Raw genomic sequence first — 246019 nt, 5'->3', positions numbered from 1 at the left:
AGGGCTTTAGCCCTTGCAATCAGCTGCTGGGTTTTAGGGTTTGCTAATGGGGAGGGGAAAAAAAAAAAATCCCCTCAAATTGCTCAGCCTGTACCATCCCCTCCCCCATGCGTCTTCAAAGGGGACTTTTTTCTATTGACTTGTCTCTGACAGTTACGGCGTTGAATATTAAAAGCTTATTTTAAAACCCAAAGCTTCCTGCAAATGCGTTTACTTGCAGGCTTTAGAGGAATACACATAAAATAGAGTTTAAATATATATTTTTTTATTTCTTGTGTTTTTTCTTTATATTAAATTTTTTTTTCAGTCAAAAGACAGCATTACAACCTAACAACCAAACCCAGGTTACATACACACTACATAACGTATTCCAGGCAGTCGTGTCCTTCAGTCTGTTGACACACGGCAAATGTTTAAACAATGTCCTACGAGAAGTAGACACCCTTTCTCTACTAACCTTGCTTACACCGATTTAACATGTAACACACAAAAAGGACGTATTTCGTTAGCTTCGAGTTTCAGACGCGGTTTCAGTCCTACAGCATAGGTGATGTAGAAAAATGTGGGGCAGGTTTTTTTTTTTTTTTTTTTCCCCCTCTTCTCAAAATCCCGGTGTGGAAGCTGCCCCACTGCGGTAAGGCATCCAGCGGAGCACGGCTGACACAGAACTGCTGCGTGGGCATCTGCTCGACGGCCTGGGTCCTCCGCGACACCCCGACCGGGTCCAACACTCCGCCCGGGGCGGTGGAGGGCGCAGGGCTGGTGGCTGGGGACGATAACGTTCTCCGACGTGTTTTAGGGAAGGCTTAAGGCAACCTTTTCCGATCGAATAGCGCTTTCTTCTCCTCTCTCTTGAAAGGAAACGCCGGCTATTGAACACGCCGTCTGTCCTGGCAAAGTGCTGGTGCTCGTTCTGCCGCTACTGCTCGCTCTCCACGCGCAAACCGGTGAGGAACTGGGGTTTAGGCTGAGCTTTTCAAAGCTGCCTAAGAGATTTAGCAGCTGAAATGCTAAATGCTTTTTAGCTTTTTTTTAAAAAAAAAAAGCTAAATGCGTTTTAGGGTATTTATTCTGTTAGGCTTCTCTGAAAATCCCAGCATCTACTTTTAAAAGAACATAGAAAAACGGAAATTTCAAAAACTGACTCCCCAGTCTTTTCTTGCATAGGACTTTTAACTATAGTTCACTGATTTATTCAAGTTCTGCAGTTGTGTTAAGAAAAGATGACAAACCATGAAAAAGGGTGAAAGGCACATGTACAGTCAGTCCGGCACGGAGATGGCTAACGCGCGTGGATGAGTTTTACAAGCAGAATACCTAGGGCTGATACATACAAATGAAATATTGCAGTGCTCGGTGGCTCTGTACGGATATATTTATGATACGAGAGAAAATATTACTATTTTACTGTTACACCTTGTGCTGCTCCCTCATCCCCAGGTTTCCCAAAGCGGCATTGCGTCCATACAAAGCTGAGGATAAGATTTCAGGAGACATGGGCATAGCTGCTCCCGGCTTCCCTGACATGGCTACGCGAGGGGAACGTGAAAGAGCGGAGAAACTTCGGGCTCCCCTGTGCAACACATTTTTAAGCTACACTTACAATTTACTGTGCTGGTTTTCCCCTCCGTTTGCAAGGAAATAAAATCTTCTCCCCCCCCCCCCCCCCCCGGTGATAAAATAGGATCATTGTGGAAGGCAGAGGGGGTTTCGTGGTTAGCTGTGACGGAGCCGAAGCTTCGGGCAGTGTTCTCGTGCTCCAGGGCGTGCGGCAGCATCCCTCTAACGGAGCTGCGCGCTTGCTCAGGATATGGGGCTGGAAAAACAACCCCCCCAACCAGCCCAGAGGTATTAGCAAGGAGTGAGTGCAAGGGGGGGACACCTGCCTGTCACCTCTCTGTAAAAAGAAGTTAAAAAAGAAGGACTCCACGTAAGAGCCATCTTTGCTATTAATTGGAGCTGTTTGTCTTTTGTCATCCTCATCCTCTCAAGGAAAGAGCTGCGGGTTTAGTTCTGACACGTCTCTCTCTTAAGAAGAAAGGATGTTTGGTGATGCATCGATGAATGGGATGAAACTGGAGGCCGTGGGGAGACCTCCTGCCCAAGCTGTGGCTGGTTGTGCAGAGCCCGCCGCTGATGGGTGCTCCTGGAGTCGAGCGGAGGAGAAGGTGGCACTTCCCACGGGTCTGAGGACACCTCTTGCCGAAAGAGGGACGTGCCAGCCACGCGGAGCCTCTCCCACCACTTCGTCCAGCTTCGGCAGCCACGTTCACGCGACCGGTGACGGCCGCTCTGGTCACGTTAATGGGACAAGGACAGAGCCCTTGAGGACACTGGGATGCTATCCATGACTTTGACATTGTATTGAACAGATCTGAGAGAAATGGGCGGAGATGGAAAGCTCCACCTTGAAGAAGACAAGCCCTGAGGTGCCCAACCCCATTTAAGGCCCTTTAATTTGCCTGGCTGGTGGGACGGTGGGAGTCCCCTGGGGGGGAGAGGCTGCGAGTGCGGTGGGTGTCTGTCCTCGGCCTGTCCACGCGAGCAGCCGTGCTGAGGAGGTCACCAGACACAGTCCTGCGGAGAAGGACTTGGGGGGAAGCTCTGAGGACTGGTGGGGGGTGCTGCCACGTCCCCCCCGCCACCAGCAGCTACTTCTGAGCGCAGACAGCAAAGGAGGTGCAGCCAGCTGGAGGCACATCTGTGCCACCCCTGGAAACGGTGGCTGCTGACAATCCCCGGTGCCTGCAGAGTCACCGTGGCACCAGCTGGACACGGGTGGCCTCTTGTTTTAAACCCCGACGCTCCGGGAAGACTCGGGGACTGCCGTCACCCCATCCCTGCACAGGGGAGCGGGGCTCGGCGCTGGCGGGCAGCAACAGGCAGATGCTGAGAACTGTTTTTCTTGACTCGAGGTGTCCTATCGCATTTTACTGGCTGTTTTCTAATTATGATATGGTTTGATCTTCAGGGACTCGCATGTTTTTCAATAAATTCACCTGAAATTTAATTTCCACTGTATGCAGGGCACTGGAACTGATATTTATCCTCCACAGGAGCGACTGCAAAGCTCTGTGATTCAAGTCTAGAACCTCACTGGAGTATTTTTTCATCTTTTTTTGTTGTTGTTATTCTGACTGGTATGACAAGACATCTAGCAGTTTTTGTTCTCCCCAGTGGGGATGGATGGAAGAGAAAAAGGGATCAGTAAGATGTAAATGTAAAAACCAATTGATTAGAAACACGCCTTGAGGAAGAGTGAGGATTCCCACAGCGGTGATCTTTGGGATGAGCCACACGTTTATGTTAGCCATGATGAAAAAGAAACACGGAAAGAGTAATTTTCCTTCCAGATCGAGCTTCTACAGCAGTTTGTCAGAAAGAAGACTAGGGAGTGCAAGTTTCAGAGCATGGGGTGACAAGGACTTTTCCCCAGCTCCCCTGGCAGCTCCCCCCAGCCTTGCAGCGCAGGTGGGACCCAAAATTTGGTGAAAGGATTTTGTTGCGGCTGACGTGGCTGCCGGCGAGGTGTCCTGCGCGTGCCGTGGCCGCTAGCCTGCCTTTGCACAGCGCGGCAAGCAGAGCCACGCGGGGAGCTGCCCGGGGAGGTGGGTCGCACTGGGTGACGCGGGTTTAGACGTGTCCTGGCATCATCTGGCTTTCATCTCGAGAGGCGGCACTTCTCCAGGAGGGCGGCCTCACCCGGAACCGTCCTGGTGCCTGGGGGAGCCTCACCACTCGCTTCGGGGGGTTCATCCGTCGCGCTGCTACGGAGCTGCCCTGCCCCGTGCTGCAAGAAGGCAACCCAGGTGCAAATCTCTCGTGCCTTGCTCAGAGGAGATCCCCTACACCACGGGGACTTTGGGTGGTGGAAAGGATCTTTCCACCGCAGGGGTCTGCTGCCTCCACAAGCCGCAGGCAGTCCTGCCAGCGCGGCCCCAGCCCGTCCGCAGTGCCCCGATGCCCCAGGCCTGCCCGTGCCCGCTCCTCGCTGCCATCCCAGCGCGGGGCTGGGAAGCTGCTGCGGGGCCGGAGCCAGCTCGCCCATCGGAGTCCTGGCAAAGCCGGCGCTTACTGAACAGAGCTTTGCCCAGGTTTCTCCACTGGGGAATTTTTCCTCTTTTTTTATGCTTTCACTGCGAGAAATACAAAAATTTCTTCCTGCAAATCTTCCTGTCGCTTGCATCAGCATTTCTCCACATGATTGCTCTGACGGCTTCCCCCATCCTGGCTGCCTTCTGATCCCAGAAGGGACACGGTGGGAGCCAGGCCAGCCGCGGCTGATGCAGAAAGCACAGCTCCGCTTCACTTCCCAAATCCTCACGGGCTCATTGCTTAAAATCCGTACCTGGCTGTTCACAAACAAGCCCGAGGAGGGAGCAGCCGCATTCTAGCAGCTGCAAGGTGAATTTTTGGGGCATGGGCAAACGAAGAGGGGCTGCTGCTCGGGGACGGTTTCACCACAAGTGACCACGGCTCCTTCCCCTCGCCTACCCGCGCTGCCAAAGGCTTTGGCCGTGTCCCTGCGGCATCCTTCAGGACCGTGCAACCAAAGGCCTCACAGACAGAAACAAACCCCGCATCCGAACAGAGAAGCCCAGAAAAAACACATTTTTAAAGACCCCCAGCATATTCGTTTGTCCCTGAGTCCATGCTGTAGTTTCCCCCTACGCAAGTAAAGAAAAAAAAGCCAGACTCATCCTAGCCAGCCCAGCAAGACACCAGCCCAAGGACCTCCCTGCCAGCCAGCACCGTGTTTGCCTCACCTTCCCATCGGGAGCATCGCACAGCTAGTCACAAATGGAAAATACGGGGTGCAAAAAAAAAAAAAAAAGAAAAGAAAAACCAACAACAAACCCCTAAAAAACTATACCCTGCACCCCAAAACAACCTACGGAACACTCACGCCGTGTTGTGAAATATCTACGCATGCACACATGTGCACACCCAGGAAAAGTTCTCAGTTTTTAAGCACCTTTCATTTGTTTTAAGATTTGAGGAGACTCATAAACCTCCGTGTAAAGGAAGTTTTTCTTGCTCTGGCAACATTGGGCAGGAGTTTTGGTATCTGGCCAGGTCTTGTGCTCAGCGTCGGGCGGGAGAGGAGCATTGCGGGGCCCCTCAAAGCGCGGTTTGAACACACCTCTGCCGCACCTTGGGAAGGGTTGGCGCACTGGTGGATGACAGTCACTTTGCAGGGGGTTACTAGGTGATTATTAGACGTTAATAATACACGAGCAAGTGTGCAAACAACAGGAGGGGGCTCGCAGGAGCCCATATAAGCTGTGGTAAGCGTGCTCCGTTGACCTGCGGGATGCTAGGACTCTGGATTAACCTCTTCGTTATTAATAACCTCTACATTATTAATAATTTATTAATCCTTTATAAACATACTCTTGATAGAAAGTGTGATAATAGTTCTGCTTCACGTCCTGTGCTTGCTGGGCACAGCGTGACGAAAGATGTCGCAGAGTGGCATGGAAAGATGAAAGGAGAAGAAAACAGTTTGCATTCGCTTCCGAAAACTAGGACGGAATAACAGCATCGGCCGTTTGAAATGGAGCTGGGAGCCACGATGGCGCGGAGCCCCCCCCGGAGCACGGCCAAGGGCTCACGACAGACGAGCAGGACGCAGAGGAGGATTTCAATGAGGGGTTTCTCCTACTGGGGTACGGTCTGCAAGCAGACTGGTGGGCACGGGAAGGCCTGGGGGCGAGATGTGACAGGATCCGCTGCGGGGACGGGTGCCCGGCCAGCATTGCTGCCCTCCAGCCCGTCTTCCCTGGGGAGCTGCAGAGGGGGTGACGGTGTCGCAGCCAGCCTCTGATTTTGGGAGCGCTCCGGAGGAACTGGCGGCATCGCAGATGTGCAGGAGGAGAATTTGCAATGGAGACCAGGGTGGGAAGCAGGACGCTTTCTGGCTTGTCCACTTCTTGATAAATATTTGGGCTAAAAAGACAACGCTTCCTCTAAATGCTGTTGCCTGGCGGCCACAAAGCCCATCGCCCAGTGGCACAGGGACCTCCTCGAACATCCATCGGACACCCAGGAGCTTGGGCTCAGCCTCTGCTTGGCTTCACAAGCACCCGTGCCAGCACCCCTGCAAGTGCCATGCTCCCGGTTCATACCAGGCATCGCTTCGGGGCGGGGAGGGGAAGGCATTTCACATGAGCCCAGGAAGCCAGAGGATGTAAACTTTCCCTTCGAGTCAAGGAGTTGTCAGTGTCTTCGCCGAGAAGGCACCAGAGGTGAAACCAGGGCGATCTCCAGCGTGGTCTTAGATTCAGCAGCGAGGGACAGCGATTGCGGCAAGGCCCCAGGAGTGACGGGCGATGCCAAGGCCTGGGGGTAACGCCGAGTTCCCCAGCCCGGCTTTGACAAATCAGCTCCGGTACCACCACGTTTACCAGAAAGGCTGAAAAAGCAGCAGACCAAACCAGTATGGTGGGGGCAGAATACGGCCCGGCACAGCAGCCAGTGCTGCGCTCACCCCGGCAGGCACCAGCTTGCTGCAGCCAGAGGGGCATCACATCACTCGTGATGAGGGCGCCGGGTCTCAGGAGGACTTCAAACAAGAAACTGGCTTGGAAGAATTGAAAGGGAAAGGCTGAAAAGAGATATTTGAAATGGTGGGGTTTGGGGTTTTTTTTTGTTCTGGTTGTGCTTTTGGGAACGCTGTGTCGTCGGAGCAAAAGCTAAACGCTGTAGGTGAGCATCAGCAGCTGGCTCCCCTGCAGTCCAGGCTCCCAGGGACAGAGCTGGGGGCTGGTGCTCATAAGAGGCCTCATTTTATAGTTAATCTCATTTAAAAAATTAATAAATATCAGCTGTCTGAGGTGGGGCTTACCACAATTCCTTCAACCCAGGTCCCAAGGTGATATTAAGCGATGTAACACGGTGAAAGGAGGAAACTCTTGTGAAATTAGCACTTTTGGGGGAGTGTGGGGGTGTTTCTTGTTTCAGAGGGTGGGAATCCAGGCCATGAGCTGGCCACGAGCAGGATGCGACGGCCAGACCTTCCCCAGGGTACAGGGTGCAAAACCAGTGGCTAAAGAGAGGGAGCTAGGAGGGGATCAGCAAATTTCTGCTGGCTCCCGCGGGAAGTCCGGACCATGTCCTTTGAAAGGCAGAACGAGTCCATCACGGGGAATGGAGGGATGTGCATTAAAAATCAGTGTAGCCCATGATGCAATTTGGCCCTTCACGAGAAAGGACGCAATTTTTAGTGGGAGAAGACGGCGTTCCCGTTACGGTTCTGCTGCAGCGACCCTCTTGCCCAGCCGCGCTGCCCAGGCCTGCCCCATCCTGTCCCTCTGCAGCCGCTCCCAGGGCCATCCTTGCCCTTACTTCAGCCTCTTCCCTCCGGCCTCCTCTTCGGCATCCCTTCACCACCAGCTTCGACGTGCTTTTGCCACCTCGGGGAAGCTGCGCAGGTCCCTGCCTCCGCTCCCCTCCCAGGGGTCAACGCCGGGCAGCCGACGATCCTTGGCTTAACCAGCGCCTCTTCCAAGTATATAGAGACATATATACGCTCGCATATATACGTATGTATATAGGTGCAGCTTGGGCAGATGAGTGGCACCAGGAGGAGGGGGCTCGCTTGGACGAGGCGGCCAGCAGCTCAGCGGGACCACCAGTCATGGTGATGCTACCGCCAGCCCCAGCTGGACACCTGTCCCGACGCGGTGACCGAGGGGTCCGACGAGGTGCTGGGACGGTGCTTTGTTTCCTGAGATTGCTTTTAAGGTTGTCTTTAAAAAAAACGCCACGAGGCACCGCGAGCCACCCGGCTGACCCTGCCACGAACGTTTCCACCAGGTCTCCCCCACGACAAGCCCTTTTGGGGCCGGCAGCGGGGTTTTTGTCTCATCACGGTAAAAATGTAATTAAGAAATCAAGGAGAGAAGGGGGTATTTGCTGGTTTTGGGGGGAGGAAGCATTATTTAGTGTCCTTGATGAGATTTTCCTAAAAATCCCAAATCTTGCTGCTTCATTGCTCTTTTCACTTCCACTCGGTGTCTCTGTTTGTGACATCCCAGTCTGGCTATACGTCATGACATCATGAAGAAAGGCACTGATGTCATAGGCTCGTCATGACAAACAGGCTTCGCCGTGGATTTCGGAAATGGGTGATTTCACCAGGAATAACGATTTCCCACGTGAAGGCTGGCATGGCTGTGAGGGTGGAGGGGGGGCAGCGTGGCCCTCCAGGCCAGCGGCGGGGACAAAGGGTGAGGGGAGCAGCAGGGGGAGGAAGACGAGGCGTGGGGGGCCGGGCGTGCAGGGGAGTGGGGGTGTGGAGTGAAACCGCAGCCCGGCATCACCGGTGTTCATGAGGGCCGGTGCTACCCAGGGCGGCTGGTGTTGGGGTGGGGGGGTGAAGTCTCCCTCCGCCGGGGGAGGTGGCGGAGGGGGGAGTGGCAGCACGGGCGTCCCGGCGAGGTCAGTAGTTGCAGTGGCGCTGGCAGGGCTGGTGGATGAAGGTCCCGACATGCTGCTTGGCCCGGCGCAGCGGGCGCTGGCAGGCCCGGTTCTGCCGCTGCAGTGCCTTCTGGCTGAGCCGGTGCTTCTCCACCAGCTGCCTGGCCCGCTGCACCCGCCGCACCTGCCCGACCTTCTCCAAGATGGCGGCCTTCACCGAGAGGGACCTGCTGTGGTGCGGCACGTGCCGCTCCAGCTGGGGCTCCGGCACCTCCCTGCAGAGAAAAGAGCCATCAGCAGCCGCTGGCACCCGGCCCTCACCCACCCCAGCACGAAGGAGCCCAGGGTCCCCAGCCGCCCCCCGCCATGCTGTGCCCCCAGGATGGGCCCGGCCCCCTCCCACTGCAGCCACCTGCCGAGGGGTGGGAGGCTCCGGCACAGGCGGGCCCTAGGACACCGGGATAAATTCCGACAGCTCCAAGAACGGTGGCTAAGGCCCTGGAGCCCACGGAGGGAAGCCAAGCCCTGCCCCGTTTCCATCCTGCATCTGACCCATGAGGTCTCCTGGCCCGTTTCTAGCTCCCTCAGGCCCCTTTCTGCAACCTCCAGTGTTGAGGTTCCTCTGAAGCTCTTGAGATCAAGCTGCGGCCCTTCGGGAGACTTCACAAAGAGAGAAGTCCTGGGGGAACCGTGTCCCCTAGCCCGGGTGGAGGTTCACCCCAAATTCTTGCGCTGTGGGTAAATAACCACGCTGCAGCACGGGGCTGGCGCTTCCTCCTCCCCTGCCCCGGTGAGGGGACCCTGGGGAGATGCTGGAGGGCTGGGACTGGGGAGTGGTGGGGACCCCACGGCACAGCGGGACCTGGGGCTTGGCCGGCAGCGGCAGGGCTGAGCGTGACCATGGTCAGGGCTTTCCCGGTGCCCGGGGTGGCGGAGGGCAGCATGGGGAGAGGGCAGAGCCCCGCGAGGCTGCAGCCAGGCTGTGCCTGGGGCAGGAGGGTGCTCCAGCCCACAGCTCCTGGGGCAGGAGAGGGCAGCGGGGCCATTTGGGCACTTCTGTTTAACCTCCCTCCCCGCTAAGCTGGACTTTGGGGCAGGGAGAAATGTCTGCATCCATGGCTGGTGGCATCCCGCTCTCCCACAGCTGTGGGACACCCCTGTGCTGGGCCTGTACGGGGACAGGAGGGGGATCGGGAGGGCCTGCAGCACCCTCCTGCCTGGGGGAGCCGGGGGTTCTTGGGGGGACCACTGTGCCCAAAGGGCACCTTGTCCCATTGGGTTTGCTTTCTTGTGCAAAACCCCATGTCTAAACCCAGCCTGGCAAACCCTCCTGGTCAGGCGGTGGGGTGACAGGCAGCATCAGCACGGGTGGCCGCACCAGGAGCCTCTGCTCCGGCAGCGGAGGGGGATGCAGCCCTCTCCCGCCACAGCCCAGCAGCAAGCTCGCGGTCCTGCACCCAGGGCTGTCTCAATATGGCGCTAAGATCCCCTTGGAAGAGTATCTCAGGACGTGGAGTCTGCCATCCTTGCACTGTGCTAGACTGAGGTGGGACATGGGGACACCAAGGCCCCACTCCATCGGTGGGCAGCGTGGGGAAAACGTTCCCAGGCGCAGGTGGTGATTTGGGATGCTGACCACACACCCCAGTCCCCCGGCACATGCCAGGGCCAGCAGCCCCCCAGTGAGCACCGCCAAGCCACACTCACCCGGCAGCATCGTCCTCGGGGCCCTCCTCGTCCACCTCGAGGGTGCTGGTGACGTAGACGGACATGCTGGGGTGCTCAATGAGCAGGTCCTCCATGGGGCTGCTCCCCACGCCGCCGGGGCCAGGCCCCTCTGCAGTAAAACAGGGGGGAGGGGTGACAAACCAACTCTCGTCCATCAAGCAGGGACCGGCCGGAGCCGGGGAAGCAGCCGGCGGCGGAGCAGGGGGTGCCGGGCGGGATCGTGCTGAGTGCCCGGTACCGCCAGCACCCACTCGCCGGGCTGCGCCGGGGCGGGCTCGGCTGCCTGGGGGTGGCGGGGGTGCAGAGCCATGCGGGGCGCAGCGGGGACACACACACATACCATGTACAGTGGGGAGGGGAGGGGGGGAGAGAAAGGGGCATCGTTAGTGCAAGAGACACCCCCCCACCATCACCACCGCTAGAGACGGGCACGGCCTCTACGGGACCTCGTGGGGAGGGAGCCGCCAGCGGTGCCTCACGCCCAGCACCGTCTGCACCAGGAATGGCTGCTGGTGCCACGGGGTCTGGCTTTGCAAAGTCAGCAAGCAACGGAAATGGTTCTGGTTAGGCAGTTTAACCAAAAAGTGGGAGAAACCAGCAGGGTTTACCACAGCAATTTTTTTTTTCCCTTCTCAAAAAGAAGGAAGAAAGTCAGCCGGTCAGAAACACTGCTTTTGCCTGGCCTTACGGCACCGAGCCGTGCCGTACCACTACAGAGGAAGGCCGGCCCGCCTGCGCTTGCAAACACCGCCCGGCACTTTGCAGACATTGAAACCAAGCACACACAGAGGAAGAAAACAGTTCACACCTTTTTTTTTCTGGGAGAAACCAGGGGAATAAATTCTTCAGCAAATGTTTTCGCCGCGCCTTCAGGTTCAGTCCATTAGGGGCCGAGTTTTGGGTGGTTGATCCAGGTGCTGCCCCCCAAACCCCTCTGGCACCCCAGCCTTCCTCACCCTCCCGTCCTCACCTCTGCCTGGCTTTGCTCTCGCGCTGATGCTTTTCTGGGCTGCCTGTGCTCGGAATTCCAGGTTGTCTTATGGGAAGGGAGCCTGCACCAAATGTTGGGCTCATCGGGATACCCAGACCCAGTCCCAGGCTCACCAGGGGGATTCGAAGGAGTCTTGGGGGGGGGGGGTGGGGTGCAGTGCAGTATCTATATGGACAGATGTGACCCTGAGCCTGGGGGAGGGTGCGGGAGAACTCCGAGGTGATTCTGTTCTTGCAGGGGAGAAATACAGGGCATGAAGCACAGGGCTGGCATTCGCCACCTGGCACGTCCCCTGCTCCTCACGCAGACGATGCCCCCGCCCGGGGCTTAGGACAGGCCACAGTTAGCCTTGTGAACATGAGAATGTCTTTCTTCAGGTCAGTGGATATCAAGCTATTAATAGTTGTTGACATGCCGGGCTGGAGATTATTTGTCAGCCTGGAGACAGCCATTGAGCCCGGCTGGGGCGTTCCCGGTCCAGCAGCGCTCCCACAACAAGGGGGGCTGCGGGCACGGGGAACGGGGGGCCCAGCACGGCTGAACCCCGCCCCAGCCGTCTGTGGCTTCCTGTCCCCATCCTTTGCCAAGGTGGGTTTTAATTTCACGAGGAATATTGCGGGGTCCCCAAATCCCGGGGTGACTTGCAGGCGCATCGCTAAGCACCGGGCAATGCTCTTTGCTCGCTCCCTGGGTGCTGAGCAGAGCCAGGCTGGGCAATTGGGTGAGAGGGGCATCTGAAACACTCCTGGGAGATCTGGTTAATTTGGGTGCATTTTGCAACACGCGGGTCAAAGACCTGGCTGAGAGGGAATGAGTCCGGAGCCTCGTTAGGCTGCCCCGCTGCTGGGGGGGAGCCAGGCTGCGACATGCTTGCCGGCTGCCGTGGCTCAAAGGTGAAGGATGGGGGCTGGACCCAGCGGGTTTAGTTTTTAAAGTGCTTTGCATAACTCCAGTCTCAGAAATAGGGCTGAAATAAATCGGTCCCTCACTGGCTAGGGAACGCTCCGGGAAGAGGCAGGGGCAGGGCCAGGGGGATTAGCAGCGTGGTGGCAGGTCCCAGGCAGACAAACTGCTGAAAGCTGGCTGTGTACCGAGAGTCTGGCCGCTTGGTTGGAAATGAACGAGAACCTTTTGGACCAAAGTCACCCCTGGGTCCCCGCTGAGCCGGCGGCAGTCTCAGACCCAGGGGATCAGGGCACAGCCCGGCATCCCTCTGTCTGGGGAAATTCCTGGCTCCTTCTGGCATGCTTTGGGCATGCTGCAGCCGTCGCCAGCTGGCCCCAACACGTGGCAGCTGCGTGCCCGTTGCTCCAGGCACCTCCTTGCAACCAGCCCCCTCCCGTGTCACTGCTGTGACCTCCCCTGGAACAGTCACTGGAGAGCCCAGAGGACAGGGAATCCTCCATGGCCATCCATGCCCACAGCACCCATCCACCTCCCCCAGCTCTCCGTCGGGCTGCCACCAGGCGTGGGGCTGTCCCTGGAGGCCGTCCCAGGCTTGCCCATGCTCCGATCCCCTCTCCAGCTCACCGCATGGGGAAAAACACCCTCATGAATGACTTGCATCCCAAAAATGAGCTCTGCTCAGTACATGGGGGACAGGCAGGGAGCATCTGCTTGGAGAACAGATGCCTGCAAGAGGGAGGATGAAACCTTCCTCCTAAACAAGCTCCTGCACAGGCAGGCTTGTTTGTCTAAGTTCACTGCTGGATTTGCAAGCAAAAGGTCATAAAATTATCATTGCAATTCGTTGAGTCATCAACCCTACAATAGCAACGCCAAGGTCTTAATGGGGCTGGAGAAGCTCTCGGCACACAAGGAATTTAACCCGCCCGGGTGGTGTCAAACAGGGCTCCGGATGGTTGTTGCCATCCCTGGGAACAGGGAACCCTCGAGGGCTCTCTACGTCTCTAGGGGACTTTGTGCCAAACATCCCTTGTCTGAGTGCTGCTGGCATGGCCACTGGGAGTGATTTGGGAAGACAGGCTCTTTGGAGTTGAGATTTGCTCCCCTGATGGACTCAGATGACCCAAATGTGGCCAGATTGCTGGCAGCACGTCCCAGTTGGGACAGGCAGGTGCTGCCGCTGCCTGCCCTCACGTGGGGAAAGCCCCAGCCTCCCTGGCAGCACCCGGGGACTGGGGCTTCCCCCAGGGGAACCGGCTCCCAGTTTGCTTTCAGCAGGGGATTGCGGGGAGCGGCCAAGCCCAGCTCCTCCGGGCAAAGTGCTGCCCGTGGCACAGCTTAGCCCAGGCCATGGCATTGCCACGGCTCGCAGGCAGACAGCCCACGGGGGTTGGTGTCCCCCACCCCACCGAGCCCCAGTTGGGCAGGATCGCACCGAGACCTCCTCGGGTTGGTGCTGTGCCAGGGTCCCATGCCGGTGCAGAGGCACCTGGAGGCTCCTGGGCAGCAGCAGCCCGGGCGGGGACACTCCGTCTGCTCCCACACGGGCAGGAAGTCGGGAACCACCACTGGGAGAGGAGAGGGAAAAAGGAGGAGCAGGTCGGGGGCTGCTGCGGTGACGACAGGGCTGGGCGCTGTGGGCAGGGCAGGGGAACCAGGGGAGAAGGGACAGAGGGCAGAGCTGATCACGCCTGGTGGAAGCTCATCTGCTGCCATCTCAAGGGGTTTGCCCAGCTCCGGAGAGACAAGGTGCAGCAGGGGCTGTGGGAAACCGGTCCCCCCTGCTTTTCTCACCTGCAAGATCAATTATGAGCCAGCCATCCTCCTCCTCCTCCTCCTCAACAAAGGGTTTGGGCTCCTCCAGGCCCTCCAGCGTGTTGCTGTCACTGAAGAAGAGGCTGGTGAGACGCTGAAACATGGTGGGGAGCGGTCCAGAGGGATGAATGGTGAGTTAGAGCTACTGTTGAGCACCGGCTTCCAGGCGTGGAGATGGGAGCGATGGGCAGGGAGGGAAAAAACAGCACTCGAGGTCTCAGTGGTGGTGGAGATACTTTGCTACTAGCAAAATTGTAGCTGAGTTAAATGTGCAATTCTGAGGTCCTTCACTTGGCTTCAGTGCAAAGGTCTGTAAAGGGGAAAGAAAAAGGAATAATGCATTTGGACTGGTTGGCAGCGTGGTCCTCCTGCATCCCGGTGGGCTCAGACGGGCCAGAAGGGATGGTGAAAAGGTGGCTCTGGCACTGATCTGTGCCATGGGCTGTCCCAGCTGCTGGCATCTCTGAGGGCATCACACACCGTGTCTGAAAGCAGCAGTGAAGGGGCTGGGTGCCCATGCCCTGGAGCCCCCCACCTGCACCGAGTCCCACACCATTCCTCGTGGGAGACCCATCCTCCGGAGCCGGCAGGGCAGAGCCGAACCCTGTCCCCAAGTCAGGCTGGAACCCGCCTCCCCTGGCACCGGCGGGGCACTGAGCGTGGCTGGTGGCACCACACTTTGCTGCAAGGGCAGGGCAAAGGCTGTGATGCTGCTGTCCTGTCTGAGGACCGATGGTATGGGCCAGCCCTAAAACCCACCACCAACCCCCTGACGGCCATGCCAGCGCGGCTGCCCTCCCCTCCTCGAGCTGGGTCCCACGAAGCCCTCAAGCCCTGCCTGTGCCGACCCCTGCTTGAGGTTGGGTTAATTCTGACAGTCGTTACTGTTACTGTCGCCGTGTGTGCGTATCTGCAGGGATCTCTTCTGGTGCAGCTGCGTTTCATTGCCACCCTCCAGCCCCAGATGACACCGTCACGTGTGCCACCACTGCTCCTTTACAAGAACCTTACGAGGAGCTACGGGAGAAAACACGTGGCTGTGGGTTGTGTCTTGGCCCCAAGCGCTCAGGCATCAGCGTGCAGGAGCGAGTGGCACCAAGCGTGCCACCCCCCCCTTGCAGCGGGGCAGAGCGAGGATGGCGTTATCCCATCTCCACTCCATCCACGCTCATCACTGTCTTACCCCTGGGGAAACACGTTTTCCCCAGCTCAGAGGGAGGTTAGGACTCACTGATTTTATCAATGACTGCAAAGCTCTCGGAGAGGCGCAGACAGATGGTAGCGACGAGGTGCAGAATGTTATTTGTGTGGAGAAAATGCTTTTTGGTCCAGAGACATTAAAGGGAATTGAAATGCCATCAAGAGCTAGATGCGGGGAGAGGGGACAGCTGTGTGCTGCCTGCTTGGCACATCCCCCTGGGTGGGCAAGCCCCTAGTTCACAGCTCTGTCGACCAAGGTGGCGCAGAGCCTGCGAGTGGTCCTGGCGCCTGGTGCAGCCTCATCTGCTCTGGGCAGCATGGGATGGGATGGGTGCAGGGAGGCACGATGTGTCTGAGCCTTGGTCCATACACGTGCCAGTTCTCCAACAGCTTGAGTTCTAGCTCAGATCACCCCGCTAACGAAGGGGCCTCTCCAACCTCAATGTTGCTGGGAAGAGCAGCTGGTTCCAGGGCTCAGGCATGCTTGTACGTACCCGTTGGGGGATCGCCATGCCTTTGCCCTCTCTTAGGTGCCTCGGGAGGTAAAACACCTGCTCCACAAGGCAGAAAATGAAAAATCACGGGGAGTCTTTCCCCATGGGAGGGATCCCCCGGGCTTCAGGGGCTTGTCTGGGATGCAGAAGGGAGCGCTGGAGCACGAAGCAGCCGCACAGCACCCAGCTCTCCCTCCCTGGCAGAGCCGGGGCAGCAGCGTGACACTGCCTGTCCCCTTGAGCAGGTCTTCAGGTGACTTCAGTTGCCCCAGGGCAGGCCACGTGGTTACAAACTGCGCCCAGCTCCAGACCCCAGTGCTCAGGGGTCTGCCCACCCCAACACCACACACTTCCCACTCCATCCAGGACGGCAGCCCCCACCACCGTGGTTCATCTCTTCTACCTGCACCCTGCGCCCAGATCCATCGGGGGGAGAGGCTGCACAGAAACCAGCTGGGTCACGGCTGGGACAGCGCGTTGGCCGAGACTCACAGAGCCCCTCACCATGATGAATCAGAGGTCGGCCAGGATTCCCTGCTCTGCGTCCTGAGAGAGGTCCTGGCTTCCCCTGGACGCACCGAGCAGAGGGGTTTGGGGCACTGAGACACGACGCAGTCGTTTCCTCCAACTGCAGCGAGAGCTGCGGGTTCAGCTGAGGCAGCTCTCACCTCCCAGCCCCCCATCACTGCCACGACCGTAGCAAAACCATGGCCTTTCCATTATCCTCCAGCGTGTTCAGGATGACATTATCCAGACACCCCCCTTTCCCGGAGCATTAAAGCATGATAATACAAGTTAGGGAACAACATGAAGAGGGGCAGATATCCAGCTGGGCCACGAATGGAGCCTGGCCCATCGGGCTCCCTCGTGTGCTCCGTGCTGAGCATGGGGGGGGTTTCCCTTCCACGGGACCCTCGTGCGCATCCGTTCTCCCCAGGCCGGGCTGGCAAAGGGCACCCAGGGCAGCCCCGAAGGCTGCGGCTTCAGTACACACCAGTTCTCCCTGCCTGCAGTCTGAAATCTGGCAGCTGCCTGGAGCAATTGTGTATTTATTAAATGTATTTTAAAAGATATTAATCAATAGAATATATCCTTATATGTTCTATAATAAACAACAATATATTCATATTATTTATTTAATAAATGTACTAAATACCTAATTGCGGCAGAAACCCCAGGTAGCTGCTGGTGATGTCTCGGGGCTCCCCGCTCTTCGGTCCTGCCCAGGCAGGAGGGAGAGGGGCAGGAAGCACCCAGCAGCCCGTGGCAGGCACGGGGGGCTCCGGGCCCCCCAGGCCGCCGTGGCCTGGCCCGGTGCAAGGCCTGGAGTGGGTTCACGTGCTTTGTGAGCCGGGGCACTCCCAGGCCGGCAGAAGCGGTGGGCCAAGGCTGACCCCAGTGTCACCGTGCAGCTTCTCGGGGTGACGCAGCAGGGCTGAGGGGGGCCGGGGACAGCAGGGCCCCTGTGCTGCACCCTGAGCCCTCCTCACGGGGAGGACACTGGAAATGCTCTTGGCCTGCCTCGGCCAGTGGCCTAAGCACAAATCTCAGCCTTCCCCCCCAGACGTGCGTGCCACACAACAGCAGGGAGCTGGGGACAAGAGCTGGCACTCGGGGGACAGGAGAGGCCGGTGGCCCCAGCCCAGCTGCGAGGGGAAGGTCACTCAGAAAAGCACCCAAGCAGCCGGCCAAGGTCTGAGCCAGGCAGAGATTTCCCCGTTGCTCGCTGGGGCGCTGCGGGCTGGCTCGGAGCACACAGCCCTGCCGAAGCTCCGCACCTGGATGGCACCGGAGCGCTCCCCTCCGCTCTGCCGGCTCGGCTTGGAGAGCCCAGCAAGGAGTTCATTCTCCAGCGAGTTCAAAGCCAAATGATAAATTACACAGTCAAATAGAGAGCAGAAACTCTCTTCTTTTTATTTTGTTAAAACTTGACAGCAGCTTTCACTGGGCAGTAGCAAAGCCAGTCTGGCCCCCCACCCCCCGGAACAGCGCTCATTGCCCTGGCACCCGCCTGCTTAGAGACGAGGCCCCAAAAGTCATCGGGTACATCAATGGGAAAGTCAGGAAGCATCCAGACTCCACAGGTGCCCACCCTAACCCAAAAATAACTTTCCTGAAGACAAAGGCACAGCAGAGACAGTTGGTTTCAATTGCACCCTCTTCCAAATTTAACTTCATTTTCCTTATCTCTGTAATTAAAGGCCCTGAGATAACCACGCTCCCATCAGGCCAGCCCCATGATAACGGGCTCTCAGGGGCTGTTCTGCTCCAGAGCAAACCCACGGTGCGCTGGGAGGGCTGGGGCGAAGGGCAAGGGGGGCTCGCAGGCAGCTGCGATAGCTCTGGGGGCAGCAGGAAAGAGTTAAAAGCTCCCCCAAGAGCAAACATTGAGCTGGATCATTTTAAAGGATCATTCCCCAAAGAATTTAAATAACCCCCTATCCCCCTCTCCATGCCGGGGAGCACGGGGCGGCCCTGAGCCACCCACCGATGCGAGGGGGTCCGTGCTGTACCGTGGTGCACGGGTGGGCTATGCGGGCAGGGCAGAGCTTGCAGGATAAGCCCCTTGGATAAAGCAAGCCTGCCTCACCCACGAGCTCCTGCTCTTGGGACATCGCGACCCTACACAGGGCCTTGGGGAGGTTGGTTTGCTGGTAAAACCTGGGCGAGCAACCACGGGCTGGCGGCAGCATGGACGGAGGCGGCAAAGCCAGGGTGCCGTGCCGTGATCCTCCCAGAAGGGCTGCTCAGGGCTGCTTGGCCAGACTCTGCCTTGGCTGCCCATCCTGGCTGGAGCAGGAGCTGGGCAGAGGGACAGGCAGCGCAATCAGCCAGGCCTCACGGGACGAGAGCAAAGGCTTCCCAAGAGTCGGAGCAGCCCTGCCAGGGCCGGCCCCGCCGGGGCTCCAGGGAGTTCCTGCTAGCGCAGCTGGCAAAGCCTTCAGGATCAAACCTGCGGGGCGGAGGCAGGAGCTAGATCCTGGCAAGCAAGGACCAAAATGAGCTTTAATCCCCACCCTCGCTTTATCCTGTCTGGTCTGAAATCCTCGGCAGCACTGGGTTAAAGAGGCAGGATCGGGTTCTTTATCTCTGAGATGCACCCTGGTGAGACCCCCCTGCAGTGCTGCGTCCAGCTCAGGGGTCCCCAGGACAAGAAGGACACGGAGCTGTTGGAGCGAGTCCAGAGGAGGCCACGGAGATGATCCGAGGGCTGAGAGAGTTGGGGTTGTTCAGCCTGGAGAAGAGAAGGCTCCAGGGAGATCTAACTGTGGCCTTTCAATGCTTAAAGGGCCTGCGGTGACAGGACAAGGGGCAACAGTTTTAGACTGAAAGAGGGTAGGGTTAGACTGGATGTAAGGAAGAAATGTTTTACAATGAGGGTGCTGAGGCCCTGGCACAGGTTGCCCAGAGAAGCTGTGGCTGCCCCTGGCTCCCTGGCAGTGTTCAAGGCCAGGTTGGATGGGGCTTTGGGCAACCTGGGCTAGTGGAGGGTGCAGAGGGGAGCAGCTCCTGGCCAATGTGATCAGTGCATTGTCCTTGAGCTACTCCAGACCCTCCCTGCAAGCCACCAAGAACATCAGCTCCTCAGTGTCACCGTCACGGAGGGTTGGGAGTGACTCAGCCCTTCACAAGGCAAACGGCTCCTTGGGCGGCTGTTTCCGACAGCACCCAGCTGGCGAGATGGCCACACGCCACCTCAGTCCCTGCAGTTTCCACCAAGCCCTTCTCTGGCTGGGACAGCCCACACCCGTCGGCAGATCAAGCTCCAACGTTTCTCCAGGTTTTGGAATGCCTCTGCTTTCCCTGCAGCAAACGTTTGCCCCATTTACGCCAGGGGAACCGAGGCTGGCAGCCTCACGGGAACTGCGGCACGGGAGGGACCCGAATGTGTCCCTGTGAGGGGACTAGGCCACTGCCGCCCATGCAGTGCCCTCTCACCACGCAGAGACGGTGCTCACAGAGCAGTTTGGAGCAGGACGTGGCTCCTCTGCCTTTCCAGTGGCCAGGGCTGGTCAGAGCTCTGGTGCCTTCTTCCAGCCCACCTGTATCTGCTAAACATCCCGCACCCATGGAGGAGGTATGGGCAACGCTGGGACACAGGGTGACTGCCCGTGCGCCACGTCCTTGGGGCTGAGCTGCCCCAGAAACCACACACACCCCCACCCACACTGCGGTGACCGTCCCCTGTCCCCTGCCAGAGCCGGGGTCACCACCACGGGACAGCTGCCACCCTTCCCAGGCATCCTCAAACCCCCTTAATTGGCACGTCAGCCCCATCCCAGGCCACCGCCAGCACAAGGGGAAACTCACTTGGGGACAAATGAGTTTCCTAATGACTGAAGTTTCTCAGAATCCTCCCAGAAAGTCCAACGGCCTTTTAAAACTAGCCAGAGGGTATTAAATACTAAAAGTTAAAGTAGGAGTAAGGAAACCATTATGCATTGAGAGTTTTCCCCCCCCCTCTTCAGAAACCTTGACACAATAATTAGTGTTCTGAGTCACCATCACTGCAAATAACCCCAGGAGCTAAGAATAGGCAAAAGCATCGGCAGCAAAGCGCCGGGATGCGCCAGGAGCTCGCCGGGGCGGGAGCCGCAGCTTTGCAGGGCTGGCAGCGCCCGAAAGTCACAGGCTGCAAGAACAACAGCAACTCCGCTTGGAAATGGCAACAGGCTCCCTGAAACTTTCCATAAATACCCAGCGGCAGGAGGGATGCTGCTGGCAAGCGGCAGAATCGGTCCTTCCTCGGCAGAGCTAAGAATACCCCGCGCAGTCATCACGGCAGGCGTTGGAGGTATAAATCAGGTGCCTTCCTCCAACCCACTTGGGAAATGTTATTTTCGACTCATTTTACCTAAATTAGACAAGCATTTCACAGGTTGCTTTCTTGTACGTGCCAAAATCCTAAACCTGGCACGGAAACAGAAAGCGCAGGAGAAGGGGGTCTGGCAGCTGGGCAGCTCGGGGGGGGAAACCTGCTCATCACCCCAGAAATGACCAGTTCAGCATCCCCACGCTGTCCTCTATCCCTCCCCATCGAGGAAGGGACCGGAGCTGGCAGGGGCTTGCCCGGGACAGGCTGGAAGTGCTGGATTAATGCACTTGGTCACTCGACAACTGCCCTACAGCTCCTGCTGATCCCTTTGCTTCGCCAGCGGCCTCGTTTATGGGGTTCCCCGGAGGAGCGCTGGCCGCGCAGGCGGAGCCGGACCCCGAGGCTGCCGGCGGTACAGACAGACTGCCTCCAGCTGATTCACGGCCAGAGCATCTTCCACCGCAGAGCAGGGAAGGGGAGGGGGGAGAAGGCAGAGAGTAGCTAGCAAAAACTCTTTATCATGAGACTCATTACTAATAGCAGACCAAGCCAGCACCTGGAAGCGCTTTCCTTGGCTGGCCCCGGAGCTCAGCGCGGGCAGGAGTCCCCACACGCTTCTCCAGATCCTGCCTCAAGGAGGGGGTTTGGGGTCGCAGGAGGGAGGGGTGTTTCAAGGAGGGGGTTTGGGGTTGCAGGAGGGGGGGGTGTTTTCCCTGGAGCTGGTGTCCCCACCCGCACCAGCTCCCTTGTGTAACTGCTGCCGGAAAGGTCCTCGTCCCAAGGACAAACCCGACCTTCTGCTATTTGATGTCATCGCACAGAGCCCTGGAAAAATCTGTCGGTGGCCGGCAGGATCTGAGCAAGCAGGAAATTTTTAGATTTGCCATGAGCTGCCCTATGAAATTTTAGAAATTTCCTCTCCGGGATGCGCTAGGTGAAACATCCCTAGGAGCGTGCGCGTCGAGAGGGAAGCGGCCCCAGCGTTACACCCTCTGTAAATCCCAGGATGCTGAACACTGACAAGTTGGACTTTGATACCTCGGGAGCCCCAAGCTCCCCATCAGCTCCGTCCCACGCCTGCCCGTGGCCACGCACGTGCTGGGGCGAGACTTGCCTGTGCAGGGCTTGCCGTACAATTAGCACTAAAAAGCTCTTAGATAAGAGTTCACATCTCAGGTTTTTCCAGTCTTGCTACAAGCAAGTGATATCGGTTTATTCTCGAGGGGAAAAACTTCCATTATGTTTTTCCTTTTGTATTCAGTCAGACAAGCACCAATTTGATGCAACGGATTCCTAATGGTGACAGTGAGCTACAGCAAAAAGCTTTTGTCTTTTTTTTTTTTTTTTTGAAATGGGAGAAAAAAAATATAAAAGGAGAGGAAAGATTTATTTTAGAAAGAAAAAAAAAATAATTGTTCTTGGCACTTTGTAGAGTGAGCGCGGTGGGAAAGAAGGTACAGCCCGGCTCTGTACCGGAGCCCAACACCTGTTTCTGGGATGGTTTCCTACCCCAGCAAAGCTTTGGCCAAATTAGTGACAGCACTTGGCGCCGGCCCAGCTCAGCCCTCGCTGGCAGCGGCGGGCGCTGCTGGTCCCGAGAGCGGCACTTTAAGCCAGTGACTTGGGACCCCGGGGTGCCGGCGCCTTTGCTCAGGCTCTCCAAGCCAGGCTGTAGCTGCCCTGCACGCAAGAGACCCAAATGTATAGATATATGCATAAAAAAATTACAAAAGTAATTACGTCCTTTTTAACACGTCTCTGCTCGTTACAAATGCTCACATGTACATGTCACCATCTACGTGTTAACGTGTTTCTACCGTTACGCTCCACAGATCCAGGTTTTTCAGCTGACGAGACCCCTCCGACGGGAGCAGGTTTGGCGCCCAGGGCCCGCCAGGCTCAGCCGAGCTGCGGCGATCCCGGGGCGAGAGGCACGAAATCCACGGACAAGCTGCCCGTCAGGGCTCGGGGTACGCCTGAGCTGTCCCAAAGCAGGTAGGTGCGCTCGGAGCGGTGACAACAGCAGCAGCTGCTACGTGTGGTACCCGACGTACCTGCGGGCTCAGCGTCCCGGCACGCGGCGGGATGCCACGGCACGCGCCTCGGGCTGGCGCTGCCAGCATCCTTCGCCTGCCACGCGTGGCCCCACGGCTCCTTCCCGGGCATCGCAGATAAACTCAAGAAAAAGATCTATGCACACGCCCAAATCTCATTAAAACATCTCGTCGTAGGGTAAATGGGGATCTAACGACGGAGGTATTTGGAACAATCAAGTACGTGCAGTTAATTAAATAGAAAATACAGATGCAGCTATTTCCACGCGACATATATTTCTATATCGCGTATTTACATTCCCTTTTCAAAAAGCCACGGTTCTCACCCAAACAGCCTCTAACGAAAACTGGGAGACGCGTCCACGTTTGCAACTTGCCTGGGGAAAGCCACAGCAGAGACTCGAGGGACACGGGAGGGACGCCCACGGGAGGGACGCCCACGGGAGGGACGCCCACGGGAGGGACGCCCACGCGTCACCACTACCGTCACCCCCCCGGAGCCCGGATCCTCCCCGGGCATCCCGGGACACGGCAGCCGGAGGAGGCTGCGCTCCGCCGGGTCACGGCAGGACAGCGCGCCCGGAACGCGACGGGGGGGGATGAGGGGAGGGGGGGGGGACAGCTTTATGACGTCGCAATGTCATATGCAAATAAGGCATACGTCACTGCAACGGAGCCAATGGGAGCGGAAACCAACCTCGAATCTTAATCCGGTGATGAAGAAACAAACAACAGGCGCGGGGGGGGGCACTGCCCCCCCCCCCCCTTCCCGCGGGGGGACACCGGGGCGGTGAGACCCCGCTCGGCCCGAGCCCCGCCCGCCGCCCCCTCCCCTCCATCCCCCCCCCCGCAGCGCCCGAACCCCGGCCGGCGCGAGACTCACCTTGGCCGTGACGGGGAGCGGCGGGAGGGAGCGGCGGGGGGCGCTGAGGTAGTGCCGGTGCCGGTGCCGATCGCGCGGTTCTGCCGGGCGCCCGCCGCTCCCCCGCACAAATCGGGACCTTCCGACAGCTGATCGTGACGTCACAAAGCGGCCCGCCCGCCGACGGGTAAGCGGCCAATAGGAGGCGGCGCCGGGAGGGCGGGGTCGGTGGGGAGGGCGGGAGGGCACCGCCCATGGGGTCTCGCGCCGGAGGGGGGGGGGCAGCTCCGGGCAGGAGCCGGCGGCTCCGGGGTTTGGGGGGGGGGGAGCCCGGGACGGGGCCGCCGGCCCCGCTCAGCCCTGCCGCACGGGCCGGCCGCACCGGGCACCGGACGGGCGGGCAGCGGGGGCTGCCGCTCCCTGCGCCCCGGCGAGGGGGCCACCGGCCCTGCGGGGACAGCGGCACCCGAGGCGGGCTCAGCCCGGGCTCTTTCCCCGCCCGCAGGCCCGAGCGGTGCGGCGGAAGCCCCGCGGGGAAGGGCAGGGCTGCAGCAAAGGGGGGGGGGGGGGGCGGCCGGGACCCCCCGAGGTGCGGCGGGGGAAAGGGACGGTGCGGGAGCGGGGGGAGGGAGGGGACGCACGGGGAAGAAGAGCTGAGGAAGCCGCTGCCCTGCGGCCGGGCCCGGCCGCTCTCGGGGCAGGCAGCGCCCCGAGGGCGCGGGGGGGAGGCAGGAAGGGGGCGGGCGGGGAGAAGCGCCGGGCCGGTGCCGAGGGAACGGGGCGGTGGGGAGGGGCGGAGGCCGGAGGCTGCCCGGGGAGCGGCCCCGGGCCCCGATCCCTCAGCCGCGTTGCGCTGCCGCGGCCCCGTTCGAGGAGACGCTTTGATGAGGCAGGAACGAGGGCGCCGGAGCTCGGGGGGCGGCCGGGGGCCCCGGGCGTGGAGCCCGGCCCTTGCGCTGCCGGTAGCACCGGCGGGGGCTGGGAGGGACGGCCGGTACCTGCCGCCAGCGGGAGCAGCCCGGGGGGGGGGTGGTGGTGCAGCCCGGGGCGGCACCGGGTTCGCCTTCGGCCTGGGCCCGGGCTGGCCGTGGGAGCAAGGTCTGGGCTGACATCGCGCCCCGCTCGTCACGCGGCAGGAAATTGTCCGTGTAAAGGCAGAACATTTATTAAAACAGTCATTAACAGAGCAGGTTCAGTGTCTGAGTCACGCGTGGTACAGTTAGGACTCATCTGGCGTCACAGGTGAGAATTCCCCATCGCAAATTCACGAGAGGCAGAATTTAATTGAGTCTTATTCAACCCGCACTCACAAATTAAATAACATTTAGTCTTCTGTAACTGAAGGATCTCGCAGAGGGGTGTAAACCGTTTCAGGAGGAGAGCTGCCATCCGGCCGAGCTCTTACCCCGCTTTGCCGGGAAGGGGGCAGAAGCCCATGAAGCTCCAAACATTTCTAAGCAGAAGGTCCACTCGTTTGGGATGTCCGTGGAGGGCATTTCCAGCTGGCAACAGCCGTTTCCATTTATGCCACAAAGAGGTGGAGGTGCTCAGCGCCGCTGGGCGCAGCGGTGGAAGCATCTGCAGGAGACACCCAGAGGTTACGGCGTAACTCAAGCTTGACCCCAATCCGGTCCCTGCTTGAAGGCAGCAGCTCGTACTGCCGGTGGGGTTTCATTTTCCTGCTTTTATTAGTAATTGTTTCGCACGGAGTGATTACCACGCGGCTTTTATTGGCTGCAGCAGGAGTGCGGAAATCAACTTTGAGTCCCGCTGCCGTACAGGAGTGGATATAAATAAATGCATCAGAACAAATCTTATCCCAGGGTAAATTGTCCCATTTGCACTGGCGTGTCCCCTAAAGGGCTGATTTAATGGGACGACCCTCTCGCCGCGCTGGGATGGGAAATGCTTCGGTCTCTGCCATGCCCTGCCCTGGTCTTCGACTGCTAAAAAAAGGGAGGCAGCCCCCCTCCCAGCGCAGGCTTTAGCCCCAGTGATTTATTGCTGGGGGGGGGGAAGCTGCTGCAAAGGCGGTAAAGCAGAGGAGGGAGCTTTGCGCCCGCCTGGAGCAGTCAGCAGAGGTTGCTGGTAGCCGCTGGGCCTGGCCCTGGGTGCCGCGGCCGGTGGGCTCAGGCGAGGGTCCGCAGCTCTGCCGACGTGGCAGCGGGAAACGACTGTAATCTTGCCAGCGCAGGGGACAGCGGTCAGGAAGCTGTGGTCGCCCAGCCCTCGTGTGCCTATGAGCCTGCGGTGACCAAGCTGCCACCCCGAGCTGGGGTCCGCATCACTCTGCCTTCTGGGTGTGCCGCAGGGCTAGCAAGGAGAGCCTGCGGGCGTTTGGAGTGGCCCTCTCTTCGGTCCCCAGGGACAGCAGTGTCCGTCATCACTGCACAAGGGAAGGAAAACCAGAGTGACTTCTCTGCGCCATCCTGGGGTCAGATGCAGGGACACCCACCCTAACGAAGGGGATGACCTGGCTTTGGCCCCTGGGTGGCTCTGGCCATCAGGTCGCAGCGGAAAGTCACGCCGCAGTGAGTCGACCTGCGAGGCCCGAGACGGCTGTGCCTGGAGAGCGCGAGCAGGCAGCTGACCACGCATCACCTGCCCGTAGGTATTGGAGAGTTAGCTGTAGCCTTGGCATGTCACGGCGTGAGTCTGCACCAGCAGGTGCCTTGGGCTCTGCGGCTCAGATGCGTAACCGGCGGCACTCGGTGTATTTGGGTGACTGTTGAAAATAGGGTGGTGATCACGTTGGCTTCTGCTTCACCCAAGAGTAACGCTGATAGCTCCTGGCAAGGCGCAGGGCTGGCGTGTAACGCACGTGCTTCGTTTCACCCAACAAATGGCATGCAAATCAGTCAGGGCTCTCATTAGTTAACCTTCCTTTATTTGAAAAAACAAAGAGGACACTGGGTCCAGCTACCCAAAACTTCTAAAAAAATAAGAGATCAGGAAATAATAGTATGACTGGATCTTTGCAAAGCCCTCCAAGAACACGTCTCCAGCATTTGGCGTGGACCGAGGCAGGGTGTCCCAGGGTGTCCCTCCAGCCCCAGCTGTCTGCTCTGGTTTCCCTGCAGGTCCCAGGGCCACCTCACTGCATCCCAAGCAGGTGCTGGTCCTAGCATCCCTGGCATGAGTTTTTCCCCGAGCCTGGGGCGCACTGCCCCGGTCATTTCTCCTGGTGATGCTCGGGTCACGCAGGTAACTGCTGAGCACCACGGAGAAGCATTTCACAACCCCAGGCTTGGATGTCCTGGGGGTATGGGTCAACAGGAGGCTGAAGTCCTCGCAGCTCTCAGGTGCCTGCAGGCCACAATCCGTTTGAGCCACGCAGCTTGCTGCCATTTTGTGAGTTGTCTGCTTGTCAGCTGGGGCTGGGAAGAGCAGTTAGTGAAGAAGTAAACGTGCAACATACAGAGACAGTCCTTAAACACACGGTCTACATGAAACAACAGAGGACAGGAAAACGAAATGCGCAGAAGCTGCTTCCTCCTTCCCGGGAGGACACCCTGTCCCAGCCACCCCTGTTCCACTGCGAGCCCTTGGGGCACCGACTCCAGGACCCGGGGATGTGCCCAGAAACCCTGACACCCGTCCAGCCCCAGTGAAGCGGGCTGGGAGGTGCCACCATAACCCACATCTCTGGTGTCTGGGTGTCTGCTATGGGATGGATTTGCCTGGGAGCTCCTGTCTGAAGTTGGGTTTCTGTGTCCTAGATCAAGAAAAGGCAGTGTACACTGGTTTACATCATTAGAAATCCTCGTTGCTCTCCTTGCGAGCAGCTCTGGTCCCTTGAGCGGTGGCACCAGGGAGAGGAGGTCTGCCTGTGGGTGTCAGCTCTGCCTCTACTCATTGTTCTCAGAATTCACTTAAACCGGGCAAAACTACCAGCCCCTGAGAAATCTCAGTGGAGTCTTGCTGGGGTTTAGTGGCCAGAGGAAGGTCCGTCAGTAATGGGTCCAGCATGGTCTCTCCCACTGCCCTGCTCCCCCGGAGATGCCCAAGACCCGGCTGGCCCAGGTGGGCTCCGTTCCAGGTCCATGGGGATCCACAGCAGTGTCTCCTCCCTCTTCCCTTCTCCTCTCTGCTGGCATCGAAGGGATGCTGGCGGGGAAACCCAGCCATGTCTGCCCAGGCACGCACACAGGTGAAGGAGCCAGGACTGTGTGGACATGGTGTGGCTCAGCTGCTCATTAAATTGGAGTTGTTACGACCTTTGGTCGCTTGCTGCCTGGTGGCTGGGATCCCATTGCTCCCTGCACGGGGCTTTGCAGCCTCCTCCTGCCCTTGCTCCACTGCCGACATCGGCTCCCAGCCCCTGGCAGGTGTGGAGACCCCTGCCCACCCACCCAGCCCACGCTGGAGAGGAGCTATGAGGCTCCTCAGACTCAGGGAACCTGTGATTATTTCAATGCTGGGGACAGATCCTCCCTTGGGGACACCTTGTACACCCATGGGACAGGGAAGACGACGTGCTCTGCAGCAGGCAGGAGCTGTGCTGTGCTGCTGGGGCTGGACAAGAGGTGCCAGCCTGAGCGAGGTGTGGAGGGGATGGATGCTGATCACGCCTACAGGGCAACCACAGCCCTCCAGCACCAAGAAACGTCCCTGTGCCACCAACGGATGCCCACAGCCCGTGTGGCACCCGAGGGTGCGGAGGAGAAACAGGGGCCTGGCTCAGCAGCCTTTCCCAGCCACTCTGCCCGAGGAGCAGGCAGCAGGCAGGCTTCACGCTGTGCTTTCATCCCGGAGGAACTGCCCATCACCTGAGATGGGGATGGTCCATCACATGAAGAGCTGCAGCCTCAGGCCTGGGATTTGCTGGAGGCTCTGAGCGTGGCTTTCCGGCGGCAAAGGAGCAAGGAGTTTACCTAGAGCAAATAACCGTGAGAGCACTCCCAGAATGACCAGCCAGGAGGTGACCTCACTTGAAAGAAATCTGGGTGTTATATTTACACTTCTCTGACAAAAAAGACCTATTTCCCAAAGATGAACGTGGTACAGATGTTTTGCATTCGTTACAAAAACATGGACTTGCTTCTATATTTAGAATTTGGCAGCTTTCTGCCAGGAGACACCAAAACATCTTTTGAAAACAGGGTTGCAAACCAGCTTTTGGCCAGGCAGCAGCATCCTGTTGGGAAGGCTGCCCAGGGAGGCAGATACTTTGGGGGAGTCACCAGCGGAGAAGTGGGCACCCTTCCACAGCAGCACCCGGCTGGGGTGGGGTGACCCTCGCAGCTGGGGACGCTGCAGAGAGCCCACTGCCGTGAGCAGCCCTGCGTGACCCGAGCCCAGGAGCTCCCTGACTCAGTGCACCCGTTGACTGACACGTTCTTGTTTTCTACAAGCTTCTCGCTTGGCTTCGGGACAGAAGGAAATAGCAGCCGGTGAGATGAGCCCAGTAATTTGACCCAGGGCGATTTTGGGGTGTGTGTCTCAGCGTGGAATAACCTTGCCGGCATGGGTGCAGGCAGCCAGGGTCACTGCCTGCGCAGCCAGGGGCTGGCACAGGGCCGGGCACGGCAGCACCCTGTCCCCTCCTGCCACTGCCACCTCCCCGGCAGCCTCAGCGGACCTGCCAGCGCCCGGTGGTGGGAGCAGGCAGCTTTCACGGGCCGGGAGAGCAGGAGAAGGTTTGGCCTCTCCCTGCCTGCACTGCAGAAAAAGCGAGTGGGGGGCCCAGCTGCTGCCCCTTTAACAGCCACCGGCCATGGGGCATCTCATCCTTAGTGGTATCTCAGCGACCGGTCCCCTCAAACGTGGCTGATACCCAGCTTCCGCCTCCCCCCCCGCCCCCGCGCCGAGAGAAGGAGCCTGCCCGGCCTGCCCGGCCTGCCGCCCCGCGTCCCTCCGCTGCGGGGGAATGGCTGGTCCTTCCTCCACCCTGGTGGGTTGAGCCTTTGCATCCCTCAGCTCACCCTTCCCCACGGGCTGCGTCTGCAGTTTCCAGCAGCACCAGTTACCTCCCAGGCCCCCCTTGGCCTCACCCCCAAAAGGTCTCATGCCACGAGCCACAGGGGTGGCGTGCTCCACAGGGGTGGTGTATTCTCCATAGGGGTGGTGTATTCTCCACAGAGAGGAGTGTGCTCCATTGGGTGAGCATGTGCTGGGGGTGGTGCCCCAGAAGGCACATCGTGGTGCGGAGGTGAGGAACGGACCCCAGCTCAAGGCTTGCTCTTCCTACTGACTCCAACCAGTCTGGACAAGGACCCTGGAGGCCCTTGGGTGCCTCGGGACTATAGAGACCTCTGACGTCCCCGAGTGACTTCAGCAATGACATGGGCTTGCAGCTTTTATAAATCAGGACAGTTGGATTTTCCAGGGGTTGCATCCCACATGTCTCTGACTCTTCTTCCTGCGCCTGGGTTGGAAGTCACCTTCTCCACATGGGTGTCAAGAGGTGGCCCGTGCTCTGCCCAGTGATGCTTTACTCAAGGGTGCTCCCAGGTTGCCCTCAAGTCCTCGAGCTCAGCCACATGTCCCAAAAGGAGGATGCACATTTGAATCAGCATTCAGGACCTCTTTAAGGTCAGGGTTCAATCCTGCCTAAGCTGACCCCTGGCCATGCCTCAGTCACCAGAGATGCTGCAGCCCACTGGGGCCCTGTGCAAGTCCAGGCTGGGTGAATCAAGCAACCTGCAAGCTGTCAGCTCTTGCACGAGAGGGTTTCCGGCTCTTTTGACTCCTGCCACATATTTGTCTTGTGCAAGATGACGTCTTGGCTGTCGGTCCAGTCGAGAACGGCACTGAGCCCCGGAATCCATCCATGCAGGGGAGGCTCAGCTCTCCCATGGCAACGGTGAAAAATGATGCTGGGTTGCAGCTGAGCAACCCCTCGATTGCCCACCCGGGCTGCCCCACGGTTCAGTATGGATTTGCTTATTACCTGCCTGTTCCCTGGAGCCCCGAGAGCGCACGGACTTACATGTGAACCATGGCTGGGCTGAGGCACACAGCAGCAGTGAGCATGGAGGATGTAGCATGGCAGCAGCACCTTCACATGCTTCCAGCCCACAGCGGGCAGCAGCAGCACGCTGGCCTTTACACGGTCCCATTTATTTGTATCAATTTATTTTAAATCACTCCCTAAGACAAGAGGTGGGAACTTCCTACACTCAAATTCAAGTCAGGAGAATCATGACCAAATAAAATGAAAATTGGATCTTCCATTTCAGGGGATGGGAAAATTATAGGGGAGAAACTCACTCTTCCATGGGTGTCCAGCCTTGTTTGCTCGGCTTCGGAAAGTGGTCAGGGCGGTATGCCCCAGGCAGACCGGTTCTCCTGCACGTTGCTGGTGCCATCCAGACATGCCCCTTCCCTTTGGTCCCTGTACCTCATGATACAGAGTCACACCACACCTTCCCTAGCAGCTGGTGTCCGCAGGGGATGCTGCTGCTGGCCACCACCATGGTGACATGGTGACATGGTGACATGGTGACATGGTGGCATGGTCTGGTTCTGATGTGGAGACAAAACTGCTCTCTTGCGCTTTCCTCCAGGTGCCCATGCTCCCATCCAAACTGCACAGCCAAAGCCTCATCACGGGCATCCTCATCCCAGAAGATCCAAGCAAAGTGGGGAAAAGTGAACCCATCACTGCTCCGGAGGGGTTTTCTGTCCTGCAGTTTGGTTTTGTCCTGATGTGGAGAGAACGGGCTCTTCAGAGCATTCCAGGAAGGGGCCGGTGGGAGCAGCCTGGGGATGGTCATGCTACACTCAGCTGCCCTGGCCAGGTCACCAGCACCAACTCTGCTCGACTTTTTGTCTGCATTAGTGAGTTTTCTACAATCCAAGGAGTTCATGCTGGAGTAGGGTCCCTGGGACGAGGACGGATTTATCCAGCACTCGGTGCGACCCTCAGCCTTAAATGACAGTCTCGGAGGATCTGTTCCAGGCAGCGTCTCAGCTGTGTCCTTGCGGTGAGTTGGTCACCTCGACTCTTTTTATGGTGTCTTCAGACTACAGCGTGCCAGCCAGGAGAGAGGGCAGCTCCCACCACCATGTCTCAGCCCCCGACTCTCAGGGGGTTAGAGGGCAGCCGGGCAGGGACCCGCTCTGCAGCTGCCCCGGGGCGAGAAGGGACCTTGCTGCTGCTGCAGCCCCAAGCACCGGCCAGGCTCTCCCTGGGCAACAGGGACTGGCCGCCCGTGGTTTTTCCCAAGTACTGCCCATGAGCTGGTCCGTGATGCTGGGAGGGTTCCTGCTCCCCCTGGCATCCCTCTTGATTTGGCACTTGGGCTCAGAGTCTCTCCCCGGAGAATCCCTTGCTCTCAGGACCATGTTGAGCTCTTTATCTCCTTCTTGAAGCAAGATTGTAAAGCCAGGTGTGAAAATTGAGTAAGAGGGACCTGGGGAGCTGATGGAGAGCTTGGAGCAAGCTCACCAATTCTCACGTGGCATCTCTCCAAAGGAGGGACTTTCCTCCTTGTCAAGCTCCTGTGGCTGTGGTAAAGGCTACGGTAGCACTGAGCAAAGTCTTTGGAGTCTTATAGCAGACACCAACAGAAGCAGCGTGACAGCAGGCCAAGAGATCTCCCCTGCCTGCTGCTCCCAGAGAAATGGGGTGGCTCTGAGGGGCATGGGGTGGGTGCTGCAGGTGCCTGGCACCGCAGCTACGCCCCCCACTTTGCACAACACCGGCTCCAGGCCACAGGGACCCAGGGGCTGTGCAGCACGGGCAGGGCAGGGACACTCTGCAACCTCCTCGCAACTGCCTCCGGCAGCACCGGAGCTCGCTCCCAGGTGTCACCCAGGAGTGAAACCCAAGAGAGCTCCCGGTAAGGGAGGGCAGCTATAAATGTCCTGCCCTGTGCAGGTTTCGCTATGTCAAGGGGAGGAAAGGAACACTAAAGTCTTCTCTTAATCCGCAGTCTGGTTTTGTGCTGAGACGATAGGAACAGATCCCCTGTTAGCGCACGCAGGCTGCCTCTCCCGAGCTTCAATATCTGTGCGGACACCCGTGTGCGCACATCCCTGTACACTCCCTCCCCGTCCTCCCCACCACCCACCCCAATGACCTCAAAAATATAACACCGCCGAGGTTAAAATTAGCTTCGGGCTATTTTCAGCCAGGCCAGCAACATTGCTTGGCGGCAACACCGGCGGCAACACGGGCGACACGGCTGGCTGAGCCACGGCCCCAGCCCAGAGAAGGAGCACAGCGTCCGCATGGGAGCAGCGTGAAATTTGGGACCGTGGCTCGAGACAGCCAGGCATGGAATGGGCGTCTGGCGAGAGGGGCTGTCAACCCGGCTGCAGACATCCATGCTCCATTTTCTGTGCTCCTGGGGACGTTCAGAGCTTCTGGTTAGTCCCTCGGGCTGAGGGCTACAGCCACGTGCGTGGGAACACAAGCCACGGCCGCATGCGTGGGACCGGGGGAGGCAGCACCACGGTGCACAATCACACTAGCGCCATGGTGGAGAAACTTCCCACCCCACCACTGTGCATCTGGTGCCTGACACAAATGGAGTTGATGAGCATTGGGCTGCGGTGCCTATAGGTCCCAGATGAATTGAGACAAGTGAGGGACGTTCAGGGCCAGCGGAAGGGCTGATCTCCTCCTGGCTCTGGTTGTGGCTCTGGTTCTCCTCCCACTGCACCTCTCCCACGGTCGGGCTGTGCCCAGGCACCAAACCAGCACCACGCCGCAGCCGTGCTGCCTTCTGCCTGCCCGGGAGCCAGCCCCTCTGCACAGGGCCATGCTTCATGCGCAGCAGACTCCTAAAAGCCTGAGGACAAGCCACCTCCGCTTGCCGGCAGTCACGGATGGGCAGCGTTAATGGCACATTTGCTCTAGGTGCTGCCAAGCATCTGGTCATGCTGGCAGGGCACCCTCCGGCAGCCCAGCACGGGGGGTCCTGCCGCCATTGGGTGCTGGGTGACCTGGGCTCTGCCAGTGGTTGTGTGCTGGGACCGAGGTCACCCCCAAGCCAGGTGAGAGACAGTGGCTCTGCCCTTCCATGAGCCCTGGGCTGACCTCAGCTGTGGCAGCCGGTCTCACCGTGCACAGGCTGGGGTGGTGATAAACACCGCAGAGCTCGGTGACTGAGGACTGAAAGCCTCCAAGGACTCTGTGGCATTTCGAAAATCCTCCCTCAGACGACTGATGCAAGGCAGAGTCTCGCCGTGTGTACCTTGGCACCTCGCTGAAGGACCGCGTCACCCTCCCTGGGAGCCAGGAGAGAAGGCAGGATCACAGCGACATTGGAGATGGGGCTCCAGATTTGAGGAGAGGATAGACAAGGGGAAAGTTTTTCCTTTGCTCTTTGGGCACCATCCCAAGATGTTTGACACATACAGGAGTTTTAAAATACAGGAGTTTTAAAATCCTTGGTCACCCCGTGCCTCTGAGTCACACCGTCTGAGTCCTGGTTGCAGATCAAGCACGGAGTGCAGTGGGCGACACAGCAATACACGGCTCTGCAGCGTTCGCCCTTCCTGGATGAGGCACGGTGGTGGGACTGGTCTGGTTTGCCTCGCAGGAGCACTGCACTGCCTCTGCCTGACCCTACATCGAAGCGTGGTGGCTCCGCTCCCCATGGCCTCAGGAGCTGCAGCTGCTTTTGGAAACCTTAGAGAGCTCTGACAGAGCGGGGAGAGCACAGCACAGCAAGCTCTCAAGGGGGTGAAGCTCCCCCAGCACTCGGGGTGACACGCTGCTCTGGCCCGTCACAGGAGCAGGCAAGGCGACCCGTCACACCAGCACGGGGCTGCTGGGGACACGTGTGCCTGTCAGTTTGCTCCTCGGACGGTGGCCTGCCCAAGCACGGCACTTTCCAAGGAGCTGACCTTAAAAAGAGCAAAACACAGGCTGCTCTGAAGGTTTCTGCTCTCAGGCGTTTCCATCAGGTCTTGGCAGGCGCCCTGGTCCTGCTGGCCAAGCTGTCCCACCGGGAGGGTGGCTCTCACCGAGCCCGGCCACAGCAACCTTATAAGGACCCGTCACTGAAACCGCTGTCAGACCCCTGTGCTCTCTCCGTGATGCACGTGGAGATGAAACCTTCAAAGCCCACCCAAGGCAGCAGATGGCCCAGCACCTTCTCCCCTTCTCTCACACATGAAGGCCAGGTTTCTGTTCCCCTGAAGGTCTCGTTGGAAGGAGGGAGAGGTGGTAAAGGCCTTTCATGGTTTCCAAGCTTAGCTGCTCCATCAAAATGCTTAATAATTTTTCTTTTTGGAATATTAATAAAGAACCAAAAAAGCCCATTTGCCTGCCTTCTCCTCAAACCCCTTCCAAACGTTTGTGTATCTGAGGATCCCAAAACCAGAAAGGCTTCGAACCTATGATGCAGCTGAGCACAAGAGCAAAAAGGGGCCCTAAGTCAGCACATGGTCCAAAAATAGAACGAGAGGGTTATCTGAAAAATGCACTAAATATAGACAAAAAGGTTGCGGGCCCCAGCTGCAGCACTGGCCGGCCCGACGCGTAGCTAAGTGTCACTTGCAGACAGACAGGCTTTTTAAAGGTCCACGTCTGCCCCCGCTGATGCACTCAGAGTGGGTTCCTGTCATACCTCGGTTGGATACAGCCCCACGTCGCTCTGCCACGGCTCTCGGGGCGCTCAGAAAGTGGGTGACCGAGATTATCAGCCCTGCGGACACTCCCGGGGTGAGCATCCCGCCTGAGGAGAGGCAGCAAGCCCAGGGTCTGTCACGGGGGAACATGTCCCCTGTGCTGGGGATTTCCATAGCAGATCTGCACTGGCTTTTTGAAGGCGCAGGCACCAGGTGATCCTGCTGGGAGTGATATCAGCCGGGCTCTGCTGCTGCCACTGCGGCGTGAGAGCAGTTTGCACAAGAATTGTCTCCCCTGGCCACCAGATTGCTGAAATCACTCTGAACTTCAGAAACGGCTTTGCTGTTGGTTTAACCCCAGGGAAAGGTGCAGGCAGGGGCTCCTTTCATCCGAGGCAGGTCACTCAGCTCCATTTACAGCACAGAGCGGGAAACCTTCCAGTTTTCGGGCACTTTACAGCCCTGTAAAAGCCTAACCCTGCCCTCTGCCCTGCACGGCGTGAAACGGCAACCTGCTGCAAAAGCTTTCGGGGCTGGGGGGGCCCAGGCAGCCCTGAGCCCAGCAGCATCCATCAGTCCGAGCAGGCACTGCTGCCTTCGGCACCTTGCAGTTGAGTTGTCCCCAGTGGGTCTCTGCTTGCCCAGGTCGGGGCTTCAAAGCCAAGTCCAGGGGAGGCTTTTTTCTCCTGCAGCTTGCCAGACCCCTGCCGACATCACACGCCGCTTCCCGGTCTCCTGGCCCATTGAGGAGTGACCGAACCACAAAGCTGCTGAGGAGGACCAGGATGGCCAGGGGGAGCGGAGGGGAACGCTGGTGGGCAGGAGGGGAGGAAGGGACTTTCACCCATGCAGTCCCCAGACACTGGAGGAGAAGATTGCCAGAGCTCTGGGCGGGCACCAAAGCGGATCCAGCAGCTCTGTGTGTTTCTGAGATTCAGTGATTTTTGGTCACCAGCTCCTGGGATTAAAAAAACCCTCCCCTGAGCATAAGGACCTAGACAAATGCAGAAGAAAACTCATAAAATGTGTCTGATAGGGCCAAGCCTTGAAATGAGATAGCAAAGTCTCCTCGAAAAATGTCCAAGAGCCTTTGAAGTCCTTACAGCTCATTCACTGCAGCCTGGGCGAGCCCTGGCAGCCCAGCACCTTCCTCTGCCGGTGCCAGCAGCAGATCCGAGCTGCCAAGAAACAGCCTGACCTGAGGCAGCGGGGTCTCCTTTGGGAACAAAGTCACGCCCGGAGCACGAGGCTGGCTTCATCAGCTGATGCTCATACTTGCACTTTATTCATGGATTTTTAGGTAAATGCACACTTTGCCGGGCACGTCTGACGCAGCCGGCTCAGCGCGTGGGGCACGGAAGAGACGCCATTCCCCACGGCGTTGCCCTTGGGAGCTTCCCCGACATTTCTGCTCCCGACTCACATCAGCCCTTCCTGACCACCAGCCGCAGCAGCCCGCTTTTAGCCACCGAGGAAGCCGGTTTGGCAACATCAGAAATGCAAACACACCTCCAAGATCTGTGACCAGATCTTCCCCAGTGCCCCAGACCTTCTTAATGACTTCTTTCATAAAAACTGTGTCATGCTATGGTACAGATAAGCTCTCACAAACAGTGTCAGGCGTTCCCATCCTCACCTGTCCTTCACAGGACTGTGACACCTCATCATTACAGTCAGGACCAGGAAGGGGCTGGAGAGGTGAGGTCAGCGCAGGTAATTGCCCCACGGGTGTGCGGGGCAGGGTGCTGGCTGGTGGCTAAGGAGAACCCACAACACGGAGGAGGAACGGGGTGGGGAACCGCTGCAGTCATGCGAGTTGGTAACCCCGGGGGCTCGGGGACCCTTCCTGCCCCGGGAGCGGGGTCACCCACTGCTGGACGTGCCGTCGGAGATGGACCGAGGAGAAACGGCGCTTTGTGGGATTCAGGGGCAGAGCTGGCAGGGCTTCAGCAGGCATGGACGGCTCTGCCCACCTGCAGAGCAGGTGACCTGGGCAGGCAGAGGGACCAGGGACCGGAGCTCTGCCCCCCCCTCCTTGAGCCAGCTGCTTCTCACTGTTATGGGGCTCCATTCTGCCTTACCGAGGGCACCGTGGCCCTCAGCCAGCAAAGCACATGCACGGCGTTGTGCCCGTGTGCCCAGGGAGGTTAACCTTAGGCAGACGCTACCCCGAGCAAGGACGGACACCAGGGAGGTTGTTAAGGGCTGATCCAAAACCGGGGGGACCAAAGCAGGGGTCCAGGGGGAAAAATCACCCCCATATCCTCCAGCCCAGCTCCTGTCCCTGCATCAACAACCCCAAGTCCCTGCAACATCCTCCCAGGCAGCTCCGCAGCGTCCCTTCCCGGGCAGGCCGTAGATAGGAGTTTTATTCCAATGAGCTCTTTCCCTGGTCTCATCCGAATGAAAGCAATGACACCGGGGCAGCAGCAGAAAGAGCGTGTTCAGGAGCACCACCACTCTTCTGGCTGCAAACCTCTTCCCCTCTGAACCATCACACACTTAGACGAAAGGCTCCTGCAGAACTGCTGCTCCTGCAAACCCCGTTGTGCCCCAGCTGGATCATTTGTATGTGTGTTTGTGTATAACTCGGGGTCATTAAAAAAACCCTTTTTACTTCCTGCTCTTCTGCAGCTGAAGGCCGCCGGCGAGGTGATGCAAGAGGTGGCTGCGATTGCAGCCAGGGTGGGCAGAGGCGCCGGTGCCAGCTCCGCTCTCCTGCCCCGGGTACCAGGGGGTGTGCAGGGGGAGTTACTGAACTGGTGTGGGGGTAAAGCTGGAGCCGGAGGAACTGCCAGGCCAGGCCTCCCCCGTGGTGGGGGGAGGATGTGGAAAAGCAACAGAGAGGATAGAAAGTATTTGAGATGTGCCTGGTTCAGCATCACAAAGGCTGCAGTTGGGATGGAGGCGGAATATTGTGATTCCACCACTGGGGCTGGCATCAGCGGGGCGGTTCAAGAAGTTGCCATCATAGAGGAGCACTCACGGACGTGCTCCTCTTCAGGAAGGTACTTCCAAAGTCAGTGGGACTCCACCTGCTCCTGTGCTGCCCGATAACCAGGAAGCTAAAGGCGATGTTTTCATCACCACCTCTTTCCATCAGCAATCTGAAGAAATAAACTGGAGCGGAACAAAGACGAATTAATTTGTCGGACACGCCAAGGAGGGCGGCACACCCCCTGCCCTCCTTTCCCGAGCTCTCACGGTGGTGGAGGTGAGTGAGCAGCTCAGCGCCCAAGCCAGGATCCTCTCCGCACCCACCCGCTGCGGGCACGGCGGGGTGGCACCGGCACGGCGTGGCTGGGGCTGTGTCGGGGGCCATGTGGCAACAAGCATCGTGTCCAGCAACCTTCCTGCTGCCTCCTGCCACCCTGAGTGCAGGCAGCCGAGCCAGGGCGAGCACTGGCCAAAACACCCGGGATCACCCTGGGGACAAAAACTGGGGAGAAACCGGCCTGAGCAATCCGGCCGGGCAAGTAGAGCCGGGGGTGGCGAAGAGCCGGAGAGACAGGTTTGGGAGAGGGACAGCACCTCCTCAGAGCTTCCTCCAAACACCCTGCGCAGCCGGGGCCAGTCCCTCTGCGGCCACATCGCCCGGCTGTGCACCCCTGCCGTGGCCATCGAACCCCCGGTGCCCTGCAGCTGTCCGGGGGGAGCAGCAAAGCAAGAAGCGCAGTGGGGCGGAGAGGGGACCCCCCAGGGTCTGTCCATCTGTCCTTCCTGCTACGTCACCCAGCACACCCCCTGTTTGCAGCAGGTGGGAAGAGGCCGTCGGCGTGCGGGTGGGAGGACACGGGGGTGCCTGACCTGGCTGGTGGGGGCAGTGCCCAGCTTGCACTCACCCCCCACCCCCCCAAAACCACCGTGGTTACTGTGGCAGACATGCCGGCGGTCTCTGGAGCGTGGCACAGCATGACTGGCGCGGAGGTAGCAGAGGTGCCGGGGTGGCACCGATAGAGTCTGGAACAACCCCCCCACCCGGGGAGGGCTGCGCGCCCCGGCCCTGCAGGGGCTGATGCTCCGGTCCCCCCACGCCCTGGGGTCCCCCCCGCCGTGAGGACAGGAATAGCCACCACAGGGAACAGGGGGCACCCCGGTGGGACAGGGTCCATCCCAGAGGGACATGGTGCACCCCAGCAGGGCATGGTGCACCCTGGTGCCCTCATCCTTCTGCAGGCAGGGCACAGGGTGGGGGGTTTGGCCGGGGCAGGGCGGAGGGGCTGGGCAGAGCTGGGGCACAGCAGCTCTGGGTGCAGGGATGCTCTGGCATGGTGGCAATGGGGAGGACACAGTTTTCCAAACGTTGGCCAGAAACGCCCCATTGCTTCCCCAGAGCTCACAGCTCAGGGGTGGGGAGCCCCAAACGTGGTCAGAGCCCCCCAACACTCCCTTTACCCAGCACGCAGCGGTGGGGGCTTCCCCTCAGGGTCATCAATCTCTTGAGAGGCAGCAGCAAAACCCTCTGCCTTGCTGAGCACCCCAGGCCCTGCACCCGCCGCCTGGCCACAGGGTGAGGAGAGCACGGGGTTGTGGTCGGCTGCTCAGGCAACGCGTGATGGGCATGAGGGAGGGGTCCCTGGGGCAGCCGAGTCACGCACCACAGGAAAGGCTGGGCGTGGACTTCAAAGAGCCAGGTCCCACAGGACAAAACACCCGGGGTGACTCCTCTCAGAGAGCTGGTCACAAGTTTGAGCACCCAGCAGCCACACTGAACATCCGGAGCAGTGACGGAATCATGGCCAGGCAAGTTATGGATCATGAAGGCTTTGTGCCTGACCAGGAATGGCCCCAGGTTCAGGCAGGAGGACCAGAGGTCACCGGCTGAGTCACTGGCAGGTCTCAGCACCACGTTCCTCGGCACCAGCCACTGACTCCCGCCAGCCCTGCTCCCCAAAGCATCTCCCAGTGCCTTGGGTGGCAGTGGGTTGGAAGGGACCTCCCAGCCCATCCAGTCCCACCCCTGCCATGGGCAGGGACACCCTCCACTAGCCCAGGTTGCCCAAAGCCCCATCCAACCTGGCCTTGAACACTGCCAGGGAGCCAGGGGCAGCCACAGCTTCTCTGGGCAACCTGTGCCAGGGCCTCACCACCCTCACTCATCTGTGACAAGAGGCTTCATCCCCACCATGCTGGTGCCACGGGGAGACCTCCAGGAGCACTCAGAGTTGAGATGACCTGTGCTGGGCAGGATCGCCCTCAGCCCTGCAAGGAACCAGCCCTCAGTGCTGGCCTGGCACCAGGAGAGGGAGCTGGGAGTCCTCTGCGCAGAGGACCCACGTCACCTGTGCTGCTGCCTCCCTGTCCCAGCCCACCCGGGTCCCATGGGCACACACAGCAGTGGCAGGGCTGGCACAAGACATGGTGGTGCCAGCAACTCCTGCCCTGGCTCAGCCAGTGGTACGGGCTATGCCGGGCAAAACAATCCTAGGCGGTTCCCTGGGCTGGTTTGCTCATGGCCACCACCTCACATCAGGGCTGGAGGAGGGCAGAGATCTTTTTTTCTTAACCCTGAAAGCCTGGATCATCTGGATGAGGCCTTGGGGTGAGGCAGGAACACCCTGAGCTGCATCTGCTGCCAGGGAAGAAAACATGAGCACGTGGCTCTGGGCCTGCCCGCGGGGTCTGGTGGGGTTTGTCACACAAGATGGATGTTTGCTACCCTGGAAGTTGTGCGGTCACCGGGGGAAGCCCAGCTGATGCAACTCACGCCAGCGGGAAGGGAGGTCCTCGCAGCCCAGGAGCACTGCACAGCCCGTGGTCCCAATGCCCCGGGACCACCCGTCACCTGGAAGAGCTGGGGCCACCGGGGGCTCTGGCGTGTCAGGGTGGCGTGGGCAGAGAGAGGGACCATCCCAGCTCTACCCTGAGCTGCAAACTTTTCTAATTAAAAACTTCAGCGTATTTTCAAGCCAGGGGCAGCCCCTTCTCCAGCAGGGAGAAGTTTCCAGCGAAGGACCATTTATGTGGGAACGTGGTTTTGGGGAGACTCCTTTGCTCCGCATCCCCAGAGAGGACAGACGCAGGTGGAGAGTGGGGGTAGCGACAGCTGTGTGCAGCAGCGCTTTCATGCAGGTTCGCAGCAACATGGTGGTGCCTTGGGGAGTCTCAAAGAGCTGGAGCAGCTCAGGGGTCGGTGCATCCATGAGGTGCCCCAGACAATGGTCCCAGTAAGATGCCGGACATCCTGCACCCACCTGGGGTAACGGCAAAGTGCCCACACTGCGGGTCAGGCTGCTGCACCCCCACCATGGAGGCAGCCCTCAGCCCCCGCTCAACTCCTTGCAAACTCCAGCTTTAGCATCAAGAGGAACGAATTCATTAAAACGTAAAGCAAGTGCTCCGTTTGCAGCCTGGCAGAGGCAAAGCAGCACCCACAGGAAGGCGTCACCGCGGGGCAACAAGCTCCGGCCGCAGCCGGGGGGGATGAGCCTGTCCCCGGCCCCTCCTCAGCATCCTCGGGAGCACGGCACATTCTGATGTACTTCAGGTCACGAGAGAGCAAGAAGAAACCCCCATTTCACCCTGGGTTTTGTCCCCCAAAGCCCAGCGGCTGCAGAAAGCGTTGAGTCGACAGACAGCCAGACTTGGGCTCCCGAATCCCTCGCACCTGGTAGTGTTTCCTATAGCCAGGCTTTTTGCAGTAATGGTATGCAAATAAAAACCAATTAGCAGTTCAAAAGGTCCGACCTAAAATGTTTGCTAGTAGGACACAAGTGTACTTGGGCTTCAGAATGAATATATAGAATATATATAATGAATAACTTCAATATATGGCAGAGATGTCCAGTTCGTCTTAGCCCACAAAATAAGATGTATTAAGAGTTGTGACAGGCATGTAACCGGTGGGAATTTTGGCAAATCCATATGAAATCAGGAGCGGTGGGGGTTTGTGGAAACAGGCAATGCCTTTGCTGAAGTGGAAAAAACCCAGGCTTTGGGCACTCTGAGTCTTCCTCAAGTCTGAGAAAAAGAGGTATGCACCTTTAAAGTTAAATAAATCCGTAAGACAAAAGGTTTAATGTTGAAATCAAGCTGTTTGATGGTTAGGCAGAGGCAACTCTTCTGGAGAGATCTTCAACGTCTCTCCTTGATCTGGTTTCTCCTATGTCAGAGCAACGTCTGCCAGGATGGAGAACCGCCAGGGATTTGGGGTTGCTATAAACCTCCCCCGACGCGAGGAAGCAGATGGAAACAGCACGGTTCTTCTGGGCAAAGGCAGGGGTTTCCCTGGAGGAACGTCAGCAGCTTTGCTGTGGCTGCTCAGAAGGAGGGACACGACCGAAAGGAAGGTGTTGGAGCAGGCGATCGCTACCCGGCAGTGTCTGTCCACACCACCCGCCAGCTGACGGACCAAAACTGAGCTTCTGTAATCCCTGTTACAATTTTGGAAGCTGTCCCCTGAGGGCAGCCTGCCCCGTCTGCACTGACCTCCGCAGCGTCCTGAGTCGGCAGGGCTTGGCACCGGTCACACCAGCGCCCTGCCTGCTGCCTGTCCCGGCTGCCTGTCAAAGCTCTTTACCTTGTGTAACGGCGGATACGCTCAGCGCCCGCACAAGCCCGATGTCTTTTTCGGGCAGGGCTCAAGACACCCTTCGCTCTGCGCACGTCCTCCCGCTTCACACCGGGAGGGAAAGCTGTGCTGCGAGGGGCCGAAACCCTGGGGAAGAGGAGGGAGTGGCACCACGCAGGAGGACATTTACTGTCCCTGCAGTCAGCATGTTTTTCTTTCTTTCTCCAGCTCATGCACCCTGCGAGGTGCGGGCTGCTCCGTGCTGGGTCACCATGAGCTGCTGGCAGGGCTCAGGGCAATCATGTTCCAGTACCAGGCACAGCTCTGTCACCCTGTTTGGGCTTGGTGGCCTTTCCTTTTCTATGACAACCTTCCACTCATCTCTCCAGCCTCCCAGAAAATGACACTTGTTTTTAATTACCGGGTCCCAATGCAAGGGAATCGGGGGTTAGGGCTGTGGAGCTGGGCTCAGGGTCTGAACATTCCTTCCCAGCTGATTCGGGGCAAGTGGCTTCACCTCTCTCTACTTTGGTTTGTCATTTGGGAAGGAAAAACAAACCCTTCCCATTGCCTGTTTCAACAGGGAGTGTGTTAGTGCAACCCCTAATAGTGCTAAAAATGATGATAGTCATAATGTCACAAAACCTGTACAAACCCTGGCCCAGCCCTGGTAGTGCCCACCGAGGGGGAATGACCGCAGTGGGACAGTTGTAAGATTTGGCTGGGAAGGGCATGGCATTCCCCAGTGGCTCCTTCCAGAGGGAATCGTCAAATCCCAGACTGGTTTGGGTTGGAAGGGACCTCTCAGCCCATCCAGTCCCACCCCCTGCCATGGGCAGGGACACCCTCCACTAGCCCAGGTTGCCCAAAGCCCCATCCAACCTGGCCTTCAACACTGCCAGGGAGCCAGGGGCAGCCACAGCTTCTCTGGGCAACCTCTGCCAGGGCCTCACCACCCTTGAGATAAAGAAATCCTTTTTGCAACAAGACAAGTCCCTTCCCTGCAGGCTTCTCTTTGCATGTGTGAAGCGTCCTCTCCAGCGCAGAGCTGACAGAGGAGCGGAGGGCGGGTGGACGCTGCAGCCCTTGCTCCCCTGTGCCAGTACAGAGGCACATGTGCCCTTCCCATTCCGCCCATGCCCGTCCCACCTCCAACTCAGAGGTGACCAGTGCCTACCACACACATCCAGCTGTCCCCTCTGCCACAGCCTTGTAGCCCCTCCAACTGTTCAGCCCCATGGAAATACAACTGCAGAGTTAAGCCATGCTTTAATTTTCCTTTAATCTGGTTTTACACATTGCCCTCTTTGTTCCTCATGCTGGACTTAATCCCTGCGATTGCAGCTGAATCCCCAGATAGCAACGTGACGCTTTCCAGCAATCAGCCCTTAAATTGACTTTCTGTGGGGAACTAACAGTGTTTCTTCAATACAAATGAGTATGGACAGAATTAATGGAGTAGGAAGAGGAGTACTTCCAGATGTCATCCAGAGTCACCAAATGATGGAAGTGACAAGCCTGCACTTCCCGGGGCTGGTGTTGGTTTTGCTGCATTGGTTTGGACTAGGACCATGCTGTCCACAGGTTTGGTTGATGTTTTGTGGAGGACGTTGCAACTCACTTGACTTTAAATCTTTTAAGTTGTCATCTAGCCTGTTCCCTCCTGTCCCTTCTGAGGATTAGCTGGAAAAATACTGATCCCAACTCTTACTTGGTTTCAGCTTAGCCCTGGCTTTCCATGTGCAGGCTGCTCCCAGCTCTAAGGACAGCACCACTGTCTTCTGTTTCGTAGCAGGGATGGATAGAAAACTTGTCACAGGATGAATTTGCAATTCCGTGACTTTAAACCAAGAAACATGTTCACAAACTAAAACTGCACACAACGAGGTGGATTCTGTATTCCTGCCACCTTTCTGTCCAAATTTGTACTTCAGTCGTGTAAAACTCTTGGCAGGATTTGACACACAAGTGCCCACAGGCTCTGCCACTCCGCGTCCCACGGCCCTGCAGCCACCTCCGCCGTTGCAATAGCCCACGAAATAGGGAACTCGGCGGCATCTCCAGCGTACAGCGCCACACACCACCACGTGCCTTTTTTCCACATCCCTGGCAAAAGCTTAGGGGAAAGACAGGACAAATCCTCAGATGCCTCCAGTGCAGTGCCCCGGGGCTGGATCGGCACGAGAGGACAGGTCTGCGGGTGGACCTGCTGCTCCAGGAAAGCTCAGCAGCCGGGAAGGGCTGCGCGGGTGCTCGACAGGGCCCATACACCCCCCGGGCACCAAACCCTCCTGAGGCTGAGGTCCCAGTTGGATCGGGGGGGGGGGGGGGGGGAATCTCAGGTTGTTTTTTCACCCCTCCGCTGGAAGCTTTGGTGCGTAAGCTGGTCCCTGAGCCTGGAGGAAGTTCAGTGAGTGGAGAAGGGGGTGCAGGGTGGAAATGGGGCCCCAGTGCCTGGGTCAGAGCAGGGCGGCTCACAGGGCTTCTCTGTGTCTGGGTTCTGCCTGAAAACACACACTTGCCTTGAAAACAAATAAATCTAATGAAATGGCTGAGGACAGAAAACCACCCTGCTCTAGCAGCCCCCGCAGCACACGAAGGCACGGTACAGTTCGGCAGCTGCCAGCCAAAAATCAGCTTTGTTTTCTTAAAACACAGTAACACTCCAGTGTACCCACACAAGGAGAGGGAGCAGCCATCACCCAACCCAACTGCTTTATCACACTGGCAGCAAAGGCTGAAGCAAAAGGAACGAGCCACGTGTGTCAAAGCCACAGTGCGTGCTACCACCGTAGCTGCCGGTCGGGAAGGGCAGGAGAGGGGCGAGGAGATGCCCAGGGAAGGCACGGTGCTGAGCAGCAGCAGGTCCTGCGCCCACGGTCCTGCTCCCAAAGGCAGTGGGTGACCGGCGGTTCCCAGCTGGCTGGAAGGAGCCTGCCTGAGGAGCTGCGTGCTTTGCTTTTCTCCACTTTCCTTGCCCGGCTCTCCCCAGCAGCTCCTCCTTGGCTGGGACAGTGCTGAGCTGGGTAAGGTCCCCCCTAGCTGCTCTTTGCAGAGGAAGATGAGGCAGACCCAAGCTGAACTCACTGATCTGTTTTCCTTCGAGACTGTGTTGGCCCACTGGCCTCCCATAGAGGAAAACATGGACAATGAAAGAGAGTGAGCGTGATCTGCAGAGCTGCTTTTCATAACCCACTTTGCCTCTCCAGTCTCTCCTTGCTCCAGCTGTTACAGACCTGCCTGGTTTTTTGCTTGAAAAAGAGGAAGGAAACAGGGCTGTGAATGCTCAGCCTGTGTCCTTGGGATGCTGGATCTGACCCAACCTTTTGGTATAAAGGACTTGAAAGCCAATATTCTATTTGATCAGAACAAAACCCGTGTGTTCTTTATAAATGAGTGAATCTAGAAGATCCACAAGCATTCAGTTGCAAAAAAATTGTCTAGAAGAATACTGCAGATCTGGCTGTAAATTTGCTGCCACATTAAAATTGCTATTAGGCTCTTTGATGTGTTAAAATCACAGAGCTATGCAGAGGTCAAAGTGCTGAATGTACTTAGCAGAGCAAACAAAGCGATTGCCCTCAGCAAGGAGAGGGGAGGGAATCGATAGCAACACGTTTCATCACTGTTTCATTAGCCAGGTTAATCTGCCACCAGGATGCAACCGATGTCGTGTCCAAATGTGTGATGCCATTGTCTGGGAAAGCATTAACAGCTTCAGGGCTTATCTAGATACAACAATTAGAGCAGCAACCTAAAAAAGTGCTGAAGCGACAGTTAATCATGAAATTTGTGAACCTCTCTTGAAAGGTCACTTTCTAATCAAGCGTGGCTCCGTGAGCGAGGGACCTCTGGTGATGGGAAAGGAGCAGGGCTGAGGGCTTGCACTGAGCCCTGCTTGGCTGAAAAGCCTTTCCAACAGCCTCGTTGCTGGCTCCCACAGTCACCTACAGCCACAGCAGTCATACTCCTTTTATTGCTTTTTAAATATTTGGGTTTCTTTTTTTTTTTTTTTTTTTTAATAGCAACAAGATGTTTTGTATCTTGAGGCAGCTCAGCTCCCCGATCCTCATTCAGAAATGGGCAGTTCTAGCCAGAATTTGTCTTAAATCTTGAATGAAAGGTTTTGAGCTGACCTTGGCTAGATTTGCTCTCAATTTCAAGCTCCTGATGGCATGTGGCAGTTGTGTTTGGACTAATCCCTCTATGTCGAGTGCTTCAGTCGGCCTCAGCTCCAGGTTGTTATCAAGGCAATGAGATACTAACCAAGCCTTGTTCCAAATACAGCTTTGTCAAGACTGGATCACAAAATTTAAATTGCTTTTATTTTTGCGTGCAGTCTGCGAATTCACAGAGCCTGAGCCTCTTCAGTCTTTGAAGGACTAATCAGTGAAGGTGGTTGTGTGGTTCTGATCTGTTGGCCGGTGAGTAGATGACCTGGACTTCCATCTGACTGGTGGGCAGCTGGAGGTGGAAAAGCTTCACAGCACCTTTATGAACTTCTTAGTGCCTCCATGCAAAGAAGGGGAGACAGAAATAATTCCATTTCATAGATTGGTTTCTCACTGCTAACCATACTCCTCCAGCCTGGACAGTGTGAACATCTTGGTAACGTGGTACCTTTGCCCACCAAAACCCCCACTAGAGAAGTATCCATCTTTCCTCCTGAGCCACCAGGTTCAGTGGGGAATGCTCAGTATCTCCACTGCTGCTGTAGGAGCCCTGGGCTGCCCCTCTTACCTTCCTCTTCATTCGAGAGGTGCCATGCAAAATGGGCCCCGGCACGCGAGATCTTTGCTAGCTAAGGGAGACAGAAGAGGTGAGGTTTGTGGGCTCAGCACTTCGACACTGGTTGTTTAAAAGCAAATATTTAATTCCTGGGATTTCTGTGCAAATGTGGTTGTTTGAATGCCTCCGCTTCACGGTCACACGACCTCTGGAGTAGCAGCCATATAGACTGTATCGAGACCAGTTCCCTATTGCTCAAGGCCTTGGATGGCTCTGCACAAAACAGAGGATGTGACACTGCCCCAGACACGCAGCCCAGGAGCAGGGAGCCAGCTGCTCTGGCCTCACTCCAACACACTGCTTTCTGTGACGGCCCACATGTTGTCCCCTGCCCCTGCGGCAGGTCATGGATGTCAGGCAGCTTTCCATGAAAACGCCTCTCTAGGAAGGCAGAGCTCCAGTGTCACTGCCGTAAGTCACCGGCCTCACCACTTAATGTTGCAGAGAACCCATTGCAGCAAACAGCCAAATTTTAAACACTCACACTCTCTTTCCCAACACTTAACGATTTCCTTCTGGCTGGACTGTTCCCAAAGCTGAAAAGAGACAGAACAACTACAAATAATTCATCCGAGCCTTCCTGACAGCAGCAAACACCCTACCTGCGATTCCCCGCTGCAGCGGGGGTGTTTGTGCTCCAGCGTATTGCTGCAGTTGGCAAAGGTGAACTGGGTACCACGGCACAGGTCTGGTAGGGAAAGACACTGCTCCTGCAGCTACCAGCACACCCTGGAAATGATCCAGTGAGAGCAGGAAGGAAATACAGAGGAGGGTGGAGGGGAGCGACCTGGGCCAGGGCTCGTTCACACAGAGTCTTGGTAATGCACAGGTAGATCCCTTTTCACTTCTTTCCCGTCTGATCGTATGGCAGATCCCAGATGGAGGTAAACAAGCTGGGTTAGATCTAAGTGGGAAAAGCTGACAAGCTTCCAGGTGCACAGCACACTCTGAGGTCCCTCGTCTGCCTGTTCCCATCCCTCATGTCGAGTGAACAAGGCAAAGGAAAAAGCAGGTCTAGTTTTAACAATTGCTTTTCCATCCATCGCACCCTGTTGGCTTCAACCCTCTCACTGAGTTCCTCACAAATGAAGCAAATCACGTTGATTTGGCAATCTGCATTGTCGGCCTGGCAGTGCACGCATCCCGTATGTTCCCTCCTCTCCTCCTTTCCGCTTCTCCTTTTCTCTGCCCAGCTGGTGGACGCCCTTCCACGACAGTGGGGGTCTCTGCACGTGGGTCTGTGGCCTTGGTGAGCACAGTACGTTTAGCAGATCGTAACGCGGGGTGTTACAAACTGTACGTAGCCCTTAGCTGCTTGGCCAGTGCGTGTTGCAGACTGTTCTCAAACCCCCCGGACAAGCAACGCTATGGAAAAGTGAAGCACTGCTGAAATACTGGTACAGAAGTACTCTGAACTGTTAAACCAGTGACCTATGCACACATCACACCTGGAGTGCTTCTCAGCCTATTAAAAAAGACCTAAAACTCCCGCTGGTCTGCAAGACCATATTTACCCTCTGGTCTTTCCTCAGGCTTGCCAAGACAGGTGCAAAGCTGATGACTAGGATGAGAAGTGCAACCAACAACCAAATCCATAAACCTGCACAAGTCTGATACAATCGTCACTGCGACCCAGCAAGGGATGGTAACCAGGGACCTTCCCAGAAGAAGGGTGTCAGGTCCCTCACGATGTTATTGTTGGGAGCTGATCACACGCCCGGGCGGTGCAGCCCTGAGTGGGCTGAGTGGAATGACAGCAAAGCCAACGCCAGCTGATGAGACAGCCCAAGGTGTCAACCGTTTGCAATGCTCTGTTTAAACAAGGCCTGAAAGCTGAACAGTGCTGTTTGTCAGACCCTGGAGATTCATCTTGCCTAACTTCAGCTGTCCGGAGTGTCGGTCTGCAGTTCACATAATCAGCTTGGCGCTTCCCCACCTAGGAGAGATGTCTGAAGTTTTTAGCTCTCTGGACAAGCCCATCTCTCCCTCGTGTAGATGACAAGCTTCCACTAGATGATTAGTTGGCTTAAGTTAGCTGGCAGGAATTACAGCTTTCCTCTTTGGGTATTTTCATTTTTTTAATGTTGTCATTGAAAACTCACTCTGGAAAATGTTCAACATGGCACCAGAAATATAATCCTTCTGGGGGCTGAGCAAAGCTGATTTCCTTTCTTACAAAGAGATCTGTCTGTCGTGTAAAGGGAGTTCCTGGCATATGAAGCCACCCAGAGAAATCTGAAGTGCAATTTATTCCGTCCTCTCGCTGAAGCCAAAGAAGAGCTCATCATTCAGACTCCATTTAGATAGACACCAATGCTAACCTCCACAAAAGACCATAAAGCTCATGCTGTCTTCTGTCAATCAGCAGCAGAAAGCCTGGAAGATACAGTACTACAGTACTGCTGTTCCAGCCTGCTAGGAAAATCTGTTGTTTTCCAAGCTGGTAAATAAAAGGCAAGCACCTTTCTCCCAGAGATTTATAAAGCCAGCGATACCCTGGTATAAAGCCAGCAGTTTTTATCCAAGAATGCTGAAGAAAAGAAGTAATGAGAACTTATGTAGTCCACACAAATGAAATGGATATGAATTTGGTACTTTTTTGTTGGCAAAATCAAAAGTTGTCAGGTGTTCCAGCCATAAACTCCGGCAGGAGGCAACTTGGAAAAGAAGAGGCAAAAGCAACTCAACTGTTTTATCAATAAAGCATCCTGGTATGTAAGGTAGAGTACGTAAAAGTGGACTTCACAGGAAAACCAAAACCACTGAAGAACAGTAATGACTACATGGCAACTATTGCTGTGTAAGGTCTGTGGTAGGAAAGGCAGAAGAAGAGAACACAGTGTAGCACTGAAGTGGTTGACTGTAAGGAAATAAAACACGACAGCTTGGCCAAAATAAATGGTGGGTGAAAACTATCCCTCTGGGACATGGGGATGGGGTGGAATAGATCCCACAGGAAGAGGAGGACCTCTGAACTATGAATGCCATTGCACAGGGCCCTGATGAGATCTCAGAATAATACATATAGTTGTGGTCTCCCAAGTGCAAAAAGATGGAATTAGATTGGCAGAGCTGCCAGGAAGGACTGCAGGGTGCCTGAGGAATCAGAACACCAGTTTTGTACAGTGAAGATAGAAAAGGAGTGGCTTGTTTACCCAGAAAAATGTCACCATTGTGTAATGCTGACAGAGCACCCAAAAAGTGCCCAAACCAGCATCTGTTTGCAGGAACAAAGATGAATCATCCCTGAATTGGCTCAGTCTTACACAGAGTGTTTTATGAAAGTTGTGTGATGCAACATCACCAGGTTGTATTCATCACCTAAATTATCAGTGTGGGTGCCCCACGTAGGCAACACAATCAATGAAGGGGAGCAGCTTCCAACAGCAGCTCTCGATTGCCTTTCTGGCTCCATCTAGATCTGCACTTTTTTGTTCCAAAACAAAAGCTGGAGGCTTCAGGGCAGGCAGTGAGAGTAAGTCCTCTTCAGGGCTGCATTTGCCACTACCTGTGCAGACCAACGATCACGTCAACGTCCCACTGCACTGCTACTGGTGGTACCACAGGAGGAGATACTCAAACTTCAGATGGTTAAACTGCTCCCATGTGTCAGCATACCAAGCCTTCTCTGCATGTTAGTACCAGCTCACATGCATAGCAAGGAATTTCGGGAAGAAAGGATAGCATGTTGTGGTGGGCTGTCCCAGGCTGGAGGCCAGGTGCCCCCCAAAGCCGCTCTGTCACTGCCCTCCGCAGCTGGGCACGGGAGAGAAAATACACCGAGAGGCTCCTGGCTCCAGATGAGGACGGGGAGATCACTCAGCAATTACGAGCAAAACAGACTCGACTCAGAAAAAAAATTCATCCAATTTATTACCAAGCAAAACAGAGTAGAGCAATGAGAAATAAACCCAAATCTTAAAACACCTCCCCCCACCCCTCCCTTCTTCCCAGGCTCAACTTCGGGCCCCCATTTCTCTCCCTCCTCTTCCCAGCGGAACAGCGGGATGGGGAATGGGGGTTGTGGTCAGTTCATCACACGGTGTCTCTGCCGCTCCTTCCTCCTCAGGGGAGGACTCCTCACACTCTGCCCCTGCTCCAGCGTGGGGTCCCTCCCACAGGAAACAGTCCTTCATGAACTGCTCCAGCATGGGTCCCGTCCCCCACGGGGTCACAAGTCCTGCCAGCAAACCTGCTCTGGCGTGGGCTCCTCTCTCCACGGATCCACAGGTCCTGCCAGGAGCTTGCTCCAGCGTGGGCTTCCCACGGGGCCACAGCCTCCTTCAGGTGCCTCCACCTGCTCCGGTGTGGGGTCCTCCACGGGCTGCAGGTGGAATCTCTACACCCCCTCATCCTCCCTCCATGGGCTGCAGGGGGACAGCCTGCTTCACCATGGTCTTCACCACGGGCTGCAGGGGGATCTCTGCTCCGGCGCCTGGAGCACCTCCTGCCCCTCCTTCTGCACTGACCTGGGTGTCTGCAGATGTTCTTACATCTTCTCACTCCTCTCTCTGGCTGCAAAGCTGCTGCTCCCTTTTTTTTTCCCTCTTCTTAACTCTGTTATCCCACAGGCGCTACCACTGTCACTGATGGACTCGGCCCTGGCCAGCAGTGGGTCCGTCTTGGAGCTGGTTCATGTTGGCTCTGTCAGACACAGGGAAAGCTTCTAGCAGCTTCTCACAGAAGCCACCCCTGTAGCCCCCCACTACCAAACCCTTGCCACACAAACCCAAAACAAGCATTAATCCTTTCATGCTACAAAACCAGCTTCAGATGGTCCAAGGAGTATTTCCCACTGTGCCCCCTCCCTTGCCGGGGTGAGGCAGCACATCTGTTCAGCTGCTGCCTCTGCAGGGCTTTCCTCAAATGTGGTCCTGTCCACGGGACAACAAATCCGGTCCTGAGGCAATACGGGGAGCTTCAGTGTTCAGTCCGTCTTGTGGCAACTCTTCTGCTCTCAGGCCACTGGCACGAAGGCGCTGGTTGTGATGGTAAAACTGATTTCCTGTTAGCATGGGCACTGGCTGGCCGTGGGACTGGATGGCCCCAGGACTGACTGGGACTGGCACATCCTGCGATTAATCAGAGTGGATTTGTTTGAGTTAATTTATTTGCGCAGGCTTCTGTAAGTAAGAAGCCAGGAATGTTGATTCTTCTTCTTTGCAGCTGTTAACAATGCTCTCTTGAGTTTTCTGATCAGAAATGCTTTTTTTTCCAGCACTGGTTGCTCTCCAAGTGACAGTTCTGATCCAGTGATACTGACAGCAGTTGCTAGGAGTGCTCCTTTGCTGAATAATGGGAATATGGTTGTGTGGTTAAAGCTGCACTGCTCCAAGATGCTGATTTTGCTCGTCTGCTCTGGGCCATATGCTTTCCAGCACCATCTGATGCAGCACAGGGAAATGGAAGCCCTGGGGAAATTCAGATAAGCTCCCAGGGCACCAGGAATCAGACGTGAAATCATGCCAGTACAGTTCTTCTGTGTTTAATTAGAGTGCAAATTAAAAAGAAAGGTCAAAATACTAATTCATGACAAATTATTTCTGGAGCATAGGTTTGCTCAAACACGTCTCCAGTTGGAGAACCTGAGGCTAGCAACGGAGTGAAGTCAATAAGCTGAGTTCACGTGTTCAGCTGCCTGAAAGCATCAAATGTGTATGGCAAATGTGAGTGGGTTAAGTGCTAGAGTCTTGGTCTACAGACTGACACGAACTTGGGGGGCTAGACCTGGGGTGTTAAGGAGTTGTGACAGGCACACAGGCACTGCGTGGCGCTGCCGTTTGTCCAGCAGTAACGTCTGAACCCACTTGCAGCCAAATGAGATGCAGGAGCAGACCTCTAAAAACCTCAGGGTTCCTACAAGCTCTGTGAAAATCAGGACGAGGTTGAAGAGACCTGAACTGGTGTGGGTTTGGGAAAGGCAATAGTTGGAGATCACCTGGCAGCGTGTGCTGTGCAGCCACGCAGTGCTGTGGAGCTCAAGGCCAGCACGGCGTAGACGGCAGCTTTCCCAGGCAGCAGGGAAGAGGCATGGAGGGACAGCAGTGGAAGCAATGGAGAAGAGGTCTCAGGGGCTATCGGAGATGGATACTGAGAGTTCAACGGAGACCTGCAGCAAAGAGCTGCAAGGATACAAAGCAGAAAACAGAAATCAGGGCTGGCTTGGTTCATGCAATAATTTGGGTTTTTTCAGCAGAGGTGTAAACCTGATCTCCTGTGTCCTGGTGTTTATCCCAAACTGATGGTAGTTTTTGCAGCATTGGTGTTTTTCTGTGTGTTTTGGGTTTGTGTGGCAAGGTTTTGGTAGTGGGTGGGAGCTACAGGGGTGGCTTCTGTGAGAAGCTGCCAGAAGCTTCCCCTGTGTCTGACAGAGCCAATGCCAGCCGGCTCCAAGACGGATCCACTGCTGGCCAGGGCCGAGTCCATCAGTGACAGTGGTAGCGCCTGTGGGATAACAGAGTTAAGAAGAGGGAAAAAAAAAGGGAGCAGCAGCTTTGCAGCCAGAGGGAGGAGTGAGAAGATGTAAGAACATCTGCAGATACCAAGGTCAGTGCAGAAGGAGGGGCAGGAGGTGCTCCAGGTGCCGGAGCAGAGATCCCCCTGCAGCCCGTCGTGAAGACCATGGTGAGGCAGGCTGTCCCCCTGCAGTCCATGGAGGGAGGATGAGGGGGTGTAGAGATTCCACCTGCAGCCCGTGGAGGACCCCACACCGGAGCAGGTGGAGGCACCTGAAGGAGGCTGTGGCCCCGTGGGAAGCCCACGCTGGAGCAAGCTCCTGGCAGGACCTGTGGACCCGTGGAGAGAGGAGCCCAGGACGGAGCAGGTTTGCTGGCAGGACTTGTGACCCCGTGGGGGACGGGACCCACGCTGGAGCAGGGGCAGAGTGTGAGGAGTCCTCCCCTGAGGAGGAAGGAGCTGCAGAGACACCGTGTGATGAACTGACCACAACCCCCATTCCCCATCCCGCTGTTCCGCTGGGAAGAGGAGGGAGAGAAATGGGGGCCCGAAGTTGAGCCTGGGAAGAAGGGAGGGGTGGGGGGAGGTGTTTTAAGATTTGGGTTTATTTCTCATTGCTCTACTCTGTTTTGCTTGGTAATAAATTGGATGAATTTTTTTTCTGAGTCGAGTCTGTTTTGCTCGTAATTGCTGAGTGATCTCCCCGTCCTCATCTGGAGCCAGGAGCCTCTCAGTGTATTTTCTCTCCCGTGCCCAGCTGCGGAGGTCAGTGACAGAGCGGCTTTGGGGGGCACCTGGCCTCCAGCCTGGGACAGCCCACCACAGTGCTGGTCTCAGTAGCTATGGTCTTGGTCCAGAAAGCGCATGTGATTTCCCATCTAAAGCCAGCAGCGTCTCTAGTCCTGGGGAGGGTATGTGCTGTGCATCCGGGCCGTTAGGGACCCTGGCCCAGAGGGATTCAGCCTTTCCCCATTTCTGCAGGTGGCTGCAGGCCTACCCTGTGGCTCTGAAGCTGCGTAAATCCAGCATTAATGTTGTGACTTGGACACTATCCAGCTCTTTTAAACAGCATCCCCAGTACAGTCAGCAAATCTGATCGGTTTCTTACATGAAAGTAAGTGTTGCCTTTACACACCATATGAAATGTGTGTTTTCAATTCTGTCCCTCAATTTTTTAAGAGATTACCGGCTCTTCCTTCCATTTGTCTCCACTCCGGAGGAATGCTGTAAAGGCAGCTTTTCTGAGAGTTTGTGTGAATGGGCTGCATAGGTACCCAGGGACGTGGATGGAGAAACAGCCACTAGAAAACAGCAGGAAAGCACGTGCTGGGCAGGTGGTGTGTGGAAGTCTTCCAAGAACTCGTAAGCTCTGGAGACTGATGGTCCTGTTGAAACCCCACGGACTGGCAATCTCGGCTCACCGAGAGCCTGCAGAAACTGTAATGCCACCAGCGCTCGCTGCCGCCAACCACAGCTCTGTAACTCTGACCGCAGCCAAAAGGGCGGTGGCAGCTCTGTGCAGGCAAAGACTACGGGGGTATATATCATCATATACCTGACGAAATAAAGAATAATCTGAGGGACTTTCCAAACAGCTGCCCAGAAGGCACGGATCCTCCACTCCTGAGCGTACAGCTGGGCTCTGCCTGCAGCCTCTGCTCCAGCCGGGCAACCCAGTGAGCGAAGAGGTGAACGCGATGGGCGCGTGGCCCCTGCTCGGGGGCAGAGCTGCCATCCAGAGGCACCACACCTCCCCAGGCTGGGGAAACGGGCCAAGAGGAGCCCGAGGAAACTCAAGGACACTTGCAGCGTCCTGCAGCTGAGGAGCTGGAATCCCTTGTAGCAGCCTGCCACCACGCTCCAGTGCTGGAGAGGCCGAGGCAGCAGGGCCTGCTCCACGCAGGACACGAGATGGCTTCGTGGGGCAGCACAGCCGCCCGCGGTTAGGCCAGCGAGGAGATGGAGCCAGGCTCCGCACCGGGGCGGGAGGACAAGGGGCGATGTGCCCAAGCGGGAAGCGGAGGGCCCGGACCAGATCGGCGGAGCGGCCCGGCCCGGCGCTGGGACAGGCCCCGTGCCCAGGCTCTGCCGCGCAGGCGGCACCGGCAAAAGCTGACTGGAAAGGAGCAGCTCGGGGGGTGGAAGGCGAGACACCCGCCCCGGGCCCGGCAGCCCCGCAGGGCCGGCAGAGCGGTGTCTCCGGCCCCCTCCAGCCGCTCCCGCCCTCGCCAGGCGGGCCCGGCGTCGCGGCCTTCGCGCTCCAGCTAAGTTCGGCCCACCGCGCTCGCCGTAGCTCTCAAGCGGTGCCGGGAAGCCGCGGCCTCTCGGGACATGTAGTCTGCCCGGCCGGGCCGGTGCATTGGCGCCGCGTTCTCCGGCGCCGCCCGGGAACTACAGCCGGCGGCAGCCGGCGTCTGCCCGCGAGGATGGCGGCTCCCTTGGTGCTGGTGGTCCTGGTGGCCGTCACGGTCCGGGCCGTGCTATACCGCTCCAGCCTCGCCGCCTTCATCTCCGAGCGGGTCGAGGTGGCGTCCCCATTAAACGCCTGGAAGCGAGGTGAGGCCCGGCGAGCCCGGGCCGGGGCACCGCTCCCCTGGTGCGGCTGAACGGGCCGAGGCCCGCGGGGGTGGCGGTGAAGGGGGCTGGGGGCGCAGCTGCAGGCGGGCACGGTCTGTCCCCGGCCCGGCGCCGGGCTGGGGCACGGCCCCGCGGGCAGAGGGCCGGGCTGCGGTCCCGGGGCTGGGGCCGGGCCTCTCCTCTCCCGGGCCCGACAAAAGCTGCGTGAAATGGCTGGCGGCGGTCGTTCCCGAGGGGAGAGCGAGTGTCGGGCAGCTGCGGGGGGGGTGGGGGGGCGCGGGACCGGAGGACGGGGTGTAGCCATTGTGCACTTACACAAACCGGTTGTGTCACAGATGGACGAAACATGGAGGAATGACAAAATCTAGCAGTGAACATGTAGTTTCGGCAGCCTTGATTGAGTCGCTTTTGTTACGGTGTAACTGCCCAAGCACTGTCTCGTCGTGTGGACACGACTGCACGGCTCCCAGTTGGCGCAGAGCTATTCACCGTTTCACCTTCCTTGTTCAGTTTGTGACCCCACAATCGTGTTGTTACTAACGTGATTCAAATTCTCTTCTGAAGACTGTGGTACAGTTTAATCAAGCCTTTGCGGTGGCATTCATCTCTATAGCATCTGAGCCCGTTAGGAACCTTAATTTATTTTAAAGACAGCCCTTTGGGAAAGTAATATCCAGTTATTATGCAGGTAGAATTGTTTGCAGTTTTGGGGTGGAAAACAGTGGCACAGAGTAAGAAAGGTGAAAGCATAAATGCATCTGCTGACCTGAGGGCTCCGCTCCACAGTGTGTAGCACTTCACACTTCATAGTTTCAAAACACAGCTCCCAAAAATTCCCTTGCAGCAATGGATACTTTCTAAATCCTACTTTAGAGCACCAAGGTAAGCATCTAGATAGCAAGGACCACAATTACGATCACCGTGAAATGTCTGGGCTGTCATCATACGGGAACTCTGTGGCAGAGACAGAAGCTACTTCTGCAGCATATTGCTGAATTCAGAACCTCCTGTTGCTTCCTGCAGTCTCCTGCCTCATTTCCCTCTGAACCAATGGACCTGTTTCCCAATAGCTTCTTCCACTGCATACGCTGCTCGATCCCCAGGGAACCTTTGTGCTCAGCAAGGTGGAGATCCTATGGAAAAACATGTGCATGCCTTGCAGTGTGAGCTGTAGGTACCTGATTGCAAAGGATCTGAATTAAGGCTGCAAAATGTCAGAAAGTTTCAACAACGGATAGAGCTTTTCGTTTTGCCCAGTGATATGTATTCATTTCTGCTCATTTATTGTGGTTTTGGACATTTCAGGTGTCTCTACATCTAATTAGGTAAAACAGTTCAGATTCTATATTATGTTGTGATTTGTCCTCTTAGAATTAAGTATTTCTCCAGTAGAGATACCAGGTATCACGTAATAGGTGACTTAAAATCAGTAATTATATTACATGGGATTTATATATAGTTAAGTGCAAAACATTTTGGCTATAACATTTTTACCTGAAACAAATAAATAGATTACAACTGACCATTACTAAAGAAATTGGCACAGCAGAAGGAAGCAAGCAATCAATTCTAGTTTCTAGGTTGTTGGCTTTGTGACATTTTGTGTCACCCATTCAGATGGCAATTCGACATGAGATTCTTACGAGCGTGGGTGTTTTCAAAACTATAGTTTTACCATCATGAGATTTTTCTCTTCCCACATTACAGGATTCTAATGCAGGCGTTTTGTGTGTTTCAGTGGTCGAAGGATTAGCTCTGCTGGATTTAGGGGTCTCGCCATATTCTGGAGCTATTTTTCATGAGGTCGGTATGCATGCTTTGTTTTAAATGTGACATTCAAGTGGCATGTTTCTTAGTCTTACTGCTCACGGCAAAGGCTGGGGATGGGACTTGGGTTGTCCCAAAGACTTCAGAGGACTTGGAGTCGTATAGTTGTCTGTGCAATAGTCGTATATGTAGCAACAAGCACAATGAGGAAATACAGTTCATCAGGGAATAACGTGTTGCTGTGCAGATGATGGACACCGTAATAGTTGTTACTGCATAAGGAGAGCCCAAAATAGGGGAAAACTGTAATAAGTAAAATACTCTGTTCACATCTAGATGTTTCTGTCAGCAGAAGCCAGAGCAGGGAGAGACAGTGTCCTCATGAGCCTGAACACAGTTTTACTGGATAGCAGCATCTTGAGTTTCTGCATTTGCAGAAATAATAACATTAGCATGAGCATGCAGTACATTTATTCCTCATCTTGAAAACACCTCCTTCTTCCAAACACTTAAGCACCATCCATGAATGTGAAACACGTGCTGTGATTAAACAAAATCCTTCCAGGGTTTTGTGCCCTGGAGTGGTCTCATTGATGTGAAGGTCACCTGGGGGTGAAGCAGATACTTTGTATACCTCTGAAAATTTGTTTCTCTTCAACAAATTCTCCTTTAAACACAGTTTTCTCCCAGTCTGTGAAATATTTTCCCATGCTTATTCATACCATCACATTATTTTTAATGTCTTTTAAAAGACATATTTTCTTACAGTGAAGACAGAATTCACACCATGTAAATATAGTACTTCCAGATTAAGCTTTTCTGTCATAGGAATAATTCAGAATAACTCTTATCTTAGAAGGGAAGAGCTGTGGGAGTAAAAGAATGATAGGACTGTCGTCCTACTGCTTTATGTTTTTTAACATGCTTTCTTCTTTTTGCTTTATAAAAGACTCATCTAAACAGCAGACTGAACAGTGAAACCAGCTATGTGGGAAATACTTTCAAAAGTACCTGCAAACAACCTGAAAAAATAAATTGTCTAGGAACAATTATTTTCTAAAGCTGTTCTTCATATGCTTTCTATTGTAACCGCTACTATACTAGTAGAATTGAAAAGTTGGAATAGAATATAATTTTCAAAGTTGATGGTGTCCTTTATAAAGTGAATTGAGAACTTTGCAGGGAAAAAGACCAGTAAGTGTGCTTTGATTAATGACTTTACTCTGAAGTAACAGCATTGTAGAAGAGGGTAAAGCAAATTACCTTTCACAGTCTCTCATAGTGCGTTTTTCTAATCAAGTCGTCCGTTGTTTTTTCTGGATGGTATTTCACTTGGGTTTCCCTTCTGCTCTCTTTTAGACCCCACTGATAATATATCTGTTTCACTTCCTGATTGAATACGCTGAATTGGTGTTCATGGTAAGTGCTCCTGGAAAGCTCCTCTTGAAAGCTCCCACTCTGCGAAATACTGAGCGTGACTTTCCTTCTGCTCCTGCAAGAATCAGGGACCTGCAGCCTCCCTGCAGCTCAGATTCCTGCTGAGCTCGCAGTTTAATTAGAAAGGCAGCTTTGCCTGTACAAACCCACGTTCGGGCTTTCCCCTCGTTGTACATGTTCCTTCTTTTTTGTGAGTTCTTGGTTAGATGAGCATCCCTGCAGAGGGAGGGGAAGTTGGCATTTGGTTTCAGATGTCAAAGGTTCCCTTACAGGTCAGAATATTTTATCCCCCGAGCCTAACCCCTGCACTGCTGTGTTTCTCATTAAAACCCACTGCCAAACCTCAGGTCTGCAAAAAGACCACAAACGGGTTAGTCCTCCAAATGTCTCTTGGTGTAAACTATTCTCCGAGTTCTGCGTAATTCGGGAGGACAGAAATCATATAGCTGGCTGCACATGCCACGTGGTGGAGCCTGTCTCCCCAGATCCCTGCTGGGCAGGTCTCATGCAGAGCTAACGGCCATCTGCGTTGTGCTGCGTGTTCAGGTGGCTGTACTGCTGCCTGAAAGTTCGGGACAGCTCAAGGCGCTGTCGTACTGAATTAATGGACAGGTGCCCCAGTGTAGCCTGCGCTCTAATTAGACCAGCAATTCTCTCTGTTACCCTCGCATACTTCTTTCCATGAACAATTTCTTTACCTGTAATTCCCCGTTCTCTTGTTTTGTAAACATTAATATCTTTGACACAGCTCACGGCTTCAAGGTTGAGCTGTGGTGTGCGAGCACAGTGTGCAAATCAGCAATCTAGTGTGCTTAGAGTTGTTTTTTCTTCTCGTGAGCTGAGTCAGATCAGAGTCCTTATTCAGCGTGGCAGCACTGTCCAATATCTTTTTCTCCATTTGTTTGTTTTGCTTACAGTCAGTCTGTCTATGCCTTGCTTTTTTAGATCACTGATGTGCTAACTGCTGTTGCCCTTTACCTGGCCATCCAGGACTTCAACAAAGTTGTGGTAAGCTGACTTGTTTGCTGATCCTCTTCTCCCAGCAAGTGTAATTATCTTGTAGCAAAGAGAATACATGCCAGAGGATGCAGTATCAACCGGTCCTTGTTGCAGTAAATCTGATTATATCTGGCTGATCAATAAACATGGGGACTGACTGGTAAACAACTGAGGTAGTTTAAGTTTTGTCATGGCAGTATTACAGTATGAAACAAATCAGTGTCTGTAGCTACCACACTGCACTTGAATGATGGTCACAGCAGTGTAGATTCTTTGATCTGAAAGGAATATAAAGAATTTGCGACATTTATGAGAATGCCAATGAAATGCCGACAAGCCTTGGGTCACAGTACACAAGAAGCGATGGGAGATTTTAGAACGTGCACTGAAAACCCACCCTCGGTTGTTGTGGCAGTTTGCAGTATGCAGAATTTAGTTGCTGGACTATGGGTGTGGCAAGACTTGAGCACTGCCTTTTCTCACCTCTGCTCCTGCTACAATCTTCTCTACGTTTTGTAGCTAGAGCCTGGAATGTTTTACCTTTAACAGGGTTTGTGTTTGCAAACAGCATGAGTTAATACACAGACTGGAAATGTGTAAAGGAAGGCATAAAACCTCCCAAGGATGTTGAGGTGACAAATCATTCTAGTGAGCAAGGTGAAAGTCTGACACCAATTATTACTTGTCTCTTCAAATTACAAGTATGTGTATTTGGAGGTGAGTGATTCCTCCCAGCTCTCTCTTATAAGTAGCTCAAAGAACATTTTGTGTAAGCAGTGCTGTGCTCTCTGCGATCCTAGAGGGAGAGCGATTCAGTACCAACATGAACAGGGAGGCTGCATTTTCTACAGCATCTGTGTGGTCTCCCATCCAACTACGTGCTTGTTCCTTGTCCTCTGACTTTGAGATTGAAGAAATTACTCACAGAACTGCAGATGTGTAAAAATTCTGTGCGTGAGTCACGTTGCTCATTGAGAATTTATTGCCAGCATCTCTCTCCTTCTGTCTCACCGTGATGTAATTCAGTAGGTTCATAATTCAGATTTCTCTTTTGTCTCCATAGAGAGCATCACAGAACAAGATAGATTAAAGAGAGAGATTTTGGGTCCCTAAAGAAGATTTGGCATAGGGGTATCCATCTTCAAAATAACAAAGATTGCATACTTCCATGACTTGGTTTCTCAGGGGATTGTATGTTGAAGAGTGAATTTATAAAGTCAGCTTTTCATTGGAGATGCAGACAGGCCGTAGGAAGATTGAAAGTATTAACCTCTGGTGTGGTGAATTCACTGTCAGCTGTGTCGAGAGCTAGACACAGGTGATTAAGGCAGTTCAAAGAAGTAGAGATTACCTGCTTTCTCCTGACTTCCAATTCAGTTGTTAAGTATTTGGGAAAAGAGAGGGGTTTTTTTGTTCTGTTTGTACAACACCTCACATAACATGAGTTTTGGCTCATGCCTGGGGCTCATATATGTTCAACAGTAATGGAAATTCCCAGCAATAAGAAATAATGACTTTCCTCATCTGACAGTCTTTGCTCGTTCTCCCTTGTTCAGTTCAAAAAGCAAAAGCTCCTAATAGAACTGGATAAATATGCACCAGATGTGGCTGAACTCATCCGGACGCCCATGGAAATGCACTACATCCCCCTCAAGGTAGCACTATTGTAAGTATTGCTGCTGCTTGGGTTCCTCAGCTCCCTTTGGGTTTTATTTGTCTGCTTTGGGGCTTCAACATTTGTTGAAGATTATTCCCCCCCCCCGCCCCAAAATTCTGAATTTCCTATTATACAGAAAAATCCCCCCAGCCCTGAATACTCAGTTTGAAAGTGAAAAGCAGATGCTTTTCCAAATGTTTGTTGCCAACAAGTAATTTTACTGAGGCCTTCAGACTCAGGAGTGTAAGGTCATTGATTTGGTAACAAGAATGTTGTGTCTGCACAGATCACATCCCTGTTTATTATACCTGTATGCTAATGTTACCAAAGTTGATTCTGTGCCTCCCAAATGTCTCAGGTGTCTTGTCAGAATAACTTTTTGAGCAGCTGGACAAAATGTTTGCTGAATATCACAACTTGAATATCCCAGAATTGCTTATAACAATTCAAAGATATTTTCAGGTTGTCATCTTAATAATGTTAGGTCTTGGTGTTCCTCTGTATACAAAACATTTTTTATTTTAATTTCAGAAAGCTTGAACTGAAATAAATAATATACAAGCAACGTATTTAGTGTCAAAGAATTATTTTTTTCTTTGGGGTTTTGATGTGAATAAATTATTATCGGAATTATTCAGTGTCAGAGAAAGAGTTTTCCATTAGATAAGTTGTCATTTTTTCTTATTTTCATATGAATTTTGTGAAATGGTAAATTCCCCAGGGCAGGAAAGGTAGAATGGGTAAATTGCGGACAGTTTTGTATTTAACATTGTTGCACATTGCCGCAGCAAAGTTGGCCTTAAATTGTACTTATCCTGCTGTAGGCTCTCTCTGGAAACACAGAAAAAGGCAGACTGGGACTCAGAGAAGTAGGAAAAATGTAAAGAGGTAATTAGGAAATCATCAGCCCCATCTACTCAGTCTGACAATCAATTTAGTTATTAGCAAAGTTGATCAGCACATTATCTTGCTTATTGTATTAATAATCTTTCCAGATATTTTTCTGTGCTTTGAACCTAGTTAAGTGAGATCATTGTAATTCTTATTTCCAAAAGGAGCTAGCATCCTTACTAACTGAAGTGTGGCTGCATTCTGGAAGGCAAAGGTGTTCAGAGTTTGCTGTCTTTCCATAATTCCAATTAAAATATGGGAAATTTTCATAGCTGGCAGGTTTTGTGCTCAGATCACGCCATGGTGAACATAAATGATTGCTGTGCCATAGCAGGAGTGCGCAGGTGCAATTCAGTTGGGGGAAACTCTGCTCACATCTCAGGATTTGTTTCCACCTTGCTGTCTTCTTATTTTTATTGCTTTCTCAGAGCCACTAGATGTGAATAGCAGCAAGTGTTTACTTTGGACCAAACAATCCTAGGTCTGACAGAATAAATGCACAATGTTTCTGCAAAGTAAGAAACATTTTTGGTAGTAATTTTTCTAGGATAGAACATTTGCATTTTAGACAACTTCTCAGCTGTCTCCTTTTCTCCGGTGTGCTCTCTGTGGCCACTGTGTCCAAGGCTACAATCTAAAGATCAGTTTTTTGCTGAGTTCACTTGATGATGAGAGGATCCCATCAAATTTGAATAAACAAAAAGAAATGGCAAAGTGCATCTGTTTTTCCTTTTAACATGACTTTAATTAGATGCTATCTCCTTTGAATGTAACTCAAGCTTTGCTCTTTTTCAGCTATCTGTTAAACCCCTACACTGTGATGTCTTGTGTGGCAAAGTCCACCTGCGCTATCAACAATACTGTCATTGCATTCTTCATTTTAGCTACAATAAAAGGTAACGCAGTGAAGAAAAAATGGGTCTTTATGACTTTCAGTAAAGATTAGAAAAGTAGCAGAAATTAAATCAAGGTGGAACTTTACAGATATGATTGCTACACAGAAATCTCTGTCTGTGTTTAAGAGAAGATAATGCTCTGCTGCTCTTTCTTTTAGAATCCCAGAATCCCAGACTGGTTTGGGTGGGCAGGGACCTCCCAGCCCATCCAGTGCCACCCCCTGCCATGGGCAGGGACACCCTCCACTAGCCCAGGTTGCCCAAAGCCCCATCCAACCTGGCCTTAAACCCAGGACCTTCTGTGTGTAAAGCAGATGTGATAACCACTACACTATGGAACCATTTTGTACGTGAATATGCACTTAAAGTATTGTAAACAATTTATTTTCAAAGTGTATCTTTGAAGTTTTTATTCAAAAGCGAGCAGTTGCCTGCAGCTATTATTTGGCTTTCACTCGCAGTAACCTTGGTTTGAAATTAGTTAATTGAGCTTTGGGGAAGCAGAAGCAGTAACCAAAGACCCGTACTGGCACAGTTGAATAGATTCTGTTGCTTTTATGACTCCTCAGTGCTAAAATCTTTTAGCATATGTGATTTGTACTAGTCACAAGTTTTAGGAGTTCTCTGTTGGATCAGAGAAAAGGTCAGTCTGTTCTCTTTGTCTCCAGCAGTGCCCAGACGTTGTGAAGAAAGCTGGTACAGATTGTTTTTATTAGTCTTTCCAAAAGAAAGTTTTCCTCCAATTACTGGCTAATTGAGGCAGGAGGGGTTTTGATTTAAAAGCATTTAAACGAGTGGGGTCCATTTAATTAAACTGATTTTTAACTGTTCACTGATACCGTAAGACAAGTAGTTCAGTCACAGACAAAACTGTAGTGGCTGTCCCCTGTTTTTTCCCCGACTGGGAGTGTGGCAGCCTCTAGGTTCTAAAGTGGGCAAAGAGAGGATGTCAGATGATAACTATGATTTCTGGGTACCAATTCTTTGGATCTGTGCAGAATTGAACACTTGATAAAATAGAGGACAGGGAGGTTTCTGTCTGTGAGAGTGTAGTTGAAGAATGGAGAAAGCTCAGCAGCAGGTAACCCTATATATTCTCTTTCAAAAGGTGGAAGCAGAGAGAAGCTTACCGAGTGTTTGATGTCAGTAGGGTGACAATTAGTCCAGTGCACTGAGTCAGGGTTCTTGTTGTCTAAGCTGCATTTTTACAGATGACTTCCATCAAGTGATGTAAGACTGAAAGCTGTAACCAGGCTACTGCACCGGGTGTCTGTATGTTTATTGTTTCACCTGGGACCTTTTGGACTTGGTTTCTGGGGTTGGTAGTTGGGCAATGTGAGTACTTGGCACTTAGCTCAACCTGAGAGACCTCAAATGAAGCTTCCTTGATAAAGGCATTCACGTTTTTAAGACCATTTGGAAAAGCAGTGCTAATCCTTTCTAAGCCTCAGTTTTGGTATCTGTAAAGTAGGGCTAACGCCACTTCATTCCTTCAGCAGCAGACTTTCGCTTGCTGTCTTTCACCGAGCTTTGCTGAGGGCCCTGACACGTTCTGGTGACGAGGTTATCCAGCACATCCGGTATAACAGCTGTTTCATGCAGATATGACTTAGGTGAAGACATTCCTGTCCATAAAGAGCGGCCAGCATGGTCTATATATAGACTGAATTACATGAATCTCTTTCTGTATGCGAATGGTAGGAGATATAAACCAGTCAGCGGTTCTTTCTAGTGGGAGAATCACCTTGGTATGAGTCATTATCCGTTCAAAATGTAGTTAAGAAAAATGACACTTTCCAGGACACATTCTGCTAAAAATGCCTTTAAGTGGTGTAAAGCCCCTGCAGAGGGTTATGCATTTCTTCCCATTTGGACTTCCTGTCTGTAAGGCTGTTTATCTCAAATGTTCCTTACAAATGAACGTTCACTTTTTCTTTGCAGGTAGTGCCTTCCTCAGTGCTGTGTTCCTGGCCTTAGCAACGTACCAGTCACTCTACCCTCTCACATTGTTTGCTCCAGCACTCCTTTACCTTCTACAGGTAGATGCTTTCTAACTGTTGGTACCTGTCGTCTTCTTGTAGCCGTGCAGGGACAGTCCTTAGCTATTGAGAGGGGAGTCGGGCAAGTCTTGGGTTTCAGAAAAAGTGACTTTTCTCAAGCCAGGGGAAGTTTGAAGCCTTAATGGGGATGCCTGTGCATGGAGAGAAGGGAGCAGGAAGTCATCTACAGAACTGGCTGGCGTTTAGCTTGCCCGAAATAAGTGCTGTTCTTTGTGTCGTGGGAATAGCTATGAGGATTTTAGACCTGGAGAATTTCCTTTGTGCTGCAGTGGGTCACTGAGCTGTGTGTTTGAACCACCCAAACTCAGAAATGCTGATCTAGAGTTTAACGGCAAAAGGCATGTGCTTGGGAAAGTGGCTGGCTGCCCTTGTCCGTTCTCCCACCCCGTTCACAGCACCCCTGAGTTCCATCCAGCAGGGCTGACCTTGATCATTCATGGGTACGCAGTGCCTCGGCAGACAGACGCTGCTCCAGGCCAAGCTCGCCCAGCAGTAGGCTGGAAGGCACATCTGCAGGCAGGGTGGGCTGGCAACCTGAGGCAGCTCTTTGCTAGTGAGTGGATTCATCACCAGATTGCCCGAGTGCTTCCCACCGCTGGTCTCTCAACTCTTGTACTGATACTGTAAACAATGATTTAACCGAGATTCCAAATTAAAATGCACTTAATGAAAAGTGATCATTTGCTGGTGGTGTTCTGATATGGGAGCAAGGTGAGGCTGTGACCGATAGCAGAGGACTCTTATCCCAATTATCACATCACATGGTGATCATTTTTAGTATTCTTGCCATTCCAAAAGTCCTGCTGTTGAGTGTTTCGCCAGTCTTTCTTGATTGTTTCTGTCCTGTCTCCCTCATGATTTTTATAGCTAATGTTAACTAAGGTTCGTTACAGCCTATTCTCAAATCTGAGCTTCAAAAGAGAATGGAGAGTCAGTTCTACTCCATTTTATTTCCCTCACTATCTGACATGAATATCTCTTTTTCAGAAGTTTTATTATTATTACTCTTCGTAAGACAAAAACTTCTGCAGGGTCAGTGTTGCTTTTTCAGTTTGATAATTTTTAGGAGCATTTACTTTATATATTTTATATTTTGGTCTCATTTGTTCTCTTTTAAGTCAAAATAAAGTGGCAGTAAAGTATAAGCATTGTGTTCACAAGCAACAAGTGCTTTGATACGTGAATGCCTAATTTGCAACTTTTAAAGGGGATCATGCTAGTGTGTGTTCTGTTATCCAGATTTGTAAATGAACTTTCCTGCCTTCTTTATACAGAATTAAATAGGTTTTCTCCAGCACTTTCCAATCTGTCCTGCCATAAATCTTGCTTACGTTGTTCCAGCAAGTGGCGTTAAACACACTATGACTGCAAAAATGAGCATGCTTTACACAGAGCCCACATCAGTTAGAGTTGGTGCTCTGTACATCTCCTGCCAGCGTAAACCCTAGAACCAAACAGAAAAGCCACATCGCTGACTTGGAGCTGCAGAACTCTGAGCAGTTCCCAAGGTGTTTGCCTCTCTGTGTGTATTTGTCTTTACAAATGCAGTCAGGGGACCTCTCAGAGTGAGATACTCATATGTCATGTTATGTGACAAGGGCTTGTGGTTGACCTACCAGGACACATGGCAATGGCAGGACTGCAGCAGTTGTCTTTGCCCGAGGAGGCAACCTTTTAGAGGGGTCCTTTGTACTTAGGAACCCACAGGATGTCCTTTTTCCCTGATTTCAGCAGAGCATGAGTGCCTGTCCAGTGGTGGGGACCTGGCATCACAGAGTGGTGGGTGGTGGAGCAGGGTGGGTTGAGGTGGGTTCATGCAGTAGAAGGCAGGCTGCAGTACAGTACTGCAAACATCTAAGATACAGGTGTAGCTGTGGGGAGGCGTGTGTAACTCTTACATTGAGTGTGTAAGACTTGACTCGCTGCAAGCAGAAATGACCAGCTTAGCTACTGTATTTTCAAGCACGGTTCTGGAAATACGTGCAATGTATATGACCTAATTGGCCAGAGTGAAGAACATCAAGCAAATTGCGCTTGAGAGCTGCTCCTTCCAGTGCCATAGCACCAGTGTTTGATGCTTTCTTTCATTGATTTGAAATGATGTTCTGAACGCTCAGGCTTTCTTGTGACTGTCCACCTGATGAGGAATATCTGCCTGCTTGTATTTCATTTTCAGCGTCAGTTCATACCAATAAAACTGAAAAGTAAAAGCTTCTGGCTCTACACCATGCAGTATGCAGCCCTATACCTGTGCAGCCTGGTGGTGATCATCTGCCTCTCCTTCTTCCTCCTCAACTCCTGGGATTTCATCCCATCTGTTTACGGGTTTATGTAAGTAAAAGGATTCTTACTGTTTTTTTCTGTCTGGCCCCACCCCCATGTTGTTTCTTGTGCATCCCCCGCAGGTGCCCCACTCCCTGTCCTAAGGAGTGTGTGATCTGTGATTTTACTGGCAATGCAAGAAAGAAAGAGTGTGTGGAGGAGAGCAGACATTAGCCAACTTCTGTTAATTAAGTAACAGCAAGAATTAGAGAAGAGAGGAGATGTTTTCCGCTGAGCTGATTGGAAATGGATTTGATTGTTGAGCTACCATGGCTGTGAAATTTTCATCTCTGGAAAAATATCTGCTTGGGAACGGTTTAAATCCTGCTGGGGCATAGGGAAGGTTTAGTCCCTTTTCTCTCTAGGTTTTCACCCCTTTGGTTCTCTTCCGTGGATTTAAAATGTAGGTCCTCCATCCAGTAGGACACAATGATTAATTAATGTAACAGAAGCAGGGCAGTGAAAAACAGGCATTTAAAAATATTAACTTTTCTTTTCAAATTTCAGCCTTTCCGTTCCAGATCTGACACCCAACATTGGCCTTTTCTGGTACTTCTTTGCAGAGATGTTTGAACACTTCAGTCTTTTCTTCGTATGCGTGTTTCAAATCAATGTGTTCTTCTACACCATTCCCTTGGCAATAAAGCTAAAGTAAGTATGTTTCTCTAGTAGGTTTTTTACTCTCTGTTGTCTGGTGGAAGCTTATAAGGCTGGCATCAGATATCTGGATCTACAAGCCTGAAAAAGATAGTTTATTTTAACAGGGCCTATCCGCCCTATCTCCCACAGTTTCAATCTTTATTCCTCTTAAATAGAGTGAGCTGAGCTCTGCTATGCAACAGAGTGCTACAGGCATCAGCAGAGAGAGCAGAAATTCAGTGTGTAGAGGTGCCTGCTCCCCGCCAGCATAAGCCAGTGTAGTCAGACGGCAAGAACTCTTGGCTGGAACTTCAAGTTCTTCATTGTCAGAAAAAAAGTGAAAACCTGGGGACATTCCTAGTGGACTGCACTGATAACGTTACCCCTCTTTCTGATAAAACCACTCATTAACACGCCTGGATTCTCAGTGAGCCTGTCCTTTTGACTTGGAATGGATACAGCCATCGTGACACGCCAAGAGAGATAACTGTGGGCTTCCCCACATAACCTCCAGAGAGGAGGTGCTGGTTCGGTGACTGTGACAGAGCTGGGGAAGAGCAGCCCAGATGACCAACTGTATAAATGTATGTTGAGTTGAGGCACGAAATTTCTGGGTGAGGGCAGTGAGCAGATGTGCATCCCCTTATACTGCTTCTCTACAGAGCAGCTCAGTCTATCCCCCCCCAGCACTCAGAGGCTTGTTTGGAGAGAACCAGGGCACGAGATCCTTGTTGAGCCTGTCCCACAGTACATTTGTTCCCTTTGCTGATATTTATTTCCATTTTCCAGAGACCCTGCTGCATCCTCTTACCGTTTGTGTCTTTTCCCTTCTAGGGAACACCCTGTGTTCTTCATGTTCGTCCAGATTGCGATCATTTCTATCTTCAAGTCCTATCCCACTGTGGGAGACGTTGCACTGTACATGGCCTTCCTTCCAGCCTGGAGCCACCTTTACAGATGTAAGTTCTTTGATTGTTCCTTATCTGGAATGGGACAGGGCCTGTCCAAAAATTGTCACCCGTAAACCAAGCCCATGTCTGCAGGCTCTTGTAGCCTCCTTGGGATGTCTGGAAGGAAGCTTGATTTTTCTGGTGCTACAGTCTTTAGGACTAGGGTTGAAATTGGTTGAGGAGGGAATTTTCATGTGTACCTTATCTTCCCCCTCTCTCCAAGATTTACTGTTTTGTAAGAACCTTTTACAGTCCTGCATGAGGGATGTAGCTTATTTAAAGTACATCCGTCCTTCAAGCGCTTCACTCCCATTTAAGGCTGTGCAGTTTGAACACTGCTCCTGCAATTGATGGGTCCCCCAGCCTTAAAATCCTGCACCTTGCAGCGGTTCTTTGTCTTCCATGTGTGTGTTTGCTCAGAGTGAAAGTAACTGAATTATTGCAAGGAATTGTCCATTTTTTCTTAAATGCTTCATAAAGAACCTCTTTAGCTCTTTAAATCACCTGAGAGTTTCCTCATAATTTTCAAACTCAGTCTCTAGAACCTGCTACACTGGGGAAATTTGGAGGCACTGTGTTTTTCCTGCTGTTTCTTGCTTAAACCAACTGCTCTCACCAGCCCTGCCAGGTTTTCCAGGCCTTTTACTGCTGTCTTCTCTAACCCAGGCCAAGTGTGTTTATGGACAGCTAGCCTGCCTGATGTCAGGGACATCATCAGGAGTCAAGAGACTTGGAGACCATCTGCTCTATTAGTTTCAGACTAAGGAAAGCTAAGGCCAAAGCAGGTGTAGCTGACCTAGGGCAGCCCTGAGCATGCTGCAGCCATAGCAGGTGATGTACTTCTGAGAAATCCCAACTCAGCATAGTTCAGTTGCACGTCCCAAGTGTGCAGATAAGGGGACCAGTGAGAGGGACAGTCATGATAGAATCATAGAATCATTAAGGTTGGAAAAGACCTCTAAGGTCATCAAGTCCAACTGTCAACCCAACACCACCATGCCTACTAAACCACGTCCCGAAGTGCCATGGCTACACGTTTTTTTGAACACCTCCAGGGATGGTGACTCCACCACCTCTCTGGGCAGCCTGTTCCAATGCTTGACCACTCTTTCGGTGAAGACATTTTTCCTAACATCCAATCTAAACCTGCCCTGATGCAACCTGAGGCCATTTCCTCTTCTCCTATCGCTACTTACTTGGGAGAAGAGACCAACACCCGCCTGGCTACAACCTCCTTTCAGGTAGTTGTAGAGAGCAATCAGGTCTCCCCAGAGCTACTGAACAAGAAGTTTAAAAGCTAGGTGTGAACAGGTTTGGATGTGACAATGCTCTTAAAGTGCCAGATGGCTCCCTTCAGCTGCAGAATCATCGGGAGTCTTTCAGTTACCTTCAGGGACATTGGCTGAGCTATAGCCAAGCACAGCAACACAAGTGCCGGGATGAATTATAATACTGCTGCCAAAGGACAGGCATAAATAGCTCACAGAAAACAAAATCTCTTCTGGCCTAGTAGTTCCTAGCTCTTTTAGACAAAGAGTTTGAGTTTTGTCCGTCTGACACATACTCACACAGACTAATGGGTTCTGACCACACTTGCACCTCCTGAGATCATGTGTTTGCCAACACATTTGGCCTGTATGAGTTTCCTCCTTTTCTGGTGCTTTCATTTCCTTACCACCTCCTGAGAAAGTATCTCTTTTCCTATGGCCCACAGGTTCGTTTTTTCCCTTTGTTGTCAGTTTGACCAGGCTAGGGAATGGTGTGCTCTGGTCTCTGAATCACGACGCTGGTGGAAAGGCCCTTCTCAAAACTGCTAGCTACTGTAGTGTAGACACCAAAAAGCCAAAATCCTCCGAGGAAGAGTGTTTGGAAGCAGAACCTAGAAGGAAGGAGCTACAAATGAGGATTTCACACTCTAGCAAAGGCAGAAGTATTTATTTTAAAGGCAAATAGAGTGTATTTCTTATAAAAGCTAGCCAGGAAATTATTGAAGCAAACTGTGGAAGATTATCAGAAAGAAGCATGTGTTGGCAAGTGCCTCTCCTCCACTGCACATACCCTGAATACCATTGCTGTTTGTGTGAGCATGGCTGCTCAATAATGCATAATTTTAACAGCTTGGTTTTCTTTTGCAGTCCTCCGGAACATCTTCATCCTGTCATGCGTGCTCATTGTCTGCTCCCTCCTGTTCCCCGTTCTGTGGCATCTATGGATTTATGCAGGAAGTGCCAACTCCAATTTTTATTATGCCATCACGTTGACTTTCAACATAGGGCAGGTTAGTAGAGCGAGGCAAACGAGGCTGCACTTTGGGTAGGTTACTGGATCGGGCGTCCTGTCCGCAGCAGTGAATTCTGCAGGATGCGTCTGGCTCTTTGCATCCTGTGCAGTCCTGCGTAGCAGCTTGCTCCAGCTTGCTCCTGCCTCCCCTTGCTCCAGCCGAAATCTGCCTTGTCCTCACCTTCTGGCACACGAGTTCTTGTCGTATTCAAGCTGTAGCTTAACAGTCCGACGAGGCTGTGCTGCAAGTTACAGGTCTGTTGCTTGATAGCAGAGGAAAAGCATCTCGGTGTGGCAGGACTAGGAGCACATATGAATGGAGAAGGTGAGCTAAGGGGGGAATGGAAAAAACCACGGGGCCAGACAACAGGCAAATGAGAACTGCCCGTACACCGGGACCTGGCACCAAGTTTTCTGAGCGTTATACCTCACTGAAACATAGGGTTGTGGGCACGTCAGGGTCCCAGGCATGCCAAGGCTCACTCTTCTTGCTTCTCTCAAGGCCGCTCAAGATATGGGACTTTCACTGGCTTTAGGGAAAACAGAGCTTGGCATCCCTGGAGGATTCAATGTACACAGCTGCCACAGCCTTTTCTAAGTCCTCCCTCTTCTCTGTGCTATTCTTACGTCCTTAAGCCTTGGCATAGTTTCACATGTGGGTGAACAGAACGTTCATTTCATGTTAAAGTTGCCTTTATTTTGAATGTGCCTCAGCCATTTATGTTTGTCTGCTTCTCCTAAAACTAGAGGAGCAGCAGTTTTGCCAGGAGCTGAAAATCACCGGCTTGTACATCCCCCCACCCCCCTTGATGAACGGGGACAGGCACCCATTCTGTAAAAGTGAAAGAGACTCCATGCAGGGCATGGGGTGAGAGGCAGTACAGAGATACCACTAAGAAGGGCTTATAGGAAATTGGGAGTGGTTCATTAGCTCCCTAACTACATGTCTTGCTATGAAATGAAAGGAATAGTAAAACCTTAATTAGAGATGGCAGGTGTTGATATTCTAAGAGGATTTTGTTTCCTACCTGAGAAAGTCATAGCAGATCCTGCAAGGTCTTGTGCTCTGTGTAAATGCCGACAGAGCAAAGATCTACTTTCTGATTTCCTTGTGAGAAAGAACTAGCCCTCATCCCCACTACCCTTAGCTCTTTCTTTTCCCATTAAGACACCTGCCAAGAAGTTTAGTTAGAAGTAAAATCAACCGTATGGCTATAGCATGTCAGTACCCAGCCATGGTGTTCAGCAAAACAAGCGGACAGAATAAGCATGGCTGGTTTTGCTCTCCCTGGGCACCTCTACCCTTTTCTCTCTGTTCTCCTTCGCACTTTCTCTGCTGCAGCCTGTTTCTCTCCCAGTCCTCCGTATCCTCCCGTCCTGTCTCTGAGCCTTCTCTGCAGCAGCTGTATTTAAGAGTAGCCCAAGCAGGCTCTGGCTGACAGCCTGACCCTCCCTCTGTCCCCTTAGCACTGCAGCATCCTTCAGGCGAGGCTCTCCCTGGAGTGAATCCGCCAGGGAAACGGACGCATTGCGCCAAAGCGATGCATTAAGTGCCATCTGGACATAGGACTAGCTTTTCTGGCACTGAAAAGGTTTTCCACTCTAGTTACATGATGCTGTTTCTAGATGGAGGAGGCTGGCGTTCCCGGGAAGGGTCGCACTACAAGAGGCTAAATGATGAATGTCCTGCCGAGCCAGCAGGTCACTCGCTGCCTGCGCTTACAGCAGCCCAGCCTGCCCCTGCAGAGGCAGCTTGCCCCAGGTGACTGCTTTAGAAAAACCGCAGAGACCTGCTCCTGCCTTCTTTTTAAAAGCTCCTTCGTGCTTTTAGGCGAGGGAGCAGCCACACTGCCGTGCCTCAGTACCACCAAAGTGGGGCTGAGGAGGGGAGGGACCTTGTGATTTCCATGTCAGGTTTCCACGTTCACTGCGGTTGTGATTTCACACTACGAGATGGCCGGTGGTGATACCAGCCTGAGGTACACCCATCTCCTGAGCAACACGGGACGGTGCTGACATCCGTGTGTGTGGCAGCATCCTCTACCTGCATCAAGGGGAAACCTGGGGGGTAGCCAGCTGTGATCACCACTTCAAGGGAGAGTGTGCAAACGTACACGTGGGGTTGGCCGGCCCAGAGAGCGGGCACGAGAGCGCAGGGGCAGGAAGGAAGCACAGAAGCGGTGGGGGTGGAAAAAGTGCTTTTATCTGGTGTTGCTCCCGGACATTGTGCTGTGGAGCCACAGCCTTGACATTTCAGCTCTTCACCCCTCAGCCTGGTAAGTATGATTTTGTTAAAATGCCAAACCTTCTGTTTGCGAAGGCTGGCCTGGGGAGCTGTGGTATTCCTGCTGCTGCCTGCAAGCTTCTTCCCCCTTCTGAGTAGAAATGGTGGTTGAAAAACAGTCATTGCAATTGAGAAGTGCTTAATAGCTATCGGCAGCAGGAGGCTTCCGGCATTTGGGTTGAACTGCATGACCATGCTTGTGTAGGAGGAGGCCTGTGGGTGAGGCTGAGATGGTCTGTAAAGCGGATGGACTTGCCACTGTCGTATATTTTGGCCAGTTTATGGAGCTACTGTCTCCTCAGCGGAGTTGTCTGTGACAACGTGCTGGTAGCGCAACAAATAGATCGGTTTAAGTCTCCCTTGGCGTAATACTGCAAGGCAGTGGACAAGGAGTGTTCACAGGACCACAGTGTCTCCTCTCGCAAAGCGTGATGAGCAGTCTAAGGACTTCTCAAACCCCTTCAGGGTCTGTCACAAACAATGTCTCTCTATCCCTCTGTTCCTTGTTCTGAAGCATCACTGATGTGTCTGAACATCTCACTTCTGCAGATCCTGCTCGTCTCGGATTATTTCTATGCCTTCCTCCGGCGGGAGTACTACCTCACTCATGGACTGCATTTGACAAAGCAAGATGGGACAGAGGCCATGCTTGTTTTGAAATAAGGATTGTGCCCACCGTTCCCTGGGACACGGACCACTCTAAGGAACATGCAGAGCTTGGGGTATGTGGGGTGGGTGGGGAAGGTTCCCTGAATGAGGTCTGACTTTGGGAATGATACCTACTGAAAGAAAGGGCTGAGGTTCTTCTGGGAATACCCTCCTGAGCTGCAGGCTCAGTGCAGGGACTAAGAGCTACAAGCAGGAGCTGCAGTGCCTCTGTTGGAGCATCTCCCTTCTTCCCTCAGCTGTGCTTTTCACTGCGACCTCAGCCATCACTCTGGGCAGTCCAGCAGGAACTGGAGAAAGTGTCTGGGCTAAAACCAGGGCTGAATCTCAGGCCTAGAGAGAGCTCAGACCATAAACTGTTTAATCACTGCTTCTCAGAGATGTTTGCTTCTCCTGGAAATTTCCCCTTCACTGCTTTGACCAGTAATGCTCCTGCTTGGCACAAGGCAATCTCTGGGTGCCCGGTGCCTCAGCCCTGGCTGCAGATGCTCCTTCTTGGTTCTCCTGCTGTTGTGAGATCTGGAAAAATCACATGTGCCCAGGCACCGTGGGTGCTTGTGAAACAAATGGGTGACCAGGGACGAATGGCCTGTGGGAAGGCCAGCTGAAGCTGCTGCCACAGGTAATAATCTTGGCTCTCAAAACACTAGTAAGAACTGGAACTCCTGCTGCTCCTTGTTTGTGTAGGGTGACACAGCGTGGCACTGCAGGGCTCACACTATCTTCTTGTGATCACTTGGGCAGCTGCCTGGGTGTGGAAGGAGGAAGCTGCCTGCCCGGGGCCAGGGACCAGGAGGTGTCAAAATCTCCCCTGTAAGGCCCCAGACCAAATCCAGAAGGAGCCTCAGCCATCGCTGTTGTGGAGTTGTTGGGCTCCAGGTGTTCCACAGCAGCTTCACACTATGGGATATGCACTTCCCCGTGTTACCCTCGTGCCAGTGCAGCGATGGTCTCTCGTGGCTGTGTGCGGAGAGCTCCGACAGAGCCCTACGCCTGGGTTCCCCCATGGCTGCCCTCTCTGCTCAGAGCTGCTGTCCCCCTGAATGTGACCCACCGGGGCGAAGCCACAGCCTGGCTTCTTGCTCCATTGGTTGTGTGGTGGCACGGGGAAGCAGTAACCATGGTGTGAAAGCCTCCAGCCAGCTTCCCCGCCAATTCCGAGAAAAAGCTGAAGAACTGGGAATGTGACGACACCAAAACCAAACAGCCTGGTACAGAGCAGCTGGGAGACCGACGTGCCCAGGCAGTTGTGTAAACAGCTCTTCTTTCTTTCTGGACAATTAAAACTTTTGCCTTACTGCACTGCTGTTAGCGCTTTGGCGGGGGGGTGGTTAATCTGAGCCCAGCTCAGCCCCCCGCGCTCAGCTGCTCCAGCCGGGGCAGGCCGTGCATCAGCCCTGCGCCTCCGGCCGCGGCGGGGACACGCGGAGGCAGGGCTGCTCTGGGCTGCCGGCTGGGCGGCATGGCAAGGAGCATAATAAACTGTGCAAGTTTTAAACACTGCTGGTGTGCTCTGTGTTTGGGAAGGGGGGGTGAGGATGGGGAGGGACTAGAGGGTGAGTGGAGGCTCCGGGAGGCACGTGGAGGGGTTGTGAAGGGCCTTGAAAGCAAACACAGGGGTTGGGAGGGAGAACAAGTGGCCCTGGGGCACACCAAAACACTAACGGATGGCTCTGGGCACCCTGAAACCCACGCCAGAGTTAAGAAATGCCCGCTCTGCACGGGTCAACGCAAGCAGCGTAAAAGAAAACTTAAGAAGGTGGTGACCAGCTGGGGCTATCGGGGGGCTATCCATGTTACGGCCCCCCCCTTCCACAAAGTAGAAGACAATTCACCCCTCAGGAGGGAGACACTGCTGATGGGAGGCAGCAGGACTGAGCCGAGGGGCCGTGGGTGGCAGCTCCATCCTCCAGCAGCTGAATTTGGTCTGTGACTGTGCCAGGGCCCCCTCCTGGCCACCCACCGCCCCCCAGCCGGCTCCTCCTGGATCTACCAGGGGAGCAGATCCCAAAGTTGGACTGGTGGTCCTGAGAAGCAGTAATGGTGTGAGCACTGGCGCAAAGGCACAGGCACCGGCATGAACAGGGGCAGGGCAAGGGCAGCAGATGATGTCTACCTCAAGTTCAGCAAGGCTTTTGACACCGCCTCCCGTACCATCCTCACAGGCAAGCTTAGGCAGTGGGGGTCGGGTGAGCGGACAGTGAGGTGGGTTGAGAACGGGCTGAATGGCAGAGCCCAGAGGGTTGTGATCAGCGGTGCAGAGTCTCGTTGGAGGCCTGTAGCTCCTGGTGTGCCCCAAGGGTCAGTGCTGGGTCCGGTCTTGTTCAGCATATTCATCGCTGACCTGGACAGGGGACAGAGTGTGCCCTCAGCAAGTTCACTGACGATACAGAACTGGGAGGAGTGGCCGACACGCTGGAAGGCTGCGCTGACATTCAGTGAGATCTGGACAGCGATGTCACCTTTGGGTGAAGAATACGCAGGACAGTATTTGCTAGCACTATCATCATGTATTAGCACTACCGCAGCGAGTGCATTTATCAATGGCAATTCCGAACTCTTTATATCTGTCGCCTCAATAAATTGCCTGTTTCAACTTTGCAAAACTGTCTCAGTCAAAGTCCTTTGGGGGCTCTGACAGGCAAACGGTGACTCTGATACGTGGCTATATATAATCCTTTAGACATAAACCATTGGCCAAGTCTGGGACTAAGACTGGACCCAGCCACACCTAGGCTCCTCTCTGAGAAGGAGTTTAGAAAGCGAGGGGGTCCTTTCTGACCCTCGGGACTCTACGGGAGGGTCCCTCGGCCACATCAGGAGAAGGGCAGGAGCAGGGGCAGGGGCAGGGCTGGCTGCCCCACGGCAGCTCAGGCAGGGACCAAGTGCGGGGTCCTGGCTCCTGAGCAGGGGGTGGGTCCCAGGGGAGCCTTTTGGGGCCACCGCCCCTCCTGGCCCATCCAGGGCCCTGCCAGCAGCCACGTGCCAGGCACCAGGACACCCCCCCCCCCCCCCCCGGCCTCCCACTGCCATCCCAGGGCCAGTGCCACCATCAAAGCCTGGAGGGGACAGTGGAGTTGGGACTGATGGGGCTGCAACGGGCCCTGCCATGGAGGTGAGGAGCAACCCCAACAATGCCTGTAGTGGGGCCAGGGCCTGGGCCAGGCCGTTGTGGCCATCTTGCCACCATGCAGGCCACACAGAAAGTCCTTATTGGCATAAATGGGACGTTGCTACGGTCCCATAGGCTCATGGTCATGCTGCCTGTTTGGAGGGGGCATCAGTGGGAAGGGGACACCTTGGGACACTGCAGCCCCTCCCTCGTCTGCAGGAGCTTCTCCAGCGGCGCCCGAGGCAGGGGTTGCCTTGGCCGGGGGTCCATTCCTCCTGCAGCCATTGAGCCCCCAACACCAAGCCCTGGCTCTCCCAGGGGCCCCGGCTCACCCAGCTGCGGGACATCGGCCCAGGCTGGCTGTCCCACAGGAGGGACACGTGCCACCGCATCCGCCAGGCAGGTGTTGTCAGTTGCTACAACCATTGCAACAGTCGTGTTGCTCTTTGCAACACGGGCATGCCCTGCCTGTTGATCCCATAACAAGGGCTCCCCCCGCGGCCTCAGGGATCCCTGCTTGGCCATCCAGAGCCTGGCCCAGGCCAAGGAGGTGATGGCCACTGGCGACCCAGTGCCTGGCTCGAGGGGGATGCCTGCCCACGAGTCCCAGCACCAGGCAGGACCTGGCTGTGCAGGACACACACACACACACACACACACACACACACACATATATATATCCTGGACCCCCATGAGCTGGGGCGGGCTGGCAGCATCCCCACCCACCCGTGTCATGCGCTGGGTGGCCAGGGAGGGGCCAGCGCAGGTGAACATTAACCCAGGGCAGTGTCGAGGGCTCCCCGGCAGCGCAACACCCAGCACCCCAGCAGCAGCCACACACCTGTGATGAGGGGACTCCGTGCCCGCTACCACCTCCTGGTAGGTCCAGTGTGGCGGGGTCCCCCGGGGCAGCGTTGGTGCTGGGAACGAGCTCTGGGGCAGCGCTGGGAGGCACCAGCTGGGCTGGACGTGTGGTCGGCCAGGCAGATGGAGGCCCTGGGGAGAGCGAGGGGCTGGGGAGGTGCGAAGGGTGACGGGCACACTGGGGACCTGCCCCTCTAGCCCCGCTGCCCCCTGAGGACACCAGCACCCTGGGGGCAGGAGATCGCCTGCCTCCTGGCGCTGACCTCATTTGTCCCTCTTGTCCCCTCGGGGTGTTTTCTGTCCGTTGCCCACCAGCAGCAGGGACCCACTGCCCACCCACCTTCGGGCAGGGGCTGCACCCACAGCCACCTGGAGCACACAGATGGCTGAGCCACTTGTCACCAGCTGCCACCGGGACCAAGGCAGATCCCTGACCCCACACCTGGCCGTGGGCAAGGAGGGGAGTGCCTGGGCTTCACCCCTTTTGCCAGGGCTGAGGTTGGCCTGAAGTTATGGAACCCTCCCCTGCCTCCTCTTCTTCCTCCTCTTCTCCTCCCCCTCTTTGGGTGGCCTTCTTACACCCTTGAACTTCCGTGTGCAGGGGTGGCATGGCCTGGCAGGGTGCCCGTGCATGGTACGGTACGGCATGGCATGGCACGGCATGGCTGGCGGGAGCTGGGCTGGCGGCTCAGCCAAGTGCCCATCCCTGCGGCCTTCGGGCCCCTTCACCCAGCCCCTGGACACGGGATGGGAGACACCCCATGCAGGGGGATGCTGCTCCCTCGGGGCCTGCAGCGATGGTCACCTCCACCTGCCCCCAGCCCGACCAGGACGAGGAGCTGCCCGTGGGATGCGGGGAGCCGGCTGCAGAGGGGCAGCCGGGCTGGGAGGGAGCCCCAGCAGCAGCCCCCGCCCTGGAGGAGCCGTGCAGGCTGGTGCTGAGCACACCGAGCAGCATCCTGCAGGACAGGCAGATCCAGGAGGTGAGGGACCCTCCCGCCAGCATGGGGACCCCACCCTCACCCTCACCTGCCCCTGCGCCACACAGCCACGGCCACTGTCCTGCCAGGAACTGGTCCGACATGAGGCCAGATGGGTGACAACCCCCTTTTCCCGGGAACAGCCACCTCAGCATCGTCTCTTGTGGGGAGGGGGGTGTGCTGGCGGGGGGGGGGAGGATGCTCGGGGAAACACCTCCGAAGGATTCTCAGGGTGAGGATGCTTGTGAGAAGCATCCTGGGTGGGCTGGGATCTTAGGGGGACACACACACACCCCCCCCACACCCCCCCCCCTCCACCACCCCCCCCCACCCTCCCCCCCGGGAGCAGGCTTAGGGAGAGGGTGCCTGGGACTCCTTTTTGGGAGGCTGCTCCGGTGGGAGGAGGTCTCTTGAGAGGATGCTTGGGGGTGGGGAGGGTGCTGTCTCAGGAGGACACTTGGAGGGAGGATGTTTGGGGAGACCTCCTGGGAGGATGCTCGGGGTGGGGGATGCTCAGCGGCAGCCTGCCCCGGCTGAGCCCACCCTGCCCCAGCTGGGCCCCCACCTGCCCCCCCGGCTGGCGCAGCAGCCCTGGCACCTGCTGTACTGCACCGCCCGGGACGGCTTCAGCCTGCGGACCCTGTACCGGTGCGGGGGCCAGGCGGGCTCCCCCACCCTGCTGCTCATCAGGGACACAGAGGCGCAGGTACAGCATGGCGGGGCGTGGGGGGGCAGCGATCCCGGCGTCACTGGGGCTTGGCCCCATCCTGGCTGCTGCTGGCAGGATGGGTGCTGGGGAGCCCCACTGAGCACCACAGCATGGGACCCCCCCCCTCCTCTGTGTCCCCCCAGGCCTTCGGTGCCTTCTCTGCCAGCACCATTCGCTGCAGCAATGGCTTCTATGGGACGGGGGAGACCTTCCTCTTCTCCTTCTCCCCGGAGCTGAAGGTGGGGGGCTGCAGGCTGCCAGCTGTGGGGCACCCTGGGGGGGGTGGGGGTGAAGCCCTGGGATCCAGCCATGCTGGGGGTCCCCAAGGTGCTGGAGAGGGGTCTGGGGTGACATGATGCACTTGGCCAGACGTGGCTCAGTCAGTGGGGGCATCCTGCCGGCTGTAGCCCCCGGGGTTCATCCAGGGCTGGGAAGGCAAATCCCAGCCAGCCGTGCAGGTGGGGGGGCTCAGGGAAGGGGACCCGCTGCACGCCAGGGCAGTCACAGATCAGCGTCAGTGGGACGTGGAGGCAGCTCAGCCGCATCTGCCTGCACCAGTGGGGTCCATGTGTGTGACAGGGCTGGTGGCATCAGTGCGCAAACGCTGCTGGTGATATGGGTGGGTGGCAGCCATCTCCCCGGGGGGAGCCAGGGCTGCCGGTGGGGATGGCCCAGCACCAGGATGGTGCCCACAGGCTTGGCCAGACCTTCCTCTGGAGAAGCAGGACACGGTGGGGATGGGCGGAGGCAGCTTTGCTCAGCAGCCCCCAGCTGTCCCTCGCAGGACAGGGACAGGGATGTGGAGGGGGATGCTGCGCCCCAGCCCGTGGTCCTGTCCCACTGTTGTCCCCACGCAGGTGTTCAGGTGGACGGGCAGGAACAACTTCTTTGTGAAAGGGGATGTGAACCTGCTGATGGTCGGTGGGGGCAGGTAGGCGCCGCGCCGGCAGCTTTGGGAGCCCAGCAGGGTCCCCAGCCCCGATGGCCACTGGGGCCACGCTCTGAGCCCAGGCTGCTCTGCGGAGCTGGGTCCAGGCACGTGCCAATGGTTTGACCCCAAAACCACGGGTGGAGGTTGTCCAGCAGCACTGGCCAGTTCATGCCCCTGACCCTGCTGCCAGCAGGCCTGCCTGCTCCCTGCCTGCAGGCAGGGTGGCAGCCCCAGGGGTGGCTGGTTGCGACTGGCATCCTGGGCAGGAGGGCACCCGGCAGTGTGTGGGCCTGGGAGGTGGCTGGTTCCCGGGAGGTGGCTGGGGAGGTCTCCAGGCAGGGAGGAGAGCGGACCCTCAGCCGACCGTGCTGCTGGCACCTTCCCAGCGGCAGATTCGGGCTGTGGCTGGATGAAGACCTGCACCATGGGGGCAGCTACCCCTGCGAGACCTTTGACAACGAGACCCTCTCATCCCGGGAAGAGTTCTGTGTCCAGGATCTGGAAGTGTGGGGCCTGGCCTGACCCCACCACCCTCACCTGAGGACAAAGGTGGCACTGCGGGGGATGCTGTTGGACCAGCACCCACCGGGATGGTGCACAGCCTCGCCCTTGCCTCCCTCCACCCTGTCCCCACCAACATCCCCACTGCATGTGCCAACAGCCGGTGGGGACAGCGTGATGGGGACAGGCTGCAGTGAGATCTCACACCCCCACTCCCCGCAGTGCTGCTGCCACCATGCCGGGTCCCCGGGGTGGCTACGGGACCAGGACCAGCCCCCCCCCCATGGCACCAAGCTTCTGCCTGGCTGGGACGATGCAGAGCCACCCTGGGAGGAGGGCATGCAGTGGGACCAAGCACCACAGGGTTGTCAGCTGGAGGAGCAAGCTCCGAGAGCAGCGTGATGCCAGCAGGACTGAGCAAGCCCAGGCAGCCTCTGCCCCACCGGCCATGGCCCCCCGGGGATGGCACTGCCCAGGCCGGCAGGCAATACAGCGACCACTCCTCAATAAACAGGCAGAGCTGCGCTCCCAGCCTTGTCCTCCTCGTGGAAATGACAAATGGTGCTGTGAAGTTGTGCAAAGCAAGTGGCAGTGAGCAGGCCAGGAGCCATGGAGCGCCGGGTGTACCCTGTCTGTACCAGGGGCTGTGTGCCCGCAGCAAGCTGGGGGGTGGGCCTGGGGTGCTGCCTCAGGGGCTGCGGGGGGACCCGACCCCCCTCTGGCAGAGTCCACACTCTCTGTCCGCCCCACCACCTCCTGAGCACCAGGGCTTCCTCCTCGGGGGTGTCCAGGCTACGCTGGGCATCTCACCCCGACCTGCTCCCAACATGGAGGAGATGACAGGACCCCTCCCCGGGCCCCCTCCTGCCTGCAGCGCCATGACCTCCTGCCTCCTGCCTGGCTGACGCGGCCTGGCCTCTCGTTCCTGGGCACTGGGCCGGCTCTCCTCCTCCTCCTCCTTCTCCTCCACCATCCCACCACCCCTGTCCGAGCAGCAGGACCAGCCCCACAGGTGGGATTCAAGGCAGGGGTGGCCCAGGGGGTTCCACAGGAGGACGAGGCCCTGCCTGGTTTGGCCACATTTGATTTATTTATTTTAGGAGCGTGGCAGGGCACTGAGCTGAAGCATCACCCCACGACCTCATTTGTTCTCAACTCCTACCCTAAACTTGCAGTTCTGTGAAGCCTGGACCCCACCGAGCCTCAGGCTCCATTACTTCACATCCACCCAACCCCACCTTACACGTATCTGTGTGGAATCTCACCAGCCATTTCCCTGCTCATTATGTCTCCCATGGCACTTTGGAGATGCTCCATGGCTGGCTTCTCTCTCCTGATGCTGTTAGACTGCTCGTTCCCTCTCCAAAGTAATTTCCTGAGCTGGCAAGCGGCCCCAGCAATGACCTTCCATTGCAAGGGCTGACCCCTGTCCTCCTGCTTCCCACTCGCCCCCCCAGAAGATGCTCCCTCCTGCCCCAGCCTCCCTCCCTGCTCCCCTCTCCACGGCAGCGATTGCCCCAGGCCTGGCACCCAGCACGGCCCCGCTGGCAGCTGGGCCAGGGGAGCGTCTGACAGGGGCTGAAGGGTGGCAGGAGATGCCACCTCCTCCAGCCGCTCCAGCCCAGGACCCTCCTGCCCAGCGTCTACCCAAGGGACACACTGCCTCAGTCTGCCCAGCCATCCCAGCCCTCTCGCCCCACCACAGCCCCATATGCGCCAAATGGTCCAGCTTAAAGTTTGCCTGCGGATGACACACGCCTCCCCCACAGACACCCACCTGGGGACGATGCAGCCACTCGCCCCCCAGCAGCTGGCACGGGGACTCCCACCCGCTGCGGTAGCCACGGGCCAGGGGTGCCTACGGCCCCGGACTGACTCCGGCTCCCGGCCCCAAACCCACCCATGCTGGTGTCTCCAGCAGTCCGCAACCGGTCCTTGCAGCACACATCCACCCAGGCGAGGCGAGATTCACAGCGAAACAGTTAAGAGGGGATTAAGACAACGACAGGACAGACAGAAGGTAAGACAGATCAGGTGCAGGGCTCAGGTAGACCACACACTGACTGGCCCCATTTTACATGCAACTTTTTTATACCCCTTTTCTTCATCCCTCCCTCCTCCTCCCTGGCCAATGTCCCAGACCTGCAGGGTTACACCCCGACCAGTCCTGGTTGCCTGTCACCTCTTGAGAGCCCATCAGTTAGCAGGACTGAGGTTTGTCTCCCTCCCCTTCTGTATCCTCCCAGCTGAAAATAAAGTTCTCTGCTCCCCACACTCTTCCCAAGGAGTGCCACCGACCGTGTCTGTCCCCATCACCTCCCTTATCCCATGACCACAAGGGTTGGCTCGCTGTGGTGGCGTTGATGGCTCCTCTGACCTGGTGCCCTTAGGGGAGCAGATGCCTCCATCCCCAAACCCTGCTCCTGGACACCCCCAGCAGCACGTGCCAGGAGCCCACCACAGCTGGTCAGGGCACCCGACCTCCCTGGTGCCACCCAACACTCCGCACTGAAACTGGCTGTGCAGCACCAGCCCCGGGGACCTTGACGCACAACATGGTGCCCATGTGTCCTCCCCACCAAGGCCGCTCGTTGAGGTGTGATGCCCACCGCTGTCGACACAGCCTGCAAGCATAGCCACCGAACTAACCCTCCCACAGCCCGGGGCTGGCAGCTGGTGGCCCCCACCTTTGGCTCAGGGAGAAGATGAGGAACATCTTCCCCGCCCCATAGAAGGTGTTGCGGTGGCAAATGGTGGTGATGGCAGAGAAAGCACTGAAAGTGGAAGCCGTCACGAGACAGACTGGGGAAAGGCATGGATAGTGGGGATATGTGAGTATCTCCACGTACAGAGACTCCACCACCTCCCTGGGCAACCTGTGACAGTGCTTGGTCACCCCAACAGTGGAAAGATGTTTCCTGATGTTCAGAAGGACCCTCCTGTGTTCCAGTTTGTGCCCACAGCTGCTGGCCCTGGGCACCACTAAGAAGAACCTGGCTCCGTCCTCTCCGCGCCCTCGCTCCAGGTATTTATTCGCACTGATGAGATCCCCTGAGCCCGCTCTGCTCCAGGCTGAACAGTCCCAGCTCCCTCAGCCTCTCCTCGTGGCAGAGATGCTCCAGTCCCTTCATCACCTCCATGGCCCTTCGCTGGACTCTCTCCAGTACGTCCCTGTCTCTGGTACTGGGGAGCCCAGTGCTGGCCCCAGCACTCCAGGGGTGGCCCCACCGGTGCTGAGGGGAAGGACTCTCTCCTGCTGGCCGTACTTGGCCTAAGGCAGCCCAGGACCACCGGCACTCTTTGCTGCAAGAGCAGATGGTTGGCTCATGGTCAACTCGTGTGCCCACCAGGACGCCCAGGACCTTTCTCACTGAGCTTTAGCTTCCCAGCTGGGTGGCCCCAGCACATCGTGGTGAATGAGGCTGACCCTCCCCAGGGGCAGAACTTTGCACTTCTCCTCGTTGAACTTCATGAGGTTCCCGTTGGCCCATTTCTCCAGCCCAACCCTCTGGTTTATCAGCCACTCCTCCTGCTTTGGTGTCACCTGCAAACTTGCTGGGGGTGGGCCCTGTCTACTGGGCCTGGGCCACACCACTAGTTACCGGCCTCCAGCCAGGTCTTGTGCACTGACCAACTGTGGTGGGTTGACCCTGGCTGAGGGCCAGGTGCCCACCAGAGCTGCTCTATCACTCCCCTCCTTCACTAGACAGGGGAGAAAAAGTACAATGAAAAGCTTATGGGTTGAGATAAGGACAGGAAGAGATCACTCACTAATTATCATCACGAGCAAAACAGACCGAACTTAGAGAGGGAATTCATCTTATTTATTACTCAGCAAAACAGAGTAGAGGAATGAGAAATAAAACCAACTCTTACAACACCTCCCCCCACCCCTCCCATCTTCCCGGGCTCAACTTCACTCCCGGCTTCAACCTCCTCCCCCCTCAGCAGCACAGGGGGACGGGGAGTGGGGGTTACGGTCAGTTCATCACACGGTGTTTCTGCTGCTTCTTCATCCTCAGAGGAGGACTCCTCTCATCGTTCCCCTGCTCCAGCATGGAGTCCCTCTCACGGGAGACAGTCCTTCACAAACGGCTCCAACGTGAGTCTCTCCCATGGGGTGCAGACCTTCACAAACTGCTCCAGCGTGGGTCCCCCACGGGGTCACAAGTCCTGTCAGCAAACCTGCTCTGGCGTGGGCTCCTCTCTCCACGGATCCACAGGTCCTGCCAGGAGCTTGCTCCAGCACGGGCTTCCCACGGGATCACAGCCTCCTTCAGGTGTCTCCACCTGCTCCGGTGTGGGGTCCTCCATGGGCTGCAGGTGGAATCTCTACACCCCCTCATCCTCCCTCCATGGGCTGCAGGGGGACAGCCTGCTTCACCATGGTCTTCACCACGGGCTGCAGGGGGATCTCTGCTCCGGCGCCTGGAGCACCTCCTGCCCCTCCTTCTGCACTGACCCTGGTGTCTGCAGAGTTTCTTACATCTTCTCACTCCTCCCTCTGGCTGCAAAAGCTCTCTCACTGTTTTTCTCTTTCTTAACTATGTTATCCCAGAGGCGCTGATTGCCTTGGCCTTGGCCAGCAGCGGGTCTGTCTTGGAGCCGGCTGGCATTGGCTCTGTCAGACACAGGGGAAGCTTCTAGCAGCTTCTCACAGAAGCCACCCCTGTAGCCCCCCCGCTACCAAAACCTTGCCACGCAAAACCAACACACCAACCTCCCTCTCTCTGGGCCCAGCCCTTCAGCTGGTGTTCAGCCCACCCCAGTGCCTGCTCATCCGGACCAGCCTCAGCAGCTTGTGGAGGGGCCACTGCTCCTCCCTCGGCTACCGGGCCAGTCCTTTCCCCATAGAAGTGATCAGGGTGGTCAAGTGTGACTTCGCTTTTCCTTTTTCCCCCTCTACGCAGTCGTTGGAGCAGAGCCTAAAGCCAACCTGGCCGCAGTTTCACCGCGAGGCACAAGGAGAGGGTTAGGGTTCCCCTTTAGAAATATGTTTGCCTGTTTATACCTGTGCAGTAAGATTGTTTTTAATAAAGTTCACACACTGCAATTCCTTAAAAGAATAGTAAAATCATTGCTTATAAATTTATTCTTAGTCCAGAGATGCTCAGATTAACATGTTTGAGAAAAAGAAATGCTTTTTCTCAGAACTTAACATTAAGAATTTTTGCTTAAACATAAGCAAAAGATATTGCCCGAGTATAAAGTGCACCGTTTATAATAGACTCAAAACACACCCAAGCAACAATAACAAAATTACATTATTCTGAACAATACTTGATTTTATGCAGATAAGGGAGATAAATGCCTACACTCTACGGTGGTGTTTCTTGAAGCCTAAGGAGTTGTTCTTTAAAAGCTTTTAAAGAGATCACAACCCCTTCTAACAGTTACTGGTACACTGCAGATCTGAAACGCTGCTAAAGATGTGAACAGCAGAGGCTGCACTGCATCGCCTTTAGACACACGAGCACGGGCACGTAAGAAAGCAGCAGAGCACAAAAGGACTTCTGATTATCTCAACAAATGAAATCTGAGTAAGGACATGAATACTTGTTCTCCTTCCCTCTGCCTAACAGCTCTCAGTTCCCGTGATGAAAAGGGCAAAGGAAACGTAGTCAGCTCTGAAGAAGTTCTGCAGATCTCTCACAGTGACTTCCCACTGTATTAGTTTTCAGAAGCTAACCGAGTTACCCACGCTTGGCTGTCAAAACTGAATGCTGAAACTTTTCTTTCCCCATTTCCGATATAAAAATCCAAAGCTCGTTCCAATTCCTGAGCATTACTTAACCTCCTGCTTTGCATTTTTAGTTTTGAGGGCGGACTTTTTCAAGCTTTTAGGTTTTATTTAATGAAAGCAGCCTTTCTCTTGGACCTGAGTAAAATATGAGAGGAAAAAGGTTTTCCTTGTTCACTTTTTCAACTGGACAGACATTTAGCAACACTCACATTAGTACTGCCTGTAAGGGAAAAAAAAATAACATGTAAAAACCCTTACAGTTCACACAAGGCAAAGAAAAATTACACAGGAACAGCAATCAGAGATCCAGGAGAAACAGGGAAGGGATACAAGGATGGAGGAATTCCTGAAGAGCCTGTCTACCTGGTACAGTGTAATGCGGAAACAAGGTGCACTCAATGCAAGAAGAGCTGAGCCAGTGCAGCATCCCACCAGGACGCACCAACCATGCCACGAACCGGCGCACGTCCACCTGCCCTGGCAGACGTTCAGGAGCTCTGCTTTCCTGCACGCACTCAAACCATGGACGTTTTGAGCAGTTTTTGCCGTTCAGTGTGACAGTAAAACTATAACATTCAGTGTATCAAAAATACACTATAAAACAATAAAAGGCTGCATGTCACTGCAATGCATTGTTACTTCAATAAAAATTGTGGTCACACTTATAGCGAGAGGCCTGCATCTTCATCATACCTTTTTGAATACCAGAAAAGTAATCTTTGGTTATTAAAAAGATTCCCCTCCTTTTTTTTTTTTTTTTAAAGAAATTCGTTTTGCTATTCTTGAAGATGCCATCTATGGTTATTTCAAAGTTCTGTTACCCACCATATTTTCAGAAGCACACATACTCCCCTCTTCCTCAGGTACTGAAACAAAAAATACCACCAAACCCCAAACTAAAAACCAAACCCAAAAACCTGAGCTGGACATTTTTCTGCTAGCTATGCAATATCACAATCATCTTAAGGACTAGAGGAACAGTAACGTGTCTTCAGCACTTCTTGTAATAACAATGAATTTCAACTTTTAAAGTTTCTCTTGCTCCACATTGCAAATACATTCAAAAATAAATGAGAAATGAGTTTGCTTTGCTATAATAGGGTGTTAATTTTTTAAAAGTCCATTTGGAATAAGCACTTTGTTTAAGTACCTACATTAAAACATACTCTACTGTAAAATGCATTTCTGCATTGTTCCGTAAATTCTTACGGTCCTTCCAACCAGCTTTTGAAAGAGTTGCTGCTCAGGTTTACTCATCTGCTGAAAAAGCAGGCTGAATAGTGCCAAATGAAAAGTGTTACTTCTCAAAAGGAAGCCTTTGTTTGCAGCTGGGTTCTGAAGCTGTCCTGTGTTCATGATCTCTCGTGTTATTCCAGCTTTTCTTCATTGGAGTGAGATGAGGGGCAACCACATCACTATCCTGTTATTAAAAGTCAGAAAACATTAATGATAGTACACCCACTTTTGCGCTCTCTCCTAAAACAGGGGAAAAGAAGCTCCATATCAGACTTAATAGAAAAAATAAATCCAAGGTCCTAGAAGCATTGTAAATCAACAGACATTGAAGAGATGGAAACTGCTGTAGTCAGTGGTTAGCATCTGGTGGGGAGGAAAAAAAAAAATTCCCCCCCCATATCTGAGAAGCTTCACCACTGGCAGTTCACCTCTGCCTAAATTATTACCAGCAAATCTAGGAAGATCAGCAGGCTTGTATTGTGAGCATCAGTACACAAACTAGAAACATTATTGTAAGCGTTCCCTCTGAATTTAAATTTAAATCTCATTTAAAAGTCTTGCAATCTACCAGATGTAGGTGCTTGGCTGTCCCTTTCACTCTTTTAAAGTACAGAACGTTGGTAGAGTAACTGGTATGGTCCACAGGAGCGGTGCTCATCCTTGTCAGGTATGTACGTTAACCTAGTGCTCAGGCACCGCAAACCCAGCCAAGTGCTTAGAAATAAACTGGTGAGACGCACGTTGCTGTGTACTGCGGCATGCCAGGGTCTGCCAGATGGATATGCCTGAACTAGAAGAGTAGGTTTATAGGATACAACCATACTCTCCAAGCTACAAGCAGAGAAAGCTCGTTGCTTGATCCATTTGTAAAAAGCCCTTCTGAAATTAACTGCTCGCCAAAGATGGATGCCAGAAGTATGACGCAAGAACGAGCCTTAAGAAGTATGATGTAAGAATGAGCTGTAGCTCCAGCACATAACAACACTCATCTGCTGGGCGGTCTTTCATTTCAGAGGATGTAGCTTTTTCCCCAGATGAGACTTGGAGGTGTCTCTAGCAAATAAGATGCACAGTCAGGGACGTTAACATACTCGATGAAAAGGAGGAAAAATACATGGAGATTTTAATATAAGCATTTACTTTACTTTGAGGCTTGATCCTAGACAGTGGAAAATATCTGAAAAACTGGATGGAACTGAAGAAAGTCATACCAGGGAAAGGAATAGCTATCAGACAAAAGTGAAAGCCAACCATTAGGGGAGAAATGCAACTCAGATGTGCCAGCAAATCGATCAAACCTCCCAACTCTTCCAGCCTAGAAACTTCACAGCTCATGTTTGTAGCAGAGTGGCACCATCAGCATTTTCTACTGAGAAAAACTTCCTTGATACAACCGTAACTGCTTCCCTACAACGACAGATATACTGGAAGTATCAGCACATAGTAATTTTTTTAGATGAAGGTGCGCACCTTCCTGCAAGGAGGACGTGACGGGGATGCTGTGTCACACATCACCAGTTTACAGCCACGATTGTTACAGGCTTGTCCACAACCTTTGGCAGGAGGAATGCAAAGCAAGATGTATGGATTCAGGGCCTGCTTTAGAGTCTCCGTTTTACTTGCCAGGGCAGCTCTGACACAGTTCCCAACACAAAACAAAACGTCAGATGAGCTGTAACATACCCTCTTCCTTCCTCACAGCTGGAAAGTTGCATGTTCTGAGAGCTGACAGGAAAGGGAACCACAGAGAGCAGATAAAGCCTTGCAGGCAGCTCAGACTACAGACTAGTTGCTCAGAGAGTAGAGGTTTGCGCTGTAGTTCCTGCAGATATTTTCCACTCTAACTCAGAGTAAATGGGCTGACCGTGAATCTCCTGGGGGAGGAGTGAGTTTAACAGCTGGTGAAGAAGGAAGGAAAAGAGGGAAAGCAATAGAAGAACCGATCTGACCTCTTCCCTAGATCTTTTATTCTCTCGGTGCTATTTTAAGCCTTTTTATGAGGAAACTTCCATCTATGAACTAGTGAGTGTCTGTGTGGATACAAACTTTGTTATAAAAACACAACTTTTCAAATGACCTAAGCTAATTCAATGCAAATCCGTCACTATTTCAGTGAGACCAAAGCACACCCAGATGCGAGCCACAATAAAACCAGAAGCTAGGTTAGTGAGGAGCAGCTCTGCCGCAAAGACACGGCCTGAATGCCCGGCTTTGTAAAGAAAGAGCAAGCTTCTGGACAAAGGTGAAGAGCTCCAAGAACACGAAAAGTAACACGTGGATTTGTTACCTGTGGTTTGGTGAAATCCTTCTCTATACACCACTGAATAAAATACTGTTTTGCAGCTGAAACAATATCTGGATCCTGACTCTTGCAATAAACCCGGATAACCTGCTCCGCAAACCTCATGGGTAAAAGCTTTGAAACCTTTGGAATAAAAAAGAAATAAGCTTTAGTATTTCTTGGAATGAGAGTCCACTGAACTTCAATTTTTTCATCTGAATACAAATGGAAAGCAGTAACAAACATCCCACTACAATCCATGAGCTTTATCCAAATCAACTGTATTTTTCTAAGCCTCCCACTGTACCCAAGTTAAACACTGTTCACGTGCAAAGGCTGTCGGGATTGCAGACTGTCGTAGTATGACACACACCAAAGACCTGCAAGGACTTGGATTCCACAACCTCTCCACAACTCCTGCAAGAACTGCTACCATGGAGGACTGCAATCGCTTCCATCGCAAGCTGTGAAGAAGATGCCCTTAGGAAGCCAGTTAAGGAAAATAAAAGACTACCTGTTCTTTGCTGATCTTGACTGCCTTGGAAGGATCAGCCTTGCAGTAGAAGAGAACATTATCAATGGGATTCTGTTCTTTCATTCCATAATCCATATTGATCACCTTGCGTGTAAACCAAAGAAAAAGGCATTTGTTAGTGTTGGTCTACAATTTTCTCACAATAAATACAAAAGGATACACACTATACTTCTGTAGATGACACTAATCAAACAGAGCAGTAATTAACAAATAGATTACTTAATAAAACAATCTGGTATTTGCATCTTATATCTTCTCTTCCACCACCTTTCGCTCTGAAGCTGCCAGGTGGATATTCACGTTTACACCAGCCAGCTCCCAGTCGTGCTCTGCAATGCTCCAGTTTCAAACAGCAGATGCAGGCTGGTCCCTTGCCAGCCTGTGCCTCCCCGAAACACACAACTAATGGAGGCACCAGTAGAGCTTACAATTTTAAACATGAGGTTTACACATTATTTACACCTGCTTGGTACACCAACAGTTTCGTGGTCAGCAGGGAGGAGCCCGCTTCCCCGTGACTTCAATTTGTGGGACAAGGAGAGCACAGTCAACTCCTTTAAAGCTAAGTAAACTGCTACAATTTTACCCAGCCTGAAGTGAATCTTCAACGCAAGGGAGCTTTAGAAGCGATTCGTGACGCACTCTATGGACAGTCATTCGTTAGCTCTTCCCAGAATTAACCAAGAACAGGAATTCAGGCATTCGATACTTGCAGATTGCTCAAGCTCTCTCCTGTCTCAGGCTCTCTCCTTCCCACCAGCGTTGGCTGGAGACTGAGCTGTGGCAGCAGCTTTATGTGCTGAAGCTGCTAGAGGCGCTTTATGCAGAAGACAAAACCCAGGAGCGACTGCCATGCGTCAGGTGTGCAGCACTAGAAGCCTGGCAGTCACCGTGCCCGTTATCCGCCCAGTGGGGCCCGCAGCTTAATTGCCTTCGTAACCCGCAGCAGTGGTTCCAACACTGCTGACTTGGACACCCACACGCTAAAACCCGAAGGTTTCCCTGCCGCTCCTTTTTCAGCGCAAGGACAGCCACGGGAGAACGCATCCGTCACCGGGAGCAGAAGCGCTCAAACGAAGCCCAGCGAAGCTGCCTGAAGCCTCTGCCCCCAGGCCCTCCCAACCACAGCAAACCTCCCATGGGGAAGCTTGGTGCTCTCGGAGCCCCGAGCTGAACAGCTAGGACAGCACTGAGGAGGCAACCCTGTGGGTTTGGTTTTTCACTTTGCAAACGTATTGAAATGTATTTCCAATTTCCACTATGGTATACAAGGTCCTCTGTGATTGAGAAGTTTTCACTCTGAACCCACTCTGAGTGATATTTACATCAACTATGAAATCTTCAGCCTTTAGCTCCACATCTGGAGGATCCTTTTCTGGCTTGGAATTAGCAATGCTTTCTGCCAGGCTGTTATTCTGAAAAAAAAGACAGTAACTCAGATTACATTTATGCACTATCAGATCTAGATCAAGGCAACGAAACGCATGACAGAACGTGTCATTAAACCAAAGCTTTCATTTCTTCATAGCTTGACAGACTCTTGTTGCAGCAATCTGTTTGTTTGAATCCTTGTACACCTTAGCCATAAGTTCTCCACCAATTTTTAGAAACCAAGCAAGGTTATAGAACTGAGAAGACCCAAATACTGCCAGCCCATGGAGGAAGAGTTTTACACTCGATGACAGGAAGAAAAGAGGGAGAGGGTCCATTCAGGATGTTGAAGTCTCCACAAAAGCAGAAAATAAGTACCTTCAAGCAACTCTTTTACTAATACAAATGTTTTGCAATTATGTTCCCCAAAGCTGAATACTAAATGTTTTTACTGAACTTTTTTTTTTTAATGAAAGGCTGCAGAATCCCACCCTCTAATACAGCTTTTATACCTATACATTGAAACATATTAAAAAAGCCCAAGAGACAGATGAGATTAGTAAAGTCATTGCTCACTATTAAAAAAAAACCAAAAGCAGCAAGCTCCTCGGCAAACTTTGGAGGGGACAGTGACCTACTCCAAAAGCTGAAACCCTCAAGGGTGTTTTTTTGTCTGGTTTTGGACCTGAGAGAATATTCCCTGCTGACAGCTAGGCTAATGCCAGGCAGAGGAGCATGGTGTGATGGAGAGTAGCTGCTCATGGAAATGTGTATGTTCTCATTAAAAGGCTGTGGCTGGGCAGGAGAGAGACGCTTGCCTGTCTACCTTTGTCCAGGGCTGCATGTTCTGGGGAAGATGCAAGATTTGATGAAGCAAGATTTCCTGGGAGCAACTGAGACTCACAGGAGAAAAGTTTCAAGTGCGGCACAGAGTATCCAGGAGACAGGTCCAGAAGGGAAGGAATTCAACTAGCAGCATTTATTTTGCTGCTATTCGTCCATGGGAAGAGCAGCCGGGAATCATTGCCAGGCTGAGGCATATGTGTGGTTTGTTGTGACTCAAGAAGCCAAGGAAAGGTTCAGACTGAGAGCAAACCCAGAGGAAAGGACTGCCAGGAGGCAGCCTTTTTATAAGCTATTCCATTTCTACTCTGTATCAGAATGTATGTATGCTAACTTTCTCCTTTTCTTTGTTGTTGTTTGCTTTTGTTGTTGTTTGCTTTTGTTGTTGTTGTTGTTACCTTTTCCAGTTTGCATTAACTGGAAACTCAGCTTTGGATTTAAGAACTCTGTAGCTATTTGGGATGTTCCCCTGGCTTTGGCCAGCTTGAGGATCACAAAACTGGACGGGGCTTTGAGCAACCTGATCTAGTTGAAGATGTCCCTGCTCCTTGCAGAGGGGTTGGACTAGATGACCTTTAAAAGTCCCTTTCAACCCAAACCATTCCGATTCTAAACATACCAGCATTGCAGTCTCTGAAGGAGCAGAACAGACCCAGCTGTGTCTTGCCTAGCCGCTGCTCACCTCCAGCACTTCAGAGGAAGATGAGCCTCTGACACGCCTGCAACAGGCAACTCCTGCACCACAGGCGGAAAAATTCTCCCCCAATCCCTCAGCTGAGCATCAGAAGCTGAAAGCACTGGCTGGATAGAAATACGGCACCAACAGCCATCCAGTCTTCCTTCAAAACAACACACTCCAAGGCTCAACACTTCTGGCTGGATTTTCAAAGTGAGACTTTTTCTTTCCATTAACCAAGCTTCTAAGAACTGTTTAAAGGTGGAACTCATGCAATTCACTCTCCTGCCCATCCCCCTATTTGTTAGGCTATCTATCCTGAACTCCTCCTCACAAGGGCAGAAACTTCACAATGTACAAGCATTTCATGTTTTCCTTCCTCCTATTTCCTCCTAATTTTTTTTTTTTGTACAGAATTTCTTAATACTACTTTTTCTTGGACAAAGAACATAAGCAAATCTTCTCTTCAAACAAAAAGATGAACAGAGCAGTAAGACATCTAGTAGTCCTTCTCTAACCTTGTTCTTAAAAAGAGCTGAATTATTTTTATTAAGGCTTTCTAGATACAGTCAGCCACTTCCGGAAACTTGGCATGGAAAAATTGAAGCATCATGACTGAGGTTTAGAGATAATTAACTGATGATTTGATAACATGGTACAGCACATTACAAGAAAAACTGAGCCATCCGAAGGAACATCACCTCTAATATAACATTATTTTGAAATAAGGTGACAGCGGTTAAAGAGATGTCTGATGAGTACTTTGAAAAGCAAACACCGGAAAAAACACGTGCATGCTCATCTCATGCTAAGTATAGAATTTAATACCAAGAAATTCCGAAGTTGTTATTCAGTTTGACATTTGTTCTCAAAGTAAAGAACACAAATTATGATTCGAAGCAAATGTGTCCCTTATTATTTTGAAATTTTAATGAACACAAGATGATAGTAATAACTGACTATAACAACTTTTTATGCAATTTTGTATTATTCAGAAAACACTTTTTTTCTGAAAATATTTCTGAAATAATCAACTTCTGAATTTCCACCTCTTGCCATTCTTCTGGCTGTTTGTAGCTAGAATTCTTCCCAGTTTCCTATAATATGTTTCATGGCTCAGCTACATAAAGACAGGAGGATAAGGTATGTTTAAGGCCAGGTTGGATGGGGCTTTGGGCAACCTGGGCTAGTGGAGGGTGTCCCTGCCCATGGCAGGGGGTGGGACTGGATGGGCTGTGAGGTCCCTGCCCACCCAAACCAGTCTGGGATTCTGGGATTCTATGATAACTTTTGACTCTATTTCTGGAATAGCAGTTAAGCAAAAAAAACCCCAAACGAAACAAAAACCATATAGAGAATATGGTTCTATCTCATAAGAGACAGAGAAAAAAAAAGATAGTCAACAACATAAAGAACATTTTGACAGGGACAGAATTCAGAATCTTCCACCAATGGACATTACCTTTACAATTTCCCTCATTGTTTCAGGTTGAGTCTCTCCCAAAAACTTGTACAATTCACGTCGTTCTATTTTACGCAAAATTTCTCGTGCCTCCTTCAGTTCTGGACAACTTGAGTGCAGAATTTCCAGGTAGATATTATCTGCCAAAGTCACATTGATTTTTGTTAAGTATGTCACAAGCCAGTGTCACAACAAAATGCATGTACAGGGACAAAGGTTAAAGCAACAGCAAAAACTGCTGGTTCAGGAAAGACACTTGCGTGCAGAGAATGACTGAACGTACTGAGTCTGACAACTGAGAAGTCACTTACAGTATCATCTTGGTTATCAGAGTTGTAACAGTTGTTGATGGAAAAACTAGCTCAATTCTCACCCCTGGAACAAGTTTTATTATTTCACTGGAAGTTGCTTCCTCTTCTTATTTAGCCAGTCTTGATCATCAGAATATCCTAAAGCCCAGCACTAACTGGCTCAGGGACAAGGGTGCTCTATCTTGTAAAAGAATAAAGTACTTCCATCAAACCTTCAGAATTTCTTAGACTTCTGATGCTAGCATCAAAGCCCCCCCTCCTGTCTCCCACATGACAGTGCATTTCCCACCATCAATACGAGCAGCAAGACGCAGGTTTCTTTTGATGTGGCTACAGAGCAGAAAGGTTATTTTTGGCTGTCCTGAAGAGACTGCTGCTGCCAGGATGCTGCTCGCCTCTCACAACCAACGCAGCTGCACTCCGTCTATTCACATTCCCCGGCCAGAAATACCTAGGCAGCTCTGACGTGCTCCAACCATAGCTCTGTAAAGTCCTGCCTAGGACCACAATTGGCTTAAGCAGCTCCCAAGGCACTTCAGAAGCGAGCTACAAGCCATGTACACATTTAATTGAGAGTTCTTTTTGCAGGCAAGGTTGATCAAAGTCAGGAACTTTTGTTGTTCCACAGGGAACAGACTAAGTGTCTTCAGATTGAGAGAAGAGATAATGCAGGGATAATAACAAGTCCACGAACACATCCATTGTGCAAAAGCAGTAGTGACAAGGAACGGTTTGTTGCCTCAGCCTTTACTAAAACTAGGATTTGCTGTCAAATCAGGAGGCAACAGATTAAAAAATAACAGTGGTTCTTCACCCATCATGGAAGAAAGCTAGGGAACTATCTGCTGCAGAACCTCACAGAGGTTTACCATTTGCAAGGATCCAAGAGGCAACTGAAGAGTTTCTCAGAAGCATTACTCATCATGGACTATTCAAAACAAGCCTGTTGTCTTCTCAGAAGCCCCCGGGCTGCAACCACTGGAGGCAAGGAAGAAAGCACCTTTAAGCGGAGGAGAACTTACTTGTCCTTTGTGGTCCACTGTTACATATGATGTCGGCATATTCCTCACATCCCTGTCCTTGCTGTTGAAGTGTCCTTGTTGAACAGGACAGTCCCAGAGGCTAAGAGGCAGGGGACAGTCCTGGTCTCCTTGCCTTGAGCTTACCAGGCACTGCAGGTCAGCAGGCAGCTACAACAGGACCTTGGTGCTAACTTGCTAGCACACTGATCTTACAGACCAGACAGCCCCCAGGGAACAGATCCTAGCCCATTAAGAACTTCATCTCAACTCTTGCCTTTCTGCCCTGCCTTCCATGGCCCAATACTGCAATTCATGCTCTCCGATAGCTACTGGCCCTCAAAGCCAGCCCCTTCTCCTGCCCTGGGGCAGAGGCACATGGTGTCAGAGGGGCCAGGCAGCTTCTCACAGAAGCATAGAATGGTTTGGGTTGGAAGGGACCTTAAAGATCATCTAGTTCCACCTCCCTACTACAGGCAGGGACACCCTCCACTAGCCCAGGTTGCCCAAAGCCCCATCCAACCTGGCCTTGAACACTTCCAGGGATGGGGCCTCCACAACCTCTCTGGGCAACCTGTTCCAGTGCCTCACCACCCTCACAGTAAAGAATTTCTTTCTAACATCTAATCTAAATCGACCCTCCTTCAGCTTAAACCCATTACCCCTTGTCCTATCACTACACTCCCTGATAAACAGTCCCTCACCATCTTTCCTGTAGGCCCCCTTTAGGCACTGGAAGGCTGCAATTAGATCTCCCCGGAGCCGCCTTTTCTCCAGGCTGAACAATCCCAACTGTCTCAGCCTGTCCTCATAGGAGAGGTGCTCCAGCCCTCGGATCAGCTTTGTGGCCCTCCTCTGGACTCGCTCCAACAGCTCCATGTTTCTCCTGTACTGGGGCCCCAGAGCTGGACGCAGTTCTCCAGGCGGGGTCTCACCAGAGCGGAGTAGAGGGGCAGGATCACCTCCCTCAACCTGCTGGTCACGCCTCTTTTGATGCGGCCCAGGACACGGTTGGCTTTCTGGGCTGCAAGTGCACACTGCCGGCTCACGTTGAGCTTTTCATCAATCAACACCCCCAAGTCCTTCTCCTCAGGGCTGCTTTCAGTCCAATCTCATCTCAGCACTCCACGCAGCCCTTTCACCTGCTCAATGCAGCACGCCTATGGTGATGTTGAATGTGGCTGTGACAGACGAAGGATTACCAGCAGAAGGCCTTTAGCATGACACAGGTTAAGGCACACAGGATCTTCTGCAACAGTTCCCTCAGCCTCTGTCACTTCATCCATGGACCAAAGAAGTTCTTGAGCCTCTCTGCTGGCCAGCCAAGGCTTGGCGATGGAAACTCAGGGAAGTTGCCTTGCCTCTCACAAAGATGCCTTGGGAATCCTCGTGAGCTGTAGCTCACAGGTGCTGCAAGAGCTGCCAGTGCCTGGGAGCACTCTTCAGCAGGGTCTGCAGCATCCTCTGCCCTGCAGTCACCCAACCGCAAACCCCTCAGTGCAGCAGGGTCTGCCTTCCCCATCCATCCCCTGTGCTGCACGGAGCTGCCAAGGGCATGCCACAGCACTGAACTCCAACAGAGGAATGCTGGTGTGCCTCACAGTGAAGACCAGGAGAGGCAGACACAACGGTGGTGGAAAATCACGGAACTACGTAACAGAGGACACACAACTCAAGCCAGTTTCCGTGTAATTTCTCCACGTTTCTTCTTCACAGCGCTGAGCCAGACCTTCAGAAACAGGAAAACATCACAAGTCTCAGCTCGTTTGCTTCATTCCATAATCACGCTGGACTTCCTCTGCATTTCTTCAAGCAGGCTGCTGCTCTGGGTACTTACTCTGCGAGAACCATTCTCACAAGCTCTTATCCGAGCAACCAGAAACTTTCAGCAATAAACCAAGTCGTTCACATACTCTGTTTTCTTCTGTCGTATTTGCAAGCAGGATAGCAATACCTCAAGCAAATCAAATCAGACCCCATCAGAGCCCTCTGAAACCTGCCTTGGGGTTAGTTTCACACTACAACACACATACAGTACTTCTCTACCTGATGTAGCTACACATAGTATTGCTCAGAGCTCACTTACATCCCACTTGTGACAACTGCAACAAACTCAGGGCACAGGCAGGACCTCCTGGGAGCACTGCTTGCAATAATCTGAATGTGTGCAGAACATCAGAACCTGGTGCTTCTCTCTCTCAAGATAAAAGTAATGTAAACTAGAAGGTCTTGCTCTCCCAGCAAGACACCAGAGCAGAGATTGGACAGTCCAGGTCTGCCAGACCATCTGGGCGCAAAAGCAGAACTTGAGAGTCCTAGTCATGGGCAAGGGCCCACTGTGCCAGCAGGGGTAAAAACAGCATTTTAACTGTGTTCTTTTACTTTAAAAAAATTTCTGAGAGCTCATACCAGTTAACTTAGTGTAGGCTTCCATGTCCTCCATTGCTGTAGAAATCTGGTACAGTTTTCCTCCAGAGCCTTCAATTTTAAAAAAATTGTCTGCTTTTTGAAAGGCTTCCATAATCCTAGTTTGAGACAAAATCAAGACTTAAGGATAGCATCACTTTGAAACACCTTACTGCTCAACAGTCAAAAAATAAATGCATTAGTATGTTATAAATAGAAGACAATAGATGAAACTGCATCTCAAGCACCCAGCAGACCCTGATGGCACTGCAGTATGTCCTATTTTCATGCTGCCGCTGCACATTTCAACAGTCTTTCCATTTACTGAAAACAGGTTCAGAGCAGACCTTAACCTTCCTTCAATGAACGAGCAAGTCCACTTTGTTCTGCTTCAGACTATGAGCTTAACATTGCTTGGATGATTGCAGAACGCTGCAAGACAGTGACATGGCCACTCAGCTGCAACGAGGCTGCCCCACAGATGACCGTATCCTTTTACAGACTCATTACTCCAGGAGTTAACCAAGAAAACACAAAACACTGTAAAGGTAAGACATCATGAACATGTGGTATTTTCAGGTGGGAGAAACTGATGTTCTAAAGATCAAGTTCTTCCAGAGTTCCCAGTATCTCGTTGTCATTTCCAGCTTATACGCCTATCCTTCGGATAGGCTGCTATGATTACGTTAAGTCAAGGACTAAATTTCTTGGCTGTTTTACTCCTCACGTGTAGGTACTGTCAAACCTTAGCATTTTTAGTCCGAGTTTTAAAGGATCACTAAACCAGGAGCTGAAGTTTATGAAATGAAATCAGTGACAAATCACTCTTTACTGTATAATCCTCTGTGTTTCTTTTTTTCAAACTGAGTAGACGGTTACTTGGCAGCCAAGATACTAATGAAAAAATATTTGAGGATACTAGTACTTCTGCTTTTCAAGAAAAGTAAAAAGAATAATGCTATAGGGAAAAATTCTATAGACATTGAAAGAGAGGTACAAATGCAGGTAGCCAGCTGAGTGGGTCCTGAACAATTCCTGCTGTAGCATTACATAAACACAAAGTCAGGCTTTAGTAATTTTCCTCTAATTTCACATGGAAGGATGTTTTTGTCCTTTTTCTTGTTAATCACAGCTTCTATGATACTTTAAGCACCGAGCCTTGCCACAAGAATTGGGTTATATAGCCCAATGGCTGTCATTCTAACTCACACCTTACAGATTATCTGAATATTCTGAACAGATATACAGTTTCAAGGATCTAAAAATAAATTGAATGCAAGAAAAGGAATCACAGAATCCCAGACTGGTTTGGGTGGGAAGGGACCTCACAGCCCATCCAGTCCCACCCCCTGCCATGGGCAGGGACACCCTCCACTAGCCCAGGTTGCCCAAAGCCCCATCCAACCTGGCCTTGAACACTGCCAGGGAGCCAGGGGCAGCCACAGCTTCTCTGGGCAACCTCTGCCAGGGACTCAGCACCCTCACGGGGAAGGATTTCTGCCTCACATCCCATCTCCATCTCCCCTCCTGCAGCTTCAGGCCATTCCCCTTGGCCTGTCACTCCATGCCCTTGTCACCAGTCCCTCCCCAGTTTTCAAAGTATAAGTATAATACTTGCATTATTTCAATGATGTTGCCAATCTTATGCTGGTATGCTCGCCGGTGCAGGCAATTCCGTGTGTGGAACATGTCATACAAATTTCCAACTTCCTGAATAAAAAAAAAATAAATCACCTTTTACTTTTGACATTGTCTTAATTGGAAAACTAAAACAATCGAGGAATCAAGTGAGTTATCTCCTTCCACTTGCAGCATAGAACAGAATCGTTATTTTCCACAATTTACAAGTTTTGAAACATACTCAGGCTACCGTGGGAGAACAGAGACCTGACAGCGATGCCAGGCAGCCAGGGCAGAGAAGACAACCTCTTGCTCCCTTAGCAGCCCCTCGCCAAAGCCACATTCACCTTTTAGAGGACTTGGAGCAGGACCATGCGCAGCGGACGCTGATCCCTGGAGGGATCCTCCACAAACCCTTCCCAACAGAGCCTTGCTCTGTCCTTCCCTGCCTTCAACCAGTTGCTTCTGAGAACAGCTTTCAAAGCAACAACTACTTCTTCCTCTCTTGGGCTAAAACAAGTGTCCGGCAGGGAACCCCACCATCCCCCTGCAATCCAGAGCGCGGCTGTACCACACTGCCCGAGGCAGGCTTTGCCATGCCCTGCATGTTCTCAGGGTGCTGCTATACCTCGCACGCGTTTCGCTGCTGAGCGTTCCCTTGGTTCACACACGCCGCTTACCTTGTCACGGGTACAGATATGCTTCTGGTTATTTACTTCACAGACCCGAGTGAATTTAAGTAATCGCTTATAATCAAAATTATTCTGGATTCCTAGGTGATGGCAATCCCTAAAAATATTCCACAGAGAGTGTTTAACAATTATATCATACTTGTACATAGAGTAGCACTGTTTCGGTAGGAATTCATAATAAAAACAAAACTGTAAGATTTGTACCTTGCAAAATAATCCCATTTGTCAACGTCAATGCCATTTTTTTTGTTAGCTACTATCTCATATAGGAAACTTTTCTCCTTTTGTCGACCACGGTAGGGCCACTAAGAACAGGGGAGCCGAGAAGACAAAAAAAAATCAGAAACAATAAGAAATTAAAGCATGCAAACAATGTCAGAACAATTTTTTAAAGATCGTGCGAATACACTTCGATTTTGCCTGCAATAAGCATCCAACACTGAGGCAAAGAACACAAAGACAATAAGAGTTTTCAGAAGCTGTTGGGCATCAGAAATCCAGAACTAGGGCTTAAGCAGCTGACTTCCCAGAGTATCAGGAAGAATAAAAACCATTCTTTCCCATTATATTAAAGCAAAGCCTGCAGCCTTGAAATGCCAAAAAAAAAAGAAAAAAACAACGCACAAACCACCCCATTGATGACATCAGGACCAGAAGGCCTGCGACGCGATAGCATTGAGGCACAGAAGCCTCATCAGGAGAGGCGCCTGTACTCTGGTAAGACCACCACAGTACAAATGACTGTCAGCGGGAGATCCTGCAGGCTAGCACCAGGGGGGTGGCGAGCTTGCTATGTATCATGTGTGACATTCCTTTTCCTGGTATCCTGCTGGAAAACAGGCAAAGAATCCAAACAAGGAAACACAGACATCGGGCAAGAAACTGGCACAAGATCAACGGAAACAAGATTGGTGTGCAAATGAGTGTGAGCGGGTAAAAATCAACTTGCAGACTTTGTAAATTAATATCCCCTTCCCAGAAGATCTCAGACTGAATTCTATTATGCTGAGTTCCCCATGTTTATTATCAGAGTGCTGGAGCGCACATGGCAGAACTACACACTCCTACAGCAGAAAATAATGGGTAAGTGCTAACATTTGTGGGTGATTTGTTTGGGACAACATACAAATTCTGATTAGGACCAGATTGTCATGACAGATCTCCCACTGACAGGTCCTTAATTCTGGTAGCAACTGAATGGGTGTCCTTGAAGAGATGACAAGAGCTGTAAAGTGTAAAGTGAGTAGAGAGGACTTAATTCTTTCCCAGAGTTGCAAGGATTAATAATCACCATCTCTTCTTCCTTGCCCCTTGAGGCAACACATTTCTTCAAGTCTTATCCCTGCCTTTATGTTTGTTACTGAAATAAATTCAAGCATTTTGCTACTGTCATCAAAGTTGATGTGGCTCTGGCACTCAGGCCATGCTTTGTATTGCTCATTGCCTCATCTCTGCCAGTTCTGAGTTTTGTCATCCATTATCAGCTTCTTACCCTAAACTATCTCCATGTTTTCTTCAAACAGCTACCTGAAAACACGACCTCCCATCACCACCGCCTTCAGACATCCAGTACACAGGCTATTATTCTCACCTGGTCATTTAAGGTTTCCACTAAAAATTCAGTTCTACCAATCTAGTTATAGTGAATTAGGTTCACTAAATACAAATAACGTTCTTAAGCTTTCCTCTAATCTGAAGGTAAGAGCTTCTCAGGGAGATGAAAGCATGTAACGCAGTGAAGCTATCGCCTCCTGCCAGCACTGTAAGAAAAAAACACTACGTTTCTCTAGCTTCTCACGACAGGATTTTCAGAATTTCATGGTGCTAAAAATAAGTAATAAAACATAGCAGAAGCAAAAATTATCTACTGTCAGTAAAATTAAAGACATTTATGGGGATAACCACAGGAGCAGTACACTGACTCACTGATTTCTCACAAGCAGTTTCATCTATAGGCCCTCCTATTTGTTCCTTGATGAAGTTCATATCTTCTTCCAAGACAAGACCATACGACTTCATGACTTCTTCCAGTTTATTGGAAGTGATCAGGTGCTCAAACATTTCAACAGAAGCAGTTTCATGCTGTGGGAAAGAAAAAAAAAAAAAAAAAAAGGTCTAAATGTTGTATTACAGTTTAAGCCTTTTTTCCTGCAGTCACAGCTTTCTCCTAACCCAGCAGCACTGCCTGGAGGGCACCAGCGCTGGTGGTGGGAAAGTGCAGCACTTGGGCGATTTTCTATTCAATTTGTGTCTAACCAAAGAGGAAATCACCCCCTCACAGAGTCCAGAAACACACTCTTTGGCAGACAGCTGTTAATTTTGTATTTTAACAAACAGCTGTAAGACAGTTACAATGCTAAAGACAAAATAACCATTTCTGCTGTGCCTAAGGTTAACAAGTTTACTCAGCTGATTTTGCTCAATACTGACAAGCCGCAGAGGCCTGAAGGACTGTGTTACATTTCATTCACAGCAAACCACCCTTGAAACTGTTCAATGTTTCTGAAAGTTTGAATTCTAAACATTGTATTAAATATCCTGGTCTTGAACTAAGCATCTTAAACTGGAAAGGAAGCTCCCAGGTGGTATTTTGCATCTGTTAAAATATACTCTGAAGAATGCTCGCAATACGCATTCCAAGGCACAACGCTGGCTTAAAATAACAGGTGCACTCCTAATGAATTCTGCCTCTTCAGAGTCACACTACAGGCACCGACAAGACCGAGACATCTCATTTCTCCTCTGCGTCACCCGGTGTGACATCTGCAGGAAGAGGACAGGTGTAAACAAACAGATCTCATAAGAGTACACAGGAGTTCAAGAGCATTTGCACTCTCAGGGAAGACATGCTGGTGACAAACATCTGCCCTCACTTCTCCCCACACCTCTTTCTGCTTTGCTAGTAAGGCTGCATCTGCTCTCGGCCACGCTGAGGGGGCTGACCTTCCCCGAACAAACAGTGAAAGAGAACAACAAGGAAATCATCACAAGATTAGAAGACAACATTCTGAGTTTTAATTATGCCATCAAAATGACACAATAAGAAAAGGCTAGATGATCACTATATTCTCACAAGCACTGGCAATCTTTAAAGATGAATTATTCTCCCTTTAAAAATTTCAGTTTTCTATTTTGACTTTAATAGCGAAAAGCCTACCTTCCACTTCAAATCCGGACGAACGTGTGGAATAAATCTTCCATCAAACATGTGCGAAAATGGCCCATGACCTTAAAAATAAAGATTACATGGGTTTAATTTGGCTGTCAGTAAAAGCATTTTCAGCAACCTAAGGATCTAGATTCTCTTGTATTTGACTTTATCTTGACATCATCTATGAGGAAGATTCAACTACAGCGAGTACATTTTCCTAAGACACCTTAAGTACTACTGCACTTAGCACTGCCAGTTCCATTACCTATACACCACAGGCAAGTACTGCAGTAACACTGAGAACGTTTATTACTCTGTCCCAGCTCTGAAGAAAGTAAGTAATTATAAAATAATCATAACAATTTTTGATAGGGTCACTAATTTGCTGAAATGTTTTAAGAGACCCGAGGACATCACAGAAGGAAGTGGACACTTCAGCCACTGAGGGCAGAACTCTAAACATCATATGAAAACACGACAAAAAACTAGCTAAGCATGGCTACAAGTTTGCCAAACGGAGTTGCCTCTGCAGCTGTACTCTGGACCAAACAGGAACAGATAAATCCTGTCTCAGAATGTGGCCACACACTGAGCAGCTCAAAACAGCTCTCATACTCAGATCTTGCAGCCAGCTTTCATCCAGGTTAGCTTTCAAAGTGCAACAAGCCATCTCAGCCTGGAGAAGAGAAGGCTGCGGGGAGACCTTAGAGCCCCTTCCAGTCCCTGCAGGGGCTCCAGGAAAGCTGGAGAGGCGCTGGTGACAAGGGCAGGGAGTGACAGGCCAAGGGGAATGGCCTGAAGCTGCAGGAAGGGAGATGGAGATGGGATGTGAGGCAGAAATTCTTCCCCGTGAGGGTGGTGAGGCCCTGGCAGAGGTTGCCCAGAGAAGCTGTGGCTGCCCCTGGCTCCCTGGCAGTGTTGAAGGCCAGGTTGGATGGGGCTTTGGGCAACCTGGGCTAGTGGAGGGTGTCCCTGCCCATGGCAGGGGGTGGGACTGGATGGGCTGTGAGGTCCCTTCCAACTCAAACCAGTCTGGGATTCTAAGTGTTGCTTACCCAAATCATGACAAAGCCCAGCAATTTCTACACAGAGGATATCTCGCTGGGTTATATCCAGTTCTGGCTGTCTCTCCTTCAGTTCACGAACCAGACATCCTGCTAGGTAGCCCACCCTGTTGCAGAGGGGAAAGAAGGAAAGAAGGAGGGAAGGAAGGAAAGAAGGAGGTAAGTAAGGAAAGACGGAGGGAAGGACGGAAAGAAGGAGGGAAGGAAGGAAAGAAAAGAGAAAAAGAAAAGAGAAAAAGGGGAAAAAAAAAAAAAAAAAAGGACCATGAATATAGTAGTAGTGGTTTAGGCTAAACAGAAACAGAGCAGTTCACCTGTTCTGTTTTGCTCCATTAAGTCACAGCCCTTGTCTGAGAGACAGCACACAACAAATACTCAAACCCTGACCTGCAAGAGAATCACAGACAAACTATTTCCTGTAGTAGACAGGAAGTCATCAATAACACATCTGAAAGCAAAAAACCATGAGATACGCCCAAAACATGGAGACAACAGCATCCTGCAGTATTTCATAATCACAACCACAGAGTAACGAACAGCCGTGCATTACCGGCAACGTGCATCTTGAAGCGCCACAGCTTACACCTCATCCTTTGACCTCCAGTCTGTGCAACTGCAAAGGTCTACAACAGCCACCAAAGCATTTTATTCTTCTTTCAAATTGCTATTTTAACAATAGCTTATGACAATCGTTTATCTCCCTTTCCTTCATTTTAGACTTGACATTGAATTTCACTGAATGGGACCCTCTGTTCTCCTGATATGAAAACAGCAGGAACAAGCACACGGCACATACTCCCATAAACTGTTCACAAGCTCTGCACCAACATCCTTTTTCACTTGTGTCAACAGTCCTCCTCCCTTCCAGAACATCTTAAAGCAAGACAAGGTTTTCTATGATGAGGCAGTATCTTTCATTAGACCAAATTGTATCGTTTGGTGGGTTTTTAATAGACCAGTGAGCACACAAAGCTCACTACTTCCATTTTAACACTGTAGAAATCTTCAAAGTGATATACAAGTTGAGAACAACTCTCCTAAGATTAACTATATAGATTAATTGAACTGTTTAAAGGAAAAGGTTGTTGATGCCACTGGAGTTTTCTTTCTCCTGTTGTGAAAGCTTTGTTTATATCCCTCACATTTTTGTCTTTTCAGGTTTACCACATACAATCAATTCCGGCTCACTGCTTAGACCCTTTTGCAATAGCTATTTGCACTTTGTTAGTGTCAGAGAGCAGGACAGAAGCCAGACTTACTCCACAATATTTCAGCACTAAAAAAAAAAAACCAACTTTAGGCTGGCCAGATCACCTGAATAAAAACTAATTTAATTTCTCTGCACCTTGGGATATACTTTTAAAACAAGCTTAAATTTGTCATTAATCAGCCTCACTGTGGAGTGTGAACGACCTCGCATTCTGCGAACCCTGGTGTCCATAATCTGTTTCTGTTTAACTTATATTACAGCTAACAGCCTGACAATCTGCCATCGACTGCATAAAGCACACATAGCAACAAATGCAAACATTACAGATAAAATGGGGTTTAGCTGTGCTGGACAATATAAAGAGATTACAACTGACTGGCGAGTCATTTAGAGCAGCCCCTGTACCCTTCCCAGGTTTATGCTTTAAAATTCAAATTTTGACCAGGGAGAACATAAAGCACTCACAGTTTTTCATTAACATTATTCTTAGAAGAAGAAGGGGCAGGGGAGGAAGCCTAATGTTGATCCATCTTGTAGGTTTCTTTATCTGTCTTTATTAAATGAAGTTCAAGGGACCAGCCCATAATCACACAGGATATCCAGGAACATTTGTAAGACCAAAAATGCCACCCTAGCAGTTTTCACCAATGCTCAAAGACAGCGATGCCCCTTGGCTGGGAAATCCAAATGCAAGAGACGTGCATGCAAGACATCACCACCTTACCCTATAGAGTGTTCAAAGCGGTTGTGAGAGGCTCCTGGAAAAACAAAGTAAGTGCCACCCAGCTGCTTAATGTATCGCAGGCGCTGAAACTGAGGTGTGTCGATGATGCGAATAAGAAGGGGATGTATTTCAATGTGTCCATGAATTGGATCGTTAAAAACCTACAAAAGCCAAGCAATAGTGGAATCAACATTTATAATTTGACTTTGAAAGGAAACAGGCACCAAGGTAAAGGATATCTAGAATGATCAGGTATTCGGTGGGAGAGGGTGATTGTTCTGTTTTCTCCTGTAAAAGTCATGTCCTGCCTACCATATTCCAAGATTTATCTGGGAGAACTACTTAAGCATGGCATCAAAAAAAACCAAAGCTGCATATTTCAGAGTGCAAGGGAATTAAAGCAAAAATTTCTAAAAATGTTATCTGCACCTGTGTAATCCCAAAACTTAACACTTAAGAAAACTGCTGTGTATTAATGTGCTAGTCCAGTTAAAGCAGGATACTGCGATACATGTCCGAGATGCGCAATAAGAAGTGTTTGGCTTGCCATTGTTCATGTTTTTTAAAATCAAGTGAAATTTTGCAGAGTGGATATTATGATTCTTACCTTTTTCATAAAACAAAATGCAAAACCCAAGATAACTGAAACATGAAATAAGTACTCCCTGATCATCCCTAAGCACATGTTCTAAGAGACATGAGTAACTACAGTGACTTACTAGAGAAGACAAATGTGCACATTTAATCCTTGCCTCCAAACAGCAGATAAAATATTTCATCACACACATATCTTGGTAAAATACTGAGGCAAATAAGGTTTTCCTGTGTTCTTTCTACTCTGGGTCACTGAGCTGACAGGGCTCGAGCAGATGTGCAAGACGATTAAGGAATGCGTTCGCGCAGCCCTGGCCTGAAGTTAAACCAACATACACCACTGCGAGAAACTGCTGGACTCAAGCAAACAGTGGAAGCGCGAAGGAGTCCGTTAACCCAGGCCTGGGGCTAAACTAATAAAAAAAGCCCCAACAAAACAAGGGGAGGCTCCACAGAGAGAGATATGAAAGGGGGGAGCTTCTGAACACATTTCTAAGAGCTCATCTGCTTGTTCAATCTCTCACAACCGCCAGGTGCCCACATAAAGCTCTTAGCTGATGATTTTAACAATTTTTCTGGTTAATGTGGTTTTTCAAAGACCACCCACTATCAAGGAGAAGGGCTCGGAGTTTGCTGCTCTGCAAAGGCAAGGCACCACCGCAGCCCCAGCTGGCACCACCGAGCCAAGAGGAGGGGAGGCAGAGAGAGGGAGAGAGGCCACGCTGCGAAGCACCAGCCCTGCGAGCGGTGTCGACACGACTCGGCGCTGGGGCTACCTTCATTATGTCCACATGCTGCTGTCTCAGCTTGTTCAGGCACTCCAGCACTTTCAGTCTCTCGTCTGGGAGGCTAGAAAGGAAAAAAAGACATTGAGAGCAAAGTTTGCAATGCATTTCCCTCTACAATTTGCAGTACTTGTTCAAGTTCATATTACTCTGGTATTTGTTGACTCTTTTACAGAAATACAGGTTTGTGCAGCTTTTTCAGAAAAATGCTGAGAGCACTTCTTCCTTCTGAAGAAGGACTTCCTTCTGAAGTCAAGTATACAAGGAAGAGAACAAATTGCTACAGAAGTTGTCTGTAAAGCAGTGTAAGTGCTTCTCCCGAGCAACAGAAACACCAGGAAATACACATTTTTTTCATCAATTTCTTTTAGGGACAGTCACATATTTAGGAATACGTCCTTTAAATTTAAGAGAAAGACAACAATCAGTGCCTGAAAAAGTGACATTTTTTAAGGTTGAAAAATGCCTTAAATTAAAACATCAAATTCCCAATAAACAATTTTTATAAAAATTTCTTTCAGTTAGTCAACTCTGTATTAAAAGAAGTTTACTTTTGCCAAATTAACTTGAATTTTACACAAATTAATTTCAACTCCAACAGCGGAAACACCGCAGTTTAAAAGATGCCCTAATTTTGTTGAGAACCGATTCTTCTATTTTGTAAAGATATTTTGCTGTCGTTTTTAATTCATTATTAAAGGTCCCCTTCACAACACACACACAAACTTTCAATGCAGGTACTCTGCTGTAGCCATGGACATCTAAGAGCACAGGCAGGACAAGTCTGGAGGGAGAGATAATACACTCTGTTACACCCGCTTCCATTAACTCTGTCTGCAAGCCTTGTCATACTGAGGCTGAAACCATGTTGCTCAAGGACAGCAAGCGCTTTATCACAAGAAAGTATGATTTGCTACCTCTCACGCTTCAGCAGTTAACCACCCTGAGATCAGTTTTACATCAGACTTTCAATTCAAACTTTAACAGAAAGCAATAGTATAAAATGTCAACTATTAGAAAAAAAGTCTGCTTGATGCACGACATATTTTCATCCGAATCATTTAACAATTCACAACCCATAAAATATTAAACGCGTATGATGTCTCAGTAGTTTTTGTCTTAACCACTTAGTATCCCCTTCCCTCCCGGGGAGGTCTTGGGCTGCAGCCTCTGCTGCTCACACGATCACAAGTCCTTAGCTACCCCCACTCGCAAGCAAGATGAAAACCGCTGGTGGTGATGCCCAGAGCAGCGTGTCACCTCACATCCCAAGCAGCTCAGTCTGCAGGAACAGTCACAAACCCCCAGATACTTACGAGGCAGTTCCTGAAAGGGCTGACTATTTACAGGGCAACAGAAAGCAACTAACACTGAGGACAAGAGGACCACCTGCATCTCCTTGCTAAGAAGAGAAGATGGACTTTGACACGGTGGAAGAGCCAAGGAACCCTTCTGTGGCCAGCAAACCAGAAGTTTGTACACACCTATCCTTTCACTCCCAGGAAAAGCAACTGCAACTGCTCTTTGAGGTCTGTCCTGAAAACGGGACCAAGAATATTCAACTGCTGCTTATAAGAAATGACACGTCTCCATCACAGCTCAAAAACAGTCCAGGGACAGCAAAGCCAGAAGTGGTCTGCTTCCAGCCACTGACATTCGTTTTTCTTCTTCTGAGAAGTTGTCTCACAAGACTCTTACCTACCACGCAGAACCACACCAGGACTAGAGCATCTTCACTCCAACAGACTTGAAAAATTAACACCCAAACTTGATGTACAGACATGATCCCCATGCTCTTAATTATAAGTGAGGTCTTCAGTAGATATCACTTCAAAGCACGCTAATACTGGAGATCAAACATCGCAAGCATAGCTTTGAAGGAGCTGTGATGCTGCAAGAAGTACAGCACCACCACCATATAGCCATGCAATAGACCCCAGGTAACAACTGACCAAAAAGATACTCTGGATCATGCCAAGTACACGAGGTAGGACTCTACCACATTTTTGAGAAGGTGAGGCAGTGCAAAGCAGCACCCAGCGCTAGGCAAGGAACAGAACTGCTAGTACAGGGCACAGCCTCTTGGTTTGTGATGAGAATTCAAGAGTGATGAGAAAATTAACTGGAAAATAGTCAGGTATGTAAGGAGGAGGGCATGTGGGCACCTACTATCTTGAGAAATTACCAACGACTGCAACTACAGGAACAACAGAAAGAGGACGGCTCTGTACTGACAGTACAGTGTATTACACAATAACCTACGCAAAGAGCATAGCCTACTTTGCTCCAGAAACTCACCTCCAGCAGGGCCGAATTGAACGGTGCTAACGCAGCTCCCTGCACTGTATGGTATATCTGCTGGAGTCACCTCCGGGACGCATTGGTGCCACACGCGGGTGAGAGCAGCAAAAGGAACAGGCCGGACCAAGGAGGCTGGGAAGTCCCTGCCTACACATACCACGTCGGTGGCCTGCACATCTCATCGTCTTGCCCTGCCTCCAGGAGCACTAACCCTCATTTTGGGTTTGGCCTCCAGATGACAAGAGCGTGCTGTCAATACAGTCCTGGCTGCACCACAGAGAGAGCTCCATCCTTCTTCAGATGGAAAACAACAGCAGGGGATTTTTCACCTGGTGTCTTGTGTTGGTTTTGCGTGGCAAGGTTTTGGTAGCGGGGGGGGCTACAGGGGTGGCTTCTGTGAGAAGCTGCTAGAAGCTTCCCCTGTGTCTGACAGAGCCAATGCCAGCCGGCTCCAAGACAGACCCGCCGCTGGCCAAGGCCAAGGCAATCAGCGCCTCTGGGATAACATAGTTAAGAAAGAGAAAAACAGTTAGAGGGAGCTTTTGCAGCCAGAGAGAGGAGTGAGAAGATGTAAGAAACTCTGCAGACACCCAGGTCAGTGCAGAAGGAGGGGCAGGAGGTGCTCCAGGCGCCGGAGCAAGATTCCCCTGCAGCTCGTGGTGAAGACCATGGTGAAGCAGGCTGTCCCCCTGCAGCCCATGGAGGGAGGATGAGGGGGTGTAGAGATTCCACCTGCAGCCCGTGGAGGACCCCACACCGGAGCAGGTGGAGGCACCTGAAGGAGGCTGTGACCCCGTGGGAAGCCCACGCTGGAGCAAGCTCCTGGCAGGACCTGTGGATCCGTGGAGAGAGGAGCCCACGCCAGAGCAGGTTTGCTGGCAGGACTTGTGACCCCGTGGGGGACCCACGCTGGAGCAGTCTGCTCCTGAAGGTCTGCACCCCGTGGAGGAGACTCACGTTGGAGAAGTTCATGAAGGACTGTCTCCCGTGAGAGGGACCCCATGCTGGAGCGGGGAAATGATGAGTCCTCCCCCTGAGGATGAAGAAGCGGCAGAAACACCGCGTGAGGAACTGACCGTAACCCCCACTCCCCGTCCCCCTGTGCCGCTGAGGGGGGAGGAGGTTGAAGCCAGGAGTGAAGTTGAGCCCGGGAAGATGGGAGGGGTGGGGGGAGGTGTTTTAAGATTTGGTTTTATTTCTCATTCCTCTACTCTGTTTTGCTTAGTAATAAATAAGATGAATTCCCTCTCTAAGTTCCATCTGTTTTGCTCGTGATGATAATTAGAGAATGATCTCTCCCTGTCCTTATCTCGACCCGTAAGTTTTCTTTCATTGTACCTTTTCTCCCCTGTCTAATGAAAGAGGGGAGTGATAGAGCAGCTCTGGTGGGCACCTGGCCCTCAGCCAGGGTCAACCCACCGCATGTCTACACGGTAAGACTGCCTCAACCAAGAGATTACACACAAATCATTGTTAGTACTGTGGTTTTCCAAGGCTTTGCAGGCATAGTTCCTCCAACAGCCAAAGCAGCAATACTGCCGGCTGCCTTTGAAAGGGTGAGAACTGACAAACCGACACTTCCCCATCCACTCCCCACCATCCTTCCCTGCTTTGCCCACACCCTCCTTCCTGCCGCAGGTGACAAGGATGAGAAAAACCCTTTCCTGCACCCATTAAGAAGGTAACTTCTCCAGAGAGGTCAGCCAGACAGCCCTACTCATCACGCATATTTAACACGCAGCATGCTGCACGCCACACACAACATCCACTTCCAGGAACATGAGAACCCATGGGAAACCCATGGCACTCTCTCCAGGCCCCTGTCGTCCCGAGCCACTGAATGTCCAGGAACGGCAGGGAACTAAATATACACATTCATTACCGGCCTGTCACAGAGGAATGATGGAAGCTACCATAGGACACAGCGTGCAGCGGAAAGAGGCGTGCAGAGGGATCATTCTTTAGTGCAAAGTTGAGATGTTTTAGAAAAGCAGAAGGCTCTAGCAATTTCTCATCCAACTCGCAACATTTTCAGCTTAACAGAAACAAGATGTCAGATCTCACCAAAGGAAACACCTTATGAAAGAAAACCCACAAGCATGTCATTCCATACTCCCAGCACCATCCACCCTCTGTACCAAGAACTCTCTTCACAGCCGTTTGACCCCACTGCTTGTACAACACGCTTAGAGGGACTTGGTCGCTCCCCTGTCCTGCCTGCCCACCTTCAGCACTAACAGAGACTGACCTACAAATTTCTGACGACCCACAGAGCAGCCTGCAGATGTCCGGTGCGTCCAAGTGTCTGTATGGGCACTTGATGCTCAGACAGCCAGCGAGGTACTAAAAGCAAGCAGCTTCCTGGTAGTCTCTAAACAGAAGCTATACACCCGCTTGTTATTTCAATTAGACAATCACCTTATACCTCAGAAACAAATACAGCCTTTAGCTGCCTTCCTCATGATACCACACCGTTTCTATCTGCACACCTCAAACGGCTGCAGTTAAAACCCTTCTTCCAAAAAAAAAAAAAAATCAAAAATACCTTAATGACTCCTGCCAACATCTTACCTCCTCCAAAGCACAACCCTTCTGCCTTGTCACCTTGAGTCACACCAGCTTTTCTTTCTCTACCGATGGCCACGCCCAGATGCCCGCTCTCTCAACTCACCTTGCGCAAGTTGTGAGCACAGCTGGGATGTCTCGGTGTAAGAGAAATGGGGCCCTTCCTCCTCAGCACAGCATTAGCTCTGACACATTTTTGGCCAACCTGCGCACCAAAGCACTCAAAACTCCCAGCAGACAAACACAGCTCTGCACTTGCGTACGCCCGCCATGTAACCATGCTCCAAACTGCCTTAGGTCCACTAACCACATTAGCAAGTGGCTTGAACCGAACAGTTGGGTTTTGAGAGAAATTTGGAGGAAACAGCATAAGCAAGGTTAGCAAAGGAGTAAAGAAATGACATTCAAAGACTAAAAAGCACCAGGAAGTATGTGGTGAGCAAGCAGGCTCACGTCCCAGGAGAGGTGAGCAAAACCGACCCCAGCAGGGCAGAGAAGGGCAGCGGGGGCCCTTCAGACACACAGGACAACAGGATACGTTTATACTCTCTTCCGGTCCAGAAGAGCAAAAAAGTATATTCACCACCAGAAAAATTACAAGGGTTTTGGGACCAGTAATTTCCCTCGCTGCTGGGAATAACGCTTTGGTGCTTTATGACAGCGTTCAGTTTTCCTGTATTTGTGGCAGGTGACTGCTACGGAGCTGGGAGTAAGACTTTGCCGGACTGCTCGCTCCCCGCAGCCGAGTGCCGGGGCAGCTCACGGCGGCCACTGAACTCTGCCGCTCACCCACAGCCCCGTATTCTGTCAGGTCGCACAACAAAATCTCTTTGTGCATAACAGTCCACCCTATTGTAGCGGGCACGACAAAGAGCAAAGTCCCAGAAACTGTTGCAAGATTAAAATTTCAACGTCTGGATTTGTCTCAGGGAGATGGGTGAAACCCAGCCTCCACAGAGCAGTGCCTACTCCCTGTTTTAAAAATCATTACTACTACTACTGTTAGCAGGACCGGAGCAGCATTAACTTTAGGCTGAGAAGAAAGTTCTCATCAAAACCCTGGAGTTTTCACTGGCATTCCTATTAACGCTTAGAAGGTTATTCTGCTACTGGTGGTACTTTCTTTAAAGCTTTTTCAATGGACTTGGGTTGCTTCTCGTGGTTAATTGGGCAACTAGCTGCTCTGCTCTGGATGGCGCTGGCTGTGCTTGGATCAGCAGAACGGTACAGTGTTCCGGAGGATGCGGATCACGGCATGGAGCCCGCTCCATCACCATCCCACCGTCCTTACATCCCAGCTGGTGGGCATTTGGGGTGGAAACGGGACAAAGCCGTCCTGTTCGGTCAGGGAACCACTTTCTGCCGGAGCTGGCTACTGCGGACGGGGCCCTGCGAGGCAGAGATCCGCCCGCGGCAGCCCCGGTCAGTCACACACCCCGCAGGGACCTCCCCGCCGCGAAGCCCCTCGCTAAACGTCCTCCTCGGTTTTAGAGGCGAAACCTCCTGTTCCCGCGGGCGGCGGGGCCCCCCAAGGGCCGGTCACAGAGGCCAGAGCCCGGTCAGCACCGGGGGCTCACCCAGACAGGGCGCGGGCCGCCTCAGGGCGCTGCGGGCCGGGGCTGCCTCCCACCGCCCTCCCACCCCGCGGCCTACCGCAGCCCGGGCCCGCGGGGGCGGCTCTCACCACACGCGGGTGATCTCGAAGGCGCAGGCCGGCAGGTCCAGCAGCATGCTCCCGGTGACTTTGCTATCTGCGGGGGGGGGGGGCAAGCGCAGCGTCAGCGGCGGGGCCCGGCCGCCCCGAGGGGCTGCCCGGCCCCCGGCCCGCCGTTACCTCGGAAGCGGTGCAGCAGGCTGGGATCGCCCAAGCCGCAGCGCACAAGGTACTGGCAGAGCCGCTCCGTGTCCCACAGCCGCGGGTCGCAGCGGTCGCTCTTGGCCGGGGGGTCGCGGGGACCCTCGGGGGAGCCCTCGCGCCTCGCCCGCTTGCCGGGAGCCTCGCCCCAGCCCGCCGCCGGGCTCCCCATCCCGCCGCCGCCGCGCAAGCGCAGGGCCCGCTCGGCTCCGCTCGGCGCGGCGGGGGACCGGCGCCGCGGTGACGTCAGCGCCCAGCGCTACCCCCCGCCCTGCGCCGGCGGGCGGGAACCGCCGTGTGGGGGCGGCCCCTGACGGGTCCCCCAGGGCCGGCAGCCGCCCCCCCCCCCCCCCCCCCCCGCCCGGGGCCCGGAGAGGAGCCGGCCAGCCTCCGCCAGCTCTCGGCGCCCGCCTCACCCCTCCCATGGCAGGGGCGGATGGGGGCCCCAGCCAGCGCCGAGCCCTGGAGCCGAGCACGGCCCCGCCGAGGGGGGCGTTTGCCGCTGGGTCGTGACCCGCGGGTAGAGGCGGCGGCTCGGAGGGATGTGGAAAGCAGACGACAGGCAAAATTCCCCGAGACACCTGCAGCCTCCAGCCCGCACGCCGGGCCTCCCTGGCACCCCGTCACACAGACGCCGGTACCGGCAATGCCGGCAGCCTCGTCACGCTGCCCCGGCCCTTCCCCGTTCTCTGGGGCACCGGAGCACCCACAAACCAACACTGAGCATGTGAAGTAGGTCACAGTGACCCGTTATGCAGAGACCATCTCTGGTGAGAGAGCCGTGAGCTGGTGCAGGACCAACAGATGAAATGCAAAGAGTAAATTTATTTCTGTTACCTTGAAACCAGGGGATCCCCGAGCAGAAACAGGGACACAGCGGGGAGCACAGTCCCTGCTAGAGGATCACCGAAGCCGCTGTTTTCACCTGTATTTCAGGGATTCTCACAGGTGTAAGTTACCGCCGTGCTTTGATCTTCCCACAGCAGGGCAGGAATCTCAAGCACATTCGACAGGGTGCCTCTGGGTCTATCACAGGTCTGTGTTAGCTAAACACAGATATCCTACTTGCCCAACACACAAGGCCAAACAGTAATTAGTATGATATATGTGTTTTTCGACACCCCAGCTGCAAGTCACTTGAGTGTATTTACAATCCTTCTCACCACTCTTCCATTGTGTCTTGCGTCCAACATAGGAGGCCACTTTCCGCAGCAAGCTGTTTTTCACGCAAAAGCACAAGTGGTGCCAATGGAGCCATGGAACAGGCAGAGCTGCTGGAGCGAGATGAGCAGGTTACTGTGCAGGATTCAGATGTAAATACCTGGAAACCAGCACCAGCAAGGCCCGTTCATCACCCCAAACCCCAGCGCGGTCACAGACCTCAGCCTCCACAAAGGTGCTCCCAAAAGACACAATGCCACAATGCTATTGCCTTCAAACAATGCTGCTGAAGACACCCAAACCCAACTTTTTCAAGATCTCATTCGCAAGACATGACAGGCAATGTAACCAGATGCGCCCCAGCTGCCAGACTCTCAGGTGCTCACGGCCATGGTGGTGACACCACGGCCCTCGCAGATAGACACAGACATGTGCTGGTTTCCAGACATCATGTCCACAAGTAACATCCCTACGTCCACAAAAACGGCTCTGCTGCGAAAGGCCTCTGTGTGCCACAAAGGCCCCAGAAAGGGCCAGAGACTTTGACTCCCAAATACAGACCCCACAAAGCGCAGCTGGCAAAATCCCTGCAGCCTCCCTCCATTCCTGCCAGCCTTCTCAGGGACGCACCCCCCACACATGAAGCTAACACCTCGGTGCCCCAAGGGACTGTATATTTGCTTTTGGGGGAGCCCACTCACCCAGTTGCTGCTCCCAGCAACCCCATGGACTGTGGGTGTGCTGGGCACCTCCTCCTCACAGACAGCCCTCCACTCCACCACCGTCACCAGCACCAACAGGGATGTCCAAACTCCCGCAACCTCTGAGCTCCCCCCACGCTCCGTCAGTTTTGCAACGCCTGGCACAAGCTGCGACACTGCGTGGGCTCCCGGGGGGGAAGGGTACGCGTCTGAGGACCGTTATCCTTCAGCGGCATATGTGTTGGGTTTACGTGGCAAGGCTGTGGTAGCAGAGGGGCTGCAGGGGTGGCATCTCTGAGAAGACACCAGAAGCTGCCCCCGTGTTGGGCAGAGCGAGTTCCAAGATGAACCCACCGTGGGCCAAAGCTGAGCCCGTCAGCAACACCAGCGCTGCCTCTAGGATAACATATTTAACAAAGGGTAAAAAACACTGCGCAGGAGCAGCTGGGAGAGAGAGGAGTGACAAAACACGAGCGGAACAGCCCTGTAGACACCAAGGCCAGTGCAGAAGGAGGGGGAGGAGGTGCTCCAGGCACCAGAGCAGAGATTCCCCTGCAGCCTGTGGAGAAGACTGTGGTGAGGCAGGCTGTCCCCCTCCTCCCCAAGGAGGAGCAGATACCCACCTGCAGCCCCTGGAGGACCCCACGCCAGAGCAGGTAGAGACACCCTGAAGGGAGCTGTGGCCCATGGAGAGCGCACACAGGAGCAGGCTCCTGGCAGGAGCTTCAGCCCGTGGGGGACCCTGCGCTGGAGCAGGAGCAGAGTGTGAGGAGGAAGGAGCAGCAGAGATGAAGTGTTACAAACTGACCCCAATCCCCATTCCCCATCCCCCTGAGCTGCTTGCGGAGGGAGGAGGTAGAAGAGTGAAGCATGAAGTTGAGCCTGAGAAGAAGAGGAGGGTGAGGGGAAGGTGGTTTTAATTTTGGTTTTGTGTCTCATTATCCTATTCTATTTTTAATTGGCAATAAATTATATTAACTTTCCCCAAGTTGAGTCTTTTGCCCATGATGGTAATTGGTGAGCAATCTTCCTGTCCTTATCTCAACCTATGAGCTTTTTCATTGTATTTTCTGCCCCCGTCCTGCCGAGGAGGGAGAGTGAGAACATGGCTGGGTGGGCACCTAGCAGCCAGTCAAGGTCAACCCACCACAGCACAGTGCTGGGAATTGCTGCATTCTCCTCACAACTCCCCCACCACAGTTTAGACATGTAAAAAAAAAAAAAATCATCTTAACAAAAAACCCCTTTCTAGGCTTTTTTTGAGGTCTCTGTATGTAGCAAAGCTTACGTGTTCTACTGTCATGCTACAGTAGTTTGTTTTTGTAAGCGAATATTCTGCTTTCTCACTTCTCAGCTCTTGTTCAGAAAGTGCACTTAATGCTTGCTGCCTTTTTTTCTCTCCATCCCCTCTGGGGCTTTCTGAGATTTCCATCAGCACCATGCCCTCACTGTCTGGCTGAGAGCTAGTCACACCCATTTAGAGGAAACGCTTCTCTTGGGAGGAAGCTTAGGAGACAAGAGCAGCCAAGATCCATTAAGGACCATGACTATATAAAATAGGTTCTTCTCCATTTCCCCTCTCCCAGAGGGAGGTGACCCCCAAATGTCCTTTTAAGGAATAATTCACCACTTGTCCATTCCATACCTCTACCAGTGTCAAAACCTGCCCAGTGTAGCTCAATACCCAATATCAATAACCTCTGGAGCTTTTTGGGGAGGGGAAGGAGTTGAAGGACATGCATCCCACCCACAGGCTCAATACATCTGGAGTGCTCATCTGTGGTGGGTTAACCCTGGCTGAGGGCCAGGTGCCCACCAGAGCCGCTCTATCACTCCCCTCTTTCATTAGACAGGGGAGAAAAGGTACAATGAAAAAAAACTTATGGGTCGAGATAAGGACAGGGAGAGATCATTCTCTAATTATCATCACGAGCAAAACAGACCGAACTTAGAGAGGGAATTCGTCTTATTTATTACTAAGCAAAACAGAGTAGAGGAATGAGAAATAAAACCAAATCTTAAAACACCTCCCCCCACCCCTCCCATCTTCCCGGGCTCAACTTCACTCCTGGCTTCAACCTCCTCCCCCCTCAGCGGCACAGGGGGACGGGGAGTGGGGGTTACGGTCAGTTCATCACACGGTGTTTCTGCCGCTTCTTCATCCTCAGGGGGAGGACTCATCGTTCCCCTGCTCCAGCGCGGGGTCCCTCTCACGGGAGACAGTCCTTCATGAACTTCTCCAACGTGAGTCTCCCCCATGGGGTGCAGACCTTCAGGAGCAAACTGCTCCAGCGTGAGTCCCCCACGGGGTCACAAGTCCTGCCAGCAAACCTGCTCTGGCGTGGGCTCCTCTCTCCACGGATCCACAGGTCCTGCCAGGAGCTTGCTCCAGCCTGGGCTTCCCACGGGGCCACAGCCTCCTTCAGGTGTCTCCACCTGCTCTGGTGTGGGGTCCTCCATGGGCTGCAGGGGAATCTCTACACCCCCTCATCCTCCCTCCATGGGCTGCAGGGGGACAGCCTGCTTCACCATGGTCTTCACCATGGGCTGCAGGGGGAATCTCTGCTCTGGCACCTGGAGCACCTCCTCCCCCTCCTTCTGCACTGACCTGGGTGTCTGCAGAGTTTCTTACATCTTCTCACTCCTCTCTCTGGCTGCAAAAGCTCTCTAACTGTTTTTGTCTTTCTTAACTATGTTATCCCAGAGGTGCTGATTGGCTTGGCCTTGGCCAGTGGCGGGTCCGTCTTGGAGCCGGCTGGCATTGGCTCTGTCAGACACAGGGGAAGCTTCTAGCAGCTTCTCACAGAAGCCACCCCTGTAGCCCCCCCCGCTACCAAAACCTTGCCACGCAAAACCAACACATCATCCAAAAAAAAAAAAATTCCAGAGGTATCTCGTTGCATTTGTGGCCTGAAAACAGCAAAGGAGGAATACCCTGGAACAGCAGGACATCCTTTGTGGATCAACGCAAAAACTGCAGATATTGCAACACCAGATGGACGTGTGGCATAGCAACAAGGTGGAAGGTTACCAGTTTCACCCTCACGAGTAGGAAGAGGAAAATACTACACTAGGCAGGGTGTGGTGCTGAGCAGCACAAGGTCCCAAGTAACCAAAGCACACAAGAAGAGGAAGGGAGAAATAAGTGTTTGTTTAGCTTTGCACATGTTTGTGTGCAATAGAGGCAGCCTGAGCACCCTCCCAGCCCCTCCCGCCGCACAGGAAACCCTGGTTTAGCTGGTGCAGAAACCCAAAATGAATCCAATGGGCTCATGTGATGACAAGCAAAAAGAAAGGCACATGTTAAAAGCCGAGATGAAGAGGGATTATTCCTTTGTAGGGGCTCTGTTTTTCACTGGACATTTCTAGTAGCACCTTCCTGGTTTTGCTACAAACTCACTGGGAGAAGGTAGCGCTGCTGAGGAGATGAAGAGTTCACAGCAAAGCCATCCTTGACTTGGCACCAGTTCCTTCCACAACCTCATCTGCTTAAGCCCTGTATTTACACATAACTAGCTGCAGTTCTTGCGACTAAACTCTTGCAAAGCTGTTTTTCTGTTACTGGGAACCATGATGGCTGACACATAGGAGACAGCAGGAAGGGTGCTTGCAGTAAAGCTACTGCAGCTGAAGGTCACTGTGTCTCTTACACCAACGGTTCCCAGTTACTCAGGTGTACTAACCTTTGAGACAAGGCACCACGAGAGCCCCGTGCCCATCAGCTCGGCCCCGCTTTCCTGCTCAGGTGGAGCGGGGCAGCCGCAAGCTCCAGCTGCCATGGGTTGGGAAGTGCAAGCCTAATCCACCTCTGACTCACCTGTCAAAGCACTTTGGTCATTTGAGGAAGTTGAAAAGTTTTAGAGTTTGGCATCGTGTTCATCTGACACCTGTTTTTCAAGAACTGCTACAGGGGTGATGAGGTATATGCTTATTGTAAACTTCAGAGATTACAGTAAACTCAGTTTCTTTGGCCTTGAGACAGATTTAGACATGCTCAGCTGCTCTCATCTGAGATCCCAGCACTTACACACTTTCAGTTCCTTCATAGCACCTCCTTTTGTGTCCCCAGTTTCGTTTTACTGCTCCTCAGATATCAAATAAAAAACAAACCCTCCTTGAGTCACAGGACAAGAACATAAGAGTATTTCCTAACAGGAAACTAAATATAAAAATCAGTTTCAATTTCCCACACTGCTTAATTGCACTCTAACCACAAATTTTCTTGAGGCCATATCTTACACCACCACTTGGGATGTGGCAACCTAATTATTAACATACTGCTTGTATGTAAAGTGCCAGCAGATTTATGGTTCTCCCAGTGGTGTTAAAGGCAAGGTTATTAAACCTTTCCTCCTCTGACTCTCTGGAAAACTGACCTGTAGTAAACATGGAAGGTCTGAATCAAGTTCAAGCAGAGTTAAGGAGGTGGTATTTCCAGTTGGAGAATTACTGAAAATCCATCTGGCTGGGGAAAAGCACTGTCCTAGCAGACAGCACGCAGTTTGCCAGACTTGGGACACAATTGCCTCATCTCTCACTTCACGCTGCCCGTGCTGCTTTCCCTCGCTGGCAGTCTTACCTGCGAGAGGAAGGTTACAAAGAGAAAAGCCAGCCACATTTTCACAGCTTTGCCCCTCAGCATCCCTTTGGGTTGGTAACTATGGTCTTTTAAAACTAAAGCTCCGGTCTCAAAAAAGTTATTACAACTGAATCTGCACAAATCGGGCTCTTTTCCTCCCCTTAGAACAGATGCATGACAAAAGCCATTTAAAAACGTCTGAGTTCATGCCAGCTTTCTGCTTATCTGCAGTGACAAAGCCAGCGGGTACAGATCTGAACCCGCCCGAAGCTGGTTTTGAACACACATGCACACCTGGGAGGAGGGCAGGCAGCAGCAGCACGCTGCCGCAGCGCTGGGAGGCCGAGAACGGGGAGTCCAACAGCCACCCTCCCTCTGCGGGCACGTCGCCTACCGCTCCAGGATTTTCTCCTTTTCAGTGTTTTTTTTGTTTGCTTCATGCAATGTATTACTCACCTTCTCCTCCCAGAAACTGCATCTGACCGAAATGCAAACAGTACAGGAACCTCAGGAGGACACTGCAGGCAGATCACTTGAAAGACAATGGACTTAAACTGAAAGAAAACCCAAAGGAATCTGAGGGAGTATAAAAATGATTAAGGTCTTTGACATTACAGAAAATGCAGACAGAAAGCATTGTGTAATGAATTACCACAGAAAGACTGCAGGTTAAAATACTTTTAAATTGTTTATTATAAAATACATATTTACACCTGAAGGCACTTTGAAACCGTTACAAAATGTTCATATAAGCTATTGTTTTAGCTGTTCAACAAGCCCAAAAATATTTTTTGTATCATCACCTAAAAAGGTGAAAAAAATCCAAACTGCATCCAGTTGTAGTACATTCATTTTTCTAATGAAAACCACTACACCTAATGACAACTAGTAAGGATTTTAGCACCATCAGTCTTCTACAGTTTCAGAGAATACAGTAGCAGTGTGGTTAGCAGATACGCGAGAGATCTGCATATGATGCTGAATTAAAACCAAATCAATAAAACTCTTGTCGCACAATACTGCTGAAAGACTGGCTGTTAAGCCTGATCCTAGGTTTCTTATCCAAAAGGCTGCAATCTTCCATGGAAATAAAGCAGATTCTGAAAGCTAAACCAGAATTCCCCATTTCTCCCCCAACAGGGGACTGGAGCATATACATTGAATGGTTGCAGTTGTAACAGCACCAATGAGCAGATCGGGACAGAAAGGTTGTTTCTGTTGTACTTTTTGTCTCAAGATCTGAATAAAATTACACGAAACCTAGTCCACTCCATGGCCACTTCCTCATACCGCAGCTCTCTATGGTCACACCTTTCAGAAATAAGCACCTTTTTTTTGAAAGTAAAAAAAAATCAAATATTTAAGTAGTTAATAACTCAAAAGCAAACTGCAGACTTTGTAAACTTTCTACTCACTGCTGAGTAGGGCCCCTGCACATGTACACTTTTAAATACATTATTCTTCCATCATTGCTGGCCAGATTCTTGAGCTGAGACTGCTCGAAATCACCACAGTGTTCTTCCCTGGAACTGTGGTACTGCAGATCTCACAGCACATACTAAACAAACCAATGAAGTGAACAGAGCTCTTTAAACAAGTCCTATGTAATTATTAATTTTTTTCAGTTCAATATACATATAAACTGAAAAAATACAGTGCTGAGAAGTTTCTCTTATGGCTCTAATCTTAAATGCAATTATGAAATAAGATCAAGCTACTGATTTACAGTAATGAACAAACCTTGACTTTTCTCCATTTTGGTAAAATAAACCCTACCAAATCCCTCAGCGTTAAAAACTTAGTTACAAGAACTGGATGCTGGAATGTATACATTTCCAATGAATCCAAGCATTTAATAGCTATAAAACCCCATATATACAAACACGCCTTATCTGATGGGCTTACATTCAGTGTAGATACTACACAAGAGGCTAGGATCTTCAGGAAAAAATAAAATGAAGAGATACGATTTGTTAAATGAATTTGTGCATTTGAACAGCTGGAAGATGGCCAAAGCCCCAGCTGTTTTCCAACTGTAACCAGCTCGTACTTCTTCATGGGGAAGCCGCAACACGTATGAACAGCTTCTACAGCAGGGCTGCTATCAGGCTCCCAACGGGAGAGCAGCAGCTCTCGTGGCAGCGTTCACCGGCTCAACAGGAAGGTAATTCAGACTCACTGAACTGCTTCTCAGTGCTTTCTCAGATGTCAGTGTCCAGTTTAAGTCACTCCTATTTGTACTTTTTGATTATTGCCTTTGTTATTGCAACAGCGCTCTGATTCACGTCGTAACATACACTTTTACTGAAGTTCTGACAGGAGATGGAGCACAGCACAAATCCTACAGTTCAAAACTGCTCAGCTCTTCCCAAGGCTAAACAATTGATTTTTTTCTCCACTCCAGTTACTCCACAGTAAAATAATGCATAAAATTCTACATTCTTTTAAAATAAGGCACTTTTCAAGTTTCTTCCCCAAACACCAAAAGTTTGAGGAAACTTAACTGGCTTCACTCATTTTCTTATCATTCTTATTCCAAAAGTAAACCCAATATTACTAGAAGCTGAGTTACACTCAGAACTTGCAATGCTCTAAATTAGGCTTGAGAACATCCAATATGGCTTTCTACAGAACGTTCTTTTGCTAACACAGCTCAAACATAGCACAGCACGGCCCTTGGGAATGAAGATCGTCACCACCTCTCATTCTCTGGCATTTACTGCTTAACCCTTGCTTGCTGCATCCTGTGGAAGTCAGGTAAGAGTTCAATGTTAAAGAAACTTGGCAGTTATCTGTATACAAAAGCAAGAAATAAATAGCACAACAGCTGTATCCAGCTTCACAGCTTTTAGATCCTGCAGAAAACTGGCAGTTTTAATGATTTGCTCTTTCGCTGACAACATCCTGGAGACGTTTAAGTAGAACATCATCATTTTCCTGGCAGAGTCTCTTTGTAGGGGATTCAGTGTCACTGTCAATTGTTATTGCTCGTTTCTTACTCCTGTGTTCACCTTGTTTTATCATATTGTTGATGTCCTTCAAACTCTGCGAATAAGATAAAAAAATCATGAGTTACTACAACTCCATTTCAAACTTGCTCTGGTTTTTAATTATCTGAGAACAAGAACTTGCTGAGTGATGGATTGATTCCACATAAAGAATTCTACCCTTCACCACAAACTGAGACTAGTTCAATGAAACTTCACTGTATTAGAACGCATCCTAATTAGGCGATTAATTGACCCCCCCTCAAACTGACCCCTTTCAACCTTCTGGCTTTCTACCTTGGAAGGGCTGCCGTTAAATTTATACAGTAGTGCAGTTCGAGGGGTCAAGCAGGCGCCATTCTTGTGAGGTGAAACATAAACAGAGTGCTGTTGTGAAATCCGTCGAGGAGACACTGGCTGATGCTTAATGTTGGGGAATGGGGACAAGGGAGGGGCTTCCATCTGCAAGAGAGGACAAGTTTGGACAGGAGCTGAATCAGAAGATATTGAAGAGCAGTAACTTCACAGAAGGAAAGATTAATACACTCCCAGGTTGTCTATTAGAAGATTTTTGTCATGTAATGGTTAAACAATAGATCAAGTATCCACCAAACAGAACAAATTTATTTTCCAGATGCATTACACAGATGTTCCACAGGCATCTGAGCAAATGGGTGTTGCATTGATATAAAGAAGCTGAAACTGGGGTTGCAAATGGAACTGCACCCGCCCTCTTGAAAAAGCTGTTAAAGCAAGTCCTCGTGCCATTACAGGCTGTTAAAGTAAGTCCTCGTACTATTACCTACAACTGTTTGACTTCTGTAACCACACCAGATGAACAATAGAACAAAGTTATTGGCTTATGTTTAACTGTCGGGAAAAACAACTCTGTGTCCGATTATTAGATACAGCAAAATTCCAAAATACTTTACTTACTACATGATCCTGGTTTGTGATATCATACTTCAGTGCAAATGATTTTACTCTTCCTACATAGACTGCGTTGTAAAATTTAATAAGATCTCCTCTCTCCTCAGTTCCCAACTCCCTGGAGTTCTCTGCTGCTGATCGTCCTGAGGAACTGCCAGTTTTCACAGATGAGTCTAACAATAAGAGACAGCTTCAGATTTCAGAAACAGTATCAGCAAACTGGGAGCTTCCAATTCCAACTTACAATATATCCAACTAACAAGAACTTGTCCATAAATCGACCAGTTAATGAGACAAATTCAAGAAGTGTGCTTCAGACAGGAGCAGGGTGTGCTGTAGGTGGTTATGAACGTTAGGAAGAGCTACAAATCGCTGCTAGCAATCTAGTGGGTTATGGCTAAAAAGGCTAAAGTAAATCTTTATTCCAAACTTGGAAATAGCTGTAGCAAAAATTTGTAACACAACTGATCCCTTTTGCCATGCTTATTTTGGGGAGTGGTACAAAGTCATTTGTTGATCCTAAAACTAAGTTTTAAGCAGTCTGACAACTCCCAGCTTTTAGCTTCTGTGAAAGTTTCTAGTGATCAGCTGGCAAATAGCAGCTTTGTCCTCAACTCGTGTCTGCTGCGAGGAAGCCATGACACCACTTGTTCAGGCGTATTATGAAACAGCTCTTCAGTGGAAAAAGCTGCAGCCACACAGCAAGTCTATTTCTGTTAATGTTCTCTCTTCCCTAATTAAGCTGGACCGCCACTGAATACAACCTTCTCTGTTTCATCCTCTGTACTGTTTGCTGCCAAGCAAACCAGGGCAACACAGAATAAAGCCTCTTGCAATAAGTGCACTACAAGATAAACATCAAAGCTCCAGCTGACACCCATAGGTGGGACTCCTTAGTGTGTCTGCCTTGTGTGCCAACACAAGCACACGTTCCTGTAAGCTGGTGTCAAAAGAGTGGGAGATAATACTTGATAAAGGAGACCCAAGTCTATTAACTGAAGAAAAAGTCTGGCAGGAAAAATAACTGAAGAACTTTGTAACCAAGTATACGTGTTTGACAAAACAGTGGAGCCCAGCACCACTAGGGATGCCCCAGGACATCCAAGAACTGTGGAGCTGCTAGAGACGATGCTGACCCTACAGGAGAGCAGCACTTTCCTGGACCCCAGTGGAATCCTCAAAAGGCATTTAAAAATGGCTCTAATACTCATGCAAGCAGTTGAACCCTGCCCACAGTGGGAATTTACCATCCAGAAGAGTCCTCTACATTTCTGCGTGCATGCTGGCTGCAGATCTGCTCTGCTCATGGGTTCATACGTGGGCTTGTGATCTCTCCATTTCCTGACACGTCACTAAAAACGGGCAGGGCACAATTTTCATGCTTTTCTCAAATACTACTCTTATCCCTTTTCTCTTCTAACCCAGAGCAAAGAAAATATCAGCTATTTAAAAGAAACCTGAATATAAGAAAATGGTGGTCTTAGTGTCACCATTTTCTGAAACAAGTTCTCCCTATTTAAGCCTTCAGGATAGGTGATATTAAGAAAAAACACCTGTCATACTATTCCAGGTACTGTTCCTCTTTCTTAACCAGAGCTGCTGTCCAAGAAGAACTACAGTATCACTGACATACTAAGGAAACCTCAAGCAACCAAATTTAAGAACAAAATTAAACAATTTTTCCACCTAGGAAGAGTATTTTCCATATCCAACACATGTGAGGGCTACTGACAAGATGGTTTCTTTTTCACATTTATTTTTCTTTAATACATTTAAAACTAAAATTTGCTTCACTTCTCCTTATGACTTGACAGTTCAGCCTTAAAATCCCACAAGTACATTTTTAGAAACAGTAGATTACTCTGCTGTACCTACCTTCTGCCATCTCCACATCTTGGTTTGCATTTTTGTCCAATAGGACATCGGCAGAAATATTTCTCAACAAGACACTCCTATAAACCTACAGGACACCGGGGAAAAACACTCTTGTCAAGGAAAACAAGGAAGTCAGAAGACTAGATGAAATCTGTCTAAGAATGACTATAACACTGACGAGGATTTGACTTTTCCCTTCTCAGAATACACATTTGAAAAGCCACCTCGATCTGAGATGTTTACAAAGGAAAGGCAGTACTATTTACTCACGTGGCTGTTTGCTTGTGGCTGATTTCTGTAACTTTTCATTATCTCCTGAAAAGTTCTTTCCTCTTTGGTTACCTGGAAAAGAAAAGGCTGTTGAAGACCAAGTGCAAGCAGCAAGGTCGGGCTGCTCAGGTCCAGTCTATTCAGTTAGCTCCCCTCTACACAGCTTTTTTGTGAGTATTACTATGAATACATTATTTTAGTGATGAGAATATGAAAAACCAAGCGTTTTTCTTGTTCAGGCATTCCTTGTTTCTTAGCTACTAAAGACTTTTGTTCCTTGCGATGCTTAGGAATTATTCCTTTTCTGACTTTTCTTCTAGTGACACTAAAAATTAAAGGAGGAAATATATTTGTAAATTTTGAAACTGGATCCCTTCTCTTTTGTTAACAGAAAGTGAGGAAATCCTGAACAAAACACTAGGCAGGTATATACACACATGCCATTTCAGCTCTCTTGTACTTCAAATATCTCATTTGTTAAAGCACTTTGTTTTTCAGCCATGCATCTCTAATTTTAATAGCAGATGAGCAACATTTTTTGCAGTAGGAGCTAGGAAAGAACATATTAAAGTCTGGCTAAATTGTCAGGTCTCACATTCCACTGGAGACAGCACTCAGAAGATGATTAGAAAAAAACCAAAACCAGCTGACAAACTACAGGATAAAATACAGAGCACTGACTATTCAACGGTTTTGCTTTTCTGCGGCTGTCACTACCAATGTCAGATGAGCCAAAGCTATGCTACAGTTAAGAGCACAACTAGTCACAATGTGAACATCAGTTTCCCCTCCACAGATGGTGCTCCTCTTCATTTGTTTCAAGAAGAAAAGGTAATCCATCCCCAGTCTTAGAGGAGTCTAGGCTTAGTTTCACTTTCCTGAACTCGTGTCTGAATCAGAGCTGACGGCCGTTGTAACTGTCAGCTCTCAAGTTTAAGTCAAACCAATATTCCAGTTTCATAATCCAACTCAATAACATCTTAAATCAATACTGGCAAATTGAATAAGAAATGAAGAAGTACGGGTTACAGGCAACCAGCTCAATTCCTGAGTTTTCAAAAGCTAAGAGGATTTTGGTGGAACAGAAACTTTCCATCCACACCTAAGGCTGGAAGCTCCTGTAGGTTTTTACCTGCATAATATTCTGGCGTCGTTAGTTCAGATTACACAGACTCTGAAGATGACGAACAGGATAGAAAACACAAATATGGGGCAATGAAACCACACACCGCTTTGCCTATGCTGACCAGTGCTCATTGTAAATGTGCTCAGGAAGAGAAGAAAAATCCTCTCTTAACCAATTGGCTGGTTGATGGGAATATTTAAAGTTATGCAAAACAAAGAAAAAATATACTGGAACTTCATCCACTCCTTGGAAGGACTTTTCCCTTCCCTCCAGTAATATGACGTGAATAAAGCAATCAAATTGTAAACTGTGAACACAATTTATATTTTCAATTGACATAGAATTCCCTTAATTTCTCAAAACTACATGTTACCTTTGCCATGATATAAAAGGCACAGAGGAGGAGCTGGTCCAAATGTCTGTCCTTCATTAGGTCAGCACAATGAACCAATGTGAATTCAAAGCATGTCCATATTTTCCTGCGCAAGTCATTGGAAACATCCAGTTTTAAGCACAGATCACGCAAGCGCACACTTGCCAGATGGTAAACCTGGAAGAAAAAGCCCCACAATAAACAGTCAAGCCAAATGAGCTTAACCTAGTCCGCAAAAGCGGAAGTCCTCAAACTAGAGCTGTTCCATATTTGAATAGTTCATTTCTGCAAAATTCCCCCCCCTCTGCCCAAGACAATGTCTTCAGAGACAAAGTTGGCAACTGTTCAGATGTTGGATCTCTAATGCTTAGAGGAAATCCAGTTAAAAACATTATGACTACAGCTTCTATGGTCTATCACTCGCTATAATGGAACACTTCCAAAAGCACAAAGAAGGGACATACTTTAATTATGATTAAGTATAATCTTAGATTAGCAAGCTGATGACTTTTTTTTCGTTTTGATTCCCCAAAATCTGTCTTAAATCCTGAAATAACTATCAAGTGCACATTACACTTCTTCCATTGATTTCAGAAGTTCTCGCTTCATGGATAGCAATTAGGCACGTTCTTTATGTAGGAAAGCAGAAAGAGTTCATTTCATTTTCACTTCCTTTCACAAGGCGGCAAAGTAGGGAAAAAACCCAAACATTTTGAATATGATGATCACGGTAAATAGGTCAAAATTTAAAGACATATTTAAGTGAAGATTTTAGGTCTCCTTCATAACTAAGAGGAATATGTTGCCTACCACATGGTTTGTCAAATAGAGGGCTACAGCCTAAGTATTCCCCAACTGAGAGTAAAGCGTCCAAAATGCAGTCCAAGTTCACGCCTGGCAGCTGGCTAATCAAGTCTTAATCCATTCTCAGAGAGAAAGATAGACTGTTACTATCAAAATTAAAGAACCAATAATTCAGACACAGGATGTGGCTTACAAGCGTTTCCAGGAATCAGTTTCTGTATTAAGATTTACCTCAAAGATTGTTCAACGTAGAATTCTCTAGGTTTACAATACAGATACCCTAAAAGGGAAAAACCTCTGAAAATAACTTCTCTAGTAAGAAAATAACAGCAAAAAAAAAATTTTCTAATGTTTTTTTAGAAATTTAGCCATATATTCTTTGCAGGCATTTAGGCAAGTTACCCCTGCCTCCTCCAAAGAGCCCTCACATGCTCCCCGTTGGAAGTGAGAGCAACTAGAAACAAGTAATCTGAAGTTTCTCTGAAGCACACCCAGTTCTTAACTTATTCATTAAATCCTTCATTATTTCAAGAAGTTCCTTCCCTCTTTCTAGAAACTTTTAGACAGTGTGTTATTCATCACTGCTTTCTGAGGCCCCATACCAGCAGGACCAGCATGACTGGGTAGACCTCAGAAAAACCAGTACGGTTTGACACAGGAGGATAATCTCATTTCTGATACGTCTAACCCTTGCAAATGTGGGAGGCAGTAAAAAGACAAGAGAAATTAAAACTACCACTATTTCTTCGGTAGTTATTTATAGAAGCTGCTAATTAAAAGAAAAAAACCCATGAAACATCTCATGGGGAGGGAAAGGGGGAAAATCGGATTCTCTGCAACACTTAACATCTCTTCCCTTCTCCTCCCAGGTGCATAAGAACTACTCACACAAAAGGAATATTACGTGAAGACTGGACGGTAACGAAACCCGCACAAATAGGCAAGTTTCAGCACGGCCAGGAGCAGAGGCCAAGCATGACTTCCTAAGACACCTACCTTTCTGTAAAACAGTGCCAAGGATCCTGTTTTCTTTGGTTTGCTCGCTGATGAAAGATGCGCTTCTTGGGCTTGACTGACCTGAGGGTGGCAGGGAGCCTGAGCCTCCATTTTACATGGCTGACCTAAATTCATCGAAATGGGTATCAGTGTGATCCCACCCATTTCATTTGCAATACCTGGAGATGATATACACAGCCAGAAATAAACTGTTTGCTCCCCTTGTGCTGCAGAGTTAAATTGCAAATCAAACTCATTCACAAACATTTCATACTAGAGACATCTCTGCTAAAAAGACTCTCTGTCCCTCAGAGCCTTCAGAAATGATTAAAAATTACATTTCTGATAACACTTAAAGGAAGACCATGAATGTGAACGATCATTTCTAAAACTGTCTGAAAGTATAAAGTTTACAAGAAATCACAATTTTTGTAGTCAGTGTTCACTCTTTTGGGGGAGGTGGGCAACCCTTTTTTTTTTATTACTCTGCAAAGCTGACAGCACATCATATACAGTTCTCATTACTTTCCTCAGCAGTCAAATTCTTTTGCTGAAAATCTCCTTAAACATGAAAAGTAGAGATGTTTAATTTTATCTAGAGACCCAATTTTTAAATTAAATTTCTCATGTATCATTTTCAGAAATATTCAAACATCTCCCAGCTTCAGCAAAACAAAAATCCCCCTCTAGTGTGCTAATGTTACTATGTAGTCCTTATCCAAAAATTCCAGAGCCTTTTAAGATTATAATAGACCAAAGTTAAGACAAACAGTAGTAAATCATTACTGGAGCTGAGAATCAAAGCATTGCTTCATCTGTGCTGAGGTGTAACTGGAAGAAGCAAGAACTCACAACTTTGTTCACAAGGAGGAATCTTGGGATGCTTGTCAGGTATCAGATGTCTCCACGGGAAGAGATGTAAACCTAAGCTCTTTTTTTTTTTTTTTTAATAAAGCAATGCATGTTCTTATAAAAAGAAAATGTTCAAGATGCATGGTCGGTCTAAGCAGATCTTAACAGCAAGCAAAACATCTAGTAAAGAAGAGAAATGGGAAGAATTCGTACCATGCAGTGGGATAGTAACCTTCTGTGCTGTTTTTCCCGGTACTGCAGCTGTTGTCATGGTCAGTACTGTTTGGCCAGGAGGAACCGAGGCATTTTCAGCAGCTGGAGCAATTGTCAACTTAGTTCCTTCCGTTAAAATTTTTTCCACCTGCATTTCTTTGGGGCTGTCATCTCCAAAGAGCCTTCTCTTCGCACTTCCAGCTGTAGGAGAACTGTAGCGCTCATGAACAGAGATTGGTGACAGCGGCTGCATGTCTAGTATGCAAAGGAGGAAAAAAAAACCCACCCCAAAATCAGCATCAAGAGGAGCAGGTTAACAGGAATACTTTTCCACAGAGGGGAAAAGGCTAATCCTCAAACCACAAAACCGGAGTACAAGAAGTCACTTCTAGTTAAGAACTGATCTCACAGCTCCTGTGTGATATGAACGAGACCTACAGCCTGTCTCCTTTTATTTCGTAGTCATCCCAGACAGCTCAGGTTCACAATCAGGCACCACACAGAAGACAAGAGTAACCAAGCTAATTTGCAGAGACTGATGAACATGCAGGACTACAGACACTTACTCCAGTCTGTTTAGCAGATTAGCAATATTTGCACGTGCTATTCCTCTACGGGAACACTGACCACATCCCCTGGCTGTGCTGTCTTCTATGCGTTCTGGCTTTTAAACTCTCTAACCTAAGCCAGACAGAAGCCTCCACCCTCATCCACCCCCAGTTCCCCTCAGGCTTTTCTGTTGCTTTCAAAACTCTGCTCCAGGCATAAGACCAAAGTACATAATATTAATTTATAGGCTTCTGTTCCTCTGGCTTTTGGCATTTCTGAAGCTTGCTAGCCACCTGCGAGGATACCAGTGACAGCAGTTTTCGATTTCCCTTGAAGCAGAAACCTTCTGGCTAACTGGCCAGGCAATACTAACTGGAGACCTCACTTCTAACTGCCAGGATGGTTTTCTTGGTACCAGGGGGGCAAAGAAACATTTCCAATCCCCACCATTTTCCATTTGAAGTTAGGAGAAGCGTTTGGTGGTACCAGATTCTCATATACAAAATAAAGTCTCACACTGTCCTACCCATATACAAGACACCATCTCCAAGTTGCTTTCCCTTCCATCAAACAACTCACCATAACATCTACAGCAACTGCTTATACATCTGTTTCCTAATGAGCATTTAAAACAACAAAAACCAAACAGTCTTGTAACACAATTTGCCAGACAAACACGAAAGAAGACGACATGACACCACCAATCAGTCCACACAGCACCACAAGAACCTATGGACTACTGTTTGGGATACAACAAAAGCAGCAATTCCTAACCAGGGGAGTATGAAAAAGCAACAGCGGTGCTGCCACTGCCTCTTCACCCTCACTGTCAAGAGGCAGTTCCGTGCGATACCTGGGAATCTGCAAAAAACAAGGCAGCTCTTCAGAGGAAAGAATACTGCAGACAGTGTTGTCCTCTCCTCCTACAAAAAAAGTTCTGTAGGAAGGAGGAATAAATGCAGCTCTGTCATTCCATTAAAAAGTTACCTAAAATCCAGTCAATCTCACTGAGAACATAAAAAAACCAAACCCTGAAAAAATCTGAATAGCAAAGGACAATAAGCTGTCAGATGACAACCCACCCAAGAGTAACCCTTGCATCAAAACAGCAGCAAACCCAGCTCCAGTTCACAAGCGAAGCATCACCACTGAAGTCTGCTGCCAGTAACACACAGCAACGGTTTCACCAGATGCATCTACACTTTCCCTTGATCAAAACTCCACAATTCTGAATGCTTAATTCAGATTCAAGACTGCTTTTTGCAATTATAAAGAAGTCTAAACCCCCTCTTCCCCAATTCACACATTTAAATCATATCAGAAACCTTGAACATACCCCGTCTTAAACTCCCACCAAGATCTGTCCGAACCTCTTTTACTCGAGGATGGATTATAGGAGATATTGGCATCATAGGCAAATGCCCAAGCCCACTTCCTCCATTGCTTGCTTCGAAATTACTGGGAAATATTACCTGAGAAATAAGAAATGTCACTGTAAGACAACAAATAGATCTCCCTCCTTTGTGCCAATCTATTAATAGACATTTTTCTGTAGCAATTGTCTCATTTGAACAGTTTTCTGTATGAAACAACAGTAAGAAAAAGAATGTGCATTTCCTAATAAAAGGAAAACAGGTAACATACTTCTTCACAGGTTGGAACCTTGTTTTCCGAGGCCTGGAGGGCATTCCAGAGTGCGGAGTCCCGCGTCCAGGCGAGACTCTCAAGAATTTGTTCCTCAATGCTGTTAAGGTGCTTCACCATGTCTCTGGAAAGTCCTTCCTCAGACCGAATCAGAACTTCGATTACCTAATGGCAACAAGACACGCGCAAAAAAGCAAAGTCATATCACTCATGCTTAACGCTATCAAATCGTTATTCGTTTCAGGATCCTGTTTGAAACTTCTCTTCAATGTAGAATGCTTCAGGCTCCTCCTTGCATCTCAATCTTCCCCAATGCTCTTCTGATCCCTCTTTTTTTAACCCCCTTTCCCAAAGGCAAATCCGGGAGTTGGGAAGGGACAGCAGATGTCCCGTCAATGCAGAACAACTCATTCCCAGGGTATTTTTAAGGCCCTCTCTCACCATCACTGAGCACGTAGACTGAAAGCACTAAGCACGCCCAGCACTCGTGCAGCACGCCGAAGAAAATAAAAGCAGGTTATTTCTGCTTAGGCTGGATATGTGAGAACCCCAGCATTTAAGGTCTCCTTCCTGTCAAAAAAGTGGCCCATAACAAAAAGGGTTGAAACTGTTTCAAAGTTTCATTTAAGAAAAAGGCTAGAATCATTAACACATACAAATCAGGGTTGAAAGAGCTGAAAGGGCCCGTGAAATATCATACCCCACCCCTGTGCTCCAATGCGAGATCCGTTTTATTTATGTTATTTCTGAGAGAGGAACAAACAGGCTGTTTTTCTAAAGCTCCAGAGATGCAAATGCCATAAATCTTCCCTGGAGGACTTACCGATGTGTTTACTTATTTGTAACTACAGAAACTAAGCACCCAAAGAACAAAGTTACAAATGGCATAAGCAGAATAATAAATATCAGCTCTCTTGTGTGAAGTCTGTGTGACAGTGATTTTTTTGTCAAGTAAGAGTGCCACAACGATGTAAACTGAATAGCAAAGAAAATTCATATAAAACATAAATCTGTTCCACAAAGTTAGATCTGCACCAGTGCATCTGGTATTGATGGAGGCTACCAACAGCCACAGCAATATTGACAGATTTGTTTCAGTTGCACTGCTGCCCTACATCTGAGGATTAAAGAAAGAAGGGAGAACAGAATATAAACCAGCTTTCCTAAAGGGCAAATTTGTGGTTGTTATTGTCTAAACAGAACTGCTTCTGATTTATTCAGGACTAACCACAGTAAGCTGTTAGGTATCTAGTAAAACTAGGAGGCATACGGATAGACGATAAAAGGATCAAGCAAGTCAAAGAGCAGAAATTACACTGGAGGCAGAGGGGAATGAGGTTTAAAAGCAGAGGAAAAACAGAGAACACCCAGGAAAAGAGATTTTACATTCTGTTATATAAAACAAAACAGAAGAAAACAAAATTTAACAAAGCAAGCCTATGATAAGTAGCAGTAGCCAAAGGCAACAAAGAATATTATTGCTATTTTATCACTAATAAGCAGAACCATAGCTTGCAGTCAATAATACAAATATCACCAAAATATATGCTTGAATGCTTTGTCTACTAAAACTAAAACACATATAACTAAAAGTTTATCAACAGCACATTACAGTTAAGTACCATTTACAAAATGGTTTTTCTTGCTTTAAATTTCAGCTTCAACTCTGGCCTTACACATTTGAGGACAGCCAGAATTTAGAATAGGCATATTACACATTAACATCAGTCCCTCTCCTACTTGATTACCTATGAAGAGCATCATCCTCTCCGACTGCCAATCCAGTAACATGCCACATTTAATACAGATCCAGTCCTAAGACATTATTTGCTTACCTTATAGAAATAGAATGGCCTGAGGTCAAGAACTTCAATGATCCAGGGAAAGGTACGAGGTGAGCTATATGCAAAAAGCACAATCTCCAAGCAGCATGCCATGAGAGAGCGGTGAAAGACATCTTGTTCCAAGAGTGCCTGAAGAGATTACAAAAAGTGTCAGTGATCTGAGGTTCGGGAATTCCCAGGAAAGTTTGAATTTTGCAGCACTAATACTACACAGCTTATCGCTGGAGAGAAGAGCTACTGCTTTTCTCTACCTTCCACAATCTCCTCTTCCTACAGGAAAGTTTAGAATGGTAAAGACTAGAAGTAGACTAACAGTGCCAAAACCATCACGTTTTTCATACTGCAGCCAAATGCATTGGCCTCCTTATTCTGAATCACAAAGCAGAGTAAATGCATTGCTGTCTAACATCAGGTATTGACACTGTTAATCGGATAAAGGAGAATGAAAATTATCTGTCCATGAAGTCGTGATTCTAGAAGGCAACACAAATTAACACTGTTAGTTATGCCAGAATTAGACCATTTTTAACAGCAGTAAAAACTATATTTAGGGACCTGCCATATATTTCCCCTTTTTTAATATTCATAATATAGACAGACTGCTCCGTCCTGGAACTGTCTGAAGACAGCCCCCTAGAGAGGATTACAGAAAGTGCTCTCCTCTTTTACCAGTTCTTTACTCACAGTCAGATCCTTCCCATGTAGTCTTCGTGTTTCTTGCACTATTATAGTCTCCAAGATTTTATAGTACAGTATCTCTGCCAGTTTTAATCTGTTTACAGCAAAATCTGAAATTTAAAAGCAACAGAGATGAAGCCCAATGCTGTTTGCACAAATGGTCTTTGGACTAAATTGATCAGCACTTGCCCTTCTCTAAGAAAATAGTGTGCGTACATGTGTATGTATGAACTTTGAAAATAAAAAAGTACGTTCAGAAATCCACTAGTCGCAAGAATAGCACAAAATTCTAGAATGTGTTAGAGGATTATGTATTTTAATATTTCTAGTGATGCAATTTTGCAGACAGTTGCAATAATAATTTTCCTATTTGTATTCAGTTTCCTTTACATTTTAAATCTAAGATGAATACAATTTACAATTTTCTTAAGAGCTGCTATAGTTTCAACACTTTCTTGCTTATCCCATTTTGAACTGCAACCTTGGTTTTACTCTGTAATAAAGTTTTATTCTTTACAGTTTTCTGTCTGACAGCAACAGTTTTCTGTCTGACAGCAACAGTTTTCTGTCTGACAGCAACAGTTTTCTGTCTGACAGCAACAGTTTTCTGTCTGACAGCAACAGTTTTCTGTCTGACAGCAACAGTTTTCTGTCTGACAGCAACAGTTTTCTGTCTGACAGCAACAGTTTTCTGTCTGGCTACATTCTGCGTTAAAACCAGCTCCAGTGTATCACATACTTAGACGATAGCATATGTACGCATTTCATTTGTCCTGGTTTAGTGTCTTGAGACATCCCATGCATTTCACATCCATACCTATGTGAGATCCTGGCTGTTCATGTGTTGACTGAGTATAGCTGCGACAGAATGTCTCGCCTATTTCTTTCACTCTGCTTATAATGCTTTCCAAAGGGCTGCGTGCACAAGACCTGAAGCAAAAAGACAGAGAAAGCCTGGTTTGTATAAATAAGCACCCAGTTTCAAAACTCCCTCAAAACCAACAAAAAATACCACCCAAATAAAAAGATAAGCTAGTTATACTGAGCTTTCTTCATCAGGCAATAACCTGTATTACCACAGAGAACAGAGGAAAACATAAACGATACAGAAATATTGCTTCCTTTTTTTCCTTTCCTAACAGAGTTAAGAGAGGCTACGTAGGTTTGGAACAAATGCAGGAGAAAGCAAGAGCTACAGCAGCACACTCAGGAGAAAACTATACCTGCTAGGAGCAAGGTAGTAGGGAAGGATGCTACAACAGACACCAAACACACCCCTTTGTTTCCAAGGAATTTTAGTTTGAAAGAGAAAATATTCAAAAGCATAGAACATTACACATAGTCCAAAACACAGCTCTTTCCATTTCCCCTCAGACAGAGCTCATCTCCAGATGAGTAAAGCACTCAACACATTTCTTGTCGGAGGCTTACTCAATTATTTTCCCCATTTTAATATTTACATCTCTTGACAGACTGGTTTATTACTCAAACACACACATTTTTTATTAGAGATTGCAGACACGTTAATGTTTTAATTGTGTGATATAAATAATATTAAACAGTCCTTAAAAAAAAACAATCAGAGAAACATTTAAAATAAAAATGCATCTTGCTGAGTATTTGTAAACTTTTAAGAATAAGCGCTAGGAAAACTTTCAATATATACATAACTCCAAAGATGAGAAATAAAGTAGTATTTTTCACCTATTTATGAAGGTTGCTTTTAAAAAAACATTACTTTTGCACTTCAAAATTAAGTGCCAACACAAAATGTCCATTCTAATTAATAAAAAGTATCTGGAGTCCTTACACTGTAATACAGCAAGGCCTTAATTTGCATGGACATTAGGCAAACACCCAACAGCTTTACAGGCGTTTACTATTAAATTACTGCTTTTTATGAGCTATGAAGCAGCACTGACCTACCTTTTACCGATAAACTATTTTGTTTATACTCATCTGCTTATGCACCAACACTTTCATGCGCATTTCACTACAGCCATCATGCAGTCGTGTGTCCAAAAGTATGGGCTGATTTATATAACTGGGACTCTGTCCTAGAACTGGTGATCATGAAAGACTGGGGTTGTGTTCAACGGTCAAATACTTGATACTGGTAAATCATAATAAATGAGCCATACTTGCTTAAAATTTAAACAAACATGCGGTTTTCAAGCAAAGAGCTAAATTAACATTAGCAAAAACTAAAGCTACATTAATACAACCATGGTGACAATCTCCTCCAGAAGATCACCTAGAAAACAGATCTTTCAACTAGAAATACAGAAACACAGACAAAAATATTCTGCAAAAAGTCAAATTTGAGCAAGAAAGCAGTCACAAGCATGAAAAGATGAGATTCCATCTGAACGAGAGCAGTGGCAGTGGACATACTTACTCAAAAATAGTTATGAGTTGTTCACTTGGTGCATTTTTCAATCCAGCCACAATGTTCTGCAACCGGCTCACGCTTTGTGTTGCTGAAGCAACAGGAGTGATGACAGCTTCCTTTTCTCGTAGGTATCTTCTTCCAGTCAGTGGAGTTGAAGGTGCAAATGACCTTTTCTGTCAGAGAAAAATAATAAACAAAATCAGTCAACAGAACTGTTTCAAAAACCTTTCAAATGAGCATCTCCTGTGAAATCACTCCAAAGATTAAAATGACACCACTAGTACGCTACCTGAAGACAACCATCAAATCTGTGATCTCAGAATTGACTAAAAATTAAAGTTTTCCCAGGACTCCATAAATACAAAACATAACAAATCTTCAGGCAGACTAAAATTAACTTGAAATTTGGTTGGGGTTTTTTTGGGTTTTTGTTTTTTTTTTTTTTTTTTTTTTTTTAAAACATAGGAAAGCAAGACTTTAAATCTTAAAACCTGTAAATTTTTAAGCTCACTTGAACATTGAAAAACACAGGGCAAGACAGAGAAAGCATATGCTTCCACTCAGAGTCCCTGACCGCGTTAGCTGGGTGACACAAGCAGTTTGTGGCAGAGCCGCCTAGGAGACGGCGACAGGAAAATGTTCTTCGGGAAATGCTGTCCTGGAGCCTAGAGCCTCCCTGTATCCAAAGAACGATGTAGCGCTAAGCAGATGGAGCTGCGCCGACTGCGCTGACCTATTTGTATCCTGCTTTCTGGAAGTGATGCGATCAGGTATTAGGGTTTGAATTATTAGAACAGACTACATTTTGAAGATACAAGGCAAATAACGAGGAAAGAGTAAGCCTGCGATGGGGTCATTATTATATTACAGAAACTGAACTTCAAAAGTGATAAACTCATTACAAACCCCTGTCTTTAATTTGCCTGAATATGAAGCACACTTATATTTGGGAGAAAAAGCTAAGCCTTACAATTCATTTACACCAGCATGTTAAAAGTATTCTTATTTTATATACGTCAAACAGCACGTGGCTCTTCCACACAGCCAGCACCATTTTCTCACCTTATCCAAGTCTACAAAGTGTTTTCCCACACACCAACTTCATTAAATACATTTTACATTTTTAAACATAGTGAAACATTAACTCTGTTTACAGGCTTTTTTTTGTAACAAAGAGTTAGACTTTGGTGGGTTTTATGTCTTGAACGTTGTTTTCCATAGAAGAGTATGCAAGTTGACTTTTCCTGTCCTAAAAAGGAAATACCAGGAAAACAAATTCATCCAGCGTAAAGGTTTCATGGTATTCTTTTGGGGTATAAATGAAGTTTGAACAAAACTGTAAGAGCTATATATTCAGGTCTTAACTAATTACTGATTTTTTTCTTGGACAAAAACAGACTACACACGTGAAAGTGCTCTCATCCTGTTTAAGGAAGAGTTATTTACTAAATTCCACAGGAAAAGACATCACCATTTCTCCTTAGCAAGACAGCATCCACTGAGGCCTGCAAACAGAATTCATCACCTTCCTCTCAGGAAGAAGTTCAAGAAATTCAAAGTCACCTCAGTGATTTGAACAGCATACAAGGATGGAAAAACTCAATGGAGTACTTCAAGTGAGGTCAACACGTTAAACGAATCACCTTTTCAAAATGCTGCTGAAGATGACACTCCACATGAGCTCTTGCTGCTGTTTTCCCTACTGCAGGAAATTTCCGAGGAGTGCCGATTTCTTCTTCAGCATCTGCTCCTAGGAAAACTCGCTCGTCGAAGTCACCCACTGTCAGAACGTACTCTTCGTACTCTTTATTCAGTGCTTTGCTGAAAGAGAAGCCCAGGTTTTATATCAAAGGTTAAACCGCTGAAGAAACAAAAAAGGTGCCAGTGGAGTTAAGGTACAAAACCAAAGCCAACACACGTTCAAAGCGTTTAACGCTTTCAGCAGCAGTGCTGCCTGTAAACAAAACTTCACCGTCCCAGGGAATCTGTCTGCTGTCGTCCCTGCCTCCCTCCATACCTAAACCCTCCCCTGTTCCCTTGATGATCCACTGCAGGCACCACTCTTCCTCCTACGTTACCACCACCATTTGGCTCTCAGTAAGAAGAGGAAAACCACCTTTGCTTCTACCCTAGTTGCAAATAAAAGTTTGGAAGTACTCAAACGATCAGAGGTTAAATCTTTCCATGCATGAAGCACATCAATGGCAGTTGCATTTGATTTCTAGCTACGTTTGACTTCTACTTTTGCCGCTAAGTAGCCCACAATTTTCATAGTGGTACAGAGGAAGGGAAATTTAAGAGCTAGTCGCTTAGATTCAATTTTTAAAAATCACCAGTGCCATATGACACCAAACAGATCTCTCATTTACAGTTGGATTAGCTGGAATAAGCAAAACCAGGAATGTTTAATCTCATGATGGGTGCAAAGCTTTAAACTTAAACATGGGAAGCAGAATGAAACTTTCAGATAAAAATTAGGAACAGCTCGCATTGATAAATCCTGCCTGTACGTTTTTCATGATACACGAACGCTATATGAAACGTCTTTTGCCTGCAAAGCGTCTCTGCAATTCAAGCTACCACTTAAGAATGTATACTAATGGAAGATAACAATGTATGCATGATGCAAGTGGTTCTGTGATCCCGCAGGAAACTTGACTGTATCACAGGTTCACATTCCCCATGGTTTTTTAGAAAAAGTAAAGGTCTATGAAAAGTTTGGACAAAGAAACAGAGAGGGTCCCAGTTTCCTTTACATGCCAAGCTACTTACAAAAGAACAGGGACTACTGTGTCATTCCACATTATTAAAGCAATACTATTAATTTTTAAGTAGAAATACTAAGAGAAGTTGACTGCTTCAAATGGATCACAGCAACACTGGTTTATATCTAAATTTGAGTATTATCTACATTTTGAGTCTTTGCTCAAAATTCTCAAAGCAAACAACTTAATCACCTTGCAAAACCAAATTATTAGGTATTTTTGGAAAAGGCAAAAAAAACTCCTTTAAGGGATCCAGAACAAAGCAGCTGCTGTTCATATTTCACACCTAAATTAGCTTTCAGAAGTGAATTTTAAAAGTTTCTGAAACAACTATACTTGCCTCCCACAGAAACACTCAACCTCTTTTTTGTGGTTTTGCAATTGTTGCTTCTTTTTCTTTTGAGTACTTCTGTTGCATTCACAGATTGCAGACTGATAAACGAATCTAAAGACTTCCCTGCTCCAGTGTAATATTTGAGGTGTGTATAGAAACATATCCGTGAACTTCGGAGTCAAGAATTTGATTTGCATTAGATTACTCAAAGGTTACAGTTGCCAGAAAATAAGGGCAAGCACCGTAATACCTGACATTAAGGAAGAAACTCTGCAGCCGAACCCTGGACATCTGACACACCTCAGAACCAAAAAGCATTTCAGACGTGGTTATGGTAAAATAAAGCAAGAGGAAAACCTGAGATGTAGCATTCAAAGGCTTGTATTTTAGAAATGGAACCAAACCCCAAGATTAAGAACATAAGGTGTAACTTACTTATTTTCTGTAAAATTGCAAAGATCCAACAGACAGTCTCCTTTTAAGATCTAAGAATAAAAAGCAGAAACATCTTACATAATAAAATCAAAACTGTTCCAACTCTAACAGTCTGAGGGCATGATGGCTTTAGCCAAAAAGGAAATGAGATTTAGGAGCATAACTTGATCTAGGCAAAAAAAAAGTCCAGGGACTACAATGCCATTAGCAAGACAAACAGATGAGGACAAAGCCCAATTCCATCCAAGCTCTAGATAAACTCACTCCTCAGAAACAGTCCTGCTGTTTAACATCTCTTCCATTGGCAGGTTAGGGACTGACCTGATGAACGACTACACAGAAACTTCCACAGAGTTTGGAAAAAAATTCCAGGATCAAAACCAGACAGAACAATTCGTACACCTGCAACCTCAACCTCTTCCTTCCAAATTTTGCTCAAGCCCAGGACAAGCAGTAGGACCCATGCTACCGTATAAAATTATTTCACAATGAGATTACTTATTTGCCTGAAGAAAACATTATCGTGCACCATTCAGTTTCACACTGCCAAGGAAGGAAAGCAAAGATTCTCCACTGACATAAAAAGCCAAAACACAGGGATCCTTACAGCACGCATCATTAAAAGTGAGAGTACATTCTGCTCCTGCTAACATACATACAAAGAAACCCTGACCCAGCCCAAGTTCATCTGCCTATTAGCACACTTGCCTGCAGCACCTGCAGGATTTAAAGGGTCTTGAGCTCATTCATCTGAGCACTAGCATGCACTATTACAACTAGTAAGATGTACCTTCCTATCAAATAGTTTTGAAATGTATGGTTTAAAGTAGTGTTCCTTTATTCCTTTTGCTTCTACTAAAAGCCCATCATGCAGCTCACACAGTGTGGCAATGATGCAAGGAGGATCTTCCGAGGCTTTGATCTCTGTCACGTGGAAGTCCGGTGGTAAGCCTGGGAACAAGAAGGGGGAGGAGGGGGAAAGACAACCAACCTTCAACTTCACTTAAAAAGAAACAAGAGAACGAAGCATATTTGATTTTAAATAATCCATCCCCCACCATACCTTTAAACGATGGATTTAGCAAATCTCTTCTATTTGGACACAAAAGGGCATTCGCAAAAATCAAGTCCAAGCAGCACAGAAGCAAATGATAGGAATTTACTAAATCATCTCCAATCATACGGAAATTACCTTTAAGAGATAACACATCACGTCAAGCAACACAAAAGTAGTTCATAACTCAGAACGCATACAAATCACGCAGCTAAAAAAAGCAAGCCTACCCTTAGTGTACACAAAGAGAGTCCAGCAGAAGTTGAAGAGATCTTTAACGCTGCACGGCACCCGCCTATCAGTGAGGAAAAGAGGGGAGAAATCAGTCTTCAGTTCTAGGAAGCTGAAGCTTGTTTTACAGTAAGCATTTCATTCCGTTTCCTTACTCAAAATAAGTCAGAGCTGTTGTCTATCTTAATTCCACACTACAGCACAACCTAAGCTACCTGTCCTTATTTCAGCTTTCACTAACCGACAGTCTCCTACCTTGCTCCACGGAGCATTTTGCACGGCATCCCCGACCTTCTGGCCCTTTTCTGAGCCGACGGCTGCCTTTGGCCTGTGACCCTGGACACGCGACTTTGCTGGTGTCACACATCTAACAGAATCCTCCTGCAGCTCCAGGCGGTGAGATGCCAAGGGTGTATAAATTCCCGTGATTTTTTTCCTAAATATTTTACTAAAGCATCAGTCATCCCTTCAAAATATGCAACTACAGCTTGTATTACAGCTCATCTGCTGAATTGTGTTTGGAGTGGAGATTATCCAAACCCACAGAGCTGAAAGACATTACACAAGGCAGCCCACAGAGAAGCTGAAGCTGTGGTTACACTGATGAACGTTGCTCCAACGAAGGAACGTTAACAGAGCACACCGACAAAATTCCTCCCAGTATGCGGCGATGCCCACAAAGCTACCGGCCGCACGTGAAGAGCCGTACCAGCAGACGCATCTCTTCTACCTGTAGATGTGGAGCTACGCTGGAGCCTTTTATAAGAACAATTATCCCCCCCCACATCCAGAGGACACACGTGAGCTGGCAAAAATACCTCGCATGGGCCCAGCTCGGCTCCCTCATCATTAGGGTCACGCTCTCGCTGCAAAGCTGTCACAGAGACAGCCACACAGTCGGCAGGAATATGGACAAGCTCCTTTAATTAAGGCCGAAGTTCTGTGTGCGTCCGGAAGACGACACCACCAGTTACTAAGTTTGTCATAAAAATGAGTGCATCAGCTGTAACCTTCTTCCATTTGCGTGTTACCGCTCATCTAGCAACCCCGTTAAAAATCCAGTAACGCAGCGGTCACTGTGGACATAACGCTGCTTTGTACGGAGGGATTACGTCACGGTATCATTTCCTGAGCCAGCACTTTGCCAAGACAAAATATCCCTGTGCTACTTCAGTTATTTCTGCTAAATGTTTTAAGTGTCAGTCTCACTGTTAATCAAGTTAAACCATCTCACTGTACCTCTCCGCACAACACAGCGACATTCTGCGCGTTACAGTGACCTGCGTAAACAGCCACCAGATGCAAAGCTCTGCGGATACGTCCCGTAACCCATCAAGATTAGCGATGTTTCTGTATTCGCTGCATTTCAGAATCAAGGCCACAAGAGGTCCCATCACTTCGGAACTTTACATAACTTTTTAAAACACAAATAAGGACATTAATTTTCATAAATCTATAGTAGGTACAGTCCTTTCCGAGGAAAAGTTATGCCAAATCTCAAAAATACCTCTGTTTCCTGCTTCGCTGTGGTTTAGAAGTTTCTTCGTAAGGGTTTTGAAATATATCCAAAAATATTGGTTCAAACTTTTTGAAAATCACAGTTGACACTTCAAAATTTCTCTCCAGCCTCTCCACTCTCTCTCGGAATTCCTGTGGTAGATTTGACATGTCCATCCACTTCTTCATTTTGCTAAAAAACTGAATTAAACTTAAAAGCAAAAAGAAAAGTCTGCTTTATTTTGAGCTTTAACTAACTTCCTTTATTCTGATTTTTTTAAAAAGCCAAAATGCAACGTATTTACCTCTCAAGAACTAATTTGATTAATGTATAGGTTTACCATTTATTTTGATAGACTCCCAAACGATATATCGGAAGCTTTTCACCTTTTATCACTTTGGTTTTTCTCCTTGACTCTTTCAGGCACAGGCATGGAAACACTGATTTTGTTTAAGCGCTGCCAGCACAGCTGCATCAGCTAGGGCAGGGGTAGAAAGGAAAGAGCACACACAGCTCTGTGCGTGCCGACAAAACCACGAACGAGAGTCTACGCCTTTCAGAGTCACCTGCACAAAACCCCATTAACTGTAGGTGTAATTACATTGGCAACCCCCCCTCTGGCAGTTCAGCTGAGAACAGGCCTTTAAGCAGAATAAAAACCATTCCAAGCTCTGTCATCTTGGGTCAGAGCTACGGCACCAAGCGGAGCTGCCTGCCCGAAACCCCCTGCGGTACGTGAATATTTATGTGACCGTACAGCTCTGTGTTCCCAGAACGCCGTACGACGTCACTGTCAACGCCAGATCTAGCGATTTGGCCTAAATCCTGAGCCAGACAGGAGTCTTATCTGGACTGCTAACAGAACAGTCAGAGGTCTTGTTCGTGTTTCAATTAACTACAAAAGGAATAAGAAATAACTGGCGTGGGTGGAACAATTGTTGGCCCGACACGGGTGGTTCTTCAAAGGCCTGAAGTCGAAAATTACGTATTTGCATCCTATTTCCATTTTTAACAAAAGAGGATTTATTGCTTTTGTACCGTTACCTCAGGACACGCATTTTGCGGCGCCTGGAGCCGTGAGCAAAGCAGCGGGTACGGGCACGAGCAGCCGGAGCGGTGAATTAGCAGGCGCCGCGCCCGTGCAGCCGGCAATTAACCACGGTAATTAGCGGCCCGGGAAAGTTCACCTGAGTCTGGCGGAGCGCAGGATCCTGGTCAGCGACACGCCGTTCCCCTCCATCAGGCCGCTCCCCACGGTGGGCACCAGGCTCTTGCGGCAGGCGACGTAGAGGGCGCAGGCCAGCCAGTGCAGCGCCTCGCCCTGCCGGGGCACGGGAAGCAGCGAGCTGCGGGGGGCGGCGGGGGCCCGGCCGCCACGGGAGCCAGGGGGGCCGCCCGTCCCGTCCCCCCCCGCGCGTTACACGCGTGTTTGTGTTTATGTACACGCACGGGCACGCGGGCAGCCTTAGCCGAGGGCGGAGGCCGCCCCGGGGACGGGCGGACCCTCGCCCCGGCCCTCCCGGGGACCTCCCGCGGCGAGAGCTCGCCCCGCTCCGCCCCTGACAGGGCCGAGCGGCCACCGCCCCGCCCGGCCCGGCCCGGCCCCCCTCACCTCCAGGCTGTAGGTGCCCCGCAGCGCCGTGAAGTCCCGCAGCGCCTCGGCGGCGCTGGCCGCGTCCAGGTTGAGCTCCTGGCAGAGCCGCTCGATGGCGGCGCCGGGCTCGGCGGGCGGCGGCTCCGGGCGGGACATGGCGGGACCGGCCCGGCCCTGCCGCTCCGCGCGCCAAAACGGCTCCGCCGGAAGGGAGCGGCACCTTCCGCCGCGCGCGGCGGGGGCGGGGCAAGGGGAGAGGGGCGGGGCCTCGGGGGAGCGGGGAGGGGCTGAGGGAGTGGGGCGGGGCTAGGGGAAGGGGCGGGGCACGGGGCGGGGCACGGGGTGACACACGCGCTGTCCACGCCTGGACGCGGTGGAGGCGCGGCGGTGGGGTCACGCGCGCGGGTTGTGCGCCCGGCGCTGCGCACGCGGGGTCCGTGCCCGGGAACGCCCGGGCTGTGCCAGGCTGCGCGCGCCCCCGGGGGTTTGCACACACACCCACGCGCGGGGGGTGGCCGCGCGCAGGCACACGCTGGCACACGCGTGTGTAGGCGGGGCACGGGGGTGCGGCCCACGGGGCTTGGGGGCGATAGCGGCACCTCCCCGTGCTCGGCCTCGGCAAGTCCCTCCCCCCGCAGCCCCGTGTAACACGCGTGGGTGGAGCATCTCCTCGGCCGCCTCTGGCCGCGGGCCGGCTGCACGTGGGCCCCCTGTTCACCCCCACCCCACGGGGAGGGCGAAGGCTTCTGCAGCCGCTGCCCAGGTGGGACGGCGCGACGCGTCCGAACGCTCGGCTGGCTGCGCGGGGTGCCGGCCGTCGCTCCCCACCGCCCGGGGCGCAGGCCCGCTTCGATCTGGTTCGCGGGGGACGCTCAGAGGCCGATTTGACCGGATTAGGCAGGGCCCACTGGTGTTAACGCACCTGTGGGTGCGGGCACCGGCCGTCCCCGCGGGCGGGGGGCAGCTCCGGAAGCCCCTGGGAGGGGTCGGCGTGACCCGGAGCCTGCGGCGCGCGTAGAGATGGGCGATGCGGCTTCAAACCCACAAACGCCGGAGGCCAGCGAACCGCCATCGCACGGTTCGATGTTCTGAGTCGGCTGCTGGTGCTACGGGTGCTCTGCCTTGGCTGTGTGGCTGGAAGGTTGTGGCACTGAGAAAACGTGGAGCAAGCCGGGAGCAAGCCGGGAGCAAGCCGGGAGCACGCCCAGCTTTGCGGCTGGGGGATGAACCCCCCCACCCTGCTCCTCAGTACCTTGAACAACGTGATGCTCGGCGGCCATGAGCAGCTGCAGGAACGCAGCCCCGGTGGCCAGGGCTCATGCAGCAGCTTCTGACCTGCCCTGAGTTACGGTCCTACACGTGCTCGTTTAATTTCTGTTAAAACGTCCTTTTGCAAAGCCCAGGGATCGTTTGGTGGGGAGTCCCGGGCTGGGGGACCCCGTCCCTCACGGAGAATCAGCTCAGCTCGGTGCTTGCCAAAGTGGTGCTTCCCCTAAAAGCCAGCTCTAACCAACACCTAAATGTGTTTGTAAAAAAGATTTGCTGTAAGAGCAAGGAAAACTGACTGCCGCACAAAGCCAGGAAATGCATTTAATTGCTGATAATTAGGCTGGGCAGTCAGAGTCCTACAGTCGTATTTATTCCTTCCGGAACCAAGATGTGCCCTCCTCGGAGGCACCTGAGCTTTGCTTTTTGTGCATCTGTTCCTCGATCAGAAATCTCTGCCCTTTCTCTGGAAAGAAAAAAAAAAAAAAATTAAAAAAAAATGTCAGTCACTGTGGGGTTTTCCTTTAAAAATGTATTTTGTCTTTCTAAACGGTACAGGCTATTCCTGTGAAATGTCTCCTGTCCCTACAGCACATCCAGCTGAGAACTGTAACAGCCAAATGCTCGGCAGGAGCCAAGGCCGATGAGCAGACACGCTGCAGAGCATCCGCTGCTGCTCCTGCTCCCCTCGGCTGCTCGCCCGCCGCTACTTCCGGAACCCCGCGAGGGCTGGCGCTGGTCTTGCACGAGCCGATGCTCTCAGCGAGAGTGGGATTGAATAAACCAGTGACGTCACATCCCCATCCGGGGCACTGGCAAACGGGAGCCAGGCGACAGTGCCGACCGCAGCCGGTCCTCTAGTTCAAATGGCACCGGAGGGCTAACGAGGCGAGACAAGGCAGTGGGACTGATTTTCTACTGGGCTGGAGGTCTGGCATCATTTTATGCCTTTTGAGGTGAAATCTGGATTCTCCAGGAATTAGTGCTGCCTCAGCACCGCACCGATGGCCTCGAGCCACCCCTGGGTGCACCGCTGTCCTGGTTTGGGCGGGGATAGCGTTAATTCTGTTCCTGTCGGCGGGTGTAGTGCCGGGTGTTGGATTTGGGATGAGAACAATGTTGGTAACACACCAATACTTGTAGTTGTTGCCTGGCAGTCAGGGACTTTTCAGCTTCTCACCCTGCCCTGCCAACAGACGGCGGGGGGTGCGCAGGGGACACGGCCAGGACAGCTGACCCCACTGCCCACAGGGATATCCCATACCATATGGGTCATGCTCCGTGTAGAACTGGGGGTGGGCTGAGAGGCAGCGTGGCTCAGGGATTAGCTGAGCATCAGCTCTGGGTGGTGAGAAATTGTGCTGTGCATCACTTGGTTTGTATATCATCATCATCATCATCACCACCTTCCTTTTCTGTCCTATTAAACTGTCTTTATCTCAACCACAAGTTTTACCTTTTTCTTTTCAATTCTCTCCCCCACCCCACCGGGTGCGTGGGTGTTTTACCGGGTTAAACCACGACAGCCGTGACACCGCGCGCGCCCCGAGAGCCGCAGCAGGCCAGGGATGATGCTCCCGGCCCAGCACACAAGCTGCGAAGGGCACGCTATGCAGAGAGCGGGGAGGGGGCACGAGAGAGAAGCTGCATTTCTCTTTCCACTAACTTTCCAGAGCGGCTGCCCGCCGGCCGCTGGGCCAGCTCCTCGCCTGGCAGTGCTGCCCAGTTGCCCAGCGCCCGTGGCCAAGCACCGTGCCATCCTGGCCAGCTGGCGACCGTGGGCTGCTGTGTGCTGGCACACGTGGAGCGAAGCACTCGGGGACCAGCGACGGTGCCTTCACCTGTTCGGTGAAGCGCTCGATATTGCTTTGAAGTTGTAAAAAGCCATGAGAATTAGCGGTGCCCTGCAACTCGGCCCGTGCTCCACAGCCCTGGAGCTGCAGTGGCTCCCAAAGAGGTGGAAAATACAAGTGCACTGAAAAGCTCGAGTTTTACTCAATACAACGCAAATGCCATTGGAGGAATTGCTCTCTGCTCGCTGTCGCTGAGATTTGGGACCCAAAATCCCTGCTTGGAACCCTGTCAAGACACCAGAGCCGTGTTTGCCCACCCGTGGGACAGGTAACGCTCACCCAGCTGTAGTTCAGTGCTGAGGGAAATGGTTAACCACCTCTCCGTGCCCATGCAGAGAACAAAAGATCCTGTCTCAACGTGTGGTGGTACGGCTCTGCTCCGTGTCCTACCAGGCGGCCCCCAGGCAGGGACAGGAGCGCCGAGATGAGCAGCTCCAGGGTGTTTCACACCCGTATCCTGCAAACAAAACCCAAGGCGGGAGCTGCGCCCACCCGTCCCCGTCCTCCACGACCACGTCCACTCACTTCTTACCAGAAGGTGACAAACACACCTCAGCTGATGAGAGGGAGCACACCGTGGCCAGCTTCACAGCGTAAATGCCAGCACGGATGCTTCTCCAGGTACCGAGGGCTGCCCGGCTCCCGCAGACACTTCCAGGAAAGACGCTGCAGTAACGCCGCCGGGGTGGAAGGCTGCAGCTTCCGTGCGGAGCCAGAATTGAAAGGGAGACTCAGGAACTGGAAATTCATAGTTCACGCCGTCGCTTTGCCTCTTCTGCCCCTGTCCAAGCAATAGCTGATGCCTCTTCTGCCCCGTGCTTTCCTGTTTCTCCCCCCAAAAAAATGCAGCAACAAGGAGCCAGGACAAGGTGTTTATGGAAGTGCAGGGGGAACAAGCAAAAACTCTTTTTTTCCTGGACCTTAAAGAAATTAGCTTTTCCTGTGCATCTGTTTATTCATCTGAAAAAACCGAATACCTACTTTTCTAAAGCACACGATCCTTACATTGCACCTTACGACAAGCATTTGTGTGGCCCCTATTCGCATTTCACACGGCTTAGATGGAGGCGCTTAATGTCTCGGTTAGAGGAACCGAACCCCTCTTCTGCGGGGAGGTGCCGCCTGAGGGCACAGGAGCGTAACTGGTACGGGGGGGTCTCACGACAGGTCTCTCGGCTCCTACCGTCGAGTCAGCAGAGAGCCCCAGCAAACCCTCAGAGCTTAAACTGCCCGTGGACCTTAAACTGCCCACGGAGCCGGGGCTGCTCCAGTCATCTTGCGACGCAGAACGGCAGGTTAACCCACCCGGCACGGCCGAGTTAACCCACCCGGCGCAGGGTGAAAGAGCTGCCGGCCGCAGCGGGGTTCAGCCCGGTACCGTCCTCCCGGGGCAGGAAAGACTGAGCCAACCGCCACAGCCCTTCCCCAGGGTAACGCACATCTCACGGTGCAGGAAGAGCCGACCCTAGAGAAGGGAGAACAGCTTCTCAAGGGATTCAAGCTGAGAAAAAGGCAAGTAATGTTTATCACTGAGTCAGGTGAATTAAACATTCACATATATTTGCTGAAAAAAATTATATACATCTGTAGCAAGGCTCTGCCAAGTTTGAAAGATAAGCATCATCTAGTCACTAAATTAAAAAAATAAAAATCTGACTTTTAAATCTTTTTCTTTTTATCCATGTTCAAGAGCACAGACAGTTTATTTTGTTAGCACATTTGGTGAAGAATGTATGTTTGTGTGAGTAGCCATGAAAACCGGTGAAAATTTGGCATTTGTTGTGGATATGATGGAAAAGAAGAAGCCACTTACGCCTTACAGTCTAAATAATCCACAGAGTATATCGGGTTGCAAAAGGGTCACAAAGTAGCAGTCAAAGAGAAGCCTAAACACCCAGAGACGTAGCATACATGTCTGATAAGGAAGAACAAGGTATAGAGCATGCTGGCTAATTAAATAAATTTCACTTTAAACCCTGTTCCTTACGCGTGTAACCCTGGAAAAACCATCCCGTAACAAGAAATGGACTCTGAAGAGATTTCCATATCCATTCACAGTAAGGCTTTGAAGATATATGAAGTTTTATAGCATTTGTATTTTAAGGATTTAGGGCAAGTACATGTTCTTCTACTGAATAAAAAGAAAGTTAGTACTTAAAAGGTTCAAAAATATATCAATCGTGATTTTTTTTTTTTACATAAATAAATTATATTGATTTTGGATTTAACAGCTGAAAAAACCCTTTCTGCTTCCACTGGAGGCAAAACTGAACAAAATGTTAGTTAAATAGAGATAGCAGCATTTCTAAGAAATCTGTCGATAGCGATACAGTATCTATGCTACAAGGATGTTATTAAATAGAACACATTTAATTATCGGGGGGGGGGTTGCATTATGATTGGTTACATACTTTAAAAAAAAAATAATCATCCAATCCAGTAAACTGGGAATAAATTCCGTGAAAGTAGAAACCAAATACTTTTTAGACCATGGGTAACAGACTTCTTTGAGATGCTAATTTTAACATGTACATAATTTATAATCCCAAATGTATAAAAGACAATGACAAAAAGCATCATAAATAAATAATGCAAACTGAAATAGTTATGTCAAAACATTTGGACCATCTGATAAATTAGCAAAACTGTAACAGAAAATAAGTAAAAAATACAGTAAATCGTGACAACCAGATGTGAAACCGATTACTAGCACGCTCCCAACTCCCTCACCAGCCTGCCTGGTATCTCACTGCTGCACCGCCCTGGCTTTATTTCAAGTCTCAAACCATGAGCTGCAAATAAGAACAAGCCCAAGTGAAAGAAAAAGCAAACGAGGAGCGAGGGGAAGGAGAACTCGGAGGAGTTGCCTGTGAGGAGTCTCAGTACCCGGGGCTGCGGGGGGCCGACGGCATTAAAACCCGGCCAGTTAAAGCGCGGACGTCGAAATCATTTGCCAAGGGGGTGGGACTCGGAAATACTGTTCAACAGCAAACGGAATGGAAAGAAGAAGCCAAGGTCATCTCTTCACAGTCTAACGCTAGAAAAGAAGAAACTCGAGCTCTGAAAGTCTCTCGGGTCCTTCTCAGAGGACTGCCCGAGAGGAAAGGTGGCCTGCGGCCGTCGCCTGCTCTGCTGAAGGGACGTCGCTCCTGGGGCAAGGAGTGGAAAATGTAAAAACTCAAAAAGCCTCAGTGTTCATATAAGAGCATTAAAATCAGTGTGGCCTGTTCACGGCTGGAAAAAAATACCTTTACAGCACTTGTAATGCCATAGATGAGAACTACCGCCGTAGAGAACTGAAGACTAGCAGAATGATGAAGAAACTGGTAGCTACAGGTACAGTAATCCCAAAAGTCATGCAAGATGTGCAAAACCTTTCCAGCTCAAGCTGAAAAGTTCTTGTAACTATCGAGGAAAGGGCAACTAAACGCCACGTAACATAAAACCAAACTTTGGTTTTAAAAAATACAAAAGAATGTCTACGTCATATTTTCACTCGCTGCAGTTTGTCTGCAAACCTTTGAGGTGGGGGTGGTAAAGAAATTATATCACTACCAGTTATGCTTTTTCCTTTCAAAGAAATGAATATATGCATTTTCAATCATTAGTTATATACTTCTGTCTATACTACTATTCTAGTAACCATGATAAAATAGGGAAATACTTTAAATCAAAAATACACATTAGCACTTACTATAGCTGTGCTTTTTACCCCCAAATACAGGCTTTTTCGTTCAGTGTCGCTGTAGACAGAGATACCCTTGTCTGCGTGTAGACCAAGAGGTAAAGACTTTTCTTTTGCTCTTGTGTTTGTTTTTTTTTTTGCTGCTTTTTCTTCTCAAAGGAGTGAGCAATTTGGGGGGGTGACTGAGTACTGGATCTGCTATTGTCGGCTGGGATGAACGACTGGAAAAACAGAACGAGAATTCGGTGCCTCCCATACTAGCTAGACAACACTGTTTATCTAATAAAGTGGCAAGACCCTGCAACTATTAACATGTAGTATGTCACCAGAGTTTTTTCTGACAGGGAATTAGGTAGATAATATTACTCATGGAAACACAGGTTTATGAAGGCGGAGCGGGGCAGGAGGGTAAGTAACAAAGAGTTTATGGGATAAGAAACTCACAAGCCACAATCGTTTTGTGTTTTTTTTTTTTCAATGAAACAAAAGTTCTAATTGGTATCGCGAGCCGCTTCACGCTCCTCCGCTGCTGGTCCGTCCTGCTCTTTCTCTGCCGACAAAGGCGGTGTTTGCTCTGTACAGTTTTGACTGTTCGCAGCTTCTTTTTCTGGCAGCGAGACAGTTTCTGGCTCTGGGTTTGCCGATTCCCCTTTCGCTTTCTTTCTCTTCCGCTTCTGGCTTTCCAGGTTCGCTGCCTCCGAGTGCCTGGTTTGCTGTATGCCGGGCAGCGCCATGCCGATGCCGGGGGAAAGGAACATTGAGGGATAGATCAGTCCAGGAGACATCCCTGGGATAAGGAACGGGTTAAAAGCTACAGGACTACTGGTAGTTATTGCAGATTCTGTCTGATTAGAAAACGAACTAGGACCGGGCTTATCTTCCGAGAGAGTTTCTTTTTTCACGTCCTGGCTACTCTGTTTATCCTCAGCGGCTTTCTCTGCGCTGGCTGTACCACTTTTCGTTGTGCTTGTTAGCGAAGTCGGAGCAGTCGCAGTACAAGTAGTTGTCATGGGGGGGTTGAGAAGTCCTCCAACGCCAAACATCTGCGGTACGGTAGCCATGCCCGGCAGCATCATGGGCAACATACTCAGGGTGCTTTTCACGTCCTCGCCGGCGGGCACTGCTGCAAACCCAGCAGGAAACCCCACCAGCCCGGTCAGAGGGATCCCTTGCATGTTTCTCATGTTCTGAAGTCCTACTAGATCCATCCCAGCAATCAGTCCGTTCATGAACAATGGTCCCATTCCAGAAGAAGAATCTGCTACAACGCCGGGGCCTTTAATGAGTTCACTTCGGGGCCTTCTCCCCCTCCGGCGCGGCCCCGCGTCTCGGAGCACAGGCTCGGTTAGGATGCGATTGAATTTGCTCTCCGGTAAGTAGCCCTAAAACAAAACACACACAACAGAAAACACCTGATAGTTATTACTGCATCAAAGGAATCGGGGGGTTCTGTGCTCGCATCTGCGTCCCAGATGGTGTCAGCACAGGAATATTTGCCTACATGATATGGAATTTGAGAGGTACGCACAACTTTTCCCCAAGGGATGCTGCCAAGTGCAAAATACCCTCACTCTGCCCTGGCGTGATGCTGCAGCGTCAAAGTGCACAGGGAGGAAAGGCAGAAGCACGTTTTCACCCTGCATTTTCACCCGAGCCCTCAGCGTCGGCTGCTCGCACCACGAGAAGCACCAAGGCAGCTCTGTGTCAGACGCCAGCTCAGCTCCCTTCCCAGCTTCAACGGGGGCTCCAGCAACAGGTGAAAAATCCTGTCTTTTAGATGGGAAGGGCCAAATTTTCAATGCTCTGCAGGACAGCAAAGCTGCATGGGATGACACACAAGGAGTGGGCATGCTGTCTGAGGAGCTCCCAGTCAGAGCTTTGCTGAGACGCCAGGAAGGTTCTTCTGAGCATTGAGATACGGGACCAGAACCCAGCGGCCACAACTGGGCGAGACTGTCCAGCTACACAGAGCCGTGCGGGGGTATCCGTAACGCAGCTTAAAACTCCATTTTTCAGCATCCTCATCACAGACATTTCAACATTTCCCTTTGTGGCTCCCTTGAGTCTCAATATCGCTGCTCTTTGAACCGTTTCCAATAGATTTAGGTAGGAAAAGTATTTCCCATGGACACCTGCAGTGCAGAAACCTGAATCAACTGACCCGGCAGCCTGCACAGCACAGCTACTGCCCCAAGAGGGAGGATCTCCTGCTCTGCTCCCGCTGGCACACGGGGCTCTGCGTCGGGGCTCCGCGGGGCAGCCGACCCCACACTCCCGCCTACCCAAGCGCCTGGAGCAGCCAGACGTCCCTCCACATGCACGTGCCAGGACGGATGCGCACTCACCAAAAGCAAAGTGCTGACGGGGCTCGGGGGTGCGAATGCTAACGGGCATGCAGCCGCCGAACCGGCGCGCGTGAGCGGGTGCCCGGGGCGCTGGCCAGGCTCACAGCTATTCCTACCGGCACAGAGACGGTCCCCCGCAAACGAAGGTAAGGAATTGCTGCCAGTTCGCACGGGCGCTGGCCGCCCGGATGGGGCACTGACGCCAGCCCGGACGGGGAGCTGTTTTCCTGGGGAGCAGGACAGACCATGCCAAATCTCCAGCACTAATTAAAAGCAAATTTGAGAGCAGTACAAACCTCTAAGCCAATTGATTCCCCCCTGTAGCCCCCTGCAAAGGCGTCACACAAACCACCGCAGCCACAAAAACTGGGCGCAGGCGAGAGGGACCGTAGGGAGTAGTCTGGATAAGGCCAGGCCGCAGGGCTGATCCGGCAGTGCCCGTGTGCCGGAGGGGAGAGCGCTGCTCCTGCGCAGGCTGCGCCACACACCGGGGCAGGGGCTGGCGTGACGACAGGGTGAATGAACGCGGCGAGGCGAGGCTCCGTCCTGCCCCTCTCCCTGCCGGTGTCGGAGCCTTCAGGAATGGCGACCTGCGGGGCCTTTAGCGGGCCCAGGGCTGCACAGGCAGAGTCTGCAGGAGCTGATGAAAAGCCTCGGCTGAGGGTATTTTTGAAAATTTGACCCGCGAGAATGCGTTTTGTCCGCTCCCTGCCGTCCAGCACCTGAGGTGGATTACCGCTCCCGGGGCATTTGTCTTGCCCCCACTATTTCTAAGCATCCCGAGGCTTTCTGGACAGTCTCCCTGAGCTGCTGAGCCCCGTTCCCAGGGCACCGACCCCCCTCTCTCCTTCCCCTGGCCTCGCCGCTGAGCTGTGGCGCGTGCCCAACCTCCCTCTCTGCCACCGAGCACTCCCGGCACTGCCGTCCCGGCAGCCGTCCCCTCCCGCGCGCGCAGCCGAACTCCTGCCTCGCAGCTCCCGGATCCTCACTGGAGAAAGGTTGTGGGATGGGGAGGGGAAAGAAAAGATGACATGATACAGATTTCTCCAAAAGCTCTAACTTACTGAAAGCTTAACAATGTCAGCCCAGTCAGCTGCAACAGCATACTCCAAGTTTGCATCAAGCCACCTTGGCAATTCCTTCAATGCTGGTGCCGTGGCTCCCCCTAACTATAAAACACAGCAGAAGGATGACCTCTATTGCAGAAAGAGTTATATGAAATAATACAAGAAACACGATTACACTTCCCCTAGCTCCTTGCTTTGGGCCGCAATTTGGCCGGGGCAGAGACTCTTCCCTGGCTACACGTCTTTGCGGGACTCGGTATGCGCCTGCTGACTCCAGACACACAGTTCAGGGAGAAAGGGCAAATTCAGCCTCTGTGGCCCGTCCCATCGCCCTCCCCGTGAACAAGCGATGGGGACAGAGCTTCTGTAAAAGCCAAGCTCAGAACCGGACAAACCCCCCAATTCACCCAGGTCTCCAACGGCCATCGTGGGTGTAACAGAGGGAAACACAGATGTGGCTGGAACAGCCTCTTTCTGCCTCGCTCTTTAGTTTTGGTTTTGGGTGTGATAAATGTCAGATCACCTTCTGACCTAGTGCAGTTCTGGGTGCATTTAAGAACTGAATTTGGGTGGGAAGTATCCCTGAACGTCCCTTCTCGTTCACAGAGGTGAACATCAGTGCACTGGAGGTTAAACCGCAGACAAGTAAATCCATGCTTCTTGCTCTGTAACAAGACAAAGCCCTTCAAACCCTCCGCTTCCCGCATGCCCTGCACCTGGATGGGTGTCGGCATGCTCTGCCTGCGCCTCATAAGGAGGAACAAACCAAAGATATCTGCGTGGCAATATTGCAATTTGTGGCATATTGCGGTGAATTCAAGGGGAACAATCAAATCTGGAACGGGAAGCACCAGCCAGGGCTGTGCGGATGGTGGCTTTAAAGCCAAAGGCTGAATCCCTTTGCCATTGTCTGTGTATCCTGGCAAGGGGGAACACTCAGACTTCCCTTGCTTCGCACCGAAAGTCACTTATTTCGCAGGTCTGTGTCCCCTCGGGCACACACGAATAGTGCAGATCAGTGCCGTGTTCCGGACTTTTGTCCCAGCCATAGGCTTCTCTGGATTAAATCTCCCCCAGGTGAGCTCGGGGCCTGCCAAGCATTTCAAGACACCGAGGGCAGAGCACAGAACAGGCCTTCGCTTACCCGCCGTCCGGTACCCTTATGTACCACAGGCACCCGCTCCTCTCCCGTGAGTGAGTTAATGTCCAATTTGCTGGGGTCCTTGCAGCGTTGCCTCCTCTGCTTGGGCTTGTCTGAAAAACTCTGGAGTGCAAACAAGACAACGTTAATGAGACTAGATGGCTTAACGAGCCTGGACGGCTAGAAGCCCTGCAGGAGAGCAGCACAGATGAGCTCCTGAGGGACAGAGGGTCCTGTGGACTTGGGCGGGAGCGGCGCGAGTGGCACAAGCTGGTCTCTGCCACAGGGCCGGCTCTCGAATGAGCACGATTGATTTTTGTAGGTATAAAGGGGTTTTCAGTGTACCCCACTTAGACTGCTCCAGCCCTTTCTACTTTCCCTCCAATCCTAAAGCTGTAACCTGCTGCTAATTCATACATGCGCGACTGTAAACAGGGCGCTAACTACAAGTAGGAAAAAAGGAGAGAACAGGTCTGCGTGTGCCATCTCCTGTCAGTCTGACATAGCTACCCACTTCTCGCCAGCTCATCTGGGCTGTGTTTTCGCTCCCGTTTCAGCTGTTCCCACCGCAGAGCTGCTGCACCATGCTGCTTGGGGCTCAGAGCCGTTCAGGACCACAACTTGCAGAGCTACGGCTGAGCTGTCGCACACCCACTGCGGGCACCGAGTCCCGGCACCAATGTGCCCGCAGGGATGTAGCATGACGACCAACTACTGCAGGCTCTGATTCCTGAGAGTCAAAGAAAAGACCCTGCGCTTGGTCTGTCCTTCAAGAAGCTGCGTTGCTGCGGCACCCCAAGGTGCCATCCCACCCGGAGAGAGGCCGCCCGCCCTGCCACCTGACACGGGAGGTCCTGCTGGGCTGGCCCAGGGCACTGTGGGCTTGCCAGGAGCAAGAGGTTCACCAGCAGCACGGCCAGCCTGGACGAGTTCCAGTTAGCCCCCATGGGAGAGCGATGGAAAGGAGTGGGAAGGCACCTCCACTCCTGCTCCACCGTGTGACTGCTCCTGGCAGCGCTCCTGGGAGTCCGGCCTCGGGCACAGAGCTGCACGTGTCTCTGGACTCCGGAAAGCAGGGGCCATCCTGCCCCAGCAAATGCTGGGCTCCTCATCATCTCTAACGAGCTCCAAAACACTAATGGCTTGCCTGCGTACTCCAGGCTCCAGGGAATCCCAGCCTCAGGCACAAAACCCTCCAGGACCAAGACGCACAGTCTTTTATGTATTAACACCACATTCCTTCCTACTCTGTTTTACAGCCTGTGCTCTGCCTACCACACGGGCTAATAGGCTAAATAAGCTGAAACCGGGAGCAAACCAACCTGCGAAAGCGAGAGGTGGGTGCTTGTGAGACGGCAAGAAGAATCAGACTCTGCACCCTACCCTCTGCCACTCTGCCTTCTGACAGCACCCGCGGCCACGCAACCGCAGCCTTTGCAGCCTGCAACACAGCCGCTCCCATCCAGTTTTTAAAGCGAGGATTCCTCTTGTCTGGGAACCTTATTTAATAAAACAGCACTGCCCAAAATGACCCCAAGTAAAGCTTGTAGGTGAAAAGGAGCAACACAGACGGACCTTGAGCATCCCAAATCCCTTTTCCCATTTCTCTCCCCATCCCTGGCGCTTCTGGAAGACATTGGACTAATTCTGCATGGGGCACACGGAGGCACTGGAGCTGGAGAACAGATCTTGGGGCAGGAGGACGCAGCTCAGCAAGTGCCTTTCGCTGCTGCACCATGCCCACCTCCAGACGTGTGATGAACCTCCCAAACAGCCCTGGTGAACCCCACAAGCCATGGTACAGGGAAAAAAGCTGCATTCGCAGACATTTCGTGGAAGCCCTGAACTCAAGAGCAACCGCAGAAAACCTGATACACAGGGCAACACACAAGGCAGACACACACACTCTCACACACTCTCACACACACACGCACATGCGCGCGCGCCACCGAAGGCCACCCTTACTGTGCCAAAGCCGGGAACGTCGAGTGTGTAGTCGGACTGCTGACGGAGCCAGTCGAGGAGACTCTTATTCGGGACAGCCTTCTCTGCCTGGCTGCCCACAGCTGGGACTGGCTGTGGAGTTGAGGTAGCAGCAACCGGCCCATCGGGGAGGGGACTGGTCTGGGGGGGCTGTGGCTGGTCTTCCTGCACATCCTGTCGTGAAGGGAGGAGCAGGGAGAGCCCGTCAGCAGCACGTGGTGATGCACGCGCACCCAGATAAGCAGAGCTCCCAAAGCAGGTCATCTGTTCCCAATCACACAGATGAACCCGCATACTCGCAGTGCCTGTTCCTTACATCACCACCCGCCACTGCACTATGCTCCCCCTCCGTCCCCAGCACTGGTAGCATGGAGGGCAGAGAGCTGGGACATGCTTCTGAACTCATCTGGAAATCATCAGGAGGACCACCTTCCCCCAGATCCCTCCTACAAGTGGTCTACAGGGACTGGTCTTGCTCCCAGAGCCCTGCTCTTCTTTGAGTGGATCTCAGGGGAGGAGAAAGGGTGCAGTAGGCTCTTGGCCACAGCTCCACTGCAGTCAAGGACCTTTCCTCATGTTCTCTAACCCTAGACACCCCCTGAGGTGGGACAGCTGCTTTTGATAACGCTTAGCAGGACTCAAACGCTCCAGGCAGAGTGCTGCAAGCCGGAGGGAAAACTTCCCTTCCTCCCTGGAGTACTCTCTGCTCCTGCCTGCTCCAGCACAAGCTGAGCTGTCCTGGAGGAGGTCCCGCTTTGTCGGGGCAGTAGAGCTTGTAGGGGAGAGCTGGACCCTGAGACAATTCGTGCTGACTCCACTGGGGCCATGTGAAAGAGGGGAGCATCAACCCACCTGCAGCCTGGTTGGAAGAGGCCTCTCCTTCAAGAAGATGAGGTCCATCCCTTCTACATTTTTTCTCCTGCCCCGTCTCCTCCTCATGGCAGCATCGTCTCTTCGGAGGCTGCCGTTTACAATTTGTCCCGTGACAGGATGGATTAACCCTGCCTGGAGGATGCCAGACAAGTCCATGCCCAGGGAGCCCTGGAGGGTGTTCACGGTCCCCAGCTTGGGCATGTTTGTGTTCAGGGGGAAAGGAGAGGAGTTCCCTGGGGACCCATCAGAGGCTCTGGACAAGTCCACCGCCGCGTCTCGCCAGCCATTCAGCACAATGGGTGGATGAACATGGGTTGCTGCTAGCTGCTCCAAGCTCCGCTGTTTGGCGTCTCTCTCCATCTCGAATTCATAGGGCCGTCTGTGCTTCCGCTCCTCCTTTGCGAAGGCAGGGGTCAGGAAACCTTCCTGTGTGTATCAAAGCCACGGAGAGGGTTACGGCCGCTCACGCGCTGCCCAGGGACCACAGGCCTTCAAACGATCACTGAGCTAACGGTCAGGTTCTTCTGCCTCTCCGCAGGAGCCTTGAAGGATGCCCTTTCCCTGGGAACATCACACCTCTCTTTCCCCATGTGGGGATGGTGCAGGAGCATCCTCACACTTTGATCTCCCAAGGTGCTATAACCCTGGGTGCTCTGCCAGCCGGTGGGCAGCCGGGCTGGGGTCCCAAGCCAGCAGCTTCTGTCTCTGTGCTGTGTCCAATAGCGAGAGGAGATGAGAGAGAGCTGGTGACTGATGGGACAGTGCCCTCTCCTGCACCCTTCCCTTCGGGACACCAGAAGCAACGTCCCCTTTTCCCCCTGACCACACCAGCTGCTCCAGCCCTGACTCTGGAAGCACCACTACAGCCACAGGAGCTGCAGGGCGGTGGCAGAACAGCCACCTTCCCAGGAGGGGAGCAGGGCTGGTGGGGGCTTAGGGCACGGGGAGCTCAGCAGGAGCCCTCAGTGGGGGGCACCGAGTGGCTTTAGCCGTGTGTTATACACCATGAGTGACACCAAGAGGCAGTGAAAGCCCAGGCCCCGCTTGGGCAGCTCCTGAGCACTTCGGGGCAATGCTTCAGCCCAGAGTCCCGAGCCTGTCCCTGCCCAGCGGCCCCCCTCACCTTTTGTACCTGTGAGATTAACACCCCGTTATTGAAGCTGGGATCGGCGGCTTCTGACTCGGCAAAGCTGTTCCTGCTGCCGGCATTGCTGGCTACCGCTGGAGCCGTCAGCAGGCTTTGTGTCTCAAACTGCTGGCTGGAGGAAGGCCACTTGCCCTTCAGGATGGCATGGCAGATGTTGTCAATGCGGTTGATGATCACACGGTCCTGCAAACAGAATTGGACAGTGGCAGGCTGGGACTCAAACGACTGACTCGTGTTTGTCATCTCAGGATTAAAGACAAACCCAGCCCTGGTGACCTCAGCTCGGCGGAGGACTGCTCTGGGGCAGGCATGTCCTCAGCACGGGTGCTTGGGAAGAGAACCCTGTTGGAGCATCCGTGGGGAGCTGTGTGCGGAGGACCAGGAGGCAGAGCTGGGGCTGTGTCAGCCACTGCTGGTCAGGACTACACAGTGACATTTGTACTGCAAACAGTGTTCATTTTGAACTCACCTTAGGCCACTCAGAGAAGGAGTAAAGTGTCTTCTCCTGCAGCAGCTGGGCTATGGTCGGTGCCCGGGCATCCTGAAGGTCATCGATCTCCCCAGGCAGGACGGAAGCAGAACTCTTGCTCTCCTCCTCCGGGTACTTCTCTGGACCGTCTGAGAAAGCCACAGAGAACGGAGCCCATCACCGCCCTGCCTCTCTCGCCCTATTGAGGTGGGAGCAACTCCTCACACCTTCCCACCCCAGCGCTCAGCTGCTCCACAAGGGTCCCATTCCCCAGCCAGCCACCAAGAAACGCAGCAGCCCTGGGACACGGCAAGTGCCCCATGCTGCTCAGGAAGGGCCTGCGCTCCCCTGGGCTGTTTGGGGGGCTTGTATTGCAGTGGCCCCCACTCCTACCATGCCACAGCCCGGGCGGGGAGGAGGAGGGCACATGCCTTTCCCAAAGGAGCTGCTCGCCGGGCAGCACCCTGTGCCAGGAAGGGAAGGACGTCCTGCGTTCCATGGGCAGCTCATGGCAGAAGGGCTGCTGGGGCTCAGTGTGTGGGGTCCTGGCCAGCTCTGCTGGCAAATGCAGCCACCAACCCTTTGTCCCCCAATCACATCAGCTAGAGGGACCCCAATCCTGCAGAGGGGAGGCCGCTCTGGGGGCTCGGCAGCCCCAAGGCTTTGGCTCTGCAGGTCCCTCCCACCCCAGCCAGAGGTGACTGTCGACCAGCGGGAGCTCTCAGGACCGTACCTTGACTCTGGCTGCTGCTGGCTTTCTCCTCATCTCTGTTCTCACGCTCTTCTTGCTTCACCCCCTGGGGCTCGGGGTGCAGGGTGACTCTGCAGCCTGACTGCCCCTCGGCCCCGCGGCCCCAGGCCTCCCCCCCAGCACGGGGGGGCTCTGCCCCTGGGGCCCCCAGCAGAGGTGCAGGCAGGCTGAAAGCCTGGCTCTGAGCCTGGCCCGGTGAGTGCTGCAGGGTGCTTTCCTCATCCAGGCCACGGTCCTCCCTGCCCTCTGGCCCAGGCTCCCCCAGCCCTTCAGCTGTCCTCAGCCCCAGGGACTCTCTCTCGCCATTCACATCTTCTGGGCAAGTGTCCTCGGGTGTGGGGAGGCCAGAGCTCTGCTCCTCGCCCCCCAGTTCACTGGCCTCGGGGTCACAACCGGCCCTGGTCCTGGGACCACTCATGCCTTCCACAACATCTGCTGCTGCCTCAGAGTTATCATCGTCGTCTTCTTCCTCCTCATCTTCCTCGCTGTGGCTCTGACTTGGCCCTGACTTTGCCTCCATTCCTTTCTCCTGCAGCAGACTGATGAATCTCTGCTCAGGAGGAACCTTTATTTCATAGTTATGAAGACCGGGACTGTAGAGCCCCACGCTTAAGACCCCTTCCATGGCACCGTGCTCAGGCAGCACTGGTGCAGGTCTGGTGAGGTCTCCCTTCTGCTGCAAGGCTTCGCAGAGCTCTGCTGGGGCGCTCCGCGAAGGGTCGCTTTCAGGGGTAGAAGGCGAAGGCTCAGCTTCCTCGTTCTGACTGTCTGTTCGGTCACAGCCCACCTGCAAACCCTCTAGGAAGGGAGTCTCTCTCATGGCATCTGCATCGCAGCTGGACGGATCCTCGTCTCCCTCTAGTTTGCCCTCGGAGAGTTTAGCAACGCTGCTTCCAACATCTGTGCAACTGGGGCTGTCTCGGGCAAGGGAGCTTTGCTCACTGTTACAGGCCTTCTCATCGTACATCATGCACACCAACGAGTCCGGCAAAGAGCTCTCATCATAGTTACTGGAAATGATGTCCCGGACTTTAGACATGAATGTTTCACAGTTTGCATCCGGCGGACTGCCCCCAGCCTGGGACATAGTGCTGTCTATGGTTTCTAGTTTGATCTGACTCTCGGCTTCGTTCTCCAGGGATTCACAGGTCCGGTCCACCTGGCTGTACAGAGGGGAACTGTAGAGTTTGGAGTTAGTCTGGTAAAGGCAGCACAGGGTTTCTGGGCCTGGGAGCCCCGTTCTTTTATGCTGGGCATAGTTCCTGTACGCATCTAAAAAAGACAGCTGGGGGTCATTCATGATGTAGTAGTCAGTGCGATTCAGGCCATGCTTGGCGGTGCCGATCAGCAGGTCCCGATCATGTTTGCCACACTCCCACCACACCGGCAGGTAGAGGCTCGGCCGGCACAGCTTGAGCCGCTCGTGGAGCTGCGGACACTTGAGCACCTGCTCGCGCACCTTTCGCAGAAGCTCGATACGGTAGAGGGTTCTGGCGGCACGTTCCTCCGTGATGGGCTCCACGTAGATGTCAGGGTCTGGGGGACCTACAGCAGGGACAGAAAAGCCAAGGGCTTGTTATAACAGATTGATGAGAGTCACTTGGAGGCGGTGATGAGCAAGGCGAGTCTTAAGTCTGGACCAAGAGCAGCACTTGGCTGCAGAGGAATTCGGAGTCTTGTCTGAGCTCTGCTCCATCACTGCCAGCAGTGCGGGAGCTGCCTGGACCTGCTGGTGGAGCGGCTCCCTGGGGTCTGAGCCTCTGGTAGCCCTTCAAGAGGTTCTCAGGGAAGGGAGTCCCTCAACTTGTGCAGCTCTTCTGATGAGGAACACCCACCTAAGGCATTAACACACGCATCCAAGGAACTGCGCCTGAGACCAGACCTCCTCACAGGTCTGAGACGAAATCCTTTCGTTAGAAGCAAATTGCTTTGTGCTTAAACAGCCCCCAAGCAGCTTTTCATCCACCATGTCCTGCATGGTGCCAATGCACCGGGGCTCTGCAGGGCACTCTGGGATGCCCTGTGTGTTGGCCAGGCTTCCCAAGCCTCCTGCAGTGGGTTCAGACTCCCTTCACCCGGCACCAGATCTCTCTAGTCTAGCTACGCCACGGCACGGGCACTGTGCAGACTCTGTCCAGTGCCAGCAGAGATGCTCGGAAGGAAAGCAGCGATACAGATTGCCCAAACAACCCCCAGCCCCAGTGTGGAGGAGGAGTGACCTGCTGCTTCTCTACTTCTCCCTCACATCTAGAGGTAGCTGTCTTGGATAAAATTGGTTGTGTTTTCATGGGAGGGCTCCATGAGATCTGTGAGGGCAGGGACTGGAGCGCGCAGGGCTGCCCTACCGTCTTGTTGTGCTGGGAGGTGGTACATGGTGGTGACAAGGCAGCCAGAAATGCACGTGGCTTCTGCCAGCCCACAGCCTGCCTGGCGTCTCGCTGCCTCCAGCTGTCCCTGAAACTCATCCCTTGCTTTCCTGCTCCACGAGAGCAGTGGGACCATTTCTGACCCATGGCTACATGGACCTACTGTTTCCCCTGCCATAGGCCAGGCAATTTCCACTCACCGTCCTCTTTCCACAGTGGGAGACCACAGACATTCTTGCACATGGCCACGAAGCTGTAGAAGTACTTCTCCAGGCTCTCATCTGTCTTCTTCTCCAGTCGAGAGATGGCTCGGAACTGGGCCCAGTCAAAGATCTTTTTCTCCTGGTCATAGATAACCCCAAAGGAGGAGACAGTGCGGTAGAAATCTGCCTGCTCCCTCCTGGTCCACCTGTGGGGCAGGGAGGAGACACGAACACCACTGAGACACGTTCTGGTCCCAGCATGGGAAAGGCACCAGGCAGAGAGGACTACCTAGTTACTGCCCACCAGTAACGGCCAGGAGGAGCACACGGGGGAGACCACCACATCCCAAGATCCTCTGCCTTACGGTGCAGAGTGAGGAGGAGTGAAGGCCACGGGCCATGGGCTCTTGGCTCACCGTTGAAAAAAACACTCTTGGCTGTTTGAAAAAGCACTAAGTGCAGCTCCTGGCTGTGCTGCCGACAGGGCGCAAGCTCCAGCAGCTTCTCTGGAGGCACAAACCTATCTCATCGACTCGCTTCCCGCCACATGGAGTTGTCTCGTCACCTCCATGGAAAGACCAACTCTATGTACCAGGAATTAGAAAGGAAGGTCCTGCAGACACAGCTCTCATCCAGCCTCTTTCAGAGGGAAACTGGAACTAGGGTTTGTTGCCGTAAGGGTCCCAGTAACAAACGCCACCCACTCTGCTGACTCCTGTGGACTCCGGGGTGCCAGAGGTGGGTGTCACCTCCTCCCACTGAGGGAAAGCAGCCGTGGTGATGGGGGGTTTCAGTTACAGCACTGTCAGAGCACAACTTTCACTCTGGCTTGGACCCTCTGAGCTTTCCCCTCGTGGGGATCGCTCCAAGGAGCGATCCAGGACAGAGATGGCGAAGAGCGTCCTGGGCAAATACAGCCCTGGGCAAACAGGGCACAGAAAAACAGGCCATGGAGAACAGAGCAGGGTGCAAACTGCGGGGCAAGTGCAGGAGCAGGTCACGGCAGAGAAAGGTGAGTGCTGTGGGCTGAAGAAAGCTCAAAGTCAAATCTCAGCTCCTCTGAACTGCAGCTCTGGGCCACCACCAGCAAGCAGCTGGGACAAGTCAAGGGAGAGCAGACAGGGTGACAGCACCCACAGCACTCCCCAACTGACCAAAGTACACCTAGACCAGCATTTCCACTCCTGCACCCCTGTGTGAGCCCTCTGCAGTGATATTGCATTCCAAAAAGAAGAGTAACAAGAAGAAAGCTGATAAAAAAATCAATAATCCAAATCAAGGAGCCCAACAGGCAGTTTGGTGAAAGGCCTCAAATTGAAGGCTGGTGGGAAACCGCCTAGGACACTGCTGCAAGGAGACCTCCCAAAAAAAAAGCCCACGGAATTAAAGAGAAGGAAATACCAGGCTGCTGTGGTGGCCATAGCACAACCACTGATGCCCCCACCTTGAAGAGGAGACAGTACAACTGGAAGAGGTCCAGAGGAAGGGGGGAGGGAAGATCAGTGGGCTTCCATAGAAGGAGGCCGTGACCAGAGAGTGCAGGGCAGCACAGGAGACAGAGCCGCCGAGGACTGTTGACCACTGAGGAAGTCCCAGTGCTGTGCGTAGGGACTGGCAGCGATGGAGGCAGCATCGCCCTGCCGCACACCCTCCTCGGTTTCTGCAGAGAGCCACTCAGGGTGCCAGGATGGTCCCACCATCCTTCCACTTACTGGGATGCAAACAAAAAGGGAGCACACCGCACACAGGACATGCCACCATTGCGCTCCAGAGGCCAAGAGCAGGAGGCCAACGCAGCAGTGTGAGCTGCGAGGGTGGGAAAGGCTACACGTGTGGGCTGTGCAGCGCTCATCCGTCACCCCTCACCCACGGTGTGTCCCAAGTGCACACCACTGCTCAGCAGCACCCGCTCTGCTGGCACTGGGGGCGATCCCTGGCTCAGCAGATGCTGGATTTGACCCTGAAGAGCTGTCCCCTTCCTTCCTTTCACTGTGTCACCAGCTGCTACTTGCAAACCTCAGTGGAGGCTGCACCTGGCCGGGCTGGTTGGGCACCACAAGGCTCCCTCATGGCTGGGAGCAGCGTTCCCTGCCCAGCCAGGACCCACACGCCACCGTCACGTGGGCAGCTGCCTGCGCGAACAGCCGTGGTGACATTTACCTGGGTAAATCCGGGGGGACAAGGATTTCAACTGGCCTAAATCAGCTGCGGAAAGGACCCTCTGCTGCGTTACCTTTTCTGCATTTCTTTGTTCACCGAGTCCATCTCAGAGGCTCTCCTGAACATCTCGTCCTGCAGCCAGTATCCATGGTTACCAGGCACCAGCATCTCGGCGCGGGGAGGCAGCTCTTTGCGATTGCAGCGCTGGTAGACGGTGACGAGCCTCCGCAGTCTGGCTGTGAGGGCAGATGAGACAGGCCAGCAGGATCTGTCTGAGTCGGAGCCATCCTGGGCTTCAAACATCAGCAAGGACATTAGTATTTAATGCACGCAAAGCCACAGGTTCCCGCGTCCCTCCATCCGGCTCAGAGAGCTCCCTCCCACCTTCCCCCTCCCGCAGGGGACACCAGGGATCACAGTCACGAGTGGGGGACTGTGGTGACCATCCCGGGGCCTCCGCACCCCAAAAGCTGCTGGTTCACAGCCTCACCATGTCTGAGCTACCCTCAGAGAGAGCCCAGAGGCAGAGATCCGGGTAGGAATGATGCCTCTGGGCCAGGCCATGCATGGGAGAGGACTGCAGCTCCCTGCTCAGCAGCGGGGCCAGCCAGCCCATGGCATCTGCCAGCACCGCCCACTGCAGAGACCCTGCACGCTCATCTCATGCAGGCAACCGCATGGACACGGGCAGGCTAACGGCTTCTAGTCACCCCTGGCTGGCTTTGGCTGGAAACATTCTTTTTCGGGACCCTGCCCGCCCTGCCACAGGGCCCGTCGCTGGGTCACATGTGACTGCACGGGAGGGTCCCCGACAGGAGCCTGCTCAGGTTAAGCTACCTCACCTGCTAACACAGAGCAGTGCATCCCCCCAGCCCAGCAGTGTGTGCCTCCACCCAGCAGTGCCTGCCTCAGCGCTCTGGCTCTGGCTGTGCCGTGCCAGACCCTGGGAAGCCACGCACCGCGCTGCGGGAGATACAGCCTCACCTGCCGCTGCCTCGTCCCGCTTCTCACTGGCTTCGCCCACCCCAGCGGCCACGACATCCTGCAGAAGGAAACCATCAGGGAGGGCTCTCCAGCCCCGCACAGCAGCCCATGTACCTGCATGTACCATGTCGCATGCCCTCGGGCTGCAGTCACTGGCTGCCCTCCACACAGGGAGCAGCACGCACAGGGGAGGGGACAGCTCAGAGGGGCAGCGCTGTCCATTTTGGGTCCACTGCAGTGACAGCCTCTGCAGCTCAAATGAACCCTGCACCCTCCCGTGCTGCCTCATTCACTGCTCTTCCTCTCCCCCAGGGCCTTTTCTTTTGGGATGCCCCCCGACTCCTTTGCCAGGGCCCCACACGTGGTTTCTGAAGCCAAGTGTGAGAGCCAGCACCCCTGGCCGTCCCCAGCCCTCAGTCCCCGTCAGCTCCCCATGAGGCGGATGCTGCCCATGTCCGCAGGAAACACACAGAGGCAGCAGCAGCAGCTGTGCTCCAGCAAGCAGAGGCGATGCAGACAGTGTGGGGCAGGTGCACGGCACGGCAAAGCCGGCACAGAGCAGGGTCACCGGCAGCGCTGGTTCCCTGGTGCCCTGCAGCAGAGCTGACGGAGCCAAACCTGCAGCACAGGGCGGGAGAGCAGGCCTGGCAGCAACAGACGTGCATCGATCACCACGAATCCCACTCACCTCCTGCTTTGGCAGCCCCTCCAGCTTTTCTCCACCGCTCTCTTCTTTGTCCATGCTGCCCCTGGGTAAGAGAGCAAATGAGTCCCCGGCAGTGGCAGCACAGCTCCCTTGGCTGTTCCAGCCATCGGCAGGCGGGAGCAGAGAATTGGTGCTCATGCCATCCCTCTGCCTCATACTGGGGAGCCAGCTCCCCTCTGCCTTCTCTCCTGCCTTCCCCCCTGCCCGCTGTGTTCAGTCGCACAGTCCGCTTCCTTCCTCCTCCCTGTGCACAGCGCATCCCACAGCACTGCCCCGCTGCTAACATGGCCCCCAGGAGTGAGCCAGACAGCCCCCGAGAGCTTGGCTCCATCCCCTGCCCACCTTTCGGCAGCATCCTGGGCCCCATCGCTGACGCCCTGCTCCGCAGAGAGCAGCTTCTCATCCGGCATGCCCACCTTCTCCAGAAAGCACAGCGCCGGGTCGGCCCGCATGGCATTGTACCTCTCGTAACCTGACAACCGCCGTGGGCCATCAAAAAGGAGAAAGACGGCACAAAGTCAGGCCTGAGCCTGGTTCAGGTGAACCTCCTGCTCAGTGGGACACAGCTCCCCACCCAGCTCTTGCTCTGTCTGAGCTGCCGTGAGAGCAATTCTCGCTCCCCCCAAATTCAGAATACTTTCCCAAAAGCTGCTAATTGCTCTGTAGCCCCTCAGCAGCAGACAAAGAGAAAGGTCAGCCTTTCCATCCCACCGGGCAGCCCTGCCTGGTAGGCAGCTCAGCGCCCAGAGAGCTGTGCACAGCACCCACGGCAGGTTGCAGCTGGGAGCAAACAGCCCCGTGGCTCCTGGAAGCCACAGTGGGACTTCAGGACAAGGCTGGGGATGCCAGGAGAGGCTCTGTGCCTTCCTCCTTGCCCTCACATGGCAACAGCGCGCTGCTCCTGGCAAACCAGGACTCTGCCACAAGACCGGGTACGGCCACCCTGGGCACCGCAGTGCGCCGGCCCCACCACCCCAACGAGCCAGCAGCACCGCAGCTGCCAGCCCTTGGGGAGAGCTGCCTTGGCCCCGTGTGGCCATGGTGCACAGCCGTGGGTCTGCCCCCTCTCACTGACAGAACGTCCCCTCCGGATACCAGAGCTCTGGCCAGGGGTACTCTGACGCACCGGCAGCCACCAGAGAAGCTGGGTACGCACCGTGCTTGAAGACGCCAATGAGCAGGGATTTATCAGCTTCAGCGTTCCACCAGTCCACTGGGATCTCCACGTAGTCAATGTCTGGCAGCAGCACGTCCAGCTCCCTGTGGCAGACAAGGTATGAATGCCCCTCTCCCAGCCTCACCAGACACTGGAGCGCACTGGGCACTGCCGGGCAGGGGCAGACAGGAGCCATCACTCGCTGGCTTGGGGACAGCTAATGAACGAAAGGCTGGCCTGGCGTGCACGTCTCCCTGGGGTCAGAGAGCTGGAGCCTTGGCTGCGCCGCAACCTTCCCCATCCTCATTCTCCAGAGATGGGGAGGCTGCACAGCCCCTCTCCCCTCCCACCCAACACCACCAGAGGACTGGAGATCCTATCTGGTCTGAACAGCATCTCTCGGGGGAAACCACTTCAAACCTACCAGCCCCAAAGAACAGCACGTCTGGTGGGTGGGCTGCAACATCCCCTCCGCACAGACTCGTGCTGATGGAGCTGGGCTGGGGAAAGCAGCAGCCCCTGCCCTAGGAAATGAAGCTCAGCATATCAGACTTCTCTCTGAAGCACCGAGAGCTGAGTCTTCACAGGAAGGTCAGGAGCTGGCAGGTTCAGTGGCTTTAACAGAGCGTGTCGGCCCCCTTGTCCTCAGTGTTGGGAAGGGACTGCAGGCCACACCAACGGTCCTGGGAACCAGGCACAGTCTCTGTGGGCTCCCCCTTTGGACTGAAGGTCAATTTGTCAGGCAGCACGTGGAGACATTTTCCTGCAGGCTGCAGGGTGTCCCCAAGCATCCTCACCACCCCCAGGCTGGTGCTGCAGCCCCAGAGCTGCCTCAACAGAGCTGCCACAGCCACGGTCCCTGCGCAGGCAGAGCTGCCGCCTGAGGATTAAGTTTTGCCTGAACAAGACCTGGGGATTTGACCGCGGGGTCTGACTTGCCCGGAACCACGGGGAGCCCAGACGTGGCTGGGCTGGAGGGCTGTGCAGTGCTTGAGCGCCACCGCCACTACCTTCCCGAGAAGCATCACAAGGGTTTGCCATAAGGTCCCTACCTGGCGGGGGTCCCCTCGAAGGCTTTGTCCGCGGCCTCCCCTAGCACTTCAGCCTTCAGGTAGTAGAGCATTCGCACCCGCAGCAGAACCCTGTCCCGGGGCAGCAGAGAGGAACACATGCTAGCACACAGGTGCTCAAATGCAGCCTAGGGCCTGGCCCAACGGCCCTCGCCAGAGCGTTTGCAGAGGGATGCTCTGAGGGTCAGCAAGGCCAGGGAAACCTGCTTGGCACCATGTTTCCCCACATGGGAGGACCCACTTTCTCAAAGCGGCACAGCGCCCAGCCCTGAGACCTCCTGGGGCCCCGCGGCTGGAAGTTTGCTGCTCAGGACACGGCTCCCGTTAGCTGGAGGAGCATCCGAGGGCAGTCCGGCAGCCAGAGCACGGTGATCCTGTGTGGGCTGTGAGCCCCTCACAGCTCCCTCCCACGCTCCCCACGCTAAAGACCCTCAGCCCACGGTCTCCACGAGCTGGCACAGGCTCCTGCACTCACTTGTTGCAGTGCTGTTTGAGGTGCTTCTTGTAGCTGTCGTCATGCAGGACGACCTCAGGGTTGCAGGTGGCAAGCCAGTCCGCATTCTTTATCTCAGGAAGCAGCATCTGGTTCTTTGTCTTCTTCCCTTTCCTGCCTCTGGGCACCGGTGCTGACAAGCCTGTAACAGCAAGTGGCAGCCAGTGAGCACCGTGGGCACTGCGCGCCAGGCTGGGCACCACCGTAAGGCGGCTCTGATGCTGCGGTGCCCAGGCAGGGCGGCAGACCCAGGGAGCTGGAGGAGGCTGTATGAAGCTCCCGGCTGCAGGTCAGACAGCCAAGGTGGGGAAAATGCATGAGGTAAGTGCATGGGAGGCCCCATCTCCAAGAAAAACTTGGGGATCACCACAGAAACTGAATTGCTGTGAGTTCTCAGTGTGATGCTGAGCCCAAAGGATAACACGGTCCCTTGATGTACAAAAATATCACACAGAGATACAGAAGGGACCTTGGTCCTGGGCGCGGCTCTTAGAGCCTTACCTAGACACTACAGCCAGCTCTGAAGTTCACCCTCCTGAACAACACAGTGATTTGGCACAAGAGTTCAGACAAGAGGCTCCCAAATGACCAAAGACCAGAAGGCCATTCCACTGATCTGATCTGTAAGGGTTGTTTCCTGTTCCGTGCGTCAGGAGGAGGGCTGCGTGGGAACCCGACACTGCAGGAGGCATTTACACTTGGCAAAGAAACCAAAGGGAAAAGAAACGCAGTCCCATCTGGCTGACAAAGATAAAATGAGATCCAGTGGCTGGAGCTGAAAATTAAACACATTTTCAACCTTGAAATAAGATGCGAATTCACAGCAGAACGTGGAAAAAACTCCTGGTGGAGTCACTATTGTTTGGAGTCTTCCGAGAGGGACGAGCTGCCTCCGTGGGCAGCTGCTCCTGAGGCAGGGTCCTGCAGATGTCCTCTCCTGCCTATGTGTGCGAAGAGGAAAGAAGTGTCCCAGTAGTCCTGTCCCATCCGTTTGGTCTTGCAACACCAAGGAAGAAGAGAGAGCTTTGCCATGTGCTCAACACCTGCATAAAATTTGCAGGTGCACGACAGGACAAGGGCTCCAGCCCAGGTGGCTGCTGGAGGCCTGCAGTGGCACCAGGGCTCTTGTCCCCAGCACTGAATTGGCCTGATGAACTCTGGGCAAACGCTGCTTCCTCAGCAGCTTGGCCTCTTCCAGGATGTAAGGCAGGATGGGGCTGGATGAGAGCAGAGCTCTGAGCTGGGCTGCCCACGTGCTGTGCTCGCCCCTCGCAGTCACACAGATACGGGATTGAGAAGGAACGCACTTAGCAAGGGCTGGAGGTTGCTGTTGCTTTCTGCACATCGGCGGGGCCTGAAGCGTGTCTCGCCTGGTCAGCTCTCTACAAACACAAGTGGTACCTCAGGCTCCCTGGCGAGCCACAGCAGTGCCCGCCGCAGTGCTGCTCCACACTGGAGGGTTCTGCTCTCCTCCAGCTCCTGAGGTTAGAGTAGACGGTTCTTCCTCTGGCCAAGACCACATGGAGGTTTCACAGGTGGGAAAAGCCATTCTGAAGAGCTGATGGAGAAGCTCCTGGTTGTTTCCCTCTGCTAATATTCAATTTTAGTGCTGCTCTTGCTCTAAAGCATTCCTGACCCTCCACTGAAACCATGGCACATTCATTACTTGGCATTATCTAAATCAAGCCCATTTATATCAGCCAGTTTGTTTCTTACTCTTGCTCTGCTCCCCATGGGGCTCTTGAGTCCAGTCCCAGCGCCACCCTGGGCAGGGCTGCGCGGCAAGGGCAGGAGGCAGCACTGCCAGAGCGGCTCACGTTGTAGGAGGCGATGGGAGTAACTTAAGGAAGACACTGAAGGCCACGTGCTCGGACCTCACATTGTAAAGCCAGTCAGTAATTCCAGACAGAAGGAAATGGTGGTGTCAGGTTTTAAGCACCAAGCAGCATGCAGCATGCTCTCGGGGCTCAGCAACAGCTCCGCTGCAGAACAGCCTTCCTTGTGCTCCAGCACCACGAAACAGGAGCCCCAGGTTTCAGCCTGGCTCCCCGATGCCAAAAGCAGGCCGGAGGGTCCCAGCCCCCTTGCTACTCACCTTGTGCCACAGATCACAAGTGCACAACAAGCAGCACACAGCCGTGGCCTCACCCAGCCGGCCCTCCCAGCCCGACTCACCCGTCCTGAAAGCCACAGGACATCGGCACTGTGCTGCTAGGGCAGCGCAGAGCCCTCTGACACAGAATGTGACCACGTGTCCCAGGCCACAACCCTCCAGCTGATCCAAGGAGCCAGCACCGGCTCTGTCTTCATCTCGTTGAAGACAAAAGCCACTGCGGCTGCAGGGTGCTGTGTGCATGGTGGGCTCTATTTGCTGTGCTGCTCCAGCCCCAAGGGATGCCGACAGAGAGCAGACACTGCTCTGCAGGCGGGGGACGAATCTGCAGTGCCCCACTGCCCCGGGAGCCAGAGACAGCGGGGGGGGGCAGGGCTGGGGAAGGCTCTGGGTGGCCCCTGTCTGAAGCTGATGATACCCTGGAAACCTCCGCCCAACAGAATGCAGATGGAATTACAAATTGGACCTGTGGTGTGATTATGTGGACCTCACACACACTGGAAAATAAGTGTACGAGTCCTCTGAAGATGGAGGACACAGCCAAACGTGAGACAAAGGGTCCTGCCAGGCGGAGTGAGAGAAGGCAGTGTCACCCGGGTAGGATTCTGCATTGAGAAGTCTCGGGACAAACCAGCACTGCGCCTCCACCCACCGGGGCAGGCACTGCAGACCAGTGTCTGGGACAAGAACCGTGACGAGAGCAGATACAACCTGGTGACCCGGGCTGAGATGGCTGTGCAGATCGCACTGCCAGCTTCCCCGGTGCAGCCGCGAGTGCCGCGCCTGGCGGTCTCAGCTGCTGGCATTAGGGCCAGGGCTGCCAACAGGCGCAGGCAGGGTCCCTGCACAAGGATCCGCGCCGCGTCCTGCGATGCCCTTAGGAACAGCCAGGCACGTCTATGCTCCGAGTGGAATAAACACCCTCGCACCTTTCACACCCAACGTGTTCATACAGTCCCTGGCGCCCCACGAGCTCACTGCCCGATGTCTCCCCGCACGGGGGAACCCTGGCAGTATTCACAGGCGAGATAAAACTTAGCAGTGCCCACCTGAGAGTGGATGGCATCACTGCTGCCACCACAGGGCTCCCTCCGCACCAGCCATGGCACTGGGAGTCAGGAAACAGCCTCCCCCACCCAGCCAGTCCCTGCTGCTGGCTCTGAGGGTCACTGTGGAGGTCAGTCCCATGACAGCCACTTTCTCTGTGTAGAGAGAGTCGCGGTGCTCAAGCACAACTGCTCGCTGGCTGTTTCAGTCAGCTCTGCTTTGAATTCTGCAGCCTTGGTCCCGTACGCTGGCACAGTGGCAACAGGTAGAGGTGCAATGGCAGAGAGAACACGCAATACCTGAGTGATTCTGCAGAGCCTGGTTCTGGCCATCCTTCGTCGGCGTGATGAGATCCCAGATAAAACTCTTAATCTTCTCATCTCCCTTGTAGTGTTTGACGCAATAGACCAGCAAAGCCCGACAAATCATCTCCATGTCCTTCTCATTCAGGTGCCACTTGAACCGCCCGTGGGTCAGGATATCTTTCCAGCGTCCCCAGCTGGAACAGCAGGAACACAGACAGAGTAAACACTCCTGTGCAACTACAGACCCTGGTGGCACCTCTCTCCAGGAGCTCGCCCAGGGGCACGGCCCCGCCAGCTCCCCTGGGTAGGGCTGTTCTGCCCCCACATTATGGGAGCAGAGGGGGAGAGGTTTGCCCAGGACTGAACAGAGCAGAGGCAGGAGCAGACTCTGGAAGCACCAACTGCCAGCTCATGCTTTGCCCCCCAAACTCTCCCCCTATCCCAAATTTGTTTGCTTACAGCCCAGGTCCCACCAGAGAGGTCACTGCTGGAAGGAGGGGACACTGCAAGCAGGGTGGACAGAAAGTGGCTGGGGCAGCCAGCGGCCCACATGCACACTGGGGCAGCCAGAGGCTGTGGCCGTGCTCCCTGGGAGGGGTGAGACTCACCCGAATATGAGCAGGTTCTTCTCCACGCGGAAGCACTCAGCCCGCAGGTATCGCCGCGTCTTCTCGTTGAAGCGCCGCGAGCGTGTGGGCCGCTCGTCCGAGTCACTGTCCAGCTCGGAGAACTCCATCAGCTCATCGTCTTCAAAAGAGTTGTAGTGTTTGGTTTGCTTCCGCACCCGGGGCCTGTCAATGACCAGGCTCTCCTACAAGGGACAGAGGGGAGAACGCACTCAGGCATGGGCAGAAACACCCGCCTGCCATCAGGGCACAGTAAGTCCCCTGCCACCCCGCTGTGCTCACGCCTCTGGTTCCTGGCTTGCCAGCCCCGTGGCTGGCCATCACCTTGGGATACCTGTTCCAAAGTACCTGCACGCGGCTCTGCCCACACACACGAGACAACTCCTGGCCAGCACAAAATTCAGCCTGAACAATGGCAGGCTGAAAATCAGGCCCTCTGGGTTCAAACTGCCGACAGCCAGCAGCTGACTCAGCTCTGAATCATATTCCTGGCCCTCCCAGCACTGCCCGCACCAAGCACTGTGCTGGAGGCGGTGTAATTTCTGTGTCGGGGCGGATAGGTGGGCTGGAAGAAGAAAGGCAGCTTCCAAGGAGGTGCAGGAGGGAGCAATATGAGATTAAATAGCACGTACCTGCCTCCTCTCCTTCTCCCCACCCTGCCGAATGAATCCACGTCATCTAAATCTGCCTGGATTTCACGCACGTGGGACAGACACACATACCTCCACCCTCTCCCATTCTCCCTGCTAGAGCAGTGAGCTCTGCAGAGCTGCAGGGCCTCCTCCTTGCTGCTGTCTAGCACCATCTCTATGGCACTGCTGCCTTAGCTGGAATTTTGGCAGGCCCCGGGCCCCACTGAAGCCAGATGAAGCACCCTGCGCTCTACGGAGGAGCTGGGAGGAGAGGCCCGGGCTGCAGCTGAGCCCATGAGCTCAGCAGGGCCAGCAGAGAGATGGGACCCCGTCTGTCCGCTCCTGCCTCCCAACAGGCAGAGGCACCAACCCTCCCAGCTCCATCTCAGCGCTCAGCTAGAGAGCTCCTTTTGTGGGCAGAGCAGGCAGGGGCCGAGAACAAGGATGCTGCCCCCGGGAGATGCTCCCCAGAGGCGCGTGGGGAATGTCCAGCAGCTCTGCTACCAGGCCAGGAGAAGCCAAGCACCAGCTCACCAGAGCTCTTGCTGCTGCGTTTTCCCATGGCCACTGCTGGGAAGGAGCCAATTTGCCAGTGAGGGGAAGAGGTGAGACTCTAAGAGCATCCATTTACAGTCCGCGACCCCCTCACCCAGACATGGTGACAAGCCTGCCAGATCCACTTGGCTTTACTCCTTGTTCCCATCCCTGCAGGCAGGACAGCCGGGCTGCAAACGCTGACGGAGGAAGGAGCGGCACAATCCAAACCTGTCCCCACTTGCCCCACCAGGGCAGGAGAAGCCCTGGGCTGGGTGAACGTGGCTAGTATTCAGTTGGATATGGAAAATATCCTTCCAGTCAGCACCCACCGCCTGCTCCAGCCCAGCCAGTTCACTGCTCCCACTACAACACCACAGCCCAGTGCTTGCTCAGCGATGGCCCCCACTTCCAGGGGTCCCTCATATCCACCCAGCTGGTGAGAGGCTGGGACCTCAGCATGCCGGTGTGCCTGACACAAGCCTCTTGACCAGCAGTGGCTCAGCACCGTCATGCCACTGCAGCTCCTCAAAATCCTCCTGTGCTGCTGCTGGAACCCACACATTAAACATTATGAATAAGTCACAACAGAGAAGCGTGGTTATTGTGGCTATTATGGTTATTACCTTGGCATTAAACAGGACCATGTGATGCATAACCGATTCCAGGGATCTGCCTGCTCTGATGTCACCTACTCCCCACCAGCCTCAACCAACTGCAAGTCCACTTTGCTTCTAGGTCACTAAGTGGCTGGATTGCTGCTGGGCTGAAGGCTCCCAGCCAGGCCCATGGGTGCTGTGGCCCTGCGGGCCTTTTGCAGGGAGAGGAGAGGGAGCCCAGTGAGCCCAGTCACACGCAGCACAGCTTCCTCTCCACCTGCTGCCAGGAGAGCTGGGGCATGCTGCCGAGTTTCACCACCTCCTCAGCCATCGAGACCTGGGGTGGTGGGAGCCGGGGGGCTGTGGTGAAACGACTGTGCCTGGCACTGTGAGCTCCAAGAATATACAAACTCATGTCAGCTCACCAGGCCTCCTCCAGAGCTGCCAGGCCATACGGCTCCCTGCGCCAGGGTGCCAGGGCTCACGTGGACTTGGGTTTGGGCTGGGGAATGGTTACGCAGCCTTGCTCACCCCACCAATCCCCAGGCACAGCAAGAACCGGCACTTGGGCCCCTTTGTGCCCTGCCAGGGCGCTTGACAGCTTGGCCCTGGTGTGTCTCGAGCCAGCAAAGGTCTCTGGGCTTGGTGAGACAGCCAGGGAGCCAGAGATCAGAGCTGGCACCCGGAGGGAAGCGTGGCACCGTCCTGGTACTGCTCCGTGTTGGAGCCCCAACCCCAGGTGCCCAGGCCGCCAGCACCCAAGCTGGCTGGCAGCACGAGGCATTCATGCCTGCCTGTGCCGCGGGGAACTCCAGCACAGCTCCAGCCACGCACGGGCAGTCACAGCAGTCTGCTGGGTTCACAAGCAGGCCATTGCACTGGCTGTTGCATCCTCTCCTCCCCTCACATGCTGCCAGCCCCAACCGTTTCCCCTTAGCCAGGCTTGGGAGTAGCTAGGAGCACAGACTGAGCACCCTGAAATACCAGGCAGGCACAGCCCAACACGTGGCTAAAGTAATTGGGGCTTTAGCCAGCCCTCATGGGTCAGTCTTCCCTTGCAGTAATTCCTGATGCCTTCACAAGCCCAGCAGAAGCACACAGCTCCTGCCTGCAGATCACGGCACACGGGCCATGACCTGCGTCCTACCTTTTCATTCTTGGCATCCGTATCGAGTTCTGCTATCTTGGCCCACTTTTGCCAGAAGTTGGGGTCATCCAAGGAAATGTCAGTTCTGTTTCCGGATGCTACGAAGCTGGCCTGGGAGTGAAAGAAGAGGAGTGAACAGGGTGCAACCCACCACCCAGATGTGCCTTCCCCCATACAGAGATCCCTAACACATCTGTCTACAGCGCAGTCTCGCTGCCATGGGGTGTTACACTCCATGCTGACACAGGCCAGAGGGCTCTTTGTCTGCTGAAGGGAGCTGACCTCCTCTCTGCTGCTGCAGTCCTGCCTGACCCGTTGGAAACGGAGCCTGGGCTGTGCCACCTGCAAGAGGAGGAGGGACAGACGGCCCTTGGTGCCCCCAGCTGACACCAGCAATGAGCTGGCTCCTCGGGCTCTCTCCTGTGGGGCTGTCAGGGCCCCACGGCACACAGCTTCCCAGGGCACAGCAGCACCCAGCGTCGGGCACCGTGCAGGCCAGCAGCTGGGTCCTGCCACCACCCTGGGGTCTCCCTGCAGAGCCAGGTCCCATGGCAGCAGAAGAGTGAGGCTGGGGACAGAGGGGGGCTGTGCTGTGAGAGGGCTGTGCTGAACGTACCACAACTCCTTCCCACGCCACCGGCAGCCCAGGTCTCCACCTGCATTTCTGCTCGGCAAAGCACCACACAGCACCCGTGTCCGGGAGGGCAGGGGAGGTGAGAAACTCCAGATCAAATAAGCTCAGCCCATGAGTAGATCAGCACAGGACTGGATCTCCCCCAGGCTCTGAACTCATCCATCCTCCCCAAGGAGAGGCCTGACCCTGCCCACAACAGCCCTGGGCATAGGGTCTAGCTCTGGGCATGGCTGCCACGACAGGGGGTCCTCAGCCCATCAGAAGAGCAAGGCCTCCACCCCGCAGTGTCCAGACGGGGACACAGCAGCAGCTCTGCGTCCACCCACACTGCCGGCCCCATGACAGAGCACGGCCTGGCACTGCCCGGCATGTGGAGGCCAGCGCCCGCTCTGCCGTCTCACCAGCCCGAGCCGCCTTCCAAGGGAACGTGGAAGCTGGCAAGCTGAACCCTCCTGGGCGGCCTCTAATCACCCGCCCAGGCTGGTGGCCCCCTCCTCAGTGCTGACCACCAGTGAGACACAGCTGACCATGCTGCTGCCGTGCCCCAGCAAGGTCTCACTCCTGGGCACAGTGGGACAGGCAGGAGAGCTTGTTCTCCGTGCAGACATCTCTCAACACAAAGGTAAGAGGTCAGCCCACCATTACTGCCCTGCGTGCTCCCAGCATGTCCCCCACCACCCTGGGGGGACTCCCCCTTCCGTCCCGATGTCGCACAGCACACCTTGGCAAAGGTGGAGCCCTTCCCCTCAGACTGGATCGTGATGGTCTGTGTCCTGCGCTGGAGGATCTGATCAATGTCTTCCTCGCAGAACTTCGATCCTTCATCCTCCTCGTCCATGAGAGCACCGTAGGCACCCTTCCGCAACAGGTCCTCCACCTCCATCTTTGAGAGCTGCTGAACCTGCCCAAACATGGGGGCATCACCAACCTGGCCAGCTGCCCTGGACCCTGCACAGCAGAAGGCTCCTCCGTGTGCCCCAGGAGGGAGGGCAAGATGCCCCAAGCCAACCTGAACCTCCCACTGCTACAGCAAAGATGTCACTTTCAAAACGCTGCCTGAGGGACTGTGAGGAATTTCAGTCCATGTCACCCAGACACAGCACCACACATGTCCCCCAACCCCATGGCAGTGCAGGGACAGCCTGCCAGGCCAAACATCAGCGATGCGAGTGTGTGGGACCGGGCTCTCCCTCCCCAGAAGCCTGCCCAGGTCTCTGCTCTGGCCTGGCACTGACTTGCAGGGGAAGGAGGAGAGCTCCCCTGCAGCGCCTACCGCCTGGCCCCACTCGGACAGCTGACCTACCCCGTTGGTGCTGCCCTTGCGGTTGATGTCCTGCAGCACAGCCTTATCCAAGCCCAGCTTCAGGCTGGCCTTGTCGAACATCTCCCGCTCGTAGGAGTTCCTGGTGATGAGGCGATAGACTTTCACTGCCTTGCTCTGCCCAATCCGGTGGCAGCGAGCTTGAGCCTGGGAGTGCAGAGGGCACAGCGTCAAGCACAGTGAGCCCAGCAGGATGGGGACCATGTGGCTTGTGGCACCCTGCACCAGCACCCACCACTGACCCACCCCAGCCATCAGCTCTCACCCACCACAGCACCCTCACCTAGTGCCTGTGACTGACCTGGCAGGATCAGCGCTGGGCCTGCGCCATCATGGAGCGGGAACCAGATACCCCTGCACCCCCGGGCAAGGACATGGGGCTCAGGCTGGAGCCTTGGCTCTCTGCAGATGGGGGGCACCCATCACTTCACCCCCTCCAACACCATGTATGGACAAAGTGTTGCCTGGTCGGTGGTCCACCCCCACTTTTAGAGCCACACCATGGTCTCCCCCATGACATGTCCCCTCTTCCTGCACTCCTGCCGGTCTCCCAGCATGGCACCCCATGCCCAGTACAGCCGGGTGCTGCTGCCCTTCCCTCCCCGGCTGGCACGAGTGACGGGAGCCACGCTGCAGGGCCTCCCGGCCTGTCCCGACCCAGCCCGTTACCTGGAGGTCATTCTGTGGGTTCCAGTCCGAATCAAAGATGATGCAGGTGTCAGCAGCGGTCAGGTTGATGCCCAGCCCGCCTGCCCGCGTGCACAGGAGAAAGACGAAGCGATCCGAGTCGGGCTTGCAGAAGCGGTCGATGGCAGCTTGGCGCAGGTTCCCACGCACCCGCCCATCAATGCGCTCATAGGTGTACCTGCTCGGAGAGGGGAAGGGGCGAGAGCAGGGTCACAGCAGGACCTGAACTGGCTGCAGCTTACCAACCCCTTCTTGCTCCTTCCCCTGGGCGGTGTGCGGGCACGCAGGCAGCCGGGACTTACTGGCAGGACGCAGGTGGAGGCTCAGAACCCATCAGCCTGTGTGCACTGCCATTGCTCCCAAAAGCTATTCCTCTTATGATGGCAAAACCATCACGACCCCAGCACGGTGCATGGATACGGGGCTCATGGGAACCAGGACCAAGGGAAGGGCCTGTTTCCATTTGGTCACCCCTAGGACTAGCCCTGGGCAATGCAGAATGGTCAGAGCTGCCCAGCTTCGGGGTCTCTGCGCCCAGCAGCAGTAACTCGGATCCTTTCATACATGGGCACAGAATGGCCAAATCCCCACCCTGGGCTGTTTCCACTCTGTATCTACAGTGCAGGATGGGGGTGATGTGGAGGAGGTGTGGTGAACGCTGAAGCCTGTACTAACCGCCTCTGAATGAGATAGTCTTCCAGGATGTCGAGGCAGCGCACCATCTGGGAGAAGATGAGCACCTTGTGTCCACCGGCAATCAGTTTGGGAAGCAGCTTATCAATGAGCACCAGTTTCCCGGCCGCCTGGATCATCGCCTGCAGCTGGAAGTCCGGTGCTTCCGGGCTGTGTGTTTTACGGAAGTCTTCCAGGATCTTTTCCTCTGCCCCTGCCAGGTGAGAAGGGATGTGAGCTCTTGGCGAGGCTGGCAGTGCAGCTGCCCCCAGCCTCCGATCCAGCGCAGCAGCAAGCCACCACGCGAGGAACAGAACCCGTGCAGTCAATCATATCTAGGGAGGTCAGCTAGAGGCCTCCAGAAGCCCCTCTACTCCTGTGACACTACCCCTTCTTCAGGGCTTGCACCAGAACAAGCCAGGCTGGAGAGGGTCCCGTGCCAGAACACCCCCAAACATAGCAAGCCTGGCAAGACCCTGAGGTGCCCACCAGCAAGCGGCACTTGCAGGGAGCTGGGCTGCCTGTGAGGGCAACAAGGCAGATCACTGCATCCTGTGCTGGGCCACACCAGCAGCAGATGGCATGAGGGCCTGAGGTGGCTCCCAAGCTGCGTGAGCTCTGCAGGCAGTGACCAATAAATGTTGCAGCGATATCCATCCCCCCCACACCTCCTGTGCACAGTCCTCACCGTTGATGAGATATGGGTGATTGCAGCACTTCCGCAGCTCCATCATGGTGTTGATGAGGTTGGGCATATTGTGCTGGTTGGCACCCTTGGAGAGGAAGGAGAAGTTCTTCTCCAGGATGGCCCGGTAGTATTTCTTCTGGATATTGGTCAGCTCCACCTCAATGATGGTCTCCTGCTTGGGTGCCAGATTCTTCTCTACATCATCCTTCAGCCGTCGCAGCATCATGGGCTTCAGGATGGACTGCAGCTTCTTCACCTGCCAGAGCAAGTGCAGAGACTCACTGCCCTCCCTGCATGGCAAGCACGCAGTGTGGTGACAACAGCAGAGGGGCCTGCAATGCTAGAGCTTCCCAGGCTGCAAACCCGCTACAAATGACCCTGAAGCAGCTGCTCTGCTGACAGCCAGGACAACTTCAGGGTCTGCCTTCCCTGGGGCAGGCATGTGAGTGACCAGCCCTGGGCCATGAACTCCACACGCTTCTGGTGCCAGCAGCCTGGGGTAAATGTGTCTGCTGCAGGAGGAGAGCTGAGAGCTTTGACAGCAGCTGAGACAATGGTTGCTCCATGTGCCCATGCCCGCTCCCTCAGAATGACGATCTTTGTGCAATTTCCACTTAAGCCAGACATTCAAATGGCAGCGAGACAGCCCAGGGGACTGAGCTGCTTTCCATGACCCAAGCTCACAGGGAACTTTGGAGGACAGTCCCCAGAGGAACCTGACAAGGGCAACTGACACATGGACTTAGTGATCTCCTCACTGCCCCTACCCTCCTGTCGGTCTCAGGGACAGAGCAGGTGGGAAAGCAGGGTGAGCTGTGCTGCCCAGGCACGCAAGGGGCAGTGGGGAGCCAGGCGGGGAGCAGACGACTGCCTTGGCACAGGCTGGTCTCCTCTCTCCAAAGGAGCACTGGGGGCTCTGTCACAACTTTGCTTCTCCCGGCATGAGGAGTCCTATCCACTTCCACAAAGTACATGTCTGAGTGCGTGCCTGGCCTGGTGACCATGTGTCCCAGTGGTCTGTGCTAACAGTCACCAGCGGCACTCTTCTAGGTACCTGCTCCTCTGTCTTCAGGTCTCCAAACTCCTCCAGGAAGGCTGTCTCTGAGGGGAACTGCTGTGGCTCCAGGAAATTCAGGAGGCTGAAGAGCTCCTCCACCGAGTTCTGCAGGGGTGTCCCTGTCAGCAGCACCTTGTGCTCCTGGGTGCACATAGAAAACAGGTTGAGGGCTCAGACCCACTGGCTGGGTCCAAGGGGTCCCAAGAGCACAGTGCTCCTTCTCTTCCAGCCCCAGGAGCGCTCTGGGTGGCCTGGGGGCACACACACTCCCTGAAAAGCTCCCGTGCCAGCCCTGACCCAGCCACTGCCACAACACTGGCTTGTGGCACCCAGGATGCTCCCCTGGACGTGTTCCAATCCAGCAACAAGAGCCAAAACTGAGAATCCTGCACTGCGCCCAGGCTTCAGCCCTCTGTGGCACAAGACCCTCAGGCAGGGCTGTGCCGACACCGGATGGGGATGCTGCCAGAGCCCAAGTTGCCAGAGCCCAAGCCTCTGTGCCCCTGGGGGCAGGATGTCCCTCGTCAGGGCTGGGTAGAACAAGAGGGAATATGGCCCAGAGCCTTGGGATACTGAGGGGCATCAGGGACCTGTTGCTAGGGCCAGCGTGAGCAGGGTGCTCCAAAATCAGCAGGGGGACGTATGACTGTATCGAGTGTGCACTGGGAACAAGGAGGGGCTTTTATTAGAGGTTCACCACATAGGAACACACGCAATAAAATAAGACAGGGGCCCAGACAACCCCCTGAGTCCTGGGGGTGTGAGAGGCGGATGACCCCTCAAGGAGAAGGCACTCCCTTCCATGTGCCGACACCACGGGCTCTGGCTTCATGCACCACGTGCTGCTCTGTCCCAGCAGTGCCAGAGACCTGGGCGCTCACTCACCGCTCAGGCTAATCCTCCTGCCCAGCCCCTGCCCTGCAGGGACCGTCCCCAAGAGTCACCAGCTATGAAAGAAGGGCAACTGTAAGGTGGGAGGCTCCCACAGGACTTGTACACAGGAAGGTGATGGTTAGGAAGGAGAGCCAGCAGCAATCCCGCTTTGCCCCAGGCTGCTCACAACCCAGCAGGGACCTGCACAAGACACAAGGTCACGGGGAAACAGCAGGGTCTTTGGGAACTGGAGACACAAGACGTAATTTTTGAAGACCTGGCCCAGCTACAGGTGAGTGTGATGGAGCTGGGTAGGGCTGGGAGATCCAATAGGCCTGATGGCTCTCGGTCCAGCAAACAACAGCGCTGCCTTTCCCAGGGCTGGAAAGGAGCTTGACATCCAAATTCCTATCTCAGAGCAGCTCATTGATCCCTTTTTCACCACGCACAGTCCTGCACCTCCCTCCCTGGCCCAGACTGGTCCCATGTTTGCAGAGCAGTAAGAAACCAGCTCAAATACTGCAGCCCTGCTCGCCACAGGGTACAAGCACACCATGGCCAGAGGATGCTGTGCACGGCTGGTCAGCAACTGCCTCCATGTGCTGCAGCAGCCTAAGCTGTGCTGCAAGGCCGGGCAGTGCTCTGCCAGGGAGCGTGCACGGATGGGAAGGCACGGGGGGACTTGGCCTGCTGTGGACTAACACTCCGCTTCAGCAAAAAGGAGTTTGTGATGGCTGCGGGGGGCCATCATTGAAGGGCCCCCATCACTGGCACTGCTTCCACGACCCGATGGGTCCTGGATGGTTTTCCCTCTGACAGGGAGCTCTCAGCCCTGGCACTGGGCCTGAGCAGCTGGCAGTGGCACCTGACTGCTAGGCATGGCCATCTCTGGCCCACCCTGCTCTCCCGTGAACCTGGGCAGAATGTGCTCACCAGGGCCATGAGCTTCAGCCCCTCCAGGAGTTTGCAGTTCCTGTTCTTCAGGCGATGTGCCTCGTCAATGACCACGCAGCGCCACTGAATCTTCTTCAGCTCCGGGCAGTCAGCAAGGATCATCTCAAAGGTGGTGATAACCACCTGGAACTTGAAGATCCCAGGGAGAGGGTTACCCTAGGGAGACATAAACCATACGCAGCGCTTGACTCCTGCAGGGTGGCAGGACACTGTCAGACATCCTGTCAACATATCAGTGTTAGCATCTGGCTCCTAGGTGGGGTTTCCCCAGATTCATCTCTCTCAAGCAGCGGTCAGGTTCCTGCAAGCCTCCTCGCCGGCCGCAGGCTGCGTCTGTCCAAACCAGACACTGCTTAAGGGCAGGCAAACAGGCCTGGACAAGAACTGCAGCTGGGGCTCTGCTGCATTTTCCCCTTTCTGCATGAGTTGGGCCTGTTCTTCGCTCACACACAGTGCACCCTGAGCCCATGCCAGCAAAGGGGTCCTAAAAGACCACCCTTCCCTCTCCAGATGAACCACAAGCTCCACGTGCAGCTCAGTGCTTCCCAAGTAAAGGAAGCCAGGGCTGGGGGACGCATCCTAGGAGTGTTGTGTGTCAGTCACCTGGGTGTCCCTGTACACCATCTCGTACTGCTGGATCATCTGCCGGCTGATCTGGCTGCCGTGGTACACGATGGCATTCATCTCTGTCCAGGTGCGGAACTCCCTCTCCCAGTTGGTGATGGTGGAGAGAGGTGCGATGATGAGGAAGGGGCCATGGATCCCCATCAGGAATATTTCTGAGAGGAAGGTGATTGACTGGATTGTCTTCCCCAGCCCCATCTCGTCAGCCAGGATGCAGTTCTTCCTGCAGGGATGGACAGGGGCAGGTGAACGTGGCTCTCAGGGACAGGAACCACCCTGTCACCATCTCCTCGAAGGGATGTCAGGCACATCACCTCCTCCCACACCTCTCTGACCCTACAGCATGGAGGTTGGGGGGACATCGGCACAGTGGCCAGACCAGTCTGGGTAAGCCAGACCATCCAGTTTCTTGCAAGATGATGGACTCAAAGTTAGTGTGAAAGATGCTGTCCTTTGGTGCATGCTAGCCAGTGAAAGATGCATCTGATGGGCTGCTGCAGCTGAGAACATGCATATTCCTGCACTCCTGCCACAGGAATGGGTCACCAGTAGCCTGGCCAACACAAAAATCAGGTGTATCTTGGACCCACATCTAAGGCCTACTGTCTCCAAGACTCATGAGCATTTACCAGGGAGAAACATTCCTAAAGACTCAGTTGCAAAGCTAAACCAAACATGATTTTTCAGGCAGCTGCCTGCCTGCTCCAGCACTGGAAGGTCTCAGCGGCTGCTCTGTCAGGCCCCTGTTTGTCAGCTCTGCTCCCCCAGCTCTGCTGCTCCCATGACCACACACAGGGGCCAGCAGGACTCCCCCTGGAAGCACAGGGCTCCAGCCCCTCCTCACCTGTTATACCAGTTAAAGAGCAGCCAGTTCATTCCCTCCAGCTGATACTCCCGCAGCTGGTTGCTGTTCTTATACTCCCGGGACTTCTCCAGTTTCTGCCAGGACTCAGATGCCGGGCGCTCCTAAGAGGAGAGAGCAGGAGCAAGGTCCATGGAGAGGAAGAGGCTAACGCTCAGTGAGGCCAGACCCTGCTTCTGGGGCTGCGCATCAGGACAACACTTCAGAACAGTCATTGACAGCTGATTTACAGCAAGGTCTTGGCCTCTGGATCCCACCCTCAGATCCTGCTAACTAACCCATCCAGAGGGGAGGATATGGGGTTTGCACTGCGGCAGCAGGGACAAGAAGGTCAGCACTGCTGGACCTCGGCAAGACAGAGACAGTCCCCGCCTGCCCAGGGCAGTGAGCTGCCAGCCGGGTACGTTACCTCTGGGTACGTTACCATGTGCTTGGTTTCTGGAGGGATTTGGAGGGCTTCAAACTCTTTAATCTTCCCTGGGTCGACATCCTCCTCCAGCTCCCAGGTGCTCTCCTCATAGGGCAGCGAGCACCACTTCACCAGGTAATGAGTCACCTCCTGCAGCATGGAGAGACGGGCTCAGAGACGGCGCAGGGCTCACAGTCACTCAGCCCCAGCATGCGGCTCAGAGACGGCGCAGGGCTCACAGCCGCTCAGCCCCAGCATGTGGGTGCAGCCTGCGACTGCGAGCGAGTCACAGGGACGGTCAGCAGCGCTCCATTTACCCCCAGGGATGGGGCTGAGGCCGTGCAAGGCTGGGAAGGCCTCGGGGTGCTCAGAGATGACATGCAATGCACGTCATGGGCCTGAGCCTCTTGCCAAGCCTCCCTCCGTCCATGGGGCAAGCGAGCAATGGAGCCACTCACCTCCCCGGTGTCAGGGTCCTTCGTGTGAGCCACCTCCAGAATTCGATCTACCTCCACGTAGTCCGGGTTGAACAAATCCTCATCAGGCTGTGACAGCGAAGAGTAAAAAGAGAGGTAAGTTCAAGGTGATTCCAGGGTTAAACAGATGGCAGGCATGAGTAAACAGCTGTGGGACATCTGTCCCCAGGATGCTGCTAGCCGTGCGCAACACACCAAGTGCCCTGGACTCAGGTATGCGACATCTGTCTCTGGGCAGGGAGGACACAGGAGCCCTGCAGAAGGCAAAACTCTTGCTTTGGAGCGGCCGCAGGCTCCATGCTGCCCTTGCTGGGAGGCAGGAATGTCCTCTCCAGCCCATCTGCCCCCAAGGTACAAAGCCCTGAGCTGTACGCGCCAGCTCACGTGCAGCACCCAGAGCTGTGACTGCCAGGGCACAAAGCCGCACATCAAACCCGATGAATTCCTCTCCTGTGCAAGGGACAACACCTTGTTCTCTGTCTCTGCCTCTCTCTCTCCCCACCTTCAGCTCAGCAGCCACCAGCAGCAACCGCTGATGAGGCCAGGGCTCGTCCTCCTGCCAGGAACACCTGGGGAGGAGCAGGCTTTAGACTAGCCGTGGTCCTCGGAGAGACACGTCTAGGGCTTGGGAAGGAGAAAAAACAGGCTTCTGTGTTCACAGCTCCCCGAGCCCCAGTTAGTCACAGAGCTTTTGCTCCTTGCTAGATTGTTAGTGGTACAGTGTGTTCCAACACACGCTTTTTCTTTGCATCCTGGGAAAGACCCCAAACAGACTCGGGAGTGAGAAATTTGACACACACCCCCAGCTTTCCAACTACATCTTCCTGGGCATGGCCATGGTGTCAGCAAGGGGGCACAGGCAGGGCCTGGGCAGCACCCTGGGATCACTGAGCCACAGCAGAGCTGAGGCAGGGCAGGCACAGCCGCACAGTGAGCCCTGCCTCCTCACCCCCAGCCCTGAATTTTGGCACTGGAGCCAGTCTCCAGGGCAGCACTCAGCTCTTGGTCTGCTCAGGACCACACCAAGACCAGGCGTGCTGGGGTCAGGCACAGCTGCTTGCTGTGCTCTGCTCTCACCTCTGTGAAAATGTGCTTCATCTGAGCCTGCTTGTTCCGAAAGCGCTTTATCTTCTGGGAGATCCTGGGGTCCTTCTCCAGCTCCTCCAGAGTCGCCCATTTACAGTGGAGATAGGAGCTGCAGAGGGAAAAAAAAAAATCAACAAAAGGTGACCAGAGGCATTTGGGCCCAACCCCATCCACCATGCAGACCAGCAGGGATCTCCCAGCCACCCAGGAACACTCAGCCTACACCTCGCCCTGTGAAACCCCGAACTGGAGGAAGCCATGGCCAGGTCTGAGTGCTGCGGCTGCAGCAGCTTTCCTGCTGCCCACCGCCGGGGCTGGCTCAGCAGGACAGGGGCAGCGAGACAGTGATGCTGGGGCTGCAGCTGAAGATGGGACGGAGGTGCGAGCGCACAGCCCTCGCTCCTGCATGCACAGGGCCCGCTGCCGTGGCACAGAGAACCACAATGGTGCACGTACAAGTTCCTGTACTTAACGTAGAATTCCTCCATCTCAAACGTCAGGCCTCCGGGATGAGCCTGAAACCAAGGGAAGGAGAGTTAGTGACAGTCAGAGCCTGTGCAGAAAGCGGGGGGCATCCTCTGTGGCCTGGGCACAGACAGGTGACCCCTGCCCGGCCACAGGCTCCAGGCAGGTTGAGCCCCATGGACAGCGAGGATGGCCAGGCACTCGGCGTGCTGCCTGCCCCAGAGGCTCAGTGGCCCCGGGGAACGTGGTGTGAGACCCCCCCCCGTGAGCACACGGGACTCAAACACCTCCTGGGTATCAGCCCAGGCCTGACTCCTCTCCAGAGGCTTTCTGGTGCCCAGGGCAGGGGAGGCACCATGTTGATCCCCAACCCAGAAAGGTGCCAGTCCATGCACATCCCAGCAGCACCCTGCGAAGAGCGAGTGCAAGGAATGGCACAGCAGCACCAACTGCTGCTATGTCTCATGTCCCTGCTGCACAAGGCAGCCAGGTCCCATCTCCTCTGCCCAGGAACCTCCAGCCCCACTGACATCTTTGCACTCACCTCCTTCTGCACCATCCTGGAGGCAAGGATCTTCTCGATGATATTGGCATCATCCTCAGGAGGCTCCTGGGGACAGGAGAGCAGAGTGCTGTTTTCCCAGCTCATCGTGCGGCTCGGCCTCTGGCACCCTCCCAGCACAGCGGCCGCTTGCTCCTCTCCCAGCCCACCAGCCAGAGCCAGCACAGTGGGAGCCGGGAGAGCTGCGCTCAGGGAACCCTTGCTGGGTGCGAGGGTGCAGGTGCTGTGCGCCCAGCTGCACCAGCCCTCCACCTGCACTCCCCGGGCCAGCAAGGCCACAGCACTGTCGTGTTTAGCTGTGCTGGTCCTTCCAACTAGACCAGGGCAGCCAGAGAGGGTGGCAAGTCTCCCAGAAAAGAGGAGGCCGCATGGGCACTTCTGCCCCAAAACTCAAGGAAGGAAATGCACCTAAACATGCACATCTCCTGCTCCTAGCCACCCTCCATGTCAGATCTCTGACTTGCCTTGGCATTTATACAACCCTACAGTGCTGGACGGCCCCAAGGGCCACAGCAGAGCAGGGCTGTTGGGCCCTGCCACGGGCATCCTCCGTGGCCACAGGACACGGGCAACAGCACCTCAGCCCCACCGCTGTTCATGCAGCTCTTCCCAGCAGGCTCAACGTGCGACCTCCTTCCCACTGCAGGCTTCAACTCTGCCATAAGGAAATCACCCCACGAGGCCGCAGAGACCTTCTGCTGCCACCCATGGGCTCCCACTCCCTCAGGCTGAGCACACGAGCTTTGCTGGAGGTGGCCCCAACACTGTCCTGCTTCCAGCTCAGAGACAGCAAGCACAGGGCAAGGGGGAGACCGTCAAGGGTCTCCTGGCCACGTGCTGTGGCAGGACCAGCCCCACCAAATGCCAAGGGACAAGAGAGCCAGGCTTGGGCCTGTCTGCGCTGTAGCAGGAGACGCACAGAAAGATTAAGGGTAGAGGACCGACAGCAAAAATGTGGAGCTTGCTTGAGCATTAGAAGTATCAGTTCCGCCCTGGCTGGGAGATGGTACAGAAGCAGGAGGAAGAGCAAAGTGCAGAGCAGAAAGGAGGAGGAGGACCCTTCATCTCCCTCAGACAGAGGCAGAGCCTGGTCCAAGGCAAAGCAGCCCTGTGATGTCCCTTTGCAGACTAGAAGGACCCCTCTGAGAAAGGCACAGGGCAGGCTGCGAAGGGACAGAGCGCCAGGGCATCCCACACCACGCACCCAAAAGGGTTTGGGAAACCCAAGGCGGTGCCCAGGGCTGCAGCACCGCTCCCTGTCGCAGCCCTCAGACGACCTTCTGCCTCGGCACCCCCCTGCGGTGGGGGGGCAGGATGCTGGACCCAGCACTGCAACACAGCGAGCAGGGCAACAGCAGCTCTGTCCGGGCCCCTCAGCTCCAGTCCTGCAGCCCAGAGGGGGATTTCTGCCCTATTTGGGGAGCTCTGCCCCACGCCAGGGTAATGCGGGTGAGGGGAGCGTGCAGAGACGCTCCCGCTGCGGTCACTGCGCAGTGCCCGTTTCCCCATGCCCGGCCATCCACCCTGGCACTGCTTGCTCCAGCTTGACCCTGGCCACAAAGGGTTTGTGTGAAGACGTTCGAGGGCACAGTGCTGCCATCGCAGCCACCTCCAGTGCCCCGTGGCTGGGAGCTCCCACGCTGACCTGCAGCCCAGCCAGCTTACACAGGTCCATGGCTCATTGCTGGCAGTCTGTGGGCTACCGGAGGAGCCCTGTACCACCCCAGAGAGCTGCTGAGGAACGTGGCCAGGATCCAAAGCTGCAAGTCCAGGCCATGGGGAGAGCAGTCCTGAGGCCTCAGCACTCCCATCTTGCCCTGCCGAATCAGTCCCGACCCCGGGAGCAGCCATGGCCAGGCCTGGCCAAGCCTGTTGGCAGGAGCCCAGAGCAGCCACTCAGCTGGGAGCCTTGCTGCCATCAGACACCAGCCTTAATAATTCATCTAGAGCAGGACAAATTGAGGTGGAAGTCTGGGACTAAGAGGAGAGCAGGGTGGCAGCATGCACACATGCCAAAGGCAACCCATTCCCACCTGCTGTTACGAAAATCTCACTTGGAGAGATGGCTGCCAGGAGCCCAGCTGGGACACGGCCCTGGGCAGCTGCTGAAGCAGCACCGGCAGCATCTCCTGCGGGGGTGCGGTTGCGCAGGGACCATCAGGCCAGGTCTTACTTACTGGCTTAACAACAGAGCTAACACCCACACCAAGGGCTTGTGAAGAGAGGACTAGAGAGGGACTAGGGAACACTATGAAAACAATCAGTGATCATCACTAATATCTGTCAGCAGCCAGAGAGAGGGAATGAGCTGCGGGATCCAACACGCAGACCAGCAGGAGCCAGCGCTGACCAGTGGATAGAGGAGGAGGCAGGGCAGCGAGGCCCAAACTGCAGCAACACTGGCTGGTCCCCGCCACGCTGCCCAGATCCCTGCCATGCCGTCCAGCAGATCAGCTTGGCTGGCAGGTGTCAGGCTGGGCATGTCTGTACTCTGAGGCACTGGTGGAGAGCAGCAATGTGGACAGAAACCGATGACCTGGCAGCTAGAAAGCCCTCAGCTAGCAGAGCCAAAATAATAGACTAACCTCCTGGACAGGAGCTACAGAGACAGGAGCCACAGGTGGGCATGGCAATGGGTGGGTCATGCCTTCAGGGACACATCCAGCTACAAGACATGTTCCGGAGGCCTTAGTCTCCAAGCAGGAGGGGGACAGTGGGACCTGCACGCCCCTTGCCCATCTCTTTGTGCACTCACAGTGCCTGGAAAGCCAGCCTGCGCCCTCCCAGACAGACACATCCTCACTCTATCCTTGTGCTGGGATCCCCCACTTCCTCGAACCCTGGCACTGACACCCTTGGGACACCCTGTGGGAGGTGGGAGGTCCCATTACCCCAGTCCCACATCCAGCCCTACCTCTGCCTGCCATGCCAGAGTAGAGGCGGAGAGCGCAGAGGTTCGCCCAGCTCCCAGCACAGCTATTGTCTCGCCATCATCATCCACCACCTTGAAATCCAGGTCCTCGTTGTACTTCCTCCTCTTCACTTGCCTTCCTGAGCGGCGTTTCTGTGTGTGGGATGAAAAATGCAGTCATGGGGGAGCCAGGTAGACCAAGGACCTCCTCCTTGCTTGAACAGAGGAGAGGAAGCTCTAGGGCTGCCTGATGTCCAGCCCAACCCTGCCCCAGTGGGGCGGAGGTGGTGGGAAGAACAGGCAGCCCTTGGAGGTAAACCCATCACCGCAGTGCCGGGGGTCTCCATCAATGACCCACACAGCCCCGAGACCTGAAGCAGAGGAGCCCTGCAGAGACACGCGCAGCTCCCCAGCCCTGCGGGGCCGACCTGCATCCCCGTGCTGTGCCGGCAAAGGGGAGCTGCCAGGAGCCATGGAGAGGGAAACTCAAGGCTGAGGGACGTGCAGCACCCAGGGCAGCAGCATGCGCCCAACCCAGTGCCACCAGCCGACTTTAAGCAGTGTGGCTGGCAGACCCCGGACCCGCAGGGGAGCTATCAGCTATCAGCTATCAGCTCCCCTGCGGGTCCGGGGTCTGCCAGCCACACTGCTGAAAGTGCTCTCTGATCGCTTCACCCCAGGGCCCAGCTCTTTTCCCACTCAGAGGCAGTTGGGATTTTCCCCATCGACAGCCAGCCGAGGGCTTTGCACGTACCTGGCTGTCGGCCGACTCTGCAGACTCCTCTGGGCTCTGCATGGATGGGCTCAGGAGATCCTGATCCAAATCCAAACTGTCCACTGGTATTTCATTTTTCCTCTTCCCTTTCTTCTTCTTCTCCACAGGGGTGTCCTTGCTGCCAAGACAGACTGACAGTTAGATCTTGTCCTAGGGATCCTGGGGAGAGCCAGCAGGCACCCACACAGGGCTCTGCTCCCGCTGGACCACCCAGAGGCAGCTCCAGGCTCCCAGGGCCTCCCCCAGCACTGGGGATCCCAGTCGGTGATGCTCATTAATCACCATCAAGTGTTTCTCCATCCAATTCTGGCACACTGGGATGAAAGGGTCCACCTGCCCTGGCCTGGTGTGGGGCAGAAAGGGACCGGGGGCTCCCACCAGCCAAGGGAACAGCCCTACAGGGGCTGAGGGAGATGGGGTGCTGCTCATGGCCAGCCCTCACTGCTCCTTCGGCATGGGGAGCCCAGATGCGTGAAGTCAGGATACTCTGGACAGTGGCTCAGGCATGGTGATGAGCTGGGAGGAATGAGACCAACCTCTTCCTTCCAGGCAGGGTGATCATGAAGTCTCCATAGTGAAGGCAGGTCCTGCACCACAGCTGGGAGACCGAGACAGGGACCTATGTCCACTGCGGGCGCAAGGAGCACCTCCCCATCACCAACCCCAGCAGGCCAGGACAACAAGGTGCCTGCTCCGAGCAGAGCACTCACAAACACGTCCTGTACTGACAAAAGTCAGGAATATGGTTCAGCAGCTCCAGAGGCAACCTGTGTCCTGGCACCCTAGACATAAACCTTCTAGCCCAGTCTGAGAAGCACCGGCCGTCCCACTGGCCTCCTCCTGCACCCCGCACCCACCACAACCTGCCTGCGCAAGAGTAAGTGCCTAGGAAGCACCAGGGTAAGAAACAACTGCTCCCAACACACCCGTCCGTCCTTGCCCTCTGCAAGGAACACTGTTAAGGGAAAGATTTGAAAGAGCTGGTGCCTGTCCCTGGCTGAGCAACATCCCCTTCCTCACCCACAGCCCCACCATCCACCCCCTCCACATCCCAGACCTGCACAGCGGCAGAGGAACAGTTAGTTTCAAAGCCGTGTCTAGATTTTACCCCCGTTTCATGAGAAAAATCACTGCTTGCCTGGGACCGGCAAAAACCAAGCAGTTAAAAATCCGCTGTTCAGGCCAAAAATGCCCTGGCCGTGCACCCGCGCTTCAATTAGAGGCACTGAAAATGCACTGCGAGCGCTGCTTCCACCCGAGCAATAACTCCCAAGATATTGATTTGTAAGTCACAATTAACAACTGCTTCATTCATGAAACAGTAGTTGGCTATGATTAGAAATAATTTAGAAGAAATTACGCCACCATTATCTGCCACTTAGAGGACTCCCAGCAATCACTTCACCCGCACAGAGTGCTTACCCTGCCTGCCGCTCGCCTCTCCCTCCCTGCGCTGCCAGGGGCCCCCAGCCCACCTCCCCGCCTCTGTCTCTGGCGGTGGGCAGAGGGACACACAGCCCTGCTCCCTGCAGAGCTTCCACCTTGACACCAGTAGGTGGATTTGCTGGTGGCTGACCCAGAGGCCGAGGCAACAGTCTGAGAAGAGGCTCAAAGAGGGGCTGCGGAGAGGGAGGGAAGCTGCATGGAGAACCCACGAGCTGGACTTTCCAAGCAGCAGGGGTGGACCTAGGACCTCCTGGAAATCCTGCAGGTAAGCAGGAGGAAGCATCACGGGCCCAGGCTCTGCTGGGACGGGGCATCAGGAAAGCTGTCCCAGAGCTTTGTAGCACTCCCAGGCTCCCACACATGGTTTCTTCTGGCTGCATGACGTGTTATGGAGTTGTATTAACTGATCTTTTCTACATGAAGTGACCTCTTCCCCAAGGCCCTGCAAGCTGGCCCCCAGCACAGTGAACGGATTCCCCTTCGCCCCCCTCCTGGTACCCCCAGCCCCTGCCGTGCCTTTGCAGGAGGGACCAGGGTCTCCAGCTCTGCAGCTGGGTTTACTCCACCACAATCCGCATGTCTAGCAGTGTGACCTGCCCACCAGCCACCCACGGCAGGTCACACTGTCATGGGCTGCTTTAGCACCCTGTGAAGGCACTGCTGGCAGCCAAGGGACCTGCCAGGGGGGCACAAGCTCCTGCACAAGAGCCATGAGTGCCTCCAGGAGCCCAAGCCTCCACGGTCTGCTCTTCCCCAGGTTTCCCCTGCTTTGGTCTGGTACCAAAGGTCCCACCGCAGGGGTGGACCTCTGTGAACTGCCCACACAGCAGTTTCTTACTGGTGGAGCAGAGGCGTCATTAGGAAAAGCTGCTAGCTGCATCCCTCATCCCAGGATCCTCCTTGGTGCCCAATGCTGCCTTTACACGGGCTTCATCCTTTCCTTTCTTGCCTGCAGCCCCTCTCCTTCCCTCTCCACCTCCAGCCGCCCTGCTGCAGCCCTCCTCGGGGCCTTGAGGAGCCCTCCCCTCACCCTCCCGGCACTGTCCGCTTGATGTGTCCATCCCCATCTACTCTTCTCACCAGCCCACAATGACGCAGGGGCTTGGCTTCCTCTCCTGCAGAGCCCCAGCTCGAGGAAGACCAGAAGTGACAGCACTGCACAGCTCAGGGACCCGCCGGGGACACGGCGCCCAGCTCTAGCCCTGCTGAGCTCCCCGCCAGCAGCTCTGCTGCCCCACACCTTCTTCTGTTCACCACCAGCCCACGCCAATGGCACTAACGGCCGCCCTGGCACTGGCTCTGCAGCCCTGGCCTCTCCAGGATCCGGCTGCCAGTGAGCTCCGAAGGAGCAGGGCTGTGGAAGAGCCGGGACTCGGTCCTCGCCCTGCACACGTGTCCTGTGGGCAGCCACGGCAGGAGGGAGTGGCAGATCCCACACCCCATTCTGGTGACCGTTTCCACCAAAGTGCCCTCGAGAAGCTCTACTAAACTGGTGTTCTCTAACAAAGAAAGGGTTTGGTAAAAAATTCCCAGCTGGCTCCTGTATTAATCCCATTTACAGTAGAAATATACTCATCGTATGGATTATTTTCAGTACACAAGGAGGACCCAGCTCCAATCGATTGGCCTGCTTTGTACAGGACTCTCCAAAAACACTTATTCTCACCAGTCCCTGACAGTAAACCAAATGACACTGGTGCTGTTGAGACCCGCTCTGCTATCTGCACACATTCCCAATTAAAAAGAAATCAGAGCTAAGAAATCAGAGCTTCTGGCCAATCAGCCTGTTAATTAAAAGGATGAGGAATTATCAGAGACGGTGGCGTTGGGCCGTGCAGTACAAGGGCGTCCTCAGGCCTCCCCCCGCTGCCGGCCCTGGCTGCCAGCACAGCTCCACAGCTGTGAGGGAGGGACAGGTCCTGCTGCCTGGGAGGGAGGGGAGACGGCATGTGCCCCACCATCCTCCCAAACCTGAGCCGAGGGGAGGCTGGATGCCAGCCCCCAGGCGTGCGGGGACACTTGCTTGCACCGACAGCCCAGGGTCAGGTTTGTATCAATCACCCACCCTCTGCCCGGGCCCCAAAACAGGTACGGCAGGCCCTCTGCCATGCAGCACCTCGCTGTCCGGGTGAGACACCTCCCTACGGTCCCTCTGCCCCCAGGACACTTGGCACAAAGGCCAGGCCAAGGAGAGGCCAAGACTCTTTGGTCTTCTGCTGGATCTGGGGTCTCACAGGCCTCATCCCCAAAAGGGCACCCACCCGTCCTGTCTCTGCGTGGCCAGAGAGCTCCTCCCGGCCCCGGGCTGGCACGTCCAGCCTTCAGCACGGGGAGCCCGCGCAACCTGCAATGCAGTGGCCCAGCGGCTCTCTCTGCCGAAGCTCCTGCAAGCCCATAGCCCCATCCACACCAGGCACAGAGACAAGGTCACACCACCACCCACCTGCTCTTCTTGGGTCTTGCTCTGGTGGCAGGCTCCGAGCTGCTCTTCTTGTCTTTAGGCTCCTTGGGGGCTTTGGGTTCCCGAGGTTTCCGGGGCTTCTTGGCCACCTCCCTCTGTTTGGGCTCCTTCAGTTTCTTGGGCTCCTTAGCCTTTTTAGGCTCTTTTGGTTCTTTAGGCTCTCTCCTCCTCTTTGGTTTCACCTCCACAGCTGCTTTTTCTCCCCCTTCCTGCTCTCCCAGATCCTTTTTCTTCCGTTTCTTCTTCACCCCCGTGCCCCCGCCCCCACTGTCCTGCATCCCGTTCTGGGTGCTTGTCCGCTTCTGGGGAGCCCCGTCGGTCTCCTCCTCTGGGCACTGGCACTGGCCACCCATGTCCGTGTCTGCCACCGTCACCTGGTGGGGCACCTCGTCCTGCTCCTCGCTGCTGGCAAAGGGATCCTGCACCTTGCACTCCCAGGCATCCGACATTGGGGAGCGGCTCAGCGCTTTTAAGCTTGGCAGCTGCAGAGAGAACAGAAAGGCAGTGTGTGAAGCAAATGTCACGTATAGAAATAGCAGGGGGGACGCTCTCATCACGCGGGTGCAGCGCGAGCAATGTCCCTCAATGTATGGGGGGCTATGGCTAATGGCTACCACATGCAGATGCAGCTCAAAGGCGAGGACCCCCCCCTTCCCTGTCCGACAGAAGCTGACGGGTTAGAGAGGCGGCTGGCCCCTCTGCTGTGCCCCCAAGCACAGTCCTGCCTTTGGTCACACACTCCACACACCACTCTGCAGAGCGACCCCGTGCCCAGGCCACCTCTGCCCATTGCCCAGAGCCAGGCATTGTCCCGGCAGGGCAGGGAGAGGGAATTAAGGATGCCTTGCAGCCTCCAGCTACAAGAAGCAGGCCCCCAGGTCACTGGGGGCAGAGCTTGGGGCAGAAGGCGGGGGTTAGACCAGCACCTTTCCCGGGAGCTGCTGGGTGCCGGGGCTGCCTCCAGCCCAGGAGAGCAGAGCTGCTCTTCCTGCTCCGGCTCTTCCTTCACTTCCTGTGAACTTTCCAGCACTGGTCACCGAAAGGAATTCAGCTGCCTCCCCGGCACGCTCCGCCGCGGCAGGCCCAGCCAGAAAACAGCATGAAAAGAAGCATCTGCGATAAGGAGCCCAGGCTCATGAGCAGCAACCCCGACTCCTTGAAAGCAGCCCGGGCCGGCACGGCTGGCAGGGGACAGCCTGAGGAAGGGAGCTGTGGGTGACAGTTTGCCACGGGAACCTGAAACATCCCTTGCAGCAACTGCCAGAGGGGGAGAGAGCAAGGGATGCACAAAGGGTCAGCAGAAGCGTAACTGAGTACAGCAAGGATGGGGAAAGTAACGTTGGGCTCCGCTTCAGCTGCTCTGCCTGTTAGTTCCCATCCCAGCACCCCGGCACAGGCAACGCCTGGCCCTGCCTGCACACTCAGCCAGCACACTGCACCCTCCTCTCTCTGCCTGTGTCTGGGGGGCCCCGGAGAGCAGCTGGGAACATGGCCAGCACCGATCCCTCCTGGTACTGCTGAGAGCCCGCCGGGCGCCCAGGCAGGTCTCTGCCCACTGCCCTGGCAGGACAGGCAGTCTGAGCTGTCCCATGAGACAAGGCCCATCCCGACAGCCTGGAGGTGGCACCTCCTCCAAGGGAAGCCATGGGGTGGCTGGCAAGTGGCCTGGGAGGCACTGCGCAGCGGCGTGCCTGCGGGGACGGTACAGTGTTTGCCCCGGCACCCTGCACCTATGGCTGCCCCAGGCCAGGGGTGCTGGTTCCTTCACAAGCTGCTTCCCTGGTACTGAGGTGCCAGTGCCTCTGGCAGCGATGCCCTGGCCCCGCAGACCCCCAGTGCATCTGGCTCTGCAGATACCCCAGAGCTGCAGGAGAATGTAAATATTTACATCCTATGGGCTAAAGACTAGAGCCCGTTCGGGCTGCTCTAGGCACAGGGCACTCTGTATGCTCAGATTTCTGATTTGGATTAGATGGCAGCATTAAATGAAACAGGCTGCAAAGTGGAAAAGACCCTGATGCCCCTGCAGCCACCTGTGAGCGGGGTGCCAGCATGTCTGGCATCAGCCAGGCAGGCTGCATCGACACCTCCGCCCGCATGCGGCCACCTCCTGCACTCTGCCCTGGCCCCTCCTGCCAGTCTGCTCCAGCAGCTTGGGACAGGGAAGAGCAGCCATCCCATCACACAGACAAGCCATCAAGATGCACCCAAGCAGTTAAGGGGAACCTATTCTGGGCCAGGAGAAAAGCAGCACTGTAGGTGCTGCCGCTGAGCAACAGGATCAGTCCCAGCCTTTGCATTCCTCAGATCTTGCAAGCTGGGGATCAGCTGGAACAATTTACTGGATTAGCTACAAAGCTCACAGACCCCCAAGAGCCTGGATCTCCTTTTGCTTCTGCGCTGAACAGCAGCCAAGTGCAGATACCAGACGGAAAGCAAATCTTCAGCATCCTTGCACAGCAGGAGGGTGAACTACTCCTTCCCAGTCACAGCTTGTAGCCCTGAGTCTCACAAGGGGTTGTCTGCCTCCAGGCAGACCACCCAACCAGCGACAACAGGTCTGGAGATTGCAATTCCAGTGCAGTCCAAGAGCAGGTGATGTCACCTGCCCTGCCAGAGAGGGATTCCCTGGCTCAACCACAGCCCTGGACCAGGAATGGGCTGGGAGCAGCGCTGAGCACCTGGCGCAGCTCTGTCCCTGACAGCCTGTGCCTGGGGGAGCTGAGCGGCGCTGGCCAGGCATGGGGACGTGGGTCCCTCTCGTTGCGTGCATCAGCAATTCCCAGCAAACCAGCTGGAGCAGGGAGTGCCAAAACTGGCTCATGATTTCCACCGCTGCAGTCCAGCCAAGTGGTCCAAAGCTCCCCCCTGCCCCATCTGCTGTCTGCATCTGCAGCTCCAACCCAGGCTATGGAGCCCAGGCAGGTCCCGCTCGCCGCTGGAACGGCCGCTGCCCGCAGGAGCCTCAGGCCTCCCTGCATGAGATGGGCTGATAAAGCTGTCAGGAGAGCAGGCCTCAAACCGTGACCTACTTTGTGGGGTCTGCCTCGTGCTTGCGTTGTGCTGCTTAGGCAAATCGGAAAGGGCATTTCGGTGATTGCTGATGAAGATATCCCAGCCTGCCACAAGCCCCGTTGTAACACAACGTTGAATGCTTTATAGAAACAACCACGAGCTGTCAGAAGGTCTGAGAAAACGCAAGCAATCCCTCTGCTCCTCCTGCATCACCTCTCGGATGCCAACAGCCCCTCCAGTCTCTAGGCAAACCCATCACGGTGGGAGCACAGATGTGTCCACTCCAGCACACCAGCCCCCAGGTCCAGCAGTGCCAGCACTTTGCCATGGGGCACCCTGTGGGCATCAGATGTGATGGCCTGCTGTGTCTGGGAAGCAGTGTTGGTACCAGGCAGCAGCACTTGCCTCCAGCTGGAGCAGCCAGAAGCTTCTGGGACAGGCCAGGCCATAAAAGGGCCATCAAACCCCAGCCTGTGGGACCGAGCAGCTCATGGCCAGGGCTTGCACGGGCAGCAGAAGCACAGAGGTGCAGGGAAACCAGGGTCCTCCACACCAACTGCCTTATGGGCAAGGTACTGCCAGCCCCAGAAACCCTTCTGCACCCACGGCTGCTTGGTTTGTCTTGAGGGGAAAAGGTTCCATGACATGCTGCTACAAGTCCATGGCAAGCTGCTGCCGAGTACAAATTTGCAGTCAGAGCTTGGCGCACTGCTGCGAGCCAGGGAATGGGCTTTTCCTACTTCCCCTTGATGAGGTTCAGTTTATCCTGGCTTCTCGTCAACAGGAAAAGCCTGAGAAAGCAGTGCCAGCATTATCTGTGCTCCTGTGTGGCTTCAAAGCACACTCGCAGCTTGCCTGCGGCAGCTCGGCCAGTCCCTTGTGGCAGGCAGGAGCCCACCGTCCCCGTGCAACTGGCGCTGGAGCATCAGGTGCTGCCCCTGTGCTGCAGGGAACCACCACCTCCGCTTCCAAACGGCGAGGAGCTGAAGGACTCGTGTCACACCAATGGGGACACAGCACCATGGGGAGCTCTGCAGCAGCAGCAACCTCCAGGCTGAGCGGCCTGAGACACATGTCTCCACGAGCCATCAGGCTGCCCACGGCTTTGCCTGGGCTACTGGCCACCACGTCTGCAGCAATAGCCAGCAGTGACACACTGCCACGTTCCGACTCCCTTCACAAGGGAGAAACGCATCCAGCTTCAGGAGCCTAAACCTGGCAAATTGCAGCCTCAGGACACTTGCTCCAGCAGGTGGGCAAGGTGGGCTACCCTTGGCTGCTCTGGACTAGCCAAGGGCCACTCTAGGCCAGTGCTCTGGCCCCGAGGGGGTCAGGAGAGGGGCAGGGCAGGCGGTGTGCTCTGCCTCCCCATCCTCCCAGGCGGACTGCAGCTCCAGCGGCAGGACTGCACCCAGACCATGGTAGCTAACAGCTGCATGAACCCACCTGTAACCATGGGCACCAAAGCGCCCGGTGGCTTTCAGTACTACAAACTGGTATGGTACTACCCATTAATTTTGTTTAAATCGTGCTGCCCTCCTAAGTGGCTTCTAGTTCTCAAGGTGTGAGAGTATGATTTCCTTGTCACCCACTCTGTGCCATTCACCGTTTTGGCGTTCTCCATCACATCCTTCCCCTGCAGAGCTCTCTTGGCCCAGCTAAGCTAGAGGTGACAAGTCACCGTCACCTCACAGGCAGGCTGGGCCAGCTCTTGGACCATCTGCCTTATCCTTCTCTGCACCCCTTGTAATCCCACCAGCTTTGGGGTGGCAGTTGGAAAGCACGCAGTATCGGAGAGATACCACACAGCAGCAGGAGGGTTTCTGCTCTGTTCCTTCTCCCTTTCCAAACGGCTGAACGTGCCTCCGGGACAGCCTGCAGGCAGATGCCAAACCCTCTGCCAGCATTCTACAGTCTCCTCCAGGAGCCGGGACAGCCCCGAGTGAAGATATGCGCGTGGCTGGTTCCCTCATATGCATTAACCTGGAACATCTTAAGACTTTTCTTCAACTTTTCAGACTCCATTTCCTTTTCAGCACCTCAGACGATTGCAAGAATCAGCTGGCGCCTTCTCCCCTGCTCTGCACTGTGAAAGCAGAGCCATTTTTCCTGTACTTTGCTTCCTATTCTTTAATCAGTCACTAATTCACAGAAAGACCTCTTACCAGGACAATACTTAACTTCTTTAAAAGCATTTGGTGAGAAACTTTCTCAGCAGTTGTTTGGGAGCCCATGAGCACTGTATCAGTCCAGACCAATCTCCCCCCACTGCGACATGTCTATCTTTAAAATCCCCAGCAGATTGCAAGGACTAACTTTGCTTTACAAAAGCCACGCTGACTATTCACCAGTGTAGTATTTTCATAGATAAAGTGTCTATTATAGTTCCCAATGGTTTACTCAATACCCAAGTAAACCTGTTGGCCTTTAATTTCACATTTGCTACAACTCCCCTCCCATGGACGTGGCCCTGATGGGTGACGTACCCTAATGCTATTTATTAGCGATTCCCACCATCTCATCATGCTCCTTTACAATTCTAGAGTAAATACCATCAAAGCCTGGTGGCTTGTGTTACTTTGCTCAAAAATGTCTTTATCAAACCCTAGAATTTAAGGGCAACTCTCCCATGTGTCTGGCATCAGGGATGGCTCTGGGTTGGGAGTCAACAACCCAGAGCCATGAACACTCACTTGACACCTCAATTGCTTATTTACCCTGTGATTCCTCTTAAAGGCTTTTTAGTCCTGAGATATTTGGGGGAAAAAATTATTATTAGACTCTGTGTCCTTAGCAAGTGGCTCCTAAAATTTTTTTTAGTCCTGCCTTGTTACAAGTTTACTTTTAAATTCCCAGAATATGTGTCCTTCTTCTTACCACAACTTTTTTTACTAAAGAAAAACATCATTTTACATGGAACAGCCTCTTCTACATATCCTCTTACATGCCTGTTTGGTTTTTCTGGGGTATTTTGGAGGGGGGGGAAGTAAAGACGATGACTTCCAGGTTCTGGTGGGTGATGCCCATCTCTGAACTTGTGGTACCATACCCAAGCAGCCTCTATACACCCAGTACACTTTTCATCATTAGAGCTGTGCCTTTGCATGCTCCCTCTCAACTGGCATGTTTTTGGTGACGACTGGAATGATTTTATATTTTCAGAATACACTTTTATGTAACGTCTGTACATTTTTTTGATTCCCAGAGGAATCTTCTATAAATTACATTTCATACAGGAAAGCAAGTCCCTCAGCAGCAGCTGGAGCATGAAGTCTTGTCCCATGCGTCTAACTACTGTCAAAGAGAAGGTCAGGGGAAAAAAATATGTTTAAAACCTCCCCAGAGAGCTGTAAAGGCTAACAGAGAGCACTTATAATTGCATGACCCCATTAGAGGGCAAAGCCAAGGTTAGGGTGGGCCTTAATGGTGTGCTTCCTTAATTTAAAATTCTTTCATTTCATTTACAGTCCCATTTTGACTCAACTTCCCAGTTTTTATTCAGGACTTAGGGGAAAACACCACCAGGAGATGCGAGGCAAAGTGCCTCCTGCCCCTGGTCCTCAACGTGCTCCCTGCCCTCTCCCCACTGCTGAGCCTGCGAGACGCACCAGCCGCCCCGGCCCTCTCCAAGCCCTCCAGCAAAGAGCGGAGCTGGGTTCGCAGGGACCTGAAGGAACAGTTTACAAACTCCACTTAGCACGTGTGTAGGGAGCTTAGGAGCAGTGAAGTTCAGCAACATTTTCCCCACGACCAGCCCAGGGCCAGTGGGACTGCCCATGGTTTGAGCCGGGTCCAAAACCTTCGCCCTGCCTCTGCCAGGTGCCTGCAAAGAGAAGGTGGGGACAGGGAAAGGGCAGTGAGGACAGGATGACACTAGGATGTTACGGGATAAGAGTCCTGCGGAGCAAGTGAGAGTGGAGAAGAGCAGGCAACTCTGGGTGAAGACGAGAGAAAACTGGGCCCAAGCACCTGGGAGAGGAACAGCAGAAGGGTTGGGCTTGGCTGGATGGGGCAGAAGATCCAGCAGCCAGTGCCCAGCCAGGAGGGAACCATCACACACCCAGAGCCCGCTCCCTCCATGGCCTGTGAGACTACCTCACCTTCCCTGCCTCCAGCACTCTGGGGCTCCCACCCCACGGCCAGGCAGCCCAGCATCACCTTCTGCCCGTAAAGGTGGCACCAATTACAGTTTATGCGCTTGCCACGCGATGCCCGGAAAGGCAGGAGCAGAGAGAGGCTGCCCTGGGCCCAAGTGACAGAAGTCACAGGCCAGCACTGCTGGGAGGTGTGATGGGGACAAAGCAGATCACTCCTGCTCCATACCCAAACCCTGCAGCACCACAGGAGTTTGGGGGTGGGAAGGGGAAAGGAGCAACAGCCTGATGTCCACCCCACTGCCCACCCTGCACCTCAAGGCCCTGCCTCAAGCCCTGCAGGCTTTCCCCCCCAGCCAAGAGCACAGCATTCCCAGCCTCAGGGTCTGAACGGCAGCTCCATCCTGCGAAGAGGCCACGGCTGAGCCCTTCTAATGGTCATCGCCAGAGCAAAGCCCGCTCCCCTGGCTAGCAGCCTCAGGCGACATCCACACAACGCAATCTTGCCGGGCAGCGGGACCAGATCCAGCAGCAGTGGCCGTGCCACATGCCATCTTGCACACAAGTGCCAGCACCGCTCCACTCCCATTTGCTGCAGGCTGGGTCTGGCCTCCCTATAGACCTCCAGGAGCAGCTGGACACCTCTGCAGAAGCCCTGCATTTAGGTCTAGGGCACAGCCCAAACCCCACAGAGATCCTATATGTGGGATGTCCCTGACTGCAAGGGTCATCAAAGGTTTCCATGCTCTTTAGACAGAGGCCAGGGGCTGCCCAGCACCCCAGCTGCTCAGCTCCCCCCCACGGCACTGACTGAAGCCATCAGCCAGGCTGCCCCTGCGCCAGCAGCCCAAGGTGGGCACCACCACACAGCTCTGCCTCCCCGAGATGGTCCCGCTGGCACAACCGGCCCAATCTGTCTGCGCTGCTGGTTGCAGAGCCCCACAACAGGAGCAGAAAAGGCAGCTTGTTCCACACACAGCGTTTTAGCAGGCTGTTGAGCCACCCTCTCCAGCAGCTGCAATCCCCATCGGTGGCATGCACAGCATGGGCTGTTGTATTCTTGTCACTGGGTGTCCACACCCCTCATTTCCAGCTCTTAATGCAATGCAGCAGAAGCTAAAAATACACAAGTGCCACCCTCCGTCATGTCTCCGAGCAGGCTCTGCAGTCGCCATGGGATGTGCATGACGGAGGTGGGGCCTGGCTCCATTCCCGAGACACTCTGCCAAGACACAGCCCTCAACAACTACAGCCAGGACCAAGCTACAGTCCTGCGACTGAGCCAGCCCCGGCAGTGGGCACGTGTGTCCCCATCGCCCTGGCGCAGGGCACGGCGGGGGCAGAGGACAACGCTGCTGCCCTGGGCTGGCCACGCTGTCCTCACTGCTTAGTCCTCTCTGCAAGGGCGGGAAGGCAGAGAAAGAGCACGGAAAGAGGAGAGCCTGCGCAGCAGCATGCTGCCAGAGCGGCAGCATGGCAAGGAGCCCTCGGGACCATGGGGGAGGACCAGGACCAGCACTCCTGGCTGTGGGTGGAGGAGCAGGGCACCCTGGCAGCTTCCCACACTCCTTCCCTTCATCCTTATCGGAGCAGGTGCCCACATGCTGCTCGGCAGAGCAAAACTCCTCCATGCACCCAGCACGGAGGGTCATCGTACCTGACAGTCTGAGAGCCACACGTGCCCTCAGGCCAGGGAGGCCCCGTTCCCCTACACCAGCTCCCACCGCTGTCAGGACTCCGCTCCAGCCCCGCGAACTCTCGGAACAGCCCTTGGCAGCATTTGCAGTAGGTGAGACATCAAAGCTCACGTTTCACTTAAACAGACCCATAAAATTCAGGAAAAACCTTAATTTTATGCAGTCAGTGCTTGAAGCGAAGGCAAGCAGAGCTCCCTCACATACTCCTGGGGCCCGCATGCCCTGATGCATCCCCACTGTGATGTGGGCTGTTCCCTGCTGCCTCCCCACGCTGCCGGCCGCACACCACTGGGGATCGGACCATTCCCACTGCCTCCAAGCCCAGGCTGTAAAGTCAGAAGAGCCCTCCAGGAGAAGGCAGGAGCTAAGGTGTCACAGTGCTTCCCATCCTCTCCTTCTCCAAGAGGCAAGCAATGGTGCTCTGCTCTTACAGTCTGTGTGGGATGGGAGCAATTCCACGGCTGTAGAATAAAGAGATTTACAGGCACTGTGGGATAACTGCATTCATTTTAAGTTCAATATTTCTCAGGTTATTCAACAAGTCAGAACTTGGCAGAAATAAGCAGGAGTAGAAGACCCTTCAGTGCCCAGGGAGGAGCAGGACACAAACGGGAGAGGCAGCCCAGGGAAGGACGGTGCTGCTGAAGCCCTCAAAGAAAATCCATCGCTTGTCATTGCTCCCTGTGGTAGCTAGGCACCCCTGTCCCACCTCCGCCAGCAGACAAGGTGCCCTGGCATGAAGCCTCGTAAGTCACAAGTGACAGGTTTCACGAGTTAGTCACAGCTTGGTGACAAATCCACCAGATTTTCATGCATTACTAAGGAAGAAGAGTCGTGCAAACACAGACCCTGCCTGCGCTAACAACAGCCCCTCATCTGGTGCACCAGTTGGCAGTGCCCTGGACACCAAGCCATCCCAGTCGGTGCAGGAAGGGTGGCACCACTGCGGGGGGCACCAAGGGGGCATAAAGAGGAGCTCCTCCCAGGACAGCCTGCTGCAAGACTCCAGCTCTCCAGCCCAGGATTTGTAATCCACTGGCAGGGGACGTGGGCAGGACAAGACACTTGCTCAGGGCAGCCATGGACTTGGGAAAGGAGAGAGCACATCCACAACCCATTCCCCAAAGGAAGCTGACAGCTCTCCTGCCATCCCTCACCAAAATGAAGGGTGTCAGCACTTTGCCAGCCTTTGTATCCACGGGCCTGAACCTACACCCAGATGACAACCAAGATGGAGCTTCTGCAGGTGAGAGGCTGGCAGGGAGACACGTACGGAAGTGCGTGGCCCTTGAGAGCCCTGGGAACCACACGAGCGTCTCACCTTCTCCAGAGAGACTGCTCAACAGCCTTTTGAAGGCAACAGCCCTCCTTGGTGCCATGAGGAGTCTGTTTACAAGGTGTGGGAGCTCCTGGGTGCAGGTGTCCAGGGGGATGTGGAATCACACCTCTTGCTAGTTTTGCCTCCAATGCCGCTCAGCAGGCTCTGCAGAGCATGGCAGGGAGCCACCCACCTCGGGGAGTGGCCCCCACCTCCACCACATCAACCAAGAACCCCGAGTACCCCCAGTACCCTGCTTGGCCAGGCTTTCTTCCAAACACTGAACTCACAGCAGCATTCCTGACTGCTGCCCAGACCCTCCTGGGGACACCCCAGCACAGCCCTTGCAGAGCTGGTGACCGCCGGAACGCTGCGGCCCACTCCGTGACATGCTGCAAGGATCGTCCTACACTGCTGCTGGTTCAGAGAGCTCAGGAGATGAGCAGCTCAATCCCTACCCACCCTCGCTCACACTGGCATGCCTTTATCTCCCAGACTTTATCTGCAGGGGCAGTTACCCAAAACACTGGCAGCTGAGCCCTCTCAAATCTCCAAACGGTGGGGGAGGACAGTTTTGCTGTGCTTAAAATCCACGTCATTTCAGTAACGCCATTTCCAAAGCAGCCAAACCTGCTACATTAGTCCAACGGACTGGTGGGCATTTTTTACCTGGGCTTTGCTACCAGAGGAGGGAGATGACTCACCCGTGCCCCAAAGCACCCTGCTCTCCTCCAGGGCTTCCCCCTGCACCGGGGGCAGGAGTGATCCAGCAGTGCTGGCATGCAAGACCTGCTGCGCTCCCCTCCTCCTCACCTTCAGGCTGGCTCTGCTTCTTCACAGCATCTTTAGGACACACAGATAAACTCACTACTTCCTACAGTAGCAGTGCTCTGTGTTCGCTCCTATATCCGCAGCATTTGGCTTGCTGCAAGCTCTAACGGCACACTCGCCTCTCCCAAACCCTTCCCTCCCTTCCTCCTCCCCATTAACCTGCCATGACGGCGCGTTCTGCCGCTGCCCTGAGCAGCACGAATAAGCTACTTCAGAGCTGGCTGGAAATGGCACCAGCTCGTGCTCTCCAACAGATTTATCCCTTAGCTCAGTGTTCAATTTAATGGTTTCCCATTAAAAGCAGCACAGACACAAATCAGCTCTGGGTGGACCGGTTTGTTTTATACGTCCAGCCATATTTCACCCTGGCAGGCAGAGCGAGTCTCCATGCATGTAACAGGTCCTCTCCCCTTATCAGAGTGCCGATGGTCAGGTTCTTCCTCTGCACACAGTTAATACAAAGACCACTGGCTCATAAATCTCCTCTGGGAGCAGCAGGTAGTTATGATCTGATGCGGCAATTCAGAAATGGCAGCTTGGTGGGATGGGATTATTTCTGAGCAAGGGAAGAGTCCCTGGCCAAGCTCTCACAGCCCCACAGATGTCATCTTCCCCAACCTGCCCAGTCGTGTTAGTCCTGGAGCATCATGTTATTAGCAGTAATCACAGCAAACATGCAGTTTTGTAATATATATGTGATGAGATTCAAACAAGAACCAATACCAGGGACTTTGAGGGAAAAGAAGGATTGCTCCTCCACAGGGAACAGAACCAAATCAAGCGCATTTCCATTGCTGAAGATAAACCCCACCTTGTTCAACTGCCCACATCAGACTCGTCAGCTCTAGACTGCAGCTCAGGTCAAATTTCAGCGCGCTGAGCTGCAGCCCTGTCTGGAAATGCAAGCATCCCCCCCCCTGCCCGGGCCACCTCCCACCACACATCGACAACAATTCACACACAGCGCATGGTTCCCAGGCCTTGCCAGCTGAGTTGGGAGAAGGAGAGAGGGTCACAAACCTGCTTTTCTTTTTTCTGTATTTTCATTATCATCAAATCTGGGATGAATGTTATTTCTGCAAGACACAACACACAAAAAAATTTCACAATAAAGAGACTGGTGAACCTGAGGTACTCCATCCTTCCACATCACCCCCTCCAAGAGGCCAAGCCAACCCCACTGCTGCTCAGAGCAACAGAGCTGCAAGAGTGAAACGCTCTCAGGGACAAGCTTGGGGACATCCACTCTGCTGAGCCACGGCAAGGAGCCTGACCGCACATCTCCCCGCAGCTCGGTGCTACCTGAACCCCGCTTGGCAAGACCAACCTTGCAGTCGCAGTCCCAGCATGAAGTGGCGCACCCAGGGCTAGTGGAGACACACTCCACCCCCCCAGAGCCCCAAACCCACCCCGGGCACCCCAAGAGATATGTTGGATGCTGCCAACCCCACAGGAGCAGCGGGAAGCAGTAAACAAACCAGCCTCTGCCAAGCAGCCGTGACAGCAGTAAGAGCCATGGAGAGGATGCAGGAGGTTGAGGTGGGCTGTGAGTCCGACTGTCAAGGAAGAGCTGCTAGGGGGACGAGGGGAAAGCAAGGAGGGGAAGAGCCATGCTGGCAGACACCATCTCCCCAGCAAACCGCAGCAGCCCTTGGAGCAGCGCTGGGGCAGGGCCAGCAGGCTGGCTGCCTCCTCAGGCCTGTGCCCCTGCAGCGCCGGAGGATGCTGCATGAGCGGCAACCACCTCGCAGCCCACAGGAGGAGGGGGGGCTGCAGGCAGAGGTGATTCCCCAGCAACCCCCCCCACCAGGCCTGGCCCAAGGGGCTGCAGTTGCAAGTCCAGCTCTTGGCAGCACCACAGCGCCAGAGGCAGAACTGCCTGTGCGACCAGGTCCCCACATTGTCCCCCACTGATGGAGGGGACTGATGAGGGATCTGTGGCAATGCAGCACCCCAACAGCTTTCTGGGGAAAAGACTGTTCCCCCAGACTCCCTGCACCACGGCTCAGCACCCTGCACCCCGTGGCTGTGGCGCGGCTTGGCCAGTGGCACCTTTTCGCTGGTCACAGCTCCCCGCAGACACTGCCTGAGCAGCTGTGCCCAAGCGCAGAGACATGACACCCAGCACACCCCACGGGCTGCCAAGAACCCTCAGGACCAGGGCCTCAGACACACGCCTGCCCAGGCCTGGCCTCTCTGGGGACTGGGCGTAGGTTGAACACCACAAGACACAGGAGAAAGCCGGGTCACTGCTTCCCTCCTGCCGGTGCTGTGTTGGTAGAAAGGCCAGCAGCAGCCCTGCCACACATGGGGTCAGCATGGGAAACGGCACCGATCCGGGGTGGATGGGGCATTGCTGCAGCTCCGCAGGACGAACACGCTCACCAGCTGTGACAGTCACGGGGACATGGTGAGGTTACAGCCACATGCCCTCCCCACAGCAGCCACAGTACACTTGACAGAGCTGCCGGGGTTTGCCCAGAGCTCCCTGCTCCAGGCAGTAGATGCTTTTTGGGGAGCCAACCCTCAGCAGTTGTCTGCTCCCACAGTGCCAGCAACGGGTGCCAAAGAGCCCAGAAGTATTTGACAAGTGTTTCCAACACAAACCCCACAAACACCTGCCTCTTGTTTCCCTCCTGTACCGCGCAAAGGCCACTCCACGAGCCACAGCCATGCGAGAGCCCCCCTTGCCGCTGCTGTCAGACTCGCTTGGCACAAGGGCGCAGCTCGCACTGCCAGCAAGCGAGGCCCCGCGACTCCCCAGCACCCCCCATCATGTCTCCCCTCTAGACCCAGACCTTATCAAAACCCAGAGCCACTTCCCCCCTGACCCAGCACCTCTCTTCCCAAAGGGGAGAGCCCAGCGGGTCCTACAGGTGGGCAGCGCTCAGGCCAGCGCAAGAGGGCACCAATTCTGCTGGTGCATGGCTAATGCCCACCACACCAAGGACAAGAGGCAAAGGCTTCTAACTCTGATCCCGGCTACAAGGCACGGGCCAGGCCAGCACATCCCACACGGACGTGGGGTCAAGCTGGGTGGCAGTAAGGCAAGGCACCCATGACACCAGCTGAGCGGGGAGAAGTTTGATGGCATCTGTGAACAAGACACAGAACTTCTTTCTCATGACTAAGCCTGCCAGCCCTTCCTGTACTCCTCCAAAGGTGCCCCAGATGGGCCTGGATGACAAGGGGCTAAGCCAGGCTGGAAGATGCATGCAGCTGCAGCAGTGCTGCTCTCCAGGAAGGACCAGGCGGAACTTTGAGACCAAGCGGCTGCAGCAGCTCAGAACAATCCTGCCGGGCTCCAGCAGAGAGCAGCCCCATCCCAAGGGTTTGCTTGGAGCCATAAGTGTTGGAGATCTGGGTTCAGTTCAGCTTTCAGAGAGGCCTCCAGGCTGAGCACTCCAAGGTGCTCAGCTTACCCATCCGTGCCAGCAGCACCCAAGCACACTGGCCTTCACCCGCCATCCCCAGCCTGCACCCAGCAGGTCCTGCAGGGCCCAGCCAGTCCCTCTCGGCTCCCAGGGCAGGAGACGCTGGGTCTGCTTCCCAGACTTTCAGTCATAGATTTTCTTCTGGAGTAACCCAGCAGATGGATCCTGGGCCCTCCAGCCCTTGCAGGCAGTAGCACTGTCTTCCTGCTCTCTGTTTTCTTTCCATCATCAAAAGTCCATGAGCTCCCTCAAGCCACCCCTTCCCCAGGGTCCCCTCTGTGCTCACAGAGCTCTCCCCGTCATCCCCTTCCCCTGAGGGCTCACTCCCTAACACTTAACTAAGTCCCCCACTTGTCACTTGGCAGATACCAAGGGGTTTTGCAGGCTAGCCCCAGAACAGAGCTCACACAACGCAAACAACTTCCAGGCCTGCAATCTGAGCCCTGGCACCTAGCTCCTACCATGCAGCTCTGGGGTTTCAGGGCATTTTTTTTTTTTTTTTTTTTTTTTTTTGTTAAAATAAACCAAACATCATACATTGTGGATCACGCACATTTAGTGGCCTAGATCCCAGCACGCTCACCACCTTCTCTATGGCGGCAGCACAGGCAGCTGCCAGCAGCTGAACAAGAGGGCCGAAGGATGCCAGGAAGCCTGGTGCTGCAGTGAGCAAGCAGCCCAACCCTGCTGCCCCTCCAGAGCCCAGGCAAGGGCTGCTGGACCCCGCTGCCATCAGCCTTGGTGGCTCAGTCCCACAGCCCCGGCCTCCGCTCCCATCAGCTGCTGTTTTGGCACCACCCCGCCTGTTACTTCGCAGGCACCGAACACTTGGGCTCGGGTAGGGTTCAGAGCACACGATGCTGGGCCAGCAGGACTGTTCCTGGGGCAGGGAAGGGCAGCCGGTGCTCCGAGCAAGCTGCGCAAAGGGAACGAGCTTTAGAGCAGCCATGCCTTGCTTCACAAGCCTCATCTCTTAACAGCAGGAAGCCAGACGCAGGCTCTTCAGTGGGACAGCGAGCAGGCAGCTGGTGTATGCTGCAGGTCCAGTGCTCCTGGGGGTGGCTGTACAGAGCAGGGATGTTCCTGGGCTCCCCAGCAGAAAGGAGAGCCAGGATCCTGCTGCCAAAGCAGCTCTCTCCAGGGCACCTGGACCAGGCTGGGGTGGGGTAGGCTGCCCATTCCTAATATCTGTTTTTCCCAGGGAGCACACAAGGACTTACCCGCACACACACGGCTCACAAACAACTTTTACCAGGTTAAAGTTAGTATCAGAGAAGGAGTTTTGCAGTTCCCTGTGTGCGGCAGGCTGCAGACCACCCCTGGCTTTAGGGGTTTGGAAGAGGCACGGCAGAAGCCCAGCCGCTGGGCTAGCCAAGCCACGTCTGACAGCACTGGCACATAGCAATGGAGAGGGAGCTCTTGGCCAGCCCTCTGGCGCGCTCTGAATGAGCACCAGGATGAGAGGGGACGAGGGCACAGGTTCAAGAAAGGACACGGGAGAGCAGAGCACGGGAGGAGGTTTCTCCATGTCAGAAGCAGTGCGGTCACTTCTCGGCACACACCTTTGTTTCTACTCAGATTCACACCCGTGGGTGAACTGTGGGAGACCACAGCTGAACTCGGGGAGGTGTCTCGCACAGCACCCGCTCTGCTACCCGCAGGAGGCAGCTAATGGGCCATGTCCCCCCTCCTCTAGGCAGCAAAGGCTGCCCACAGCTGCAAATGGAGCTGCTCTGGCCCTTGGCAGGGAAACTGCCCAGAAGTCCTCACCGCAGGCCACAGCCCAGGACAGACCTTGCCCCGAAAGCGCTCCGCACAGGCCACAGCTGGCAAGGACAGGCAGGAAGGGAATGGGCAGACCCTCCTCTCACCTAGCTCCCTTCCAAAGAGCCAGGAAGAAACATCTACAGGTCTTTCTTCCTTCTTCTATCTCCACATATAGCAGCTTGAACGTGCCAAGCTCTACCCAGGCATCACCTGCTCTGTTCACGTCCCACCACTGGCAGAGCCCAACGGTTGGCACAGCGAGCAGTGCCAGGGCCCGGCCAGCCCCACGGCAGGACAGTCCCATGCTCAGCAGTGGTCCCAAACCACCATCAGACAGGTCTTCTCTATACCGCATCATCTTGTTCCAGCTGGCAACAGGCACATGACAGTATCACCCCCACCGTACACCCATGTATATACATAGCAATGAAGCCAATGTGTGCATCTGCCTTGATAAAACAAGGCTGGGATACCAGTTAGACCCAGAGGAGACAGTTTAAGAGATACCTGCTCTGACCATGTGCCAGGAGAGGCCTCACCAAGTCCCTGCAGGTCTCAGGAGAGCGCACTTGGTGTCCTGCCTGCACACAGAGCTACCCAGAGCAAGAGGCCACCCCGTGAGATGGCAGCACCCCAGGTACTCATGGGGCCCTGCTGCAGCTCCGGGCACGATGTGCCATCCTGGTTTGTGGAAAGCTGCCTTAAACTCTGTGCTGGCCAGGGCCCAGAGCTGCTGCAGCCAGTTGTGAATCCAGACACCAGGGAACCTGGGGCATTTATCACACTGTGCTGTTCACAATGCTGTGGAGCAAGCACGGCCTGCCATCACCTCTTAGGGGACAAGCTGGAGAGGAGGAAAGGGACACGTTCATGTCTGTCCAGTGCTGTGGCCTGCTTTTGCCTGCTGCATCCAGAGCATCTTGCCTGGCCTCAGAGCCAGGAACTTGTCCAGCATCCTGAAGGGAAACACACCACCTGCTAGGGAGCACCACCACACTGGCATGTGGATATATACATCGAGAACCCCATTTAACTAGCCATTTCCATGCTAATTAAGTATTTGCAGATTAAAGAGAAACTCTAATCTCAAATGAGACAGCCCAATTTTCTAAATGAGCTTATGGTTTTCATATGGAGATCAACATGTTCTCACTAGCACATCATGCAAGTGCTCCAGGCTGCTAGATTCAGCTTTACTGCCACTGTTACAAGTCGGGAGTTTTTATTCTCCATGCCTTTTTAACCCAAGATAACTGACGCACGTCCTACACCAGTGCTGCCAGTCTGCAGCACCCCCAGCACCAGGCAGTCACCTGCCAAAGGCTGCCACAGCCAAAGGCAAGTCCTCCTTCGGGAGGTCATGGTACTACCTCCTCTGAAACCCCCCAGCGCTGGACACCGCACACAAGCAGTCAGCAGACCAACATGGCACGCCGTGCTGGCAGGCTGACCATGCGCTCGGGAGCTGTCTTGTTGCATTTCAAGAGACAAGCAAAGTAGCGCTGAAAGCTGTGTTTTGTCCCTCTACAGGAACAGACCAACTCGCTGTGGCATGGCCTCTACAAAGCATCTGCTGCTAGCAATGACGTTTTCAGTTACACAATTTGGGGCACATCAGGTTACTATCCTCCTCCCTTGGATTTATTATTTATTGTTCTGAAAGTGCAAGACATCCCTACACCAGACCGAGTCCACGTCATGCCAGTATTTCCTGTCGCTCCTGCCTGGGCTCCTCCAGGAGCTGCAGCATCTGCGCACAAGCCAAAAACATTATCAGAAATTCCACATCTGAGCCAGCACCAACCCCGGACCAAGCAGTGGCCATGTGCTCTTCCCCTTCTACCAGCCTTCCCACAGAGTGGCCAAGCTCTCCGGTGAAGCTGGAGGATTGATTTTCCCAGTTCCGAGGCCAAGGCTCCCTAACATACAGCTCACGTGCTCCCAGAATCCTGCGGACATGTGCAGCGCTCCTGCCATGCAGCCCTCAACACCAGTTCTGCAGGCACAAATACATACAAGCCCTCTGTGAAAGCAACCACAGCTCATTGCGGGGAGCGATCACCTATCTCATTTGTACACACAGCTCCATCAGTGCACGTCCCTGCAGAGTGGTTCACCTCAGTTTTCCCTCAGAAATGGGAGAAGATCTTCTCAAGATGATCTTCAGGTGGAGGAAAAAAAGAGGTGTTGAAAATGAACTGAGAGCAAAGGCAAGGAGAAGCTGCAGTGGCCCAGAATAGTCAACCTGTAGAGACAGATCTTCTCCGGGGCTAGAGAACTTTTAACATGCGTTTCATAAACTTGCTAGCCAAGTTTGGGAGAGGAGGTCAAGTCATGAAGGAAAAGGAATAAAGCTCTACAGCAATAACAGGGATATACCCAAAGGCAAGCGTGAGCTAGCCTGTCTTGGCCTGGATTAGCCACAGCACTTGCAGGGCATCCACACTGGAGCCTGTGAAGTGCAGAGCCTTGGCCGTGCGGTGCCACCCACGTAGCACATTAACTCACTCACGTTAGCAGAGACAAAGGAAAACAACATTTTGAGGGCACCGTGCTTGGGAGTGGCTGTGTGCTAGGACTGCCTGTCAGCACCAACACGGACAGCCACAGGCACTGCCCAGGACAGAGCCATCACGATGGGCCGCCACAGAGGATGCTTTTCAAGATCGTACCTGATGGAAAGACAGACGGCCATTGCCTACGTCCTATTGCATGTCAGAAGGAGAGGAGGGTCCTGGCATAAAAGCCAAAGCGCCTTTCCAAACTTTCCACCATACAACATGTCTCCACACCACAGCATCCAGTTTCTTGCTCAACACCATCTGCTGAAAATCTAGCTCTGAGCAAACAAAATGCACACTTGTACACTCACTCTCAAGTGCAACCCGTGACTGATGCACAAGCCGAGCCACATAAGCAGAGCACCGAGGACTCCATTTATACATGCAGCTGCTACACCATCATTAGACTACGAAACACACACTGCTGCACCCAGCCTGCAGAGACCCACCGAGGAGAATGAGAAGCACTTGGCCGAAGCAGAGCCAGGAGATGTTCTGGAGCAGCAGGTACACCCTTCTGTACACGGTGGGAGCAGGTACCAAGTGCACAGCACCCAAGGAGTAGCTAGATTCATCCCTGAGAACAGCAGAAAAGGAACTAATGCAAAGCCCAAGCGCAGGATCCTGGCAAGCAGGACTCACAGCTGGTAGGACTAGCTTGCTCAAGGGAGCTGGCCACAGCAGCTCCTCAGGGTCCCACCCTGCCCAGCTGCCTGCAAGACCTTCCTATTACTGCTCCGGGTGTCCCACAGGTCCCTCCCAGCACCCCATGGTAAGAGCGCACTTCTGCAAACTCAGTGGCGAGCTGAGGGTGTTCAGGGGACCCTCTGCACAGTCTCCCATGTGCCCGGCAAGGATTTTACAGCTACACAGGCAGCACATCCTTCCTGGCTTGTAAAAAGCTCTGAAGCATGGAAATGAAGCGGTAGGTCTCAGACTATACCTGGACAGGATCAAACCACCTTGGAGAGGCAAGTTCACATGGGCTGCAGTTCTCCCCACACCCTCCTCCATTGTTTTAAACCACCACATTCCCTTGACATTCACTGCCCAGCTGATGCTCCAGCCTGGGTGCATGTTCTTTCTCCCCAGACATCTTCCAACAGCCAAGCTACGGCACCGTTGAACACCAAGGCTCCTGTTGGGGCCGTCCATATGTCACACAGCGTGTCCCTGCTCCTCTGTGCTTCGGAGAGCCTCCTCTCGCAGCTCTCCCCTGAGCTCCTGTGAGGGCCAGCGCTGGCACAGGAAGCTTGGCTTTCTGCACCTATCTTGCTTCTCTCTTCCTTTATTTTATTTTATATTTATATCCTGCGTAGGGAGCTAAAAAGAGCAGGCAGGCAGCCCCACACTGCAAACCCAGAAGGAGTGCCGCACGCGGCTGGACCCTGGCTCTCTGTCGCTGCTGTGCATGCCTGGGGCTGTGCTTTGAGGAAGGCCGGCGTGAAGTCAGAGAGGACTGAAGCTGAAAATAATACGGCACTCCCCCTTTCTGCACTCATCCCCAGGAAAATCCAAGACAAAACTCTGCTTGGGGTGATCAGCAATTTCACGGCACATCTGATGCCTGCAAGAGCTGACAAGCAAATAGGGCAAATTCCCTATTCCCCAGGAGGCTGGGGAAGGCTTGGAGATGTCTGTGCAGCTGGCAAGGAAGAGCTCCTCTCCAGCTCTGTCTGTCCAGCGCAGGAAACACTGCGACCCTGCCCAGCGTGTCACCACACCTCGCTTCAGAGCACCTTGCCCAGAGGAGGTCCCCAGCCAGTCCCCAGCAGCCAATCCCACCAAGAACAGCTTCCAGCCTTTTTCCTCCAACTGTGCTGAGCCATCCCCCAGCGAGACAGCATCATCGGCTCTTTTACTAAGCCTCCGGAAGCTCATCCCCGGCCACGCTGCCGGCCCAGAGCAGGGGCCAGCCCAGGAGAGCATTTCACAGCCCCTCTGTGAGTCTGACCTACCCAGAGGAGTTACTGCAAGGTCAGGCTGACCTGGCAGACTTTGTTCTCAGGCCAACATCCACCCAAAGAGCTGAACGTGTCCTAAATATCCCTGTCCCCATCCAACCTGAGAAGTCCTTGGGCCAACAGCAGGGCTGGGTGGCAGAACCCTCCAAGCACGCCCAGCGTCCCCACGGGCACCCGCCTGTGGCGTCTCCCACACAGCCATTGTGATGGAATGTGAGGCCTGTACAGAAACCCTGCAACACCAAAGGCTGTAAGAAATGTTGCAAGTCACAGTGCTGGAAGCAGGAAATCTAGAAGACAAACTGCCACAGGACACCAAAGAATTCCTAGCATGTGGTTTGCAAAAATAGTTACAATGCTAGCTTGCCTGCAACTGGTAAACAGCGTGAAAACAAGCAGCTCTTCAGGGTCCCCCTTGGTCCACCAAACAGATCTGAAACAACCTCAGACATATCCCATAGCAGTCTCAAAGTCACAACCCAAAGTCCCCCAATTTAATGAGATAAGCATATTTTTGGTCAGGTTTTGAAACTTTAAAGACAACAGTGTCTCAAACAATGTTCTCTAATATTAATTTCATTTACATACTGCATAGCTAGTGGTTTGTAACCACAGCAAGCAGCATTGTTCTGCTGCTTCAGTCTGTCTCAGAGGCGCTTGCTGCAACACACACCTCCTAGCCTTCAGGCTAAGAGCAACCAGGAGGGAAATCCTGATGCAGCGGCTAGCGGTGCACGAAGCTCCTGGACAGATACTAACCATGTGTCAGCCCCCATAACCCTGCTTCCAAAACTGATGGTGTTTGATATTACCACAGAAGAATAAATAATTTCTAATACTCATCTCATCACCTTGTGTGACGGTGAGCTCTGCGTGAAGTTCACTCATACATCCAGCTCCTTTTGGACACTGCAGGTCTTCAGGCAGCAGCACGAACGAGCTCGCGCACGTGGGAACATGCACGGCAGGAGCGGGCCCCACCACGGGAAGACCAGCACCAAGGGCTGCTAACGGGGCACTGCTGGAGCGGGCGGCTCACCAGGAGACAGCTCACAGTCCAGGATTCTGTATGCTCATTCCAGAACCCAGCCGGGGTTCCGGGGGTGCGCAGCCCCCAACCCGGGCCAGCTGTTAGTTCCAAGAATAGCTCGGATCAGCTGCGGAGGATCGAATAATTGCCCCAGGGATGGGAAGCACCAACTATTTTCAGCTTTCTGGGAGCATTGCTGGGCGAGGGGACAGCACTCGTGGGGGAGGCAGAGTGCTAGGCACCCAGCCCGGCAGCAGGAAGAGCTTGCAGCTTGTTACGTTCTGTCAAGATCTTGTTTTTCCCAAGAAAAGGAAAGTGTTTCAAAGAGGGTTTAAACCTCAGACTTGCTTTTTTGAAACAATTCCCCAGATTCAGAGGCTGCAGTTTCACACCAGGAAAATATAAAATAAGCAGATTTTCCACCAGAGGCACAATCCTGACATCTCCCACCTGCCCTCCTGCAGCACCAGAGAGCGGCTCCTTCCCAGGCCGCTGGCCGGCAGCCCCAGTGTGAGGGGCACGCAGCACTGCTGGCCATGCTCCGAGGGGGCCGTCTGGGTCAGAGCTGGCCTCAGCGCTCATGCCCCTCATCAGAGGCACTCAGCAACCTGCTGTTGGCTCCTTTTCTGTGAAATCTTTGCAGGTCAGCTTTAAAAGCCACATGAGAGCCCTAAAACTACTTTGCAGGCTGCAAAATTAGTTGTGCCCACAAAGATGCTCTTTACGGCAGTGGGTGATGCCAGCTCTAGAGCTTCCACGCCTGGGCGGCAGCAGGAGCATCTATGCTCCACCCGACAGACCACCTCTCCTCCTCCTCCTCTCCAGGAGCCTGGGCTGCTCAAGGACCTTGGATGCATTTCAACCACACCACCTCACATCTCAGGATATTTAAAGGACACCGATGGAAGCGCTCAAAAGCCTGAAAATGCTACAATGAAGGTTGCACAAGCACTATTAATTGAACTTCTGTAGGTGGCTGTTCCACGGGAAAAGCCTTGCCCACCAGTGCTGCATGCTAGCAGCAACGCCAGAATCCAAATCCAAAGCTTGGATCCAAAATTGGGAAGGAGCAGCCTGTCTGTGCTAGCATCCGCATCCTTCACCAGCCCTGCAGACAGGAGGAGGCACGGCCACTGTGCCACCCCCCTGAAAGCGAATGAGAAGGAAGGGGAAAAAGGGAAGCGACTTAATGCTGCACAATCCCTGTCCGTCCACTCAACTTTGAAATAGCAGTTTTCTGACTTAAAAAAAAAAATAAATCCAGAAATTTGCACACAAAATTTTACGGTATCGGGAAAGAAACCCCAGCGAACCTCAACTCTGCTCTGCGTTACGGGCAAGCCTGGGGAACGGGACCTCTGGGTGCACAGGGCAGCCGCGGGAGCGGGGCTGTAACAGCACTGCCAAAGCAAAGTGGGAGCTGCCTGGGAGAAGACTCACCTGGCAGCCCTTGTCTGGGGATCAGCTGCACGATTTACGGTTACGGTTGAGAAAAAGGCAAAAGCTGCAGTTTGAGAGGGGCTGGAAAATGCTCACTAGAAGAAAGTGGGGGCTGCTAAAAGACCTGGGCTTGCGGAAACCTTTCCCAAGGGTGACCTTGTCCAATGTCCAGCTGTAAGATTAGGGTTGGGATAATGCTGAGACAAATAAAGTCCAGAGCTGCAGCTGGAATGGGGCTGGAAAGGGACTGCAAAAGTACCTGGCAGCTGCCAAGAGACCTGGACTGGGAGACATCACTGGTCCGGGAAATCAGTAGGAGACTTCTTGACGACTTCCCAGGAAAATAATGGTTATGGCTAAGAAAAAGAAAACCCAGAGGTGCACCAGGGCAAGGGAGGGCTTGAGCGGGGGCTGCAAGAGGCCTCACCTGGGAGAACACCTTCATCAGGGAAATGGCTGGGGGGCTTGGCTAAGGCTCGGCTGGAAAACTAGGGTTAGAGTTCAGAGAAAGAGAAAGCCAAGAGCTCCCGTGGGGCTGGAAAGGGACTGCCAAAAGGAAGAGGGGCTGCCAAGAGATCTGGGCTGGGAAATGGCTCAGTGGCCTTCCCTGCAGCTCAGCTGGAAAACAGCTCCTGGGTTGGGCTCTGGGCTGAAAGGAAAGGTTACACTCGCAGCTGGGGCTGCCAAGAGACCTGGGGTGGGAGACGACACCTTTGCTGGGAAGTGGCCGGGGGGCCCTTCCTTGCAGCCCAGCAAGCAAAGGACGTCTGGGTTGAGAAGCAGAAAGCCTGGTGTTATTGCTGGAACGAAGCTTGAAAGGTGCTGTCAAAGGTATGTGAGGGCTGTCAAGAGTCCTGGGCTGAGAGAAAACTTTGGTGCGAGCAATGGGTTAGCAGTCTTCCCTACAGTTCTTCACAAAAAATAAGAGTTATGGTTGAGTGAAAGAGAGAGCTTACAGCTGAGGCTGGGTGGGGCTTCAACAGCCAAGCACAGGCTACCAAGAGAGCTGGGCTGGGAGAAGTCCTTCATCTGGGTTTCCATGTCGAAGGCTGAGATGAAAAACAAGGACTAGGGTTAAGGCTGACAGAAAGTGAAAGCATAGGGTTTCCGTTGGAACAGGGTTAGAAATGGGCTACCAAAGATTATTTAAGTGGCCAAGAGACCTTGGCTGGGAATCATGTTTTGTACAGTAGGTCTTGTCAAAAGGTTCAGCTATAAAACTAAGGTTAGGGTAACACTAATGGAAAGAGAAAGCCTAGAGATTAGAGCAGGGATAGAAATGGGCTGCCAAAGCAAAGCGCAGGCCTGCAAAGAGACTGGGGCTTAGAGGAACCTTTGGTCTGGAAAATGGCTCAGCAGCCCACTCTACAGCTCCCCCAAAAGGGAGAGTTAGGGGTGAGAGAAAGCCAGGAGCTGCAGAGAGCAGGGCTGGAGGGGGCTGCCAAATGGAATCGCTGTCAGCAGACCCATGCTAGGAAAAGTTTGGGTCTGCAGCATGGCTTCAGGGCCATGTCTACCCATTCCCAAGAAAATGAAGGCCAGGGACAGGACTGAGGGATGAGAGCTGCTGTTGGAGCGGGGCTGGAAGGTGGCTGCCAAGACACTTGGGATGGGAAAAATTTTTTACCCATGCAATGCCTAGGGGTCCTTGTCTAAGGCTCAGCAGGAGAATGAGGACTAAGTGTGAGAGAAAGACAACTCCCCCATTTAAGGTAACACAAAGACAGTTCGCAGTAACAGGCTTCTGCCCTCCTTCATTCAGGTGCAAAGGGAATAGAGCACAGTGACAAGCAGCATTTTTTAAAAATCAAATGTTTGTTTTCAGAAGCTGGCTGAATTTTTACAAGGACAGGTAAAAGATCAAATTTTGCCTTTTTCTGTAACCTCGTCCTCAAAAACAACATCCGTTCTTGTTGAAACCTTACAAAAAAGCCAGCCTGAGGCACTGCAAAGATTTGCACTGCAAAACAGCGAGAGCTAGACAAGGATTATTCTGACTGCGCAGAGGACCTTCATCACAGAGAGCACCAGCACCACCTAAGATTGAATTACATTAAAACGTATCTTGCGGGAACAAGCTGTAATTAGACTGGCCCACAAGTCTGATGGTCTCTGCAGCCAACGAGCTGAAAACATAGCATGTGTTAACAAGATGACTGTGCCCACAGGTTACTTATTCAACAGGATGACTGTGCACCATCCAAGTTGGTCTCAGTTGATGTCCTACTTGCTTTTCAGGAGACTCTGCTGGTAGGCTCTCAAACCTGAAACTCCACTTGATTTTGCAGTTCATCGCCAAAACAGGCTGGGCAAAGATAAGTTCACTGACCACCAAGATACCCAACAAAGAGGTGTCCTCTATGTAATATAACACATACACAGGTGAGGATCAGCCAAACAGGGCCAGTTCTCAGGGTCCCAGCAGGACAAGCACTTTGGTGGAATGATGCAGGGGAATGAAGCTTTAGTTCAGTTTCGGGCCCCTCACTCCAAGAAGGACATTGAGGTGCTGGAGCGTGTCCAGAGAAGGGCAACGAAGTGGTGAAGGGTCTGGAGCACAAGTCTGGTGAGGAACGGCTGAGGGAACTGGGGGTGTTTAGCCTGGAGAAAAGGAGGCTGAAAGGAGGTTATAGCCATATGGGGGTCGGTCTCTTCTCCCAAGTAACAAGTGATAGGACAAGAGGAAACGGCCTCAAGTTGTGCCAGGGGAGGTTTAGATTGGATATTAGGAAAAATTTCTTCCCCAAAAGGGTTGTCAACCAATGGAACAGGCTGCCCAGGGCAGTGGTAGAATCCCAATGCCTGGAGGTATTTAGAAGACGTGTAGATGTGCTTGGGGACATGGTTTAGTGGTGGGCTTGGCAGTGCTGGGTTAACAGTTGGACTTGATGATCTTAAAGGTCTTTTCCAATCTAAATGATTCTATGGTTCACAAAAACTGGGAACAGTCCCCAAAATCTGTAAGACACATGGCACGGACAGGGGCTGCCTCGTCTTCCCCTTGGGGACGCATCCAGCCTTGCCTCAGCTCCTCTCCCCCACTCCTGCACCTGATACCCAGATACCCACACAACCACCACCAAGGACAGGCCCCCCAGATGGCTTCAGACATAGGAAGTACAATCTCTGAGCACAGGCTGGCATTCTCCCATTGCAGACTTTCACCAATACCCCTTCAAGCATTCTGTGTCCCAACAGGAACAGATGCTCCAACAGCCCCTCAGTCACAGACACACCACGGTGTTTTAGAAAGTTTTATTCATAGCCTTTATCCAAAGAGCAGCTTTCATTTCCTGCAAGGGAAATCACATCTGCAGCACGGCAAGGAAGGTGGGAGTCAGCAGCTCTGAACACAGTCCTGCTTTTGCTTTGCCTTTGCTTCCCAGCTCCATTCCCCTGGCTCCTATATCCAAGCCCTGCCCTCCCCTCTCTTCTCTGACCGCCCGGGTGCACGCAGACCCCCATGCCACGGCACAGCTGTACCTGCGGCAGCTGCGACTCAGCAGGTCCCCCGAGGCCAGCTCAGCCCGGCCTGCCAGCAGGAGCACCAGAGCTGCCTCGGGGCAGGCGTGAGCACAGCCCTGCCTGTTCCCCCCCAGGTCGTGTCCGTAGGCCTGTCACCAACAGTCAAAAGGGCTACAAACTCAAGACAAAGCAGCGGCCTCGGCATCTGCAGAAACTGATGGCATTTGCCCAAGAAAGCTCCTTATTCAGCACAGATGAAAATTTTTTTACTTTATTAGAGCACATCCCTGCAGTACAGTGCCATGTTCAGCTGCGAGAGGCAGGTGGCTTCCTTCTTCAAAGGGGAAAAAGAACAGATTTTATCTGTAGAGATAAGCTGCAGCAAGGAAACAATGTGTGCAGTTAAAACAAAAATCAACACCCAACCGGCAGGTCCTTAGAGACTGCCGATCCTCGATGAACAAAAGGCTTGTGTAGCTTTCTCCAAGGGAAGAACGAAGCACAACAGGAGCTGGGATTCAAAGGACAAGGGGTGCTCACAAACCACTTCTTGAAGGACAAGAAGCACCCACAGGTGCATGTGGGCATGTCCACCTATGTGCCAGAAACACTGGTGATAATACATTGAGAAAACCTGCATTCTTTCTTTTCACTTTCTGAGTGAAAAAAAGTGTTTTTTCTGCACCAAAGCCCCTCCAAAGCTTCTGCAGCAGCAAAGAGCAGAAACAGGCAGCAGCCTTGGATTGCCGCCACAGGCACCACGAACAGTCACTTGTAAGTTGACGTGCACCACTACACAATACAATTCAATTCTGATTTTCAGACCACAGCCATGACAAACATTCCCTGATACAACCAAGCCACTCAGCACCCTGCACACCACATCTCAATGAAGTGATAAAAATTCAGTGAAGATGTTGCATTTGCTTCTCAGTAGGTGTCTGGGATACTTGTGTCCCGGGCCAGAAGTGAGAGCCTCTGACACCTGCAAAGAAAGCCGGGTCCGGCGGGAGCACAGCCTGCCTTGCACCGTGGCCGAGGCAAGGAACCTCTCCAGCAACTGCTTTTGGTCCACACTGCCAAGTGGGAGCGCGCAGCGACACTGCAGGCTCACAACACGATCTTATACCATAGATACAAGTTGGGGTCCGTGCCTCAGCTGCTTACCCTCACCAGGTGTTAAAAGCCAGCACTGAGAGATTAGCAGTTTTCCCAGCCACTTTTCCTACATGGCAGACTGGAAGATGAACTCATGCTGCGGTTCATCAAAGACATTCAAGGGGAAGAGGAGCCACACACTTCAGGCTGGAGGCCCCACTGCTTATTAGAAACCAGAGAAGTACTCTAGAACAGTATACCCAGCTCCACACGTTCTCGCTCATCCCCCAAACTAGCTGGCACTGACCCCACTCTGCAGGCTGACCTCATCTGCCAGCCGTGCCCCCCACAGCCCGAGGGTCCCCTTCCCAGGCACAGGAGCAGCACCAGGCACAGCACAACAGGCTCGGGGGAGATGCCAAGGACAAGATCTCACTGCAAGCAGCTCCATTGAGATAGAGGCATCAAGAAGTGTCCGACCTCCATCTGTCAGCAGACTTCTGGTGACATTCGTCTCCAGATGAGGGGTGCAAGCCTTGCTCACCTCCTCAACATCATGGGGCCTTTGTCTCCCTCCCTGCTATAATTTTGATTACAGGAATGATCCCTTGAAAATACAGATCCCAAACAGGCACAGCACTTTGCATGCAGCCCCAAAGGACAAGCAGGAAGGCAGAGATATCTCTCTGAGAAGAGAGGAGAATTGCACAGCCATGCCATGAAATTACTGATTTTCAGACAAGCAGGTCTGCTCTGCTGCAGCACCTCAGGAAGTGCTGTATCTCCTCAGTGTTTGGGCACAGCTTGAAGGAAAAGAGGAGATTAGTCAAGGGTGCTAGGACTAAACCTGCTGCCCAGGCCTCCAGGCCAGCAGCAAGCCAGGCTCATGGACTGCAGCTAGCCCGGGTGGAGCCAGGAAGGCTCAGCACACCCCAGCTGCTCTGGTACCAGAAGATGTGCTAACCTTCCCTGAGAAAGGCTGGCAGAGGCCAAAATACAGACTGACAAGAAGATTCAGATCTCTAGAGCAGGAGCCAGCGCTCCCAGCAGCACAGAGCTGCAAGCAGCTCGCACAACCACAGCACAAGGGCCCTGCTCAGCCCTCCAAACACAAGACAGCAACAAAGGGCATCAGGCAATGGGGCAACCAAGAGCTTTCAGAAGACTGTCTCACACTTAAAGGGTCCTGGTCTTTCTTTTGCCCCACACCACCAACCCCTGTGCCAGAGTCAGCAGCTGTCCTTGTGTGTACACACCATTTTGGGGTGGGGGGACAACCCCACTGCCTTACACAAGCTGCAGAAGCAGCTCTTTGGGGGGAATAGGTGCTGCTCCAGCCCCAGCTGCCTGAGAGCTGCTCTGCTCCCCACCGCCTGCTGTCATCGTGGCAGCAGCCCTTGGTTCAAACATGGACGAGCTGCGTCTCATGCCTGACAACAAACCTTACAGCCTTGAGGAAAGGGGACAGTAGTCAGTAGTCACTCCTTATGCGCAGAGATGACACTGAGCCATGTCATTTTTGTATCATGGTCAGGCATTGTGCAAAACCTTTCAGGCCTTTGCAGAGCCGAGGCATTAATACTGTGGCTCCAGCAGAAACTCCCAGAGTCCTGCTACTTGGCACTGGTCAGAGGCACAGGAACAGCATCAGCATCGCATGGCGCTCCCCATCCTGCAGCCTGGAGAGCCTCTTGCGTCAGCATCGCATGGCGCTCCCCATCCTGCAGCCTGGAGAGCCTCTTGCGTCAGCACACTGACCAGAAGCACGTTGGGCCAAGCTGGACCAGTATGCTGGGGGTAAGGGACCAGTCTTGGCAAGCAAACACAAATCATTCCTGAAGGAGCAAGGCTGCCTGCATCTGCCTGAAGACATCTGAGGGAAATAAGTACTGGTCATTGCTTGCCAAGAGGTTTGCTGCATTGCCCTGCTACTCCTGCCCTAATCACTAGGAGTACTACAGAGGAGCAGAGGACAATCCAGGACTGATGGGCGCTGGCAGGCTCCCCCAGGCAAGCTGGAGCAGAGGTCCCCAGGGCCCAGCAGCACCTGCCCATCAGAGAGGCCTCCAGAGCACTCTCCACCCTCAGTAGCTTTGCTGCTGGCAAGGCAGACAGCAAGCTCGAGGACAACCGAGCATGGCCCAGGCACCAGACAGCCACCCTCCCTACCTGATGCATCCACACCGCAGGTGAGCAGCAGGAGAGGACCCACAGGTCCAGCTGGGACAGACTGAGAGCAGAACTCAGAGCCTGCACTGTCCTTCATCCGCTTGGCTCGACCAACACCCTTCTCCAAGGCACCAAACAGCAGAGAGAGAGACATCCGCAGTCCCCTGGTGCTGTTTGGTTCTTGCTACCTTATCAGTTCCTGTTTCCAGGCAGGGCTGCACAGACACGTCTCAGCCGGCAGAGTTACCGGAGCTTGAAGCCTGAGTATCTGTGGTGCAATCCAGAGGGACTCAGGCAGCTACATTCCTGTGGGCTGCATGGAGAAAGGGCTCTGCAGAAACATCGCCCTGCCACCGGATTTAGAGAGGTGCTCCTGCTCAATCGGGGAGATCCAGGCAGGGGAGACGAGCACTGACAAGACAACTGCCTGCAAAACACTGAAGGGGCAGAGCTAGGGGAGGGGGAAGGAGAAATACCGCACAAGAGTGACACTTCTCTCCCTGGCTCCTCCCAACCAGCTCTCAGCAAGCTGAATTGGGGAGGGCTGCGTGGCCCAGCAAAGCCTCCTCTGCTGGGCAAAACGGCAACCCAGCCGGCTGCTCCTCCACAACACGCTCAATCACCCGAGAGCTTCTCTGTGGGATACTCTTTGAAGGAGGTACCCAGCCCCCGTCAGAAGCCACCCGTCTGCAGGCTGTCATGCAAGCAGCCTGGCAGCCCAGCTCTCTCCCCACAGCCTGCTGCAGCAGGATTTGTTTATGTGTCTGCAGCTGCTCCGTGCATTCGCCATGGGAATCCAGGCTGAAACTCCAGCCGCGTCGAGCAGAGAAGCGGCCTCTCCACCTCCCCTCTGCGCAGCCTCGCAGCTCGTCGAGCATGCGGAGCCCGGCAGGCAGAGTGCTGCAGGGGGCACGAGCCCCTGGAAACAGGCCTGCCGGAGCGGTGAGCCGCATTCCCAGCCCGCTGCAGTGCCTCCCCCACATCCTGCCTCCAGCCCTCCGCTGGGGGTAGAGAATGCAAATCTTGGGTTGTAATTTTTCCAAGTTAAAAATAACCCAGTAGTTTAGGAAGAGAGGCAGCAGCAGCAAGGCAGGGGGCTGGGGAGCCTGTGAGCTTGCTGTGAGGCAGCTACGGCATACATTTTTTCCTTCCCAAGTAGAGGCAGCCTCCCAGCTCTGCGCACACAGCTACAGAATGCAAGACCCCTTCAGCATTCCAACTGTAGAGGCTTTGCTGAGCAGCCAAATGCTCTTCGTTTCCGAGCTGCCCTAACACTCCCTCGCTGCTCCCTGGCCCCGATGGGAAGGGGGCACAGGCCCCACTCCCCTGAGCGGGACGCACGGCAGGACAAAGGGAGAAAGGAGCATACAAAGAGGTCTGAATAATCCAGACTCGGGGAGGAAGCACCCCTCGGGCCAGTGCACATGTCCAGGGCAGGCCAGGCAGAGCATTGCGCCAACGGCCAGCTCCAGGGGAGTCACAGCTGTGCTCCAAGCAATTTTCTGTCCTTAAAGTATTTTAATCTTTAGGAAAAAAAAAAAGGTGGTGGGGGGGGGGAATTAACTGTGTTCCCTGTGGGGCAAGGGGAGCCTGAAGATCTGCTGACAAGGACACCCAGTGCAAGTGCCAATCCTGTCAGGCAAACCAGGCAGAGCCTTCCCAGGACACCCAACTCCACCACCACATGGGGGAACAGGCAACCAAATTTTGACAGGCAGGCAAGAAATAGCCACAACCTCCTTGCCACTTGCTCCATGGGACAAGGCATACGGCAATGCTGCACAGCGTTCCCCCTCCAAAAAGCCTGCGCAGCACCACACTTCTGCTCCCCAGCTCTCCCAGGCAGGCTCTCAGCCCTGAAGCGACAGCCAGGTCAGAGACCCCCCGGGGACACTTGGGACAGTGCTGCTGCCTGTGCACAGAGGATGCTCTGTTGGCACCCAACAAGCAAGAGAGCACACGCAAGCTGGATGCAGCCCCTGGTAATGCAGCTTCAGTCAGCTGCGCTTCATGACTCTCACGATAAGATCACGTGGCAAAAATGGCAACAGCTCCTTTTTGGAGGGTTTTCAAATGCAGCTCCTAACCCAACACCATAACCACAATGACCTTCAGCCGTTATTTCAAAGCTGCACAGTGCCGCGGGGCTGAGAACTGAGGGCTGGCTTGGACTCCAGAGAGCACAGCAACAAGCAGGAACCAACAGCATAAGCTGAGAGAAAGCCGCAGAACGGCTGGGAACAGCTTCAGTTTTGTTCAGCAAAGGCACATCACAAAATGCAAAGCCACACCTGGCCAGCCAGCGTGCACGTGAAGACCCAGCACTCCAGCTTGTTTGCTAAAGAGAGGGAAAACAGGTCTGAGCTCCCCCTAAAATGTATCTCTCATCACCTTCATGGACAGGTCAAAATGAGGGGACACACCACTCCCAACTGGCACGGGGGTTGAGAGGCGGCTGTCTGCGGAGTGGCGATGCACCCAGCGTTAGCTGCACCCCCTTCCCCACACCATCACCCTGCTGCCCTCATGTGCAGGAGTTGCCAGGAACGAGACAGGTTTCTCAAGCCTATGTCTGTTGTCTTCTGATCAGCGGGCCAAGAGTCTCACTCCAAACTTATGAGTCTTGCTCATAAGCCCTAGACAGTGGATTTTAATCCTTAACATCAGCAAGGCAAAAACCAGAGGAAAAATAAATGTCTACAGTTCAGTACCTACACAGACCAGGAAGAGAGAAGGGAGGTAGGCCAAACCTGCCCAGCCTTGTAGCTGGCACCCAGCAGGCTGGGCTCCCATGGCTGGCAGGCCCCTGACCCCTCGCCCCCCCAGCAGTGCTGAGGGCCAGGATTTCATGGGTGAGGGTGCGCTGGTGTGTGCGTGAACACATGCACCACTCCTGCACACGCAGGGGGCCGCAGCAGCTCCCTCTGGGGCGGCACCCCACCAGCGTGACTCGCATGCCCTGTCAAGAGCATCACCAGCTTAAGCTCCTGCCACTTCAGCAAAGCCCATCACACTGATGTGGCATTTGCCAGACCTCTGCTCCATGTTAAACACAAACACGCTCTGGTGTGGCATTCAACCCAGGCCACCACACAAGCCAAATTAACCCTTAGCTGCTCTGTCTGCCAAATCTTAACAAGCCATTTCTCCATCGTCAATGCCAAATTTTCCTTTCACTTATTCACCAGCCCCAGCATGCTGACCAGCAAGCCAACAAGGAAGGACATGAATAGGTGGTCCAGGGAACAGGCTGCACCAGTGGCCATAAAGCCTTCCCACTTCTCCCATCAATTTCCTACTTTTAAATAAGGGAAAACGCAGTGTCTGTATCCATGTGCTGCAGGAGAGTCTCGAGCTGCGCGGGCCAACAAAGCCTATGGCAGATGGCAACTTCCACAGCTTCCCGCACAGCTCTCCTACCCCTCTGGTACTCCACTGCGGGCAGGAGGCAGACAGCTCGCAGCCTCTCTCCTCGCCTGCCGGGAACCAGCAACACGCTCCTCGAAATGGCACCTCAATACAGCTGCATGGACCAGCTTGCTGGCAACCAAGAAGATGCCTGGTGAACAACTCCTCTTCCTCAGCCTGGGACTGTACACCCAACGCGCTCCTCCACAAGGCAGGGAGCCTCGCGCACCAAGGGGAGTATATGCTAAGGCTGCCAAAGAGACTACAAAGCCTCAGGTCAGAGTCACAATGCAACCCTAGCTACATTTTTATATGGAAATGGGCAAAATAGCTCTGAGGACACATTCTTGGTGCTGGAAGCAGGCCCTCCTCTCTGAGGTGCCTGGCTGTTACCCCTGGGCAGAAAAGAGATCATGGGCACAGCTCCTATCAGCTTCCTGGACCAGTCACGAGGAGCCAGACTTCCCAGTAGTGTAAGTAAAGCCTTTTCCAAATTACTGGGTCCATGGGAGCACAGGGGTTATTGCCAGCTGCTCCAGAGGCTTCTTGCAACAGGGCAAGCCACCCAGCTGCTCTCCAGCTATCAGGAGGGATACAGAGGTTTCAGCAGAAACCAGCACCCTGCACACTCTGCACATTTTCCTGCTGCCTTTTATTTCTCATGCACAAGCACTTGGAACTTCACTTAGCTGCCCAAGTCCATCCTCAAGGTCACCAGCCCTGTAAAGATGCCACCAGGCACATCACTTAGCCCACAGCACCTTTATTAGTACAAAAGGTGTACAAAAGCCAGCTCAACCAGTAGACCTTGACAGCTGGCCAATTCAAAGAACCTTTTATAAGGTTACTGCTTGAGAGCTACAAACCGAAGAGCACCGAACTCAAGCTATCCCAAGGCAGACGGCCAAAAAATGAGATGGCATTCCTGAAAGCACAGATCTTCCCCTCTTGCTGTTGCTAATATCCTGCACAGCAAACTCAAGCTGCCAGAAAACATTTTTGCCACACTGCAGACCGCTCCTCAAAGGCAATCAGAGCCCTCTGTGCCTCTATTTTCCAACAGTAGAATGGGGATAAAAATCAGCCTTCACAGGAGGGCCATGGAGAGGATGAAGAAGCACTTGCGACACACTTCCAGACTTGCCTGTAGACACATATGAAGAGCACCCTCCTGCCAAGCTCCCCCTGCTTCATCTAGTGAGCAGCCCATGGGAACATCCCCTGAGAAACACATCCAAGCCAGGAGCTGAATAAAACGTGGCCAAGCCACCAGCAGCTGAGCCACAAGAGCACAGTCAGCATTTTCAGCATTTCCAAGGCCTCGTGAGCAGGATGGACACTGCTGCTCTGCCAAATGCCTTGTCTGTGTACGGGCAGTGGAGTGGGAAGGGGTGTACAGCACACGAAGCAAGCTCAGGGCCAGCCTTGCTTTGCCCACCAGGGCCACATCTCACGCCACAGTTCCTGAGCACAGGCACTGGAAGGCTGATCCCAAGCTACATCTCAGCACATGACGAGCGAGCAGCCCTCCTTCAGGCTAGGCAGCACTGCCATCCTGGTTCTCAGGGTCTCAAATCCTGGGTGACAAAGGGAGGTCAGCTCAGCCTGTGCTCTCACACAGCGAAGGTCGGAGGGGCAGTAGAAGGGAACTCCAGGAGAAAAAGGAGATTTTGCTATGCTGCTCAGTCCCCACGTACAGGACATCTCCAGCACCAGCTTACAGATGTCGCCTGCTGGATGCTGCCCTGTTGGGGAGGAGCTCCTGCACACGCAAATGCTGCACCTGCCCTGTCAGCGCTGCAGTCCAGGCAGGGGCAGAAGGGTTGGCTGGCAAGACCCCTGCCTGTGGCAGTGCCAGGCATGGGGGGAGCCAAGCTGTTCCTCAGCACCCAGGAACACAACATCCCAAACCACCACAGCCTGAGAGTTTACTGCATGAGGTGGTGAGGTCCCACGGCTCACAGCATCTGTTCTGCCTGTACATCCTAAGAGAAACTAGCAAACCTCAGCCCAAAATAGCAACAGACAGAAGTCTGCTGTTCTCCAGGCCTGAGAACTTGCATACTGAAGCATCAGACCTGTTTCCCAAGCATCGAAAGAACAGAGAGAAAGCAAAAGGTAGCAAACTCTCCTGGTGCAACACAAAGCAAGCACGTCCTTCACAAGCAGTGCCGCTCCCCCACAGTCCTCAGGTCCACATCCTTACACACATCTCCACTTCAGCTGCTCTGCCCTGCAAGGACTGTAACCCCCTGATGTTAACCTCCAAGGGGTTCCAGTTTATTTTGAAGTTAACTCTCTGGGATACAAGTTCTCCACAATCTCAGCTGAAGCTACTTTGAACAACAGTCTCCATCTGTAAGGAGACATTCCTTTCAATCATCTCAATGCTTCCTCGCATTTCTATCTTTTACACCATCCCAAGAAACACTCCACCACAGGAGGGAGAGAGAAGTGCCAAAAAGAAATTCATCAATTCCTCATGTGCAAATGCTTGGAGTTCAGCAACACCAGGTTTGGTTCCCTCCTCAGCTACAGGCAATTCTTTAATACACTTGGGTAGCCTTTTAAACAGTGAGTACCCATAGTCCTGCCCAGGCATGCTGCACATAAAATGTGACCGAAAGCACATATGGAGAGGTAGCCCCTTCTTGTCCCGGCTCAAAGCCCTTCAGTGAGAGGCCACCTCAGGGAGCAGTGGAGGGAGCATGAGCCTCGCCAGGCTGGAGGTCAACACTTGCACGGGGAGGGAGCACAGCACACCCCTCCTGTCAGCACACACCCAAGCTACAATCACCAACACTGACCGCAGAGCACCATCTTTGCAGAGTTCCTTTTTCTAAGCAGAGCTGGGACCTCAGAGCAGATCAAGACCCTTCAAACAGCACACAGGCAGAGCTGCTATGGGACTCTCCCAGAGTCAAGCTGCGCTCGTTCAGGGCACAGACGCAGAATACACCCACCATGTACAGGACTCCCCTGGCCAACCAGCACCATCTTCACAGGGTCAGCTAGCCAGCAGGCGAGCACATGGCAATCTGCTGCACCGCACTACCAAGAGACTCCTGTCCCTGCTTGCCTGACCAGCCTACAGACGTCAGTCTCTTGGACATGTAGCAACACGACGGCCGTGCAAGCAAACTCTAGACACAAAAGCAGAGCACAGGTCCCACAGATCCATGTCCTAGCCCACTCTTACTGCACGTACCCATCAGAAGTCCATACCAACACAGTTTCCACATCTCTTCCTCTGTACCTGGACAAGCCACTCATTTTCTAACCCCTTCCTTCAGCAGATGTCTCTGGAGGAAGTAGCATGCAACAAGGTCCAGCAATCCACTTCTGCTTTGTGTCAAACATCTCCCTCTCCCAGCTCAGGGTGGAAGAAAGAGCAGGAGGTAGAGCTAGATCCCGGAAAGGGTTTAGGAGCTCTGTCCAGAACTCCTCAGCCCTAACGTCATGCTCTGCCAGCGGAGAGCCTGTCTGAAAACTAGAGAGCAGCTTCTGCAGATAACCACATCTCCACAGTGTGCTATGCCCTGTCAGATGTGGGCACAGCTGTACCTACTCAAACACACACGGCCTGCAGAGCCACACCTTGCTACAGGGCTCCTGGAGAGACCACTCTCCTTGAAATTACAACCACTAAAGCTTCAAAGAGCCTGCGCCCATAGTGACCCACTCCCTCCTTTGCCTTCCAGAATCAGGACCCCGGTCCTCACTCTCAAAGCACAATGTGGGACTGGCCCAACTCCAAAACAGCAACGTTATTCTCAGACAGAAATTCTCACCCTCCGGAGCAAGGAGGTGGAGCAGTCACTGTGACTGGCCCACAAATCTGTAACCACTTCTCTGAAGAAATCAGGGTAACCACAAACCTCAGCACCTTCACAGTAAGCACAAGCCTTGCTTCAGTCAGCCTCCCCACAACATCACCGCACAGAGAACAAACAGAGCACAGTCTCTGCTGTCTGCGGTGGAGGAGAGAAACCTGCCTTTATGTATGCACAAAAGTGCATGCCGGGAAAAGCTCAGATACCCTGGTGAGGGGCACCCTACGGGGACTGAGAAAGATCACTGAGAAACAGGGCTTTGCTTGCCCTAAAGCAACAAGCAGAGAAGCATACAAATAAGAGCAATACGCTGTGCATTCCCACACCCCACTGCTCTCCTTCCCAGGCTACGCCAGCACAGGGTACAGCAAGGATGCACCATGCACATATACGGAAGTCATCAAGAAAGAATGGCACTCCCATCTCTGATCCTCAATTAACAGACACCTAACACTTAAGCTTCATTTTAAGTATGTTTTAAGTTCAACCAAAGCGGATGAAACACTTAGGGTTAAAGGTGCTCTGCGCACAAGAACTAGAGAACTCAAGGCAGTGGCTCACACAAAAATAGCAGCTTTCACAGCACATCTATAGCAAAGCATTAATGTTTATCTTGTACCTAGGACTAACTTTAATTCTGCCTCGATGCACACATATAACAAGGCATTAATATTTCTTAAAGAACCAATACTTCACCTACCTATATGGCAAAAAAGCAAAAGTCCCCCCTAACTTTGCATCACCCTTGTTCCTGCGCGTAGCACGCTAGCAAGTTGCTAACGTTGGAATTCACCTTCAAAGGTAGCCACGAGCATAAGTTAAAGCGCAAAATGAAAACCAGAAAGTCCATAAACCAACTTAGTTATCTAATTACCTTTATGAATTCTGAATAGAAGTTTAACAACTGGAAGTTTTTTTGAAGGAAACTCAACTATGTCCACATAACAAACATCTTATTTCTAGCGCAATACAGAGGGTCCCAAATTCTCAGCAGCGGCTGCTAACGTGGAGGGCCTGCTAGCTGAAGTCCTTCGATTAGCTGAAGTCCTGTTTCCGCCTTCAAAGAAATGCAAATGAGAGACCTCCTGGGGGAAGGGGTGGGGGTCTTGCATCCCAGGGAGTTTTAGCATCCCTCAGTGCCCAGCTCCTCTCCCTAGGCACAGGTCGACAGGCCAGCCACAGGGACACGGCACCACAGCCAGCTGCGCTTCCCCCACAGGCCCCTGGGGACCCTCATCCCACCTATGTTCCTGCGCAACAGCTCCCAGGCCGCAATTTAGACACATGGTTTAGGATCACATAAAGATACTGAACAACACAACTTTGCCCCTCCACTGCCCACCTGTCCCTCCCTTGCAATAACATGCACGTTAGTAGGGATGTGCAGCTCCCCGACCCAGTTCATGCGGCTGGGTTAACACCAGCCTCAACCCAGATATTGCCTCCTTTTACTCCAACGCAAAGCAGGGCTCCATAGATCCCACACTTTTATGGAAACATTTAGGAAACACAAATACTCTGCAAACTGACGCTGACAAGCTTAAATTTCTCTGCTTTCGGCACAGTCACCCCAAAAGGAAGGAATGAGATACCTGCATTTCAACCCCAACTCCTATAACAACAGAGCCAAACGGCAGAAAGAGCCAGACAAGCGTCAGAAAGCTTCACCAGAAGAGATCTAAATTTAATCTCACCAGTTAAAACACAATTTAAAAAAACAAAACCAAAAAACCCCACACCCAAAACCACCCCCAACTAACCAGGTAACCCTACCTATACTAGTACAACATTAGGGCTGCGTGAAGTTAGGGAAAGGCAGGACTGCAGAAGATACGCTGGACCTCCTAGGAATGATGTTAATAATATCACTATCAGACTGCTGCTGAGCAGCATCCCTCACAGGGCCAGAAAATGTGATGTGCACCCCACGGCCAAGCCAGCATCTCATCATCATGATAACACCCGCATTTCCTGATCTGTACCCAACACACCCCTGCAAACACATTTCCAGTGCCCACATGAAAAACAAAGAGGGACTGGGACTCGGTTCCCACACTTCTCACTTCCTTTTCTGGACTGAAAGAGTGTTTTGCTCCTGTTAGAGCAGGATTTATACTCACTGGGCTGGGAATCCCCTAGAGGCAACAGCCTGTGGGACAGAAACAGCATGCACCCCTTATCCTCAAGGCAGCACTTCCTCCACAGAGGGAAGCTCCTTGCACAAAGGACGGGTCAGGTGCTCCACCAACCTCCTCGGTGCCAACACAACCCAGGGCCCCGGCTCCCCTCTGAGCACTGGGCCCAAGGGCAGGAGCCCTACACCCAGGCACCAAACTCTCCCAGCTTTTAGCTGACTTCCCGAGGAGCCGAGCGTGCTCGGGCATTCCCCAGAGCACAGCCACAACCTTTCCCCAGATATCTGTCAGGGATCTGCCTCAAACATTAAAGCATGGCCACAGCGTCTCAGGTATTTCCTACTTCTTAGGCTGACTGGACACATCCAACATAACAATGCTAAAAATTAATAGCCACATATTGGCAGATTGCTAGGCTGCATACCAGATTTTCCCATATAAGGGAAAGTTGAAGGCATTGTCCTATCACACGCAAAACATATTGCACCAGCCTGAGATATTAGAAAGCAAAATCAGAGTCTCCTCGTGTCGCAAGCTGACACCCACAGCACCACGTTTTCCCCCTTTTGCTGACGGTTTGGTCGGCTTTCCCCAGCTCTGTTATTTCCACCAGGGCTGGTGCCTGAGATGACTGGAGGCTGGCTGGGACAGGCACTGCCCAGCACAGCGCCTGCAGCACGCTGCGACACAGGGTCCTGTGCTTTCTTAGAGGATTTTGGTCCCACCACCACCACCACGCTGGCAGTGCGGGCACTGACATTGCCACCACTCCCAGGACGAAGTAGAACTCTGTTTTCATGGGGTTTTAGGGTGCTGAGAACCCACCACACAAACCCCGCATGCTGTCACCAACACTGGCCATAGCAAACGTTGCTACTCAATTACACGTAGACCATTCAACCCTGACCATTACAGAGCTTGTTGGCCCCCAACAACAGCTCTATCTCCACTTTCACAGACCAGGGCAAAGTCACCAACACCAGAGGTTGACTCTGCTGTCCCAGGCAGGAAACTGGGGATGAGAGGAGAAATGCTTTCACTGCTACTTACAGGAGCGATGGAAGCAAGCCCCCGTGGCTCCTCTGAAGCCCAGTAAGACATCCGGCCACCGTGCTTGCCAGCGTCTCTTTAAGACAATTTCAGAGAAGCCTCCCTATGTGCGCCTGCTTTCCAGACCCAACACACCAAGTCCACATTCCTGCACCGAGGGCTCACTCACAGTGCAAGGCTGATCAACCCTCTCCCCTTCTTCACACAGGCAACCTTCTCCTGCACACCGATGTGCAAGATACTAGCTCTTATCTCTGCGAACCCAAGACAGGCTTCATGCAAAAAATAAAGGCCTGCTCTGGCAGCTGAGCTCTCAGGCTTGCCATCTCACAAAAACAAGCTCACTCGCTTGTGCGAGCCCCTCTTGAAATAACACAAACCATTAAAGTAAAACACTTTATATTATCCACCTGTAAAAGTTTGTATCTTTGGAGAAGCTCTTGAGAAAATATTAAAGATCTCTCAAGGAAGATTAAATCTTAAAAATTATTGAGATTACACTTTTGAGGGGGGGAGGTAGAGCTTTGCTTCCTGTTAAAAGCAATATGGTAAAAACCAGTCAGGAAAACGAGACATTCCCCTGAGAGCCTCCTCTACCAAGCCACTAGAAATCAACAGACCCTGAAAATTCCCGCAGCACTGATCGCCGGTGCTAACACCGACATATCCAGGCCCAGCTGCTCGAAGACCAGCAGCTTAGACAGAGCCACTCTCCCCTAACGCCAACATGCAGGACAACCGAGGGAGAGGTAACCTCAAGCCATTAAAAAGGCGTACGCTGCCAAACCAGACAGCAGCGCTCGGAACAAGGTAATGAGGGACCCTGACAGCACCTTCCGCAAGAGCTGCACGTTATTCACACACTACGAGCGTTGAGAAACAAACAGCACAAGAGCTGCCCGAGTTTCACAGATTCACACGGGCTAGTTTAACACATCTGTACTAGCCCCTGGCAAGGGGCCGCAAGCACCTTCTCAGCCACAGAGCAATCAATGTTTCTGCTTGGAGGAACAAGACAGTAGGCAGAAATAACCAGCCACAGCTGCGGGACAGGCTTCAAACTTCATGAAAGTGAAAACAAACCAAGATCAGTCTTTCTTCAAGTCCTCTCATTGACTTTGGCTTTTATCTAAAGAATAATAATACATACTTTTCAGTTCTGCTGCACAAGGTACACGCAGACATTTTGACAGGATGCGACCCTACTAGTTATCACACTTTACAGCTTGAAGCGCTCGAGGGGCAACATTGAATCATCTTCACCCCACCGCTGCTGCACACTTCCCATCTCTGCAGCGAAGGAAACTCAGCAGTACGTCCAACTGCTCCTGAAGGACCTGCAAAAGTTTCAGCAGCTGTACTGACTCAGGAACGATGGGCAGAATTAGCTTTCCAAAAGCAAACAGACAACAATGTTAAGGCTTTGTAGTGGAAGAAGAATCGATTTTCCACTAAACAAGTGGGAAAGGAACCCAGTGGCAGCCCTGAACAAAACCAACCCGGTTGGAGGCCAGAAGCGTCGAGAGAAACAACCTATTTACTCCAGGAAGAATTTACTCCCAGAGCAAAAATATGCCGTTATTGCCTCACACTTCAACAGCTGGACCAAAACAACAATTTCTCTGCAAAGCAGCACAGCCGAGCTCCCGTGTGAGCGAGGTAAACAAAGGGTGAGAGGAGGTAAGGCGGCACCTATTCCTGCACCATCACCTGAACAGGGCCCAACAGCAACGCTTCACGGCGGGAAAATACCCACCGAGCTCAGGTTCCCTCTCTTCTGACAACACCCTAATCCAACTGACCCCCCACCAGTTAAAAAGATAAAGGCAGGACCTTTGTCTGCCAAAAAGCTGCCAAGCATCTGTAGCCCTACAAGTGAAGGGGTCAGGGACAAACATCTAACAAATACAACCACATCCGCCTGCCCCCGAGGAGCCCTCTGCCAGGAGGGCAGGGACTAGAGAGGGGTGCTGGAGACTTCTGCACAGACCGACAAGATGCTTTGCACAACCACAGTGAACCATCTCCACCCCTCTCCTCTCATTCTCCAACCCCAAAACCATTTGCTGCATTTCCCAAGCACGAGGTAAACAAGGAAAAAGCCTGAGCTTTTGGCTAAAAGCATCCCAACTCACTGAAGAAATAAACCACGCACTTTTCATAGCAAAATTACTGAAAAGCTCTACCACATGAAAGGCTGGTGGCTGACCCAGCTCTGGGTGTGCCGAGGCAGCCTGCCCGGCCTCCGTGGTCCTCGACTTTACCAGGAGTTTAACGTAGTTGTCAGGAAGACAAATCAACACACAGAGAAAGTGTTAGCTGCTCCAAGACGGGTGTGCACACTAGGCAGCAACACCAGCAGATGATTTCTCTTCATCTTTCTGTGCGTTCCTCTCACAGCATTTACCCTACGAACCTCACTGATCAAGACCGAAATCCACCTCAACCGCCAGGAAAAGTCACTGGTAAGACCAGGGAGAATCCCAGAACGCAGCCACCAACACACAACGGACGCAAGGCTGCGCGGGGCGACTACGGCGAGATGACTGCAGCGCGAACGAGACGCGACTCCAACGTGACTGTGATGCCTCTCTGTTGTGACATGGCTGCAATGTCACAACAGATCCACGTCTGCTCCGCGCGCAGGGGGCGAAGCGGGACGGATCCGCCGATGCCAGGGACGAGCCCGTCGCCCGGAGCGGAGGGAACGGCCCTTTAACCGACCCCCCCTTCCCACCGCCCCGGGTGCCCTTGCTCGGCAGGGGCCGGGCAGCAGGAAACCCGCGCCCCGGGGCCTCCCGCCCGCAAACGGACCCGCTTCGCCCCCGCCCGCGAAGTTTAAAGACTTAATTATCGATTTTCTTGAGCACTGCGGCCGGAATGACGGCGGAAAGCTGCGCCCCGCGGGCAGGCTCCCGGCACCCCGCATCCCACCCGCCGCTGCGGTCGCGCAGCTCGGTGCGGGGCCCGGTGGGGGGGGGGGCTCGCTCCCCCCTTCCCGGCCGGGAGGAGCCTCCGCGCAGCGCCGGGGAGGGGGGGGGGGGGGGAGGGAGGGAGGGAGCCCGCCCCGCCTCCGCCCCCGGCCCCCCGCACACCCCGGGGCCGCCGCAGCTGCGGGGGACGGCGGGCTCCGAGCTGCCGGCCAGGCCCGGCCTTCCCCGCGCCCGACTGGCCGGGGGGGAGCGGCAGGTAGGGCCGGCGAGAGGGGCCGCAGACCCCCCAACGCCGCCGCCGGCCCCGCGGAACGGGGAAGGGCCGCCATGGAGGGACCCGGGGGGGGGGGGGGAGAGGGGGGCGCCGCTGCCGCTGCCCCTCCCCCGCGGCCGGCCCGGCCCGGCCCCGCGGCCGGAGCCATGACAGGGCCGGCGGCCGCCCCGGCCCCGCCGCCCGCCCCGCGGCCCGCGCCGCCGAGTTCATTCATAGCGCCGCCCCGGCGCGGCCCCGCCGCCGCCCCCCGCCCCGCCGCCGCCCCCGGCCGCGCCGGGCGGGCGAACCCAAAAGTTCGGGGCAGAACTTACCTAAAATGGCTCCTCGGCCGCCCAAATACAAACAGCTATTATTTGGTGAAGTTTAGCCCAGCACCCTGCAAGGACACCCTAACCTCGCCCGGGCACGCCCCCGCCCCGCGCCCATTGGCTGCCCGCCGCCGCGCGCCGGCGCCCATTGGCAGGCCGGCCCGTCAGCCGCGCGGCGCTCGCGCCAAGCTTGGCTGCAGCGCGCCCGCCGCTCGCTCCATTGTGCTCCTGTTTGCACCGATGAGAGCGCGGCGGCGATTGGCCGCGCCGCCGCCCCCGCGCGCCGTCCCCCGCCCCCCGCCACCGCCCCGCCCGCGCCCGCCGCTCGTTCCCCGGATGTGACCGGCCCTGGCCCCGCCGGGCCCTCACCGGCACTGCCCGCCGCGCCGCCTGACGCGGGGCCTGCCGGGCGGCTGTGCGTGTCCCCGGGCCCGCGCCTCGCGTCTCCGTAGGCCTCGAGAGGTGCGAAGGCGCCCGGGGGCGGCCCCGCTTAGAAAGGGCCGGGAGAGCGCGGGGGCGGCTCCGGCGGGCCGCCGGCCTGAGCGGGGGGGGGGGGGGAGTGCCGGGCCCCGAGGGGAGCCCCGGAGGCACGTTGGGGGCCGGCTCGGGGCGTGAGCCGCCTGTGCGGGGAGAAGCTCGGCAAGGTCCGGGGCCGGGACCGGGTCCAGCCAGGGCGGGGACCAGCGGGCCGAGCTGGGGTTTCTGTCGGGAGCCTCACCGCCAGGCCTCGGGGCGCCTGGCCCTGCTCCCGCAGCGCTCGTGGGCTTGGCACAGCAGCCCCCGTCCTTCTGCCAGCTCGGCACGGCGGCAGCCAGACCAGCAGCACCCTCGCCCCGGGGGCCAGCACCGCCGGTGGTGCGTGTTGTGCTGGGGGCCGTGAGCTGCCCGCCTGCCTGCTCGGGAGGGGGCCAGGGCCGCTCCATCCTCCCAGCTGCTGCTCTGGCACCGAAAGGAAACTCTGCTAGAGCTACTTGCCTCTGCTGAGACTCGGGACGAGGCAGTACGGTCCTTGAGCAGCCATCCCGCTGGCTGGGCCCCGGGGGATGCTGGCACAGCCCTGCCCCTGAAATCCTGACTTGTTCAGCACCAGCTGGTGCTGATGCCCTGTGCCGTCCGGCTGGCACGTTCTCTTTACGCCTCCTGGCTTTCCTCAGCTGCTGTCCTCTTGGCTATAAGCTCTTCCGCTGCTCAGGGAGGGCTCCTGGGCAGGGAGCAGCCAGCAGCGCTGGGCAGTGCTGGTGTGCTCTGGGGGTACCTGTCACTGGACACCTGTAGATCCAACCCAGAGGGTACCGCCAAGGGACACAACTGTCACGAGCTACACCAACCCCATCCATGCCTCCTTCAGGCCCCCTGCACAGACCAGTATACCACTGTGCTCTTCCCACCAAGGCAGGACTTCCTTCTCTGCAGCATTCCCCTTTATTCTTTCTCACTTTGTTTTGGGTCTGCCTGGCAAGATTTTGGTGGCGGGGGGGTGGGGTACAGGGGTGGATTCTGTGAGAAGCTGCTAGAAGCTTCCCCCGTGCCTGATTGATAAAGCCGATGCCAGCCGGCTCCAAGATGGACCCGCCACTGCCCAAGGCTGAGTCCATTAGTGATGGTGGTAGCAGGATAACAGACTTAAGAAGGGGAAAAAAAAAAAAAACCAACCTGTGCAGCTGGAGAGAGGAGTGAGAAGATGTAAGAACATCTGCAGACACCCAGGTCAGTGCAGAAGGAGGGGCAGGAGGTGCTCCAGGCGCCGGAGCAGAGATTCCCCCTGCAGCCCGTGGTGAAGACCATGGTGAAGCAGGCTGTCCCCCTGCAGCCCATGGAGGGAGGATGAGGGGGTGTAGAGATTCCACCTGCAGCCCGTGGAGGACCCCACGCCGGAGCAGGTGGAGGCACCTGAAGGAGGCTGTGGCCCCGTGGGAAGCCCGTGCTGGAGCAAGCTCCTGGCAGGACCTGTGGACCCGTGGAGAGAGGAGCCCACACCAGAGCAGGTTTGCTGGCAGGACTTGTGACCCCGTGGGGGACAGGACCCATGCTGGAGCAGTCTGCTCCTGAAGGTCTGCACCCCATGGGGGACCCCATGCTGGAGCAGTTCATGA

At 53.2% G+C, this 246019-nt stretch overlaps 6 protein-coding genes across 23 annotated transcripts; 2 read left to right on the top strand and 4 right to left on the bottom strand.

Annotated features, from left to right (window-relative positions):
- Nucleotides 1-6544: 6544 nt before the first annotated feature.
- Nucleotides 6545-23453, bottom strand: TP53INP2 (tumor protein p53 inducible nuclear protein 2). 2 transcript variants are annotated; one of them, XM_075769086.1, is made up of 4 exons: nucleotides 23309-23453; nucleotides 13841-14171; nucleotides 10129-10432; nucleotides 6545-8696 (listed from the first exon to the last, which is right to left on the bottom strand). In XM_075769086.1, exons 2-4 carry the CDS (start codon nucleotides 13962-13964, stop codon nucleotides 8444-8446), a joined length of 681 nt encoding a protein of 226 aa, XP_075625201.1. In that variant the 5' UTR covers nucleotides 13965-14171; nucleotides 23309-23453; the 3' UTR covers nucleotides 6545-8443. The 2 variants fall into 2 exon arrangements, with proteins under 2 accessions (XP_075625201.1, XP_075625202.1); XM_075769087.1 differs by having other exon boundaries at nucleotides 10129-10258; nucleotides 23309-23452.
- Nucleotides 23454-55792: 32339 nt separating this feature from the next.
- On the top strand, nucleotides 55793-76490 carry PIGU (phosphatidylinositol glycan anchor biosynthesis class U). Its single transcript, XM_075768413.1, has 12 exons — nucleotides 55793-56123; nucleotides 57883-57947; nucleotides 59271-59330; nucleotides 60294-60356; nucleotides 61904-62013; nucleotides 63691-63791; nucleotides 65733-65830; nucleotides 68028-68182; nucleotides 68681-68824; nucleotides 69647-69771; nucleotides 71898-72040; nucleotides 74876-76490. Exons 1-12 carry the CDS (start codon nucleotides 55994-55996, stop codon nucleotides 74987-74989), a joined length of 1308 nt encoding a protein of 435 aa, XP_075624528.1. The 5' UTR covers nucleotides 55793-55993; the 3' UTR covers nucleotides 74990-76490.
- Nucleotides 76491-78837: 2347 nt separating this feature from the next.
- TLDC2 (TBC/LysM-associated domain containing 2) lies at nucleotides 78838-82110 on the top strand. The gene is given in 7 exon segments (XM_075768752.1): nucleotides 78838-78942; nucleotides 78945-78983; nucleotides 79790-79951; nucleotides 80502-80654; nucleotides 80801-80896; nucleotides 81515-81588; nucleotides 81975-82110. Coding segments are annotated over 7 exon segments (765 nt in total).
- A 5032-nt stretch (nucleotides 82111-87142) lies between these two features.
- SAMHD1 (SAM and HD domain containing deoxynucleoside triphosphate triphosphohydrolase 1) lies at nucleotides 87143-116785 on the bottom strand. The gene is made up of 16 exons (XM_075768313.1): nucleotides 116513-116785; nucleotides 116363-116429; nucleotides 109804-109876; nucleotides 108434-108594; nucleotides 106491-106606; nucleotides 105442-105512; nucleotides 104211-104366; nucleotides 102489-102589; nucleotides 102273-102381; nucleotides 101591-101682; nucleotides 99976-100091; nucleotides 96237-96376; nucleotides 93210-93299; nucleotides 91864-91968; nucleotides 91356-91493; nucleotides 87143-89252 (listed from the first exon to the last, which is right to left on the bottom strand). The coding sequence occupies exons 1-16, from the start codon at nucleotides 116703-116705 to the stop codon at nucleotides 89130-89132; spliced, it is 1851 nt and encodes a 616-aa protein (XP_075624428.1). The 5' UTR covers nucleotides 116706-116785; the 3' UTR covers nucleotides 87143-89129.
- A 6852-nt stretch (nucleotides 116786-123637) lies between these two features.
- Nucleotides 123638-148632, bottom strand: RBL1 (RB transcriptional corepressor like 1). The gene is made up of 23 exons (XM_075768312.1): nucleotides 148437-148632; nucleotides 148012-148145; nucleotides 146834-147034; nucleotides 145326-145390; nucleotides 145105-145233; nucleotides 144832-144992; nucleotides 144042-144091; nucleotides 142151-142328; nucleotides 140514-140680; nucleotides 138933-139045; nucleotides 138122-138225; nucleotides 137429-137566; nucleotides 135594-135758; nucleotides 135286-135421; nucleotides 133401-133655; nucleotides 132336-132460; nucleotides 130536-130712; nucleotides 129037-129108; nucleotides 128767-128851; nucleotides 126898-127064; nucleotides 126259-126423; nucleotides 124265-126019; nucleotides 123638-124189 (listed from the first exon to the last, which is right to left on the bottom strand). Exons 1-22 carry the CDS (start codon nucleotides 148572-148574, stop codon nucleotides 125849-125851), a joined length of 3096 nt encoding a protein of 1031 aa, XP_075624427.1. The 5' UTR covers nucleotides 148575-148632; the 3' UTR covers nucleotides 123638-124189; nucleotides 124265-125848.
- A 5254-nt stretch (nucleotides 148633-153886) lies between these two features.
- CHD6 (chromodomain helicase DNA binding protein 6) lies at nucleotides 153887-244368 on the bottom strand. Of its 17 annotated transcripts, none has more exons than XM_075768851.1 (39): nucleotides 243930-244170; nucleotides 212078-212133; nucleotides 211405-211694; nucleotides 200085-200584; nucleotides 196175-196313; nucleotides 195424-195573; nucleotides 192492-192557; nucleotides 191939-191997; nucleotides 191474-191591; nucleotides 190379-190465; nucleotides 189921-190070; nucleotides 189494-189615; nucleotides 188629-188872; nucleotides 188005-188181; nucleotides 186196-186339; nucleotides 185142-185397; nucleotides 184457-184667; nucleotides 183764-183959; nucleotides 183077-183241; nucleotides 182495-182674; nucleotides 181140-181250; nucleotides 178210-178412; nucleotides 177596-177795; nucleotides 174119-174278; nucleotides 173626-173715; nucleotides 172574-172677; nucleotides 171760-171889; nucleotides 171400-171460; nucleotides 170712-170769; nucleotides 169801-170020; nucleotides 167565-167773; nucleotides 164981-166543; nucleotides 164248-164396; nucleotides 163755-163961; nucleotides 162611-163057; nucleotides 161741-161932; nucleotides 159779-159898; nucleotides 158632-158736; nucleotides 153887-156604 (listed from the first exon to the last, which is right to left on the bottom strand). In XM_075768851.1, the coding sequence occupies exons 3-39, from the start codon at nucleotides 211444-211446 to the stop codon at nucleotides 155714-155716; spliced, it is 8226 nt and encodes a 2741-aa protein (XP_075624966.1). In that variant the 5' UTR covers nucleotides 211447-211694; nucleotides 212078-212133; nucleotides 243930-244170; the 3' UTR covers nucleotides 153887-155713. The 17 variants fall into 17 exon arrangements, with proteins under 17 accessions (XP_075624966.1, XP_075624967.1, XP_075624968.1 ...); XM_075768852.1 differs by having other exon boundaries at nucleotides 211405-211592; XM_075768853.1 differs by having other exon boundaries at nucleotides 211405-211499.
- Nucleotides 244369-246019: the final 1651 nt, after the last annotated feature.

This window comes from Balearica regulorum, chromosome 16 (genome assembly GCF_011004875.1).
Source record: "Balearica regulorum gibbericeps isolate bBalReg1 chromosome 16, bBalReg1.pri, whole genome shotgun sequence".
Classification (NCBI taxonomy): domain Eukaryota; kingdom Metazoa; phylum Chordata; class Aves; order Gruiformes; family Gruidae; genus Balearica; species Balearica regulorum.
This window is presented reverse-complemented; position numbering and strand designations above follow the sequence as displayed.

What these genes read in the sequence shown, in the direction of transcription:
- TP53INP2 (XM_075769086.1), bottom strand. Translation starts at nt 13,964, where the DNA reads ATGTTTCAGCGTCTCACCAGCCTCTTCTTCAGTGACAGCAACACGCTG. An exon ending in GCTCATAATTGATCTTGCAG is followed by an intron (nt 10,433 to 13,840) that starts GTGAGAAAAGCA and finishes CGCCACCCCCAG; the next exon opens with GCAGCCGAGCCCGCCCCGGC. An exon ending in CCCGAGGACGATGCTGCCGG is followed by an intron (nt 8,697 to 10,128) that starts GTGAGTGTGGCT and finishes TTTTCTCTGCAG; the next exon opens with GGAGGTGCCGGAGCCCCAGC.
- PIGU (XM_075768413.1), top strand. Translation starts at nt 55,994, where the DNA reads ATGGCGGCTCCCTTGGTGCTGGTGGTCCTGGTGGCCGTCACGGTCCGG. An exon ending in CCATCTGTTTACGGGTTTAT is followed by an intron (nt 68,183 to 68,680) that starts GTAAGTAAAAGG and finishes TTCAAATTTCAG; the next exon opens with CCTTTCCGTTCCAGATCTGA. An exon ending in CCCTTGGCAATAAAGCTAAA is followed by an intron (nt 68,825 to 69,646) that starts GTAAGTATGTTT and finishes TTTCCCTTCTAG; the next exon opens with GGAACACCCTGTGTTCTTCA.
- SAMHD1 (XM_075768313.1), bottom strand. Translation starts at nt 116,705, where the DNA reads ATGGGGAGCCCGGCGGCGGGCTGGGGCGAGGCTCCCGGCAAGCGGGCG. An exon ending in CGCTTTGAACACTCTATAGG is followed by an intron (nt 106,607 to 108,433) that starts GTAAGGTGGTGA and finishes CCTCTGCAACAG; the next exon opens with GGTGGGCTACCTAGCAGGAT. An exon ending in ATATCTGTACCCGTGACAAG is followed by an intron (nt 101,683 to 102,272) that starts GTAAGCGGCGTG and finishes TTTTTTATTCAG; the next exon opens with GAAGTTGGAAATTTGTATGA.
- RBL1 (XM_075768312.1), bottom strand. Translation starts at nt 148,574, where the DNA reads ATGTCCCGCCCGGAGCCGCCGCCCGCCGAGCCCGGCGCCGCCATCGAG. An exon ending in TCTCTTTGTGTACACTAAGG is followed by an intron (nt 145,234 to 145,325) that starts GTAGGCTTGCTT and finishes TATCTCTTAAAG; the next exon opens with GTAATTTCCGTATGATTGGA. An exon ending in TGGCACTGTTTTACAGAAAG is followed by an intron (nt 130,713 to 132,335) that starts GTAGGTGTCTTA and finishes TTTTTCTTCCAG; the next exon opens with GTTTACCATCTGGCAAGTGT.
- CHD6 (XM_075768846.1), bottom strand. Translation starts at nt 230,139, where the DNA reads ATGTCTCTCTCTCTGCTGTTTGGTGCCTTGGAGAAGGGTGTTGGTCGA. An exon ending in TACGTTAAGTACAGGAACTT is followed by an intron (nt 191,592 to 191,938) that starts GTACGTGCACCA and finishes TTCCCTCTGCAG; the next exon opens with CTCCTATCTCCACTGTAAAT. An exon ending in CTCTTTAACTGGTATAACAG is followed by an intron (nt 188,873 to 189,493) that starts GTGAGGAGGGGC and finishes CCATCCCTGCAG; the next exon opens with GAAGAACTGCATCCTGGCTG.